This window comes from Excalfactoria chinensis, chromosome 15, assembly GCF_039878825.1.
Source record: "Excalfactoria chinensis isolate bCotChi1 chromosome 15, bCotChi1.hap2, whole genome shotgun sequence".
NCBI lineage: Eukaryota > Metazoa > Chordata > Aves > Galliformes > Phasianidae > Excalfactoria > Excalfactoria chinensis.
The window spans coordinates 10198774-10483741 of record NC_092839.1 but is presented as its reverse complement, the minus strand read 5'-3'; the positions used below and the strand labels follow the sequence as shown (position 1 = coordinate 10483741).

Below are 284968 nucleotides of genomic sequence, written 5' to 3'. Positions count from 1 at the left end.
AATTAAACCACTCTGTCATGGAGCTGCTGTTCTGCTGTTCCTCGCAACCCATTTGTTTTGATTTCAGATGTATGGCTTCTCCTTCTTTTTTACTATGATGCTATTTAATGCAGAAAGGGGATTTCATCATCTCCCCATAGCCACTCTCAGCTGCAGTTCTGACCTCCCACCCGACCTTGCTCCACTTGGTCAAATAAACCTCTTTTTTTCCTTCTTTTGCTTGGTCTAGTTTCCTTCCTTGCACTCTTACATCATCTTGGTACTTATCTCAGATTCTAGCATTTCCCAGTTTTAAGTACCTCTGAGAATAGCAATAAACACCATGTAAGGCAGTATCTTGGCATAATACGTCAGCTGCAGGCAGCGATCCGAGGTCGGAAAACCTGCCTGGAAATCTATGATTCCTTCATTAGAGGATATCCATTTGCTCGCCAAAGGTATTTACAGTTCCTGATTCTACAGGAGGACCTGGGCCAAAAAAAAAAAACAACAAAACAAAACAAAAAAAAATGAAGGCTGGTTAAGAAGGAAACTGCTCTTATGGACCCTCTGCTGCTCCCAAATGACACTGAAATTAGTGGGGTCATTCCTTCCCCGCTTGTTTCAGAATGATTTACGGCTAAATGCTACCCATCACAAGCAGAGTCAGACTGCTTCTGTGCAAGATAATACTCATCACACAGGCTTTCTGACTAGATTATTTTCTGATTATTTTGATATTTTAATGTGCAAAGCCTATTCATGTATTTATTAGCCTGACTTGTTTCCGACATTTATGAAGAAGATCTTTCTTTGATAACTGTTGTTATTGCTGGAATGAAAGTCAGATCATGATCTACTGTAATATATCTATGAATTGCCTTCTCTAATTTTAATAGTTGGGGAAAAAAGTCACCTGACTTAAAGAGATAAACACTTCTGGAAGTGGCACATTGCCACTAATTAGGATAACGAGAACATAGGTATGAGTTGCTGGCAATGCTGGAGTCTAAGCCCTTTTTTTCTAACACAAACACAGATGTCCTTTTCTGGAACAGTCTCCCTTTTTCTGAAGCTCTGCTGCTCACTGACACTTACCTCCTCAGTGATTCCCTTTGGAAAACTGCTGACCAGGACACAGCAGCTCCAGATTCAGGTCCTGGGTTTCCTACAAATAACCTGTGGAGCTTCGTGCAAGACAGCATTGATCTCTGACTTGGTTTTTCCATCTGTAAAATGGTAGTAGTGATAAATGCTGAGTTTTCTTGCCAGTTCTTACATTATAGCAGTATGAATAATAATATTTCCCTTGTCTACTTATTTTGACTGTATTTTATTTATGTATGCATGTGTTTGAAACACAATGGGCTTCTGCCACAACATGGAAACAATACATTTCCCTTTTCTCTTACTCCATACATGGCACTGTTAGAATCTCAAAGCTGGAACTGCAGACTCACTCAAGCAAACCCCGGCACTTCAGCACCTCCGCTTCTCAAGGCAAGCTGCTACAGCAGCAAGTAAACCCAGTGACTTGCACTAATGCCCATGGGAATCAATGGTAGAATGTATGAACCTAAATTGCTGTGGTCAATAGCAACTAGAGGACAGAAACTTCTTACTTTCATGCTGCTGTCTCTGCAGATGGGCATTTAACCCCTGCTATATATCCAACCCCAAAATTTTTGCTCAGCTAAACCATTCTGCCAGGACATCTAGGAGTGCCACCTTGATCACATACGTTTGAATATATATCTTAGAAGACAGAGGCCAGTGATAAATTTTGTCATTTGATGCATCAGTTTAAACACATTATCTTCATGTGCCTCCTGGAGAGGTGATAGAGATAATAAAAAATACAGATGCCTATAACGAGTAATCCTTTATCTTTGCTACAGAGGTGACCTGACGCTGTGGTGACACAGAAGATTTAATACAGTGCCCAGCCAAGGGAAGGAATTTTGCACAGTATTAGATGACAGAGTTGTTCCATTGTATAAGTACCATAGACATTTTTGGCCTGTCACAAGACCGGGGTGGGAGCTCGTAGGCTGTAACTCTCACACCTGCCTTTGAACAAGGTTCCCTGTATTATTATGTATGGGATGTTGCTGCCTGCAAGCAGTAATTTTTGCCACTGAATTTTGATTACAAATTTCCTTCCACCCCTCAAACAGACACAGCAGCATTCACTGCCTACCCAGACTGAAACAAGACCTGACCCCACCCGGGCTGATGACTTTCAGTAGCAGGGGAAGAGTTCTGGTACCTTTGCAGAATCCTTTCTACCATTTTTGCGTGTGCAGATGAGCAGCTGAACTCGAGGAAACATTTCAGTGTATGGCAAAGGGCAGAGCTCACTTAGAGACATAAATTTCCTTCTCCTTATAATTAAACATTCATTGTTTAAGGTCTCTGCATGGCTCCCTAGTTACTCGTTTTCAGATCTTCTTCTCCAGTTCCTTATATCCTACATTCTAGCATTAAATTTTCAGTCAAGTCAGACCAATGTGAAAAGACAGTTTGTTCAACTGCGCATCTCCAGGAGGAGTACACAGTGTGAGCAGTCTGAACTCAGAGGAAATAGCAGTTCTCCCCTGTTGTATTTCTACTGAGAGCATTTAGATTATAGGACAGCAAAATAAAGAACTTATGAGAAACTGGCTGATTTTCTTTAGGAAAGCTCAACCAGCAGGAGGTGGTAAGAAACCAAAGGACCAGACTTCAAATGTATCTCAAACAGTTCTTACGTCTCACTGCCTTGTAGCACCACCTACAGAGAGGCCGTCAGAATCACATCCGTTGCCAAAACTCGGGAGCTCCCAACTCGCCGGCAAAACAAATCTTGTTGCCGTGATTAAGACACTCTAGAAACTGCGAGTTTGACAGCTTTGAAACCTGCAAATATTCTGCTCCAGGATGAAGGCAATAACGTTGTCCATTCTGCCAGGAGCTCCTCAATTCCCGTGCAGAAAAAGCATCTCTAGCGATGACAGAGCTAACCCAGCCACTTGGCCAATTTGTAATATAGAAACTTTCCTGTAGACATTTTCTGGCAGCCAAGTGTCCCAGCTGTACAAGGATGGTGGGATTCGCCATGGCAAAATGCATTTAATGGTCCATTAATCCTACCTTTGGCACAAGCCTATTGTTCGGGCTTCCAAGGACTGCAGTATTTTACCTCCTCTGTGTATCTACTCAATTACACAAGATAAAATGCTGTGGAGATTGACCTTCATCTGACCAATGAAGCATAGGGTCTGTTTGCCCTTGATTTAGCCTCAGTAGCTGAAGAGTGGGAATACAGAGATCCTTCTGCTGGGAACTGGATGGAGAGAAAGGAGTTTGTAATCACAGTTCAAAAGCTGGCTTTTGAAATATGTCTCTGATTATCTTCCCATTAAAAAGAAATGCTTAGCTATCCACCCCAAAATAGAACTTTGAAATCTGGAGTATTTCTGCCTCCCTTTGGAAGCTTGATCCAAATGCTACGGTAGCAAACACGAAGTTCCCACCATTTTGGATTAGGCCCTGGATGTGGGAGGCAGTGGGTGCAGGAATGTGTGCATGCATGCTGCATTGCTATCTCATTGCTCAGTAAGAACTGTAGAACAGAACAGGCATTAAAAAAGCAGTTCAGAGGTCGATGAAAGAGGCAGCATTCCGGACAGCAGTAAATATATGACAGTGAATTCTAGCACTAGGAAGCAACAGCCCAAAATATTAGTAATTTATGCTTAGAAAGATATATTTAGGGATAGGTGCTGTCTTAGGGAGAGAAAATACCTTCAATTTTATAAATGGATTGAGTGCAATTTTATACTGTAGTGGTTTGCCCTTGCCTTGAATGTAGGAAAGATGTAGAGTGACCTCAGTCCTCTGAAGGTTAAATATCTTCTAATTTCTGGTCTACATTTATTCATCAACAGAGAAATTAGACCTACCAGCTTTTCTCTGTGTAGAAAACTCATTACAGAACTAATCAGGTCAGTCTGACACTACCCACCTGAAGGTAAACGCATGTTGTATTTCAACTCTTTTCTACCTGTCATCATGTCGTGTATTATTCTTTCCTGCTAACTTTATCCCAAAGTCCTGTATGTTAGTGGGATCAGGCTTGAATCATTTTTCCCCTATTCAAATTCTGGAATCATTTTTCCTGCTCTCACATTGTGTTCCGCTGCTCCTGCAGTGATGCTGTTATGCAGCCAGATATATTCTTGACAGGCAAGTCCTGTTAGGTGTCAGAAATTATTGTCCCATTATGATCTTTATGTTTTGTTCCATTTGCATGAGATAGTTCCTATCTCCATGCATTCATTTCCTCTGTGTACATTTCCACTATATATTATGCATTCATCTGTGTCCTGCCTCTGCCTCTGTCATCACCTCTATTTCTTCTCGACTTCATCTCCTGGTCTGTATGCCTGAAGAACATTTTGCTATTTGTTTTAATTTCCTCTGTGAGGTTTAACTCAGCTTTGCTTCTGGCAGATTTCCCTTTATGCCTACACTTCCTAGCTTCTAAATGTAGTTTTCTTTGATTAATCCTTTTTTTATCCCTCCCCCCCCATTCCTTCCAGCCCCTTTGCTTTTTCCCAACGTCCACTTTGAAGTGGTTATTCACTGAGTTAGCTCTGGACTGCTTCCTTACAGAGTTTTATCCCACTGTGTATCAGTCCCAAATGCTTTTTATATCCTTTGTTTCAACTCACAGCCTGCCCAACATTCAAAGCTTTGTAAGCTGTCAGAAAACAAGTAAAAGATGTAAATGGCCCCCGTGCCTTGACATAAGGGCCAGAAGGCTTCCCATGGGGTTCACATTGCCAGCCCTCCAAGTGAGAGATCCCAACCAGCTTTCTCTGCGTACGCATCCAGAACTAAGGGATCTCTGGGTGCATGTGAAATTCCACTCCACTTACAGCCACGGCAGCAATGCCAAGAGAGGGCTGGAGGATCATTAACTAAAACCGTTCTCAGAATAAAAAATTGTTACAGTAGATTAAAAATTAGCATGAAGAAATGAAGTGTATACATATATTTTTAAAGCCTTTGTAAGGCAGCCAAAGTGAAAACACATTTCACCAGACCACGAAGAATGAAATGCGTGTGGTGATCCTCGTAAGGCTGGAGCTTATTTCCTTGCTAAGTTCCAAGTTTCAGGTCTCTCCCACTGAGCAGAAGGTCTGCCCAAGAAAACTCCCCAGACGCCTTACAGCAGCAAAGGGATCCTTCTTTCTGTTTCTCACTGCACAAGGCTGCCCAAATGGCTCAATAAAATGGGGCGAGATTTCCAGAAAATGGGGTTGCAATTACAGCCTCTGCTCCTTCCATACGTGGAAATAGCAATCCTTGTTTTACTTGGGTGAGAACTGAAGCTGTTGGTTCTCCTGGTCACCATCCCTGGAGATGTTCAAGTACCAAGTACCACAGAGATGGGGAACTGAGGGACGTGGTCAGGGCATGGTGGGGTGTGCTGGTGGTTGGACTTAATGTCCTTAGTGGTCTTTTCCAACCTTAATGATTCTATGATTCCAACATGCAGCGGTGAAGCTGATGACACTGAGGAGCAAATAGCAGCGAGGGGAAAAAAAGATAAATGAAATAAAATAAATCATTTTGGACAGCCTCATCAAAAAGGTTTTTTTCCAGCAAGTCAAACCCAGTGCTGTCCTTGACGATGGGCTGTTCATTTGGCAGGATGTTCTGGTTTCTGGATGGTTGAAGTTGACAGAAAGGTTTGGATAAGGAGGAGTGTTTTGCAGTTTGTTTGTTTGTTTGTTTTGTTTTGTTTTTTTAATGGAAAAATAATTGAAAGCAAAGCAAATTTGGGGCAGTGGTGGGGATTCGGATAAGAATAAATGCAGGGCAATGCAGGGCAATGCAGGGCAATGCAGGGCAATGCAGGGCAATGCAGGGCAATGCAGGCTGGGGCCCTGAGTTTGGCATGGGGAGCACGGGCCGCCACGCTCACAGCAGGGGCAGCCACCCCAGCTCCGCTGCCCTCCCACCGCCCGCTCGGGGCCTTTCGCAGCCGCCCGTGCTCGGTGCTACCCCGCCCTCAGGCACGGGCCCTGCGGAGGGGCGGAACGTTGGTGCGCGGCTGCAGGGCCCGGGCGGGGCGGCGGAAGAACGGAGCGATGCACCACGCGGAAGTGAGCCGGGCCGCGGCCGGGGCCGCCGACGGATCCGGGGGGATGCAGGGGGTTGGCGGCCGGGGCCGCTCGGCGCCGGGGGGTTTTGCCCTCGCTCTCTGAGCGGGTCTCTGCCCGCAGGCCCCGGGCTCAGCTTGGGCCCCGCGCCCGGCGGACTGGCGCTGAGCGGCCCCGGGGCGGGGGTCCCCCGGGCGGGCGGCCATGGCCACCCGGCGTCTAACCGACGCGTTCTTATTGTTGCGGAACAACGCGGTGCAGAGCCGGCAGCTGCTGGCCGAGCAAGTGAGTAGTTACGGCTCCTCCAGCCCTCTGAATTCACGTAGCATGGCTGCTGCGGTGAGTCTCCTCCCTTCATCCTATGTACCTTGCTGCGCCGAGGGCTGCCCCGCGGCCGCGCCGTGCCCGCTGCTCCCCCCCCCCTCCCCTCCGCCCTCCCTTCCCCGCGCGTGGGGCGAACACAAGAGCTCCGCGCTGCTCCGTGCGGGTCCCTCCCGAGCGCTGCGCCTACCGCGTAAAGCGGCGCCGGCCTTCACGGGAGCTCATTGCTCACTGGTTTAGTTACGATTCCCCGGTGACAAGAGCCGAACTCACTCCGTGGAGCGGAACTCTTCTATTCGCCTCCGTGTTAAACGCAGTGCCGTGGGTTATTCCCACTGCTCGATGTATCCGTAGTGCACCCTCACACCCGATACCTTTTCCCCCCCGACACAAGGAAAGCTGTGAGGCCGGGAGGTGCCGATGTGATGCCTTCAAAAAGCCATCGCTCTGCGGCCCCTGCTGTGGCTTTTTGTATGTTTTGAGCTGGTCTCACTGTGATGGGAAACCTACAAACAGAAAAGCGCTTTGAAACCAGAATTTTCAGAGTAGCTCTTCCCAAAATAGGTGTCTATCAAAGCAGTTTCCTGGGGGAAATTTGAACGGTGTTTAATACTGTTGATGATAGTGTTGAAGCTGCTGGGCAGCTCAGCTTTCCGGGGTCTTAAACTGCTTCTTCAGATGTATCGTTTGTTTGGGACAATGTCCAGTAAATATCTGCCAGCAGTCTCATCTCTCTGCCTTGCTTTGCATTCGTGTTTTTGGCTAGGGGAAAAGCAATGCTGCTAAATTGATTTCAGCTGATGAGTTGGCATTGAGCAGTCTTTGTTCCTTGTTCATTTAATTGCACCTCTGTGTTGAATTTATTTACAGACCAGGAAGCATCAATACCAGTGTGTATTGCAGTGTTTAGTTTGACACTGCATTTGATTCTTGTTAACAGTTTGGGTGTTTTTTTGCTGATATCAATAGCATTTTTGATCATTGGAATTCTATAAATGTCAATAGACAACGAGAGCTGCACTGCATGCAGGCTGCTGAGCAGTGGAACTGCAGTGAGCGCAGGAACACTTAGCATTTGCTTGGCATGTTTATTTCTCATGTTTGTTAACCTGAACCAAAGCATTTTCTGGGATGGTCGTTCCAATGCTGCCGAAGCCAAATGGCTGCAGATTGGTCCTGGCTTGAGCAGCTGCTGGGGTTGGTCAGTGGCTCAACTGTGGGCACTTCCAAGTTCCATAGTTGCTGCTTACTGTAAACACAGTGAGCAGGGTGAAGATATCAACGTGAGCTCTTCACTTTCACGTTTTTGAGGTGCTTATCCCTGTCAGTAACAGCTAATTACTTTTTCTTTTGGATGGTGTCCCCAGAGCAGAATTGCTGGTCACCAGCAGGGCCCTGTTGCAGTCTGTAGCTCACAGTGCTTGGGCTGGTCTTAGTTCACACTCCAAACTTCTCCTGAAGAAATACTTAGTTATGAGGGCAGTGTGTCAGAAGCAGCTTTCTGCCCTGGGAGATGCGTTCTCACACTGACAGTCAACCACTCCTTAAGCTCTGTTAGCTGAAATAGCTTCCCTAACAGTACAGCTGTACTAGAGAGACTGAGTGCAGGGTAACAGATTAATTGAAGCTCGCTGCTTTGGCAAACCACAAGCATGCTGTCCTTGTCTTAGATCTCACGTGCTAACACACCCCAGCAGCACAAGGAGTGATGAGCTGCAGCTGCGTTACAGATGCCAACCAAGGGGTTTCGTGCACACATGTATACTGATGCTACCTGAAACTGAAGTGTTTGCATGTGGGAACATATGCTGCACTTGCTTTTGCTTTTTGCCATCTGCTGTCTGTTTTATACAGTGGTAACTGAGGTGCTTATAAAGTTTGTATGGTTTGTAAGCTTTGTTTGGAAAATGTAATTCTCCTACTAGGGAAACCTTTAACTCACCCATAGATGTTAAATAATACAGTAAAATTGCTCTCGTTGTCATGTTTGAATATATTTCATTGTTTTCAATCAGAAATTTTTGCAAACCAGTTTTTAACATGAAACGTTTGTGTTCCAGGCAAGAGGCTGTCTCAAATATATCATGATATTGTACTTGTTATTGAATAGTGTTGTTTTAAAAGTCCATTTGTTTTATTTGTTGTAAGCAATTATGCATTTAAAACAACAACACCAAGCTACTGGTATTTTCCCAACTGACCATGCCCTCTATCTGTCCTCTGTGTCTTTTTTCCCTGTTACCTTTCGCTGTCTCTAACTGGACGGGGCTGATGGGATCCACAAATCACTTCAGGAGCTGGATGAGGTATTGTTTATCACATCTTACTTTGCATCAAGCACACGTCACCAGGCAAAAATGCTCCTTTCTTTGCAATGCTAGCTTATTCCACTTCATTATATAGGAGATGTATTTGTGTACAGTCTGACATGGCTGCCAAGAGGAGACAAGCATTTTGTGAGATTACAGTACCACGTTTCTATGTATATATTTATAATCTAGTTTGACTTTTTGTATCCATGCGGGGCACAGTGAAGCTGTTCACAATACCTTATGCTATGCATGAATTATGTAAACTCTGGTCAGGAAACAATGCTGGGGGTAGAGAACAGGCCTTCAGGAAACAATTGTTCAGGAAGGAGGAAGGAATTGGTTTATAAAGGAGGTGGAGAGCCTCAGGGATTTCCAGGCCTGATGGAGGAAAATAAGAAATCTAGAAGAATGGGCAGCGCAATCATTAGATAAGTTCTAAGCAGTATCATTTGATACCATTTTTTTCTGCCTGTAGTAGATGAAGTTATCCTATCTCTGGTATTACAAAGCTGGCTCCAACTGAAAAAATCCTTACTGTCTTCCAGTTTCATTGATAACCATTTAGTACTTCAACCTACAAGATGGCTTTTTATCCCCAAAATAGTCTCCAAGAAGCATAACACACCTTCCACAACTGCTACAGTGCTGCTGTACAGCAGTGTGCCTGTCTTCAATAATTTATACCTGCATCACATGCAAACACATGCTTGAGGTTCCTTATTATGAGAGGGGAAGACACATGAGCACTTTTCCTCAAGAACTGCCATCTCCTCTGAGTAATGTTGATTTGCTGTCTGTCTAAGAGTATTTCTTTTATCTCCTGCAGCTTGCTGATGACCGTATGGCCCTGGTGTCAGGAATAAGTTTAGATCCTGAAGCAGCAATTGGTGTAACAAAACGCTTACCTCCCAAATGGGTTGATGGAGCAGATGAAGTAAGTTGTATGGCAAATCCAACGCTGAGGTTTTTTTTCAGGTGTGACCTGAATTTTTATTTGCATTTTCAAAATTTGGCTAAACTTTTCTTACTGTATTATATAATGATCAGTGTAGTATTGCAACTCAGTAAAGCATATTTGAGAAGAGCAGTCTTGTCGTAACAAGCAGAGGTTTAAAAACCATGAATCAGAGAAGTTTTCAGTTAGTAAGAGATGAGCTGTTTGTGGGTTTTTGTTCTAATGATCTCTGGGCTGTTTTTTGTTATGAGATTGCTTTCAGTATTTTTGCCTAGCATTTGTCAGGAGCTTTTCCTCTGAACCATTACTCACTTTCCTTTCCGTTATTGTGTTTGCTGTTTTAGATTCAGTACGATATTGCCAGGGTGAAACAGAAGATGAAAGAATTAGCCAGTCTTCATGATAAACATCTGAACAGACCAACACTAGATGACAGCAGTGAAGAAGAACGTGCAATAGAAATAACAACCCAAGAGATCACACAGGTAAAGAGCACTTTCAATTCTGAACCTACAGACTGATGTGTCTGTGACAGATAACGTGGTGAGACAGTGGAAGCAGTTACAAGGATAAATGTCTTTGATCAGAAGTACCTGTGTTACTGTGCTATCACGTTAGATTTACACTGCTTATCTATATTTTCTATTTCTATGTCCTTTTAAATGTTGCACTGGGCAACAGTAAACCCAATGTGATACTTAATGCGTGAGTTGCTGTACGTTTTTAACTAACTGAATTGTTTTCTCAGTTATTTCACAGATGTCAGAGAGCAGTCCAGGTCTTGCAGAGCAGGTCACGGACTTGTACAGCACAAGAAGCACGGGTTCTCAGGAATGTAGTGTCTTCCTTAGCACAGTCCCTTCAGGAGCTATCCACCAACTTCAGGCATGCACAGTCTGACTATCTCAAACGTAAGCATAAAAGATACAGTAATGCATGGGCACTTGTTGTGGAGAGCACTAAGGTGTGCTTATTTTCTTGTTTAGGAAAGTATTGAGAACCTAAGTGATATTCCCAGGACCACAAAAAGTATAATAGAGTGGAGATCATAATTCTGCAATTTCTGCTTCATAGCCATTACCTATTGCTAAAGCAAAAATGTCAGTTAGATTTATCAATGGAAAGCAGTGTGTTTCAGCCATTTACTCTGTTAACATATTACTTCTCAAATTGTGGTCTGCCCAGCTGTTGTTTTTCGGAATGATACCTGCTGTTGATTGGTAGCTTGTGATAGATTAAACTTTAGAAGATGGTCTATGATAAAGGTCTGCAACCTTAAACAGCTTGGAAACTTTGGAAAAGTTCTTTCTTTGGAAAAGAAAGATTCTGTTTGAAGTCTAATATTAGGTTGTTTTTTGGCAAAGTAATTTCAACTTCATATGCAGTAACCAATCTTCAGACATAGTATTGCAGTTTCTTCTTGTGGTATAAATGGTAGAGGTGGAATGAGGGTCAGAACATTCTGTTCACACAGAATACAGAGTGATCGTACTTTAAGGCTCTTAGCTTACTTAACTCCTTAACTTCATGGGACATAATGATTTAAAATTACTGGGTTAATGTGTTTTGTAAGCGTGGTTGCATTTGTTACACTCTAAGCAGTAAGCTTATGGGACAGTTACAGTTCAGGCACCGTCATTTATCAGAGATTTTCTTATAGTTTTGTACTCATTGCTTCAGACCTCATTCTTTCTCTCTCATATGTGTCACGTTTCCTCCAAAAGCTGATTAAATAAATACTCTCCTCCCTACAACTTTGGAAAGGTGTTAGAAAATCTCAGCGACTTCAGTATGAGTCTGTTGTGCTCCAACATAGTTTGTCTTTCACAGGCATGAAGAGTAGAGAAGAAAGATCCAAACACTTCTTTGACACTTCAGTCCCACTGATGGATGATGGGGAGGATGATACACTTTATGACAGAGTAAGTTAAGATATTAAGCAAATTCAATTTGAAGAAACTCCCTGAGGTCCCAAGTTATTTTAGTGAAACTCTGTTTATAAAGCACAGCAAGATGTTTTTTTGAGTGGTTTTCTACTATTGACATTCAAAAGGAACATTATGTTGTGGAATCTTATAATGGCTGTCGTTATTGCTAACTTTTTCACTCTAGAACACATAAACAACAATTCAATCTTTTATTTCACCAGGGTTTTACGGATGACCAGCTGGCATTAGTGGAGCAAAACACATTGCTGGTGGAAGAGCGGGAACGAGAAATCCGTCAGATTGTACAGTCAATCTCTGATCTCAATGAAATATTTCGGGACCTGGGAGCAATGATAGTAGAACAGGTACAGCAGCACCACAGTGTCAGTGAGAGATGGGAGACTGCATGTAGCACTAAGGTTTACAGACTCCTCACATTGTAATACAGTGTTTTCATGTACCCCTCGCGATCCTAAACTCACTGGTTCAGGTTAAGGTATCCTCTGTTTGTAATCTGCAAGGAGATGAACTAACGAAGAAAAAATAACCATTTATGGGTATTAAAGTAGAAAAAATATAGAATTCCAGATTCTGTTGATTATTTCTCCCAGAAAGTTTAGGTTTAATATGTCAGAAAAAGCACCTGAGCTGGGTCTTAGCATTTAGTAAAGGCTGTGAGGTGAGATGACAGAACTACCAGTTAGGCAATAAGCCAAGAAGGTCATTTCAAGATATTCCAACTAGATCTTCTAATGATCTGTTTGCTGTAAGCATTATTACTCTGCTACTCATAACCACAATCCTGTCAAAGTTTATTTTGGCTCAGCTTTGTCCTTCTCTCTATTTCGTTTAGGGAACAGTTCTAGATAGAATTGACTACAATGTTGAACAGTCGTGTATCAAAACTGAAGAGGGTTTAAAACAACTACATAAGGTAAGCTGGTAATGTATATGCTGCTTTGCACATCTAGTTAGCAGCATGAGTAGCAAAAATAACTTTTAATATTTTTTCTTACCATGTAACATTTATTGAAAGTTAAGTTCAACCTCATGTTTTTAATGGGAAGTTTTACTGTGAACATCTGAGAAGTTTGAACTGGTGGCAGGATACAGGTTGTAATGGTGCTGGTTTTGCTGTCAGACAAGGTTGAAAGTATTTGCGAGCAATTTACACAAGGTGAAGTGGAAATAAATGAATCAATTGCAATCAATCAGTGCTACTTCTAGTTTAGTGGTATTTAATAAATTGTCAGCTGTAATGCAGCTTGGAATGCTGATTGGAGCATGGATTTTGATACAACATACCTGAAATCAGGTGTTTTCAGTACAGCATAAAAGTTCTTTTGCCCATCATGGAAAACATACGTGTTTAAATAGCAGTGTCTCTGTTTTGTATTACTGCTCTTACTGAGTTTGGTAACCTGCTTTCTGATTTAATATATAACGTCAATTTTCTGTTCTGTTTTAACTGGTGTAATTATTGTATTAACTCTTTCTTTCCTGTTTCTACAGGCAGAGCAATATCAAAAGAAGAATCGGAAGATGCTTGTAATTTTAATTTTGTTTGTTATAGTAATTGTCCTCATTGTTGTTCTTATTGGTGTAAAGTCACACTAGGTTTCACTTCATTTTCTTATTTTTGGAGTTTACATGAACTTTTTTCCCCAGTGTGAACGGATGGACCCACACACAAGAAAGCTGCCTTTGAATGTATGTGCCCTCATGGTGCAAAGTCTGTGCAATGCTTCTGTAGGATTCCTCGAAGCTGCAGTTTGGTGATTGGTGAGGTGCTGGTAAAGTGTAGATGGAGACCGTCAGGAAATTCAGTGCTCTCAAATGAATCATTTGGTTCTTTGTCCAGAGGTATTTGGAAACACGATGCTTAAATAACTACAAAACTGTTATTTATTAGCGAGTTCTGTACTCAGTTTGATACAGTGAAAAAGAACGCGTTGTCTTCTGTACTGCCGCAATTCTTAAGGCTTCAAATTTAAACCGTGTTCCTGAGTCACAAGACTTGAGCTGAGGCACAAGGCACAAAAATGGCTGACTTCATTTCTTCAGACTCGAGAACTCAGAGGAATTGGAGATGAAGAAGAGAGCTTTTAACAGGCAGAGCCTAATTCCATCCCTGTGATCTTAATTTAGATATTGCATCATTACTAAGAATCAAGATAGTATATGATCTTGTAAATAACAAGATTTAATCACTGGTGTACTAATTAATTTTATTTTTTTTTTGAGCTTGAGCAATCACGAGAATGTTTTTCTTTCTACCAGAAAGATGGTGTCTATTTATGTGCTTTTGGGAAAAATAAAAGTTCTGCCATTACCTGAAAGCAGAGATGAAGTTAAACCCGAAAAACAGAGATTTCCCTTTTGGCTTCTTACACCACATGACCCGCCGTGCCGTGGGGGCTGTTGGCTCTAAGCAGTTTGTTTTACAGTGCTTCTGTCCACACATGGTTTTCTATGTGTAACTTACAATACGTGTTACATCCATTTTCCCATACCAATTACTTTTTTCAAATGCCTGCCTAGAAAAGGATGCAGTTCTGGTCTCCTGCTGACCATGGCACATGCTGTGCAAGTGATGCATCCTAGGAGGCCTTCAGTGGAGAAGGACCTGTTTTTTCAAATCTCTCTTGCAGTGGGAAGCCTGGCTGTAGGTCATAAAAGAGGAATTAGAGAAACATCCAAGTCATAGAGGATTCGTATTTCAATCCAGGCCTGCAGTAGCGTGCGATTGTAGAGGCCTTGCCTTAATATTTTTAATATGGCTCTTCTGTACGGACTTCTTCCCCAAAGAGACTGTAACTGAATTTCCTCCATTGCTGACTGATGCAATGCTCCCCATGAGCTTGCGGAGGTGTTCTCAAATGCCCTGAAGTGCAGTTTTGTAATATGTGCTATGATTTTAATGTTGCACCTGCCCTGAACTTGTGTTTACAGTGTACTGCAGAGGTCCTGAGATGTGGGTTTAAACAGACTCGATGCAGGGAACGGGCCTGAAAGAAAAGGCTACAAAAACATGTAAGCTGTGGCTTATTGCGGAGAGATTTGTACCACTGTGTTACCTCCAGACAAAGGGGATGCTGAACTTCCAAAGCTGCCAGTTCAAAACCTTGTTGAAATTCATACAGTAAGTCAGTGACAGAAGTAGGCTTTTAGTTGGGTGTGCAGTCCCCCTGTTCTGGTAATAGATCTTTTCAATGACCGTGAGTAAAACTACTGTCTCCCTAGTGTGCTGGCTACAGCAGTTGGTGTGAAGCAGCGTATTGCTATAATTTAATATACTGTATTTGCAACTTTCTAACATGAGAACGTGTTATTTATTTCTGTCTTGACCGGTGCTTTTGACATTTTATCATGGCTGAAGGATGCAAAGAAGTAATAAAACCCTTCCAACCTAATTGGTCGATTCCTTTTTCTTAAAATGGTGTAAACTGAAGCAAATACTTGTGATGTCATCAATGTCTCCATATATTCTATAAAATAAAAGCAGCAGTGACATGAAACATCTGATTCTTTTTTATTTAACTTTCTGTAGCATAATTGCATTGTCAAGTGGTTTTCATCCCATGCAGTCACCACTGAAATGTCAGTAGTATCATCTGTCAAACTTCTGTTCTATAGATAGAATGATGGGGAAGGTCAGGTTTAGTGCCTTGATTAGGGCCCTGCTGCCCTTAATGATCATGGATTAGATGGCAATTGCCTACTCAAGGTACAGCAAATCTGGGGTCAGTAGTGTATTATGAACCTTGCAGCAGAAGGAGCAACAACGTACTTCATGACAAGGGCTTTGCCTGGTGGAATCCTTCGAATGTCTCAATTCTGAAATAATTCTGTTATTTTCTTTCATATTTCCCTCACTGCTCATATGAACTGACTGAAATCATAATGAACCCCAAACAGCTCATGTTCTTTGGCTCAATAAAGAGGCTCGTAAAAGTTGGCTTTCATATCTCCATATGAAGTGTTACTGAGCACTGCAGTTTGAACTTGTTTATGGGGTTATCCCAGCCACGATCGACCTCTGCAACTGAACTTGTTACACCTTTAATTCGGGCTACTTTAAAAGGCACTGGGCAATAAAGTTCCCATCATGTCCCTTCAGGGGCCCAGGAAGAAAGACTAAGAAAGTTTGTTTCCTTTTTTTTTCCCCCTGGAGTTCAGCCTAACGCACATTTCCTTCTTAGATGTGCCTCCATTATTTGCATCTGCATTTACTTCTGCAGTGTAAATGAACAGCCCTCCCTTCGTGGTGCTCAGACGTTCCCTGCTGACACAGCGTTCATGGGAGGCGCCCAACAAGAATGAAAACGTGAGGATAAGCGTATTGAAAACATACACGTACGTCGTTAAAGCTGGAGCCTGGAAAGCACCGCTTCCCTCACGCGAGTCCCCGTGTTACAGCTTCGAGTGTATGTTGGCCGCCTGCTCTCACGAAGCACGTTCTGTCTGACATTTGGCTTCACGCAGCTTTTTCCATTGGGATCCCTGTGTGATTTCACATCACTTCCATCCTTGAATGGAACGATGAAAGGGAAACACAGCTCTCCTGTTGCACCTCGCTGCTCCGGGACCTCCGTGCCGCCACCGGCCGCTGAGAGGCAGCGGGACCGCGGCTCCCAGCGGCTCCCAGCAGCTCCCGGCGCCGCGCACATCCGGGCCCCGCAGAGCCGCCCTGCCGCCTGCCGTGCCCGGTGCGACCACCGGGGGCCGCCGTGGCGCCCCGCCCCTCGCAGCCGGCGCTGGGCGGAGCCGTGCGGACGGGCCGGGCCGGGCCGGGGGCAGAAAGATGGCGAACGTGCAGCTGGAGTTCCAGGCGAACGCCGGTGAGGCGGACCCGCAGAGCCGCCCGCTGCTCGTCCTGGGCCAGCTCCACAACCTGCACCGCCTGCCCTGGGCCCAGCTGCGGGGCAAGCTGCAGCCGCGGGTCAGCGAGGAGGTGAGACCGGAACGCCGGAGCCTCCGCGGGCCGCTCTCTCCCCCGGCCCCGGCGCCGCCTCCCCGCTGCCCGCTGTTCCTCCCGGGGCCGCGGATCCCCGGCCCGGCGCTGCGCGGCCTCGGGGTGCGCCCCGAGCCGGGCCCGGAGGGTTCGGAGCCGACCGGGAGCGGCGGCGGGGCCTGCGGGGACCGGGGGAGGGAAGGGGCCTGCACGGGAAACCCGCCCGGGGGAGCGGGGAGGGCCGGATCGTTACCTCTGGAGCGGCGCTTCTGAACAATCAGCTCCGAAACGCGCCGCGTCCCGCTCCGCTGGAGCAGCAGGGCCGCCCCGGGCCGCCGGAGCCCGTTGCGGGCCGGCAGTCGCAGGTGGAGCCTCAGAACCGACCGTTCGCTTCCCCTTCAGCCGCTCTGACGGCGGAAAGCGCTGCTCCGCGTGCTGGCTGCGGGGATGAGGCGCCGTTCCACGGCAGGCTGGAGACTGAGCCTGGCTGCCCGACTCCCGGCCTTCAGCTCTTGCTCTGGAATTTGCGGACCTATTTTATGTTGGGGGTGTTGATGGGTTGTGGTGAAACCAGAAATATTTTGCATCACAGCTTGTAGGATGCTCAGTGCTTGGCGGTTTGATTTTGGGGCTCCTGAGTGTATTGTGACAATATGTAGCCTTCTTTTTTTATTGTTGTTTTTAATTAAGTTTCTGTGTGAAAGAATGACTTGGGATTAGTAAATCAGTCCATCCGTTTATCGCTAGTGAGATGGCCTCGACTTAAAAGCCTCTGGAGCAGCCTTGGCGCTTAGTGCTGTGTTTTTAAGTCATAGCTCATGAGGCTTAAAAGAGATCGATGTGATGGATAGCACGTCTGTGCTGTCTAATTAATAAAGGTTTGCCGTATTTCCCATCTCATCGCTCTAGAGGTTGTTGCACTTAAAAGGCCATGCCTAAAATCTTTGTTTCCAACACCTGAATTCTTACCATTCAAGACTGCCTAAATGGAGTCACAGTGAGATTGCGGTCAGAAAGAAGATTCCGATACAGTTCTTAGTTTAAGTTTCTTCTTTCCAGCTCTGGCAGTCTGCGTTGGGCACCCTGAACCCAAACCCCACTGACAGCTGCCCGCTCTACCTGAACTACGCCACCGTGGCCGCGCTGCCATCCCGGGTCAGCCGGCACAACAGCCCGTCTGCAGCTCAGTTCATCACCCGCCTGGTTAGGAACTGTCTCCCAGGAGGCGTCCACAGATGCATTGTGGTAAGCGGCAGTTTGCAGGTGCTTCTGGTGAACTGTTTTGTCGGCTGCTCAGGATTTTAGCTGTATCTGAGGAGTCTGGAGGTGGGCAAGTTTCATCTGTGTAATTATACCAGCATTTATAAATGCTGTTGTGCTGGGACATAAAGCTTCTGCACGCTTGGACAGTTGAAGGGAATTAAAGATGACAATGTGCAGAATGTTTTCAAGCAGTGCTGTTATACAAAGGGAAGCAGTAGTAGATTTTTCCAAACTAGGATTTGAGACATCAGCACGTGGTATGTGTCCTGCTGTAGAAAGCTGGCATGGACTGTGTACTGAGTACAGAGTGTCTGTATCACATAACCCAGTTAAGGGGCTGAGGTTTAAAAGTCTCAGTGCATTCCAATGCTCCAGCAGAAGTTGTGTGCAGGAGGAGTTCTTGCACTGTTCTGCTCCAATGAATTTGTTATTTTTTTCTGATTCATCCAGACTCAGAGTTCCAGCTCAGTAGAGAAAGCTCATGTAACAAATCTAATTGCAAACTGCCTTTATTTCCAGGAGTTACAACTCTGCCTGTATTTTTCCCTTATGGTTAAATTCAGAGATGTTTAACTAAAGCTGCTTTCCACTGGCAATCTCTGTAATGAACTTCAGAAGAACATTCGGCGTGTTAGAAAGCTTTGGGTTAATATTAACCATGTTTTCATATGATCTCTCACTTTGCTCGGAACACACATTGGTAGTTGCCTTGCTTTTTTGTCTCAATCTGTAGGCTGTCCTGTGTTAATTAGACAAATATAATTAAGGCAGTCCAGATCCATTAGGACTTTTAATTCCTGCACAGTCATGTCCAGTAATGTAATTCTTTTCCGTCTGGGAAACAAACTGAACCAGTTAGTTCAGTGTGGTGCTGTCTGTACTGCTGCCCATCCGTGCAAGGTGTGATGTGTCAGCGTGTCACAGTTACATCAGTTCTTTTTGTCAGTACAATCTCAGTTAATGGATCCTTTTAAATGCAGTCTCCCAATGTCCCTGCTGTCACTTGACTCGTTTGTCTCCTGGCTGATGTTTCAGATGGTCTGTGAGCGGTCTGAAGTTTTTGCTTCTGCTTGTGCATTGGCCAGGGCTTTCCCGTTGTTCACACATCGCTCCAGCGCATCGAGACGCACAGAGAAGAAAACTGTAACAGTGGAGTTTTTCTTGGTTGGACAAAACAACGGACCCATCGAAGTGGCAACGCTGAAAGTAAGCTGTTGTGTTGTGGCTTTTTCTCCCCATTATCAGGTTATTTTCAGTATTCCCTGAAATTTTTCTTTTCCTTGGATTAGTTGCACACACAAGAACGTGTGCCTCAAGCTGTGTGTGGAATAGGAGTTGCATCTAAAGACACGAGTTACCTGTTCAGTTCAAAGCACGTGTGAGTAGAAGGATTGGATGTATTAATGTAGCAAAGGCTGCAGATGTTATTGCAGATCTTAGATTTAAGGGATGGAAAATACCAAACAAGTAGCACAAGAAAAGGTTCACTTTTCTCATGCTCTTCATAGATGCAAATAGTAGGTTTTTAGCATTTGATGCCACTTTACCTTCGGTGTGTGGACATCCCTCTTTTATTTAGGCAAAATAAGTATGAGGTGCATCACACTGACATAATTGTTTTGGTTCAGTCCGTTCTTGAGTAGATATGTTTTCACTCAGTCTGCATAAAGGGCAGTCAGTTATAGATAGGAGCAAAGCAATGTGTGTATGCTTTACACAGATATTTCACATTCCCTATGGATCTACCATATTGCTGTATAGAATGTCTTCTTATACTTAACCGTTCTCTTTGCTATGCATAAAGTGTAGCATCCCATATTGCACACTATGCTTTGTAATCTCTGCAGGTTTCCAGCCCAAGTAGCCTGCAAGTTCATTGTGGCTTTCTGAATTTGTTTAACCTGCTCTCTGCCTTACACTTCGTTCTTGATCTTGCTTTGCAGTTAGACATAGACTCCAGAGAAACCTAATATCCAATGTAATCTGTGTAGGACTGGATACAGAGTTATGTGGAAAGCTGAACCAAGGCCAGCTCTCTCAACAGCTCTCACTTCTTTTCATAGTGTCTGGCAAGTGCTGCAGAAGGAATCAGGCTGGCTGCTCGGATAGTGGACACCCCGTGCAATGAGATGAATACAGATAACTTCCTGGAGGTGGGTAATACACATGATGAGTAAGAGTCACTTACTGGAAGTCCTGATTATTTAATCAATAATGAGTGTTTCCATCTCTTAGCAAAACCTTTTAGTCAGTGGTAGGGGACATGAAAGAACATGTCCAAGGATGTTTAAGCTATTTCTTTAGTCATTAGTACTTGGTAGAACTTAACAAAGTGGGAAGAAGGTAAAGCTTGGTGTAGGGAAACAGCAGTGAGGAGAGGCAAGTTCTTGATTTGGTCACCATACTGGCTCCTTGGCTAGTGCTTTCTTAAAGCCTGTGCTGATAAGTTTCTAAAGAAAGAAACTGAACAGAAGCTGACACATTTACAGATGAATTTACTGTAAAGATCTGAAAAGCTGTTGAGAATGAAAATACTCCTGTCTTATTTTGTCACGGTCCAACAGAATGAACAACTGGTGTTTACTGCTGACCTGGCAGAGCTGAAGGGTCAGATCTGCATTTCATGCAGTAGTAAATCATCAGGGATATCTCAGTGAAGTTGGGTGACAGGAACCCAGTGCCGTTCCTGAAATAGTGAATGTTTACACGTGTACACATGCAAAAATGACTTAAAGCCCATCCATGAGCGCGTCTCTGCTGTGTCCTTCTGCTCACTTACTGATGTCCTTTTTCTTTTGATGATGAAGGAAATAAAAAAAGTTGGCAAGGATCTCGGGATTACTCCTACCATTATTCGAGACGAGGAGCTGAAAGAGAGAGGCTTTGGAGGTGTGTCTTGCTTAAAATCCATCTTTTCTTTGTAGCGGCTAATTGGAATATTGTGTCATCTCCATTTGAAAGTTTAATTTATGCATTTTTGAAAGAGTTTTATTGCTCATAATATTCCAAGATGCTTTACAGAAAATAGATCACTTTTCCAAGGTCTTTCTTGCCCACAAGTGACGTATTTCTCTCATCAACCAGGTATCTATGGAGTTGGCAAGGCTGCTCTGCATCCTCCAGCCCTAGCAGTTCTCAGTCACACTCCAGATGGTGCTACACAGACCATTGCATGGGTGGGGAAAGGTATTGTGTATGACACCGGAGGACTCAGCATTAAGGGAAAGGTACATCAGTGCTTCTCTTGCTTTTGCTTACTATGTAATTTCCTAATGGAAATAATTTGATTAGTGTTGATAGAAACCAAAGCGTATTTGTTGGAGTAAACTATTGATCTGCTGTCATCTATGCAGACACAAACTGCTGTATGGAATTTAAGGAACGTTTTGCCTTTAAGTATTGCTCACTGCTAGTAGAAATTTAGAAACAAAGATGTTTCCTTTCTGATTTTGGAGGCAGATCCAAAGCCTGAGCTGACCTCAGTGCCTATCTTATAATCAACATCTTTGCTTTTTCTTTTTAAACAAATGAGCAGCAGAATTTTAGTGCTTTCACTGTTTTAAGGCAAGATCTACCAAAAAGCAGATATGTATGTGTGCTGTGTGTTTGTAATGGCTAAGCACTGGCGACACCAGAGATAGAGAGGCACCAGCAATACTAACTTTATCAGGTGCTACTGCAAAACTTCATTTTTTTTGCTTCAGAAATCTGTTTCTGTTTAAACAGACTACGATGCCAGGAATGAAACGAGACTGTGGTGGAGCAGCTGCTATTTTGGGTGCCTTCAAAGCCACTGTAAAGCAAGTATGTAAAATGTGTTAATTGATATCACATAGCCTGCCAGTACCCGGCTGACTTTTGGATGTATTTGCAGATTTGAGGGCCAGCCTGATCCTCAGGCTCTGACCTGCCTTTGCCATTAGATTTCTTGGGCCACTCTGCTCTTTCTGCTGTTTCATGAAAGTATTTCAAGTCTTTGCTAGGATCTTGAGAATGGTGAGAAATTGCTTGAGTGCTGAGCTTTCTCTTTGTGTCTCTTTTGAGCTTCAGGTCTGTTTTGAGGACTGAGTTGATTGTAGTTTCTTGAATCAGATTCATAACTGAGTTATTCAGTGCTGATCATGTTTCAGCTTTGGAATTTGGGGCAGCTGTTGTCCCCTTAGCAATGAAGGGGGCATGCAGCTCTGCAGTATGAAGTCTGTGTATGTTCCACATCATTCTTCAGCTCTAATCTTAACCTGATGGGGAAATGACAATTCAAGTCCCATCAGGAGCTGCTTGTTGGCTTGCTCCTGTGGTCAGAAAGTAGTCACAGAGCTGAGAAGAAGCCAAACGTTGAAATATGGAGAATCCCTAAGAATTATTTTTATTATTAAGAATTATAATTCAACAGTATGAACTGGGGAAGCAAAGTGGCTGCTGCCAATTCAGTTCTGCCCTCCCCACAAGTTCAGTCACTGAATCTTGCTGACAGAGCAGCTCCTGCCTCCAAATAGTATCCAAAGTTCAGAGACCTTGTACTGCTGCAGATGAACACGTAGATCCGATAGAAGCTTTGTCCAGGAGGTGATCACTGCCAGGTTCGCGTTCCTCAACAGTGTAACGCTGTGCCTTGGCATTAGCAGCATGTTTGATGTGGAAGGATTGTAAACTTCACAGTTATCTGCAGAGACTTAAAATTGAAACCACATTTCTGAGCAGCATTATAGGGAACCCACTACCTTCCCATAAGAAAGTCCTGCAGAAAGTTGGATCACGCGTTTGTGAGGATTGAAAGCAGTGCTTTGGGAGTCTGGGTTCCATGTGCTGTCTTCTTTCATTGATTCAGTTAATCCTTGTGTTAGAGGTATGTGTGCATGTAGTTATCTGCACTGACACATCACATTCAGTCACAATAGGTGTGAATGTAAGTTATGCAATTATTACAACTGTGAGCTAAGAGAAATCTGTGCCATCATATATAAAACCAAAAGAATTATATCGGTGCTTAATAATAAAACCCTGTGCAAGACCTGTTGAATTAACAACCTTGTAGAAAATGTATTCAGATAGGCAGCAAAAGTAATTTGTCCTTGTCACTGTGTCAAGACTTCTTTTTTCCTATGCTCTTAAGAGTAATATAAATCTGGAAGAAGTTTAAATTACTTTGTTGGGAGGATTGAAGTTTAAACTTCTGTTGAATGGAAAGTTCAGTGGGAAGAGGGACAGAGGTTATTATCCACCTCCAGAAACTGTCAGCTGCCTGCCTGCTGTTGGACAATTACTGCTTATCTGCGTTTCTGTTTATAGATTCTCCCCACACAGTGTAGTTGTTGTACAAACAAAATCACCATACATTAATCAGATTTCTCATGTAATTAGTAGCATTTCTGCCAAGAAATCATAATCTCACATTGATTTCAGTCTGAGTAAATGGATTTGGTGTTAATCCAAACTGATTCCTCTCTTGTTCTTATTACAGGGTTTTAAAGACAATCTTCATGCTGTTTTTTGTTTGGCTGAGAATGCAGTTGGACCACGTGCAACAAGACCCGATGATATTCATGTTCTTTACTCTGGAAAGTAAGATTGTACCTGTACCTATCTCTTTCCCAGAAACACTGAGGGGAAACAATCTTTGATTCCGTTTATCACAGTACCTTTCAGATTGTGAACGTCATCAGCTTCCCTAAATGTTGATAATAGGATTTCAGGCAGCTATAGCAGCGAGTTTTCTGTGTGCTTAGAGTGTCCTGTTGGGTATGTAAGTGCACATCAAAGTACATATCATGACCTGAAGTTTGCTTAACATTTCCTTGCAACTGTTAAAAAAGCAGCAGTACAGACTTGCAGAGTCAAGTTTGAAAGCAGATTCAATATAGTTTTCTAACTCAGTGTTTTAGTCATGGTAGATGAGCCTCGCAGGCTGAAGCTGTGTTGTATTAAATGCCTTCTCTTCTTCCTAGAACTGTGGAAATCAATAATACTGATGCAGAAGGTCGGCTGATACTGGCTGATGGAGTTGCTTATGCATGCAAAGATCTTGGAGCTGATATCATTCTTGATATGGCCACTCTTACTGGAGCTCAGGTACTGATTCAGACCAGCTAGTGAACAAGAGGTGTATAGAATCATTTGAGTTGAAAGGGACCTTTAAAGGCCATCTAGTCTAACTCTCCTACAGTGAACTGGCATGCATGGCAACCTTGCCTGTGGCAAGGGTTTGGAAGTAGATGATCTGTAAGGTCCCTTCCAAACCAACCCATTCTATGATTCTACACACTTAAAGAAAAAATGGTATTATTTTAATGACATTATCAGCTGATGCAATTGATCCATTACTTAATGCTTGCAATTTGGTAGCCTTATAATTAGCTGATCAGTGATCAGCAATTGTCGTGTCTATAAGCGGTAACTTTTGTAGTTTAATTTTCTAGGAAATGAATTAGTCTTCATAGGAGGAGGATAAAATGGTGGTGAATTTTAGAAACGTGAATGTTGCATGCATTGGAGCAAGCATCAAACTTCAGAATGCTTCCTGTTGTTGTCCTGCTGAAACACTGATGTGATGCCCTCTGGGTCTTGTAGACCTGAAGGGAAACATCACCATTCTGATGAATGAGAGTGTTACATTCCAAATGTGGTTGATACAGATTGCCAGGAGTGTGTGTGTGTGTGTGTGTGTGTGTGTGTGTGAGGTGTTTGTGATCAATTGCTGATAAAGGATGAATAGGATGAATAACTGACAAATGAGAAAGTTTGCTTCTCAGTCACTGTGAATAAATACATGGAACAGTGCAGGTAAATGTGGGCTACTTTACTGCAGAATGGATTTTGAGACATTTTAAAAGATTAACCATTAGCTACAGTTTCTCTGTCTACATTTTCAGCACTACCTTCTTTTGTCAACTACTTCTGAGATGTTTCATCTTGGTTCTGTTAGGAGGAAAGTAGCTGAAAGGGTACCATACAGGATGGTTCTGTGTGGTGCTGTTGCACTGAGATGAATCGTTCCTGATTTTGTCATGTATCTCACTAGGGAATTGCTACAGGAAAGTACCACGCTGCTGTCCTTACCAATAATGAAGAGTGGGAAAAGGCTTGTGTTAAAGCTGGCAGGAACTGTGGAGACTTGGTCCATCCTCTTGTGTATTGCCCTGAGCTCCACTTCAGTGAATTTACCTCTGCTGTAGCTGATATGAAGAACTCTGTGGCAGTAAGTTTTTTTTCCTTTGCATTTCACTGATGACATAAACATGCGTTCTTGTATGTATTCTCACTGTGTTGACCTGTAGCTGTATGAAAGTTTGTCCTGTGGGCTGCAATCTCCTAGAAATGGAAGATATAAAGAACTCTAAGACCATTTAATTGAGGATTTTTTAGAGTCTAAATGCCTCTACTTTGGTATTTAGCATCATTGTAAACAGGGTTGCATGCTGTAAAGTTGTCTGTAAGCTGCTTGCCTTTGAAACATAACTCTGAGATATGGAGACTGAATTCCAGGATGATGATCTTCTAAGAAGTAGATACAAGTATTTCTCAGAGTGGTACGTAACCATCAGAGGCAGTTACTGGAAATGCAGAAGCCAGGACATTGAGGACAGTTTTCTGCAGCTGCTTTTGCAGCATTTGAGAGTTACAGTGTGCAGTAAGTTCCAAAAATGCTGCAGAAAGGAACATGGATCAGGGAGAAAAAAAGAGCAGGGCCAGATTCCTACCAGAGATTAACTCAGTGTTTGAGGCATACTTGACAAGCAAGACTGGATTTTAAACCATTCATTAGTCGTTGAATTAAAGTCGTACACCTGTCCTTTCTGTAGTTAAGAAGAGAATATTGTTCTCTTTTCTTGCAAGGCCAACTGTATTCTTATTGCTTCTGCAGGACCGAGACAATACTCCAAGCTCTTGTGCTGGGCTCTTCATTGCTTCTCACATCGGCTTTGACTGGCCTGGAGTCTGGGTTCACATCGACATTGCTGCCCCTGTTCATGCAGTACGTGTGTCTCACTTGGTTTGTTTTGCCCTACTTGCAAAGGAAGGGAAATGCAGATGCTGTGGATTCTATGGCATCAGATGCAAAGAAAGAATTCTTCTCCATCTAACTCTTGGAAAGCTCTTTGTCTCTGCCAGGAGCTTCTTTGTTTTGGTAGCTTCACCTGTTCATATTCTTTATTTAGATTTTAAAATATTCTGAAGATCGTTTTAATCTGCTACATCTTTCATCCCTGTAGAAGTTTACAACTTGCCTGCTTTCTCTTTAAAGGAATAATGCTAGCCTTTGTTTTCACCCATAGTGTTTTAAGGTGATTGACTAGAGCTGATTTTCCTGCTGACCTTCAGTAGGGAAAACAATTCTTTGCTTTTGGGATTCCTCCTCCCTTGCATGGAATGTATGTACTTTTTTTTCCTTTGAAAATCAAGGCAATTTACTCCTCATCCCCTCCATTTTTTTCATAAGCCCAACTTAATCAACTCATGCTCCAAAACCTGTGTTCATGTTGGAGAGAGCATTCTGTGCCCTGAGGAATGGTAGCATAAGGCTGTCCTCCAGTCAGCATGAGCTCTATTCCTGTGAATCAATGGATGTGTTGGTTTCATCCAACAGGAAAAGATTGCAGGAGCAATAAGAGTAAAGAAGAGTAAGTTGAGCAGGCTTGGCAGGGACTCTGAGTGTTTGCACTGAGTGTTTGCTGTGGCCGTGCTGTGTCACTGCTCCAGCTGAGTGGGTTGGTAAATTAAAACCAGCCCAGACAATGCAGTCTGAAATGTGGATTGTTTTTGTGTGTGTTTTCTTTTCCAGGGTGAACGAGCTACTGGCTATGGCGTGGCTTTGTTGCTGTCCCTTTTTGGAGGGGCATCTGAAGACCCTTTGCTAAACATGGTGTCCCCCCTGGGCTGCAATGGAGACTCTCCCCCTGAGGATAGAGAGAGGGATTCCAAAAGGCGCCGCCTGGTTTGATGTGCCCGGCCCCTTTGTGACGGGGTGCACGTGTTACCTCACTTTGCACTGATTCATTCTCAAGCAATGAAAATGTCACACGTCAGAAATGGCCATTTTATTTTATTTTTTACTATCATGATAAGATTTATTCCTTATTTCTGATGAAAACAGCCTGATTGTTATTTCTTTTTTTAAATTATTGGTGCGAACGGTTGCTGAACGATGTCAGCAGTGCAGACTCAGACTCAGCTGACTGTACCAGGAGGGCATGTCCTCCTCCGAGCACCTCACAGAACAGTTACTAAGTGCATTAATGCATGAGAAGCTCTCCCTATTCTGAAGCAGCAACCGCAGTTTTTGCTTACAAAGCCTTCTGAATTACATATTTTACATGAGGTTTTATCAGGTGTTTCTGCAGGCTCCACTGCATCTCCAAACACAGGACAAGGAAAAACAACCTCTGGGCTTGGCATCTTCAGTGACAGTTTAGCTTAGTAGCAAAGGAGATGTCACGAAAAAGGCCTTTAGTTTTAATAAGGTGCTGTTTCTGCATGTTTAATGTTTTTCTGACCAGGAAAATCAATGAGAGCTGTTCAGAACATATCTCTACTTAAATCTTTCATGTTCAAATGATGGAATGTATTCATGTTAAATAAGGAAAAAACAGCCAGGGGGATCGTGATTGTGTAAAATCGGTTTACAAAGCAGAGTGGCTTCCTGCCACTTAACAAATTTATTATTATTATTAAAGCAGCTTACATATCCCATGTGCTGTTTTGTGGTGTTATTTACATGTCAGAGAGCTCAGTGCTCCAGACCTTTGTGTGCGATTTCATTACTCTGTTTGGGTTCCTTTTCCTGGCAGTAACACATCTGAGAACAGACCTTCATACAGTAACAGCACGTACTGATTAGTGCAGTTCAGTTCTGAAGATTTTCCACTTATTCACTTCATGTGTTTGTCTCAGCAGTGATCAGGGATGAACACTGTTAGTTTTTGTGTAAGCTCAGAGCTGTGGTTTGGTTTGGGCACCCAATGGAAATGATGCATCCCAGCAGTGCTGCAGGTTGTGCCTTAGGATTCCTGCTGTCCCTTAGGAGCCTCACTGTCCCCCCAGGAACCCGGCTGTGCAGCAGCTTCAGGGCCTGAAGGGGAAACAACAGCCCTCACAAACTGCAGTTGTGGGGACTTTTTCTCTCTCATGTTTTCTTTCAAACACTTCTCTGACACAAAACTCACAGAGAGAGTTCCAGGCAGTGTCCACCCATATAAAAACAGACATTTTTTCCATACCTTTTTATAGATTTGATAATATTTAACTCAACATGTACTAAAAAATGTATGGAGTATATAAAATTCACTATAAATGTCACCAAATGGGCCAGTGGCTTTTTAACATCGCTACCACAAGGCTGCATTTTAACCTATTTCCTGTCTGGATCCATTCCAGTGGCAGTTCCAGGAGGGGAATATATTTAGTCTATATTTACTCAGCCTGTTTAACTTTCTGTTAGTGTCTTTGGCTCATCCCGTGGCCGTGCTATTTTGGGATGATTTATACAATGTTTACATTAAATTCTGCTAATATTTCCTTGCCTCTTGAAGTCGGATTACACTATTTACATCTCAAAGGCCTGAGCTGGAGGAATAAGCAGCTGTTCCAGCACTGGGGAGAACTGAGTGCAGGGGAGGCTGCCAGCAATGAGCCCATGTGTCTGAGATCCCTACGGAGGGGTTATTTAGGATGATAACAGTCCTCTCCAAATGGAGCTTTCCATGGCAGTAAGCAGCAAGGTTGGTGCAGGGGGTCAGACAATCACACTCACTGAGTTCTCCTTTCCTGCAAATAATTCCTGATGTGTTGCCCATAAATTGCAGCGTCCTGAGCTGTCCCATGGCAGGGCTGTACTGCTGCTCCTTTCTGGATGGAACGGGGCTGCAAGTCTTCATGCTGCTGTAGGAGCTGCCACAGCCATACTTAGCAATGAGATAAAGAAGGGTCAGTGCAACCACAGCTGTGTGTGTGATCACAGCCTGGGGCACAGCTGGTCTGGCTGTGCTTGGTCTGATGGCCCAACAGATGCAAACCGATGCATTCAGCAGGGTTTCTGTTGCCTCCTAGAAGTCAGCAGAATATAGGAGTTGCTGAAGTTCTTTTCTCCTGAAAGCTATTCTGGAAATGCTCAGTCATGGCCTGAAGCAGCGATGGAGCAGCTGGTGGGAAGGCAGGGCCAACCCAGGACAGCTCAGGTGTAAGCAATGTGTCTGAGTGACCAGAAGGGCTGGAGCCAGGATCCACCCCTCCCAGCCCTCATTTAAGGGTTGGCAGTGCAGGTGAGGGGGTCTTGCTGGAGTTCCCCGCATACCTGAGGTCTTCTGAAGGTAAGCAGCTGCTTTCCTTTATCTGTGTGGCTGTTGCATTTCAGCAAATCCTCACCTGCTATAGCCCGGGACCTTGTTCTGCTATCACTGCTGTGCTTTCTGCCATGTCACAGATAAAGGTCATCCAAATGTGAATGCTGGAGATAAGGTCCACCTGGAATAGCCACTTCCCAGGGAAGGTCCTGCTCAAGTGATCGCTGTGCCCAATGGAATGAGGAGCAGCACCAAGAGGGCCACTGGGACCTGGCCTCTGAAAGCAGTTCATGGTAGCAGCAGCTGCTGAAAGTTTCAGAAATGAATCATGAAGGTGGGGAAGAACCTGCGTATCAGAACTTATCACTTGGATTCATCTGTGATATGAATTATCTACAATAACTTGATATATACAGTGGAGTACCTTGAAGTGTGGATCCCTGCTCACGTGAGTTGTTGGCATTTAGGTAAGGAAGTACCCAAAGCAGTTTGTAACAATTTTCTTGCCTGTGTTTTAGGCACTAATCTTACATTCACATCCAACATGAACCTTCAAACGCCAGCATTTTCCTACTGTTCTGATCTGTGTTGCTCATTGCCAGAATTGTGATCAGGGCTGAAGCTTTTTGTCTGATCTTAGCTTAACAAAATAAGGATATTCTGGGATAAGCAGAGTTAATGATAATGAAGTTGACCAATTGAAAGCATCAGGGCACAGACATCACACGTGAGGCTGCAAGGAAGAACCATGTGATGGGTGGGGAGACTCAGGGCTCGAGGGGCCAAAACCAGCTCATAAATTCACCTTCAAACCAAAGTTTGGTTTCTGAGAAAAACAACAAAAAAAAAGGTCAATCTTCTAAGAAAACAAAGACAACATCCGGTGGTGTTTGGTTCAGCAGCAAAAAGGCATCAGACTTATAAACCAACAGAGCCACTCATGTTCTCTCCTTATATAGGAGCATTTACCTTTAGGAGTGGCCTGGAGGGAAGGAGGTGAGCGGCTGGATGGGGTGGAGGCACAGCCAGCCTTCCTCTCCAACTCCGCAGTGTTTGGCAGGACGGACGGTTCTCCTGCACTGATGGCACAATGTGATGTAACAGTCCAGGGAAAGAATCCAAACTGAGCGTTATTTGACAGCTGCTCCCTAGAAAGGGAGAAAAAAGAACCAACCCTGATTAGCTGGAAGGCACCAGCTCTTGGAGTCTGAGTATTCCCAGAGGAACCTGCAGGTCTTTATGCAGAGGTTTCCAACAGGAGATCTTCATGGTTCAAAGCTCTGGAGGAAAAATCACTGCCCTGAGTGCCAGTGAAACTAGTGGTGGGTAAGCATTTTTTTTTTTTTTCTTTTTACTCTTTTAGTTCATGTTTTCAAGTCTAGAAATTGTCTACAGTTTAGGAAGAAAAGCTTTTTAAGTCTTACAGCCTTTCTAACCCAGATGGGCAGTGGTCTGGAGGGGCACTCACTGTGCTTTAAAAACATCTTGTTTGCAAAGTTGCTCACTTCAATACTCAGAAAACGTTTAGCAGTGGTAAGAAAAGCGAACCTGTGCATAAATAATAGCTGCCATCCAGTGGGGTTGTGCTGGCGTTGGAATAGATAACAAGACCCAGAAGAGAAAATGAGCAGAACCAAAGTGAGGACTGGAGCAGAAGTTCTGGTTCTGAATGACCACAAAATAGTGAAGCTCTCCTGACTTGGCCGTGAGCATGGCACGAAGCAGAGCCCAGCTCACAGCACAGCGCCGGCACTGATAGAACTCCCCTGGCCCTTCCTTCTCATTGCCATGAAATATCCCAAGGCGCAGTAAAAAATATCAGCAAATGAATCAATTCTACTTTCTAGGAATCAGGGTGTGGGGCTGCTCTGACACATCCCGAACCCAGACAGTGAAATAAATCAGTCTGGGGGATGGCATAATGCAACCTCTGAAGAACTGCAGGTGTGTGAGGCTGTATCAGCTAATCAGCCGGCCCCACATCGCAGCCTGTTCTGGATCAGGCACTGGAAATCCCACCCCAGGATCCTAGGGCTGATTTTGAGGTACTGAAAGGATACAAGTTAAATGATCTGAACTGCACCTGCTTTGTAATCCCTCCTCAAATAGCAGGGTGTGTGTTTATGCTTACATCAGACAGGCACTAAACTGCTGCCAAATTACTCTGTCAAACTTTTTTTTTCTTCTTTTTTATTTTTTAAGGCCATAAACACAATGCGGAGTGTGAGCACGAGCATCCGTTCCTGTGTGTGGTGCTGCTGATAACAGGGCAGAGGCTGTGATCCCAGGCAGGCACGTGCCTCTGGAAACTATTCAGAGCTGTTAGATTTCTTCAAGATTTTCTGGATTGTTTTTCGTCCCCAGTGAACACAGATGCGGTAACAGGTGGGTTTGTTTTGAGGTTTCTCTTGCCTGCTCGCTGACAGCTCCCTGCCTTCCTTTGCCCCCTTGTCAGGCTCTAAGAGCACCCATGCAGGAGCGCCACCAGGAAGCAGCAGAGAGTTGGGATTTTGATACCCAAATGTGGTAAGAGCAAAACGGTGCCATTTTTTCCTCCAGTCTGAACCACTGAAACAAGTCAAAAGGAGCTGGAGCTCAGGGATACGCGTGGGACTGAGAGACTCAGCGCACCCCCAGCATCCAAACGAACTGTGCCTGTGAGCCTTGTGTGCGCTGCTGGAAATTCTGGTGTGAGTGTTCAAATAATAAGAAAACTCAGATTTGATTTGGAATTTCCTTAAGTGAGAAACATTCAGTTTTTAGCTTGAAACATCAGGCTTTCTTTTTTTTTTTTTTTTTACAGTTATCAAATGCTTTTATTTTCTCTGTTTTATTTTACAGCATTTTTAATCTCCCATCACACTAGCTCTAATGAATACACCCGGATTGCAAACCTGGAAGTACTTCTTCCCAAAGGCTGAAAGTAAAGCCAAGGAGCCACTAATTATAGGTTTTGTGCTTAAAATACTACTCCCATGTGTGTATTACGGATATTCCCATTCACACACATGGCTTTCTTCCTCATCCATCCAGCACACAGCTGTGTCCCACCAGTGTGCTTCTCTCTGAATGCCACTCCATGAGCAGTTCCATTCTGTGAGCCCTTTGGTGTCCCCATCTGAGTGCTGTGAGCATCACGTATTTGTCTTCAGCAGGCTTAGCAGTGGACAAGCTCACAAGTCTAACTCAAAGCCCACGGTGTACGTATGAGGAGGAATGGGTCTTAAATGCTTATTTTTTTTATATTGCTTTGATACGTGAAATGTCAGGTCCTTGAGAGTAACAGAGATCTCCACATCCAGCAGCGCCTTAGTGTATATCTTTTAAAACTGCCCCCCTTCTATGAACACACGTAAGTGTGCAAACCAGGAAATAATAAAGAAGCAATTCTTCATCTGAATATTTATACTTCTTCTGACATTATTCTTTGTATTTTTACTGAGTGCAGCTGACTTTGGCCTGCCCAGTATTTGGAAGCTCTCCATCCTGAGACCTAATATCCAAAACAGGAAGCAGCTTTGACAGGTATAAGCAATAGTATAGGTGAGCACAAAGCATTGTAAACGTCTGGCTTTGGACCAGCTTTGTACGCGGTGGTAAAACATTTGGTATTCTGCTTAAGATGTCTGCAAGGAAACATCTGTGAGATTCTGCTGCAGATAACAAAGTGTTTGATCCATCTTTGTCCATCCAGAAAGTTTCATTCACCAGGTCTGGCCGAAGCTGGAAATGAGCGTCATTGTTCCAGCGTGGGAAGCCCAAGTGCCGTCTGTGTGTGCTCTGCCAAGAGGCAGCGACGCAGCTCCCAGGCTGACAAACAAGGGCATGGGCAGCCCTGTGCCATCCCTGCAGGTCATCGTCTGCACATCTCCATCCAACGCTCCTATCCCTGTCTTCCTGGGCAATGCTGGCACTTTGTCTTTTATTCATCTCTATGGATGCCGGGGGGGGGGGGGGGGGGGAGGTGATGGTTGGACTAGATGATCTTGGTGGTCTTTTCCAAACTTAATGACTCTGTGAGGCATCTCCGGGGAAGAATAATCAGCTCTGTTTCTTGTAAGGCTTTCACACTGGTGCACCGACACAGCAGAATGTCTGTGCCTGGTTTACACATTTCTGCTCACTGTTTGCACCAGCCCAATTGCACTATGGACTAATGCCATATTGCACAGATGGCACTCCATCCCACTGTGCCCAGGTCTGATCACAGAGCCCTTCAGTCCATATTGGACATCTGTGAGAGCTGCAAGGTGTGTTTTGGCTATTTCCAAGCTGTACAAGATGCAGTACCCCAATGGATTTCTATTGGATTGTTAATCTTTGGACTTCTGTCTGCAGGAAAATTTGACTGTGCTGGATTCCTTTATAATTTAAAGCAACTTAGATGTTAAAGCAAACTGTCGGGAGAAACAGGAGAGTCTGCCGGCTTCTTCAAAGACTTTGTGTTGAAGGTAATGGCTGAAGTAAAGTGCAGCAGTTCCTGAGTTTTCTATGAAGTGAGATAGCCAGGAGAAACGCCTCAGCACAGCAGGCATTGCCAAGCTAATAATGCTGCTTTCAGTGTTGTCTAGTTGTGCCAGAAAAAGAAGCAGCGTTCACCAATTAGGTCGTATATTATTGTTTTCCGACTGTTTCATATGGGAAATTGTACTATTATTTGCAACGTTTACTATGACTGTACTCTCTAAGTGTAAAGAATAACCAAGGGTCTACTATGCAGTGTATTCTTCAAAATGAATTTCTGAAGATACCAAATGCAGGAAATCAAGTTCAGATCGGGTCATTAAAAACAGTGATTAGAATTTAAAACATGTTTGTGAAATGTGTGTCAAATGAGCAATGGAAAAATGGTCTTTTTCCAGGAGAGCTTCACCTGCTGCGATCCTCCCCCACACAGCAGCAGTCAACCATCAGTTGGGAGAAATGAAGTTGTGTGTGACAGATGAACGTTGCAGCCGTGTTCATTTTATGAGTATAACTGTGAGAAGAAATCCTCCGTGAATAAAGAAATCCATCCACTGGTGAAGGTGAGCTGAGCTGAGTGTCCCTGTGCCAAACCATGACATTTTGATGGCAGCTCTGCCTTTCCAAGCATTGCTCTCCTCCCCGCCTTTCTCTGAAGTTCTTACCTACAAAAAAACTCTTCTGAGGAAGAATCAGCTGCCAAATTTCTGACAAATAAATGTGTCAGTGTTGAGGAGCTCCTCCCTGCAGACCTGCCTGCTTCTGGTCTCCAGACCTTGCGTCACCCTCCTGCTCCCTGGGATTGTCTCAGGCAAATGGAGCTCCTAAAAATCATACCACTGAATTCCTTTTTGTTGTTGTTGTTTAAATTCTTCTCTCTAATCACATTTAGATACTTCTTAAGGACTTGCTGCAATTTAAACCCTGTTTCCTCTTCACTGAGCTTTGGCTGATCCTTTTAGGAAGATCAGCCCACCCTCCCCATCACCTTGCTGTGTACACATTTCTAGTCATCAGCCCGAATGCTGTGATTTGTTTTCTGTCCAACCATCCTCGTTTGCTCTGAAATGGGAACTATTGATCTCTTACATTTCACTTCAATCCAGGCACTTTACTGCTGAGTTAAGTATCCCTAAGTGCAGAGGTCAGACCCGTCTCTCCAAAGTATCTTTGCTTGGTTTCTTTTTAGATACAAATAAGCAGAACAGAAGAGTTTTGTTTTTTCTTTCTTTCCTTCATGTTCAGAAGTCTGACCTTTGAGTTTGAGGTGAATGCAGGCGGCTCAGCACATCAGCAGAGCTTTACCTGAGCTGGTATTCCCAGCAATACTCAGAGCAGGATTAATTAGCAAGTTGGAACGCCGTGAAGGTGATACAGTGACAGGAGTGCTGTTGCCACACACAGCGCATCCTCTTCCTGTCATATTAATTGTTTACTAACGCCCTTTACTACTTAAACTGTGAGCATTCCGTGTCATCCCTGGCTAATGATTTTCCAGTAACTGGCCCAGTGGAGGATAAATGGTGTGGATGTGAGTTCTGATAAATTTGGCAACAATGTGGCTCTGAAAGCACATTTTTAAATGGAACTGAAAACAAACCCTGTTGTATTAAGTAAACAAAGGGATGATTAAAGCAATAGGAAGGAGTTTTAACCCAAAATACAAATATTTTCCCTTGCCCATATAGCATTTTCAATAAGGCAGCAGAAACGAATGTGCTGTTCTGCCCTGCTGTCAGCACAAGGTTTGTGACTGGGATGGTGCTCTGCCACTCCTGACGGCGTGAAGGGGAGAAGCAGCACAGGCGTTATGCTGAGCCCTCCCAGCATCGTGGCAAAGAACTTTCCATCTCTGGAACCAAATTCAAGGTCTCAGGGAGGTTAAAAGCAGAGGCTGCAGTGATGGATGGGTTGATTTTTATGGCTACGTGGAAGTGGAAAACAGGGAACTGGAAGGAAGGTGCAACCTCTGGACTTCAAGTTGCAAAAGTTCTCAGCGAGGCGTCATCTCTGTGCACGGTGGGCATGTTGTGTGTCACTGATCACTGACATTTGGAACAAACTGGCTGAACACCTGAACTCCTGCAGCAAATTTGAGGGTGTTGTTTCTCTCTGACAAAACCCGACTGGAGAAAATGCAACAATCTTATTTTGGTGTTTTCTGACTAACTCTGCAAGAAGCGGCCCAACTCCTAACACAGATGCAGGCTTGGCAAAAATAATCTCCTTGGCATCAAACACTGAGATTCTGGCTTGCAGCTCAGAGCGAGGATCTGCAGGCAGTATGTGCTTCCACATCCAGAGAATGGCAGGGTTTGGTCTCTCCTCTTGCAGCCCCTGCACCCACCGCTCACCCCGTGGGGCAGTGCAGCCTTTACCGTGTTGGTTCGCCAAGTGAAACTGTTTCTTGAGAAGAGCTGAAGAGCTCACTGTCTTCATTAACCCATTCACCTTTTTTGTTTTGTTTTTTGTTTGTTTTGTTTTTGTTTTCCAGTGGTGATCACAAGGAGGAGAAGCAGAAATGCCTCACAGCTGCAGGAGGGCTTTGTACAGGAGGCTGGAAGCCTGGGGCCTTTCTTCAGGGCTCAGCAGAAGCACTGCAGCCAGCACACAGCTCCTGCCCAGCAAAGAGTTAATGGATTCCTTCTCTATGAAAGCCAGCGGGAAGGTGAAAATCAGGGTGGTGACCGAGATAGGAGCAAAATACATCTTGAGATGGAGCACGGTGTGTTTCCAATTTGTTGATTGCTGTTCTGGAGGACGGAAGGTTGTGTGTGATCAGCATCTTCCTCTCGCACCCACAGCCCAGGCGCTGCAGCATTCTGGCACTGGGCAGCACGCAGCAGCGGAGACACCGGAGGTGGGAAAACGAGATGGGAAGTGCCGGCCTCAGCAGTGCGAAACGAACCAAGCGCTTTTGTTCTTGTTTGTTTGTTTGTTTTCAACTTGTGACGCGGCTGGCGTTCACACCGAGGCCTCATTAGAGACCCGAGAAGGGCTCCCTCGCTGCCCACCGGTGCGGGCACGGCGCTGCGGGCTGAGCGTGGCGCTGGGGACACCTAGAGGACGGGCTGTGCCTGCCTCTGCGCTGCGAGCAGGGCGCTGCAGCTGCCAGCTCAGCCAATTTCTCAGTGATGTAACGGGAGAGAAGGCTGAAAAACCACGCTGTGTGCACAGAGAGCTGTCCCCTGAGACAACGCGGGGCTCTCATCATCCTGCAGCCCTCGCTGCAGCTTCAGATGTCATTAACTAATAGCACAAGCCATACTGCTGCAAGCGGAGGGTGAAGGAGTGATATCTGTTACTTAGCACTGTAATGGACTTACTGGAAGGATGCATGTGAGGAATCTGACCCTGTTCCCAGAGTGCCAGGTGCAATGCAGAGCAGATACTGCTGCTGTGCTGCAGAAGCACTCCCTGCCCTCCCTCTGGCTGCTGGCAGTACCAGGCCCTGCACAAGCAATCAGAATTATGACCACAGCTGCAGCTCTGGTGAATGGATGCCTCCTGTCTGCAGCCCTACTGAGAGGTGGGATGCAGGCGTTACAGAGAGCACACAGAGAAGGTGTGAGGAGAAGCTCAGAGCCTTGGCTGCACTCAGCCTCATTGCCCTGGCAGCAATCCTGCACATCTTGGAACCGAATGCTCAGAGGCAGAGCTGCCCTGGGGCTTTTCCACCATGTTATCCCCCCATGCCATGTGGCCATGAGTGCTTTCATGTTCATCACTTCTTTTTCCCACCCAAGAAAGTAGATCCATTGTTTTTCTGCAATTTCCCCCCTTCAACAGCAACAAAATCTAGCAGGCAGAGTCAGCCTGGCACAATGCTTCCATGGGAAATATTAGACTGCAGTGCTCAGAGAAATTATGAAACCTTTACTGGTAGGATTAACAGTCTACTTACTCTGGAGCCAACCAGCAGAGATTTATAACGCTGTAAAATTACCTAATTCTATTTTAAATGACTTTGAAACCTAAATGCCACGAACTGTCTTTAAAACCAAAGGGCTGACCTGACTTTTTAAGAAGAGATTATACTTTGTAAGGCCAAAATTAAATGCTGTTGACTCAAGCATTTAACAAATATTTGTGAAGAACAGCAAGGAGAAGGATTCCTGGAATTGTTTCCACTGGAAAGGGAAATTGATGATGGTCTCCATCTCCTCGCTGCAGCCTGGGTTGGGTTCAAGGGATGTGCATACAACAGGTACAAATTGCTGCTGGGCATCCCCTGCAGCAACCCAAGTGCTTCTCCTCTCTATGCCCCAGTACCTCCGTACTATTTGTTGTCAGTGCCTGGACCAGGAGTGCTCCCAGTGGGCTTCCCAGTGAAACCAGCTGCAGTCATTAGAAAGAGGCTGGTAATTGCTCCATCACTGAGCCTGACAGAAGTGGGTAGCACTGTTACTTTGATTAAGCTTTCTATGAATTCTGTGATTAAGAGTCTGACATTTAAATATAGTATCTGCAGGAGGGTGAGTTTAACCAAACGTGCTGGCTGAACTATAGGGCATTCAGTTCTTCTTTGCTTATTGCACTGAACAACTAAAGTTGGATTGTCAAAGCTGTGCATCCTAGTAAGGCTGCACTGGTTCAAGTGAAATGTTTGCTCAGTTCTTTCTTGTTCTGTTCCAAAAGAATGTGTGATCTTTTCAGACGCTGATTCAGAAATGAGTGTGTGTGTGTCCTCTGGTTTAATTAGTCACATGGACTGATCAGCTCGCTGGGGGAACACAGCTGCAGGCAGGCTGCAGCCTCAGCCCAGAGCTCTAGGGCTGGGGATGAGCTCTAGGAGCAGCACAGAACTGGAGGGATGGTCATTGGGAATGAGGTGCTTCACGAGGTGTGGGATGCACAGGAGGCCCTCAGCTTCCAAACCTGTATGACATGCCCACTGGGCAGCTCATTGCTCCTGGACCCAAGGCAGCATTATTGCAGGGTCACTCACCCGGCTATTTGTTTCTGCCTGTGAGTGCTATCTCAGTGTATGGAACTGAGTGGCTTTGTTTTTTTCCTACCTCTGTTGATAAGAGCCAACAGATGTCAGTGCAGCCCGACTAACAAGGGCTGCTGCTGCTGGGGCTGCACTGTGCAGGAGCATCCCTGAGTGTGGGGGAGGAGGGGAGGGGGGGTTAGGGGAGAGCATCGCTGGGAACAGTGTTGGTGCGTTAGAGGAGGCTGGAGAGGCTCTCACTGCTAAAAATATCCACCCGAGTATTTTTAAAAACACATTTGAGGGTCCTTATAAACACAAAGGCTTTTGTTGACAGAACAAGGCTGCTCATTTATGTTGTGTATTATCCTTGAAAACCAGCTCTGTTTGTGCAGGGAGTCCCACGACAGCCCTTGCTTGCCAGAGGTGCTACAATGATCCCAACAACAAACGGGACAGAGGGGAACCAGGACATGTCAGTAGGACAGCCAGCTACGAAATGGAAACAAACTGCTTAATCAGAATATTGATTTGCTGTTTTCATGTGGTTTTGTAGCCCAGCTCAGGGCACCCCACAGCCAGCAGAGGTGTGAATGAAGCCAGTGAGAGCAGCACAGTGGGGTAAGTCATCGGGAGTTTGTGAATGGAAGGAATTCTACAGTGTGCTCTATTCTTTTGCCACTTGAAGTCAAACATATTTTTTCAGGTGACATCTCTAAGATCCAAAAAGCCTCTTATGGGGAACAGCACAGATGGTAAAGAAAAATAAATAAATAAATAAATAAAGATGGGGAATATGCTTTGCTATCCCTGAAGCAAAAGTGATGCACGATGCTGAAAACAACTAAATATCCAAAATGACAGACAAGTGGAAAGGTAGCAAGTTTTATTGTATTCAGTGGAGTGAAAAGCTTGTACTTTGGAGTTTGGATGGTGACACTGGCTGGTTCTGTGCCCAGTGAACCCTACCTGCCCGTGAGCATTCCGCCCCCTGAGCACAGGCTGCCGTCACTGCTGAAGGACAGCTAAATGAGAACCATCCACAGCCAGGCAAGGGGAATGGAGCCAGGAGGAAAGAGTCACACTTTAATTTATACCCACTGTGTCAGTTTGAGCTCATAGTGCAGTACTCTCAGATACACATATCCATATCCAACTGCCATCCCTGAATGCCCTTCTTTGAGCCACAGACCATCTTCTGTCCCCTACCAGGACTGTGGAAAAGACAAACGATGAATGAGATGATGAAGGATCTCGTGGCAATCGCTTTGGAATAGCTAACATCTGCACAAAATTAGTCAGGATATTAATAAGCTGGCAGCTCACCAACTCAGCTGCACTAACACTGTGCACAGCCCAGAACTTCGCCCTGTGTGTTCAGAGAGGTGGACTGGAGGGCATCAGGGCTGGCACTGAAAGTGGGCATCACAGCCCATAGCCATACCCATATACTCTGGGCTCTGTGTAGAGTCTTTGCATTCATCACACATGGAATGGACTTGAATACCTTTCCTTGAATACCTTCCTAGATGAAGGGGGTTTTGTTCATCCAGTGTCCTCATGAGCCCAGGAAGCTAGAAGCCTGCTGTGCTACAACAGCAATACAGCATTTGCTGTCCATGTCTTGAGAACACTGTCCTCAGACTGAAAGCTCAACATGACATTGGACATTTTATGTTAGAAATACAACTCAGATGTAACTAATTCTAACCTTCATCCCTTATCTGAATGCCATTAATTCTTAATTTGCAGATAAACTGTCTTTTAAATGAACAGGTGAGGCAAAGCCACTGATGGTAACTTTGTGGTTACAGATATTAGGAACTCTTGGCTCTCAAAGTTTCTGGAAGAAGACAAGCAGTTAACAGTTCAGCTCAATATATATAGGGAAATATATGGAACCCAGGACAGAAATAAGGCGCTTACTCCCTTTTAAATCTTTAGTCCAGGAAATAGGGTAATGACAACATCTACTTATCGACCTGAAGCGAAATACCAAAAGAAGAGACCAGACAGAGCTTGCTTCAGCTAAAATTAATGTTAAACGCTCACAGGTTGTAGTGGGTTCTTGGTCAAACAGACCCTGGGCAAACTTCACAAACATCACTTCATACAGCTGTGCCTTAAGGGCCTTGTTTTGCCATTGGGTGCCAAGAGGCATTGTTGGGTGTGCTCAGCAGCCCCTGCTGCTGCAGATGCAGCGAGCGGCTCTCTTCTCTGCTTGAAATGTCTTCCACAGAGGTTCCAGGCCACAGCCACCTGCACTGGTAAAGCTGAGTGCAAACCAGTGCATTGGAGAGAGGATGAGCTGTGGGAGAGGAGCAGCAGGATGCTCATGAGCAGCTCTGACACACCGGTGTTTTGCAACAAGAAATGAATGCTGCATGTATAGGCCACTTACAGTAATGGGAGTGGGAGTTCTGTGAGGATATCTTGAGTTCAATCAATTAGTTTCCCTCCCAAGGCACAAATAAATGCAAATTTTACTCATTTACATTTCTCCTGCTGACATTTTCCCTGGTGTTAATCCAAGTTCTTTCGCTTATGTGCCCATGTTTCTTCTTTTAATGCCGCAGTCCTGTAGTTACTGTCTCTCTATCTCTCTTCCCCTGTATTTTTTGTACTCCCAGATGGCCTGGTTTGCTTTTTCACCTCTCCACTTTTTCCACCCACTGTTGCAGACAGTAAAAGCAACAGAATAAAAAATTAAAGGGATCCACAGCCCGGCACTTGGGGAAGGCAAATCTCTGCCCCTTGAGGCTGACAGAAGCTGAACATAGTGCCAGGAGCTGTGCAGGCTACCCTGCATAGCTGGGGTAGGATACACACACAGTGTGTGCCCGTGGCCTTCAGAAACATTTTCTTTAAGTGCACCTTGTGCAATAAACTTCAGCTGTGCTTTTGAAGCCTGAATCCGTGTCCAGTATAATGCCGTGTGGATGAACAGGGCACATAAATGGCAGATGATGGTTTGATCTTAGAGGTGATTTCCTCTGCTACCTCTGAGACTGTGATTTCAGAACACTGTCAGTGTGTCAGCCTCTCTACCAAGATGAAATAAATGGCCTTACCCTTTCTGCCACTTGAAGTCACGTGCAATTTCTGATTTCCTGAAAGGAGCAAACCACGACCTTTATGAGTTATTCTAAGGATTCTGAAATGCAATAGGAAGAGGGGAAGCCTGTCTTCCACTCTGGCTCTACTTACAACTCAGGTGTCTCCTTTAGATCAAGCTGAGAAGAGGATGAACACTGCAGCAAAGATAAGTTGGTGTGCTGCACTGGGCTGCCACCCGAACCAGAAACGGTTTTGAAGTGATGAAACTGAAACATGATTGTAAACATGTCCTGCTCCAGACTGGACAAGAAGGAAAAAAAGGGTCTACCTGCAGAGCCATAGGAACAAGCTTGTAGGCTGACTGCTTCTTTCTAGCTTCTCCCTTTACCTTTGGGCTTTGTTTATAGATATCTCTTATCTCCATGAGCCCCCTTTCCTTGTGTAGCAGCACACTGATCCCCATCACAGAGCACGCAGTTGCTGAGTGTGACCTTACTCTTGTTCATATACCTCTCCAAAACACACAGGAAGAAGAAAACTGCTATTAATAATCCTCTAGTCTGACCTTTACATTTTCTTGGTATATTACATTCTCAGGGGTGTGTTCATCAGAGGATGAACTCTCCGTCACAGAGGAAAAGACATTACAGCGGTGGAGGCAGAGAGTGAGTCATGTGGGCATCTTCAGCACAATGTGAGATTGATTAATTTCTGCAACACAACTGCTTCTGAATCTTGGGTTCACAGTCATGTTTAAAGTGAACTTATCCACCTGGTAATGATTTCATTTGTACGCTTACTAATTACTGTAAGGGCCAGGCAGCACAGTATTGATTAGGTACAACATATGCTGCATAAGCAACACTCTTAATTGAAAGAAGTAGATGTTCTCTCCCTGTGCTCCAGGAACAGACCCACTGACCTTCCTAAGCACAACACGTAGGACGGGAGAGGAAAGGACCTGACCACCAGCTCCTGGGCTTGGCTTAGGTGAAACAAACTCATTGCAATACCCGGCATCGTTCTTAATGGACGCAGGCACTCAGCGTCTTCTGATTAAATAGGTGCCAATCTCTCTGGAGCTGTGAAGTACTTGTTCGTAACCCTGCCTGACCCCAGACTCACAGATCATTTAAACATGTTTCCTGAACTTGGTTCTGGCACCCCTGCTCGCCATCGCCGACTGTTCCTGGAAGCACACAGTTGTGCAGGGATCCAGCGAGGTGCTTGGCAGAGCAGCTGTGGGATGGGGCTGAGGGCTGTGAGCTGCTCGGTGCAGCCTCCCTGCAGAGCCCGTGCCAATCAGACAGGTTGGGTTAAATCCCAAGACTGGCAAAAACCTCATGAGTAGCAAGATACAAATAGATGGAACTGGCTAGCACACCCGGCCAGTAGTGTCCTGCAGCGTCCCACGGCTGATGCAGCAATCCCCTCGCTAGGGATGCAGGCTTGTGCTGCAGTATGTGACCTGCTCAGCCTTTGGTGTTGCAGAAACAAGGAAGTGAGCAGCACGTAATGGGTGTGTTCTGCTTACAGAGACTGTCAGCTTTGCAAAGAGAGATTTCCATCAAGATGCCAGGCTTACAAGAAAGCGCTGAAAGTGAGATTTCAGCCACAAGCGTGCAGGCTGTTCGCAGGGGTATGCTGCAGCACCGAGAGCTGCTTGGAGAGGTCTGACTCCGGCGGCAGGATGTGTGGCCAGGCCCCAGAGAGCATTAGTCATGTTGTAAGGGAATGCTCAGAGCCAGCCGGAGATGAGTGTGAAGTGCAGCGTGACAGTGTTGGCAGCGCCGTGCATTGAGGGCGCTGCCAGGGAAGGGGTCGGTGCCCCAGCTGCAGGTACAGCCCCAGCCAGGTACATCGGGTGCAGCACGGGAGGTAAACGTGCAGTTCGCTTGTGAACAAAGAGACAGATGTGGTGCCTGCAGAGGAGAGGGGCAGAGCAGGAGGGCAAGGAGTCACCATTAACGTCCCCACCGACGATGGTGCCGATGGAAAACACAAGAAGCCGCCCCCACAGACACGTACGGCAGGGAGAGAAGAGAAACTGGGGCAGAGAAGTGGGACCGTCGTGGTGCCACATCCCCACCTCCGGCGAGTCGGGACCTCCCAGCAGCGCACCTCGGGCTGGGAGCGCGGGGCTATCGCATGTCGCGACACGCCCAGAGCAGGGATGTCGCCTTGTCGGCTTCGCGGCCGCGGCTCGCCGTGGGGGCAACGTGACGGCGGCGGGCGCCGGGGCTGCGGGGCGAGACGGGGTGGGAGCGCCCCGACAGCGCGGGGAGGGGGCGGGCGGGGGCCGCTTTCCAGAGAATACGGTAAACATGTCCGCATCACGTGTGGCCGCCTCCCGCCGGCCGCGGGGACCCAGCGAGGGAGGGGCGGGACCGCGCTCCGCAGCCCGACGGAGGGAGAGGGGCCACTTTAAGAGGCCGCCGGGCGCCGCCGCCTCGCCCTGCCCGGCGCGGAGCATGCGGTAGGGCGGGCAGCGGGCGGCTCCGGCACCATGGGGCTGTGCTACAGCCTGCGCTCCCGCCTGGCCGCCGCTCACCCCTCCGTGCCCTACGGCGGCCGCGGCGAGGCGGACCCGGCGGCGGAGCAGCAGCAGTGCGGAGACCCGCAGGTGCGGCACCGGCTGCGGCAGGACCTGGTGGCCAAGGAGCGGGCGGACAAGAAGCGGAGCAAGAGCATCGATAAGACGCTGAAGGCGGAGAAGAGGGAGTACAAGCAGACGCACCGGCTGCTGCTGCTCGGTGAGCGGGGAGCGGGAGGAGGCGGCGAGCCGGCGGTTCCCGGCAGGTGCGGGGCGGCCCGGCCCGGCGTCGCGGTCGGCGGCGGTCGCAGCTCATCAGCCCCGGGCCGGGCGGTGGGTGGCGGCTGCCGGGGGCCGGGCCGGGCCGCGCTCACGTGGCGGCGGAGCCTCAGCGCCTCGAGGCTCCGAGCGGGGCGGGGGCTGCGGGCGGGAGGCGGGGGGTCGCGCACCCCGAGGAGCTGCTGGCGGGGCTGCTGCCGCCGCGTCCCTTCGGCCGCGTTAGTCGCCGGCACCGCAGGGAAGGGCGCCGCGTTACGGTGGTGCGATCGTTCTGCGCGGAGGAAACGCGAGGCGTTCCGCGTGCGTTGATCTCCGAGCATCAACGCTGCTGCCTCCCGAAATAGCGGGGCCGGGCTGCGAGGCTCGCTCAGCACCTGCGGGAGCTGCGGCCGCTTCCCGAGGGAACCTCGAGGCCGCGGCTTGAAGCGCTGTGCGGGTGCCGGCCTTCAGCTGCAGCCGCGGGTCCCCCTTTGTCAGCACGCGCCGCTCGGAGCTCCGCTGACACGCGCAGACGCGCTGCCGTGCTGTGAGCCGTTCGGAATACAGACGGTGGGGAAGTTCGGCGAGTGGCTCGGGAGCTTCCCGGCTGCTGAGCGTGCGTGGGGCTGCACGACGGCAGGGCTTCGGTAGGGCTTGGTGCTGAAAGTTTTGGTTCCAGAAACGCTGCTTTGTCTCACGTGGTTGTAGCTGCGCTGAGCAGCGTCTGAAAAGATGCGTTTCCATCTGATGGGAGCGGGGAAGCAGCGCTTGTGGAAAGGCAGCGAGATCTGCCTGCTGAGAGCCTGTGGGTGTGGAAATCACACCTTCACCCAGCAGGGCAGGCTGTGCTGGAGGCGTTGTGCTCTGCAGCTTCTTCATGTATTTCTGTCTGTAAGTCTGTTCTCCAGTGAAGTGCTTGAAGAACAAGCTATTGATAGGATATATATATATATATATATATGTATATATATATATATAATTGTGAAGAAAAAAAAGACACCAATAAACTAATGGTGATGTTGATCTGCTTGTCTTTGTGGCCTAAAGGTTGTCCAAAAGACTTCGGTGTTTTCCCCAGGTAGCGTTTCAGTGGGCTGTATTCCCTATGGGTGCTGGCAGGCTGTGCACAGCACTGGATTTTGCAGAAATGGCATTCAACTTGGAGTGGGTTAAACAACAGATCTGAGGAGTTCGCAGTTATCTATGCTGAAGCCAACAGAGAGTGCATTCTTTGTCAAAGTACTGATTTATAAATCTGATGGATATGAGTCAGTGTTATGCTGGCAGTAGTTTATTATATTTCAGCCTGGACTTGAATAGCAGGAAGTCACTTTTTGGCCCTCTTGTAGATCTCGGGATGCCTAAGAGACCCATTTCCCTGCTCCTTGCGCAGATGGACAGTGTTCCCGTTGGCTTCCTTCCCTTGCTCTGTCTCCCTGTACCCCACTCTTACTGCTACTTGGAATTCTCTCTTTCTAAACTGGAACAAGAAGTTTGGAGTGCATTTGGTTGTACTTCATGCACATCTGCAGGTACTGCTGCAGTAGCTGATGTCTGCATACTGAGGTGTAGCCCAGATGCATATGAGTTACACCTGCAAGTTGTGCAAGGCATAACATTGTCCTGCAGCTGGCTGAGGAACTGGGAGCATCCAGCTCAGACTTAAAGCAGCAGCTGAGCTTTATTCCAAGGAATGGAGTCAGGGTGGGTAAAAAAAAGCTGAAGAAATGTGGACCGGGGATTTTTTCCTCTCTTGATTCTGTGGCAAAAGCTTCAGAAGGTTCTCGTGGATTCCTGCTTGTGCTCCTGTGCAGAGCATGGGCATCAGCAACGAAGTGCTCTGCATGTGGCTGCTCTTTGGGAGTTAAATAGGGGCCTTTTGTTTGTAGGAAAGGAACACACGCAATCAGATGTAACCTCATTGGATTTTGTTTAATGTACTGTATATGGATCTACCAAGTTGTGATACCGGGTTGCAGTCAGGACTGCAATGGCTGAGGATTACCGAGTGCTTTTTCAGAATGTGGGTACCGTTTTCTTGTAATGAGGGCAATCTTGGTTCTGAAAGTGTATGCTTATGGGGGAAAGGATTTTAAACCTTGCCATGTGTATACTGAGTGTCAGAAACCTGCCCAGCTCTCTTGGTGTGTGTGTGGCTCTACCTTGCACTTCCTTCAGTTCTGTAGCCTAGTAAGCTGTAAGGAGAACCTGTCTGTCCATTGGGTGTGCTTGCAATCCATGTGCATCATTGTGCAGGTCCTCCCTCCCAGGCTGAACTCTCACCCATGCAAGAAGTACTTTGAGTTTATTTCCACAATGGAAAAGGGAACTTGGCTATCTTTATACACCACCATGGATAGATGCTCTTGTCATAAAGGGTACTTAACTGCAGCTTATTAAACTGCAGTGTAGTGACAAAGTGCTGTTCTGAATCTTACCTACATCAATTCCTAAGTAAAAATGTTTCTAACAGGAATACTTTGATGCAAACACAAATGCAAGCATTGCAAAACTGAAGTTTTTGTAGGAGAAATACATTGCACAGGAATAAAAAAGTTACTTAAAGCTAGAAAATATCAGTGCAAGTACTAACCACAGTCCCCCTTTCTGTGCGTGTGCTGCTTGGTAAGCCCCTGGGTACCATATAATTAAAGACTGTCTTGTATGGTTTACATTGTGTTTTCTTTTTTCCACAGACTTGTACTTCATTCAGTGCACAAGATGAATGTTGTGCAGTGAATGAGCAGCTATTCAATATTCTTATCCTCCTCATACAATGTGTCACCCCGTGCCCTATTTACGGCGCACCATCCGTACCCCGTACTGAATAACCAACTGTTGAACTCATGGGCTTTTCTGCAGCCCTGATCACTGCAGGGACTGAATGCTCCGTGTCAGTGACTGTGTCTGCATGGCGCTGCTGTGAGACGAGGGGGCATCATCCTTCTTTTGTGGATGCTGGAGAGGGAAAATGCCACTATGGAAAGTGACCAAAGTGAAAACTAGCTGAAGTTACCATAAAGTTTGTATGCCCCATCTTCGTCTAATGCTAATTTTTTCTTGATAGCATTCAGGCTCTTCTGTAGTATTTCATGTGTTCAGGACATGTATCTCATGGCTGTGAAGGCTCAATAGGGCAAGTTTTGGATGCTTTAACAGCAGTTCAGGAGGTGCCAGGTGCGGGTTGGTGCCAGCAATGGGCAACATGTGTTGCTTGTTCTGCTGCAGTAGCTCAGCACCAGAACAAATCTGGTCTGGTTCTGCAGGGTATATTTAATGGCATCACCCACAATCATTCTTCATATGATTTTCTACCTTGTGTCAGCATCCTTGTACTGCTCTGCCTCCTGCAGGGGCCAGGCAGGCAAGACTGAAGAAGATACCCTTTTATAGAAATAAATGTGGGTTTAGGTGCTTGGGGAGATTCCATCTCACGTGAGCTTGTCCCTGTAGACAATAGTGTCATTCACTTACAGCTCCTCCTTTGTTTCTTGTGCCCAATGTTTTGTGAGCTAAAGGGAGTGTAAGCCCTGGTAGAATAAATATATGATCCTTATTGGAAGGTGTGGAAAAGACAGGGGGGAAAAATAGACTAAAACTATAAAAGGAATCCGTATTCTGGCATTTTCTAGTTCTTGAGAATGGGGTTATTGAAACTTACCTTCTTATACCAAATTGGCTTTTCTTTTCCTCTTCAATAAAAGAAGGAATAGGGGAAAAAAAAGAAAAAATCTGGATTCAATCCTATGGGCTGCTTGCAATACAAGTGCCTCATAACAGGCTGCCCTGCTGCACGACTCAGCCTCCTGCGCACAGACAGGCTCAGAAGGTGGCAGGACACGACTCTGCTCCAAATGGGCTGTCATTAGTGGTGAAGTAGTTATAATTTTTTTCCAACGGGGCTCCCAGTAATTACCAGATACTACGAAAACACTTGTATGTGGGAATCTGTGGTTTCCATCTGTCGGGTACTTTCCATCGCAGGCATGATGATCCTGCTGCAGACACCAGGAGGTGGTATGCTAATTATGGGTGTCTTGATGATGAAGACAAATCCTCCTCTGTTCCCACCACTGTACACAGAATGCACTCTATGGCACAGAGTGTTGTCTCCAAAGCAGAGATCCTCTGGATCTGGAGCATATTCACCCTGAAGAAAAATACCTGGAAAGCTTTGCAGACTTCAAATAGGCTTTATGCAATATGCAAGCAGTGCTACCTCCGGGATCTGTGATGCAGTTTGCTGAATGTTCACTGGAACAAAGTTGTGTCTTCAACAGTAGCACCTCTGTGCTTTAGATCAATTGTTACAGTAGCTCTGCTGTTTGCTGTTTAGAATTTCACAGGAGTCAGACAAGCAGCTCTTCATTCTCTCCCTTTTTTCTCTCTTTTATACTCCTGACCCTAACTTTTTCTTTGTATCATCTCCACATAAACAAAACAAAGTCATTAGTGTCAGGCAGACATGTGGCATGGAAAGCTTCAGCTGGCATATTTGAAATGTAGCAAAGTTAGAGCTCCTTCAGACAGGGTCTGGCAATGGGAGGTGTCAAGAAACATGCAGCAGCACTGCTATGGAAGTGTCATGATGAAGGACTGCTGTGGGTGGCATGCTGCTGTTGCTAGGGTGGCCCCAGCCAAAACTGGCAAAATAATTGCTTTTTGCAGTTGCATGTAATGCTTATGGGGTTGTGCATGTAAGCGTGGATTGCTGCGGGGAAGGGGCTGAGAGGTTTGAGGGATTCCCTGATCCCCAGTGACAGCTGCAGCCATACAGACATGGTGTGATTATAGACATACATCTCTTCTTCTCCATCGTATAGGTGATTTCTGTGTTAGTGGTAACCTGCATTTTTACTCACTATGTGTCTGATGGGATAGGGATCATAATATGTTACTGAAGGAAGGCCATGTTTGCGTGTAGTCAGGGAGCTCGTTTCAGGGTTGGTTTTTTGTTTTTGTTTTTTCAAACTGAGACTACCCCGGTGTGTGCTGGTTTGGGTTGTTTCCAGCTGTTTGTTCCATCTGTTTATTCTGAAGGAAGGCAGCAGTGTTTCTTTTCCTCTGGTTGCTGTACCTCCTGGTTGCTGGCTGTACCTGAGTGAAACCACCACGTTTCTTGCCTGCAAGAAATTAAGGCTTACTCAGCATGTGTGCTGGCTGGAGTCCAAAATGTGTTGTCAGGGCAGGTGATTCCTATGAAGTTTTTCTTTAGACGTGGGAAGCGCTTTTTCGCTTGCACTCTTTCCAGAGAAGGCAAAAAATTTCTTGATTGCTCCTGTGCAGCTGTTACCTCCTTCTGCAGTAAAGCATCTTAAATTGAGCTGTTCTCTGTGCTGAGGTTTCTGTGGGCTGGCAGTGCCATGGCTGGAAGTAACTCATGGGGAGCACCAGCAGTGAGGAGATGAGAGGAGGAATGAACCCAACCTGATGTATCTTAAAAGAAAATGTACTTTGAAAATAAATTGAAAAAGGGAACAGGAAAAGGAGAGAGCACCAAGTGCCTTCGTGTTATTTATAGTTCAAATTTACACCACTGCAATAAAGTGGAAGCAAAGTCCTTCTGTCTGATGTCTGACGTGCTTGTGAAGTTTCTGGAGCTGCCTATAGAAATGCGGTTCAGACTCTCCTCAGTTTCCCAGCATTTACTTTTAATGTGTTGGAGCTGTGCTTGTGTTGAAGGGGCTGGGGAGCACTGATGTGTACCTGGAGGTGAAGTAACTGGTCTAGAGAAAGTCTGTGTATGAGCAGCACTTCTAAGATTTGTATGTCACAAAAAAAAACTTGAGTATTCTCTGCATTGAGAAATGTGGGTGGGGAGGGCAGCAAACAGGCATCAGAAAGTTGCTACTAGTTACTTTCCAAGTGAAAGAAGGAGATGCTGAGGAGGATGCATAGAGATTCCCAGTAAGGAGAAAGATGCAGTTTTACAACCTAGTCCTGCTCTGCTTGTCCACTTCTGTCTCATTTGTAGTGGAAGTGGGGGAAGTACTGAAATTCCTGGGAAGACCCAATTAATTTCTGCTTGCAAAGCAGAGGAAGAATTTGAGAGCTTTTCTTCTGACTGAAGTATTCTTGTTTTCCTTCTTCCTAAGCACGGCGAACCATTCTTGCAAGGAAGGATTTGCATAGAAGTTAGCAAACGCACCAAATAGACCAGTGCCTCCAATCTCCTGATCTGCCCACCCTTGAAGCTGAGCATGGCACATGGCTGTCCCGGTGTCCAGCACTGTTTTAAAGAGCTGAATCCACACACGCCTGCCTGCACGCAGGTTCACAGGCTTGTTTGCACGTTGCAGTGTTTCCTCAGCTTGGTGACTTTGACCTCCAGGAAGTCTATCAGGTTCAGTGGAAAAACAAATGGAGAGGGGGCCCAACCCCTTGCCGTCCCGCATGTGGACGTGCTGTGTGGGGATGGCACTTACTGTGATCCCAGTGGGAGAGAGCTGCAAGAGCTTCTTGTGGCCACAGCCATTGCAGCTTCCCCGGTGTGCTGAAGGTGATTTATTGGTGGGGTGGAAGTGAATGTAGTGCAAGTGGGAAAAGTATTTTTATGTGCGTTTTTACCAAAGATTTCATATAAAGTAGCTTCAGGTGTGAACCAAACCCTGCATGGGGCTGCATTCCCACCCCTTCCCCACCTTGAGGGGCACTTCTCCATCTGTGCCTACTGTGAGTTATAGGAACACTGCCAAACTAAGTTGCTTTCAAAAATCTAAGACTTACTTTGGGAATGTTCATTTGATTAGTGGAATTGAGTGGTACCTCAACCAAGCGTGTTACTGGCTACTGAGGGGCAGGTGGCAATTGACGAGGGAGCTTCTAAAGCCTGGAACATGTGAGCCTCTGAGCATTTGCTGTGTGCCAGCATGCGTAGCAACCCAAGGCAAGTGAAGGGAATTCTCCTGTCTTTGGCCCTGCAGTTTACAGGAAAGTTGTAAAGCTTTTTGTTCCACAGCAGTTGGCATGTGCTTGTGGAGAACCCAGCTCTGTTTTCTCATCAGCATGAACAAAAATAACTTCAGAGCTACATTTTTACTGTAAGTATCATGTTTTTCTGTCAAGCTAAAACCAGCAGAATTCCCTGGGGACCAAGCTGTCGTTTTATTCCCCACTGAGCCTGAAGGGGCTCCATTTTCACCTCCTCCATCCTGTGCTGGGTGACAAGAGGAGCTGTGAGGCTGTGCAGCCTCTGGGCTCCGAAAGCAGCGTGAGGTTCAGGCTGATGGGCACAAGGTGTCTGTTTTCTTGGGTTGCATGTTCCATCTCTGGTACAAACTCACTATTTTGAACTTCTAGTACTTACACTGTAGGAGACCAGTTCCAGGCATCAAAGTGAGGATTTGCATTAGTCTGTTTTGACACTTTGCTTATGGTAGTTTGACTGGGACACTGAGAGCCCTGCAGGCCCGTTGTTTCCTCCCTTGTATTCTGTCAGCTCTACAGGTTCCTTGACAGAGCTAGTTTCAGCCACCAGCAGTGCTGGCATGTCATCTCTGTGTGACACAGGCTATGATGTGCTGTGACCATCCCATCATGGTGGGCCCTGCAGCTGCGGGACTTGTGCTATGCCTGTGCCTGGCACTGTGGCCTCTTCCACTGCCCCTCCTGCCCACCCCCAGCACCGTTTGAGGGCCGTGTTTGTTTGGTTTTGCATTTTTCTCGGTGGCTTTCATGCTGAAATCTCAGTGTTGCTGATTAGCTGGGGGGGAGTTCTGGAACGCTGGGGAATTTGTGGAGCTTTGGCTTTATAGGGGGAGGAAACAGACGTTGAGGAAGAAGGGCATGCTGTTGTGAGCTGACAGTCTGCATCTAGACTGTTCTTCTATAAATACCAGATAAAACTCTCTGCATGGAAGAAAAATACTGCATAAATAGTCCCATGATGTTTTCCCTTCCTTCTTCCCACACAGGAAATTTGTGATTTGATAGTCCCACTTTTTCTCTGGTGATTAGAAATGTAAAACAACTACCTTTTAGATGAAAGCTCAGAAATACTTTCTGCTCTAAACCTGACTCCTTAATGCCACTAGTGTTCTCACTTCTCTCATTCCTTTCAGCTTCTGGGAAGGTTTTTCACTTGTCTGCAGCATTTCATGCTGCGCCACCTGAAAAGGTGGTGAGTGATGTGGGTCTTGATTCCCAGATATTTTGGAAGAGTTTGTATTTGTTTTTAAATACTTCAGATATTCATAAAGAAAACTTTCTAGTCTTGCATATCCCTTGAAACAAAATCTGTGATAATTTCTTACATGTGTAGATTGTTGTATCCAAAAGCTTACTGCAAAAGCAATTTGCAGAGGCCTGTTTCATGATCAAATTGATGACATGGGTGAAATTCCATTCCTGGGCTTTGGATCAAACCAAGAGTTTGTGTTGCAAACCCAAAGTGGTGGTTTCAGTGTAGGAGTGAGAGCTCTCACCTGTGTGTCACTGCAGCCCAGCCAACACGCGTGACAGATCACAAAATCATTCTTAAGCTTCCTCAAAGCCACCCAGTTCAGCTTCAGTACCGCTATCTGCCCCAAACTGTAGTTTTACTGTGCGGAGGAATTGAGACCCCATGGTATGTGAAGCTTCCTCTACTGTCAAACAATTCTCTATTAGAAGGTTTGAGAATCTTGCTTCTAGTTGAGGTTTAAGTAAAACCTAAACACTGCAGGGACATTTACGATTCAGGCTTATTTTGGGAGGGGGAATGAGGGAAGTCTTGATAAGTTATGCACTTGACCACATGTAGTTAAAAATATTATTTGGAATATAAACTTCCTTGTCTGAAGACCAGCTTTATGCACTAAGTCAAAGAGCACAAAAAGCAGTTCTCCTCCCAGCCTCCATAAGTATACCTTAATGCTGCTGAATCCTGGAAATTATGCAGGGCATGCTTTTTAAATGTTGATTTTGACTTCTTGCCTGGGACCAAGTATAAAGTCTTTCCAAGGAAATACTTAGAAGACTTGCAGTGAAACCCAAAAGCTGCTGCCAAGCCTTAGTTTTTAGAAGGGGAGTTGGGGGCAATCTAGACTGTTAAAACCTTCCAGTTGTTTGTAATTAAATCCACTTCTTCTGTGCACAATAAACATATACTTAGAAAAAGATCATTTTACATAATACTTATGCGGTTTACTGCTGCTCTTCAGCTGCTAAAAATCAAGCACTAGGTCTGCTATTTTAGTCTGGAAGGTTACTGGAAGCTGGGAAACCAGGGGTGATGCAGCCGTGCCGCCACAGTGGCATGTACCCTCTTCATCCTGTGGTGATATGCAGGCTGAGCTGGGGAATCCTTGTCTCATCATGAACCGTCCTTCCCACTTAGCTAGCTGAAACTTGTTTGGGATTGACAGGGCTGGGAGCAAAGAAGAGATAAAAATATCCCATCCACACATTGTTCCTTGCCAGCCACAGAATCGCTCCATAGCCTTGGTGAAAGCTGTGGGGCTGCAGGAACGTCTTGTCAGATTGCTTGCTTCCAGGAGGGCTGGCAGCAGACAAGACAACTAAATCCTCATGGCTCTCCCTACCCTGATTTGGTCTGCTGTTGTTCCTTCAATTTGCTGCTGTCTTTCATTGAGAGAAGAAGTGCAAGGTGGCAGTGCAAAGGGAATCTGCAGCAGAATGCACTCAAGCCTAAATGTGTGTTTATCCAGGAAGTAAATTTTGTATTTACCTTTGGCAAAGAAGGGAATTTTTCCTAGGATAGCGTGAAGAAATTGTCACTTAGCAAGTAAGTTACAGCTGATGTGAAACAGTAGGTGGGAGGTATGAATAGAGCAGAGAGGAACAACTGAGAGGGATTGCCTAATAAATGACACAGGAACAACCTCAAAGCCCTACAGAGCAGATTTGTTAGGATTTGAGATGAAAATCCCTGTTGGTTGTTGAGATTATCACCCAGCATATGGCAGGGAATGTCACAGAGAGGTAGAATTAGCTGCTAATATCTAGACGCCACTTGTAAACAGATGTCTGCAGTAGTCACAACTGTGTTTAATTCAGCCGAAGTCTGGATTACTCAACAGGCTCAGCACGGTGCTCGAATACTTGGTGTCTTCTTTTCCCACTGCTCTCACTTGGTGCAGAGCACCAGCTAAACTTCAGATCTCCTGTGTCTCACTTGTCTTTTGATCACTGAGACTGCTGAATTCATTGGTACCTGTCTTGCTTCCTTGGACTTTTCCTGGTTGCTGTGTCTGCCATACCTGACAGTACTGCACAGGCCAAAGCTGGGTTCATCACATATTTCCTCCTAGGTGGCTTCTGCTGTTATTAATAAATATATTCATGTTTATGAGTTTGTATCTAAGATTTATTTATAAACGCCTGATGTAAGTGGCCTAAATTGAATTCCCGTTTGATAATCTTCATGATGGTGAAACTGTGGCTTTGACTTCTAGAAAGCTCCTGTGTAGGTTTCAGAATGTTGGTTTCTAAGTAGTTGGACTTCAGAATTCCTCTGGAATAAATTAAGTGCTGAATGATGATTCCAATAACGCTACTGGCACAGGCAACAGCTAGCTATTCAACTTGAACCCATGTTGCTTCAGAGCCTTTGGAGACTGTGGGATCTTTCTGCTGCTTGTGAGGCTGAGTTTGCAGCTTAAACCCATGTTCTCCTGACTCACACTCTCAATCTGCCCTGGCATGTCTGTTCTGAACTCCAGTGCATTCAGGCAGTTCTTCTGATAGGATTGTTTTGTATACCAAAACGATTGTTCCAGGTTGTTTATTTTGCTTTAGTTTCATCAAGTGAAAGGCCCTGAACCAGCTTTGAGTTGTGACCTGCAGCATCCCAGTGTCTGCTTTCTAGGATGGGCAGATATTGCCCAATTTCGGATTCACACGCTAAGTTTGGATGAATATCCTCATTGGGGGTGGTGTGCACCAGCTAGAGAAACTGTTAAAACTGGGTATGCACTGTTAGCTATTCCTCTTCTAAAAAAGCTTATTTCTTACTCCTAACTGATCACAGAACAGTACAGAAGGATTCACTGCAGACAGAAGCACTGTTCTCAGTTACTTTATACCCTACTTTTGTTTGCCTATCTGTTGTTGACAAACGTGGATTTATAGGGCAGCTGGCTTTGATTGCTTCCCTTTCAACTTTGCCTGTGCCTTTTTACAATTGCAGATGGATTTTGATGTATAAGCAGCACTTACATGAGTGTGTTTTTGCAGGACCGATGGTGTAGTTGTCTCTAAGCTTTGGCAGGTTAGTCTGTATGCTTTAGGCTGTGCTGTTAAGTACAGCTGCCTTGTTATGTTCCTGCTCTCTTAAAATTATTAACTGACATACCTTCTAAAACGCTGACAAGGATGTTTTTAAGTGTTCTGAAGGACACTGACGACTGTTGGATAAAGTGATGGGGAAATACTGCAGGAACAGGAAAAAAAAAAAGGCTATAAAACTTCTTTTTAGTCTTCAGCATTTTCTTACATTCTTTTTTTTTTTTTTTGTTGTTGTTGTTAAGCAGTCAGTATTAATGAGAAATGTATTCTCTGTCTTCCTCCTTGGGAAAACCATATGATGCCAACGTGGGTTGCTGATATTTTAACAGAAGACTCTGATTAATAATAAGACAAAGTGGTGGATTTTAGGGTGAGTTAAATTTACTGCAGGAGCGCCCTCAAGTGCTGGTACAATTTAAAGGTCTGATGGTCTCTCCCACAGGATGCCACTGGGGGTTCATTAGCTGGTGCCTGATGCTTTGGCATGTTTAGCCCTGTAAGAGCATATACATTATTATGGTTTAGTGCTTGCTGGAAACTGTGAGATTATTTTAAGTAAATAGCAGCAAGAAACAAGGTGTGCTGGTTTGGGGTTTCTTCTTAAATGGCTGCGTGTTAAGGAAGCTTTTGTCAGGACCAGTTTGGTGGAAGTGATGGTACAAGAAGTCCTGGGTGCAGGAGCTTCCTTCAGACAGGTTCTGGATGAGCCAGGTCCCACAGGATTCCAGTTTGTAGTTCAGGGTGCTCAGTGTCAGCAGAGCCAAGTGCAAACTGTTAAACCTTCAGCTCCCATGGACACTACCTAGGTTGTGCTTGTGATGGAGCAGGGTCCTGTCTGGTCCAACTCATTGCCTTAACAAAGGATTTTTCTGGGCTTAGTTGTGGTCACTCGCTAGGTACTGGAATAACCACAGCTGTTAGGTAGTTGATGTCTAACTAATACACTGTAGTGTATAAAACTCGTGGCAGTACAGAGCACGTGTGTGTTCTGCTGGGGGTGTTGGACCATCACAACAAACTGGCATTACTGTGGTTGGGTGAGGAGCCTCGAGCTTTTCTTACCGTTCTGCAGCTTTGTGAGCAGAGTTCTCCTTCTCCTGGCTGTGGCTGCAGCAGGGAGCCCTGGTGACAAGCTCACTCTGCAGCTTCTCAGCAGAAAAGCTGCAGTCGTATCCAAAATTGCAGCATCTGTTTCAGCTGGCTGACAGCACTGGCTGTGTGATTTCCGTTGTTCTTCAGGATCCCTTTCAGTTGAGCTTCTACCTCTTGTCTCCCAGCACGTCTGATCAAAGCAGGTCAAGTCAGCCTTGTTCAGAAGCAAAGGTAGAATTGCTGAGTGATACTGGGTTGTCTGGAGAAGTGAATTAAGCCTGAGAACAATTCCAAGGGGGTAATGCAATCATAGCTCCTAATAATTACCTAGATCTGCAAAATGAACATTTGAGGCATTGCTGAGAGAAGGCGTCCTTTATAATTCTCCCATTGTATTAAAAATAAAAAGAAATGCCCTTTCCTCTTAATTCCTAAGGGGTGTTTTTATGAAGATACTTCAAAGTCTCTATTTTATATTCCTTGCATGTACTATTCAGATGTGTGTTTCATGGCATCCTTTTGTGTGGGTTTCTCCAGATCTAGGGAGAATAGCGATTGTGATAGCAATAGCAATCTGTGGAATGAAGAATTGCAACACTTGGGCAACGTTTGAGTCTATAATCAAACAGGAAGAAATTAAGAGGTCAGAAGGAAGAGAATTTAGAAATCGTTCAATCATTTGATAGGAGAAAAATAGTGACACACCTTTAAAACAAACAGATCTAAGTATCAGTGGCTCTGTGGGGATCCAGCAGCCCAGGATCACTTGGGTTTAAAACAAAAAACAAGGAAGGTTTTAAAGGCTTTTGGCCCCAGTGCTGCTCTCAGCTACATGCAGTTGTGCACCGCTCTGTTGTTAGGTGACCTTGTGCTGACTTTGATTTGCACGAAGGAAAATGACTGCTTTTGTTTCCCTGGAGGCCTTACCAGTCCGCAGCAGTGCTGGGAAGAGCTGGGTTCTGTGGTCCAGTCATGCTAGTGGCTAGCTCAGTGCTGGCTACTGCAGGCTGGGGGGAGATGCTCCTGATTATTATGGGTAGAGCTCTGGATGAGACACCCAGCAGTGTCCTTATGATACAAAGGTAGTACAAGAAGTAATTCACGTAGTGTTTCTGAATGCAGATGTTAAAGACACTAAACACTGTGTTCATGGGAAAGCTGTTGTATTTGTTTTGTTTTCCCTAGCATAATTTATTTTTCAGCATAGTATACTTTTATTAACAACTTTTGTCTAAATCCATGGCATAGCAGCACTGAACTTTGCTGTCATCCCAAACAAACTGCATTTTCTAGCTCTTAGAAGTATTGAGAAGTGTTTCAAATACCTGAGGAACTTATAACTGGAAGGTGTGTTTTCCTTAGAAGTTCCGTAGCTCTGGGAGAACTCTTTTTATTTAGTGTCTGAGATTTGCACCTTTGTGGTAAATGGCACTGGGATGCTGTTCCATGGCACTGTAGCTCACTGTACTTTGTTACGGCTCTCCCAGATGTGTAACCTGTCACCCTGCTGTGCAACTGGGGCTGGTTTTGCAAAAGGAGACTAAAAATAGGAACCTTGTGCTCCGGGGAGGAAATCTGCAGATGTAGGAGCTTGTTGGTAGTGGGTGGGAAACGGCGTTAGTGTGGCACCTGAGTTCCCTGATGGGAGCTGCTGCTTCTGCTGAAGCGGGTGCTATGCCCAGCCCTTGTGGCATTACCTGCAATCCTGAAGCTGTTTATGTGCAGTCTGTGAGTCCTTCCCAGGTACTGTTGGAAACTTTTAACATTGGATTCAAAAGATGTTAATAACAGAGCAAAAGTCCCACAGCTTTAGAACCTCCTCCATAGACAATCACAGCAAACAGAACCATGTACTTCTGCCTCTGGTGGTTGTGGGAGCTGACCTGGTTTTGGAGCTGCCCTCACCTCTGTGTTCCACGCTGCCCTGTTGGAAGCAGGACCACCTGGGGCCACCTCCCAGCCAGCACCTCTGGGTGCCTCTGCAGCAACCCCAGTGCTGCCTCAGGTCAAGTCTGCTGTGTCCTACAATTGCATCAGGTGAGTTCCAGAGGAACTCCTTGGTCCCACACTGACCAGGCCCTGAGCTGCCCCTGGAGCCCCTTTGCTGCGTGCTGGGCATGTTCCAGCCCAGCATTCCCGTCCTGCAACTGCCTCTGCTGTGCTGCTCTCTCCTTGTTTTTCCGAGTTTAAGGGCATGGGGCAGCCTGTACGGCTTAGTGTCTTTTATTTTATTTCTCCCCTTATCCTGATCTCCCCTGGAAGCAGCAGTCATCTCAATGCATGCTTTGTGGAAACAGAGCTGTCTGAGCCCTTTAAGTGCAAGATGAGCTCAGGTAGAAGGAACGCAAAGAGCTCCTTTCATCAGCCAGGGCCCCGCCAGCGGCTTCGGGGCATGTCCGGCCAGTTATAAATGGATCATGTGTTGCTATTTTTAGCCAGGAGAGGATTGTAAATATAAAAGGGTATAAAGTGCAAAACTTAGCAACAGTGGCGTTTGTTTGCTTTTCTTTTTTTTCATATATATATATATATATATATATAATTTTTTTTCCCCTCCCCGTTGGCAGGAATGTGTTTGGAGAGGAATGAAGTTAAAGCAGGAGATTTGCTGGGTGATCGCGTTTGGACTTTGCACAGCACACAGCTTTTAAAATATATAATATCCGTGCAAAGGAGGGGCAGCAGGAGGGGAGCGCAGGCTTTTCTGATATTGTTGAAAGAGATCCCAAAGTGCTGCACACAATGAAATGAAATGCAAGCGGGGAGGGAGGAGGGCGGCTGCGTGCGTGCAGGGGGAGTGGGGGGCCATGCGGAGGGGCTGGGAGGAAGCTGGGGGTAGGAGGGGGGAGGATGGGGTGTGGATGGCGGGACATGGGGAGTGGGATGGGGAGTGAGGGTGGTGGGCAAAGGGTTGTGTGGGGAGGAGTGGAGCTGCCTGAGTGGGGACAGAGTTCAGCAAATGGAAAACACTGACATTTGTAAAAATAGCAACTGCTGGGTTTAAAAATAGCAGCTGGTGAAATAAACGTGCAGTAAGTTCTGAAACCCCCATGGGAACTTCTCCCTTCTGATCCGTTCCTGCTCTGTTCCCTATGCCTTCTCTGGCTAAAAATCCCAAAGCAAATCCCTCTGCAGATCGAAAATGTAAAAGAAGCACTTCGTGAGCTGCAGAAAATGAGATTTGGGTACTTTGGGAATTTTTATGGATTTCTTTGTTGTTGTTTGCATGTGCTGAAGCTTTGTGCCAGATGTGGGGGACAACAAATTCCTCTTTCGCTGAGCTTCCTGCACAGTCTTGGGACAGAGCAGTTAGAAGGTTTGGGGGCTGCTTTTCATTTCATTTTTCTTCCTCACCTATTCTTTTTAATTTTTATTATTATTCTTATTTTGGTACGTGGCTTCCTGTGGTGCTTTTTTGTACCTTTTGAGCAGTTCTCTTGCTCTGGTGTTCGAGACCCTCTGTCGCCTCTGGGAGTGCAGACCTCAGTGCTGTCATCCCATTCCGGCCCCTCGGCTCTGGCAGCGGCAGCAAGCAGACAGATGGATTATAAATCCTGTGCAGAGCTGCGGCTCAAGGGCAGCAGGCAGCCGGGGCCCCAAACCCACCGGGGCACTGGGCTCACCGCAGCTGGGAAGGTGCAGGCTTGTTTGCAGGGCACTGCGTGATGGCCAAGGAAGGAAGCAGCAAGCTGTGTGATAGGGAAAGGCAGGGAGACTTTGAGTGGCTTTTCTTTGGGCTATGAGGCTGAATGGTCCCATTTCTTAATGGGGATGACAGTGCGCTGGGGTGCGGGAGGGGGTGGTGGTTGGACTGCGTGCGTGGAGATGCTCAGCTCTCTGCAGGGCTGACAGAGGTCTTGTTGGAAATCTCTTGCGGCTCTGGCTATGAACTTGACTTGTTTTGACTGGACAAGATAACTGAGGCAGAAACAACAGTTGTGATAGACACCAGGCTGGTTTCCTGAAGCTGCCCCAGCCACGGGGTAGGGATAAGTAGAAGGGTCCTTGAGTTAGAAACAGCTACAATTTTAATACTTCTTTTAAGCTAGAGATCTCAGTCTTGCCACCTGGCAGTCTGTCAGCCAGGCTGAGGGCACTGCAGGAGTGCCTGTGCTGACAGCCCCGGTCACCGCCAGCAGGGTCTGCAGCTCGTCCCTGCCCTGCGGCTGCTGCCTTGTCGATCGCCTTGCCCCCATGCTCTGGAGCTGAACACCACAGGAAACATGCTTAAGGAGAGAGATTGCTCTAGATTCTTTGCTGATATGTTCCCAAATACAGCTGGAAATTATAGCCTTTAAGCTGCAGACGGATGCCTTTGTCCTGGTGTGCGATCCCAGGTGTGGTCCAGGTGCTTCTGCTGCAGCTGGGTGAGGACATTCCATCTGACAGAGGGAGAAGGGAGGAGGATGGCTCTAATTGTATTTAGTAAGCTGAGCCCTCCGCATTAATTACTTTTTTCTTTTTTAAGGATTGGACATTCCACAGCTTGTTTCTCTGGATCACTTGAAATTAGTTTTGATGTTTAAATATAATACATATGAAGCATGTCTGAATCCTTTAACCAGTGTATTTCTGACAACCCAAAAATGCTTTCATTTGGTAGAGTAGCAAAAAAAGAAACCCCAAAAATTACTTGTATTTGAGCAAAGCTGTTCTGTTTTTAAGTTGGATTGTTCAGATCCTTCTAATTTGATCATTTCATATTCAATTCAGCTCATAAAAAGTACACAGCAACTCCTATTATAAATCTGAACTGAACATTCATTTTCTTATCAAAATATTATTATAGAAAAATATTAGTCATTCTCCTTGGCACAGTAAGCAAAGAAACATGTGGATGTGTTAATTTATTCCAGACCCAGCGAGGAAGGATAGTTTATATAAGTAAAGCAAATAATTCTTGCCTATTTAATAATTGGATCACTTTAACAATAGTTGACTAATGGTCAGATGTCTGAAACACATCTTGGCCATTTCTGTTCTTCAGGGAATTTAACATTTAAAGAGCATTTTTTCCAGGAATTGTCATTTTTTAAAGGGTTACCTTTTCACATACTGAATATCTGTTGCCCTCCATAATTCATGAAGTCTGAACTGGACGAAAACAGCTCAGATGTGACTGAGATTGGTCCCCTGGGAGTCTGCAAAGGAATCAAACTGAGGCTATAAATCCTGTGTATCTGTACCTCACAGTCCTTCACGAGATACGTGTATTTCACTGCCTAGTGTGAGTAAGAACTTTTGATTCTCAGAAACAATGAAGTATTGGTTAGTCACATTTTGTTTCCAGCGGTGTTAATGGACTCTTGAATTTATAGATCTAATTCCAAATTACCTTGATGGTGCAGCTGTGAGGAGTCTCGTTATTGTACTATAAGTGTGGCTGTATGTGATATCCAAAATTCCTGTATTTCCATGTAACAAGTTGTTAGATATTAAATTCTTAGCATTGTCTTCTGAGTTACTCTTCTGTTTAAAGCTACTTTAATGTTTGTTTTCCCAACTTTGGGGACTCAGACGACGTGTCTTTTCATGTGGGTAATTGATACCAGCGAGGTAAGATTAACTCCTAGGATTATGTTATTTCAGATGACAAAATTCCACAATCATACGGTTTCATTTGCCTGAGCTTTAAACAAATCAATGCGGTGATTGTGTTACTTGTAGGTAATAAAATTAAGCTCCTTCCAGTGGTATGATGGTGAGGATATTGCTTATAGAGCACGAGCATATGCAGTAAGCAGTCAACATTCTTGGTATTATAACTACCCTCTAAAATAATAATAAATATATATAAATATCAGAGTCAGGAGTTCAGTAATCGTTTAGGATATTATTTGAAAGGAACAACACATGTTATTAAAATGTCAGATAAATTGTGTTTGTTATGTAGGGAATATGTACGGAGAGCTTTGAGAGCACAAGCAGTACTGGTTGCTGACAGCACCGATACTCTGCTTTGGAGCAGTCACAGTTGTGGTCGTGCTTTCCTTGTTTGTTCAGAATGATTTTTGCAGGAGCAGAGGGAGGTTTTGGCTGCACGGTGGGCATTCCATTCTGCTCTTTAGAATAATGGCACTTGGTTATTAAAAAGAAAAGAAAACGAAAATAATCACAAAACAAAAAAAATCTCTCTGATGGTTTTTGTTTTTTCCTGGTGAGCTTTTGCTGCTGCATGCCATCACAGTGAGGACAGAAACCAGGGGGGGCAGTTTGAGCTGACCTTTGTGATGCTTCTGCTTAGAAACATCCCCTTCTCTTTTCAACTAATGCTGAGTTTATCACACTCGAGATGAGATAAATTTAAGTTGTTGGATAATACGCTCTCCTTTATTGCAATTAATTTATACATAACAATACAGAAGCTCAGTATTTAAGTTTTAAGAGTAATATGGATATAATTAATAATTTTCATAATTTAGACAGAGGATATTCTTAATAACTTACAGCTGGTCAGGTTTTCTCATAAACTGCATTACATGTTTCTCAAATTAGTACACTTTGTTCTGTTGCTGTTAATACACTCTATGCTGAAAGCCGTGGGCTTGCATGAGGCTGCTTTGCATGTATCTGAGGATCCCTGCGTGCAGTTATGCTGGCTGAGCATAACCAACTTCATCCTGAGCGTGGACTGTTCTGTAGTGCTTCGGCTGCAGCGTGCGTGTGTAAGGGATGGGTGGGGAATGTGAGAGCTGCAGCCACAAATGGGAATTCAGGAATCTTAAATGCTGGGATAAAGTAATACCTGATAATTTTGGTTTTGAACTCTAAAAAATTTCACTCCGTCGTAGGAATTTTAATGTAAATTAATTTAGAGCATTTTTATAAATTCTAAAAAAAAAACAAAAAAAACCATCATATGTGAAAAGCTCACAAGATGAGAAGCTGTAGCATAGAATTTTTAAATCAACAAAGGAATGCAATTAATGAGATGCTAATTATGTCATTTGTTACCAATCCTTAGTATTGCACACTCTTCCCCCCCAGCAGGAAAGTTAATTAAAACAAAGAAAATGCTGGGGAAGGGGGGGGAGGGGAATCCTTTTAAAGATCATCAACCCAATTTTTTATTAACATGATACAAATAATTAAACCCCCCCAAATCCTGTCTCAGACCAGGACACTCCCTGAGCTGGAAGTCTGATGTTGCTTCCTCAGTGCTGCTCTGCACTTTCCTGTGTGCAATAGGAGGAGCAGACATTGAAATTACTTCTTATTAAAAGGGAGTACGTATCATCAGAAGGCCGTGCTGGGCAAGGAAATGTATGACTCGTTTAACAATGATTTTTGATTATCTGTAACTATTTGCTGCTCTGGACCTGCTGAGCTCCAGTCCCTTTCTGTTTGTATGGAAGTATTTTTAATGGTGTTATTTTTTGTAGTGAGCAATGTAGGGAAAAGGCAGTTTGGCAAAAAAACAAAACAAAAACAAAACCCAACTGAGTATTGACTCGGTGTTTGCATATTTGGGAAGGATTCCCTCTGAAATATTCCTTAGGCATTAGAAAACTGGAAAGAGAAACTCACTGCAGTGCAAACCACTGATGCAATTAACATTTGCTGAACTGATGCAAGGCTTTCAGATGTAGAAGCTACCGAAAGAGCTTGCTTGCTCCTGTGCTTGTACCCAAACGGGGAGATCAGCAACTTGCTGTTTCAGTTTCTGCCATCAGATTGTGCAGGTTCTCCTTTAACCTGGTGGCTCTGACTGAAAAGTGAGCTTAAATTGTTGCACTCCTCATTTGTCCCCCACACCTCAGACTTTCTCCCTTCCTTCTGCAAATCTCCCCAAGTCAAAAATTAATGCACAGCCAGGTACCAAGTGTGCATACTGCTGGTCTCTTAAACATCGCCTCTCGGATGTCTCCCTTGGGCAGTGTGTAGCTGCCAAAACAGGCTCCTGCCGACCATCAAGGGGCATTCCCTACAAAGAAATGAAGTTTCTCTCAGCGTTTTTGACAGAGCAGCTGTCTGGATTAGCCAGAACTGCAGCCTGAGAGCCTGAATCCCATGTATCCTGCTTTTTTTTTTTTTCCTTGTTTTTTTTTGCACTGAGTTTATATAAGTGTATATATGCACACTTGTGTTCATGCAGTTAAAACGCTGTGAGCAGACAAGCTGTAGGACTGGGATTGCTAAATGCACTGTGCTTTACCACAGCTGTGGCAGATGCTGTGCCCAGTCACGGGGAAGCCTTCCAGCTGTGGCAGTGCCTTCTTTGCCCTCCTGCCCTGGCATGCATTTCTGCCATTTTACAAAACTCCACGATGTTCCCCAAGTCCACCCCAGCTGTTGCTAGAGGTCTGGGCAGAGCCGTGGGGCCTCTGTGCAGCCTGAGGGAGGGGCTGGTCGGTGCTTCTCTCTCCCTTTCCCCCTCCCAGCCTCCACTCCACAGATGTGTTGTGGGAGCTCACGGAAGATGTGAGTGCTCGGATATGAACTCTGCTCTGCTGTAGGAGCTGTAATTCAGAAATACATCTTCAGGGTTTGAAGTACATACTGGCTGTCTTATAGGTTTGTGCAAGCTGGCAAGTGAATCCAGCACCTCCCTGGTCAGTGTGGCTGCAGCAGCCCCAGGCAGCAGCCATGCTTGCTGCCTGCAGGATGACAGCACTGGGGGCTGTGGTGACCCGGTGGTGCTGGATGAACTGCCTACACATCTGGTTGCCGTGGCTGTGCTGAATACAGGAGTTTTCTAAGGGAGGCTGAGGGCTTGTTGTACTCTCTTGTGCCACAGCAGGGCACACCTGCAGCCCTCACATGGACGGGGTCCTGGGCATTTCTTACCTGTTTAGTGTTTTCTGACAAAAATCATGAGCCAGGGGTGTGGTGTGGGGAAGGTGTGATGCTGAGGTGCCGTAGGAAAAGCAAATGAGTGTAAGGCCTTCTAGACAGTACATCTTACAGCGGAACTTTGGTGAAAAAGGACAGTGGAAGGTAAGGGTAAGCGCTGCAATAGTGAATATGTTGGTTCAGAGGCATTGTGCATTAGTACACATTATTTTGGTATTATTTGGACTTACACTGAGCTCATCCCTTTACTAATCTGAATGCTTTGCTCTTATCCAAGCCATTCCAGGCTGCCCATACGCTGAGTAGACAACCAGCCCATCGTTTCTGTAATTCTCATAATCTAATTACTGCCTGCCAGAGCAGCAAGTAACTTCAGCTAAAACCCATGATGTAGTGCCTTGATGCAGATGTCTGTCCTCAAGTGAAGATTAGCTAAGAATGTTCTGAGGGCTCTTCTGTGCATCAAAAGGCTGAGGTGCTCCTAGGACTGTGACCACGCTTGAGGCTCTTATTTGCCCACCTGTGTGTGTGTGTGTGTGTGTGTGCTGCAGAGAGCGTGACAGTTGACTGCTGCAATTCCAAGGCTGAGAAACGTGATGTGAAGGGAACAACCTTATCTTTCTCTAGGACAAGGTAGCTGCTTTGTTCTATGGCAATTAGTTGTAGGAAAAGCCTCCATCCCTACAGCCTGGATGGACAGAGCTCCCCTCTGGGTGCTGCGGAGAGTTTTGGCTGCTCACAATTCACTCGTTCAGGTTTTTTGTTTTTAAGGAAAGGAAAATAGAACATTAATCCTTATTTATAAAAGGCTCCAGTGTCGCTACAGGGCAGTCCAAGTAAAGTAATTTTACTGTAGTTACCTAGCTTAAAATATATAATTTGTTTAGTTTGCTGTTGTTGCCCTGCTGACCGCTGCTTTTGAGCCAGAAGTGGGCAGAAGTGCTCAGTGGTGGTGTTCGTGTCTCCCATGATGTTTATCCATTGATTTGGACTGGAGGTAAAAACTCTCCTTTGATGCAGACCTTGCTAGTCCAGCACTGCAGTGCCAGCAGGAACATCATGTGAATCTAGAATTTGTTTTATGAACTTGTTTAAAACCAGCCATTTTGCAGTCCTTCCAAAAACAAAACAGAAACGAAGCCCACCCTGACAGTTCCCTGCACGGTCCACATCGCTGCTTGCTGTTCCCAAAAAGCACACTGACTTGGAGGCAGCACCTGTGAGAAAGTACTGTTTTCTCTGTAGCTGTAGAGGAAAACATTACAGGTACTGGCTGGCTGGAAACGAAAGATGCAGCAAGCAGCAGCTAGTTGCAAAATAGCTGCTCTAAAGCAGAAGCTGCTTGGCTCCGCCAGAGCTAAAGGGCCAGCCCCAGAATGGAATGCTTATAAAAATAAGATGGTAACCATGCAGCAGAGAAGGAGTAGAGACCAGGAAGTTTCAATGTTACATACAACACGATACTCTGCTTGGAAAAATATTGTCACAATTATAGAGATACAGGCATGAGCCCATAGTTAAAAGGCATAACCGAGTATCTATCATTAGGGTGATTTTAATCTCTCATTTCCAATTTTGTCTGTGGAAGGAATTCCTTTTGGCTTGAAAATTCTCATATAAATGTTGAGCCAAAGGAGATGTGTCTCATTTGGGGAAAAGTCTGTAGTAATTGGTTAAGGCTGCTTTGGAATTACAGAAGAGGAGAAACTTGTCTTATATTTTTCAAAACATATCAGTACATGGAGTTATTTAAGGATTAACGGGGTGATGGATTTGTTTAATTATGTTCTTTAACTAAGTTCGTACACATCCTGGCTTTTACCTGATCTCCTTTTGTTCTCAGCATGGTGCTGGTAGGACACGATACGGTTTGTCTCTGTGTTGTATGAGCCTTGTTTGGAGGCTCAGTCCCTTTAGGAGACTAAATGTGTCCATCACCACTACTACAAAGCTGCTGGCAAAATAGGTGCTACCTGAGAAATAGGGTTGTGTTTGGTGTAACTGTGGTGTTGTTAAGCTAGATCGCTTGTCTACGTGGCTTTCCCCTTTTCTTAAGGGAGATCTATTTTTTTTCTCATCAAAGGCAAAGATTTCTCTCCAAAGGCAATTGGAAAGGAAAATTAAACAAACAAAAACAAAGAATCCATTTTCCTTCTGAAAGAAAAGTGGCACTCAGAGGGCAGGGAGGCTTGCGGTCATGAGAGGACAGCAGGAGCTGTGCCACAGGTGTCTGTGTTCACTGAGGAGTCCAGGGTTCAGCAAGTCTGTTTTTTCACACGCTTAGAAAAGCTAAATGTTCTCTATGGGTTTCTGTATTCCTGGTCTTGTTTTAAAAATCTTTAATAGAAAATGTTTGAAAGCATTTTATTTATTAGAAAGACCTGGGCTGGCGTGATTCACCTCAGAGAGTGCTGAGCATATATATGCATATCACCTTTGTGAGGTCCACCCATGCTCTTAGAGGTGCTGCTTCTGCCAAAGCTGTTGGTGTTCACTTAGCAAGCAAGGCAAAATTCTTTAGAACCAGCAAAAACAAAACAAAACAAAAAAACCCCTAGGTCTAACAAAAATAGTTTAAGTAAACAAAGATGTTTCTCTTTTGGGAGAAGGTAGCATGTGCCTGTGTAAGGACACGATCCCCACAGCCAGCCCCACCACGGTTTATAAATAAAGTTAAAAAAAAAATCCATAGTGGGAGAGTTTGGACAAAAAGCAGTGAGCTCAGTTGCTCTTCGTTTTCAAGTGCTCCCACAAACTGCTGTTGTTTTCTGCCCACTTTTCAGTCTGCAGCTTTCCCGTGTGGTGTTTGGGATTTATCACAAGTGCTGGGGGCACAGCAGCGGTGCTGGGGGCTGAGCCAGCAAGCAGCCGTTCCTTGGGGTGTGTGTGTGCGACACCTGCCAGGCCACAGCCCTGCTCTGTCACCTTGTCACCCTGCAAATAATCTCTGCGGGGTGCGACAAGAGAAACATGAAGGCAGAAAGTGGTCGCTCGCTGCAGCAGCGCTGATCCCGTGCTTTGTGTTTGAGGTTGCAGTGACTGCTTGAGCACTGGCTGCTGGGGTTGTGCTGTTTCCAAAGGCAGCAGTCAGTTTATTTTTATTTATTTCTTCAATCTATTGCCCTTTAATTAATTTAGTGAAAGTAAATGGGCCCAGTGCTTGTGAGCGGGTAGTTCAGTGTTTTCTGATCATTTTAAAAGAACAAGCAGTTGGTGATGCTGTGTTGCTGTATGGAGGAGCATCTTGCCATGAGGGCAGGGCTGGTCGGTGGTGGCTGCTGCAGTCCGATGCTGCTTCCACAGTCCCGCTTTCCTTACTGCATGCCATGAAAAACTAATTCCTCTTCTACATATGTGGTCAAATAACTTTGTTTTTTAACCAAGGTTACTTTCTGTTTAGGCAAATTCATTGGCAGTAAAACTTGGCACAGCACAGACCTGGGGTGGCAGGCACATGCTGCCTGTGGCGTGCCCTCTTTGAGAGCCAGGTCTTTATTTTACATTGGGGATAAAAGCAAAAACATCAGTTTGAGGACATTGTGGACCTCCATTGGGGTGAGTGAGCTGTGCTGTAAATCCTGTGAGGGCTGGGGGCATGTGTGTAACTTCACTGTAAAACAGCCTAACCAGCCCCCTCCCCGGCCCTCAGTAAATATGCACCTGAATTTGAGCTGACTGGTGGCTCAGCCTGGCTGGGGATGGAGCTGAAGGCAGTGACCTTTGCTGTCCAGCAGCTTTATTATCCTCTGTTCCACCTCAGGTGTCGCCTGCATTTCCAGGAAATGCATGTAACGAACAGGACAGATTTTGTCTTTATGGGCATCCTGTGAAGCCATGGGAAGGGGTTTGTTTCTTGATACAAAACTTGTAGCTCTGTTTGAACTTCTTGTAGTTCATGAAAACAGAAGGAAGGTGCATCTAAGCTGCAGCCAAACCACATGGATAGTTATATATTGCTTGAAAGCGAGTTGTTTCCCTTGACCTTGATGAGAGCACAAATCAAGTTGCTGCAAAAGAATATAGCTTAAAATATTGTGTAGGATGGTCTGGCCCCTTCTAAACCTGCCATAACTGATAAGCTAGAGTACTTTATGTGGGGCATCTCAGAAGGAGCATAAACAGTGCAGAAGACTGGTACTTTAATTCCAGTAGATTACTATCACTTGTCTAGGCAGAAAATTTAATTCATTTCTGCATCAAGCTGTATTTCTGGTTTAAGCTTGGATGCCTTTGAAAAGACCAGTCCTCATTTAAAGACTGTGGGTGCAATATCGATACTTAGAAATGTGGAGAGCAATGTTCAGTTATTTAAAAGGGAGCAATAGAAAAAACGTGCTATGTGTGATGGTATCAACATGCTCCGTATCACATTGTACCACCTGAAGCTTTTTGGGAGGTTTCCCTACAGCCCTGTTAGCTCAGACCCTGCCTGGATCAACTTTTGTGCATTTTTTTTCAAGCCACTGGGGTTGCAAACAAGGAGGAAGAGACTGCAAAGAAGTGAAATTGCAAAGGAAAGACGCTGGAGTTGGAGGAAAGGGGCTTTGATATTTAGTTTCTTTTTCTTGGCATTATTTAGGCTCCCAAATGACAACGTTCCTAGTTTACTAGCACAGAAGAGGCCTCGTGGTGTTCAGGATCCGCTGTGAAGTCCTGGTACGGATCATTCTGTTTCCCAAACAGTTTATCTCGTTCAATGATATTTTTATTTCGCAGCTACAGTTTGTACACCCCAATGTGTGGTATTTTTGGAAACCTCCCATTTATCTAACAATGAAAGCCAGGATAGAATATCAGCTTCCATTTAGATTTTCCTGGATTTTCTCCCATTAAACCAATAACTTCTTTTAAAATTAAATTTTCTTTTGCTTTTAGGGAGGGAAAGGAGGAAATAAAGGATAATTAAAGTCCTATTTAAAACAAACAGGAGGAAAAGAAAAACAGCATTAATTTCAGAGAACTCCAGTAGCATCGGTGGTCTTTACTGCAACGTGTGTATCACTATGAAGTATGTTCTGAACCTCAGGGATGTCACTGTTCTGCAGCGTGCACTGTGAGTGCTGCAAGTAAATGTGTGCTGGCTGTCATAATGTTCGGTTTGTGCACATCAGTGCCATGGCTTAAATACGAGCTGTGGGGAGAGGGAATAGAATCACGAAGTGTTTGGACAAATGGACTTCAAGAAAATCAACAAGGAGGTGGTGTATTCTTTTTTTATTGGACCCGACCACCTGAAGGGAGCTCTGTGCGTGTAGTCACTCACAGTAGCACTTTCATTTCTGTCACAGAGATCTAAATAAATGAATTGGCCATCTGCAATTAATTCGCATTGTACAAATAGTTTGAAGACTGAGTAGTCTGTCTTCTGAACAGAGCAATCTATTTTTAGCTTTTCAAGCAAGCCTGTTTTGTGCTCTTTGTAGAGTCAGCGACATTCTTTCAATTTTTCAGCTTAATTAACACAAAAGAAATTGTAATCTGAGAAGGCAGCAGAAACAAGAAGCCCCTGAAAAGCATGAATTTGCAAGAAAGCAGATGATGGCAGCTTTGCAAAAGATATGCAGCCGGCAGAAAGGAAGACAAAGTTCAGAGCAGTTTGGGGGATTCTGGCTGAGTTGCCGGGAGGGCTGGTTTGATTTGCAGTGAATGCTCCCAGGTTCTGTCATGAGTCCCCACTCCTTTAATCTGAAAATAAGAGCTACAGAAAGGGGGAAAAAAAAACTCACAGCTTTCTGAAAGGGATGATGGCTACAACAGATTACTTGTAGATAAAGCAGATTGCGGCGGGATTACATACAGCTGTTTAGCCCTGGTGTGAACGTTGCTGTCTGCTCCCTGGCTGCTCAGGGAGTGCTGGATCCCCTCTGGGCGGACTCGATTTGCAGTTATGGGTAAATCCATGCACATTTATTAGAGCCGCTTCCTAACAAAAGCAAAATATACATGCCTCAGAAGTTGTGTTCTGAACTGCGTTTGTCAGAAGATTTGTAGTGATCACTTAAGGGAGAGAAAGCATCGCTTGTTGTGCAGAGGGATCTGAATTCAAGTGTTAGTTCTAGAAAAAAGGAGGTTAAAAAAAAATGAATAAACAGCAGACCGCCAATTGTAATCATGATTGTTAAGTAATAATACTTTGAAATGACAACAAAATTTCTGTGCCTGCAGGCAGGTGCTTTTTTTTTACTGTTTAGATTTATTAAACAGAGAGCGTTAGTATTTCCGTGCATGAATACTGTGCACTTGTAGCGTGTAAACTTCCCAATGAAGTATCTTCCCAAGTATCTGTTAGTGAGTGCACGTTTAAAATGTGCCAACAGTGAAAGGAGAGGTCATAAACCTTCCTTCAGATCTGTGCAGAAGCCTCACGTACAGCTCTGGAAAGCACTGCAGGGACACAGGCAGCCTTGTCTGACTGATTGCCACTGTGCTGTGGGAGCACAAATGGATTCCTGCAATGTATCAAGCTGAAATGGAATCCACAAGTGATGTCTGATTAAAATTCTTTATTTTCATAGGTGTTCTCCAGTAGAACGCCACTGGCTTGTCCATTCTAACCAGCTTTGTAAGACAAGAGCCTGACCTCGTGAAGTAAGCAGGAGGGCTGACAGTCCTCGCTTTTCCTCTCTGTAGAAACAGTAAATGAATGCTGCAGCTGGGGGAAGGAGGAAGAAGTTCTTATTCAGAAACAGTAAGAAACGTACACAGTTGTTGGGATACCCACGTGAAGGGTCAAGGAGGTACGTAACTGGGCACCTGGGGATAACTGACAGACGGTACTGAAAGCAGAGGGGAACTGTGGGCTGTGTTGGGAAGGTGCTTTGCTCACTTAGAAGCTCTGGAAACCGAAGTAAGGTCATAGCTAACAGCTTCTTTAAAAGCACTCGGTCCCATCTCAAGCTTCTCACAGCACCGGATTGGGTGCTCACCTGTGGGTGTAACTACCACTAGTATGGAGGCTGATGATCAGAGCTGAGTGTTGGCGATCGAAAGTCAGTCTGTGTGTTTCTACTTGAATTTGCCCCACTGCTCACAGTGTTCGAGGAGGTAGAAGGAAATGAATGTTAACAATGTTCGATATGTAAAACAGGGAGAAGAATTTAACAGGCACAACTAATCAATGAACTGGGATTCACTTACTACCTGAGTTCTGCTTCCATCCTGGTTTTCCATCCTGGGACTTGTGCAGCTGTGCCTTTTATGTCTAAGGGCTAAAGATACCCATAAGGCTAATAGGTTAATGTGTTTGCTGTTGATTTTTTTTCTAGAGGTTTGTGAGTATTGGTTAAACAATTTCAATGTATTAAAATCTTCAAGATGGGTTTCTGTGATCTTCATACTCCCGAGGTTCAATTTTAGGATCTTTGTTTAAGAAAAGTCAATTTAATTCATTATAATTAAATGCAGTAAAGAAAATAGGAAACATATTTTCATTTTTTAAGCCCTGTGAGAAAGTCTATTTAAGGATTCTTCTGTAAGGAAGTAAATTCTAAAATACCTATTTAGTGTAAGAGTTGTAACATAGGTAAGGTACTCAGTCATACCATTGGCTTTTATACTCAGCCAGTTTACTTGCCAATATAAACAAAGACTTAAAGGCTTATTTTTTATTAGAATTCATTTCCATACGCAGTTCAGACAGAATCCAATGTGAGCCTTTAAGTTCATTCATGGTGCGCCGAACGTTTCTGAAAGTGGCCAACCAAAATTGTCACTTCTAAAGACAGCACGGAGGGGTCTCTACTTCATTCTTTTCACATGCTTCTCTCTTAAAAGTGGTATTAAAAGGCATAAAATGTTTCCTTTTTTAAAAAACTCGATTTCATTTGTAATATGCTCTGCTACTCATTGTCACTTCTGATGAGTCCTAAGTGTGCCCTGCTCAAATCTGTAGACCCCCGCAGTGTTAAACAATGGTAAATATTCTTTGCTGCTGATTCACCCATGGGAGTGATAGATTTAGCACCCAGGCTGTGGGCACTGAGCGCTCCAACAAGCAGAGAGACAAAGAACTCTATTCCCTTAAGGGTTCAAGAGCATTGTTTAGATCATTGGGTGCCCACAGCCCCTCCTTACTCTTAGTCCTGAAAATGTCCTTTTCAGCAGAAGTGAAGAGACAAAGCCACAAAGGGGGGTTACCTTTGACATCAGATGGCAACTAACTTACAGCACAAGAGTTCTGCAGCAGGCTGCTTCCCAGAGACAGAGGGTTCAGTGAAAGTGTCGAGAGCCATGTCACAGGCAAGATGCAAGCCATCTTTAGAAAACTGCCTGCCCTCTTTCCATGAGGAAAAGCCAGAAACCCAGGCTGGATGGTGTTCCTCTGTCCCATCTATTTGCATGCTTTAGTCCCTCCTTCTTCATGGAGGCTCAAATAAGTCCTCTGCCTCTTTGTTTTACATGCAAGTGACAAAAAACCCTTCAAGAATAGGCAGGGTGCTTCTAATGGTAATTTAAAGCTAATCTGCATTGCAGAAAGCAGTGGAAAGCATCCATGTTGTTCACAAAAAGGAATCACCACTGAAGAGTCACCAAATTTTCTACTGTTCCTCCTCCTCTCCCCACCTTACAGATGCACTGCCAGTGTAAAACACAAAGATGCTTTTTCTATGCCGGCTGAGGAGTGAGAAGCCACGTCAAGCAAAAGCTGCAGGTCTAAGCACAGCACTAATCTGTGGGTCAGAAGTTGGAACGCAGCCTCCTGTTCTCTTGACTAGAATTTCTCCAGTCTAATAACCACAATTTAAAGGGCCTGATCTTTTAAAAGGGGGGTAAACTTGTGGCTTACATTGACTGTGGTGGGTGTTGTGGCTGCTTGGCAGTTGTGAAGTATTTTATCCTAGCTTTGTGACTCTCTCTTTTCAGACTGGAGAGTTGCTGGAGGTGAAGAATTGCTTGTCTGTAATACGTGAGGTTCTGGATAGGTGATGTGTAGAAACTTGATTTTCTAAGTATGCATCTTCATAAATGTAACAGAGACACTTTAAACACTAGAGTAAAAAATGGACCTCGCTGCTAATGAGAAATTGCAATTTCTTTATGCTATTGCTGCAAAGCAAATCAGACAGTAGAGGGAGCACAAGTTAACAGTCACTTTCTCTTGTGCCATGGGCTGGCCACGTTAATTGTATGCAAAACAGCTAACAGAAATGGAAGGAAGAGAAAGGGGCAAAACCACGTTGGCTAGTAGCATGCTGGATGTGGATGAAAGGGTTGGAGGTAGCAGGTTAAATGCCCGACTATTAGGGAGGAGAAGCTAAATATGGCATCTTAATACAGCACGTGGCAAGGGGCCAGATCTGTTAGTTCATAGATCTTAAGCTGTTTCCAATATTTGGGTTTGAGTAGGATTAAAAACCAGAAGCAGAGATTTTTCTGGGTCAGGTTGCAACAGAGATAGATGGAATCTCTGAAGAGCAATTTCAGTGCAATGGAATCTAAACCCAAATTCCAGTCTTATATGACCTTAGCATCCAAGCCGCAACCCAACGTCATTTCTCTGTCCGTCTGTACCAAACATTTGATAACTGTGCTGTACAAAATCACTTGCATGAGACTAAAAAATGCAGTTAGGTGATTGTGGCTCTCTGGAGATAAAACCCAATTCTCTGACAGTTGGTGCTTAGAACAAGAGCGGTGTGTAAAAGTAGCTGCTGCCTCTGCTTTTAAGAAGAATTAGCGTCTCCGTGGTGAGATATTCTCGTGCTGTGTGCTGGATGTGTTTACGTTATGCAGTGCCAGAGCTACGACTGGTTACTAAAATATAAGGTTTCTGAGGAATCAGCTGCATTAATGACTTTGTTATAAGTGAGGACATAAATGAAAATTACATTTATATAACAGACTTTCCGGTATAAAGGCCAGAATTTGCTGGCTGTAAACACTCAGAAAGCTTTACCATGAAAAATTATAACAATCAGGGGTTAGATGTTGCATTTAGAGAAAATGCAAGGCCAGGCACGTGAATCTACTGCTTTTCTATCGTATTTTTCCAAGTGGAATGACTTGAGCTAAAGTTAACTTTTTACTACTTAAGAAGATTATGAGGTTCATAGAAAAATAATTCAAACTGCTTAATTTTTAAAGCTTTTTTAATAAGAAACCTTCAAAGAGGTTCATTGTGGAGTAGTATTCAAGCAATGTAGGTAAGGTAGTTAAATATTCCCTCACTGAAATGTAGTTTGAAAAACAGACTTTTATGGCACCTATACAAGTATTTCTATAGATGCTTATCTGTAAGAACAGCAGCATATTTCTTTCTTTTTTAATTAAAGATCATTATAATTGCTAATGTATGGTTGTTTGGGGGCATGTGTGAGTCAAAGTGTGGTTTAGCGAACACAGTTTTTGAGAACACCTTAACCTTCACTGAATCCATCCTGTGCTGTAACCTCTGTGCTGAATTAACACATAGGCCCACGTGTGAGATGCCCCACTTGACAGGGAGAGGTGCACCTCCAAGAGGACACATAAAAAAGCTGGGAATCAACCAAGGAGCAGTTTTCTAAGACAGCAACCATTTTGCAAAGGTGTTGATGAGTGGCTTGAGAAAGGAAGAAAACAAAGAGCCATTGAAACCAAAGCAAAGGGGCAGAAGAGGGGTTTGAACTATGAAGGGCAGAGACGCTCTCTCACAATGAAGCAAAATGTTCTGGCAAGGGCAGAGGTGGACTCATGGCTGCTAGGAAAGGTAACGTCAGGACAAGAGGTGAATTCAAGCCTGTTTGGGTTTTTTTTTTTCCTATGTGTTTTTTTCCTTGCCTATGGTTTTGTTGGCTTTTTTGTTGTTTGTGAGGAGGTGGGGTTTTTTGTTTTTAAATTCGGTTATTTATGATTGAGAGGTTCCTTTGTTAAACCAATATTACTTTATTTTTTAATCCTTTAAGGATGCTACTGGAAAACCAGAGTTTCTCACAGCCAGTATACCCTGGGGTAATGTACCTAAAGAGCTGTCTCCAGAAAATTGGGCCATAAGTGTTGATGTGCCCAGATATGTGGCTTACATGATGGGGTGTGCTTCGGCTCGGGTCTTCAAAGCTAGTCGGTGATGATTCATTTGTGATGCGTATCTGTCCAGGCATGAGAACTTGATGCAATAAAAAGATTTCTTACTCAGGTATTCAGAGACCATAACAATTACATAATTGTTACTAGGGCAGGAGGTCTCAAGTCATGTTAGATTATTACTGTCACGTCTTGCCCCATCTTCCTGTCTGTGTGCAGACCAGTTTGGTTTGTTGGGATCCAGCCAGTGAATATGTGCACTTCTACCAGCTCTCACCGAGTCACTGCAGGTTTCAAATCGATGTTTCTACAGAGAAAGACACTCTTGGGCAGTGAGATCCTGCAGTCCATTCTCTTGGATAGTGAGAGTGGTGCTTCAACACTTTGCACTCCTTGTTTCACGATGTAATAATTCCTTTACCAGAGAGCTGAAACTAAGAGAGTTCCTTTGTTCAACTCAAGCAAACAAGTCTCAGACAAGGGAATTTGTAAGAATTGTACACTGAAATCTGTTTGAGGGTACAGTTTTCAGAAACAATAGCATTCTTTCGTGTCTTTACTGCATGCTTTGATTCTGTAGCTTGTGTATTTCAGATTGAGCCAGCATGGCAATGCCTTCCCAGCTTTTGGCATGTCTAGTGCAGGTTGGTGCGGTCACTTTCATTGAGTCTGAAATCCATTCTTGGTTGGTTTGATTGTTTGTTTGCTTATGACAGCTTGTAGGATGGAGAAGAAATTACTTTTATTTCCAGGCTGAAAGCTGGGAGGTGGTCTGCATTGGTAGAGCATGGTAGTTCTGTTTCCGCTTTGTGGCTGGCATTGTTTGACTGAACACGGAGTCTCTCCAGCAGAGCTGATGCTTTAGTCCGCCACAGAGAGTATGCTATAAAACAAACACAAACCAGTCTTGTTGCCAACATGCTGTTCACAACAGAAAGCGGAGTCCTCATTTTGATGGGGTGTGTAGTTACTGTTATCCCTTTTGCCCGTCAGAACTGTGACTTATGAACTCCCTATGCAGCTCCTTGCTTGAGGAAAGTGAAAACAGGAAGCTGGGACTCCATTTTTCTTTCAAATGAATATTAATGGTGACTGTTCTGGGGTCCTGCTCAGCTCCGTGGTAATACCCGTGTCCATTCATGAAATGGTGCAGCCAGAAGGGAGGGTTAGGAATACAGAATTTAAGACTGAACAGGAACTTCAGGCCCCAAAATATCCTCGTACGCTTTGGCTTTACTTCATGCTATCAGCCAGGATTCTCCTTACAGCACCACAATATTCATAATGAAGAAATAAATTAAATCTACCCCTTCCTGCGTGCCTCTCGACATGCAGCACTGTGCGTGCTCAGCACATGTGTAGTTTTGATAAAGAGACATTATCGAGACTGAAATCATTTTAAACAAAACAAATAATGTGGCTGCCCAGCGCTTCCTCTGGAAGTGTTTCCCTGGACAGAATCTTCCTTAACGCTCACATGTATGGAGTTCGTATATGCCTCAGTAATGCCTGTTTGCGGAAAGAATGTTTCAGGATAAATGTCTGGCTGTGTGTTTTGTATATAGGGTGTGAAGTTCAGCCATGCAGGAGGGCCTTGCCTGCAGTCTGGGCTGGGGGGCAGGCCTTGCTCTGCTCGGTGTGCAGCCTGGGTGCCATCCCATGGGTCTGGGCTCTCTGTGGGCACGGGTTGGTGCAGCCACTGGAGGGCCTTGATGTGGGGCAGTGGTGCTGCAGAGCCGTCGGTTTGCTGCCCCATGGCGTGACTGCTGTTCTGACTTCTTGGTGGATTTGAGGGCAGGGGGAGCATCCAGCAGAGAGCTGCGAGGCTGTGGGTGTCCATGTGAAATGCAGGCTGTGCTCACAGAGCCCACGGCCCTTCAGTGGGGCTGCCGTGTGTTGCCGGCTGCCAGCAGCAGGGCTCAGCTGTGTGCTGTTCGCTCAGCAGAGACAAAACTGTAAGGAGCCGATTGCTTGAAGAGAGCAGATCAGGCGCTCAGACAGGAGAGCGTGCATGGGGCGGTGGAAAAACAAATTGGTTATTTTAACACCAAAGAGCATAAAGCAAACCTGGAGCTGAACTGCAAGAGAGCGCGCCGCTGGGATTCTGCCCTGTTTGGTACTTTACGGCATACAAAGAAAGATTGAGAAGTGTGCAGGCTTTTTTTTTTTTTTTCCCCCTTAAGTTTCAAAATAAAAAGTATCTTTGTCTGATACTTTGCAGCAAGCATGCTGGTTCTGGCTTCCCCTGATGTTGCTGCAGGGCCTATGGGAGAAGGGCTCAAAGAATACCAGCAGCTTTCTCAGCGTTTTCCTTAAGAAAAGCAGTGTTCTAAGAGAGGCCGCTTGTTCATTTAATGTTCCTGGGAATGTCTGGGTTAAAATAGGTGTTAATAAAAAGAAGGCAGTCTATTAAAATTGCTTCCTTTTCGAATAATCTCTGTATGATGAAACGTATAACTGAAGGGCTTAAAGGTCAAAAGTGAGACCAGGGCCCCTTGGTTCTCGATTCTGTGCAGACATGTCGGAAGCAAACAGCTTACAACCTATGTGACAGAGGCAGATAAAAGAGAGTTGGGAAAAGAGGCACAGGAGGGGGAAGTGGCTCTGCAGGGTCACGCACGGAGAGATGGCTGTGCTGGATCAAATGGCTCATACCAGGTCAGCCCTTCTGGATCTCATCCCTCTGTTTGATCCCTGATCTCACCTCTTTCCCATGGACAGTTTTGTTGGCTGCTGTGAGCATTTGAGCAGGCCTGTTAATTCAGACATTGCGTTTGAGCAGAAGGGATGCTGAGGATGTGCCCAGTGCTGGGTCTGTACACAAGCAGCGCCCTGCACGGCTGCTTGTTTTCATGTGGCAGAGACGATGTGCTGGGAATGGGGATCCCAGGGCTGGGTCCAGAGCCTGGACTGCTGCCTGGTTACCGCAGCCCTGGCCGGTGTCTGAGCTGCTGCAACAAGAAGAGTCTTCCCTCGCACACCTAAAGACTGTCCGACAGTTGCTTGTTTTATGTGCCTTGCTAAAATCTAGATAAAACCACCAGAAGGAGCCTGGGCTTGAAAGTTTTCTATGTAAAGAAAATGATGGGGGGAAAATACCCTTTTTGAAAGGGGATGCTTTCAGGCCTTTTGTAGTGCAGGGAAGGAGGACTGAAATCACAGTTCTGCTCCTTGCAGACCATCCCTGTTAATGGCTCCTGGTATTGAGGAGGTGTTGCTATGGTTTGCTAGAACTAAAATGTAAAGTCATTCTGAGTGTGAAAACATGGACATCATTCTATTTAAAAACAAAACAAAACAAACAATAAAACAAAAAGGAGAGGAATGTTTGCAATGCATTAAATCCTGTGTGATAACTTAATGAAAACTATTTTAACAATCCTCTTATTCCCCTTCCTGTTGCTCTCCATAACATGAAGAGTGCACTGTCGGTTCTATGCACACGGTGCTGCCGGGGCTGTGCTGGGCACTGTGGGCTGCTGGCACTGCCCTGGGTCCAGGAGCCTCCTGCCCTGCTTACCTCGGGCTGGAGGGCAGCTGGGGTTGCTTGCTGCCTCTCAGAGCTATCTGGAACCGCAGAGTTAGCAGATGTCAGGCTCTACTGCTGCTTCTTCTGTGGGCTTTGTGACCCGAGCATCGCAAGAATCAGAACAGAATAATTCTTTCCTAAAGAAGCGGGTCTGGTGCGAATGTTGACAAATATTGAAACTAAATCTCAGAAACGAGATGTTCCAATTTTTATTTTTATTTTTTTCAGTCAGCATTCCATATGTGTTATGCAGGGAGCTCGGCTGTGCTTGTCCTTTTGTTACATAAGAACTGCTGGGGTTTTTTTGTACAGCGCGGTGCAGAATGCACGAGCAGTGAGGAGCGTCATGAGAAAAACTGCAAGAAAACGAGGAACGCCAGTAGTTGAAAAGCTGTTACTCAGTATTTGATTTCCGTAATCCCAGGAGTTCCTTAAAGTCTCTTTTAATGTTTCTGAGAAAAAGCTTCGAAGTGAAAGGAGGGAGGCGCGATTTTTTTCCTCTGGTTTAAAGGAAGGCCTCGGTTAATTCTGTTAGTAGACTTTGGGCTTGTTTTTATTTAAAAACAAAACAAAACCCCCTCTCAAGTTTAGAATTTCTGTATGGAAACATTCTTCTCCTTTGCCAGAGAGGGAAGTATCTCGTTTTCGTTCTGTTTGTGTTGGAGTATCTGTACTTAAATGTTTTGTGTTTGTTCTTTATTGAATGCATTAGTGGTGCATTAATTTCTTCCTGACAATGCTCATTTTACTGCACTCCGATAGGCTCGCTCTTTCCCGTACGACAGACAGACTTGTCGTTCTGCTTGGTGACCCTACTTTGCCCTCCCAAGCTTTGATTGATAACGGCTTAATTTCCAACCTTCTTTACCTTTTAGTACTTTTTAAAGTGAATTTTGTTCTGGTCACTGCAGGAGAAACAGCAAAAAAAAACAAAAAAAAAAAAAAAAAAAAAAAAAAAAACAAAAAAAAAACAACACCAAAACACAACAACCCACATTGGATTCTTACTCCAAGTCCAATCATTTGGTTTGTTTTTCCTTTTTAGATTATTGTTTGGCTTTAATTTGCTTGTTTCTCCTTTAAACAGGCTTGGGATTACTCAAGGGTTCCTTGTTCAGCAGGCCAAAGGGTAATTTGGAGACTTTGAAACTGTCTCCCTTTTTATCACCAAGTTTTGTTCTTCCAAGAGTCCAAAGGATTTTGCGGGCTGATAGCTTGAGGAGATGCCTCCTTCTAAGGAAAGCGTAAGCTGCCGCCCAGATCCATTGCACGGCGCCGCTGCCGGGCCTCAGACAGATGGGAAAAAATGGATCCAAGTCTGAACCGGAGCCTTAATTAATCCCCATATAACACTAATGAAAAGACTGAGTTTATTGGGGATTAAATGCACTGAGATCACTAGATCTGACATCCAACAAAGGCCCACAGCTCTGCTTTCCCAAAGCTAGAAACACTGAGAGACTTCAGAGCAGCGAAGCACCAACATACAGCACGCACTGCTACAAACTGTCCTTTAACTGAAGGAGTCCATCTGTCCCAGAGATAACTGCTACGTTTGGGAGAAGGAGGTCTGTTAGGGCTGCCAGCCCGGCGCCGGGAGCTTGCAGGACAGCAGAGCGATGCCTCGAGTGGTGTGGGCTGCGTGAAAAACATCACGGCTATTTCTGCAAAGGGCTGTAATCCTCAGAGGTGCTTTTTCAGCACCTTTCTAATATAAATTCACTCCCTGCTTACTCATTTATTTTTGCCCAATACTTTAAATCCTTGGAAAAGAAATACTAATTAAAAAACCCACTAAAACTAAACCGACCAGCCCTAACAAACAAAGGAAAAACCTGCTCTCTAAAATCTTAATTTTTTTTACAGGGCCGTGCAAAGATAAAGGATTTCAAATGGGTCACACGGTGGGGAAGGGCAGATATTTAATATAAAAAGGCAGGGCAGAAACATAATTCTGCAACAGCAGATGCTCAGCTGTGGGGGCATTGTGGGGTCACAGATGCTCGGTGAACAACGGGTGAAGCTCTGTTCCCCTCGGGACGTCACCTTGCTGTGGTCAGCAGCTCTGCCCCGTGCTCCTCGGTGGGGAGCTGGCTCACATTGTGAGCAGTGGGTGCAGGAGGTGCCTCAGTGCGTGGCTGCAGCTGCATTTTCGGATTAGCAGGGAATTGCTGTGCCTTTGCTGTACATTGATCCCCACACCTGACAGCTTCAAACAGGAGAGTATTTTTTTCTGTGTTGTTTTCTTTTTCCACATACATCCGGCTCTTTGAAGGTGCAACCTGGTAGCACAGAGAAGGAGGTTATCAACTGCAGTCTGGATTTTTAAGTGGAAAAGGTCTAAAGTAAATCAGAGATAAAAGTGTTGCTGTATGAGCCATTTGTTTCATGTGTTCCCCAGGTTAAATGGGCTCCCTATCCTTCCATTGGAAAGCCTTGCTGAAGATAAGCTGCTTCCTATGAACAGAAACAAAGGAAATCATACGGTTAGATCCCCACTGTTACTTTTACTTTTTGAGCTGGAAATGTTGTCCTCTGTGCAGCAGTGGGAACTGCTGTTCCAGTACAGGACAGGCTGACAGCCTCCGCAGAGCTGCTGTGCCATTTGACTCTGGTTGCTAAGGGATGCTCAAGCGTGATGTAGTCTCTGTCTTTCCTTCCAAATGAACGCACTGGTTTGGTCACAACTCCACCCCCACAGCTCACAGCCAAAAGTTTGTGAGGTTGAGTTCACTGTGGGCAGTGTGGTCCCATAAGGAGCTGTGCAACTGTGAAGAATAGTTAGCTGATTGGCTTTGCTGTAGTCTGGGGCATCCAAAGTGCTCAATACTCTCAACTTCCCAACAAATGTGGATTGTTTGCAGTAGGAAACAGGGGTATTTGTCACCCTGGTGGGTTTAGGAGGCATTGTGTTATAAGATGAACGTCCTGATCACATTTCCTGTGAACGCAAAGGGTAACTAGTGAACCCAAATTAAATAAGGAACAGTGAGACACCGAGTGTTGTCTGTCACAATATCCAAATCTGAACTTACAAGTAGCTCTAGGAACAACTGCTGCATGTATGCTGTCCAGCCTGTGTTTGTGAGTTCCCTCTTACCTGCTCAGGTTCCTCGTGCTGTGCAGGAAGGCAGACTGCCACAAGAATGCATTACAACAGCTGTGTGCAACAGTCTGTAGAATGTATTAAAATGTGAATGTATTAAAACAGGAGAAAGAACTGAGGATTTTCATCCTTAGAATGTAGACGTTAGGCCAGTTGGGCTAAAAATTAAGTGAAGTTAGCAAGTAGAGTGAAGGGAGTTACAGGTGTATGAAACCTCCCGATGCACAGCCTCCACCAGCGTCACATTGAGGTGTTCCTCACTTCAAGCAGTTCTGCTGTCTCTTCCTGGGGGAACTTTCCTGCCTTGAGAAACAACACCGCAGAACATGGTTTCACACAACCAAACTGCCCATTCTTTTTGTGAAATCCTTCAGCTCTGTGCATGTCAGTGTTTCAGAGCCTTTGCTTTTTGCTTTTACTTTATTCTGAAAACATCCTGCAGCAGAATCAGAGGCTCCTGGTTGTCCCTGTGAGAACCAGAAGACCATCCGTGGATCTGGATTTCATCTGTAAGCATGCAGTGCTCACAGCTCTGTGGCCTAGAGTCTAATCTCCCGTTCATTTAAATAGTGCAGCCTGAGCCAGCAGACTTCAGTCTCCTATTGAATGTCTCTTTCACCCACTTCCACATTCATGTTATCTTGCATTTTTGGAAAATATTTCTGCCCGCCATGCAGCAGTGTCCTTTGGCACACTCTTCAGAGTATTGTCAGTCCTCAGATAGATTTGTATCGGTTAGGCTCTGCACTTTAACAAGGCAGGGAGTTAGGGGTCAGGCTTTGCATGTGCTTCCCTTTCTGAAGGCAGAAGAGTTGTAAATAACCATGAACCTGAGTTTCACAAGGTGGAAGCTAATGCCACTCCTTCCATGGTTTACTCTGAGGACACTTCAGCAGCACCTTGTTCCTTAAACATGTAAGAAGTATGAGGACAATTAATGTTTTGGTATGCTTTCTATTCAAGTGGTGCTTTCTTAATTAGTACTGCATCAGAAAGAAAAACCACCATAGCAATTAATGAGTCTCAGAAAGATCAATCAGTGCCTTACATCTTGTGTCATGTCTTTCAGAAGTATGTAACCGTCAGTAGGTTTAACAGTTTGGGAGCGAGAGGTTGCTGGTTTTTACAGCTTACAGCCCTCTTCACACTCGGATAACATTTGAAATACAGTGATCTAATTCTTTACCCATCACAAGCAAACAGGAGTTTTGTAAACGAGCTGTCTGTGTTCCTCCTCCAGCTGCCTCACACTCTGCTCAGCCTCAAAGCACATCAGCACAGGTGTACCAGAGGCGGCTGTTGGAGTCTCACCAGGCAGAGCCAGACCTGCTTTGTGCTCAGACGATGCTCCGTGCTCCTCTGGCACCTACACAGCAGGACTCGGTGAATTCTACAGCGTATTTCCTGCTCCCCTTTCCCTGCTCTAGCTCTGCTCACCACTTGTGAAGATTTGAGCCCTTCGTGCACCTCCAGCAATGTTTTTTATCTTGTTTGTGGATTCCTTTGAGAACTGCTGGAGGCCCAAGAGCTGCTCCCTTCCCCCTTTCCCGCTGGGGTTGGGGCAGATTCTCCCCGCTGCCCGAGGTGGCAGGTACTGGCAGTGCTGCATTCCCTCCATACCTGCTGCCATCAGAAAGCCAGGAGGTTTTATAGTTTTCGGTCTGAATTCTGCAGTATTGATTCTTTTATGTCTTGTAAATGTCACAGTTAAAATATGTTTTAATAATAACTACACGGAAACGATACAAGTAAATACAAAAACCGTAACAGATACAAGGAATTATTATGATCTTTATTTCAAGTTAACGGGGGCAATTCTGAGCCAAGTTTCTCTCAGTCCTTTGGAAATTGCCTTGGCATAAAGCACTCGAGGAAGTCAATGGGAGTCTCCAGATCTCTTAGGCTCTGCGTTCCCCAAGGCTGCAGCATTTAAAATCCCAGGGAAAGTCCCAGTAAATCCTCTGAGGCCGAGGCTTGGCCATGGGGGTCCCCGCTTCCCTTTAGGCCCACCCCTCTCCCAGCGCTGAAACAGACGCATCTGCTGACACTGAACGTGACCTTCTGGTTGTTTGCTCTCTTCACGTAATTATTTTACTGTAGGTGGCTCTAAATATAGTAACCGGGTGACGTAAGAAGGTGTGTGCATGGGAATAGCATCGGGGATAATTGAATGCTGCAAGTGGGGATAAATAATTTATGTAAGGGACATTTCGCTAATCTCAGGGGTAGAGGAACAACATCTGTGTGTTTTAGGGAGCCAGGAAAAGCAGAAATCTTTGGGTTTTGAGCATAGCTGATAAGCCTCTGCATGAAAACTACCGTGCAGCGTGTAGGATGAAGTTACCAACAGGGTGTTAGAGAATAAAACAGAAATGGGTGGCTGGGGAGATCGCGGGTGGAAGCGCTGTGAACACCGAGCTGAGCTGTGCCCAGCACGCGTGCTTCGCTGGATTACTGGGCTGTAACGCGGCTCTGCGTCCCGTCCCGGAGCAGCCCCAGGTGGGCGAGGGCAGCCCAGCACCGGGCTCAGCAGCACCGCATCGAGGAGCGTCGCCCCACTGTCTGCACGGTGGTTCTGTAGGGAACTGGGCGAAAGTTCCGAAGTTCACCAGATGTGGAAGAACAAGCGGACATAAATATTCAGCGCAGCGAGGTCTGCGGGAATTATTCTGAAGCGTACAATAAAGTGCCCCCGAGCACCGCCCCGTTAAAAATCGATTCCAAACGTTACGACTTTTAACTCTTTCCCCCTCCGAGCCCTGCAAGTATTTTCGGGGCCGCTCTGATCCGCAGCTGTTTCCAGGGACGCTCAGCACGGCCGGCTGCGGTGCAGCTCCGCGCTCGGCCCCGGCCCGGCTCCGTGCGGACCCCCGGCCCGGTTCGAAGAGGGCGCCGGCGGCGGCGCGGGCTGACGCGGCCGTCATGTGAGCGGTTCCGCTCCCAGCGTTCAGTGAGGGCCGCTCGCCCCACCCCGCCGCTCTGCCTCCTCTGAGCGGCTCAATAGGGGGAAGAAAAATAAATAAATAAATCGAAAGAGGCAGCCGGGAGAAATGCGAGAGAGAGCAGGAAAATAAGGCAGGAGCAAAGCCTCCCGATCGGGCACCGCGTCCGTTCGGGGGAGAAGCGAAAAGGGCCTTTAAAAAAAAAAACAACCCCCCCCTTCTCCTCGCACTGCGCGTGGTGGAGAAGCCGGGAGGATTCAGCTGCCTGCGAACAGAGCGTGAAAAAAAAAATAAAAAGCAGCAAAAAGGAGGAAAAAAAAAAACCAAAAAAACCAAGCGGGGTTGGTTTGGGTCGGACCCCCCCGGCCCCGCAGGGAGGAAGGAGCGGCGGAGCGGCGCGGAGGCTCCGACGAGGGACGGGGAGCGGCGGAGCCGCGCGGGGACAAGCGAGGAAGAGACATTTCCCGATCCTCCCCCGCCGCGGCTTCGGGGAGGTTTCCGCGCCTGCAGCCCGAGCTGGATCGGATCTGAGGAGGATTAATAATTTTTTTTTTTTTTTTTTTTTTTTTTTTTTTTTTTTTTTTTTTTTTTTTTTTTGGGGGTGGCACCGAAGCTGGATTTTTTCCCGTCCGTTCGGCGCGGGGGGCGCGATTTCTGTTCCGCCTGAAGGAGCAGCGGCCCGGCCCGGCCCGGCGATCACCGCCGAGCGCTCCGCAACGCGCTCCGTCGCGGCCCCCCCCCGGGGAAAGGTGCGCTGAGGGGATCGGCGCGGGGCCGAGCGGGGGGGGCGGGGAGGAGAAGCAGCTGCAGCTGCCGGGGAGGAGGCCCCGGCGGAGCAGCAGCAAAGTCATCGCCATCGGCCCCCCCTTGGCTGGCTCCGGGCTCGGCTCTCTCCATGTCTCTGGCTTTGGGCAGCGGCCGCCACAGCAGCGAGTAGGGGGGGAGGAGGAGGAGGAGGAGGAGGAGGAAGAAGAAGAAGAAGGAGGCAGCCCGGGAGAGTGCCTCCCTCCCTCCCCCCGGCAGCCCCGGCCGCCTCCCGTCCCCGCGCTCCGCGTCCCCTGCCTCCCCCTCCCCAAGATGGGCTGCTTAGGGAACAGCAAGACGGAGGATCAACGCAACGAGGAGAAGGCGCAGCGGGAGGCCAACAAGAAAATCGAGAAGCAGCTGCAGAAGGACAAGCAGGTCTATAGGGCCACGCACCGGCTCCTGCTGCTGGGTAAGGGGCCGGGGGCCGCGTCCTCCGCGGCGGACGGAGGGGAGGAGGGCAGGAAAAGGAGGGCGGCGGGGCCGCACGTCGTCCCTCTGCCCCCTGCCCGGGCGCGGGGAGGCCGGCGGGAGAGGTGGGGCCCGGGAAAGCGGATCCGCGGGGCCCACCCGTTCCGCGGGGCCGGGGGCGGCCTGCGGCCCCGCCGGGCCCGAGCGCTCGGCCAAGCCGGGGAGGTGGGCGCGGAGGCGGCGGGGCCGGGGGTGTGCGGGGATGGGGGGGGGGCTCTCGGGCACCGCCCGCGGGGGACTCGGGCGGGCCTCGCAGGTACGGCAGCCGTTCTCCGCCGGGCGGGAGGGCCGCGCGGCTGGGGCGGCGAGCGGGGCCTCGGCGGGAGGAGGGCGGCGGGGATGCCGGGCGGCGGGGAGCGCCGTGCCCGAGGGAGAGGGAGCCCGGGAGGAAAACAGGGCAGGGCGCCGCAGGGGAAGGCCGGCACGGCGGGGCCCGGCCCGGAGCTCGGCAGGCCCGGGGCGCTGCCCGCTGCCCTCGGGGGCTGAGGGAGAGGAGGAAGAGGAAAGGAGGAAGTCGGGGAATTCTTGGGGGGGGGGACGGACGCTGAGAGGATGTTGATCCCGGAGGGAAGAGCGGCGGCGGCCTCGCTCGGGGCTGAGCGTGCGGGGCGGCGCGGGGCCCGGCCGTGTGGGGCTGCCGGCCGGGATCCGGGAGGCGGCGGCGGTCCGCTCCGGCTGCGTGCAGTACGGCAGCGCCGCTCCGGAACGCGGATGGGGGTTACGGGAAAGAAGGGGCCGGAACGGTTGTCGGAGGGGAGGGCGAATGCTCGCCACGCACAAGCTTCGAAGTGTGTCAGAGTATTTGAACATAAGGTGCGATGGGGGCATCGCGGGGCTCAGCGAGCGGCAGAGGCCAGGCCGCACGGAGCGGGGAACGGGCTGCGGTGTGTGCCCCGACCGGCAGCAGCTTTTAACTGCCCATTTAAAAGGGGAGGTGTAACGTGCTGGAGCTGCAGCAATACCCGTGAAGATGAAAAGTAGATCGGCGTTGAGCAGAAATCTCCCAGCGGTGCGGTTTGGAGCTCAGGGAGCAGCCCGGCCTGCCGCGCTGGGGCTGAGCGCTACGTGCACGGAACCGTTCCTCACCAGCTGGGTCACTTCTGTGACACACGAGGGCTCACTTGGATTTTTCTCTTTGTTTTCTTCAGTTGGGGTGACCGAAAAACAGTTCGGATGTTTGCAAATAAAATTGTGCAGGTGTGTAGTGCTGGCTGTCGGCTCCTCTGTGTGTGTGGCTGCGGTGGCTCAGCCGCTGGCAGCCTCACCCGCTGTGGGCAGCCTGCAGCAGTAACTTAACTGGGCAAGTAGTGAAGCTCACATCTCAGTAGTGTTACTTTTGCTTTGTGTGACACGTTACATGGAAACACCAAGTGCTCTGAAAGTGTGGGGCAGTCTCCGTATTTTCACAGCACGTTCAAATAACGCCACAGAATCGCAGCTCGGTGAGCTCGCAGCCCATCCCGCAGCACACAGGCCCCGCTCCGTCTGCAGGCAGAAATTCATGGAACTATCCTTGGTGGTGAAGTTAAAACGTGTGCATCGTTGTTTGCAAGAACAGAGCTGTAACGGGCTGCTGGTTACGGAAATAGGCTTATTCAGAAATATGGCTGTAACACTTAATTTTGGTTCGCTGTTGCTGTATCCGATCCAAAGAAGCCAGGTATGCCGATGCCAAGCTGTATGCATTTGCAGCAGCAGCAGTCTCCATTTTTGGACTTAGCAACATCAAGATCTTGGCTGGGAGTGCTTTTGATTAGCAGACATAATTTCAAGTCACATCTGAAATGTTGTTAGTATTGGAAATAGGGATTTAGCATATGTTACCACTCCTGAGCGATCGGCTGTTGTGAAGAGGACCCCATCTGTGCCCACCGGAGGTGCTCAGTGTCGCTGCCCACTGTGATGGCGGTGTGGGATGTGTGCCCGAGGGGTGCAGCCGTGGCTCAGGGGATGTGCTGCTTGCAGAGCACTGCAGGCAAACCCTGCTCCTGCATCTTACCAACCAGTCAGCAAGGCAAGGAAAGGGAGAGGGGCACTGGTATTGTGGCAAAGCGTGCAGACTGATTTTATGGAGAGAGGAGTGGGGCTGTTAGGAATTCATGAGGGGGAAGGGAAGGGAAGGGAAGGAAAGGAGAAAGTGGAGAGGAATGCATCTGTCAGAAAATGAACTTTGAAGTGTAGCTGCTAAAATACGATTTTGAACATGAGGCTCAAAATGGAGGCTTGTGCTGTCAGTGTGTGCTACGGAGGCCTGGCATCCTGGAGCACAGGCTGTGCCTCGGTGCCCGATCTGCCACATGCATTCCTGGTGCTGAGACAGAGGGTGAGGAGAGGAATAAACAAGCAGCAGGAGATGCAGAAGAGAATCTTGCTGAATGTTACCAGGTTGTGATACTACTCTTAGAAAAACATGCCTGCTTTATATAGAAAGCTGATCTGGCAGCGTGGAGCAGCTCAGTTAAAGGCTGCTGTTTGAGTCTTCTCCGTGTGTATGGGAAAATGGGTGCTACGGGCAGATGGGCTGCCTCGTGCACTGGCATCCATGCAGCGCAGCAGAAATAGAATACGACTACTTATGGAAATAAGAGGAAGTGGAGTATTTATTTATTTATTTGTTTGTTTGTACTTCAGGTATATGAGGGAATTGAGAGTGGTGGGGGCCTGTTTGGAGCACGCAGCCACAAGAGGTGTCCTGAGTGTCTCACTGGGTGTGGGGTCGGTTTGGAGCACAGAGGGGGTGGGAGGCTGCTTCCAAGACACGGATTAGAGAAAGGAGACTTCTGTAGCTTTGTGGGTGGAGGCTTAAGGGGATGCCTTTCTTTTTCAGATGTGAGTATCCATATATCTTATTTCTTGTGATTTAAGTTACAGTCTTTTGATCGGGTAGTGATAACTGCAGTCAAACAATGTATTTTAAGGGTCTAACGAAAGCACTTCTCTTTAAGCTGGACTACACTCAGTCTTTCTCTTCATCAGATAGTGTTGACGAGACAAGCAGATTTTGACATTCTCTGACTTGTCCTCTGCAAAGCGCTGAAGTTGTCCTTATTCCTTCCAGACCTCGCAGTCTGCTTTTAACATTGACACTGGAAAAATGGACAGTGAAATGATCCAAGATTCAGATCTGACACATGACTTGAGCTGGGCGTTTATTTTTAGCTACAACTGAAGTTTCCAGTGGCAATTACTTCTTTTTCTTTCACTTTTTCACTCTTGCGCTGAGAAAACCAACTTTCTTGATTTTACTGTGAGGGCAGAATGATGTCCCTAATCACTCACATTTCCTTCTCAATTTGATTTACTTTCATTTTCTAGGTGCTGGTGAATCTGGTAAAAGCACAATAGTCAAACAGATGAGGATTTTGCATGTGAATGGATTTAATGCTGAGTAAGTACTTTTGGTTTTTTTCTCTTTACGCTTTACCTTATGTCTGTGTTCCACCCAGTAGGTGGTTTTGTTTTATATCCAAGTATGTTTTCTTCTTTCTGCTGTTCCGTACCCTGTAGAATCTGGTATGTATTTTTAGATGAGACTGATAGACATTAATTTGAAAAAGTCAGGCATCAGTAGGAAGTCAGAGCTAATGGTGTGGGGCGGTTTGTGTCCAGGTTCAGTGTGGCTGATTTGATGAAGGCTCAAGTTTTGTGTTCTGATGTTTTTTGTTTTTCTCTTTCTCACTACGCTTTCTTTCTTTCACAACATGGCTGGCACTAATTTACCTCTGCTGCAATACATTGTTTTGTCCTGCTGTAAATACAACAACTTCTGTTAGTGTACAGAATGAATGCAATTTTCTTTATTTAGAGCAAGCAGGGTTTCTCTGTCTTGACAAAGTAAGACTGGGATATGTATTTCTAGGACAGCAGGTCAGATTTTGTTCTCTTCTGTTGCTTTTGCTCGTCCACGTGTTTGTGATTTATGTTTCTAAAGGATTCTCTTTTTATGCTTGAGATCTATATGGTTATTTGATCATTATGAGGATGGCATTTTATGATACGAAAAATGGAAATCTATTCTTAGAAAACAAATCTTCCTCAGGCTTTTCAGCTAACTATAGTAGGGAGTCGGAAGAGATCTGGGTGTTAGTTGGTGTGACAAGCATCTGTATGTGTGTGTACACCAAAACCTGCTAAATCAGTTCTAATTGAATTAAGGTGATCGAATTTTAGACCTTATTCCTTTTAAGTACAAATTTTAGATGATGTTTTATTTCTGTCTTTTTGTTTTCAAACAGTATTTTTGTGTCAGCTTCTCCTACCTTTAAAGTCAGTTTAATTTATTCTGTGTGTCCTATTGTTTTGGGAAGATTAAGCTTTCACTAGTCTTGCAGTATTAATTCTTTAGTAAGAATGTCTGAGCTAAATGTTTAGCTAAGGAGCCTTGACAATACTTTCTCCTAATCCCCAAATGCTGGTGTAGGATAAGGTACACAGTCTTTTGAAAGAAACTTCAGGCTGATTCATAATAAGCTTCGTTCTATAGTATGCTGTGTGGTTTTAGCTCCTCTTTGTAGGAAATGTTTTCTTAACTCAAGACAACTCTTTCTCCTAAGTTCCTGGTCCTACACCAGATTTCTGCTGAGTGGTCTTCTTTGTTTGGATGCTCCTTTTAGTAAAGACCTCTTAAAAGACTTGCATGACTTAAAACATTTGCAGGAGATGACTTCGATGTAGCAGCTCTCAAAACCTGCTGCTGAAGTATAACTGTCATCCTTGAAAGTGGAAGTTGGGCATCCTTGGTACCTTTAAAATTATCAATCCATTTAACCAACAAAGTTCTGCATTTACTAAGCATACAAATGCTGTTAAAGAGATGGTGCTTGTGTGTAGTTAATGATATATTGCATTGGTGGATGACTGTCCCAAACCTGTGAGCTGCATACCAAAATCTGTGTGAGATTGGGATCTCAGGGATCCATTATACAAAGCCTGCAGAGTTGGCAAGGGACTGGAACATTGAGATTGGCAGCAGCATTGCTTTCCTAAGTATCTCACTTCTGTGTTGTAGGCTTGGGCTAAGCTGAACATGCAGCTGGATTCCAGGGCAACGTGGCAAATTTGGCTTCAGCAGCTTCTGCTGGCTTCTGTCTTCTCCTAGCAAAGGACTGGGATTACCTTGCAGTCCCTATGCCAGCGCAGCCCTGCTGCCAATCACGTAGCATATTTGTGATGCGTAACAGCAGAGAGGTTGTGAAGACTCATATGCTGGAGATGACGACAGTCTTCAGTGTTAGAGTCCATGTGCACAGATGTAGTTTTGAATTATTCCTCTTGATGCGGCTTATTCATGTGGCTTGAAAGAAATCTAGCTTGAAGTCCTATCTAAGACTTGTTTGCCTTTGATTTGGTTGCCCTCTGATAATTGACCTTTGAAGCAGAAAGAGGATACCTGCTGTGATGTGTAATGTGCTATAAAAACAAGGGAATCAAAGGTTTTTCTTCAGTGTTACTCAAAAACTCCTTGTTTCTGGTGACGACACAGGCTGTGCAGTGCTAAATGCACTGGCTTCCCTTGCAGTATGTGGGGACTTTCGTTTTCAAGATTCTGCTTGTAAACAGATGAAGGGACACTTGTCCTACACCTGTGTGTAAATTGGCCTCGTGTAGAGGTGTAGCCTTAGCAAGCTGAAACCTGTGCAGTTCTATGGAAGCAGAAGAATTTCCTTTGGGATTCCATTCCTTGATCGTTTTAGCTAATTAGTTATCTGAGGAACTGTATGGAATCAAGTGTTCTAGGTAATTAAAGTGCTTAATAGTTAACAGTGCTGGGGTGAATTTGAAGGTGGTTAAAGTTTTAGCTAAGTTTAAAAAACAGCCTTTACTGTAGTTAAAAAAATCAGTAATCTTTTTATAATCCGTAATTGAATTAGAGACAGAAATACTTCTCTGTTTCCTGTTGGGAAGGTGGCACGTGGCTCATAGCAGCATGGTGACGCTTGTAAGTGGAATACTGGAGCAGCAAGGCCTGGTCCCTGCCTGCCTTCTGCAGGGGGGTTAGAAGGGCTTTGCCTCTGTCAGCACTTGCAGAGTGGCTCCAGTTGGTCTTGTGTCAACTGCTGCATTCGTACAGCAATTTCATAAATTAACAGGAGTGTGCTTTGCCATGGTATTCTTCCTGCATGCCTAACCTTTAACATGGAAGAGCTGCCTTTTAAGTGTGATGAAGGCATGGAATCAAAGTTTTCTTCTCTTTAAGTTATTGCCAATGGTAGGGCCCCTTGTGATGAAGGAAGGTTTAAAATTGTCATGTAGTAGCAGGAAGCCTGTGATTTCCCTTCCTTTCTTTCCCTCCTTTTCCCAATGCTTTATCTGTCCTTTCATGAAGCTATTCCAGACAAGTAGGCTGGCTGTCATGTAGCGCGTTTTGTCAACATCCTGATAAGGTGGAGCTAAAATCTTCAGTGTTTGACTGTGCAGAAGTTCATACGCCAATTCATGTGAACCAGAGAAGATTAATCATGGAAGGGGCTAAGTAGGAGGAGTAAGGAGGAATTAATGTCAATATGTAGTTCAGGTTTAAGGGGGGCGGAGGGGAGATTTATGTTACTTTGAGGCTGGGGTACGTGGCTTCTGAGATGACGGCCTTTCACTGACTTCTTTCCAGTCATCTTTCCCCTCTGCGATCGCTGTGGGTTTGGCTGACAGGCTCTAAAGATAGAGGGTCATTGTCATGCGTGATTTTAGAAAGTGGGAAATTGGCAAAGGGAAATAGGCAATTTTCAAGTGTCATGGGAAAAACTGGGACAGGCAGAAATATCTAGATAGAAATAAATGGTTGAAATGTAACTTACGAAATCCACTACAAAGATTGACAAATAAGGGGAATATGCCTTTGTGATTAGTAAGTTTGAATAGTATTCATGATTCAGGAAGTCTGGAGGTTATAGGGAACTTCAAATAACTGTTCTCAGCCCCAGTTGCCCAAACAATGTTGTATAATGATGACCTTATTTCATAAACTGATATTTTTAAGCATTGAATACAAGTCTATGTATTTATGAAATCCGCTGATGGTAATGGCAGAGGCAGAACTGAATAGCTTTTATTTTCAGGACTTGGATGAGAACTGTATTTGCTTTTCTCATGTACTTTGAAAATGTACTTGCTCTTAGTAGTGAAATTAAGTACGCCAAGTCAACCCTTGAAGCTTTGGCACTCTTTTCTTCCCCTTTCCTCGCCTAGATTCAGTAGTTTTGTGAGGAAGGAATTGTAGTCATGGATGCTTTCAAATGTTTTCTTTATACATCTGATGTAGTAAAAAGGAGCCGCAGTCGGACTGTCATTTCACATAAACCAGTACTTGGCGTTGGCTGGAAGACTGGGCTTTGTCTGTCTCTTCTGTGTCTGAAATGATGCCTGTCTTCTGCTAACTGAGTCCATCTTTTATTTTCTAAGGTTAGTCTTCTTATGCGTGTGAATTTAAAGAAGGGAAGTTAGTATTACGATTGATGGGGAAAAAGTATGATATTTATAACTAAGTATTTTAAGTAATGGATTCCCTCCCAGAGGCTCACATTAGTTTGCATACATAACTATTATTGCTCTGTTTTGACAGTGCATTTTGATTTGTGTACCAATTAGAAAAAAGAAGCAAACTGACCTTATCGTATTTTACCATCCTGGATACAAAACCTTTTTCCTGGTGTTTGGGTAACCCTGAAAAGCTGGAGGGGGGCTCAGTGTGTGTTTCTGCACCACTGTGTGTGTCAGGAGGCTGCTGGGGGTTGGAGTCTGACAGCGTTTTCTTCTCAGTGCCCGTTCCAGGACACGGACTGGATGTCGCTGTACTGTCAATGTGCTGTGTGCTCATTTGGACTAGGAGTGCTTTTGGTCCGGCTGAGGAAGCAGTTACTGGATCTCAGAGAGTTTTGTGGCACAGAACATGAAGTCAGGGTGTGGGTGGGGGGAGGAGAATGGTGCATGTTGCAGTCTGGTTTGGGTCCTGTCCTAACGGCTGGCACAGCTGTGTCATTGAGTTTTGTCACAAGGTAGGACTATACCAACACAGAGTCAGTGCTGTAATTAAGGACTGAATACTGCATGTAGTTTGTAATAGTTCCATCAAATATTTACATAAATGAAATAAAACTGTCTTCCATCAATTTGAAAGGAATTGGAAGTCATATCTGGTGGTGTCAAACAACTTAAGGGTAAACAAAAGAATCCTTAGTAGCTGGAAACTTTGCTGTGGTGTTGATGTGATTGAAGTTATGTTTTTGGGGAAAAAGGGGGGAGAAAATGTTTTCCTGTAGAAAAAAATCAGCCTGAACTCAATGGAGCAGTGCGAGTAATTAGTTATCTATAGAAGGAAAATGAGATGAAAAAGTTTCCAGTATTTGAATTTCTCATGCTTATTGTGGTCCCTTTCCTAAGACAGAAGGCACCCTCTTCTGAGGACATAAGCAAATACTTACCATTCAGATCTCTGCTGAGGTGTGTGTGTGTGAGTACTGCAGGGGGAGTCTTCAGAAAGCTCTCCCTGTTTATAATGGCAGCAGTGCGCCTTGCCTGGCAGAGCGTTATGTCCGCAGCCCTGAATGTTCCAATAGGCGGAGGGATAAGCCAGGTGTCCTGCTTGGTTTGTCAGTGTACAAAATGATGTGATGTTGTTTCCTGAAAGTAGTACAGAAGAGTGATGCAGGAAGGAATCGGAAAGTAGAAAGGAATGGGTTTGTTCTGTCTGTTTTTAGTTGCTCGTGGTAGGCTCGGGCTGACCATAAGTGCAGACATGAGAACACACAGACTTTCATTTTTACGTAGTGCTTTATTTTCAAGCAGCTGTTTTGTGTGTTTGTGCTTTTTCAAGAAACTCTCATGTTTAGATGAGAGAAGGAAAATGAGAACTGAACATCAGCTTTGTTTTTTGTAAGAAAAGAAATAGGTGTTGCTTGTAGCACAGCGTGCATCTTGTCTGTGCTGGTGAAGGGAAGCATTGCATTCTCCTAGCAAAGCAGCACTATTTCAGCTGCCACCAATACCTCTCTGCCCCAGAATTACTGTGCTGACATTGCAGCCTGATGTTTGTGCTTTCAGTTAAGTAGTTCAGTTTTCTGATTTTAACTACATTCAGAACAGTATTAAACCTTCCCTTACAGTGAGTTGATGCGTGTTGCAGACATGACTTGTCATGTAAAGGGACTGGCCAAAAATACAGCAGTGGTTATATTTGTTTTGAGGTTTATATTCAACAGAAGCTTTTAAAATGTGCAACGACAGCTATGAGTGTGGTGCAGGGGCTGCAGAGTGGTTCTGGAGAGCTTGGAGGGCAGCGACCAGTGAGGGGAATAGACATGGGTGATGTACTGTGAGGAGCAGAAGAGGAAGGTAGGGAGAACTTGGGATGTAACTACGTGTAAAACATGGTGATGGGTGTGGGTGGGTTCTGATTTCTGATGGTCATTGTGGAATTCTGCCCAGTAGTTCTGGTTTAAAAAATGAAGACCAATGGAAAGGTTGCTTTACAAAACTTAAGATTTTTCTTCTGCCTTCTCAAGCAGAAAAGAAACCATTACGTGGATTCTGAGCTACATCTGATTTCTGTAGCTTGTTCTGCATCTCCTGGATCTTTTGTGCAGTAGTCCCAGCCTGCAGTTCTCCCTGTAGTACCTGGGGCTTTCAGAGTATCTCCTACTTCCTCTGACCGATACAGACCTTGTTCTCATCTGTGTCCCCGGTGTTCCCTGCAATGCTGGTCCTTCAATACTCTCATGTCATCCTGTTCTTTATCATTTTTCTTTTTCTTTTCTCTCCTGTTTTCCTGCTACCTGATCAGAAGTTGGTATGTGCTCTGTCTAGTGTAGCTCTGCATGCACCCCTGCCTTTCCTCGTTAGAGCTCTAAATTTGGTCTCTTTTCCATTCAGCCTTTAATTTTCTCTATGGGAAATTATTCTCTACCACAGCATAAAGGCTGGTTTAAGTTGGACAGCAGTATCACAGACAGGGTCTGAACTCTTCCTCTATTTGCTCCGAATTCTTGAAATGTTTGTGCTCGATGTGTTCATGGGTCAAAGTGGAAGTGGTGTATTTTTCTGTTTTCTGATTGGAGGCAAATACCTACTAATATAAACCAGTGCAACATGTTCATTCTATTTAACCCATTACTTGGTAAATAACAAACTGTATTAAATACCCACCATAAAATGTCAGATAACTTCCTAAAGGCAATTCTGTTCAGAATCTACAAAATGCACATCTGTATTCTATGCTCCGGTGTTCTGTCCAGAGAAAAAACAAAGTTCAGTGCATCAGGTTTCCCCAACTCTTCTCCAACATGCCGTGCAGTGCTTATCTTCCCCTAGCTGCTGTGCAGGAGCAGTCGCACTGTGTGAAGAGTTTTCTATCCTGGTATCTCACTGAATTTCTTCAGTTCCATGCAGTTTGGATGGGCATTACTCTGATTTTCCCAGAAAAAAGTGCTTTTATTACCCAGGTGCATTTTATTATAAATGAACAGAATTCTTTTCATTGTCTTAAACTCATGAAACGTTACGTTTTTGTATTAAAACTGTGCCTTCACATTATTGAGATCCCTCGAGGTTCCCTTTGTTCATTGCAGAGCTATATTTCATCAGATTCCAGTCATCTCCTTTTAGCTGTTTGGTTTTTTTTTCCTGTTTCTTTATGTTAAATGCTAACGTTTTTGCCCCACGTTCTCATTTGTTATTAATTAAGCTCAGCTCCTAGCAATCTAGATATGAGTCTTACTTCTTGGTGCTGCTTCTTGGATTGCTTGGCTTCCTGCATTGCTGTTACTCTGTGGGATGGGCTCAGGAGCAGCAGAGATGTGCTGTGTCATTTCTTTTCTCCCAAAGGAATTTTCTATTACTATTGTTTTTAATAGTGAAAAACACTTCACTGCTTCCAGTTTTGTCAGCATCCTTTCAGAGTGTCTTCTAGGCTGAGGCAGACATAGCTGATGCTTTGAAGTATAATCCAACAGGCAAATTTATCTGTACCTTTATTTTTAGATACATCATGCATTTGTGTATTAGAGTTGCCTGTGTCCTATCTCTGATGAAGAGCTGAGATAGATGACACTGAGCATTTCCACTGATGAGGGATTTTTTTATGTAACTTTAATCCTTACATATCAAAAATAATATGCCTTCTGTCTTACTTTGACAATTGAACCTTGAATTCATAGTGCACATAAGAGCATTCAGGATATAGTGCTGCTGTAGCCACACCTGTTTTAAAACAATATTTTCACAACTGTATTCTGATATAAACATAGAATTAATTAGAATTAGTTGTTTGCAGCTGAGCTTGCTTACACAGGAACAGCGATACATCAAGGCATGCTTGTGTCAGCTGAGGGACCAAATTAACTGCTTTTGGAGGAACGCAGCAGTGGAGTGTCTTAATGAGATGACATGTTTTAAGATGTTTGTTCCTTTGAAGGTATGGGAAGGCTTGTGACCGTATCTCTTAGACTCTTGGTGCTGACTACATTCTCCAAAGGGCTGTTTAATGAGCATTGTGTTCGCTTGCCTTTTCAGTTAAGGCCCCAGAAAATAATCATCTCTCCCAGGTGCAGCCTTCTGCTCGCCTGGGGCTGAGCTGCTGGAGCAGCAGAGGTGTGGAGGTTTCCATCCAGGGCTCCTTGTGGTCCCAGCAGGTGTTACGTTCAGCCTTGAATGGCAACTTAACTGCTGGCTGTGGGATTTCTGTTTGCCTTCCTAATCACTGTGCTCTAAATACCCCAACCTAGTCTGCATGGCTGTATGCACACGTAGGGCTTTGTTCCTTCAAAGTGAAGTCATCTCACTTCTGCTATTCTAACACGTTTTAGTAGTGTAAATATTGGTGTGCATTAGAAAATGCCAGAGGGAAACCAGGCTTAGAGAGGTGAGTTTCTTCCTCACGTTTGCAGTAAGGAGCTGTACCTTACTCCTCTCTTCCTTGATTTTTTTAATTGTGTTCTAACAGTTAAAAAATGTGTGAAAGGATGCTGAGGTGCAGCAAGTTCAGTGAGCTGTGTCTGTTTTTAACCTTGGTAACTCAGATAGCTTAAAAGTGAAGCTGCTAGCTAAGTTTGATTTACGGTGTCATTAATGAGAAATATTTAACCAATTAATTTCCTGCATTTTAATTCAATTGCAGAAGGGCTTGGTATGGCTTCAGATATTTTATGTTGCTTTAATAGTTTAATATCATTTAAGATAAAGGTAAAAACTTTGTTTTTTTATTAATCAGCTGAAGCTCGTTGTCACAAGGACACAAGCATTCATTGAAATGATTTTGGTTGTCTGAATGGAGGGTCTGTGAAACGCAGCCTGGTACTTTCCATGGAGAAAACAAAATGGAAAAAGGACACACGGTGCAAAGCTGAGATGTTCTTCTTGCTAAACGAATGAGAAAACAGAGAAGAGAGGCTCAATGGGGCATGTGGGGTGCTCAGGAGGGGCAGTGATACCCCGAGCTGTGCAGGGCAAGCAGCTCCAGCTCCATGTCCTGACCTGACTGCAGCTCCCAGCATTTGGAAGCAGAGCTGCAGAGGTCAGTGCCAATGAAGGTTTTAAGTTAAATGTTTTTGATGTTTTCAATGTATTTTATGAAAGCACGTTATGCAACTTTCTGGAAGATTTGCTTTATGGAATTTATTTTGTTGTTAAATTTCTACGAAGTAGGAAGTCACTGTGTTTTCTGTAGTGGTTTTGAAGCGTGCTGCAATATATGCCTACAAATTAGATGCAACTTGTCACTTTGGGCTCGTAAAAAATGATTAATATTGTTTCAAAATGGTTACTCAAAGGAACACAGCCTGCTAACACTGAACATTTGTAGATAGCACCAGGATTTCTAACTAGAGATGCACAATTGTACACATCCACGAAAACTGCAAATGTAACTATTTTGTCTTTCAGTTTTGTTCTTCGTTGGAATGTGAGGGTGAGCTGTGTCACTGGGCCATCGTTTCAGTGAGCCCTTGGGAATTCCAAGGAATTCCTTGGGATACCCAGCATTGCCTCTGTATTCTGCCTTCACCTAATTGGACAGTTGTCCTTTTATGTAATGGTACCTTATGCAATAGTATGTTTTCTTTCCTTATGTTTATCCCTGAAGAACTTCATAGTGTTCTGTGACTTCAGTGTCTTTTTGCCACCATTGGAAAGTGAAGTGCTAGAAGAAAGTAAAAACATCTGAGTTTGGTGAAGCATTTCTGATTTTTTTGCACAATCTTAGGACCTTTTATTAAAAATATATACTTTTTTATATCTTACTTATAGTAATCTTGTTTGAGTACAGATTTATTACTGAATATAGAAAGTAAAATAATGCATTGTTATTTAGAGAAAGCAACAATATTCTGCAAGTGTTTTATTCCTTACAAACAAGAGAAGAATGCGTCCATCCTATACAACCCTGCGAACAGAAGAGGGGAGCTTAGAGCCCGTGGCAAAGATGAGTATGAGGAGCATCTGTTAGAATGGGCAGGTTTTTGAAACAAGAAGTGAGAGGGAGCCCAGGTTGCCAGGTTTCTCTTTTTTTTCTAAGTTATGGTTTCTCACAACAAGGAAGAACATTACAGTCAGCAATAGCTTTGTATCTAGTGGGATGTTCTTGAGTCAACTTACACCTCTTTTGGAAGATTATAGATCTGATAGATAAAATCAACTGGTGTGATATCAATGCTTTTCTTCCCCAATATGATGTATTCCCATTGTATTTTGATTCTTAAAACTGCGTTGTGTGGAGTTAACAGTGTGTATATTAGGGCACTGTAAAAGCTGCCTCATGGATAGATCTCAGTGCAGTGGATAATAAAGGCAGTGAGTGGGACCACTTGAAAAGCTCCCAGGGAACTACTGGCTAAGTATACAAAGTCAATCTTTAGACTACTGGTCTGCTTCAGTGGCAGAGCCCTCTTTGCACACTGGCTGAGCAGTTAATGCTGGAGAGGTCAGGTTACTCTTTACAGGGGGATCTGAATAACATGTTTAAAAGCTGTACTTCATAGATTTGTTTTAATACAGCTGAACGCAGGGCAATCTCATGGGAGTCAGAATGTAGATTGTATCTGTAAAATTGGAAAGGGCTTGAAAGTCAGTTAATTATGGCAATGTGCTTTATTGTGGCAAAAAGACAAATGTAGCTTGGATGTATAAAAGAGGGAAAGTGAAGTGTAAGTAATAAAGTGGTCTTCAGTGCTGATAAGGGAGTTATTAAAATAGTCTGTCCTATTCTGGTGTCTTCGTGTTGTGAAGAATGTGGAGCTGTTGGGAAGGATTTAAAGGAACGGCCCCAGGAATTGCAGGAGGTCCATAAGTAGGATGCCCAAGTGGGATTTTGTTAACACGTAGAGGTGCTGCTGTGTGAGAAGGATACCAAAAATGTGAAGGCATGAGCAAGCTGTAGTTCCCTTAGCAGTAGAGATACTTTAAGAGATAATTTGTTGAGATGCTGAAACTTCATTTGAGCTCTCAGAGATAAGGACAGGTTTATTTTTAAAGTGGTTTTTAATGCAGCTTCTGGAGATGTGGCTTTCCTGACAGAAGTGTACCTGTTCCTGGTGCTTGTGCTGGTGCTGGCAGATGCAAAGCCTGCTTCATGTACTGTAGATCACCTGCTTCCTTTGCATCAAAAAGGAATTGTTTGGTTTATGATCCTGAGCATCGTTGCTGTGGATGCAATTCTGCTTTGGTTTTGGAAGCCTCGGAACCTTCAGAGTGCTGTGGTTGCCTGCAGGTGCCAGAGAGGTGGGGACTGATGGACGGTTGTTCTTTGATTTTTGTATTTCCCCATCAAGATAATCAGCTACTTATATGTTGTTACTGCTTTGACTTCCTTCTGAAGCTTCAAGGATTGAACAAGACCTGACTGTCTTTTGTGCCAGACTGGTTGATTCTTGCGTGATCTGGATAAAACTGATTGAGAGTGTGAGTTAAGAACAAACCTCTTTCACTTGGAATTGATAGGGATATTTCCATCTTCTGCTGCATAAAGCGCTTTTGACCTCCTTGGATCATTTGGGTATACTACTTCTCACCAGTTCTTTGCTATTGCAGGGTGCTCAGTGTCATCTAATTTCTTGCCCGTACCTTTTATGTAGCATATAATTAATTGTGACCTTCAGGTATGGGGAGGATGTGGGGAAGCACAGTGGCTGTAATACTCTGAAAGGCAGCTGAAATCGTACAGCTATCTTCTCTGGGCTACAGGTCTTGCAAATATTTACTGCATGTCAGGATTCCTTTCTGTACCAAACCACTAAACCAGATTAAAGCCCTCCTTCTGGACTCCTCTGTGTAGGCAGGCTGGGAAGCTGGCTTAATGGATTCAGTGCAACTCTGTGTCTGTGTTGAAAGAAATAGCAGAATTTCACCTCATTGTGGAAAATTCAAATTGTTATGGTTTGGGTGCTTTAGTGTGTCTGAATGAAACCAAATATAGTTCTCTTCAATTCCATTCATTGTGGACCTTATCTGTCGTTCTGATGCATCTCACTTGTTGCCAAGCAACCTCAACAGTAGTTCTGCGCATCCAGCAGCATTTATAAAAATAAAAGTGAGTAGTTGTGGCTGAAAATAAGATGCCTTCTGATGGCATGAATGGAAACAGTTACGAGAGGGAAATGAGGAGTGGTGCGTTTGGAGCTGGTGTTCTGAAAAAGCCTTTAATATTTAGTGCTTAGGTAGTGCCCTTTGTTTTCAAGGCAATCATAAGGTTATTAAATGGAGAATATTTTTTTTTCCTTTCAGTGAGTGAAGCCCAATGCTTCATAGTGCTTCATAGAGCAGAGAGCAAGGTTTGGTCCTGAGAGGGCAGGAGTTAGTTTGGTGTTCGTATTTGTTCTTCTGACCTGTGTGGGCTTCACGCGTTTCTAATTGGACTGCAAATTAACTGAAAGGGTTTGGAAGATTTTTTGTTCGTGTGTTTGCTCATTATATCCAATAGATATCACTATCCATTCATTTCATGCTGATGCACCTACAGTGTATTGAATTTCATTAAAATATTTATCACCTTGAAGGCTTTCCAAACTAGAAGTATGATAGATAGTGTGTAGGTCCTTTACTACTGGGTAATGTTGCAGTGCTTGTAAAGCAATAAATAGAGCTTATTTTTATATTCTGTCTCTTGTGTGAAATGCGATCTGAGCAGCAGACAAACTGCTGCAGTAAAGGATATAAAGATGAATATGAAATCCGACTTGTAAAAATGATATTGAAGTTTGCATGAGAGCTTCATTTCAATCCAGAAAGAAAGTCTATAGCGTTATTGAGAGTGCAGGAAAAGTTAGAAAGTGCCAGTATTAAGATTGCCGTGAGTTCCTTTCAGTTTAGAATACTACTGCCTGTATGGAAGGGCCGTTCTCAGTTCTGTAACCAACCCCTTAAAAGCAATAATTCTGACACTTGAAAGTAGATCCTAACATTGTGATCTGACTCACTTTCCCTCAGTCACAGCCCGGACTGACTGAGTTGCATACCATTGGCACACAGTGCAGCATGTCCCCCAAGTTTTGGCTGCAGGGCAGTTGGTCTCAGTTACAGACACCAGTGCTTTGCTTCCCACTCTTGTTTTCTGAGGGTGCTGATCTTAGAAACACACTCGTTCCACTTCTGGGTAAGAGTAGAAAAAAAGGATGTGCTGCAAATGAATCAGAAGCAGTGGTATAGCAAGTCTCTGGTTTGATTTACACACAAACAAGGCTGCATTCTGAATTACACATTCAGTGTTTGACAGAGACCTGGGTCAGACGTGCTTGGGACACGATGAGGTATTTTGTGCTAAGTCTGTGCTGATGGGCTGCACGTCCACTGAGGTGTTTCTGTCAAGAGGCTCCCAGTTTGCCATTGTTGAGGATGAAGTGGACGAGAGGCAGCAGTGTAATATGGGAGGAGTTTTCTCTGTGTGACACAGATAAACACAACAAATGAACTGAACGCTCCATGTGCACATTCACAGCTTATCATTGCAAGGCAACTTCCTGCTATCCTGCCTCTGTAGGAGTGTGGGATGTTTCAGAGGTAGTGCCATGCTTCAAACTGTTACGAAGAGGATGTGTGTATTTTGAATTACAGTCTGTATGTTAATTGTCTGCATCACAGAGCAGAATGGGTGCATGCCTGGGAGGGGCTGGTTTCCCTGTGCAAGGTGGGCGGTATGTTGTGAGCAGACTGCGGTGGCAGTGAATTGCAGTCAGCTGGGGTTTGGCTGCTTGTTGTGCATGGACTGAAAACAATACTGGGTAATTGTGGGTTAAAGGATAAATTCGGTTAATGAAGAGGTACAGAAGAACGGCATTAAGAAGTGTTTAAAATATAATGAAAAAAGCCATCTCAGTGTATGTAATATTTTTACCATGTGTAACACGTACGGTTTATTGGTGTTGGACTAAAATCTCTCTTGATATATTGCAAGTAATAGAGATAACTTGGAAAAGAAGAGCTGTGTGTGTGTGGTGTGTATACGTAAACTGTTTGTGGTGGTATTTTTACCTTAATCCTCTAAGAGAGAAAGGCCAGCCCTAGTTCATGGTTTTCTTTTTGGGGCTTTTTTGTTTGCTTGTTTGTTTTAAATGCATAGAAAGCGTGAATTTTGGCAGCTGTCATTTGCCTCTAGGCTTATAAATAGGTTTGTCCCTGCAAGATGTGTGTGATTGCTGCACATCTGTAATGTGTTAGCTGCTGCACCAGTATTGCCATGTAAACTCTGTTACCCTTTTGTATATGTATGTATTGCCTGTATACCTAGTTTGTAAAGGGTAAATATTATAAACTGGTTGCTCAAGAGCAGTATGCTATAAAAAAGTAATAAGCACATCAGTAAATGTGTTGGAGGTGGTAATAAAACTGCACTATAATCTGTCTACCAGTTTACTGAACTCTAACTGTCGTTATCTGTGGCCATTAACTGCTGCATGGTGGACGTTAACCCTTTGTGCAGCAGCTCTATGTGGGATGGTGCAGATATGACTGCAGCGATTTAAGCGTTGTTTCAGGTAAATGTGCCATCTCATGTGGTAGCATTCCTGGGTTTCTTGTGGCTCTTTTTGCCTGGCTTTTGTTTCAGTAAGAAGGGAACGCCAATTATTATGAGGAGAATACCTTTGTCATCAAAATGGATGTGCTTGTGTGAAATTCAAGCAAATACGTGACTTGTTCCAGATTTTTCCTGAAGTATTTTAAAAATAATAGCGTGCATAAAATGATAAGCATTTAAATGTTGAAATCTTTTCTTGGATTATATTTTTGTAAAATAAGCCTTTTAAGAAGCTTACTTGAAAATACCATAACAGAGATTACAGTGGAATTGTCTCCAAATGTCACCGAGCTTCTGAATTCCCCAACTCTACTGAGGAAACTGCGATGTGGGGCCAGGGCTGGAGTGACTGTGGTGTGGGGCCGGGCAGTGACTGTATTTTGGGGCCGGGCAGCGACTTCTGTAGCTGCTGCCCGGGGTTTCCACGTGGCAGCCCTGCGGGGCATTCAGGTGTGGCTCTGATCGCTGCCTTGGTGGACTGATCCATCCCCAAAGCAATTTCTGTGTGCTGAAAGCTGGGTTGTGTAATCTCAGGAGCGTGGCTGTGTTAATATTTTGGAAAGCTGGGTGGATGTATGATGGTGAGGTGAAATAACAGATTGCTTCTCATTAAGGAGTCCCTCTGGGTCAAAGGTTTAAATTTTCTAACTTCAGACATGCATTTCTTTCTCATTCCTCCAAGGGATGATTGCTCACGTTCAGCAGTGTCCCACCATGTCCTCACACATTGGATGCTTTTAGTCTGCACTTTTTGATGCCTTGGCACTGAGGTGGGTTTTATACAGACTGCTGTAACCAGCATCCCTCCATTCCAACACAGCCTTTAAAATGGCAAGCAGTTACGTTTGAAGTTTGGATCTTGTGATTTCAATATAGATATGAAGTGAAATACTCCTGGGTGTGGTGATACTTAATCATTAATGATTGAGACTTGGGACGTTTCCTGAATATTAATGCTGGACATGAATGCTGATTGCTTAAGATGGAATTATTACCCAGCCAACCCAGTCACTTACTGTCCTCCTCTCCTTTTTTATTAATTGTCCTTGGAGAAAAGGTGAACACAGATCTGGGTCAGGGAAGTATCTGACACGATCTGAAGCACAGTGTTAGGACCAAGTGATGGCACTGCCTCCATACCTTACAAGTTGCATAATGGTCATGCAGTCTAAAAATGGTTTCGAATGATGAAACTGATAGAGAATTTGCTCTAATTGTGTAATTGCCACTAAAGGTAAACTGACACGATGCCACACCTTGGATGTACTTTAATACTTAATCTGCTTCTTAGGAAAGGTTGAGGATTGACTAGCTAATGTCAGTACAGTGCTTCAAAGAAGCCTAGTCATAAAAATGTTTATGACCAGGTTTACATGATTTGCATTTTAGATACATATGTCCTTTCTCCGCCAACACCAACTGTTAATAACCTACCAGAATACACTGAACGTTTCATAAATGCGTTTGGAAGACACAATATATGCAGTTGGTTACACTGTGCTCTGTAGGAAGTTTGAACTGCTGAGAAGTCTTCCTGAACTTCTGTATGAAAGTACGTATGGAGATGGCGGTGAATAGCACTGAATACACTTAACTGGTGTAGGTAGGTTGCTGTTGTTATCTGATTTCCAGGTAGTTGATTAGTATGGCATTTCTGCATATTGTTTGCATAGCACTTGTAACTTGTGGGAATAGACTTGGCTTCGCTTTCTGTTAAACCTGAGAAGGAGATTTCTTCATAATTTCATTACAGTAAACGTTTTAGGGGAAAGCTTTGTCTTTCTGCCTGTATGCAAATGATCCTGAAGGTCGGGTGTGCTCTTCCCTTTGTTTTCCCTCTCCGTTACAGCAGCTTTCTAACCATGTACCTTCTCCCAGGAGTGTCCCCCTCAGCTCATTTTTAAAGCAGAGGTAGGAGAAACAGTTAAGTTTGAGAAGTGCCATCTCAGAAAGCTGATGAACAAAGATCTGTATTGGTGACTTTTACAGCACTGCCCTGAGTTACATCAGCATCCACAACAAGATTAGCAGCGCACTGTGAGCTGGAATTGGCCACATCTGTAAAAGTACAAGCCAAAGAGAAATGTTTGAGCTCTTACACTAAGGCAGGTTGTTTCGTTTTTAAAAAGGAAGGTAAGGGACGCGCTGTGTTTCCTCACTCTTTCTCCTTCTCTCTCCTCTTGCTTGTTCTAACCTCCCCATATTGTGGTTTACTGCTTAACTGAGAATCACAGTTTCTTACATAAATGAAGAAATGACTATGAAATACTCTCCTATATATCTGATAAATAATACGTTTTAGAATTCTAGAGATATTGACGATTGCTTTCAAATTCTTTTTTATTGTTTTAAGCAAATTGGTACTTCTGAGCAGATATTTTCTGTAATGTAGTGGTAAAAAAAATATCTGTCTGCAGAAGTTTCCAGAAGGATTGTTTCTAAGAATCGTGCTGTGCTACATGAGATGGATGGTTTGTGCAGGCCAATATTATAGCTCAGAAATGGCACTTTAGAGGATTAGGGAAGAAGTGTAAGGGAAAGATTGACGCTGCTTCCTACTCAAGTCTGTTGCCAGGTTCTGCCACTGGTGCTTTAGGAACTCTGGAAGCAGGCAGGATTCATAAGAAGTTCTGAAGTTGTCACGTTTTGCATGGTGGTTTTTTTTCTCCTTATTTTCCTTCAGAGGTTTCCTCTTTTTTTACCTCCATCTAATTGTGAATAGAAGGGCAGAAAGCAAATCTTGCACATCAGTTGTGCTGCCTGGTTGATGTCTCTCCATTAGCTGGAATGCTGCTGGGGCAGTTGGGTTCAGATAGGAGCGAGTGATCTCCAGTTTCTCAGTACTTCTGGTATGGTTTCTTTAGCAGCTGAAGTAGCAGCTAGCTGGATCGATATTTATGTCCAAGTAATACTGTTAAAATCATCTGCAAGGTAATAATTTCTAGCAATTTGTGCGTTCTCCTGAGGTTATATTCATCAGCTGTGAATAAGTTCCTCATTTAAACAGCATTATTAATATTTAAGGGACCATATGTTGTGAAAGTAATCATAGCAAAGTGCTATATATTCTGATATCAGCAAATTATTTCTCACATACCTACTTTGTCCTAACATCCTTATTTAGTATATGCTGTCAATGTGAGCTGTATCTGTTTCCCCCCCCATTTAGAAATGTCAGGTCAGGGCCAGGGCATGATAATTGTGCCATTGTCATGGTTTGACTTAAATTACAGCAGTATAACTTCCCTTTTATCAAAGGAAACGATAATAAATGTGCTTATTTGGGTATAATTAATTTGCAGTTTTAAACTTGGTGAAAGGTCATTCTTCGTACAAGTTGAACCCAAATATACGTAGATGTTGATTACAATACAGTGAAATTTTCTTCACTGCGTCCTTTGTGACTTCCAGACTCCTGAGCAAGCGTGGTTTGGAATTTTTCCTGTTAATTTGTGTTCCATTGGAGACAGCTAATCCAGATACAGAATGCTTGTCCAAAGCACCATGGGTTAAATGACCCTTCCTAGTGCTGAAGGGTTCCCTAGAAATCCGGGTTTGTGGTGGATTGCTGAGGCCGTTTGGGCTTGGCGGCATCCTGAGTGCTGCGGGGCTTCCTGGCTTCCACAGCTTTGAGAAAGGGATTCAGAAAAGCTCTTGAGCTGCCTGTGGGTGCTGCCCAGCTCTGGCTGCCCAGGTTTTCAGGCCGCCTGGTGGTTCGGCTTCAGACCGCACAAGGCTGGCTCTGAGCCTTTCGTGTTTTCTTTTTGAATTTCTTTTAATATCAATATTTCAAGCTTGTGTGTCAACCTGAGAAGTTCAGGTCTTCTCTAGTTCTGTACTTCACGCATTCATCTCTAAGTTTGCATGAAAGAGACTAGAAATACCTCCGTGAGAAGTGAGAGCTCAGCTTCTTCATGCTTGTTGAGAAGTAATCTGCATATGGGGAATCTCATGTGCAAAAGCTGCTCTGCCAGCTTCAAAAGAAAAAAAAAAGCTTAGGAAGTCCTGCGTTGTGTGATTCAAACTGCTGGCACAGAGCTGGATTTCATAAGGTACGAGAGGGAAGAATTTGAGAAGTGAGAGTGTCAGTGTTTACCCATCTGCTTTGGGCTGACTTACAGCTCGGCGCTTGTCCTGTCCGTGTTACGTACTGTGCGTGCTGCAGGACGGCTTCACTTCTGTAACTAAAAATAGTTTACTGTGACACAGTCAAGGAACTGTAAAATTGAGTTGTGAAAGTTTTGTTCTCTTACTACACCATTCAAATGAATGGGCATCGTGGGAGATAGAATATTTACATCAGGGGAATTTGGGTGGTGTTCTTGGAGTCATTTCTATAGCTCCACTGCAATGAAGGAATTTTTTCTCTTTTGCTAAACACACGGAACTGGTTTACTTACCATTTCAGCAGGTAACTCGCAGTGCTGTTTTAAGTAGTTAGATTTGCCCAAGAGCAGAATCTTTTCAGAAATACTTGTACAGAAATCTGCACTTTTGAAGATAAATTGAAGCCCAACTTTTCTGCAAATAAAGCCACAAATAGCTGTCAATAAAGTCCCGTGTTTCTCACATTCTTCAGTTGTCAGCATCTCCTAAAGCCAGGCAGGAAGGCAGCTCTGGTGGGTGCAACTGAGAGCCCAGCAGTGCTCCCTGGCACTGGCTGAAGAATTCCACTAATGGCTTTAATGTGATGATGACTGTATCTGTGCCTGGAAGGAAGTGAGGATATTTCTGTTGTTGTTTCCTGGTAATATTTGATGTTTGTTTCTAAACATTTTTTGTATATTATCTTAGCTCCTGGTCGTGCAAAACTTTTAATAACTGGAAAATAGATGAAAAGCTTTCATAGCCTATTCAAGATAATTACAGATATCAGCACGGTACTCCCAAGGCAGCTCTTGCCTGATCCGTGTTGAACCTTTGCTGATCTGCTTTCAGAACAACCTGCACGCAGCTATCAGGAACTACTTATGCATCTGACTTTTTATTCAGCATTCCCTGCCAGACTAGGTAGAAAGCAGGATGACATCTAACAAACTGCATCTAGGGGACCAATTTGGTTGTGTGTTTTTGCTTGGCTTGCATTGGCTGGTTGGTTGTATGTTTGGGGGTTTAGGTTTGGGTTGCTTTTCTTACGGTGAGTCATCTTCGTTATGAGTTGCGACAATTCAGTCACCTTAAGATCAAAACAGAGATAATTTAGACTCTGCATTTGGGATGATTTGACTAAAGCATTAGCAGCAGCTGCAGGGGCTGCACTGAGTCTGCACATTGCAGCTGTGTGCAGCTATGCTGGGGCTGAACTACAAACAGGCATTTTTTTGTCTGGTTATTTATTCAGGGAAAAAAAGAAAGTACAGCTACAAAGGAGATGTACGGAATGTTCTGAAAGGAGGCTGCAGCCGATAAACTTTACCTGCTTCTCCTATTCTCTGCTGTCTGTGATATAAATAACGTAATAGCAAGGACGTCCCAGCACCCAGGTGAGGAGCAGCACTGCTCTCCTCCTGTCTCTGCTGCATGGAAACCAGCAATAGTCGGTTCCGATTGGGTTCGCTGCCCTTTTCTGTTTTGATTGCAATTACATAGGCAAATAAATACTGGAAAAATTTATTGTTTCCTTACAACCATGGCTGTGGGAAAAGGTTTGTAAAGGCACATACATAGCTCCTGCAGATAGGGGGAAGAAATCCAGACCGTTAGAGATAAACAGTAATAAAAGAGCACAGTCTGGGCTTGTTCCTGGAGTGCTGCAGCCTTTGAGGTGAGTTCTGATGGGAGTTGCTTTTGGGTAATTCCGTAATGCAGAATTCTTTGCACTTTTGCTTTGTGCTTACTTTCCTTATTTTCTCCACTGATGGCACTGAAATTGAGCATAGTTGGTCTCTTACAGATGGAAACTTGATGAAACAATTCCTGTGTGTGTTTTTGAGTCACTGAGAGTAACTTAGCTTGCAGTGCTGGGTGTTTCTGTAAATAAATTGGGGCTTTACTGAACATCTGAAGAAAGTGTGCTTTGAATGAATCTGAAGTTTAATTTGGATTTACTTCTTAGTCTGTCTCTCCTAAGATCGTTTCTCACTCCAGTTGCTACTTTGTGAGGGACCAGACCGGAGGAAACATTCCAAGAAGTGAAACTGGTTGTCTGAGAATGCTGGCAATTGCATGGGCAAGATTTCCCTCCTGTGCTTCTGCAGTTTCAGGAGGCATAGATGTTGCTTGTAGGAGATTGTAGAATATTGGAAGTCAGGTTTTAAAGCTTACTGCTTTTTAATCAGCAGGAAATGTGCTTCCTAAACTTCTCTGTTCAAGACTAACAACCACATGTTTTCACTGAGTTGTGTAGGAGGTATGAACACTTTGGTTATGCACTTTACAGATGTAAAATTGACCTTCTCCCTTATATTGGAGGCAGCGTTGGCTACGTTACTGACTGTTAATTATATCTGAGCCAACTCTGTTGTAACACAGAGCTTGAGGACTGGAACAATCAAGTCCAGGGGGTGACGTTTCTGTTCTCCTGGAGAAATGCATCACCCAGGTAAGGGAGCCCAGAGGTGTTAGAACAGCTTTCCTGTTGCAGTTTCTGCCTGCACGGGGCTGAACATTACTGTTTGACATCAGATGTTTTGCTCCTGGGGTTATGCTCAGAACAGCAATGGGCTCATGCTGGCCTTTCCCAGCCCAGCCCTGGTGCAGGCGCTCGCAGCGCGCCGGTTGCAGGCAGCAGAGCTCTGAGCAACCTCACGTCTTGGCAGGCTTCTCTTGGCAAAAATGTAGTAGTAACATTAGTGATACAGGAGATGCTATATAAATAGCAAAGCAGTTGGGTTATTTGAAACTCTGTATGCAGGCGTTTTGGTTTTGTGCTATAAATGCTCTTCTAATGTAAATAAGCTCTCGTACTGAGTTCTGCTCGTCCTAATTCCCATTGTCTCGTGTAATGACGTAGCTGCTCCTCACTGTGTTGAAATGAACAAGTTATATGTGTGCAGTGTTAACAAACTTGTGCTTTACAAGCATGAGGCTGAGTGCTAATCCATGTGTTCCAATGGGAAAATTATTTCCAAATCATCTTTTATAAAGAAGAAAGTGCTTCCCCTTATGTCTGAAAGGCTTTAGCGCTCCTGTTTTCAAACTTCAGCCAGTAACATTGTATTTCAGAAAGGAAGTGGAAGTTGTAGCTGATACTTTGGTCTTTACTGTGTCTGGTTTTGTAACTGTCCCCTGTTTGGAAACATGGTGTGGTGGGCATAGGTGACATATGGCACTAAGATGAAGCTGTCAAAGAAAGAAGGGCAGACCAAAGGTGCGTGGGCATCTTGCATGTGAGAATTTGCACCGGTTTATCTCCAAAGGCTGCAGAGTAACTTGCATCTCTGTATTTACATAAGGAGAGCGATGCTCAACTTACGGTACATTTTGCCTCTAATGCTTTTATAACTTAATTGTTTGGTGGAAGAATGCCATTTCTATTTCATATAACATAGGCCATGCAGCATTCTTAAAGGTTCTGCGCATTCTGGCCCCTATCCATCGTAGTACTTAAACCATGAGTAGCCCTATTAAAGTTGATAGAATTACTCATGTGCTTAAAATTAAACATGTGCTTAAGTGCTCTGATGGATTAGAGCCAAAGTTGTCAGCACCTTGCTTTGTTGCACCTGCCTGTCTGTGTGTCTGGAGCTGTAAGGGACACATTTTCAGATCTGTTTGTTCCAATATTGAATTACTCTATATGCTAAAAATGCAGTTTACACGCACAGTCATAGTAAATTCATCTGCTGGCTGGAGCTATAAATGTACAACTGTAACTCTTAAAGCCTAACAGCACTTGACAAATTTCACAATTTTTTCCCCTGGGGATTTCGGTAGGAATGTTCTTCTAATGAGTTTACATGAAAACATGGAGAACTTCCATCATATTCCTCACAAGTGTGTGGCTTTCTGCTGAAATCTAGATTTGAAGAAAGGGTACAATGAAAATCACTGTTGAAATATGGCTTACGTTGAAGAGCTGACAAGAGGAGAGGCTGCACACTGCGCTGCATAGAACGACTGCCCTTGGAACTTCCCAAAAGCAAGGGTCAGTATGGGTGGTTCTGTGCTCTAACCCTGTCACTGCAGGTGCTCGGGAAGCTCTTCAGAACTTTAAGGTACACCCACCTGGCAGTGCTTGATCCTTGGGGACAGCTGAGGGAGTGTGTTGGTGGCACAAATTACTGACTTAGGGCTGTGGTGCAAATAATTGGTTGTGAAAACAATGCAGCACCGCTGTAAGAAATGCGTGATGAATGGAACAGCTGCCTCTAAGAGCTGACTGAAATTAAGGTCAGCTTTGGATGACGGCAGCGTATTGTAATCATACACAGTTCTGGGTTCCTTTCCAGCGTCTTGCTTGTTGTTCAGGTGCTAAGATCTACATTCACTGTCATAACTGCTTTCCTTTTTGGACTGTATTCTTCGCTTAGAGGCCGGCAATACTGAATCTGTGACGTTCAGAAGAAAAACAACAGTTTGCGCCTCTGTTAACATCATTGAATTTGAAAAAGGAGGGGGATGTGATTGGGGAACTACCTCAAGGAATCCCTGTGGTCTGATTGCTTTAACTTTGTATCCTTCTGAGCCTACTTGAATTTTGTAACAATTTTACCTGATACTGTATCGGTAAGTCACAGTTTCAGAAGTATTTTTTGACAGCTAAGGTGTATACCCAGAAGTAGTGATGCCAGCTAACCCCATTAGTGAAATAGGGAAGCTGTTATCGCATTGCAAGTTCTTTGCATATTTTAGTGGTCTCTAAAAGTAGGTGATTCATGCAGAGATGACCGTACATGCTTGTAGGGGCACGTAGAAACATGTTTTGTAGAGCTTACCTCATTTCTGATAGAATATGAGTTTCAGTCTTGCCTCTTTCTCCTTTCCTGCTGTGCTGTTGTCCTTCCAGCGTCTGGGTGTTCCTGCTGAGCTGCAGGGTTTGGGACAGAAGCCTCAGGTTCTCTCAGTGCTAGAGGCAAGCACATTGCAGGTCTCCATCCTGCAGTATTGAGTGCCCGAAGTGTTTAAGGCAATAATGGGAAACATGATCACCCACACCAAAAAGATTTGTATTCCATCTGCCCAGTTGTTTTCTTCCCTCCCACTTTCCATCTCTCTCAGGCTGATTTCTGAGTGTTTGTGTTTGGCACCCAGTGTCCAGCCATTTTATTTTAGGGCTCCTTTCCATTTCATGTTGGCGTGTAGCCAGCTGTGTACTTCTTGAGTTGGAAGTAGCAGTGAAGTCATTAGCTGCTGTAGGAGCTGCTCCCCTCATACTTGTACATGAGTCCCTGAAGGGGTCTGGGACCTGATTGTCTGCTTTGGAAAGTTTCGTATCCAGGACTGGCTGAGGAAGTTACTGGAGTCTGGACATTTATGCTTGGCAATGTAGTGGGGTTTTTGCTGTGAATGAAGGAGAGATGGACTGGTCCAGTCACACAACTCCAGAGCCTGCAGCAGGTGGGGCAGCACCAGCAGACGGCTTGGGGCAGTGCAGAGCTGTCCGGACACAGCGCCGCACACACCTAAAAGCTGTTTGCTGATCTCCATGTTGCCTTTTCTTTTTTTCCTTTTCTTTTTTCTTTTTTTCCACATTAATAAAGACCACATTCACAGTGTGTGTGTGGGGGGGGGGGAGGGAAGAAGCACATCTTCAGTGCTTCCTGACAGCAAATGGCTATCACAAAATAGTGAATTGCACAAGGCAAGATGATTCAGCAAGTTTGAATCCTCCTGTTGCTTCTGGTCAGTGTCCTTCAGTGCCAGAAAAGAGAAGAATCACAAAATGTGCTGTGAAAATTGCATCCCTGTAAAGGACTGTATCCAGTTTCTTGATACAGTAAGTGAACTTTTAAGAACATCTTTTATTCTGATGTGATGAATTATCTGTTCTTGGAGCAAAGAAGGTAAACTGGTGTGATATCTTGTGTATGCATGCCTGGAGAAGGAGAAATCCAGTATGCAATTCACACAGGTGTTTAATTGTACAGTACAAATTAAAGGGTCTTTATCAACCTCATCCATCACAGAGCTCTTTGTAAACAGTTTTATTGTCATTCCTTGCCTAAACTATTGCTTGTTAATTAGCTGAGGCAAATGGAGCCATGTCAGCAGAATTATGCTTCTTAGTGTTGGGTCTGTGATGGTCTCCTTGTGATACTTACAGATGTGAAGGGACTGCGAAGCCAGTTAAACTGGTTGTATGCAGGAATTTGCAGAGCTGAAGGGGAGCCCCAGAGTGGCCTGGAGCCTGAGTAGCACCGCTGTGCCATCCCACCCTGCACACTGAGCAGGGCCCTGGGCTGGCCATGCCTGAGAGTCACCTGCTGTGCAGCCCCAAGGGTCCCTGGTGGGCAATGCTCCTCTTAGTGCCCTGCAGGGAGCTGCTGGTAGCCTTTCACCTCCAAGGTGAGGGCAGTGCAGTGGGCACAGGTGAAACAAACCTACAGGTTGAGTTAATTAGATTTATTTTTAAGAATGCCTTTTTTGAGTTGCGTGGTGATTGCATTACGGCACTGTTCCCTTGGGAAATAAGCAAGTCCCAGGCCTGAGCACCCTACTGCTTCAGCACGAGGCGTGCTCAGAAGCAGCATAATGTCTGCCTTTGCATTCAGGCTTTTTCAGTGTATTTCTTGACAGTAACTTTTATTGAGACAGCTGTGGTGTGTTTTTATCGGAGCTTCAGTAATTTGTTTCTTGCTTTGTAGGGAATGATTCCATTCTTCCACAAATGAACAGTGTCTGTTAGCTCTCACTTTTCATATCACGTTCCTCTGTCAGTGGCTACATACTAAGAAGTGCGTGTACCTCTTGTTGGGAAATATTATTGTGTATTAAAACAGTGAACGCAAAGCAGTTTGAAAAAACATTTGAAGGGGAGAGAGTAGGGAAGCCACAGCAATACGTTGTGCTTTGTGTGTGTACATCAGGTGTGGAAGTGGTGGTACTTCAGGGCACAGCTGAGTTCTCAGACATAGTACAGAAATGGTCACAATTAGAGCTGTGCAACATAGATGCTACTGAACTGTAATTTTAACTTTATTTTTTACATCATTATCTGATCAGTCGTTTCATTTTCACTCTTTATTTTAAATATATATAGATTTATATTGCCACATACTCTAAAAGCTTTGGACTATTTTTTTTAAGGCTACCTGACCCCATGTATTTGTAGGAAAAAAATCTGTCACTTCATTTTGTACACAAAATAGTGACCAATGTGCTCCCTTCTGGTTTAGAACGGGGTAGTTCTTAGTGCTTTTGTTTTCAGTCCACTCACAACTCTGCCTGTTCAGTCAGACTTCTCAGCAGAGCACACAACACCTTTCCGGACCAGTGAAGAAATGCAAACTCCTCTTTCCAGATAAATGACAAAAGGGGTCACAAGATCTCTGACTAAGTTTTCTCTTTCAAAAATAGAGTTCTGTGACATGTTTTGCTTCAACCATTCATTTCAGTGCCCCCCTTTTTTCCCCCCTTTTCTACTTGCAAGGTGACTCCGGGCCTGCTGGGATGTTCTTTTTAAAGACTTCCCAAATTGTGGTTGTTGGTATTATCTGGAAGGTAAATCAGAAACCAGTGTTAAATTTAAAATAGCTTGATTTTTATTTTATTTTTATAATTAATAATCTATTTGGCTGTCTGCTCTTTGCATAAGGTTTGGTTGAGTCTGACTTACGCTGCTGCCACAGGTGGGGGTTGCTCTTCTCTGGGCAGAGTTTGTTTTCAAGGAATATTGGATTTTCCTGACCTTTTATGCCGTTCTGATTTCATGTTTCTTGTATTAAAATGTCATTTTTTATTTTTTTCATAGTGCCTAAAATAGACTTTATTTGCTTTCCTGAAAGCTATGTGCAGCTCTCCTTTGGCCCATTTAAATATTGAAAACAGCAGGATTTGAGATTTTTCTTATAATCCTCAACTAATAGAGTCTAATGCTTTGTTTGGCCTACCCTACACAGCCTAAGCAAAAGTTTTAAATGAGATTAAAAATGTGACCTTATTAACCCATGGCACGTAAAGATACACGACAGGCATTGGGAGCTCACGAGGCAGCGCTGTGGTGGGGAGGGCAGGCAGCGCTGCTGTTGTGTTGGTACCCAGAGCAGGAAAGAAGGACGAATCTGTTCAAAGGTTCATCTTTCATGGATGGGGGAAGTGAAGTTCAGTCGCTTTTGTAAATTTGAGGTGCAACGTGCCACAGATTTCTCAGACAGATGTGGGCAGCATAGGGGACGGCTGAGGTGGTGACTGGCATTTTGAGCTGCGCTTCCTGAGCCATGGGATGACATCCATGGCCATTTTTTAAAGGGAAGTTCCAGGTGCAGGTGAGCTGTTGGATGAGTGATTGAGGAACACGTTGAGCTTCAGAAGAATTACATATCCCATTGTCATGGAGAATGTATGCTCAGTAAACGTTACCAAACACAAAATGACATGGTGCATTCATTGCTGTGTAATAAGAGTCCTTGTTTACTGGGCACGCTGTAGGGCCATGGCAACAGACACAGAAATAGGCACTGAGTGTTCATTCCTGTTGTAAAGATGGTGATGCTGTCAAGCAGTTTGTTAATTGCTGGAGTTCTACATCGCTCCAAGTTCGTTATCACTTCCAGTGCTGCTGCTAACTCAGGACCTGTGGAGAGGTGTAAATATGGAAGACAGACAAGAACCTGTAACAGAAATACTGCGTTTTTTGGTCTGATGTGGAAGAGTCAGGTAACTGTGCTTAGCTGATGCTTTGAGATTAGCCACAAGAATTCTAGGGGGAAGAGAATCTTAACTGCAGTTCACATAAAAATCAGGAGACTTTCTAAATGCCTGTTCCAAAACAAAGCCAGATGACTGAATGTAACTTTACATAGTCCTTTAAAAACACTGGTGCTTTGCTGCACACTGGGCATATCAGTTGTCCTTTCGACCTCAATGGGGCAGTTTGGATTCTGTGTTCCTTGAGTTCATGACCTCAGCTGAAAACTGGAGGCAAAATCAAGCCAGACATTTTGCTGCACTATCAGTGAGAAACGTTTCCTGCTGTCACAGCGTTATTTATGTGGGGTTTTTTCTTTTTTAATAATGGAACCTTTTTAAAAAAAAACAAACAAAAACCAAACAGTGGCTTTTTGCAGCTGTGTGTGCACTAACCAAGAAACACACCTACTGTAAGTCTTGGTTAGTGCAATGAGCGCTTTCAGTGCCAGCAGTAGGAGTGACTGAAGATGGGGAGGAAGAGGATAAAAAACCCTCAGTTTCTCCTCTTTTTTTCCTGTCTTAAGTATCTTCCTTTGCTCTGTACATCTGGGCTGTCCAGGCTCATAGCCTTGCAATGCCAAAATTGTTACTCCTTGGGTACAAACGTGGGGTGTACGGTGGTCTGTGGGGTGGGTCAGGAGCTCTAGTGGACCCAGAAACTGACTCCAAACTGCTGGTCATGTCAATTCCTTTCTGCATCAAACTTCATTGCCTTTCCTTGTGCTTTGAGAGCATGTTTGTTATGGGCAGTGGGAAGGGGCTGATGTTTAGGGACAGTTACATTGTTTTGTGGTAGTTTTGCTGCTGATTCACTCGTGTGCTGCTGTTTGCTTTGTGTCTGTAGGACCTGTGTTACAGATGTGCTTTCTCAGTGGTAGTGTGTATGGTGGGATCCTGTGAGGCAGCGTGGTGTGCAGCTGGCACGTGGTTGTTTTCAGTGACCTACCTTTTGCAGCAGTTAAATTAATCTTTCATGAGATAATCAAAATTCCCCCCACCCTTGGACTGCTGCATCAGCATTTGAGGGAGTGTTGATCTGCCAGAGGGGAGAAAGGCACTACAGAGGGACCTGGATAGACTGGATCGATGGGCCAGGATTAACTGTATGAGTTTCAATAGAGCCGAGTGTCAGGTCCTGCATTTTGGTCACAAACAACCCCAGGCAACCCTGCAGGCTTGGGGAGGAGTAGCTGGAAAGCTGCCTGATGGAAAGGGACCTTGGTGTGCTGATGGACAGTCAGCTGAATATGAGCCAGCAGTGTGCCCAGGTGGCCAAGGCTGATAGCATCCTGGCTTGTATCCGGAATGGTGCGGTGAGCAGGACTAGGGAAGTCATCCCGACTCTGTACTTGGCATTGGTGAGGCCTCACCTCAGGTACTGGGTTCAGTTTTTCAGTACAGAAAGGACATGGCGGTGCTGGAGCAGGTCCAGAGGAAGGCAACAAGGCTGGTGAAGGGCTCGGAGAATATGGCCTACCAGGAGAGACTGAAGGAACTGGGGCTGTTTAATCTGGGGAAAGGTGCTTACAGCAGAGTGGGATTGGTCCCTTCTCACTGATGACAGGTGACAGGATGAGGGGAAATGGCCTCAAGTTGCACCAGATGAATTTAGACTGGATATCAGGAAAAACTTCTTTACAGAAAGCATTGTTAAGCACACGTTGGAATGGGCTCCCCAGGGAGGTGGTTGAGTCACCATCCCTGGATGTGTTTCTAAGCCCTTTGGATGTGGTGCTCAGGGACAGGATTTAGCTGAGGGTTGTTAGGGTGGGATGGTTAGGTCATGGTTGAACTCGATGATGTTTAAGGTCTTTTCCAACCTGAGTGATTCTATGATTCTATTGATCTGCCACATTATTCCAGCAGTTCTTGTTCTGCTGTTCTGCACTCTTGGTTGGTGAATATGTTTTCAGTTTTGTTTTGTTGGTTGTGAATAATTGCAGAAAGGAAAAGGTGATAGAAAGCATTTACAGTATGAGTAGTTAATTAGGTGAGCTGAGATTTAGAAGCTGTACTCAGCAAATTGGAAGTGTGACCATTACCTTTTAAAGAATAAAGAAGCATAATGTTGTAGTTTGGAGCCTTTGAGATGCTGTTCTGGAAAATGTGAGTTTTCAAAATAAATAATATTGGAAATAAATGATGTGTATTTAAATAACACAAGTGTTTTGCAGAACATTTTGATGAGATTAGAAGATCAGTTGGATGATTCAGGGTTGTTGTCCTTTTGTTTTGTTTCAATAACTTGGCTAATCTGCTTTACCTCAAAGCAGTAACATTATGTTGTGCGTAGCAAGAAATGAATAATGTAAAAGCTTCGTCCCAGTTCTTTATGTGAAGTTCCAGTTCCTGGACTTAATACCAGCCGTACCTCCAGGAGGTGAATGCCTGGCTGCTCCAGGCTTGTGATCAGGCATTTCTTTTGATGGTACTATTTAGCATTGGGAACAACTACTGTCAGAATAACAAAAGGCATGCAGTAAAACTCCTCACAGGTGTGTTAGGGGCAATAGTTTGTTTGCTTGAGCCTGTTACACATTTTGATTTGGCTGCACTTAATCCCAAATGTTAATGCTCACATGCAGCATTCAGACTGGATTTCTAACCTACAGTTGTGCTTGTGGCTGAAAATAATTGTACGTATTCACTTTAGTGCTTTATTATTTATTGTAGGCTTTATGCCCAGGCTGTTGGGATGTCTGTGTTAGGTTGAGTTCCCTGCTCTGGCTTTTTTGCTGACATCGTTTTCATGTTTGGTTTTTTTTGTGTGTGTGACACTCAGTGTGCTCTGCTCTCCTTTCACTTATTTCTACTTACAGTCAATTACTCTTTTTTTTTTAATTATTATTTCTTTCCTATTAATGTTTTCTAAATATCTTTTAGATATTTCTAGTATTTTGTATGAAAATGAATCAAGATTGCAAATGTTGCAGGAAGTCTTGGTTGCTGTCAAAGACAACAGTAATGTTTATGTATCATTGAATGTCCAGTTTTGGAAACAAATAGATGTTTACTGTATAAGTAGAGATTTGAGGTATTTAATCAGAGTCTCTACCAAAATATCCAGTACTGAGGAAATTTATTCAGTGTTAACAATATAGTTAGAATTTTTCATGTTCTGTTTCAAAAAGATGCTTTGCTTTTATGGTCTACAAATTTAATAATGTATTTAATTACAGGGAAAAGAAAATGAAAATTCAGGATATTAAGAACAATATTAAAGAAGCTATAGAGGTAAGCATACAAGCTGCTATTGTTAACTATTCACAGTTAGGTGTATAGACACGTTTTGCAATGTTCTTTACTTTTCTGCAGACAATAGTGACAGCAATGGGCAACTTGGCGCCTCCAGTTGAACTAGCCAATCCGGAGAACCAGTTTCGAATCGACTACATCTTAAATTTAGCTAACCAGATAGACTTCGATTTCCCACCGGTAAGTAAATAACCCTCATTGGCTGCAGTCGTGCTTTTTGGCAAATGGTTATTTTTCACTGCACTTTAGTAAATACTTAGAAAAACAGTGAACTGGTCTTCAGGAATTATTACAGCAGGTATTGTGAGTCAGTGCTGATTAAAGTGTACAGCAACATGGGTAGAGCGTTCAGGTCTGTGAACGCAGATGTCCTTGTCTCCTTTCTTATGCTCTATTGCAGACATCACCTGCAGTTAAGAAGAGCAGTGCAGGCAGTGATGTTTGGGTCTTTGCTCCACCCAAAAAGAGGGGAGATGTGCGCAGCAGCCAATTGCTAATTAGCTGACATTTAGTGATACTGTATTTCTCTCTTTTGGAAAAATAGTAGGGTTTTCTTGCTGATTCAGATGTTTTCTGACAGCTGTGTCAGCCAGACTTTCTGCAGAGGTTCCACGTACTGTGTCCTTGCCCCAGCCCTTGCCAGTCCTAGTTAATGATTCTAAATCCCAGCAGCCCCAGAGTAAATGCAGAAAGTATAATTACTTGTTTGGTGGTGTAACTTTGTGCCTACTCACTATGATTAGTTCCTACTGTATCTGTCTCAACCAGGCAAGCGACAGAAACCCATGAAAATACAGTCTGTGCTTACTGAACTCTTCAATACTGAGATATTACTGTCATTAATTGCCATGAAACATCTTATACTTGCAGTAATACAGGAGTGTGTCACTTTCTGTGTTATGTTCCAATGAGGGTAGAAATCATTGATATATCAAAATCAGGGATCCATTTACACCGTGGTTTTGTTTCCTGCAGTAGTTGGTCTCAGGTTCTCAAAAGGAAAGTGCAAGTGCAAACAGATGTGGGATAGTTTGCAGCGCAGCAAGGTTTCTGTAACTGGTTTATAAACAGTACTGAACAAGCTAGTCTGTGAAGCAAGTTACCTTTTGCAACTGCTGCTGCTTCTGGGAGCTTAACTGCTTCAGTCAGCCTTTATTACAAGGAGAAAAACAGCTCAGAATTAGCTTTGTGTACAAGGCAAAAGTAATATGCTGTTAGCATTGTGAGTGTTGCTTTGTGTTAGCAATGAGCAGGCACAGAAAGATGGATGGAGGGAGGAAGTCTGTAGCACACAGAATGTAATATTAATCATTTTAGGACCATGTTATAATTTTACCTTAAGAAATCCTTAAATTAAGGCATTTTGAGATTTCTCCTAAGATACCTGTTTGATAGTTCTCGGTGTTATTTGCAGGAATATTTGGTCAGCTTATTGAAGATCTCTCTGCCAGTTGGACAAAGAATTTTGCACTTTAAGGACAGTGTTAGGAGAATATTTGAGGCAAAGAACAGCAGCTCTGTACTCCATCCTGCACGCTTTTGAGTTGGCCAGGTGCCTGCAGCTCTCCTGCTGCCCATTGTCTCATGATAGTTCAGTTTGCGATCCGTAACAGTGCTGTGACAAGTTCCCGTGACCTGTCTCTAACTGAAATACTTCTTCTCTCGTCTCCTCTATCACAGAGTTGTTTCTTCAGTTCAGTTGGAATACACTGATTATTTTTTTTTCTTTCCCCTGAAAGGGCTAGTTGTATAGAAGTAAGGGAGCAAGCCAGGCAGGTATGTGCTGGATATGTGTGTTGGTTTAATTCATATCAAATGTGCACTGAAGATAAATGAGGAGCTCTGACATTTCCTATTCAGTTTCAGTCTGAATCAGAATATATTTTCAGTTCAGTGATGGCTGGGGCTGTTTCTATTTAGCAAAAATATTTTTAATGTGTTTCTTCAAAGGAAACCCAAAACAGACAGATTTGCCCTCAAGTTTTTTTTTTTAGGAAAGTAAAGTAATTCTTAAATGCAGCTCAGGAAGTTCTCTTTTTACTCCGAGTGCTGTTTTTAATATGAAAATAAATATTCCATATCTTTTATTTCCGGTAACCTACAGAGCAGCAAGCCCTTCCAAATCAAGTGAAGGCCTTCTTGTATTGTATTTACTAGTAGGGAAGTGTGTGTCAACAGCCTGGCCATATCTGATTATAGAATTGGGCTAACTTACACTGATTAGCAATAGCCTGAGGTTCTCATAAAACAAAGTTGTTGGTTATTTTTTCTTTAGCAACTGCAATGATCAGTACTATTGCGCTTGTCTGTTCTTTTACGTTTGCAATGCATTCTGAGATCCTTGGATAGGAGAGACAACAAAGTGGACTGAGGTTCTGAACGTAAGTCATCAGCTTCTGTGACTAGATGATGTCTGGTGTTTTTATGTGCTGTGTTGCTGTGTAAAGTAGTAGATACACGCTTACCGGGTCTATAAATAATTGCAAGTCCAGTGAAGGCTCTTTGGAAGTGTGTAGGATGACATGAAACTTGAGGAATAACTGTGCTCCAATAAAACTGGGTTTGCTTTCACTGAGCAAAGGTACTGTGTTAAATTTTTAAGCCCTGAGTCTACAGAAGTTTAGAAATCTGTTTAACTTCGGCTAGTTCCAAAATTAAATGGCATTAAGAAGTATTTCATAGGTAACTGTTTGTAAGGTTGAGGTTTTAAACGTTAGCCACTGGTTTAGAAGTAGGATTGTTGGTTCCTTCTGCCTTTGATGATTATGTAAGCTTCTATTTATCTGATTTTTTAGATTGTCAGAATGTAGGTTATTGTTCTTTGATACAAGAAGAACTGAACTTGCATTTTAATTATGTATTTTAAATCAGGTTGAGATCTAGAAATTCCCTAGATGCCGGCTCTCAATGCATAGTAGCAGACATACATAATCCCTGGGTACCACTATAAAAATAGTGCTGACTTAGCTATAGATTAATTAAAAGCACTTTGAAAGAGATATCTTTTTTTTAAGTGGAAATAGCCTTATGTTAGTTACATGTTATATGTAAGGAAGTCTTGATTATCCAGTCTCTCCTCCAGAACTCTCTGGCAGGAGAGTTTCATCAACTGGCAGCTAAAACTTTTCCTATATAACATACTAATGCAGGAGGAGGAAGAGGGATTTTTGAGCAAGGTTTAGCAGCAGGTAGTGCTGTATGTTTTGAGTTCTATAACTTTTCTCTCTTCCATTTTCATGGGGAATCGTATTTCAACTGTTATGAAGACGTAACTTTCAGTGTTATATTTGACACTGATCTTCTGTGCTGTAGGAGGAATATGATGATGATAGGTAGAAAGGACACTCATGTACAAAGGAGATGTTGTTTAAAGGCTGTGAGTACCTAAGATACAAAGCCTTTTTGATCCCATTTTAAATACCCACTCCTCTTTTCCTAAGCATTAATTCAGAAAGCTCTCCAGCAAGCAATGCGCTGAAATGGAACCATAGTTTTGTATTCCAAAATTTCTTTCCCAACCGAAGAAGGTCTTTAGAATGAGAGGCCTCATCCTTACATATGCTTGAGGCTTAAATGAAGAAGTTTAACATGCACACCAACATGTGTGTTTGTAGTTACCTGCTGTGCAGGTGGGACTAAAGTTTCCTGGTAGGAAGGTTCAGTGTGAAGTGAAAGGCAGAAGAAAGGAAAGATGTGGGTGCTTTAGAGTGTGATGGTTGTGTTAGAGGTCTGGCTCTAGGACTGAAAGAAAAACTTTTGTAGTCTCATATTCTGATTCTTCTCTTCATCTGTGGCTCCATCTGTTTGCTTTGCAATTTTTGACTTAGAGGAAATATTTGTCATTTGCGTAGCATTGTGTAACATTGAATTAAAAAACACAACTCAAAAATCTTGTTGGTGCAGTTAAGTGGTAGGCTAAACATTGCCTCTGAAACTAAAAAAATGGTGTTTTTTGGAGACAGTAATTCATCACACTTGGTATTAAGCAATTAGATTTCTGGAATACAAATAGTAGCATATTGGGAAGGGGAAAGAGGAGTACTGAAAGGAATTCTGTCCACACAGTCATGCTGGTGATTTGAAGTATTGCAATATTTAATAAATCAAATTGGTAGTTCCTTTAGAATGCCTTCTGTGCTATGTCAGTGCACTGAGTGCACCACGGGCAAGAACCTAGAAGCAGATGTTCTGAGAGCTCTTGTAGCTGGGGATCCAGTCTGTCTTGTCTTCAGTGTGTTTTCAGCAGTTTCTGAAGTGTCAGTTACTTAAAGAAACTTCAGCTTGGTGACTGACCTGGTAAAATCTGGAAAACCTTTTTGCTGTAGTAAAATTAGCAAATCCAGTGTAAGAAACTGCAATGCTAATCAGATCCATGTAATCTATTGTTAATATGGATAGCACTGATAAATATTGCATGCAGTGTTCTATTGGCATCACTGGGAAACGTATCCTTGCTAAAATGACAGGACATGAAAAGACGAAGCCTTGCCAGAAATGTCTAGCCTTGTTGGTGTGATTGAGCACTGAGAACAAGAGAAAGATCGTGCTTTCTGTGGAGAGGTACTGAAAGCAGGACTCTTTATCTAAAAGGCTACACTGCCAATTTTTTAATGAAAGATTATCTTTTTAAGGAGGACCATCGTCATTGCCTTTATTAATGCTGGGTTTTTATCATGTGATTAAGTTGTCACTGGCCAGCATGATTAGTTTAAGCAAGGAAAAAGGAAGTTAAACTGAAAAAAAAACACCCAAGTTAATCAAACCAACTCAGCTGAGATAGTGGAAGGATTTAATTTTAATCATTGAGCTGACTGTAATTCTGCATTAGTTAAAGCCTTAGGAGTCAGGCAGAAATCTTTCTGTATCAGTGCATTCGTATGAATCTGTATGCCCACATGTGATGACTGCTACTGGGCATGTGTCTTAAGATTATGCCATAGTAAATAATGTTTTAAAAAAGAAGTAATTTGCAGATGGAAACCTGAAATAACTGTGGCACTGCTGTGGTGTATGCTTCCATAGATCCAGGGAAATGGATCTAGAGAAGAGATGGGATAGTTTTTAGGGTGTTGGTGAAATTGTCTGCAGGTTTTTGGTCCCTGTTTATTTTTTATTACACTACGCCATTGTAGTTATTTTGGATCTGCCGCTGCCAGCACTGCTGAATGGTTTTATTATGGTTTCTGAGTGGTGTCTTTGAGGCCTGGTGTTACCACACACCAGCCTCGGCCTCAAAGCCAGCCTCACATCCCGTCTGCCCACAGCCAGCCCGGCCCTCTGCCCACCACACTGCCGTGTGCCACTCTTCCTTGCACCAGAAAAACCTCCTCGGGTCCCCCCAGTAAATCACAGCATTGAACCACTCCATGTTAAAAATAACCCCAGCAACCCTTACTCCTTCTCTCATGTATTCTGGGGAGGTTATTTTTACCTGGAATCAGTTTCAGAGGGCTGCTTTACTCCCGTGCACTGTGCAGTAGGAGTGAGGCAATACAAATCGCGTAGTACATTAACGTGCAGTCAGGACAGAGGAGAAGGTGGAAACATTAATGGCAGTGTCTTCAGGAAAAGACAAGAGAGCACAGTCTAAGGAACAAAAGATGTGAACTGGGGTCTGTTCGCTGCTGAAAGTGTTCCTTAATTATGGAGGCAAAATTGCCTCTCCCTACAGATAACCAACCTGATTTGTATCACGATAGATACCTTGTTATTCATATCTAAGTACATCATGGAAGAGGCAGAGAGCTTTTCTGGTTTGACAGCATAACCTACTTTATGAGGTAACAACAAACACGTTGTCTCTAAAGGCAGGTGTTTCTCGTGAGACTCTCTGCATTTGGGCACACTGGTGAGGAACAGGGAAAGCACTTTCTCTGGTGGGTGTAGCTGTGCTGTGCTAGGGAAGTGTGGATGGAGCCTGTTTACCTTGGGTGTCTGCATAGTGTTCTGTGGAATTCTGGTAGCTACCAGCAAGTGAAATGTCTGGACTTGTTTTATGACTTGAAGCAAATCACCTCACTTGTCTTGTGTGCTTTTTTTAGTGCCTTGTGTGTTTTGTCATTTACAAAATACTGGTAATACATCCTGGACATATATTTAAGCATCCTGAGGTGCAAAAGTGTTAGAAAAGGCAAATATGCAAATATACATTGATAATGAAAAGGCATGGAGAGTATTAGAAACAGTGTCAGCAAAGTGGTATGATAGGAGATCTTCAGAGGTATTCTTTACTTGCCTTTTCTGGTACTTGACTTGAAAGATACTCTAAATTATGAGTACCTGTGTATTGAAAGAAAGAAAGAAGTCTCCCTTCTAACTTCTGTGAACAGAAATGAGACAAAACAGAAGGGTAAAGCAGCTTTAATAATTAACCTTGTTTTCTATAGAATGGCTGGTCTCCTGGCTTGCTTGCTGCAGTTCTTCCAGCTACACCTGATTTGGTTCTTAAATGTGGCAGCATCTGCAGAAACAACTCTCTTCTCACCTTCAGTAATCTGAACTTTATTGCCCTTAACAGCAATTTTTAACTGCAGTGAAAATGGGGACGCTTTTGTTTCTTATGCTTCAGTTTGTAATGTGCAACAAACCAAAACACATCTCGAGTATGAGGTGAAGTTGTTACTGACTGGGAAAACTAAAGGAGCATCCATTGAACTCTGCTATGTTTTGACTGAGGTGTTCGTGTAGTTTAGTTAAAACTCGGTATTTCCTCAAATTGGAGAATCCACAATCCAGGACTTCCAGGTGATATTATTTGCAGATCTTTCCTGTAGTGTAGTCATTTTTATTGTATAGAAAATAAAAACAACAAAAACACTTTTACTTTATTATTAATATATTTGATTAACATTCGAAGTAAATCCCAGTGCTTTCTTCTGCATTTGTATTTTTATTGAATCAATTCCCACCATTCCATACTTGTAGGTTCACAAGTTCACATTTAGAAATTCATTTGGAGAAACGATGACTTAATTTCTCTTGATACATCTTCTTTGTTTTCTTCAGAGCAGTCTTGAAGCACAAGAACAGATTAATTCAATTTATGCCGAAGCAGAAGAGCTGTCAGCTGAATTGAACAGGAAATAGGCGTAAATTTAATCTAGAAATTCTTAAGCATTTTCTGGTTTTAATCACAGTGTGACACTATCACAAAATATTGGTGTGTGCACAGATGAAATAGAACTTCACCTGTGAGCCTGCTTGGTATTGCTGTGGCTTGACAGTCATTTCTGTAATGGTCTATATTAAGATTGGGCAATATAGTAAATGTGCACATTGCCCTGTGGATGTAGTTTTGGTCATACAACAAAACTACAGTAGAGCCTTCAGTAGAGTCCCACCTTCCAGCAAACCAGCAAGTTGTCAGGGTTTTCAGCTTGCCTTTGTGCCAGTACAAGCCCTCAAAAGCCTTCCAGGTTTTCATTTCTGCTTTTTTGTTGTGGTAGGACCAATAAAAGCATCTCAAACTGAGAGTAACGCTGGCTTTTCCTTCTTGGGATCTAAATATTTTGTTCATTGCTGTCTTCCCAAAGGGGTTTTCTTCGGTTCAGGAAAACTGGCTAAATGAAATTCATTTCAGTTTGTCTGTAATATCAGATGATGGGGGAGAATTCAGGTTGGATGTATAAAAAATAGCAATCCTTTTTATGCACATCGCTGAACTATCATAGTGTAACACTCTCGGAACGTCAGGGATGTTCAAATGATTTCAGAAGTTCTAACAGCACCCTTCTGGAAAAATGCTAAATTCTGGGTGTAGCTTAAGAACGTACACAAGCTGTACATTGTAGTAATGCATGTGCATTTCTACTTACATGTATTAAATGACTGCTGTCTTTGACACAAGTGAAAGCACGAACTTTTACAAAATCACATTTCATGTGTTAGTTTTGCACACTGTCTGTTGGTTTTAACCACATCTTTTTTGGTTCTGTGAGGAATGTGAAAATTACTTAAGAACCCCAAACATTTCATCCTTATTCTTCTTTCTAATGAAGAACTATTGATAATAAGACTAAGTCCTTGCCGAAAATATCTGACTCAGTTACGAGAAGTGCTGAGTACTGTGGCCTCTCCCAAAGAGTTCTGTATTCAGCTCTGGACGTATGCCAGCAACTGGAGAATATCTTCAACTGTTTGTAGGTATGCATTTCCTTTGTGATATCATTGGCATATTTTCCCTAAAATAGCAAGCAATAGTTAACACTTGTTCGCACCAGCAGGAATGCAGATGTTTCCCTGTTCAAGTAAGTGGCTTATTAAACTGTCCTCTTTGACACATTTTTAACACACTGTAGAATCCGTGCCCAAACACAGGAAGAATGGCAGGACACCATTGGCTTCCTTGGCTGAGTGGCCTTACAGTCAGTCATAAGTGCTTGTTTTCAGATATGAACAATGACAAACAAATCCATTTGTTATGTATTTATCCTGAAAGGAGAAAATCAACCTGTTCACTTTGTAGTGGAATGCAGCACTGTGGCCTTGTGTTACTCCAATACAGCTCATAGGGAATGCAGAACCATCCATCTGTCCTGAAAGTAAAGCAGATGTTGTCCAAGATATAATTTTACATTTAGAAGCTGGTGTAGTTTGACCTTTAATCATTAGGTTTTAAGTGGATGACATATTTAAAACTCTTATTATGAAATGAGTAACTTCATGGGACACTGAACTTTGCCCAGGAACTGAATCCCGGTTTTAACCACAACATTGTGTAATGGTTGCACACACCTTTTAGCAAGTAGGTTTTTTCAGTGGCATTGACTTTTACTGAAGGCAGTAAATAAGCTGCTCTGCTGACAGATCCACCCTATATTTTACAAAGAAAAGGTAGTGTCGTATGTCCATGCTAAGGTTCCTGTGGACGTGGTGTCACAGTTGCAATAGCTGTGCCAATGCTTTTCCCTGCCAACATCCTAATGCCTATAAAACATTGCTTCATAAACATTTTTTAAAAGTCTCTTGAGTATTTGTATATTTGGAGGGAACAAAACCACGTAGACGGTATGTCCAGTTTTTCTCTTTCATTTTCTACTAATATTTTATCCTTTTAGAATATCTCTCAAAAATGAATCTTGGTTCCTTATTTTTCCCAGGCCTGGACTTTATCTCTTGAGGATTATTATTATTATTATTATTTTTAACAACCCCAAATACTTAAAATGTTTGAGTTCTTTAACACCTTCTCTAGTTGACTTTTAAAAATCGCTCATTACCCGCTGCCATTTATTTTATTCATTGAAGTTTTCTATCACAGTAGGATTTTAACTTGGTCAGGCTGTGCATCGCCCTTTTCCTGCACCAGGATTGCATCTGGTTTCCACTGATGTTGCCTCTGAGGTCTGATTGCATTCCTGTAAATGAACGTGGGCAGGTCACAAATGTTACCTTTTGATTCACTGTATGGGGAAACTTTCAGAAGGTGGAGAAGGTGTCCTCTACTAAATAAAACATTAACACTTCAACACGTTTCTTTTCAGATGCGCATGTTGAAGCTTTATGGTGTTATTTAAGCTGTAGTGAGATCCCAGGTTTCCTACAATCAGCAAATCATCATCCTTCATAATTCAGTTGTCAAATGCTGTGGATTGTTTTGGACCTAATGTTTAAATCCCGCTGATGTGGAATATCGTCTCAAACCAAAATGTTATTTAGTGTTACTTGTTTATTTTAGCTGTTTTATTAGGAGTCCCATTATTAGTGCAAAAGAAACCCGTGTTGATGTGGCTGTAGAGTCTGTATTAGAAAGTGCCAGCAAATGAATCAGTGTTGAGGAAACAAGCAGCAGACATGTAAGGACTCGTTTTCTGGCTATTTCTTTTCAGGAAATTTGCCTGCAATTTTTGGTTAATTTGTTTCCTAACTCATTATTTTTAGAGAGCTCATACAAATTAGACCTCTTTAACTCAAAAAAAAACCAACCCAGAACCTTGTTACTGACTTGATTTTTCTGGTGGCGTCTGAAGCCCTTTTTCCACCTAAATGCTTTACAAATCTTGTGGTTTTGCTCATCTTCCCTGAGAGAACCCCTAGGCCACATTCCATGACTCAGATGGGATGTTGAGGGTTCCTTTTGTTATTCTTCTTCTTAAATATTATTTCAGAATTGTGGTTAGTGTAGGTGTACATTTATTTTTTTTTCCTTTTTGGGGGGAAGGGGGGGCAGGGAATCTGGTTTGGGTCTTTTTTATTTGGTTGAGTTTTCTGTTTTGCTTTGTTTTTGTGACTAGCTAATGTGTCTTACTTCCAAAATCACTAATCTAGTATAACTAGTATAAAGCAACAACTTTGGTATAACAAGTATAAAGTTGAACTTTGTATGTCTGATTCCAGCTTTTCGTTGGTGAGCACCTCTCTCATCTACAGATGTGTAAGTTGGGTCAGCAGCAGTCCCTAATTACGTGAAGATATTTTTGGTGCGGCCTAAAGACAAAAGGTTGCTTTACAAGGCATCTCATATTCGGCCATCACGAGTCATGTAGTTCACTCTGAAATAAACTAATAATAACTATATTGCTTCTTGGTATAATCTGTTGCCCGTTACTTTCTGTAGAAGTGGTTTTGAAATTGGTTTTGAAATGCCAATATAAAGTTCAAAGAATGTGGACTTGAATTTTTTTTCCCAGCCTGCATGGGCAGTTAACAGCCATGTTAGAGGACTGCCTGAGTGCTGCTGGTTGTAGCTCAGATTAGTAGGACAGACATACAGGCAGTACTGGGAATTTTATTACTGATGGGGCCGAACAAGGCAGAAACTCTGATTATTGTAATCCATGTTCTTTTTGGAAGTTCCAAACTGTTCTTGCAGCACAAGTAGGACCTTGTGGAACTATATAACAGTTCTGTTAAACTAAATCCCAGACTTTTTATTATCGATGTGTTTATGGGAGGACCAGGAACTGGATTTACTTTTCATCCCACTTAAGAGTCTGATTGCAGAAACCACTCCAAATATTTTTTTTCATGAGTTATGACAGAGTTGATAAGCTGTTTGGAATAATTGCTTTATTCTAGTTCTCTAATGGAATATCGTAGCTGTAGTAAAAAGCAGAAGAGAAGAAGGACTTCTGAGCCTCATTTTTGTGGCAGTTCAAAGGCTGAGTATCCTACAGATTGTTGGGTCATTGAAGCTGAGTGATTGTCAGATGGTTCAACTCCCCAACTTAAGATCTGAACATTTTTATGTTGCGTTTGTTCCTGTTCTGTGATGTCAACCTCAGCAGTAACGCTCAGAGTGGCTGCTGGTCTTGGCCATGGGCAAAGAATGTGTGAGAATGGGCCTGGAGCACGGATGACTCTGGGCTCAAACTAACTTTGGTTTAAACATGTGAGATTCCAAACCATTCCCTCTTCCTTACTTTCTCTTCCTACTGATTTTTGCTTAGGAAAGGTATTTCCCTCATTGTGCTCTGATACAGTCAAAGGTTGAAGGCCTCCCCAAATACCAAAAAATAGGAAACTTTCAAAGCATTCAATAACCATGATTTTAGAAGTGGAAGAATGAGAACTGAGGACAGGGATTAATATTGCATTTGCTGTTGTTTGTGCGCATTCAGTAGCAATGTAAGTAAGATCAGATTCATGGTTTGTTCATAATTTTTGAGTTTATAATTGTTAAGGTTAATGCCATCACAGTATGAGCTTTGTGTCAATGTATTTTATCTGTAGTTGCACTGTGAAGGAGCAAAGCTGTTGATAGAAGCAGTGCCACTCAAGTGTCTGTGTGGTCCCCAGAGAGCCCCACTAACTTGGAAAATGGAAAACAGTGTAAAACCTAACGATCGTTTTCAAGATTTAAGTAAGAATTACTGAGATCCAGTGTTTCACTGAGGAAGAAAGCAATGTTGACAGCCAAAGAAACATAATATCCTGTGAAGTCTGGAGCTAAAGAGCAACTGTTACCAAATGATATGGATTACTAAAAATGCCAACAGAGTTGTCATTAATAAAAAGCTAACCCCTCTTCCAAGGCTTCAAAATACAGTTGGACTTAGTCAGAGTGCTTGATAGGCAGTTTTTGAAGTCTAAGAAGCTAAGAAAGCCAGTCATCTTCTACAAGATGTTTAATGCTTTTTTGTGTGTGTGTAAAGATGCATTACCATTGCTCATCCTCCTCACATATAACCATTTTTTTTCCTGATAATAAATATATATTTTTTCCCCTTTAGGAGTTTTATGAACACACAAAAACGCTTTGGCAAGATGACGGTGTGAAAGCCTGCTATGAGAGATCTAATGAATATCAGCTGATTGATTGTGCGCAGTAGTAAGTATTGTTTTGTTCTGCTATCTATTGACTCTGAGATACAATTTGTTTTAAACTCCTTTGGATTATCCTGATGCTTCCTTTTCCATGCATTGGAAAATAAGGATTGGGTGCAGTGAGTGCATTTCTACTAGTCAGCCATTCAGAGATCTAGCTAGCTGGTGTTCAGTTCAATGGTAATGTCTACAATGAAAACCTTGCCAGTACTCTGACATAGGCTGACACCAAATTTCCCATTCGTGCCACATGTCAACTTCAGATCCTGCAGCAAATTTTAATGACTTGGAAAGTACAATGTAGGTTTTGCTTTCGATGCAGTTTCTTTATCTGAAAACAAAAATGACAGCAACATGAAAAGTCACCAGGACTTCTGCTTGTTTACCTTGGTGCGCATATCTGAATATGATTTATTCCTTTCTGTTATTTCCACCTCTGCGATAATTAATATTGTCCTGAGAGGGACTGCTGCATGTTTGCAGTTATTTATTACATACAGCAGTACAGTTTGGTTTCGATTTTTATTTTTATTTTTTTAATTGCAGCATGTTTGTGAAAATTGCAGCAATTCCTGATATTTTCATGATGTAACTTAAGAACTGCAGGACTTAAATTTATAAAATTCATTGTTAAGACTGCTCTTTATTCGGTTACACTCTGTTTCTTTTGGAGATATGGAAATAAGTTGTAATGGTCAAGGAAATAGAACCTTCCTCATTTCACATGATGAGGGAGGACTGTGGTTTGTCTGCTGCCGACTCTCATAAGGAACACTTGGTGAAATAAATATTGTAAGGTTCTCTTTTTGTTTGGGTAGGTAGACTTCGAGGTAAATCAGCAATTAGCTCTGTTTGAAGATACCAGAGAGATCATTTTTCTATGGCTTGCTCAGCTCCAGGTCTTTCAAAGGCCCTTTGAAGTTTTGCCATTGTTTCTAGTGTGAATTTGTTTGATGTGTAGCGATGTCTTTTCCATTAGAAGACTAATGTTTGATCATTTGGCATGGATCTCCTCTCGAGTTCATTTGCTACTAAATGAAAAAATATTACAAGGTCTTTGTTTTCTGTCAACTATCCACTAAATTTTGTCTTTATAAGCTGATGGAAGTTGGAAACAGATCACTTTGTTTCTGTCAGTGTTTGGTTATCTCTTAGTGTTTCTGGCTGGTGTTGTTTTCACAGTCATCTTCTGGCACTGGGAGAGATAAGTGTTGCTGAGCACCAGGGTTTGGTTGCGTTGCTCTGTTTTTAGAAGAAGATCAAATTTTGGCCTTCCCTGAAAGCTGAAGTTGCTGCCATTTTTGATTGCTGGATACTGACTTTTTCCATGGATCGAGGGGAATGGCCTTTAGGATGGTTTTACCATCCTGCTCCATCTAGTGGAACGTTGGATGTTACATCACGGTCCACAGAACCAAAATAAAAAGTTGTACATTGCTGACAATACTTTGTTTTTTATTACCTAAGATACCACTGCTGTCTTCTGAATATGTCATTATATGCCATATTTATTCAGTTTGGTTGTAAAGTGTAACGCATTGGCTCCTTGGGAGGAAGCAGACGGACATTTCTTGTCATTTTTGTTGGTAGTTTGTGCCCTTTCTGGCACTTCTGGCCTTGTGCTGCTGGTGTTCTTAATTTGCGTGTTCTGTTATGCAGGGTGTTGTAATGGCAGAATGTTTGCTTGGAGGTGAAGTGCTTTGAAATTCTGTGCTTGTTTTTATCATATTAAATTTTCAAGAGACCTGACAAAAATTGCTTCCAGTTAAACCAGCTGTGATTGATCCTTTGAAACGAACCTCAGGAGCTCGTTCTAAAAACATGCAGCAGAGGCAAAATGTGAAACATTGCTGAGATGTACGGAGTGCGGGCTTTTAATTGGAATGTGCAAACTGCCGCCATTAGAGCTCATAGGAGTTAAGAGAGAAAGCGGAGCAAGTGTTGGAGTTCATCAGCTCCTTCAGAGGCCTTTGTCCTCAGCGTTACCCACTTTTGAAGGTGCCTGTTTGAAACAAGCAAAGCAGGCTTAAAATGGAAAACAGAAAAATAGCTTTTCTCTTTCAAAATCAGCTTCCAAAAAATCCTTTCTCGCTCTTAAAAATTGATTAAATAGTTAAATGTGAAAGGATTCTTAGGCTGGAGAACGGCTTTAACATTCTAAGCAGTGTTTCTTTTTATTGCTCTTTGTAATTTTATCTATTTCTTTCTTTTATTTAATGTTGAAGGGTGATTTCTTAGTGCGAAGCCTGTCTTGTTCAGGAGTCACTTAACACAGGGAGCAAGTCAGGAATTCTCTTAGATGAAAGCAAGGGGGAAATGTCACTTCTGGCTGCTTGTCCTTCGGCAGACAAGTGGGAATGAAGATAATTCCCAACATAGTGTGTTGTATATCTGTGACACGGGTGTCGTTATTAAGATTCTAGCCATTCAGCAATGGTATTGTTTACCTGTTCCTCAGCAGTAGCTGCAGTACTTCATTATGCCTTGCTGCAGCTTTCCAGTGCTTCTTCACATGAAGTCGGCAGTAGCGTTGTCTGCACCTTCTGTTACTCCCTCCAGTCCTACCTGAAGTAGCTCACACTGAAAGCTGTCAGACAGCTACAGGTACCAGCCTGGCTGCTGGATTGCATCTGTGATCACCACAGGTGTAAAGCTGGGAGACCTGAGCAGTAGCCCCATCTATTGGAGAGCCCTTCTGGTATCTCATTCCTTATCCTCAAGCTTACTGGCTTAATAAAAATGTCACTCTTAAGGAACTTGTTTCATTTTGAAGAAGAGCTGCCTCTGCTCATCGTGAGCTTTACTGTACTTCCTGCCTGGGCATATTGTACGGTCTCGAGAGAAAGCAAAGGAGGCTGTTTCCCTTTCTTAGCTCAACTTACTAAGTAATTAGTTTCAATTCTGCTTCTAGAGCAGCATGCTCGGGGAGGCTGTCACCATTTTCTGTCTGTGGGGAATATATTAACTGTGAGGAGGGAGCAGCATCTAAGAGGAGAGCAGATTTCATTGCTCTTGTGTGTTTTGGGGATGTGTATAGAAGAGTCAAATGTTTTTACTGAAGCTGCCATGTGATACTCCTTTTGACTAATAATAAACAGAACACAGAAGTGTCTAGAATGCAGAAAACCCCAAATGGCAGTAAGTGATGTACCGTCCTTCGTATTTTTTACCTGCAGGTGCAGGATTTCATTTTATTCAGAACATGTTACTTAATATTAAGAATTTAGGAGTCGTCTCCACTGCAGTGTGCCAAAACCTGCATGTCAGATCTATGCCTTCTGTCAAGTATAAACAAACATGAACTCTTTGAAGTGCTGTCATTGCTATATTTCAGCCTCAGTTTTCATTGGAGGATCTTTGTTCTTAAAGCCTCACAAATACTCTGCAGGAGCTACAGTTGGAATAAGCAGGATTTCTCCCATACCTATGGGCTGTTGGTGGTATGGAGGCTTGAAGGGCGCCAGCACGGTCCTGTGGGGCTTGGGACAACATCTGTGGATGTCCTGAAGAAGACTGCTTTGATGTCGGTAGCCTTTCAATTAGTGCTGTTTGTAGTGAGTCGTGAGCAAAGCTTGGATGCATAAGCCTCCTAGGGCTCTTCTCTAGTCTTGCAGTTATTAAGCTGTACCCACAAATACTTGATTTTTTGCTTTATCTGGCCTTGGCTTAGCTTGGTTCATTGGCCCCCAGTTTGATTTTTCACTTTGTTTTACACTGCTTTCGCTTTGTATCTCCCAGCTGACGCTTCCTGGTTTTGGCTGGAGTGGAAAAGGAAATAATGTGAGAGACAGCATTTGCAACCCATTTCACACCCTGCACTATCAGGAAGGGCTGGAAGTAGCAGTTGGGAGCCTATTCTCATGCTATTTCCTGCTGGAAAGCCTCGCCGTGCTTTCTCTTGCCGTCTGCCATTTCATGGACAGAGGAAACGCGGGCAGGCTGCTGGTGGAGGTGCAGCGAGCTGTATTTCTTGAACTTCAACACCAGCAGAGCCACTCTGATAGCTTGAAACTGTGCCAGGCTGCTCCAGAAGAGCTTTAGGAGAAGTATTTTTGAAGATGTTTGTTTTTAAAATGCTTATCAAAGAAAGAGGGAGAGTGCAGCTATTAGCTGACTGCCGTGCAGTGCTCCTAAAGGATCAGCAGATGTGGACGTCCTGTTTTCTTAATATCTGATTTGTTAAGGGCTGTAAATTTTTTATGTTTTTATTAAGATTTATGGTGTGTTTTGGTTCTGGATTTGCTGACTTGTAAGAGCAATTAAGAGCCCCGATCTGAGTACTTAATGATTTTCTTCCATGTTGATTTCACTTCACAACAAAGTTCCTTTCAGAGAACGTGCAGTAAAATGTGTTTGCTGAAAGTCTCACCTTTTTAACTAGTGGCTGATTTATCAGTAGTGCTGTTAGTCTGGGGTCTTATTCCTATTTATTACTTATTTTTTCTTTTTACTTTCTCTCCACTCGATGTGTTTTTGGCAGAGCCATTCCCTTCCTCTTCTCCAGCTCTGAGGGCTGCCTCTGAGCACTTCTGTTCAACAGGACAGTGATTTCCCTGGCCTGCATTTCTGGCACATATGAGATTCCTATGGACATTAACAGTTACATTGTTGAACGTTTTTGTGATGAAGAATAATATCCATGTCCCCTCTCACTGATCTAAAGCTGATGAGCTTGCCTCCCACTGCATGAATTCTTTGGCAAGCCAAAGAGTAGACCCTGATTCCTCATTCCTGCTCTTACTTGTAAAACCCACTGTTCCAGAACACTGGCTAGTCCTTGAAGTAGGGTCCCTGTTCCTCTTTATCCTGAGGGAACAGACATTCATGTTCTAAATGAAGTTAAATTCAGGTAGAAGAAAATACAGCCTGAGTTATACTTTTTCCACAGTCCACTGGGATGTTACATGCAGAAAGTGATTGCTGTAGATGATGGGAAGTACAGCACCTCCTGAGTTTGTATGGCTTTAGCAATGTCAGTACCAACAAAAGGAGTCTGAATATTTAGGTTGGTTTATACCAACTGCTCCAAGCATCTGCCTGTTCTTGCTGACTGTCTGTAGCAGGGATGTGTCTGCTGGCAAGTGCTCTGAAGACAGGATTACCTAAATTTAGCCAAAGATGGATTATGAATCCAACACTTTCCCATTGTTGTCACAGCTAATCATAAATTCACAATTTCAACCTACACTCAACCCCAAATAAATTTCTCTGTCTCTGAAACAAATTACATCACAGTATGAAGCCAGATAAAACGAAACTTTCCACTGTGGTGCAAAAACCGCAGCAGCCACTCCAAGTGAGCTCTAAAATTGTCAGTATTACTTCTTGAGGACCCCTTCACCCCATGCTTTCATTGCTCACCTTTGAGCAAAGCAAGGGCCTGGAAGGAGGCTCCTCTGGGGCTGTGGCTGCCAGGCAATGAGGGAATGACTGCAGTGGGCTGGTGCAGCAGGAGCTCGGGCTGTGTTGCTGCAGAAAAGAAATACTTCAAGATGAGAATACTGCCATCAGACTGACCTAAAAAGATATCGTAACACCTGATTTAAGACTTGCTTTGGAAAAAAAGAAATGCATCAGTGTTACTTGAGATAGGAGGCAAGAGAAAATTTGTACTACAAGTTTGAAATTAGGCCAGTGCATTTGCTGGTCCAATGTGAAAGCACCAGGTTTGATCCTCCGTTATTCCGTGGGCTGAAACGCTGCAGATACATCCCTGTGGCCCCAGTGGGAGAGCACTTGGTGCTGCTGACTGACACAGTCTCTGTTTCTCTCTCTTCCTATCGAGCACAGACGTTCTCATAACATGCTGAAGCTGTTTCCTTGCTGAGGTTTTTAATTTAAACTTCTTTTGTCTGAGTGCCTGCCTGCATTTGCAGGTGTTGCTGAATTTATTGTCTTTGATAGACCCCTGACAACGATGTCTGCATTGCGTTGGGTAGAAAAGTAGCAGCGGGCTGAGAACTTTATTGAGGCCATGTGCTTGCATGCAGAGAACATGGTTATAAAGCCTTTACTGCCAAAGGGGCTGGCGGAGAATAAGAACATGGATTAAACTCATGTTAGGTGAATGAGTTTATCAAACTGAAGCTGAATTTAAAGTATCACAGTGTAATTTGTTATAGTGCTGTTTATTGCACTGCCTGTGCTGCAAACTAAATCAAATTTCCTTTAAATCGTATGAAATATTTCTTACAGTGTGTGACTGAGTCCTACATGAACTCCAAGAAATCGCTGACTGATTTCAGGTGTGACTAAGGACAGTTTTGTAGGCAGGCTTTCACTGACAGGTTTTGAGATTTAAAACGCTGCTTTTGAACTGATTGCTCTGTTACGTGTCATACACTGATTTTTTGTATCTGAAACATGTTATACTTCTATATAATTACACTTAAATACAGTTAACAAGGAATCGTATTTGTGTTATGGTACACCAATGAAGTCTTCAAGGACATCTGCAGATAAGGCTAAATTTCAGTGCACTCATCATGCAAGTGAGGGTTTCCAGTATCTGGACCATAATTTACACTTGAAACATATTGGCTGCCCAGTGAATTTTTGGTCAAGGCTGTTAAGTGCCTGGGATACTCCGCAAGATTCCCATTCCCCCAAAGTGCTTTTATAAACTACAGCCCCAGTACCGCAAGCAGCAGGGCACTGTTTGTAGCAAGGGGCTGCAGCTGGGGCAGAAGGGGGCATTCCTGGGGGGTGTATAGCTTTGTGTGGACCTTACGGATAGATTTACGTCTTTGTAATAAAAACAACAACTGCTTAGGCCCGTGTGAGTTTTATACCGATGAAGGTAATGCTTGAGAAGTTGCTAAAGATCATGTCTGGATTGCCCTGTTCACCACATCTGCTGCCAAGGCATCTCAGCTGAGTTACGCTTATTTATGTTCTAAGATCAGTGACTGTCAGAGAGTTAGGTGCCTTGTAAGCCTCGTGTCTGGGAGGTGAGCTCTTCTCTTTGTAAAGAGCTTGACTATTTTTCTTTGGTATTTGTTCCTCACACAGAGCCTCAGCAGTGAGCTGAGCTTTATCCTGTTGAGTCTGCTGACTGTTGTACTGTGATCTTTTCATTTGCTCTGCCTGTCACAATGTGCACGGTGAAGAACAGATGTTGCAGTTAAGGCGTTAAGTCTCGGTTCTTTTCCTGGCTTTGCCCTGAATGGCCTCTGCCCACTGCTGCTACTGGAGCACTTCACCACTCACCTCTTCCCCAAGCCCAACTGCTTTAGGATCCATGTGTTCTGTTACAGGAGAGCAGACTTGATGCAGCTTCATTTCCCCACTTGTTAATTGGTGCAGCTTTTTTTCTTGAGGAAGACAGAAGTTCCTATCAGCGAATCCTTGGATGATTTTGGAGAGTGTGAAGTATTAAATGAGAGAAGGATGTTGTTGTTCAGGCTTTTGTGATAATGATGAAGTACTGTGGTATCATCAAGTGTCTTGGAGGCCTATTTAGAGAGAGTTCTGGAGAAGAACATGTCAGGTTGTAACTCATTTTATTGTGATTTATGTGAATCATCCTGTAAATTTATGAATATCCATATGCTTCATGTTGTGGATTCCCTCTCAGAGGATGAGATCCTTGGCCTTTGCCTTTGGAGTGCTTCACTGTCCACCTGTGTTCCGTGGAGCTGAGTTACTCTAGGATCCATTCTGTTAGCAAAGAGCGTTTTCCCAAGCTCTCTTCAGGTACAGTGAGCTCTGTGTTTTCCTTCCAACATTCTCCTGTTGTGTGTGGGATGCTGAGCAAGGAGTGTCCCTTGTCTGTAAGGAGGGTGACTGGGGACAGGCAGGGAAGGACAGGGCACAGCAGGGCTGGACGGGTCAGAGCAGCACAGCTTTTATTAAAATAAGTAAATAAATATATAAAAATCCACCCTAAAAATAGAATCCTGGCCCTCAACCAGTTCATAGGATCAGAAAGGTGTTGAACCGTTTCCCAGTTTCAGTCTGATTGGAACCAAGCCTTACCAGACTCTTGTGAAGCTGTAGCTCCACCGCTGCTTAATTGCTTCTTGTTTTGAAAGATAATTAGGAACTTTATTTTAAAATAGTAACTTTAGCATTCAGTCCATTAAATTTGTCACCAAGATATTTTTACTGGACTCCCAGCTGTTTTCTTATTGGAATTGTGAACTAAAAATAGGTAGGATTTTTGTGGTTGTGAGCAGGGGCTGCTGGTACTGTACTTCCATTTCAGCTCCTAATGATGTGAAGTGTGTTTGTTTCCTTCAGAGCTTTCTTCTGGGCTGTTTGAGAAGGTCCCGCTAATTACCCCAAACCTGTGCGATGTGGTTTTCTGATAAAGCCGTGTGTTGGTAAAGAGTATGAAACTGATTTCCCTCAAGACAAATGAAAGATCAGTGCTACACCCAGTACAGTTCTATTCTTTCATCGAACTGCAAGACTTGTTTGCAGTAATTCAACAAATACCTTTAAAAACAAACAATAACGAGAGGTGCAGTTTACCCTCTTCGTTTGGTTCTCATGAGTAGCTCCTTTGTTGTATGTAATGAAAATCACAGTGTAGATTGTGAGATAAAGTGACAATTACCGTGTTTATATTGTATGAAACTTTGTGCTTTTTTGAAACAGAACTCTGTAATTATCCAGATCTATACAAGCACTTGTTGGTTTTATACGTACGTGGATTACAGGGCAAATAAGGTTCTGGTATCCTTCCTTAAACAGTCTATGTTCTAAAATCTGAGTTGTTTCACATGTATTCCTAACATCCTCAGTGCAACGTTGGATGTGCAGAAAGCTGAGATGGGTTGGAGTTAGACACAGCTGTGTCTGTGCTCACACCTTCTCCCTGAACAGTCACTTCCTGGAAATCAGCCACGCATCAGAAAAATGTCTTTCTTCTGTCATCGTGTCAGCTGTGGTTGTTTCGTTTCTTCCTTGGGATGCTCTTTGTAACTCCACTAATCTTGCGTAACTCACACTTAGGAAAGTAAGGTAACAGGAGGGAGCTGTGCTGCAGAGCAGTTTGGGGTGGTGGCTTTTCTCCTGTTTATAAAGGCTTGGTGTGTTTGGAGCCACAATCAAGAAAGTTAGTGACCCGAATGTCAATTATATCAGCCTTCCTCCCCCCACTCTATTGTCTTTAAACAGAGAAGTAGAAAATCTTAAGACATGTTAATAAAACGTAGGTTTCTCTAATTGAAGTAGACTCAATCAAAGGAGGGGATCTTTTGACGTGCAGGATATGCTTGTGTGCAGAAGTACGCCAGTTGTGTTCCCTTAGAAGCTGTATTTAGATGCACTGTAAATTCTAGAATGACTGATCAGTGTCACAATCTTTTACATTTTCTCACCTACTTGTTGGCATTCTGCTCTGTGTCCTTCCTGTGCGTTCATGTGAAGAAGGTAGCTGTAGTTTTACAGGCTGAAGCTGTAGGTTCTAAACATGGATGGTACAAGGGAGAAGTGCCGTGTGAGAGCCCTGCCGCTGGTTCTGGCCGCACCAATCAGCACAGGGCAGCTGGTGTGTTCAAGACATGGTGAAAATGTCTTGCTGGCAAATACAGAAGAATGAACAGGAAATTGCTATTTTTAGTAGTTGCGTGTTATTAGCTATTGTACAACATCTCAATTGCTGCACTTAGGTACCCTTTCTTGTGGTGAATCTAGTAATTCACAGCTGGGTAGAGGAAGTGGAGTTACAGTGCTGCAGCGCGATAAAAGTTGTCTTTCACACAGACACAGTCTCTAATCATTATGGCCATGTGTAAGCAGGTGATACACTGCAAGTCATGGAAGACCACACCTATTTTTTCTCCAGGAACAGTGAGTTTTCTCTCTAGATTTTCTCCCATTCTGCCCCACCTGATTTCAGTCTCTTCCACCTCCCAGTTCTTGCTGCTGTTCTTAGTGCAAGCCGTGAGCCGGAACTCTAATTATAGTAATGCAGAACAAATGGAAATCCTGCAATTGTCTTCTGCATTTCAAGTTGCATAGCATCTAGTTACAGGTATCAGAGCTGTAGGTGAGCCAGCACGGACTATAGCTGGGTCATGAGCATTACAGTACCACTGCCACGTGCCCGCGCTTCCTAGCAGTTTTGAAATGTATATTTATTGCCAGAGAAAATTTTTAATCTGATAATAATTTAGGTTTAAGATTTCAGCCATTTAAAATGCAAACATGAGACACTGCCCTCTGCAGACAAAGTGATTGTCAAGGTACGTGCGTGTTCTCTACTGAAATGGCTTTAAGCTGTCCTGTGGGATGAGCAGTTTGTGGAACATGGATGCCCAGCATGGACCTGCAGCTTGGCCTTCCCCTCCCCAGGTAGCTGCTGCCCGCAGTGGCAGGGCTGAGGTGGGGAGGGACGGCCGCCCACCCGTGGTGCTGCAGTGAGCTGTTATTCTGAGCTTTGTGAAACGTTCTTTCCAGTGTAATAAGGTAATTAATGATGTCAGCATGCACAGCATCGGTGGAGTTTCAGAATTAGTGCTTGCTGGGATGAAATAGTTTTCCACATCTCAGATGCGTTTGTTTCACACTACCTGCATAGGTAGGGTTCACAGCACTGTGTTGTATTGATTCATGACCATCATGGCTCAAATCCTCGCCCTCCCATTTGCTCCCACTTCCTGAGAAAAGAGTGGCTAACACTGGGAAATTGGCAGCAATTAGGCAGAATTTTGTATAGTGCACCATAGAGCGTGGAGGATGAATTTTGTTCTGCACTGCCTGAATTTGCAGAGAACTTTAGAGGAGGTGGATGTAAGAACTCGGAGCCTGGGCCTTTCTGACTCTGTGGCCCCTCTGAAGCCTGTCCAAAAGGATTCCATTTGGATGCTGAGTCTGCAGCTGCAGTTCACAGGTGTCACCAAACCAGCACCCTTAGCACCTGCCCAGCCTTCCGTGTTCTCCTCACCGTAAGGTCCAGTTTCAAGATAGAGGTAGTCATTCTGCTGTTGGTGGGTTTTAGAGTTGTAATGCTTAAACAGTTCTGCTCTATGAGTAATATGTTTAGTAATCATTTAGGTAATTAAAACAGTTTTATATAGCTGTAATAACTAGATTCAATAAAGCTAGCGTAAAAGAACAAACTTTACCTGAAGCAACTGTGTTATCACTTCCTCATGATAGCATTGTCTTAAGTTAGAAGCTATTTTTAGAGTCCATCCAGATTTTCCCTTCACCTCCTTTTCCCTGAGCACTCACCCAACAGCCTTTTTTGCACATGCGCAGCCGTCACCCCCCATCTCCATGCTCTCACTCCAGGCCTTTCTTTGTTCCACTTTTTGCAGCTCCTGATACCTGAGCAGTCAGTAAATTACAATAGAAATCCTCTCTGTGCCAAAACCAGCAGACATGGCTTTTGGCTAAGGGAGAAAATAGGCTGAAGTTGTGCCTTGTCAGGGCTTTTAGTTTTCCTGAACACACTTCAGTTCTACATTCTCTGCTTCTTTAGTCTGAAAAGCACATGGCCTGGAGAAGGTTGTGTTAAAAAACGTTTGAAAGTGTTAAAATACATTTTGTAAATATAAGGAGTATTCTACTTTCTGCTTTGCAGACGTTTTAATGGGTAGAGCTTTTGACATCATTTGTAAGGTCTCGTAGTTTCCTTCTGGTCTGGGGAGATGAGATTTGAAGGAGTTTGTATTTTTTTTAATTGCAATTCTGCTTTAGGAGAAGTTGAGTAGAGATGGCAGCTCTGTGGGGAAGAGGAGGGGGAAGGGCCACAACATCTTATTTAAGTCATTCTCTGGTGGCATATCATGTCAGGCACTTCCTCACCTCAGCCTTCTTAAAGCCAGGATATTCTGTGGGATTTCCACTGAATTTGGGGCTTAAGAACAATAAATGTTTAAAAGTAGTTTGAGGAGATATTCCATAGTCAATGTCCGTGTGCTGACGTTACCACAAACTGCGTTTCAGTGAGTGAAGCTGAAGGGTCTGAATTTGGTTTTTCTTTTAGAAGTAGTGAAAAAGGATTCTGAACATCCAAGCAGAATGGAATTATGAAACAGGATGACTGAGGGTTCTTTTTGTTTGATGTGTGAAATTTATATGAAAATAAGCACGGGCTGAACTTCTTCAGAAATGTGGTCTCTCCCTGTGAATGGCTTTCCCACAGAAGTGGTATCTCCACCATTATTGTTTTCCTTTAAATTCGGCTTCCAGCTTGATTTCTTGTTCCTTTTATCTGCCTGAATGCAATATGTACCAGTGAGAGATAACCACTCACATCTGACTTCTTCATTTTATTGTATGGCTGAAGAATGCAGGAACAAATACTCGTAGGGAACGATTTTCACAGTAGCCTGTAATCCTCAAAGTTAAAGGTCTGAAATTGCTGTTGCAGTTCTGTATCAGTTGCTTGTTTTAAAATCAATTTTTAAACGTATGTGTGGTATTAAATTCCACGATCAAGTGAATGTTTTCAAGAAGAAAGAAGAGTAACTTTATATTCCAGCTCCCTTCAGTACCGAGAGGTGTGCGCTTTGCAGATGCCAGTTTGGCTGCCTCCTTTTACAGAGGCCTAGAGTTGTTTTCCCCAAGTTTGAAACAGAAGAATGTATTTAAAAATAATTAAAAAAAAAAAAAAACCTGCCCCTGAGAAAAAGGAAAAACTGAAATGTGAGCTGCTGTGAATTGCTTAAACTGTCGGCTCAGAGCAGGTATTGACAGGTAGCTCTGTGAAGAAGCTGCCTGCCGTACCAGAGGAGTGCCTGGAGCAATCATCACGTGTGATGCTGGCATCAAAGAGATGAAAGAGTGGAGCTTTCAGTGAGCAAGAGAGCTGTCAAAATTACTGCATTTTTCAGAAGAACCTAAAATATAGAGCAAAAATCTCTCAGTTGTTTTGGTGCTTAAGTAGGCAGAATTTTTGGATTTATATTCTCACACGTTAAATATAAGTGAGCTGTTTCTCTGAAGACCTTTGTACAAGTATGTTCAAGTAAGGCAATAAATTCCTCCCTCTCACCGCTCTCAAAGCAGAGCAGTTGCTGGTTCTCCTATTGTTTGGGCTCATCTGGGGTCCATATTCATCCTCTGCATCACAACTGCTTCCCTGGTTCCTGCGGGAGCTCAATCCCGGGAGCAGAATTCCTGCTCCGTTGTGTAAGATCGGTTCTCTCCCCCTGCCTCCTTTTCTGAAGTTTCTGTTAAAAATGGTGATGCCTATTCTTAGATACCAGTTGGGGAAGTGCCTGGTTCTGCATTTTCAGCGCTTGGGCTGAGTAGTAAAGCTGCAGTGTTACACTGACTGTACACACGAGCAGGAAAACATAGGTATGGTCTGGTTTGATTTGTCTTTTTGCAGATACCTCCATTTCATTAAATGGGGAAACCAGCACTGAGGGTTAGTGCCTTAGATCTTGCAGCATCTGAATAGTATATGCCTGTATGTCATACTGTGAAGTCACAGCTCTCCTACTTCTTTGATATATTTTTTTACTATTTTGTAGTATTTTCAGCCCTTACCAATCTGTGATTCTGTGAATGATGATTTTTACCTCAGTGTTTCCAATCCTGTATGAGTGATCTGTTCTGTGCCATACCAGACTGTTTTGGTTTCTTTTATTAATAACTGAATTTAAAGTTTCCCTCCAAGTTCAGTCACAGTAACACAGCATGTGATGCTGTTGTGTTGGCATCTTCTGCTGTATGTGCTCTTGGTCTGTGACCTTAGTCTACAGTTCAAAACATCTTTACAACAGAAAATCACCAACCTTGTTTGTAGCCATGGACCTTTTCTACCTTCCAGAAAGCAGGCATAACAAAAATATATTTAGACTATGGACGTTTCATGTGGGGGAGGTATAGGAGGGTTAGTAACAATCAGCCTTGTTGGAGTTCTTGTTATTCCAGCTTGCTGGCTTTAGTTGCAGTAAAGACCATGGAAACAGAATTTGTTATTTTCTTATCATTGGATATAACCTTTCAGCTTTAATTCCTTATACAAAATAAAAAATTGTAGTCTTTGTTCGTGGCTGCTACTGAAATAACTGTGAAAGTACAGAACTCGATGGAGTGCCTGGGAGTTCGATTCTTTAAGGTGACAGTCTTTGAGAGCCATGCATGGCTAAAACTATTTTAAACAGCAGGAAAGGCAGAAATTTCTTCAGGTAAGACACAGAAGCAGCTTTGTAGCATTGGGAACCTGGGGGTGCAGATTGCCTCAGCAGTTCTCACATCCACCACTCCTGATAACCCCAATACTATGGGGTATGGTTTTCCCTGGCTGAGCACACCATTTACCTTCATCCTGCTTCCAATAATACATGAATTACTCAGAAATGTCTCATGTTTGACTTCCAATTAGTTCAGTTCTTGTTTTATTTTAAACACTAATTCACAATTGGAGTTAAGTATGACAAGCAAACAAATTCATTTTAAATTGCAGAGAAGAGATTGTATTCCCATATCTGAAGCAACAGATTAGTAGTGTTCTGCAACAAACAGGATCTTTAGCTCGCTCTGAATCTCTCATTGCTTAGGCCTGCAAAAATTTGGGAAGAGAGGCTGGGGGGAGAAGAGAAAGGAAAGCGAGATGAGAAATTTAGTTGCATGAATGTTTAATTACTGCTTCTTTTCCCATGTCATTTTTGTTGTCTTTTAATAAGGATTGCACCACGTTCCTCCCTACTCCCTAGCACAGTGTTCCCGCCTCAGGCTTGCCCTGGAATCGAATCACAGCACAGTGATCTCATTCATACCGTTACCTTTCATTTCTCAACCCAACCTTAGCCTTAGATCAGCTTAAGTTTCCTCCTGGCAAGGTTTCTGGGGTGGGGTGAGGGGCTGTTCTGGAGTTATTTAACATATACAGGCTTGTATTGTGGGGTGTGCCTTGGAGGCATATGGTAGGAAGTTGTTTTTAATCAGCCTGGTTTGGTGGTTGTGAGGGTGCGAAAGTACCTTTTTACAAGGATTAAAAGTCCATGTGAAGGCAGCTGGAAAAACCTGGAGCGTTGGGCCTTGTTTTGTGCATGGACAGGGGAAGCTTGGGGAGAGGTTTCACTTGACAAACAGTCATCAGTGGTGTTTGGGCTAAAACATGCCCTCAGTCAGGGGAGCAGAGCAGCAGCAAATGGGGGAAGCATCCTTCCAAAGCTGCTGCAAAGGGGAGGCTGAGCCCAGGAGCTGAGGCCCTCTGCAGCACCCAGCTGGGAGCGTCTGTGTGTTGTGCAAGTCGGGTCTTGTATTTATTTGTGACTTTGCTTTCTGTAGCAAGAAATATCTGCACGTTAGGGCTTTTTTATATTATTTGAATGAAAACTTAGCATTGATTGTAGGCTCTTAAATGATCTTGAAGTACCTTGATGAAAAACAATGCGTTGGGAATTGCATTACGCCGTGTGGTATAACGTACACTTTCCAAAAATATTTCTGTGAAAACTGCTTTTTTTCTGCAGTCTGTGTTGTTCAAACAGCGAAGGAGTGAGCTGGAAGTGGTGAAAGGGGGGGAGGGAGGTTTACATCCAGATTTAAGCCTGGATGGGAACTGCTCTACAATTTTTGGAAGTGAAAATATCTGTGGAGGGACCTAAAGGAATCCTGTGGGCTGATGGTGCAGTCTGTGTTGAACGCGTGCTCTGGGGTCTTTATGGCATACGGAAGATATTTCACCGTGGCTTTAGTGCTTATTATAGTTGCAGTATTTTGATTACCGTCTGTAGTCACTATTGGCTTTTGATAGAGCAGCTAAGAATGTATGTTTGGAGAGTCGCGTTTGCTGTGTTATATCACACGAGCTGCTATTGCCCATATCTGAAGGCAAAGCTGTACAACTTCAGTCTTACTCCTGAACTGTTGCTTTCATTATGCTGCAGAAAATATTGAGTCTCCTGATTATACAAATGTCTACTGTTGGGTAATATTGACAAATACACTGAATAACATTTTTGACATAACATTCTGTTCCCACACAGATAATTTGGATGTAATTGAATGGGTTGATGAAGAGTCCGTGCTAAAAATACAACATTTTCTCACCCACTGAGGGAAAGAAAATGCCTGTTGAAAAGGCAGTTTTGTCGAGCAGAGCCGTGGAGCAGCAGGCTTTGTGCTGGGCCTTGCTGATCCAAGCACGGCTCAGGTCTGACCCGGGTTGTGGGCATGGTCTGAGCGCAGCCCTGGCTGTGCTGGTGCTGAGGTGCGGGTTGGTGCAGGGCTGTGGGTGGAAGCCGGGGCACCCGCTGGAGCTGTGCGAGGCCTCAGCCCTCCCAGGGCCCCAGCCGGGCTCTGTCACACTCACATAAACGCTTCAATATAATGGAGCTAAAAATCTACAGCAATAGTTAGCGGGGAGAGCTTTGTGGATGCTTTTCCTTCTGCTTTTCCTTACTTTAACGATCTTGCAGGCAGAACGCTTCATTGTTACGGTTTCAAAAGTGGTTCGGCTTTGCTACAGGCGAGGGGAAAAGGAGGAGAACTGGATGTTAGAGAAAGGCTGACAGTTTAGTGCGCAATAAAGTAACTTTTATACTTCCCTAAGTCAGCTATCAAATAAACCCTGTGCTAACAAGCAGCCGGGATCACTCCCTGCCCCAGCGAGGTGCATTGTACCTTTCCAGCCTTTGAATGTGCCTGTGCCTATTTTTATTTGCAGAGCTGGGGCCGGGCTGGCCCCCTTCCAGATGTGTCTCACAAGATTTGGTGCTGCCGAGCTATTTATAGAGCTGTGGTTCCATTGTCATGGCAACCATGCTGGAGGCCAAGTCGGCTGGGAGCTATTTCTGGCCTCGTGCTGTAATGTAAAACTGATTGGGAAAGTTAGTGCATCCTCTGAGCCAGACTAACTTTAGACAGGCAGGGAGAAAAAAGAGACAACCACCATTTCTTTAAATAGATTTTCCTTTTCTCCTGCCTTTTTCCCATTTGTGCTTTTCAGTCACTAGCGATTTTTGAAAGGAGGGTTTGCATCCAGCCCCGCTTGCCCAAAATCCATTCATGCCTCGCGGCCTCAGGAGAGCTGCGCACTTCTAATTAAGCAGTTTGGGAAGCAGGGTGCACAACCAGCAAGGTTTGTGTTCCATGGCAGCACAGAAAGACGGGGCTCTGCGGGTTGGTTGGTTGGGTGCGTTCAGGGCTTTTTGCATCAGTTGCACTTCTTTATGCTCCATAGTTTTAATATTCTATTTTTTAATGCGTGCTTCATGTTCTCCATGCCATATAAGGAACTGTAACCTTGATTACCACAAGACGATTCCAAATATATGGAGTCATACTTTTCAGCTTTCTCGTTATTTGCTACAAAACGAGAGACACGGTGCCCCTCCGCCTCCAAGCGGCTGGAACGCGGCACGGCCGGCCACGTGCACACGGACAGGCCTCAGCCTCACCCGCTCGGCCTCCACCGCTGCCAGGAGGTCACAGCGAGCAGTTGGCTTCCAGCTGGAGATAAAACAGATCTGCAACTTTGGGGGGAAAGTTTTCTTAACAAGTTGCCTTTGGGTTTGTAGCTGTTTGAGTCTTAGGCTGCGTATCCAAGTTAATGCATGACATAAATGTGGCTTTGGGCGGTGTCACGTCTGAGACCTGACAGCCGAATGTTGGTACAGGAGCAGCGTGTCTGAGGGCTTGGATATGTGCTACAGAGCTGCCAATCGTATTTGCTACAGTGCTGTCCAGATGTGCTTCTCTCTAATTATTCCTGAATTTTTGGGGTAGTTAAATCACCCAAGGGTTTTGATACGCTTTTATTTTCTTTTATTTCCATATCTAGCTTTGTTTAGGGCAAGAGGAGTATTGCCTTTCTGAGTGCCGTAAATGACCCGGGAGGATGTCTGTGACCACATTAGCAGTAGAACTTCCAGCTTTGCAAATCATAGAAAATAGCAGCGTAGCCTTAAGAACAACACAAAAGTCCACTCATGCCTCAGTGTTAATTTTAACTGCACTTTGAGAGAAAATGTGGCAAGTTTGGTTTCATGGACGGATATGGTATCGCAGGATACCATAAATACCAGCAGATCAAATGTTTGCTTATTTTATTTATGCCGTGCCTGAATCTTTGCCTGCTTTTCTGCATCTCTTACAAAATAAACTGGTTGAAATGTCACAGGAATCTTTATCATTGATGTAAGGATTTAAGAAGGTCTGCTGGGGGGGCAGTCGATGTGGATCTGCACGCTTGCAACAGAAAGTAAATGCTGTGCCCTGGATTTGCTGTCAGTGCGTTGGCCTGATGGGCAGCTGTGGTTTCACACTGTAACAGAGCTGACTTTCCAGGGTTTGGAAAACCCCTCTGTGTTTTATTTTTTATTTTAAGGGTGTTAAAGTTACAGTATGTATGTGATACATTTCTGAGCCTGAATCCCCATTTTACAGGCTGCATCAGCTTTGTGCTGATCCCGTGGCTGGTTTCTGCACAGACAAAAAGCCAAAGGGAGGCTTTATCAGATAGTTCGCTGTAGAGCTTCTAGAAAGCCGTTCTCTGGGCACATGATGGAGTATGGCAGAGACTAAAAAGGGAGTGCAGTAGAACTAAGCATGTTCTGTTCTGAGAAATTAAAAACGTGCTCTTGTTTTATAAACACTATCAATATTGAGGTAAACTTCAGCTTTAAGAGAGCTTGGAATCCGTTCTGGAGTGTGAATAAATAATAAAACTCTGCCCCTCGTTTGTACAGTTGGTTCTTTAGGAAGATCGACGAACAAATAGCAATATATTTTCAGAAGTAGAAGTGTGAGTTGTGAAGGCTGCTTTAAAGGTGATCAGGGTAGATCTGAGTGCGGGTAATTCTTAGTAATATCTTGATAGAAACGCATGACTCAGAGGAAGTGAAAATTCCATTTCCACTGACTTGAGGGACTCTGGGCAACTGACAGACTCCACGTGTGCCTCGGGTTTTTTTGTTGGCTTTTTTTTTTTTCCCCACCCCTTTCTTCTGTCTTTAAGATGAGATGAAGCTAAGATGTGCGTTTTGGGATGCAGCGGTAGAGGCAGAAAGTGCAGTGGGAATAAAGGCTGGCAGAAGTTGTGAGTGTGATTTCCTGTCTGTAGAGTATCTCAAGGCTGTCAGAGGCAAGAAGCTTCACAAAGGCAGCATTCCGTACCGCTGCTGGGGAAGTAACTTACAAACAAATGTTCTGTTTAGTTGGCTTTGAGAATATGAATTTATGTGCAGCGTCTACCAGCACTAAAGATGGGATCTTAGTATGTCGCAGAAGAGACATTTTGTATACAAATTCAGGTTATGTTGACAGAAAAAAGAAGCTGATGGAAATGCAGCTTTTTGAATATAGGTGTGTTGTCAGTTTGAAGAGACATTTCAGTTGTTACCGTAGGCTGAAAACAAAACCCCATCCTGACAGAGCAAATGTTGTTTTTGCCTGTCAACCATTTCATCAAATCACAAAGGCTGGAGCGTCAGGTTATTCTGTATTGAGAACACTGTCAGGAAATGCACGAGGAAAGGTGCTCTGATTTCCCCTTCCCCGTTCTTCCCAAGTGGGAAGTTTGCTGTTTCCAGAGGCTGAGGTTTGAATGTGTTACGAGCCTTTCCAGCGCACGCTGCAGCTCTTAGTCTTGCAGCAGCATTGGTGGCTCAGGAAGCTCCCCCCAAAGAGGAATAAAGCAAATCCGGGGCACTTGTTCCTATGTGAGAAAAGCTCCATAATGGAAGGGAAAATCGAGGTGCAGTTTTGGCGTAATAAACTTGCTAAAAATTTGAAATAATTGGTGGTATGAGTATGACTTAATTACATTAAGGGGGAGCTACAGAAAGCTCCTGTGTGAGTCCTGCTTTCCGAGCACATCCCGTGCAATTAACAGAACTGGATTCTTACAAAGATGTGTGTCCAAAGCCTCATCTGCCTGTTTCTCTCCCTGAGATGAGGAAAAGGATCCAAAAATAAAATGTGGCTTTAATTTCGGATTGTTTACATTTTTATTAATATCTTGCATTTTAATATCCTAGGGACGCATCTGCTGCTGTCCTAGCGATGCTTCCTCACCAGTGTTGCTGGCTACAGATGACCTGGAATCTCTTTTATTAACACATCTCTTGGCAGCATAGCAGTAATTGTATTTTCTTTTAATAAGTGGTACAGACAGAAGCTCCCATCCTGCTCGTCAGTGTTTTGCAGGGCAGTAACTGTTACTTAGTCACGTTCAGAATTTGGCCCTAAGTGAGAATTGGCAGCAGTGCTGAATGATTGATTTGTGTTCTGGAAAACAGCTTTCCCATGGAATTTCTGGGAAAAAAATCCAAGAAGGAAAAATCGGGCTTTGTATCTTGGTGCAAAAGTTACTCTCAATATAAAATTTGGTTTTTATGGTTTGGTAGTTTTGTGTGAGTTATTTCACCAAGGTCACTTGCATGTTTCTCACTGTGAATTCGCTGCTGACAGAGTAGATGGGCATTTCTCCAGCAGGCTTAGCACAATCTGACAGCAGTGAACTCAGCGCACAAGGTAGTACTTCTGTTTTGGGTAGAGCATAATAAGAGCTAAAAATAAAAATTAATGATGCCGAATTTGTTTTCATTTTGAATTAAGCTTTTGTTCTCACCTCACTTGATTATTAGTTTTATTCGCTCCTGACTAACAATGACACAAACATCTCTGAACAGAGTGTATTGAACTCTTCTGAACTCTTGTGCTCCACCACTGCTGCTTATTTTAGACCGCATTTATTGTTCCAGTTGCTCAACTGAGAGAATGATGCTTCTTTATAATGTTTGTGCAAAGAAATATCAACTTTTTAAAGTCTTTATCCCATTCTAAAGTTGATAGAGCAGATTTGTTTTAACTAAAAGGGATACGCACAGGAGGAAACGTTCATTGAGCATTATTGCTTTGCTTGGTTTCCTTCAAATGCCACCAAGGAGCCGTGTAGGTTCTCTGGTAACTATCACATGGTGAAAGACTTCCTTTTTGAACTTGTATTGTCACAAGCATCAGATGGTAGTGAGTGTTGGAGCTCATTTTAGGGGGGAATAAAATACATTTATTCCATTCCAACTTGTTTTACCTGGCATGAACGTTGCTGTTGGATTTCATCTCAAGTACAGCACTGCTTCTCCTATGTGGCTGATGTTTTTCAAGGAAATCACAGGCCTAAAAATAGTCTGCATAAACAACAGTAAGAGGTTTGTACTTTCAGTTCCAGGTTGTAGCAATATCATGTTGTTATTCTGTTAGTTTCCAAAATCCATTAAGCTGATTAGCAGCAGCATCTTTAGAAACAAAAGAGAAACCCGCTTTTTGTGGAAGCTTGCATGAGGTGTTATGCATAGGTGAGTTCAGTACAAGGAGTTGTAGTGATCACCTTCACATCTTCATGTGTGTGAAATGTTCCGAGCATTTTTCAGGCATCATCCAGCTTCTGAATTCTCCACGTGATTCTGAAACTGGTGTTTGAAAAGTACTTTGTATGGAGATTAGAAGGAAAAACTCACCTTTCACTGTCATTTCTGCTTCATAAGGGCAAAACAAATGCACAGGAACTGAAAAGAAAACTAAAGTCTATTGGTTTGAAGGCTCATTAATCATTAATGTTATCTGTGAAGTTAACTGCGAAAGCATTTCCAGCTAAACTCCTATTTATATGAAAATAAAAGGTGTCTGGGCTCTGTGTCATACTGCTGCATGCTTGGCATGGGGTAAGGTGATGGAGGTACCTGGAAGCATCAGGGCTGTGTTCTGAAGTTCGGTTTGTGGTGTCTGAGTCTTGTGCCAACACTGCACTCAAACTTCACCCATGGGTTCCTTGACATTTTTGCTCTGAGTTAAGGTGAAGGATGATTAGGAGGTTATGGTTTGTTGGTTAAAAAATAAGAAGACTCGATACCTTCTTTTATTCAAATTCTAATAAATTGGAAGAAGAAAAATCTTTCTATACCTACTTTATATCTGTACCTACTAGTACTGCTTCTCCAGAAAGTCAACTGAGAAACATTTCCCTTCAGCTGACAGCAAATGCAGCATTCCCTCGCACTTTACTGAACTTGTAATGAAATCACTGTAGGGATTTCATTTACTGAACGACTTAGTGACAATATACATATAAATATAACTTTGGGGATTATTGCTTGCAGGTAATTTATTGGAGTCATTGCGTTACCGCCAGCAGGAGCAGCTCACATTGCTCAGGTGGTGGGGCAGCATTACCCAAAGGCAGCGTCCTCTGTGTGCAGCTGTGGCTGCAGCCCTCTGCTGGCTGCTTCAGGGCTGTGTGCTCCCGGTGCTGACATGGGGGTGCTGAGCATTTTCCTTGTATTCAGCACTCTGTGCATCTGAATGCATTAAAGCTTACCGACTGATATATGGAGCTCCTTGGTTAATGAATGCATCTAATTTTCCTGAAGATTAAAAAATATTTTTTTTCTTTTTTTCCCCCAGTTTTCTAGACAAGATTGACATAGTCAAACAAAATGAGTATACACCATCTGACCAGGTAAGGAAAGTTTCATTGACGTATTACACAATGTATCTGCACACACTGTCTTTTTGGGTCTCTCTCTCATTAATTTTCCAGTTGCCGTTTCTGGCACTAACGTAGTCGTTACCATGTACTGTACATATCCAGTATTCCAGTAAATATAAACTATGTCGTTTGAGTCTCAGACTAAGCACATTTCTTATTATTTACTTGGAGTAATTACGTTTGGGTAAGTATGTAAATACTGCGCAGGTAAATAACGGTGAGAACAACTACTTATGGCACTTGTTTGGGATCATTGACTGCGTCCAAACTCCATGCAAACTTATAGTAAAACAGGGCCATGTGCATTTTCCTCTGGGATGTTGCGTGTTTGTTCTAATAACTACTGAATGCAATTAATAATTAAAAGGCTTCCTTACCTTTTTGTTCCTGAGGTAGGTGGTGGTTTTTGGTTGGCTGTTTCCTTGTCACACTTGTTTTGATTTCTAGATAACTCCAGAGAATGCTCTTTTCCAAACTTGTTTCTGTGTCGTACGGCATTAGAATTTTCAAACTATTTAAAACCCATTTATGTATTTCAATATAAGTATTAAAATAGCCAGACAACAATAATTTACTACTGATGTTAAAATGTAGCCACTTTGTTTAATGATTTAACAGTGTTGGATAACCTTTGGATTTTGTGTGGTTTTGACTTTGACTAACCAGTCTGATCCCGATGTGCTAAGAACAGAGCTTGTATTGTGCACATACGTTTTTGTGTAATCTGTTCTATTTTACAATCTTGCCTTCGTACTCCAAATATTACAGTTTGGCTGTTTGGATCTGCTGTGAAGAACACCAGACTTTTAAGTCCTAAGTTATAAAGCCTTCAAGTGAATTCAGAGTGGTATTTTACCACTGAAGTGTGTCTGAAGAAGACAGCCTTTACTTTGCAATGCAATAATACCAGGCTCCATACCAGTCTGAGGACCATGGAGTGTGCTGTCAGTCTTGGCTGCACTGTCCTGTCACACCCACTATATAGTTTGGATTTGACACTTCCATCTGTTCATACTGATGAAAGATGGACTTATGTGGACAATATTTTCCTAGCAGCAGTGCCAGCATAGCACCTATGAAACAGAGCTCACCTCTGCTGGTGCAGATTTATACAACCATAGCACGCATGCTATTTTTTATCACTGGCAAATACACATAGCTTATGGCGATGACTATGTTAGAAACTTTATGTTTTGTAGCTGAGATTTTATCAAATGATGTAACTAAGTAAAAGGTTTTCATTCTCTTGCTGGATATATGAAGAATTATATGTTGAATCAGTTGCTCTCCCTTTATGCTCTAGGATCTTCTCAGATGCAGAGTTTTGACATCAGGAATTTTTGAAACCAAGTTTCAAGTGGACAAAGTAAATTTTCAGTAAGTGTCCTCTCTTCTGCTTCCCCCTCCCTCCCCCGTTCTTTAATACAGGGCAGAAGAACCAGGATAAATGGGAGGAAGTAATACCTCCAAATGACTTGTTGCATCACCTCTTTCAGTGTTATCTTTGTAAGGATGAAAATGAACCTGCAGTGTGCACACACCAGAATTTCCTACTCTTTATCTGTAGGCAATAGCAAGAGCACATGGTTCTATTTTGTAGGGAAAGCCCTTCTTGCATATGTCAGTGGATACCTGCTGAGCTTCTCATAATGTTTGATTTTGTGACTCTGTTTTTTTTCCCCCAGTATGTTTGATGTTGGAGGGCAACGAGACGAACGCCGAAAATGGATCCAGTGTTTTAATGGTATGATTAGAATTTGTTTTTATAAAATAGTCACCCGCATCATTTTAATGTTGGTCTTATATTCTCACCTTGTGTAAGGCAGCTTCTGTTCCAGGTAGCTTGCTAAGGAGTCAGTCATACTGGATGGAATTACTGTTTTTGTTGTGTGAACTTGTGTAACTCTGATCTGGGAGATGCAGGGAAAGGAGAACATGGGTGGGAAGGAATTCAAGCTTGATAACTTAAAGTAGCCTGTTCATCTTCTTCAGCTTCCCTCTCTTCTTTTAATAGGGTTTATTGGCTTTTTTTTTCCAGGCGTTCTGTGAGCTCTGGAATCCTAACACAGATAGTCCAGTTTATTGTAGGAGACTCTATTCCTAGTGTCCATACAGTTAAAATGAGGTAGTTATGTGTCATGAAGTGTTGCACCCACCTTCACTAAAGCCGTTTATTTCACCTCTATATCAAGATGTGAAACCTTTCTCCGCACAAGTTTCCCTAAAGCTAAAGTTGATGAAAATATTTTGTTCTTTGGACAAGATATTTATGAAGCTATGCGGAAGTCTGTCTCTTTTTAAACAAGTTGTAGTGAGATCCTATAGGAGAGATGAGTTAGAACGCAGTTTAGATCTCTCTTCCCTGCAGTTGCTGTCACAGGAGTATCAGCTGAACGCTGTTGATATATGTGAGACTACTGTGCAGTATTTTCTTCTGTGCTATTTATAACAGATTTGTTTGGTTTTTACCTCTGTTCCTCTTCCTGTTACCGCATGATCTGACTCATCTCTTCTGCTCTTAGTGTCTGAGGCAGATGATCTTAGAAGTCAGTGTAGTGGTATGGAGCAGCACAGCCACACAGAAACACAGGAATCTGAATTCCGTAATCCTATGAATATCTCCAGGCCTTCTTTGATTTCTGGTACTTAGAAAGCTGTAAATAATAGCATTCTAGCCTCATCTCCTAATGAAGCTGAAACTTTGGCAGCTTTTTTGTGAACTCTTAAATTATCAGATGTTTCTTCTGAAAGTTGGTATTAACTGATGAGTATTTCTTGGTTTAGATGTGACTGCTATCATATTTGTGGTGGCCAGCAGTAGCTACAACATGGTTATACGAGAGGACAATCAGACCAATCGGCTTCAAGAAGCGCTAAATCTCTTCAAGAGTATCTGGAACAACAGGTCTGTGAGTTGAAGTGTCATTGAATTAACAAGTCGTCCTGGTGAAGACTTGTTAGAGAGTAACCTGTATGAATTGCTTCCCATGGCCCTGTTTAAGCTAGCCTTTGCTCGCAGCTGCCTTCTTGTTACATTAATGTCTCATGCACTCAGCTACTTGAAGAACAGTTCAGAGAGCTACAAACTAAACTGGTAGTTGCTGTGCTGAGGGTGAAGTAATTAAAGCAGTGATAACCACTTCTTAATTTACTCCTGTAAGCTCACTGATTTGTTGTGTTTGGATTCATGGTAGAAAGGAGGGTAAATTTCATTGCCTGTGTTGAAACCACATAAACCAGCCCTCAGGATGTGTGCAGTCTGAATTGCACTGCAGAATTCACATGTAAAAATCACCTTTCTCAATTATTGTATTTCATCATGATGACATGCTGTCTTCAGAACTAGATTATGTCACTTTTCACTAAATGATCCTTGCTGTGCCATCTCAAGTTATCCAGCTTCAATTTCTTATAGGTGGCTACGGACCATTTCAGTAATTCTTTTCCTGAATAAACAAGATTTGCTCGCAGAGAAAGTTTTGGCAGGGAAATCTAAAATTGAAGACTACTTTCCAGAATTTGCTCGCTACACTACACCAGATGATGGTAAGATTTTAAAGTTTTATCAGCTATTTATAATGTTGTTATTAATCGCATTGGCAGCAGTTTTGTTAATTTCAAGTAAGATTTGAAAATCACAAGAATAAATAATTCTTGTTTGTCAGCCAAGCAGTAACATTAGAATTAGAGCAGAAGGGAACAGCAGAAAGCTGTGGTAGAGGAGGTTACAACTGAACACTGGGGAGAATTTCTTTAGCGTGAGCGTGATCAAACACCTGAGCAAGTCTCCTAAAGAGGTGGCTGAAGCCCCGTGCCTGTCTGTAGTCAGAAGCATCTGAATAATGCTCTAACAAGCTTTAGCTTTGGCTTAGCTCTGAAAGGGTTAGGTAGTTGGAGTAGATAGATGATCTTTGTAGGTCCCTTCCAAATGAACTATTCTATCCTAGTTTAGGTTTTTATAATGTGACGGTTCTGTAGTTTATTTGTTTAAGACATTAATAGTTTCATCATGCCCAAATCCTGTTACTTTACTGGTAGAGTACAGTGCAGCTTACGCCAGTAGTGCTGGGGAGATGCTGCAGCAATCTCTGACATGTACCTAAAGGACCAACTTTGACCCTCCTGTGTGAGATGGTTGCCACAAGTCAGCAGACTGAACCTTTTTTGAATAGGAAGCCTGTAATGAAGGACCTTCCTCACAGAACTGTGCAAATATTTACGTCTGTACAATATTAAATGAGATATATACAGTTATCATTACAATTTACCTGTCCCCTCATTAGTACTGCTCCCAAGCTGTTGCGGTGTGAGACCCGATAGTAACAAGAATGTATTCCTTCAGTCACATTTGCAGCCATTGTCTGGTATTAGAGACACTTTAACAGTACTTTGTTCTAAACATTTTAATATCTTGCTGTTTAAAATATTATGTTTTGTTTTATTTCTTAGTCAGGTTTGCAAAATACATTTGTTTCTATCATATGTGAACAGAAAACAGGACAAGTTATGATTTTTAGGAGCTCTCAGCAAAAAAAATGTGTTTTAATGGAATGCTTATTTTGCTATTAATCAGCAACACCGGAGCCTGGTGAGGATCCCAGAGTTACAAGGGCCAAGTATTTTATTAGAGACGAGTTTCTTGTAAGTATTTTCTTTCATTCAATATTACTGATATGGTTCTTCTTAAATTCAGGCTGTAGGCGCTTCTTAATACTGAAAAATGCTACCGCTTCTTGTGTAGTTTATATTTGATGTCTGCATTGCACAAAACAGATGTTTTACAGCTCAGCACTTTGTTAGCTGCTCTTGCAGGTATGTTTGTTGACACAGACTGTAATTAAATAGCAAAAGCATTGGTGAGAAATAAGAAACCTCAAATGGAGAATAACAAGTAACTGCTGCTGTTAGTGGGGCCAGGCTTTTGTTCATCACTTCTAAAGACTAATGAAAAGAAGCACCATCTGCAAAATATTGATGATATGTTTTCATGTACTTTTTCCATTACTAGTCAGCTAAAGCTATACTAGACATAGGGGGTTTAATATATTATTATGATCAGTTGTAATGGTGAGTGTGGCAATCGAGTTGTGGGCTCATTTTATACTGGAACAAGAGAAAATTTTGAGAGAGGCTTTTGTAAGTGTAAAATGGGGCTAAAGAGGTTTGTACTGTAAGGCACATCCCCACTTCCTGTGTGCAGTGATTTGCTCACACACACCTACCGTAACCTTCATTCACCTGAGTTGGTCTGAGACTGTTCTTTGCTTTCTCCAGTTTTATTGTAACCTGCTGTCTCTCTCTCTCTCTCTTACTTCTAACAGAGAATCAGCACAGCAAGTGGAGATGGAAGGCACTATTGCTATCCTCACTTCACATGTGCAGTGGATACAGAGAACATCCGGAGGGTTTTCAATGACTGTCGGGACATTATTCAGCGCATGCACCTTCGCCAATACGAGTTGTTGTGATGGACAGCACTTTTTTCTGTGTTTTGGACTCCTTATTCCTTATTAGAAAAGAAAAAAAACCACCCTTGCCCACAAGGGACGGAAGAAACTGTTTGAATCTCCCATTGATTTGCACCCCTCAACTTTTTCTCCTTGCTGGACAATAGCAGCACTTCTAAGCTTGCTTCTGTACCCCTCAGACAGTTTGAGATGGCCCCTAACACTTCAAGGCCATTTCCATGAGGACTCCCTAACACTGTTATTAACAACAAACAAACAAAAAAAAACAAAAACAAAAAAAAAGGAGAGAGAAAAGGAAAAAAAAAGAAAGAAAGAAAGAAAGGAATGAATTGAAAGCCCTGAATGTGGAGCACCTGAAAGAATCGGGGGTTAAAATTCAAAGCATAAAACAAAAATTGGGGAGAGAATCCTTTAGGTAATTTAGCACTGTTGTGGGCATAATCATATATTACCCGTGATCTCCACGTTGTACCATTCACTGCATCAGACTAAAGAAGGTGCCAAGTCACAGACCAAGTTTGAAGACAGACGCTTGAGTTTGGCTCTCTGACCTGTGGCTTTGAACGGAAATACTGACAATTCTACAACAGACCTAGACAGTGCAAAAACCCACCGCTACCTTTCCCAAGGGTATTTTTAAAACCAGTCTTGGTGGTCTTAAGACAACCATGGACATTTATGAATCGAACTGCATATGGCCTGTGATCGCAGAAAGAGTTAACCACACACTGTTTTCAGTTTGTCCACTGATGATCCCGTCTGCTATAAAAATCATTATCCGGACTGTAGTCCTCACAGTCTTTCCCTTCTTTTTTCTTCTTCCCTCCCCTCATTTTTTATTTTACTGCTGGATTATTATTCTTGTACAGACTGTAAAATGTATTATTTTGTACAACTTTATTGAAAAAAAAAAAAAATAACTTGTAGAAGATCTTTGTGCCTTGATTATGGCTGTACCTGTACAATGAGCTAAGATGTAAGTATGTTTGATTGCACTGTACAGCTTTGTCAACCCTATCTGCAGCATTAGCTCAAGGTAGGGAAAATTTATCTGTAGTTTAGTTTTTCTGGTTTATAAAAGAAGGAAAAATACTGTTTAGTAAAAAAGAAAAAGAAAAAAAAAAAGAAAAAAAAACATAAAAAGGAAAAAAAAAGAAAAAAGTATAAATTGTGCAAACTTAACCACTTTAAAAGTGAGGTCTTCAACAAGTGACCAGATGTTGCAGCATCATGCTTTTTAATTTTAGCTTTAATTCATTTAAATCTCTATCCAAATGCAAAACATGGCTTGTTTCTACATAAACCAAATTTTGCTACCAATTCTAAATGTTAGTCTTTGGTCATTCATAGTCCTTTTTGCTAAAGACAAAACCAGAACAATAACGAACACGTAGGGCATCATGCAGGTCTGGTGACCATCTCTAGACTGGGCCAAATACCCCACCAACCTCCACTTCCACTGCGTGGGCATAATACTACCAGAGCGACAAGGTGTGCACTGCCCTTGGATTTGGCCACTGAAATTCCAGTTTCAAATGACATTTTTATTTCTCTTTTAATAAAGAGATACTTTAGAACCTTTTTTGTTTTATATTAACTATATAAGTAGCTTAAAGTGAAGATGTGTGGATTTTTCTTAAACTTGAATAATTTATGCAAATTATATGCTTAGAACAACATGTGGTACAGTAAAAAGAAAAAGAGCAAAAATCACTGTAGCAATAAGAGAGCATGTAATTTTAGTAACTACTACACTGCTTTATATTTTATACCTAGGTGTTTTATGTCTCTGTGAGTGTGTTACTTTTTCATGTGTCTAAACCTACGTGTACAATTTGTACAGAGTCAGAAATTACAACTGTAATAACACATCTAGAACAGTGTTAGCTTATATTACTCAAACACCCCCGTTCCCTTTCATTTACACCCCCCTAAACTGATCTGGATCCTAATGCAGTGACTTTAAAAGGAAAACAAAAGGAAAACAGACACTTGCCTCTTTGCCTTTCACAGTAGCCTCCCTTCATCCGAGATCCCGCGACTCTTTCTTGGGAAAAGGCCCAGTTTAAATTAAAATGAGGCTGTGGTCAGCGATGTCTGTGCAGCTGGGTTTGTTTCAGGTATCAGATGCCTTCAGTGCTCAGACTGCAGCTGTTCAGGATGGCGAGTTCGCATTGTGTTTGTGGCTGAACTTGTGAAAGGCAATGGATGGCCTCGTCCATGTTCACGTATGTGAAGAGCTGGGATCCGATGGAGTTCACGTCCCAGTCGCTCCACGTAATTCAGTTACCATTGACGTTTCAGAAGACACTAAAACATCTAAAAAAATCATCTAAAAAATATCAGCTGCAGTTGACCTTCATTTTTGAGATCTTCCCTGTTCATGCATTTAGAAAGTTGTCACCTGAACTTGGCAGAACCGTGGGAGAACGTGACTGAAAATGACCCTCGGTCACTTCAGAATGTATCCAGTGCCTGTAGGTTAAGGGAGGTAAAAATGGGACGTGCAGAGGGAAAAGGAAACCCATTGTGAGCCTTAATTTTAGTTACAGGAGCCAAAACGTTTAATTCAGTGCCAACCCTTCATCTTCTTGAGCCCGGGAGGAGTTGGTGTGAACAGCAGGTTTATAAAAGGGGGGAAGCTGCCGTGGTGTAAGGAATGGAATCTCTCACCTGAGAGAAGCAAAGCCCCTCCATTTAAAGCAACCAACAAATAAACCGACTCCTTTGGATAAGGAGAAGGGTTCATCATAACAGTGAGCTACAGAAGGCAGTAACAGTTTAAGAAACCTTCCTGTAAAGCTTTACATGAACAGAATCGTTTAGGGGATGGCAATTGTTTGAATAGAGTTGAGTTGCACAAGTATGGAGTGTGTGTGTGTGTGTGCGTCTTAATGTCTCAGTATTGCCTTTGTTAGTCTCTTTATTAGTCCATGCAGTTTGGTGGCCTGGTAAATGCAAGTCTTATTTTTAACAGCTTCTTATTCTTTTTTAAATACAAAACCATAAAGCTTTAATGCTCGCTATTTAATAAGTTACTGTGTTTTCTTCTGTCTCTCTAATTTAGTGGCCATAATTTGCAGTTAATTGAACCATTCCAACCTAATGCTTACCCATATCTCCTAGTTTTGTTTTATTTATTTATTTGAACTTCTTGTTTTCATAATTGAGGACTTTTCGCTTCTGTCTCATTCATCTGTTTGGAAACTTCTGACCTTACAGCCAAAATTTTAACTCGTTCTACTCAGTATTCGTCGTGATGCTGAAGTGTAAGATACCTGCAAATGTAAACACTACCACTTTTATTAATAAAAGCAAATACAGTGTTTTAGGGCATATTTGCATCACTAGAGTTGAGGTCGTGTCAGTATTTCCATTATCAAGGGTCTATATCTTGGCACTAAATGGCCCTAAGCTAACGTTTGCCATACGAGGCTACTGCTGGAGCATGATTCGGTGGGTTGGTTTTTAAACAGTTTCCAACACAAACTCTTGTTTCTGCTTTAAGTTCTACAACTGTTCCGTTGGATGGGGGTTGGTTGAAAACAAAATAATACTGGTTCAAGATTGTTTTTGGCACTTCTGTAACTCAGAAATGGTTTTGATTTAAAAACATAACCTCTGGCAAGCCAGTAACCTACAAAATGGTCTGATCACTTTGGGAATTTTGTACAAAATAATAATAAATTGTAGAGATGTTGTGGTTTCAAAATCAGCTGCTGTGCATTTGCAGTAAGTTATTTCAATGCAAGGACTTGTAGCAGTTTGTGTATCGGTGCTTCCTGAGCAGCCAACGTGATGCATCAGGTTAGCGATACCTCCTGAAGGCCTTGAATAATGTGGAGGCAGAAGTGGACTGTGGGCTTACAAAGCCAACAAAAAATGTTCAGCAGCTTCTGAAAGCATCATGAACCGGCTCTGTCAGAGGCTCGGACTGAGCTCTGTAAGCTGGTGGATGCAGGCTTTGGTGCAAAAGCAAGACGGTGAGCTGGATCAGTTGCCAGATAGGAGCCCTAAGGGCACATCTGCGTTTGGGATGTATTTTAAATGGCAGCATTGAGGGTAGGATTTAACCTGCAGTATAACCTTGGGAGCAGCTGAAGCTCGTTCTACTTCAGTGTGTTGCACGTAATTGATACCTGCAGCACGATTTGCTTTTCCCAGCAAATCTATGCGTGGAAATATTAACAGCCATTGCTTTAAAGTCTGAGCACCTTGTAATGAGTTGTGGCACAGTGCTCCTGTAAATGACTGGGATGTTTTCTATTGTATTTTCAGATGTCAAAAATGATGTACCAGGAAAAACAAAGGTTATGAATATGATTGCAGAGGAAATTGACTGCAGGTGAGGAGAGAGAGAACCCATGTGGTCAGAGTCCAGTGCCTTGGTGATACCAGAGCAGCAAGCAGCAGCAGCAGGGCCACAGGCGGCTGTCAGTGGAAACCAAGCTGAGCAGCTCCTCATGCCTACAAAACAGGATGGTTTGTGCACCGATGAAGTGCTGGCAGGCAGACGTGTTTGCAGACCCGGAACAGAAGAGTTCCCTTCTGCAGCTGGATGCTTTTGAAAATGTATCCACTGGGCAAAAGCCTTTCAGACAAACTGTGAGGAGATAAAATAAGCTGCAGAGGGGGTTCTGAAGCTCCGCTGATGGAAGCCTTTCAGTGGGAAATCTCTGCTGAGTGACAGGAACTGTTGGAATCCCGCTCATAAGCAGTGAGCTCAATACCTGTATGACAAGGGTAACCAGCCAGATACATGACTTTGCTTTTACAGAACAAGTTAACATAGAAACGACAGCTTTTTCCATTTAGGAATTTGGCTTCAAAAACCTTTAATGACAGGAAAAAATAAAGGCTTTAGGCACCGTCCTCAGCCCAGAGGGAACGGGAAACCTGCAGGGAGGGGATGGATGCCAGCTCCAGGACTTCTCTGTGTAACGTTGAGGAACCAGTAAACAAATAGGAGCAAATTAGAGCGTGAATGTATCTCCTCACTTTAATTCACCCCGTTGTGATATTAAATGAGAGGGCGATGCTTCTGTTCATAACCCATTACTACTCCAGTTTGGATGAAGACCAAATACGTGTCCACGTGTTGGTGTTAATGAAAGGTGTTTTGAATTGGCCTGGGGCCGCAGGAGGCCGCATGTCTCTCGTGAAGTGTGTGTGATGATTTGTGTGTATCTCAGTGTTTTCAGTTGCCGCTCACTTTTTACTTGTGTCTACAATGAAGGTTTGGATGCTGACCTTGAGTTCTGGGTCCCACAGCTTTGCTGGGCTACGAAGGTCTGTCTGAGGCTCTGACCAGGAGCCACCATGGGATGTGTGCTGGGTGGGAGATGCGTTGTGTTTCTGTGCAGGATGACAGGAGCTGAGGGGACACGGGGGTAAATCAAGTGCTTTTTCTTCTTGGTGTGCTGTGGCGAACAGAAATGAGACACAAACAGCTGGAAGCGCAGAGTTAAAACCAAAGGCCGTCCGAGGCTGTTCCCAGTGGAGCTGTTACACCGCGTTTCTCGTCGTGCTCTGAAGCCGTTCTTCCCGCAGCGCTCCGTTACTTCCCTGCTCGTGTGGGCGCTGCGTTTCCGTGTGCCGCGGTTCTCCAGGGGACGGCCCACAACTCGTCCCCGGCCCCGCAGCCCGGCAGCACGGCGACGATCCGCCCTCAGCCCCGCCCCGCAGCCCGGCCCGCCATTCCGCGCCGCTCCGCCCAGGGGCGGCCCAAGGCCTGGTTCCGGCTTTGGCCGCGGTTCTTTCGGCCGCAGAGCCATGGAGGACGCGGATTACTTCGAGGGCGGCGCGGCGGAGTGGGGCAACGAAGCGGACGGAGGGGCGGTGAGCAATGGCGAGCGTGAGGCGGCTCGGTGTCGGGCCTGAGGCGGCCTGAGGCGGGCGGGAGCCTTCCGCGGTGCGGGACGGGGGCTCGGAGGGGCGTCGGAAGGAAGGAAACAGCAGCGAAGTGGGGCTGGTTTGTGCCTGCAGCGTTCAGACGTGTTTTTCTGGGGAACGGGTCGTGGGCTGAATGCTGCGTGTGAGCCCTCGTGGGCAGAAATGGCCCGGGTGTGGAGATAGAGGGGGTGCACCAGAGATAGCGGAGGTGGCTGATGTTCTTGTGCTTGCAACTAGCAAGATGACGAGGATGGGGAGGGAGAAGATGATGCTGAAGTCCAGCAGGAGTGTCTGAAGAAGTTTTCAACCCCTGACTACATCATGGAGCCGTCGATATTTAACACGCTGAAAAGGTGGGTGCAGCTCAGTGTGCGGTGCTGCTGGTTTATATAGAAATGTGGGAATTTTGCTTTTTTTTTTATTATTATTTTTATTTAAATAACAGTATTTTCCCTGATCTCCCCATCAGGTATTTCCAGGCAGGAGGTTCTCCAGAAAACGTTATCCAGCTCCTGTCTGAAAACTACACGGCAGTGGCGCAGACGGTGAACCTGCTGGCAGAGTGGCTCATTCAGACGGGTACGGGGGGTGATGTGCTGTAACTTGGGTCTGTAGGCTGGATTGTGCCGAAATATGTGAATTGCACTGACCAAGCTGTTTTCCTAACCCCCCCTACACTCCCCTTCTGTACAGGTGTTGAGCCAGTGCAAGTTCAGGAGACTGTAGAAAACCATTTAAAGAGCTTACTTATCAAGCATTTCGACCCTCGGAAAGCAGATTCCATCTTTACAGAGGAAGGAGAGGTGTGTATGAAATCTGCCTCCTTTTGTTTCTGTGATGGACCAGGAGGTGGTGGGTGAAGGAACTGCATCTTCCAAGCTCTTTAGTGAAGAAAGAACTGCGTTTGGAAAACTATCTGTATTTCACTGGACCCTTGAGAGGTTTTGATAAGTTGGGAAAGTTATACGGGTATAATAAAGTCCTTCATAGTAACTCATTGGATTCTTCAGAAGTAAAGAGCTTACTTTTAGCCATCTTCACAGGTTGAAATTCTTACAGTTGTTTCTGTTCCTTTAATCTTTTCAGACTCCAGCTTGGCTTGAGCAAATGATAGCACATACAACATGGAGGGATCTCTTTTACAAGTTGGCAGAAGCCCATCCGGACTGTTTGATGCTTAATTTTACTGTGAAGGTAATACGCTTTGTGGATGTTGTTGGCACAAACTCTCATGTCAGAGAGTAGTCTTACTTTATATGGAAGATATAATTCATGTAGTTTCCTATGCAAACCACAAATTTCTGTCAGTTTGTGCTTCAATGGAACGCTTCAGCTTCTTACCTCTCTGGGATAGGGAAGGGAAATGTTAGACTGTATCTATTTCAGAACAGAGCCTTATGGCTTACTTTCTTTCTTACTAATGAGCACGAAGTCCAATAAATGCATGCAGACAAAAATCTCATGTTCTGTGTGTTCTAGACTTGCTGGGATACCTGAAATATTATGTAATATGTCTTCTGTGAGTTTTTATTGTTGTTATTTTTGTTGCAGCTTATATCTGATGCTGGATATCAAGGAGAAATAACCAGCGTTTCAACAGCCTGTCAGCAACTGGAGGTGTTTTCCAGAGTTCTGCGTACGTCTCTGGCAACGATTTTAGATGGAGGAGAAGAAAACCTTGAAAAAAACCTCCCGGAGTTCGCTGTAAGTTCTTGATTCCTTTTTATGTGGGGAAAAACGCTTTCTGTTCCTGTCCAGGTAGGACGTCTCAGCATCTGCCTCAGGTGGTGGACTGACATCATAAAATAGGGGGCATTACTTTCAGAACAGCCCTCATACAAAGCAGTACTGTCGGCTTTTACATTAATGCAAGATCTCAAGGTTGGTCTGATCGGTTCCTTGGCTAATCAAAAGAATTGTTTTATCATCCATATTACTGTGAAAGCTTCTGTCTCAATTAACATAGCACGTGTTCTTTATTGTGAAACAGTGTGATGACCCAGGTGGCTTTATATTTGGCTTACTTTTTAAGTATTACTGAAGGTTATTTAAGTATTACTGAAGGCGAGAATTTCCTCTCTGGCATCTAACAAATACAAGTTTTCAATGTGGCCATTTCTTCTTGTTTAGTATCAGCTCACAGCAACAGGCTGCTTTTCTGCTCTTCCTTCTTGGCCGTTGTCTGCTTCCCCTTCTCCCTTTTCATGTTAGTGGATTTCAGTGAAAGCTTTGCTGTTAAGGCAGTATAACCGCAGAGACGTACTGCTTGTTGTCTGATAACATTTTGGATGTGTGTGTTCACAGAAGATGGTATGCCATGGAGAGCACACCTACCTTTTCGCTCAATCCATGATGTCTATATTAGCTCAAGAAGAGCAAGGAGGGTCTGCTGTGCGGCGGATCGCTCAGGAGGTTCAGCGATACGCTCATGAGAAGTAAGTGCCTGTTTGTCTATTAGTCACATATAAGTAAAAGAATTTGTAAACTGCTTCTTTTAGTCATTCACGCTTATTTTAGACCAGCAAAAGGAGAATTCTTAGCTTTTTATTCACACTGTGGTAGAGTGAAATCACTTGCAATAGAGCACTTTTTTCAGTAGACTTAAAGTCCATAGAATGAGATACATTCCATATGAAGAAGTGGGAGATGTGAAATAGAATCATCAGCTCTTGGTGTTCTGTTAAAAATAATCATTTTTGTTATTGGATGCACATTTTAGAATCGAGCATGGGAAATACAGCCTTGTTTCTGTAACTAGCCGTGGTAAAGGATGCACTGCATCAGTTGTGCCCTGTTGATGCAGCGGGGCTACAGCCAAGATGTCTAAATGAAGAAAATAAGCTGCTTTGTATGTTTGTGTTGCTCACCTAGAGGCCACGATGCCAGTCAGATCACTTTAGCACTGGGTACTGCAGCCTCCTACCCTCGTGCCTGTCAGGCTCTCGGTGCAATGCTGTCCAAAGGAGCTCTGAATCCAGCAGATATTACTGTCTTGTTCAAAATGTTTACGAGCATGGACCCGCCTCCAGTAGAACTGGTCAGTGTCTGTCTCTTCCTAACATCTGTAAACTTCTATTTACAGCAGCACTCAAAATTCTGAGGTCTTATTGTGCTAAATGTGTCGGCACAGAACAGAAATTAACACTGTGGCTCATCCCTCTGTCATTTTAAGTGATGTCAAAATGTGTGATTATTATTTATACTGTATTTTGCATTGGCTCCTTGCATTTCTTTTTTTTTTTTTTTTATTATTTCAAGCTGTCTTTTTATGCAGAATAAATTAATTTGTAAAACTTCCTAATGGGTTGGAGGTCAGGAATTAAATTCCTTCCTTAAAACAAAGGAACAGGAGAATCAGTTTTGCGATTGGTTACGAGCAGTCCTGAATGGCACGTTTCAGGGTTCTCACTGCCTTGTTCTCAAGTGAATTCTGGTAACAAAGGATGGCATTTAGATACTCAGCTAATACTGCTGGTAACTTTCTGCTCTTTTGTGTGGTTTTCTGAGTACGGTTGTCAAAAGTTCAGATCTCTTCAGAAAACCACCTTCACTTCCTCGAGAGGAGGATTTTTTTGTGTCTATGGAAGGCAAATCAGATACAAAATGTACATTTTTTTCCTCATAATTCTCAGACTTTAATAAACTGTTTGTTTTCTTCAGATCCGAGTACCTGCCTTTCTGGACCTCTTCATGCAGTCATTGTTTAAACCAGGTGCTAAGATCAACCAGGACCACAAGCATAAATACATTCACATACTGGCATACGCAGCTAGTGTAGTAGAGATGTGGAAAAAGGTAAAGTTCAGTCCTGATCATAATGTATCCTTTTCACCCTACGGTCTAACTGTGCTGAAGAAATGCACGGTCATTAAATCGATCGCTTTAAAATGGCGTGGTTTATTTGTTTTAGTGAGAAATGTTTCAGGATTCATAGGCAACTTTTTGGAAGAAAAAAGTACCAGTGACCTAGGAATTAAATAAACCAAGTATCCTTTTATTTCAGCTCATTGATACTTTTTTCTTCTAAAGCTTGCCTATGAGACTAACTTTAGAGACATATAAAGTGATCTTGGGGTTATGGCAAGCTACAGTTCCTTTGCTTAAATGACCAGAAACTCCCTGTATGTTTGTGGGTTTTGTATTCAAACTCTGCATTTTTTTCAGAACAAGAGAGTGAGCATCAACAAGGATGAGCTGAAATCAACTTCAAAAGCCATTGAAACTGTTCACAATCTGTGTTGCAATGAGAACAAAGGAGCATCAGAGTTGGTTGCAGAGCTGAGCACTCTTTATCAGTGTATCAGGTGAGCAGAGAAACCGGTCCCAACTTTCCTTTGTTGGAAAGAAAGTGCTATTTATGAGTAATGCTACAGGGAAGTGCCTTTGTGGGCAGCTCTGTGAGAGCATCCTTACTTCAGAACAAGTGAGACGTGGTCTGAAAGCAGCTTTCAAAATTATACATTTGACTTCTTGAAATCTTTTCACGAGGACATAAATTCTGGCTGACATTGACAAGTTGCCCCTCTCACATTACAGAGCACGTTTGGCTCTGCCACTGGAAAAGGATGACAGGTTGCTTTGTCTTTCTAACAGAGCCTTCTTAGCAATAAATATATCATCTCTTCTTAACACTATGGAATAGCAGATATTGAACAAACTGGAACAAGCTCTGGGTGTATGTTAATTATGTTGACTGCTTTTAGCATTCTGTGCTGAGCAAGAAGTGTCTTATAGAAAGAATTTTTCTTTAGGCTATTTTCTTTCCTTCTTTTGTGATAGGACTTGCCTTGATGTGATGACAACTTTTCAATCAAAGCTTTTCAAATGTTATTAATTCTGGCCTAAGTTAAACTACGACATTTAGCAATCAATAGAATATGCTGGAAGATGGGAGGTGGTTGTTTGGATGGTCCTCTTCTAAAGTGATCTCTTCCTCTGCAGGTTTCCAGTGGTGGCAATGGGTGTATTAAAGTGGGTGGATTGGACGGTGTCGGAGCCCCGATACTTCCAGCTGCAGACTGATCACACTCCAGTTCATCTGGCATTACTGGATGAGGTAAAAATGTACAAAGAAGTCCTGTTGAGAGCAAAAGCTGTTCTTATCCTTGTAACTAGAATGACATCCAGTTCATGGTCAGTAAATGTACAAAGATGGATCTGCTTCTATTCAGAGTTATTTGGATTTGTCAGCTCTGTGTAGTGGAATAACTTTTTATTATTTACCTCTGTCAGTGAATGAGTGCGGACTTTTCTACTAGGACCGGCATGTTGGTTTGTAAAGTGAAGTTTTGATGAACATACTTTCTCATCTTGTTTGCAGATCAGTACGTGCCATCAGCTGCTTCATCCACAAGTTCTGCAACTTCTCGTCAAGCTCTTTGAAACGGAGCATTCGCAGCTTGACGTAATGGAGCAGGTGATTCTCAGAGAAGGCCTTTTTTATGCTCCTTCATACTATATATGATTGCTTAGAATAAAAGTTGTTATCACAGCAGTTATCACAGAAGCTTTAAGAGTTTAATTTAGGAATATGATCACAGCAAGCATCAGAGTAGATATTGAATCCATGAAAAAGAGTGATGAAAATAGTACTGTTTTGAGAATAAGTCCTAACCTGTTGGTTTTATTCCCCGCTCCAACCCTTTCCCTCCTTATCAGCTGGAACTGAAGAAGACTCTCTTGGATAGAATGGTGCACTTACTGAGTCGAGGATACGTCCTGCCTGTTGTCAGCTATATCCGCAAATGCCTGGAGAAGTTAGACACAGATATCTCTCTCATCAGATACTTTGTTACAGAGGTCAGCAGCAACAATTGTTTGTTAACATGTAGAAATAAGCTTTAATATTTGACGTATATGTTTGGATTTGCCTCAAATTCAGAAATCCTTGATGGTGAGAAAGCAGATTCTGAGCAATGTATGTCCTATTGAATTTTGATTTTTGAAAGCACTGAAGTACTCGGTAGAGTACCAGAAGAATATGTAATTGGTAACTTGTATGGAGAAGAAAGGTCTTAAAAGTGCAATGACTTGAATGCCTTTGAGAGGATTGTGAATTAAATACTGCCTTGTCTACCTGGAGTAATGGTCCTGTTTTGTCTGCCATCTCAGGTGCTGGATGTGATTGCTCCTCCATATACCTCAGACTTTGTACAGCTTTTTCTTCCAATCCTGGAGAATGAAAGTATTGCAGGTACTATTAAAACAGAAGGTGAACATGATCCTGTCACTGAGTTTATAGGTAAGTCATGCTTCCTCGTGTATTTGTTACAATTCCTAAACAACGCTTAGGAGGAGGATTGCTAAAACAGGAATGCCTGCCAGATATTGCAACAGATTATTTCATTATTATGGGCCTGCGCTTAGCAATTTTTCTTTAATTAGGAATCTGAGTAGTAGCGAGGAGCTTAAAGACAAGTGCTGTTTCTGAAGAGGTACTCCTATCTTAGAGAAAGTAAAGGAAGGAAGTAGTCTCTCATAGTACACCCATTTCCTGGACTTAAATGATCTATTTCTTAAAATCCTACTTAATAACATCACGGAGAAATCCACGTGCAAGTAAATCGGAGTAATGTACTGAACACTTTATTTCATTTCTTCTTTTAAGCTCACTGCAAATCTAACTTTATTGTGATGAACTAAACAGTGGAAGAGTCAAGAACGCTGAGCACATGGTCCCTGCTCTGACATATTCTCCACCAGTGAGGTTCTGTAGCTGGGCAACTCAGCTACAAAAAAAAGAAGGAAGAAGGGGCTGATTTGACTTGTGTGGTGACCTTGAGCCTTCTGTCAGAGGATCATTAATGTAATTTGGAAGATGAAATAATACTGAAGGATTTTTTAACATTAAACAAATAGTATAAAATCTGAATATTCTGAAGAGGACAGCAGGAGGCAGACTTGTCTCAAAGAAACTCATTTTCAGTTACTTGCAGAACTCATCTCTGACTCTGTGTAATATATACTTATGTATGAAGCTGAAGAGTGGGGCCGGTAGTTCCCACTACAAACATTTTTCAGACAGTTCTCTGACAATTAAATTGTGAACGCTGTAGGCTTTCATCTTGTGAGTCTAAAAAAGGAAAAAACTGGTGTACTTAGTTCTGTGCTGCAGAGAATCCGTGACACCTCTCCCTCACCTCTGTATTATATTACAATGCTAAATATCCCACACAAGTACTGCTATGAAAAAACCCCACCTTTTATGTAATACAGATGGAGCTGTAACAATCAAGGTTAGTTTTGTATTAACACGTGACTCTGATGTGTGTGTGGTATCCTTCAGAATCTATTTTTGTTAAACAGATGCAGTAATTGTTACTGGTAAGTTTCATTACCACATCAGAGTTCTGTTGCTGTCTGAGAAATGCGTGCACAAACTTTGTTACTGTGATGTGGCTTGGTTTTTTGTTTTTAATATTTATCTCTGCTCTGTCCTGGTTGATACTAAAAAATGGGGGATTACACCCAAGATTTTAATGAACCTTTAAATAAAGGTCTGCTCTTTTCCAGAGACTTCTTACGAAGTTTCAGTGTCCACTCTTTGTTTCTGCTCACCTGCCAGGATTTCTCCCTGTAGATGTAAAGTGTTTAAAAGGGGCACAGAGAAGCCTGGGTGTGCCTTACAAGTACACCTGCTTCCTGAAAAACCTGTTTGCTAAAAAACAAAGGCGAAACTTTTAGGTCCAAGTGTTTATAAACTTAGAAACTGAATCGTTTTGCTCTTTTTTGCTGTCAGTGATTTATGAATGGAAACTCCAGGCTACCGTGGCAGCTTGAGACAGAAGTTGGTTGTACAGATTCTTTGCTCCTTTGTAAAAGGAGTGCATCCTTCCTTTCTTCAGCCCTTCCCTCACGTTGCTGGCAGGTCTCCTAGGCACAGCTTCAAGCTTTTCTTTCTGCACACATCTTTGAGTAGATATCTAAGTGTTTAAACTTGCATGAGATCTTCTCTTCATAATTTTTACATAGAATGATCGTACATACTTGGTTCCTGACTTCCTCTCTTAGTTGAATTAACAGCTGCAGAAACAACTTGCGCTACAGATCTTCATTTTAGGCTGTAGCCCTGCCTTATATATTGTCTTAGTGGTAATGAAGAGCAGTTTGTTCCTACCTCCATTGCAAATTTGCCAGCTGTTCAAACAAATCACGCTTCTGCTTTTCTCAGTGTTCAAGCTTAATATCACTTTTTCTAAACATCTGAATTCTTCTGCATAAACATGATATTTGGTTAGTTAATACTTAACTGTGCTATTGTCAGTACTGTTACACTCCCTTGTTCTTCTGCTGGTTGAGAATTAACTTACAATAGGCACTGCAGTTCAACAGAATTAATCCTTAGTGGCACTGTAAAGTTGCTTTACTAAGGTAAAGCAAAGAGGCAGGTGGAACTAACCAACACTTTGTGAGGTTCTTGTTTGTCTTTTTGTCTAGAGTTAAAATGTCTGTTCCAGATCTTTAATGCTGAAGAGTTGAGTGGTGGGTGATCAGCACCTGATTATTTGAATACAGTTCTTACAGGTAGGAAAAAGGCTTTGAAGTATCCCAGCCCGCTGGAACATGGCCTAACCTCTAGTCTAAAACATGTTCTCAGATACCAAAGAGAATCAGAACAGCAAAACGATCTTAATTTCACCCTTGACTCTAGCAGCCTTATTCATCTGTGGGTCTTCACCACTCTGCCAGCCCTAACTTACCTTCTGATGATGAGCAGACTCCTCTTGCTTTGACAGATAAAGCCAAGGTAAGTTGCAGATACCCACTGAGAGGTAACAGAAACTGTTTTGCTTCTTGTCTAGAGCAGTAAAAAGCTTTAACTTACCTGTAGGCCTGAGTGAGGCATAATTCATAGGTTAGTTTATGTTAGTTTGATTTACAGTATTTTTTTTAGATCCATTACTGAGTTGTCTTGTACGCCAGCAGAATGTTTCTTTCTTCCCTGGTTATCCCTTGGCAGTTTCCTCCTCAGCTGTAGCTCAAGCTTCAGTGCGTGTAATTGTAACTTCACTTGAGGTGTTTTTGAAACCATCATAGTCAGCACATACCGTGGCACTGAGCAGCCCTCTCACAAGTTCAATTAAAGCAGTACTAATTAGCACCTCAGCTAATTAGTCTGCCGTGTAAGACTTCTTGTTAGGTACAGCAATAAACAAGTATTAAGAAACTCTTAAAATTACATACAATCACGTAAGGTAATACTGTCATTTTATTACATACAATTAACAATGCCAGTTAGTGATGCTTGATACGGCACTGATCGCCACTTAGTAACTGACTCAGTTTTAGGGAAGAGAATTTACGGCCTTTCCTCATATTAGTGAACAGGAGGAGAGCTCTGCCTCGTAGCAATTTATGCTTTGCCTCTCTAGAAACAAAATACCAGAGCCAGTCATAAATTACGGCAAGGAATTAGAGCAAATATAAGATTTAAGCCCTGTTCTTGCCTTGGCTGGATAAAAGCAATGAGACTTACAGCAACATTTGTTCATTAGGAGGCCAAGGAGGATTTAGTTTTTGGGTATATCATGTCCAGACTTCAGTTTGTGCAGGTTTAAAAACAAAGCATTAAACAAATACCATACAGTTGTTACTTCAGTATAAGCTCTAGACCCAAGTACTGTGTACCCCTGTCCTGTCCTAGTACACTACGTAATTTGTATTTATTTAAAAGTATATATACACACAAAGATTTACATACAGCTTCTGGAAGACAGCATGATTACAATACTGTGCAACGAGGCAGAGAACCTTCATAGGTGAATTACTTCTTTAGTTTTTAAATTCTGAGCAATTATCTGAAGGCAGCTTTGTATTTGTTTTACTTTGGAGACTCAGTGTGGTATTACCTGGACTAGTTTTGCACAACAGCATGATCAAGTTGTGCTGTGGAAGGTTGGGGCTATTCTTTAAGCAGAACAAGGTTTTGTTGGGATGATTCCAAAGTTATTGGGGGGGGGGGAAAAAAAAGATGTGCAGTGTAGAATCAAGGAAGTATAACATCTCCATACGCGCAGTCCTCTTCTACAGCAAGATTGTACTCTGCTCCTCTTCCTCCTTTATATGCACTCGTCACAATTCTCAGCCACCCTCTTTCACCCTGTAGAGAATTAGTTTGCATCAGTATAAGCAGAGACGCTGTCACTTTGCAAACACAGTTATGCTACTGAATCTGTTTGATTTTCTAAATGGAAATGATCTAGAAGTGAACCTAGGAATTAACTGAAGAAGCACTGCAATAGGTTCACGGGACAGTCTTGTTCGAGGTGAATTTACATCCCTTCAGATAAAAATCCTATATACAAGACTTGATTTTTGCTTACAGCCAACCTATCTGCAGCTGCCTGTAACAGATGGCGTGTGCCCAACAAAGTGCAGCGTTTGAGATGGAGCAGATGTTAGCTAAGTGACTTTGGCCAAGTATCTCAGCCCTCAGCTCAGGTAGTTCCTGTCTTTAATTAACTGAAAATGTAGTTCAAAGAAAGTTTTGTTTTACGTAGCTGCAAACTGCCTTTGCAAGTAGAAAAACTACCTCTGCGAGTGGAGAAAACTCCACTGTTCCTCTAAAGTAATTCTGCAAGCATCTTTCTTCCCATGCTTCCTTACCCAGGGTTCACCCCACGAGTTACGAACGATCCAGTATTCTGTTCCATTTTCTACACCCCAGCCAGCCACGGATACAATGTGATTCACAGTGGGTGAGGGGTTGTACTCCGTATAGAGTCCTCCGGTGTAAGCATCCAGCTTCTCAGTAGCCATTATACCACAGCTGCAATGAAACAGAGCAAGCACCTTTATGCACAGGAAGCAGTTGGAGGCCTGGCTAAACAGGAAAAACAAAACAAAATCTACAACCGAGCTGCAGTGAGCAGCAGTGCAGAGCTGCTACCAACTGCTAGCAGGCAGAAATTCAGTCATTAGACCAAGTTCCAGATATTTCAATCCAAGTATTACTAATACAGGAACGTTTTCCTTATTTCTACCTTTTAGTAGATCTGTATTTATTTACCTAATTGGTCCATTAGCATAGATTTCTGCCTTCATTTTTTCCCTTCCGCTGACAGAACCGTAGTCAGCAACTTTCCAGAGGGTGTAGTTCTTAATCACGTGGCATTCTCCAAATGTGACGCATGTTCCACACTGGTTAAACTTTTTGCATTCTGCAAAGTAAAAGAGAGAATGGCCACAAGAGAATGCTTCTCTTCGAGTGAATTAATGGTACCATACTAAGATTCATTTATTTTTTTTTCCCTTTTACGCTTAATTTGAGGAAGATCCTATAAGGAAAAATTGCTAATACATGTTTCTAGTGAACTGATTGTTTTTCTGGTAATTATACTTGGAGCCTTTATCATCATCAGCTACTGCTCTTTTCCAAATAGGCACAAGTGCTTTGATGATGAAGTGTGCTTCTCTACAGAAACAGAAACCGCTCCAGTAATACTAGAACAAACATTTAATTTCTTTTTTTAGGCCGAGGAGGTATTGCTACGTCTTTCTGTACATTAGAGATTATGTATCACAGACTGAAGAGATTAAATTTAGACAGTTTAGGTGGTTTAGCTTGTTTGGACACGGTTCATGTTATGCTGTCTAACCAGAGTGGAAGACACAGAAACCTGTTCTGTTAGTCAGGCAGCAGGTGCTACATTAAAGGCAGGAACGAGTAATGGGAAAGCCAGGAAATGATCAGGATCTTCTACATTCAGACTGAAACCCTGCCACAAAGCAAACAGGCATCATACTTTGGTTCTTAGCTTGGTAGTTGTTACAGGTCTCGTCTGGAATCCCATGGTCGTGGGCATACATCCAAACACCCGTGTGGTCTCCGCCTTCACAGGATCCTGCGTTAGCACAGTCAATCACATTCTGCACGGAGAGATAGGCGGAAGGCCACGCACCTTTTCTCTTTATGTTGATTCGATCTGCAAGTATAAGCAGTAGGTAGTTGGTACTGGAGCGTGTGGGCAGTTACACGTTGCATCTAGTGTTAAAACAGTCTCCTTCACTGAACCTTTAACTACTTGTAAGCAGCAGTGTTTGTGGTTGGAAAAGCCTCTACTGCAGCAAGGCACATAGCACGAGGCAGGCTGAGCGAGTGTGGCTTTTCATTACAAGACTTTTCCATTAGAAGCTCAGCAAAAATATGCAGATAATAAGATCTGTTCAAACCCTTGAAGTGCCCTGGAGCTCTTAATTCAAATCAAAATACAAACCATGGAACCAGCATGCTGGTCATAAGCCCATGCAGCCCAGCTGTCTGGCTCCAGGTAACAGCAGTCATGAGCTTAAAGCAGTTAAAAAACTTGCAGAAATATCTCCATGCTGCTGTGTAAACATCTCACTGTTCTATCTCAGATGGATATTGCCGTCCTGCTGCCTTGTTTTGTCTGAAATAGCCACTTACCTGGCAGAAAGGCTTCCTAATCAATATGTACAAGCTGCTTTTCACAGGGCATTAACAATCTTAACTGACACAACCTTGTAGCTTTTCTAACCCTGTGACATTTAGCTGGACTTTGACAGAGCTGCCTCCCCTAACATCTAACCTGACTCTCCCCTCTTCTAGTTTAAAACCATTCCCCCTTGTCTTCTTGCTCTCAGGGCACGTAAGAAGTCAGTCTCCCTCCTGTTTATAAGCTTCCCTCAACAGAACACTAGATTGCTACTCTAGATAGCAGCTCGGCAGGCACTACAGATACAATCCTTCCCAGTATCCCCCCCTCACACAATCTTTGGTTGCTCTCGTATCAGCTGTTTTCTAAGCTTAAACTAAACAGCCTTTGCTCAGCAAAGAGCTACATGTCGCTGGGGGCAATAGGTTGGCTGCTGAGAGCAGCTCAGAGCGGACCTGCCAAGGCGCTGGTGCTGCCGTGGGCCCAGCAGGACCCGCAGTACTGAGGGATGTGCTGGTTGCGGGTGGTGCTGGCGTAGTTGACGCCATTGACGTTCCTCCAGTCCCAGCTCTGCGGGAGCTTGGCGATGTCCAGGTACTCGTGAGGCCGGGGGTAGGTTCTGTACGGAGACAAGAAGAGCGGGTCTGGCTGCCGGGATCGGCGGGTGAATTCAAGGGATCCAAAGATCAAAACCCAACACCACAAGAAAACCCCAGCGCGGGACTTCACCGCATTTCGTAACGGCCCGGAGCGCGGGTCACGTGACGGCGGGAGCGGCGCTGACCTTTCCCTCAGCCCCGTGACAGCCGCAGCTCGGGCAGCGCGCCGGGACCGCCCCCCCGGGACCGCCGGTTCGGGACCGCTCCGAGCCGCCCCCCGATCGCACCCGGACGCTGCCCGCCTCGCGAAGCTGCCGGCAGCTGCGGCACGATGGTTGCGAGGGGACCCGGGCGGATGGCGGCCCGCGAGAGACGGAAGAACTCACCTCAGCCCCGGCGTCCTGCGCGGGGCCGGCTTGTAGCAGTGCTGCCCTTCCTTGACGTAAAGGCCGGCCCGGCAGCAGCAGAGGCAGCCGCAGAGCAGCAGCAGGAGGGCCGCGAGGCGCCGCGCAGGACCAGCCATGCTGAGCAGCACCTCCCCGCAGCGCCGGCCTGACGGGGCGGAGAGCCAGGCGGGGGGGTGGGCCGGGGCGGGGCGGCTCCGTTCGGTTCCGTTCGGCTCTGAACGTCTGGGCGGGATGAGGCTGTGCTGCTGGGGGCCTCCAGCTCACCCGCTCTGCTTAGTAAGCAGGTTTCGTAGCTCGCGGGCAGCTCCTCCTCAGTTCTCAGCGCCTTTTGCAAAAGGTAAGAGGACGGTCGCCCTGATTTAATGGTCAGAGAAACGGAGGCGCTGAGGAGAAAGGGAACAAAACCAACAGCAGAGCGAGAGCTGAGCAGACAGCGGGGCTGTGGCGGGAGAGGCCGGGCCTCTGAGACACCTCGGCAGCCCATAGCAGGGTTGGGTCAGACCGAGCGGTGACCGCCTGCCCTCAGCAATGGAGCCAGGTCTGAAAGAGCCCCAGGAAAGGACGGAGTGGCTGGGACAGGGATGAGGTGAGTTACAGCGCTGAGGATGTCGATGGTGGCTCTTCGTTTCAAATTTCAAATATAATCTCTGCTACTGTGAAAAAAAAAAAAAAGGTTCCTTGTAAGCAAACTGTAAAACAAACAAACAGAAAAGCATCCCAGAATCATAGAATGCCCCCTGCGTGTGTGGGTTTGTTGCCAATGTGTGCTGCAGTGGTGGAAAGTGAAAAAAATAAGCCAGAAAAATACAAAACCAAACAAAAAGCTGCCAACCAACCCAGCAACCACAAATGCTGATTGCTTGTGGTCCTTCCTTACGCCCATCACCAGGCTTTGGTATCTTGGGCCTGCTCTGATGGCGGTGGAAGCAGCAGTCAGGCTGATAGTGGAGCTGTGGGACAGGCTGGTAAGAGCTGGGCTCGGTGCCGAGCTGCCCCTAATCTCTGCTGTGCCGAAAGTTGCTCAGAGCCAACCCTTCCACCGCATCCTCCTCTTTCCCTTGTGACACACGCTGCTAATCTGCAGCAGCAGGCTGCCCCTGGGAAGTGTGCTTGTGCAGCCAACAGGCTTGAGGTTTCTCAGCAGTGAAGCATGGCAGACCTGCAAACAAACAAACCTACGCAGAAACATGTTTTCATACAGGTTTGGTATGAAGAGAGATGTGGGGCTGCATAGAAGCGTTCTTAGGGAGTGCCAGAAAAGAGGCACAAAACCACTTCAAAGCACTGGGGTACCTCATGTCACTTGCAGCAATCGTAAAGACTGCATTAGAAATTGCTTCAGAGGAGGAATGTGACTCCCAGGAGCTATTTTTAGCAAGAGACAGAAAACAGTGTTTCGTGATTGTATATTGCATATTTTTTTCACTTCCTCTTTTTCCCCCCCTCTGTGCTTGTGAAATGCCACCAGTGAGCGCTGCTGAAATTATGTTGCCAAATATTCTGGACAAAGAGTTGGGGTCTTTGGCTTCTTCATTACTTGTGGCTGTTGTAAATTAATACATTGGATATTTTGAGCAACGTTTAGTTGCTGTCTGACACCTTGGGTCCTTGCAGCCCCCAATCAGAACCCAACAGAAGGGCACGGAGCTGTCGGGGGGTCAGGCTGCATGTTGGGTAAAGGCTCTGCACCAAAGGGTGATGGGCACAGCCTTGACCTGCTGGAGTTCTTTACCTCAGTTATAGATCTTGCTTTTAATGAAGACAATGTAAAGCTTGGCAGGGGGTGATGGAGAATTTCCTAGCTCCTTTCTGTGCTGCTGTTGTGTTGCTAAACTTTGTCATAGAAGTAGTTATCTGCTCCTGCATTGGCTGGTGGGAAAAGTGGAAGTCATCTGTGATGGGGAAGTCTGCAGCTCGCTGATTTTCCCCTTGTAACAAAATGAAAGCTCATGGATTCCTTATCACGGGTCACTCGTTACATGGTAAAAGTTACTTTCAAAAAGCCAAGTCCTTCCAGTGCCATCTTTTCATAATAACCAAAAGTGCTTTCCTAATTATAGCTCTTCCTCCTGTCCTTAAAAGTAACACTTGCAAAGCAGTGGCAGTCATCTGACATAAACAAAGTACTCTGTTTGCAGAAGACAGTCCATCCTGGGCTTCTGTTGCTCGGTGATATTGGCCCTGTTTATCAGCAGGCAACTTGTCACGTTTCACTCAGGCTTGCGTTATTTCCTCAAGTGCAGTGCAGCATTTATGCACTATGGGCATTATAGTTGATTGCACTGGAACTGGGATTTCACTCTAGTGTTTTCCTGGGAAATTCCGATGCTACCCCTCAGATAGAAGGAAATAAGACAAGTAACATAAGCAATATTAGACCTTCTTAGTGGTGGGAGGGAGGAGTGAGAGCAGAGAGAGCATCAGTGTGAGTTAATCACTGGTTGATCCAGTTCTCAGATGGGCTGAAAATGATGGATTCTTATTAAATGTCTGAGCAGCATGTAGGGAACTGGGAGTGTGCTGTGATGTTCAGGGCTTACAAGGTATTTGTTCTTGCTGGCTGTATCCCTCTTCTTCATGCAGTTGTACACTGCAAATAATGCTTCAAAGTGAACTGCAGGTTTGCCAGGCAGTGTGCTGATATTGCTGTTATAGGGAGTTAATGCTCGGAAGCTGTTATTGTGTTTATTATGGATGTTGCACTGTGTGACTTTCATTATGTGCACAGTTCATGTGGTAGAAGCAGAGGTTTGTTTTTGGCTGTACTCTTTCTACATGAATATGTGTTTCTACGTATGATATGCATAAAGTATTTTAGCACAAATACAGTGTGCACAGCCTTGAGTCACACTGCTGCATAAAGAACTGGACTTAAGTGCTGTGGGTATGTGACAGTGGTCTCTTCCAAACAGTAAGTAGGTGCTTTGCCTCCTTGTGAAACATCTGATGAGCCACTTGTGAGGAGTCAGCTACACCCCTTGCTGGCTGAGTGACAGTCCCAGCAGTATAAAAGGGCCCTGAGGGGCAGGCTGTGCTGGGCGCAGCTGATACAGCAGCAGAAGGAGGGCTTCTCCTAGGGCCTGTGGCTAGAAAACCTGTGCTAAGTTGTAGCTACCAACAGTTAAACTACACAAAATGCGTGAGATCGTGCACCTTCAGATTGGCCAGTGTGGAAACCAAATTGGAGCTAAGGTATGGTCTCCTCTCAATATTGCTTATTAGGAATAAGTGCTATCATTGCTGCCAAGTCAAACATTGTTACAGATGGGGATTTTGAAGGAGGGACAGTTACTTTGTTGACTCAGGGATAGGATGAAGAAGATGCCAGCCATGGACATGAGTATTTTGATGTAAACACAGTAAGATGGACTTGCTCTTCATGCAAAGGTTGAAACTCAAAGAGTGAAACATCTGCAATAACTGTAGTACAATGTTTGTAAGTGCTTCAGAGTGTTCCTGCTGGGACTGTGTTCCCAGGGGCATTAATCCAGCCTACAAATTACCAGGACAAGTGAAGGAGCCAGTGATTTCTGAACTGCAAATTTGCCATGGCAGTACTTTAGTTCATGTGCACAGCACTGACTGCCACATTATGATCATTGGTGTGGGACTATATTATACTGCAGAACGACCTGTGCTATCAGTGTACAATTAGGCTTTCCTAAGTTGAGGGTTCCTGCCTACTTAGCCTCCTGTGAGAGACAGCTGTGCCACATGGAGTGCATTTTTGTAGGTGAAACAGTGGTTTAGAGAGGTCAGTCACTGCTGACTTTATGTACAAGGAGGAAAAAACCCCAAACGTTGCTTTTTGCTGTTTGATGTCTAAAACGTCTTATGGTAGTAGCATGGTAGTTGAAGTGTTGTTCCACTGTGTTCTTTCTCCACTTCTTGCTCTCACAAATCTCACTTTGGTTTCTTTTATTGGCACATGAAGCCGTGGATGGCCAGGAAATGTAATGCTAGACAGTTTAAGTGCAGCCATTTTGAACAGTTAATCATTTTTCTATTGTATTTGCCCTGGGAACCACTTAAGTCCAACAAGACCTATATAAAAGCACACGTACAAAAACATACCATGCACATGTTGGTGGTGCTGTGTTTGTACAGTTAAAATGAGACTGGATGTTAAACCAAAAGACCTTTAAAGTTAGAATAGCTGGGTCATTATAGTAGCTGGGTGGGTCTACATTACCACTATGGCAGCTCCAAGATAAGAGCCCCAGCACAGGACAGCCATATGAACGTCAAGATAAAAAGTACTTGCCTGAGGCAGCTTGGCCGTGCCACAGCCCCACTTGTAAGTGACAGACACCCCTGAAAAAATATATTAATTATGACTTTGAACCTCTTTCTTTTTCCAGTTCTGGGAGGTGATAAGTGATGAACATGGAATTGATATTGCTGGAAACTACCGTGGGAATGCATCGCTGCAGCTTGAGCGAATTAACGTGTACTTCAACGAGGCTTATTGTAAGTGCACAGCAATAGGGAGTCAGCAATTTGCGGGGCCAACAGGAAGGTTAAAATAATTAATAGAATTAAAGAGATCCCTTCCCCAAAACCTGTGGGTGGGTTGGATTCTTTGGAATAAATTATAATCCTGACTCTTATTTCTAACAGTAGTTGTTCATTTTCTTTTTTCTAGCCCATAAGTATGTGCCCCGTTCTATCTTGGTGGACCTGGAGCCTGGGACAATGGATAGTGTACGATCTAGCAAAATAGGCCCACTATTTCGACCTGACAATTTTATTCATGGTATGTACAGCATGCTGTTAGCAAACCAGACGAGGCTAAAGGTCCAAACTTGCCTTCATGTCTCTTAAAAAGAACAAAACCTGCTCTTGTTAATGTGGTTGTCCTTTCTGTAATTCTGCTTACAGGTAACTCAGGTGCTGGAAACAACTGGGCTAAGGGCCATTACACGGAAGGAGCTGAACTGATTGAAAATGTCATGGATGTGGTCAGGAACGAGTGTGAGAGCTGTGACTGCCTGCAGGGATTCCAGCTCATCCATTCACTTGGCGGTGGTACAGGCTCAGGTATGGGCACGCTCCTCATCAACAAAATCAGAGAGGAATATCCCGACAGAATTATGAACACTTTCAGCGTTGTTCCTTCACCCAAAGTATCTGACACAGTTGTAGAGCCCTACAATGCCATCCTCTCCATCCATCAACTAATAGAGAATACAGATGAAACCTTTTGCATCGACAACGAAGCACTATACGACATATGTTTTAGAACTTTAAAGCTCACCAATCCCACCTATGGTGACCTCAATCACTTGGTGTCCCTGACAATGAGCGGTGTTACCACCTCACTCCGTTTTCCTGGTCAGCTGAATGCAGACCTGAGGAAGCTGGCTGTTAACATGGTGCCCTTTCCTCGCCTGCATTTCTTTATGCCAGGCTTTGCTCCATTAACAGCACGAGGTAGCCAGCAGTACAGAGCCCTCTCAGTGCCAGAGCTTACTCAACAGATGTTCGATGCACGCAACATGATGGCAGCCTGCGACCCCCGTCGTGGGCGTTATTTGACTGTGGCATGCATCTTCAGAGGCCGAATGTCTACCAGAGAAGTGGATGAACAGTTGCTGTCTGTCCAGACCAAGAACAGCTCCTATTTTGTGGAATGGATCCCTAATAATGTCAAAGTGGCCGTGTGTGACATACCACCACGAGGACTGAAGATGGCAGCCACCTTTATTGGCAATAACACAGCCATTCAGGAGCTCTTCATCAGGGTTTCTGAACAGTTTTCAGCTATGTTCAGAAGAAAAGCGTTTCTCCATTGGTACACTGGTGAAGGCATGGATGAGATGGAGTTTTCTGAAGCAGAGGGAAACACCAACGACCTTGTTTCTGAGTACCAGCAGTACCAAGATGCCACTGCAGATGTTGAGGAATATGAAGAAGTAGAAGCTAGCCCAGAAAAGGAAACATAGAAACAATGGCAGTATAAAACATTCTCCAAGTAAGCCTGTTGTCATGCACTAAAGGAAAAGCATTAGCCACGAGCCGCATATCAGAAGTAACACCTTCCTTAAGATAGTTTTCCTCTCCAAAATTACAGTACAGTGCTTTCGAAATTAACAGCAGGTATGCTCTGCTTTCCTGTAGACATTAAATCACTCCCAGAAAAGGTCCACTATGAAGACAGGTTCCCTTGTAACAGTCTTGTAAATGTATTCTCTTCTGGAATATTATCGCTAGATGCTGCATGTACGATACAGCCTGTGTGTGTGTATTAGGATCACAAGCAATAGCAAAAGATGTTATAAACTCATCGAATTTACTTATTTTCAGGTAACCACAGCCCATGTTTTGTCTGTGAACTTGTTACTGTGTTGGGAACGCACACGGGTAAGGCCTATGAAGGCAGTGTGCCATGATGCACTCTAGAGATGGATCTAGAGCTGCCGACAAGTTCAGTTCCTTCAGCAGCAGAATGAAGGAGAAAAACAAGACTAAATATTCACTTTTTTTTTTTAGGAGATCTATTTTAGCAGCCCTGTCACGTTGCTGGTTTGCATTACTGCAGAGCTTGTATTCATTTTGTGGTTTATTTCAGTTTCAAACTATAGCTTCAGTGATACCAGCATACCAAATTGCAAACAGCGTTTAGCAGTTTTGGCATGGTGTTCTGGGTTTTGTTTCCCTCCTTCTATGTAGTAACTACTGTGAATTTTCTCCCTGTCACTCCGTACAGCAACAGATGGAGTCGTTTGCAGCTAAATAAGAGATGTGAGTTCAATGGCAATTACTAAACAAGAAAAATATGCCTTCCACAGCCATCTACTTAACAGTGCGTTTATAATATTCCTTGAAATAAAAGTATATAGCATTCTGTAAAATACTTCAACCCTTGAAAACTTCAGTAGGCAAAAGTCATAGCTTGTAACAACTAACATGCACTTAATAATTCTTACTTGGAACAAAAGAAGCTTGTTTTGCTGTTCTCTCCAAAGAGATTTTGTTTTACTCTGAAGAAATCCACGCCTCGTGTTTCAGTCTTTTGTATTATAGTCAACAGTAGAAGCATGTAGATAAGCACAAATCCGAAGCCAGTTATGGAAGTACGTTACGTTCCTTCCTCTACGCTGGGACAATATTATACTCGCTGTTGATACACAGCAGCAGAAACGTGCTCCATCTTCACTTGGGTAGGGGAAATGACTGCATTTCCCTCCATTCCTACTGCTCCCCAGTGAATCCGTGCCTGCTCCCTCACAGGGAAAGTGACAAAGTGCCAACAGGGTCAGTAATGCAGTGCAGAGCCTTCTGCACTTCACACCCCATACAGGGAACCACCTCCAACTCCTGATCATGCTCCAGATGGTCTTGGAGACAGATCACATGCAGCACCTCCATGGAGGAGTATCTACTTTGTTCTGCCTTAAGCCGAAGTGACATCAAAATGACTTTGGCTGAAAAACTGTTCTGAACACAAAGGTATTCATTCATTATGGAAATGAAGCAGGTAAAGAGTTTTAAACAGCAGTTCCATCTCTCTTTTATTAATAGACCTGAAACATCAGCATGAAAGCCAAGGAGATCTGCCTTGCCAGTAAATATCTGTTGCTAACAAATGGCAGAGTGTGATCAAAAGTCTATTTTAACACACGTGAAAGAGAAGCAAAAGAGAGGACTTTGTTTCAGAAGGAACAGCAGCTGCCACACGTTCATTTGTTAATTCAGAATGAAGTTTATTAGCATGATGATTTATATACATGGGCAAATCTTACAGCCAAGGTGTCGATGTTATACTGCAGCCTGGAGCTCGCCTGCAGCCTGTCTGCTGTGCAGCATCCACAGAGCAGTTCCTACGAGAGATTTACAATACAAATGACTCAGCTCAAGAGAGAACACATGCAGGCAGACTTGAAGCAATGCAACCCTTATTCTCACATCGAGAATAGATCTGTCCAACATTTGTGTTTGTCTGGACGTGTGACACCATCATTCCTGGTACAACAGCTTCTATAAAACCCAGCGGCTCCTGCCGGCTGTACGAGCTGCAGGGCCTGGTACAGAGCTGTGTCTTATCAGTTACAGGCACCTTGCAGAAGGCCGTGTCAGACCCGTTACTCTGCTGGCCGTTACGGTACCGTTCAGTGCACGCACTCACCGGCTGCCGGCAGCTCCCGTTACTCCTTCTTGACCTTCACGGTCTTCACGGACGCCGCCGCCGCCCTCTCGGCCTCAGCTTTGTACTGAGGCTTCATCGCGGCTCGGACAACCTGAGCGCAGATCTGGGAGTAGCGGATGTAGCTGAAAGCAGAAGGAAAAAGGGGAGGAGAATCAGGTCGAGAACGTACCGGCAGCGTCCCGCCCTCAGCCACCGCCGGCGCTACCTGAGCCCGGCCTGCCGCCAGTACGCCACCATGGCTGCGGATGGACGGACGGCCGCTCCCGAGGTCAGAGCCCACCGGAAGAGGAAAGACCACCCGGCTGCTCACTAGCCAATCAGCAAGCGAGACTGATCTTTCTTCCAATCAGAATTCGAGTTACCTTAAGGAAGCTGGCCGATGATAACCAGTCGGCTACGCTATTCTCAGTCACCGCCCTCTGGTAGTGACCAATCAGCAGGCTGAACGGGGCGCGCGAATCCCGCTCTTTCTTGAGTCTCGCGATAGGGAGCCGCCATTCCTGGGGCAGCGCTGGTCTCTCAGCATGGCTCTGCCCGCCGCTCTGCGTTCGGTCTGCCGGGACGCGGCTGTGGGTAAGGAGATCTCGGGTTGTTCTTTTATTAAGCCCTTCCACTTCAGTATTCGCACCTCTTCCCTACATCTTCTTTCTAAAGCCAAACCACATCACGCTGTTGGGCTCCCTGAGGAGCTGTGCAGCTCCTGGGCTGACTTTGGGCCTCTTTGCAGCCTCCTTTGCGTGCCTCACATCACCGCGCGGTGGTGAATGGACTGATGGTGGTCATGTTGTAAAGCACAGAATAGTTTCTTTATTAGAGATCTCAGCGCAGGGTTGGTGCAATGAACGGTCCGTACAATAACGGTGACAGGATGGATTTACAGGGGGGAAAAGAAAGGTTTTCACCAGGTCCATTGTCATCTGTCTCCAGGATATCATTAGCCAGTAAGAGATTACCTTATGAGTGTAATTAATGGGAACAGCAACCAGGGAGGGAGAGTGGGGAGGCAGAATGTCCTGTCCTTATTTGCCAGCTGATGTCTGTGCTGAGATCCCGCTCTGCAGACGTTGTGTTGATGTTCTGAAAGGGTTTCCTACAGCGGCTCCTTCCGTCTGGACCAACAGTTTAAGCCTTGTGAGCTGCCCAGGCCATAAACGGCTCTGTTTGTAGCTGAAATTGACACCCGAGTTCCTGCTGTGAGTCCCTCTGCTCCCTCTCCCCACCTGGCTGTTTCTCACCTGCTCCTCTTTCTAATCAGCTGTTGTTTTCCCCCCACCACATCTCCACTCTCTGTTTCTCCATGTGAAATGGCTCTGCAGTTCTCAGGATTCAATCTGTTTTGGAGGTGCATGATGTGGGTGCGATTATTTGCTATCAGTGGGTTTTGCAAAACAAATTCTCAGCATGAGTTAAAAGTTAAATCGTTGAGAGAGAAATGAGACAGAATGGAAATGAAATGAATGATTGAAATGGAGCTCTACAAAAATCGCAGGGTATACGTTGATGTTTATAAAGCTGTAAACAAGGCACCGTTACAGAGTTGTACAAACTGCTTTCAAGCCCTGTTCAAGTTTTGTTTAAATGCTAGAATGTATTTGTACCGAATCTCCCTTCAGATAAAACCTTGTAGAGGCATAAAAGGAGGGAAACTTAGAAGGGTACAGTGAGTTCACAGAGAGAAGAAAGGATAGAGTAGAAGAGTTAAATACAGAGATCGAGAGAAGCTGAAGAGGTGCGATTAGCAACATCCAGAAATGTGAGAGTGGATCCATCTGTGGGAACTAAAGTTGTGAGGTTAGAAATGTCCAAAGGTACCGAGGAAGTGAGGGAAGAAGGATCCTGAAAGGAGACGTTGGAGACATCCGTGAAGGGTGCAGAGATGAGGTTAGAAACATCCTCAGCAGCCGATGAGGGTAACTCAGAGGATCCCGGAAGCATGAAGTAATTAAAATCAGTGAGATCTAGTGATTCTGAAGAGGTTGAGGTTTGCTCTGAGATGTACGTTGGAGTCGAAGGGATTTCACAGGAATCATCTAAGGAAGCTGAAGAGGTGTGACCAGAGGCATCTAGGGAAGGAGAGGAAGTGAGACTGGAGAGGTCTAAAGAAGATGAAGAAGTCGGACTGGAGAAATCTGGGGAAGGTGTTGAGGTGAGACTGGAGAGATCTAAGGAGACTGAGGAACTGTCGCCAGAGAGGTTCAGAGAGCCTGAGGAGGTGAGACTTGATAGGTCCAGTGAAATGGATGAGGTGAAACTGGAGCGCTCCCAAGAATCTGAAGAGGTGATACTGGAGAGCTCTAAGGAGACTGAAGAGGATGTACTGGAGCAGTCTGAAGAGGCTGAGGATGTGAGACTGGAAAGGTCCAGAGAAGATGAAGAAGTGAGACTGGAAAATTCCACGGAGGATGAAGAGCTCAGACTGGAGAGATCCAAAGAATCTGAAAAGGGGATTTTCTTTAAGAGTTCCAAGGAGGCTGAAGTCTTTACACTGGAGGGGTCCAGGGAGCCCAGAAAGTGAGACCGGGAAGGTCCAGGTGAGAGACAAAACTGAAAAGCCAAGTAAATTCACAACGTGACCGATTTTAAATCAGAACTATTTGTAACTGAAGATCTCTAATGGCATCAGAACAACCTGAAAAGATACCGTGAAACTCAAAAAGTATCAGTTTTGAAAATAACTAAGCATATGGTTCTAATCCTTGTCTTTCTCACTGATTTTATGCAGGAAAGGTGAACAGTAAGAGCTCACATTGTTATTTAGAATATTGCTCCTTCCCAGGGGAGCAGTGTAGAAGTTCACATCCAGGAGAGTATCTACAGCAGCAGCCATTTGTGTGTCTTGGCACGGCTCTCCCTGTTCAGTGAGACTTTAGCATCTATGACAGCCTGACAAAGAGGGTCTGAAGGTCTGAAATAAAACGGTTACAATGGAATGGAAATTAAAATGATACCATGGGATATTCAGACACCGGGCTGCTTACTGGTTATGTACAGAGGTTAAAATAAAAGATGCACAGATGTACACAACAGCTTCAGGTCAAACCCAGCCTCTCACTATAAAGGTGTGACTGATTTCTTCCTTCTCATCCGTAATGTCTAACCCAAAACTGCAGATCTTCTGGATGATGCTAACAAAATAGCAAATAAATAACTAACTTTTCTCCACAGCAAGTACAGGGATTTATTTTTGAAAGCCAGTATTATGCTAAGGTGATGGTGTGGAAAAGAAATATGTAGTGATATCAGTTCTGCTTCGTTGTAGGTAATGTGAGGTCTTATTATTTTCATATCATGCCTCTGGGCATAAAACTTGAACTGTAACAACAGTAATTATTAGGTTGTGGTTAGTTTGAATTGATGAATGGCACTACAGAGATAGAATGGAGGCATTAATTAAAAAGGAAATGGAACAGCTTATGTTTTAGTTCAAAAAGGTACATCTAATTATAGTACGAGTGGATCAAGAGGCTGATCTGCAGCTGCTGCCTTCTCATCCCAAGGCTGTGTTGTAAAACAGTGTTTGAATCCTGTTATTTTTCCAGTCGTAGGCAGAAGATGGCACAAAGTTCTTCAGCAAGTTATCCCATGAGTATATTATGGAACAAGGAAGTGGATATACACAGCAGGAGGCTGCCTTTTCTCAGGTGAATACATCCAGGCTCTGCTGTGATTACACAACTGATGTCCAGATGCATGTATAATGGATTTAGCATAATCACCAGGCATAGCACTCCTACTGAGGTCACCTTTTAGCTACAACAGGTGTCTGCTGAACACAGACTGAAGGTGACAGGAATCATGTTTTACTGTGTAAATATTAAACAGGGGATTTAACACAAGACAAAAATTACCAGAGGGGGAAAAAAAAGAAAAGAAAGAGCTGATATGTGCCAGTGGTGAGATCTGAGATAGTTCATGAATGCACCTGAACGTGTATTCATAACGGATCTGTAATTGTACAGCTCAAAAGTTCAATATTTGCCGATGGGAAGGCAGAGCAGACAGATCTTTCTTGATGCATCCTACGATGCTGTCCTGTACTCACAGCAAAAAAATAAAACTCAGGAATCCCTTAAAACAAGCCCTTCTTATTTAACAACTGCGTCGCTTCGTGACCGACTTCATCTCTAATCTTATAAAGCTCCTCAAGTTCATCATACAGGGAAGAAAAAACAACTGTACAGAAGGAATGTTACAGTAGAAAGACAAGCCAGCATCAACGCAATTTCCAGCAGCTATAAGAGCCATTATCCCTTCACTGCGTTCTTTCTGCCTTAGCTCCATACGGTTATTGCTTATTTTCCTATGAAATAACACTGTCAAGAAACACGGAATTATGGTTACTATTGTATAAAATATACAGATCAGTAGTCATACTTCCTACCTTTGATAGCTGTGGATTTATCTCCTTTCTCTGCTTGTGTAAGCCGTATTGGGCTATGCTGCTAATGCTCTGCTGGTCTCTCTGCTGATGACCCTAATCTGTTCCACAGCTACTGGAAATCATGGCATGCTGATGACAATAAAGGTCATCTCCTATTAAATCTCTTCTTTGTCTAAACACAGCACTAAACACAGAGCACCAGCAGAAAACATGCTCCAAAATCAGCTCTAATCTTAAAATAAAGCGGCACTTCTGTGTTGTTTTCTATTTTGAAGGTTATTTGATGAAGCAGATGAGGAAACTTATTTTTAACTTGGACACCTGGATTCAAGTAGAAAATATTTTGCAGGGTCTGCCAAGTTCTCAGCTGCCCATCTGGCAAGAAATAGTCTCTGGAGGAGCCCAGGATCAGCAGAGGAGAATTCAGGTACATTCAAGGTCTGAGAATGTTGTGCATGATTTTGTACATGTTTTGGTGTGCTTAATAGCTTTTTCTTGTATGTTTCCTATATTATTTCTTAAACGTTCTGATAAAATAGCATGAGGACCTAAAACTTTCTGTGTCCACAGTCGGTTATAATGTTGAACAAAACTTTAGAAGTGCCCAGGTGGCAGCAGGGGCTGGGGCACTTTAACAGAGGTTTCAAGTCTTAGAGGTGCTTGTATGTCTTTGAAAGGTAAGGTTGACTCAGGATGCTGCTGTAGGGGACCTGCTCTGCAGGGGGGCTGCGCTCTCTGATCCCTGGAGGTCCATTCCAGCCCCTCTGATTCTGTGATTTTGTGATCCGAGTTAAATAATCACCATTATTGCACTTCACTTGACAGACTAGGAAATAATCTGTGCTATACCACCCTACTCCACTCCTCCCTGCCCAGAAGAAATAAGCAGGAAAATCATGTAGCTTCCTGAGTGCCTCTCAAATCTGAGGATTAAAAAGAGATAATAAAACTGGATGTAATATCAGATTAAGAAAGTTAAATGCTTCTACTACTTCAGCTGGATAATTTAGAATACAAGGTGACTATAAAATATGACTAAGTCCCAAGTACAGGTTCTGACACATAGTTTGCATTGCAGAAATGCTGAGTCAAGGCCTGAAGCAGTGATGGAGCACCTGGGGGGAAGGCAGGGCCAGCCCAGGGCAGCTCAGGTGTAAGCAATGCATCTGAGTGATGGAAGGGCTGCTGCCAGGATCCAGCCCTTCCAGCCCTCACTTAAGGGCTGGCAGTGGAAGTGAGGGGGTCTTGATGGAGATCCCTGCATGTCTGAGGCCTATCTGAAGGTAAGCAAATTTTCTTCCTTTGTTTATGTATCCGTAGCTGCTGCATTTGGGCTTGTTCTCATTTGCTGCAGCTACAGGCTTTGCCGCCCTGCTATTATTGCTGTATTTTCCATCATATTATGGTGTTACGGTTTCTTTACTCCTAATTTCACAACATCTACTCAATTTTGCCACAAGTCCTGCACAAGTGAAAGAACAAACTTCACACCCTGAAGAACGCAGGCATTCAAAAATGACTCAGCTTTCAGACAAACTTGTGTTATCAGCATTCTTGAGTTCATCTGTTCGCTTTTGAACCTCCACAGGATGCTGATCTTTTACTTTGAACCCAGTGTCTGTTAGTGCAAAGGGAGTGCAGACAGTGGGCGTTTAGCTTTACCTTACTGGAAAGAAACTTGGCTGTATGCTCTTACTGCAAATAAAGACCACATCAGGCAAAGCAGCAATGTGTAGGCAATTGTGGTTAATTCTGCCTCTCCCCCCAGTAAGCTGTAAATCAGTTGCTAACTGCTATGTCAACAAACAGGTGCTGTCACCCATTGTTAGCAAGAAATGTTTTTGGCTAAACAAAGTCTTTTGTTTTCTTAGACTTTAGTCGTTAACAGAAAAGTCCATTATTTTTAGTGTACACGCAGACACAAGTTACTTATTGTTACAGTAAATAAAAGGATGAAATAATGCAATGAATGTTACAATAAAAGAATGGAAGTTTTAACAGTGTAATAAGTCATCTTCTTATCTTCTCCAGGCCATGGAGCTTTGGCTCTAAGCTTACTCACTTCTGTTTCTTAGAGAAGTTGTTCAGGTGAATTTGAAGTTTGTCCAATTTGATGGCCTACATCTGCAGGTGAGGTGAGGAACAAGTCTGCTTAGGTAAGCTGAAAGAGTTTTCACCACCCCCCACTGCTGATTTGTTCTTATATTTCTCTATCCCTCCCCCCAGCCTCTTTCTTTCTCATCCTTACATTTTGTCCCTCCATCTGTAACTCCCATTTTCTTTCCCATCTGCCTCCTTTGTTCTGACCAGCAGAACACACGGCTGCTCTGCACCAGTGTACATCCCATTCGCTGCAGCATCAAAGCATTCAGCCATAGCACCCTGTGTTCATCTGAGCGCTGCCAGTTGTGACACAGCTATGCAGGCAGCTGGCAAATAAACTATCTGAGCATGCATGCATACTGCTAGCAGAGCACACACACACTTCCTTGTCTGACAGAACAGTTTGTAGTTGCTGCACAGCCCACCACACCAAAACAGACAAAGTTTCTTGGGGTGAGGTCTCCTATTATGATCACTGTGGGTAAGCAACCAAACTGTTCTGTGAATGTACAGGCTCCAAGAGAGCCCTTCTGCTTTTAACAATGAGTATCAGGTTGCACAGAGAGAGACACAATCCTTAACAGTTGCAGTACACAAATTTCAGTCTAAGCAGAGAAAAACCTTCCCATGGGATCTAGGTTTCAAGTTAATGTGTCAGGTTTGTGGGAAAAAGCAGTGAGTTGTTAAAGAGCAAAGAAAGACAGCAGCTGCAAATAGGTTTGATTTATTGCCACTTAAAAATGTACACTAGAAGATACACATCTGAATAAAATAAGCTATTAACTCAACTCTGGACTATTCCTTCGCCTCCACACCCCACCCGGATCACTAACCTAGCAGTTAAAGGAAAGGAACAGAACACAGTTTGAGGAGCCAGGCAGAACTCACATGAGGTTTTATTTAAAAATGCAGTATCCCTTGGAATAATGAGAGTGCAGGCATATAAATAAAATACAACAAAGAAAAGAATCATCTCTCACAAAGGCTTTTCAGTGCAAGGACAAACTGATTTAGTGCTGCGTAGGCCCTCAGTGCACAACAATTAGGAAAAGATAAAACTGACTTTAAAATGGCAAGTGATGCTGAAGGCTGAACAAACGTCTGAAGTCGCTTTCAAGCACTGCATTTGTCAATCAGAAGTTACAGTACAGCTCTGCATTAGTTTCAAATGCACTGCAGTTAAAATGCTATTTTTTTATGTCAGCTGCAATAATCTGTAAAAGCACAACAAACCACGATCTTTTGTTTATAAAGGTATTTTCAAATCCGTTTGTTTTAGAAAAATATTTAGAATAGTTACACTTTGAAAAGGTGCATATATACAGCTCTTTTTTTCCCCCCTACTCATTATTTTCCCCCCTCTAAGTTTCCCACTTAAAATAAGCTGTTTAGATAGCAGATGCTATTCAATGGGCAGTTCCATTTAATAGAAATGGCATGCAATATAAAATACACTGGAACAGGTGACAGTGCAGTTCTTGAAGGCTACGAGTGTCTCGAGATTACTTGTAAGCTTAGAACCAAAACTGCAAGAAATGTCTCTGGCATCAGAGACATCAGGGCTGTATTTTCCCATTATTTCTTCACCCTGAAGGAGTAAGATGGGACAGGCAGCCTCTGCTGAAGCCAACAGGACTACCAGCAAACTGGTGTATTATTTAAGTATGGATGTCATGGTTTGAGCTTGAAGTTCCCACAGCTAATCACTGAGGTCAGTACCAAGAAGCTGTACTAAGTACCAGGAAACAAAAGTGTAGAAAACTTGAGGTTTTCATTTAAAGAGCCTTGTTTTGTGAGCAAATAAGCCTAAAATGTAAAGGACCTTTCTGGAATTTAGAACACTGTTGAATTTAAAAGACAACAAAATGCGTTTGTGTAACAAGTTACTTCCAGAGCATGATCAAGTTAATGAGGATATTACTTACATTACTTCCTTTTATGCTCAGGTATCTTTCTATCCATCTTCAGCAATATTTTTTAGTCCTTTACACGATTCTATGAAATTCTGGAGTGAACAGTTACTATTCTCAGAAGTGCCAGCAGCTTATGAAACTTTAAGGCTCTGTGCATATCGTACCCCTTTATTTGATGGGCTCTTAGAAATGGAGTTATTCCTTAAGGTTAAGTTTGATCTCATTTCTGTGTGCCCAGCCCAGCAGCGCCAAACTTAGGAACAGAATTCAGGTGTTAGCAGACAAGAGACACTTGAGAAAGTTTTACCTATAGTGACTGAAAAAGAGCGGAGTACCAGGTTAGCTCAACTAGTCAAACTAGTTAAAAAGCATATCAAAAATATCTTCTACATTCTTTTGTTTTTCAAGCTTCAAGTAATAAAGTTACTGTTAAACCAAGTTGTATCGTACAACTGTCAATACTGAACTAACAGGACAATGCTGGAAGAAACCATTCTGCTTAATTTGGGGCTTGGTCCCAGAGGTAGTCCATGAGTCACACAAGAACAAAAGTTCCACAGAAGTCAACCAAACATGCCAGTCTCCTCCAACAGCCTCATCTCTAAAAGAGGCCATTTCACGTCTGAAAGTATTTAAGTCAGGTTAGTGTTCATGTAAATACAGGAACTACGCTTGAAAATTATTTCTTCATCTGCAACTGAAGTTCGGTCCAGCTGAACCAATATATTAATTAAGTTTTGCCAATCAGCCTCATTAGTAAGAACTAAGCTTTTCTCCAAATTAAACTTGAAACATACCTAAGTATGCCCTTAAATAACAAATATATATATTTATTTTTGGAGAGAAGCTTTAGATTGCTAAACCTTGTTAATAACACAAATATATTTACTATCATTTCTCTACAAATGCTGCTGCTGCCATTGAATTCCTCATCGTTCCTCTTGCTGTAGCTGCAAACTCCTCAATTTCAGCGTTGAGTCTATTTATTACCCATTCCAATGCTTCACGGCCCTGTGGGTTACAAAAAGTAAGTTTTAGCGTATGAATCCTAGCAATGATCCAAGCAGAGGTCCAGGAACACACAGCTCTGTGGCATTCTTTACTTCAAAAACCCAATTAACAGAAAGCGGTGCTGGCTCACACACCACGAAAAGACTCCTTGTGCCAACAGCGCTGTGTTATGGAGCACAAAGTGGCTTTTCATTCAGTTTGTGTTTTATGAGTCTTGAGGCTGAACTCAAAGGGTAAACTCTGAAAAGACTCAAGAGGAACCGACCCTTCAAACACCACTTCATTGCTCCACAGCACTGCTGCAGATGGGCCTTGGTGCGTACCGCTGCAATAGCAAACCCCACAGACGGCATCAAGAGGGCAGCAAAGGAGGGACAGACTTAAGCAAATAGAAATGCTTTTCCAATGAAGATTCAGAGCACTGGCCAATAGTATTTATTATCCACATTTGCAAGAAGAAAAAAAGAGCACGTTCAACAAGCTAAGCCTTCAGAAGTCTACAGCACAGACAGTAGAACTCCATGTACCCTAAGTCTGCTGACAAAGCCAGAAAGTCATACAGAGATTTGTACTGCCATTAAGCCAGGGGTCATACGTTACACAGAGGTCACACTTACTTTATTAGCATTGGAGGAAATGGTGTTGGCCATTAATCCCTCTAGGTAACTGCTGAGACTGACACCTTTCACAGAAATTATTGCTTCTTGTGTCAAAATGGTTCTGAAACAGAACAGAAAGTAAATTGTCAGAGCAGTTTAAAACAGTGCATTTCCCAGAGGCTCCCTGCTTCCCCCAGCAAGGACACTGTCATCACCTTTGCTGGTAACACAACAACTGTCACAGTTGTTTAACTGCATGTGCTTCTACACATGAAACAAAACCCAAGAGTCCCCACGAGGTCCAAGTGGCTCCTTGTGGCACTCGGCTATTTCCAACACCAGCAGCCTGCAGTTGGAGCAGACACGGCAATGCAACGCTGCTTCTGCAGAGCACTGCTGGGAATGAGACTGCCATAGCACAGCGCTTCAGTTCAGACCCGTTTTTCAGGGAGTCCTGAAGCGGCAGCACACCATCTCTTTACAGACAAGGCAGCACAAGAGAAGTCACACAAACCCCACTGCATCATCCAAGGCAATGTACAGAGCCAAGGCCTGTCCTCCCTCAGGGCACTCTCAGAAGCACAAGGTACTCACTTGTCTGGTTCATGAGGGTGTGGTTTGTAGACAAGCCTCTCATCTACTGACACGAGGTTTGTAAATGAAATCTGCGGAACATGAAACAAGATCCCTCAGTAAAAACAGCACAGAAAGGCTATGTTAAACTGCAGGTACTAAACTAACACAGATGGGATTTAAACCAGGTTTTTCTTGCAAGTATCAGCATTGAGGTCGTAGAACTCGATAAATAAATCTCCATGTTCAGCATTTGCTGATCTCATGGTCTGTTCGGATCATTTACCAGCTACCAACGTTTGCCACACACAAACTACCACGTTCTTATGGAATCAGAAAGATGCAGCTGTTCGTAAAGCAGCTCTGAAACCACCAGGAAACGGTGGCACCGTGCAGCACCACAGGGCTTGGAAAACACCACTCCAGAAGAACAAACTAAACCAAGAGGTGGAAACCTGCCCATCAGGTCCTGTACGTTCTGTGGATGGATTTGATGACCCTGAAGGTCTTTTCCAACCCGAGCAATTTGGTGATTCAGACCCATCACAGCCGAGCAGCACCAAAACCAGCAGCTCCTTTCTGAGAACTGGTCAGCTATGAACACAACACTTACAGGTGTAACGCTCTGTTCTAATGCACCTTGCAGATCGTTTCTAAGGCACGACTATAAGCTGCAATCTACTGCATAACCAGAACCGGAGTACTCACGTTACTGGAGTTCAGCTCCATTGTTTTTCTCAGCGGGTCAACAACGGAGTGTTCCTGCACGTACGTCTTCGTTCTGCTCGTGCCAATGAGCTGGGAGATGGGCACAGATACACACAGTTAGTTATGCTCAACAACTGCCATTGCTTCAGTGCTTTTAAATGCACAGGTAGTGGCTGTCGTATCAAACAAATGCTGGCAAGTGAGGCTTAGTTAAAATTAAAGCTACTCAGTTGAGGTAGATCTCAGTTTTACACTTGGAAGACCTTGCTGATTGTTGGCTGACTGGCATTCAATGCATGCAGCACTGCTACAAACTTCCTCATACGCACCTGCTTGAACTTGTTACAGGTCTCACATTTCTATACAACATCCTGCTTCACAAACACCCCTCCCTGCCCTTCCCCAGCTGTGCAGCAGCACACACCGATTTCACAATGGAAGGGATTCCCCACTCGGTGCTGAGCAGTCTGTGGCTGTGCAGCTTCCCGCTGCTGTCAATGTGTCTGTCCAGGACGTCCACTCCGACCACGCTGGGGTTCATCGGGTTTGGGTACTTCTGCATGGCGGCCGTCGTCACCGTTTCCCAGGGGTGACTGTGAGAACAGAGATGAAACACAAGGTGAACAGCGGAGCTTTGGAACCGGAGCTCTATTAAAGCTGAAGCCAACGCAGCAGTCGGGGTGGGCTTCTAATGCAGTTCAATGTATGACCCTTAACTGCAAACATCCTACCCGAGCAGAAAGCAGCTGCAGGGCGGCGGGGCAGCGGCAGGTGGTGCACATTAAACACAGAGCACATGAAGCACACGGAGCACATGAAGCACACGGAGCACATGAAGCACACGGAGCACATGAAGCACACGGAGCACATGAAGCACACGGAGCACATGAAGCACACGGAGCACATGAAGCACACGGAGCACATGAAGCACACGGAGCACATGAAGCACACGGAGCACATGAAGCACACGGAGCACATGAAGCACACGGAACACCTGAGACCCGCTACTTGGTGTTTTTAACTTGCAAAGCACACGCTCGGGTTCGATACCGCCGAAACACGTGAACACAAACAGCTCTGGGTGAGCCGAGGATCGTTCTCCAGGCCGTTACTTTCCCCTTTTCATGGCGGTCCCAGCGCAGGAAGGTCACGGGGGAGCGGAGCCTTCCCGTCCCGTCCGAGCAGGGACCGGCACCGAGACGGCCGGGGCAGGCGGCCCGGAGGGGGGGGGGGGGGGTCTTTAGGCCCCGTCCCAAGGGGAGACGAGGAAGAGAGGGAAGAAGAGAGGGAAGAAGAGAGGGAAGAAGAGAGGGAAGAAGAGAGGGAAGAAGAGAGGGAAGAAGAGAGGGAAGAAGAGAGGGAAGAAGAGAGGGAAGAAGAGAGGGAAGAAGAGAGGGAAGAAGAGAGGGAAGAAGAGAGGGAAGAAGAGAGGGAAGAAGAGAGGGAAGAAGAGAGGGAAGAAGAGAGGGAAGAAGAGAGGGAAGAAGAGAGGGAAGAAGAGAGGGAAGAAGAGAGGGAAGAAGAGAGGGAAGAAGAGAGGGAAGAAGAGAGGGAAGAAGAGAGGGAAGAAGAGAGGGAAGAAGAGAGGGAAGAAGAGAGGGAAGAAGAGAGGGAAGAAGAGAGGGAAGAAGAGAGGGAAGAAGAGAGGGAAGAAGAGAGGGAAGAAGAGAGGGAAGAAGAGAGGGAAGAAGAGAGGGAAGAAGAGAGGGAAGAAGAGAGGGAAGAAGAGAGGGAAGAAGAGAGGGAAGAAGAGAGGGAAGAAGAGAGGGAAGAAGAGAGGGAAGAAGAGAGGGAAGAAGAGAGGGAAGAAGCCGTCCCGCTCCCTCAGCCCCCGCGGCACTCACTCGAATACGTGCTCCGAGGTCCAGATCTTCATGGCGGCACACACGGGGCGGCACCGCCGCTGCTCTCCGGGACCGGCGCTTCTCCGTCTCGCCGCGGGGCCGTACCGGGCCGTGCCGGCGGCAGCACAGCGCCTGCGCAGCAGGGTCGGGCCGCGGCGGCGCCCAATGTCGGCACGTCGCGGCGGTGACGCGGAGGTCGCGGAGCCCTTGGGAGTCGCGCGGAGGGCGTCAGGCACCGCCCCGCGTCCCGCTCAGTGCGCCTGCGCGCGGCGGGGGCGGTGGCGGCGGCTGCGCGGGGTGTGGGGGGCAGCGCTGCGTCCCGAACCGCACCCAGCGGCGCCGCCGGCACCACGTGGCGCCCTGGGCGCTGCCCTGCCGTTCCCTGCCGTTGTCCTGCCGTTCCCTGCCGTTCCCTGCCGTCGGCTCCGCGGCTCCGAAGCGCCTTTTCCCGTCCCTTTAGCCGCGGGGCGGCGGCTGCGCGTTTCTTGAACCTTTCCTGCCGGCGGTTCGAGGCGCGGCTCAGGAGCGCAGCGCGGCAGCGTCCGGTAACCGAGAGCGGGCTTCTGGATGCGGCTCAGGGCGTCTCGCATCGCGCCACGGCGGCTGGCGGCGACACGCGTGTCGCACAGCAGCGCTTCCACCCGGCCGGCATTCGGCCCCGCTCCGCACGGTTTGGCCGCCAGGGGGCGTTGCGGAGCCGCGCGGCAGCTGTTAAGTAACGTTTTGTAACGCGTGGGCGATTTTATAACCGCCGGTTACAAAACTGCGGCCTTTGGGCTGTTCCGGAGCATCTTCCTGTCACGGGAGAGAGAGAAACGAGCGTTCGGACGGCACGGACAGAACGGAGCATCTTTGTGTGCGCACTGCAGTGTTTGCCCTGCATACAGCGGGGATGGGAGGCAGGCTGCAGGAATCCTGCCCGGCTCCCGGCACTCAGGGCTTCTTAATGCCCAGCCACCTTTTTATGCCAGCAATTCCAGTCACTCGTTATGAAGTGCGGTTGAGATGGGCCGGGTCAGAAGGAGGGATGCAGTTTATAACAGCACTATTGTGCATTTATTTCCTGTTTCAGAACGACCTTCATTTCCTTCTCAGACCCAAAAATCATTGCCGGGCTCTAAAATAGCGCGTGATCTTGTGGAAGCCACCTGAGGTTTATCTGTGGGAGGGAGGGAGTTTGGGTCTGGAATGCCTCCATCCTGGTGTTTCCATTGACTCAATAAAACAGCTGCATTACTAACGCGTCAAGATTTTATACGAGATTACGTAAATTGCTTCCACACATTTTGCAGAATCATTTAATCCCTCTCCACGGGTGACATCAAAGGAGCAGAACAGCAGCACATCTCACAGGGCAGCAAATCTCTGTCAGCTGTTCATCACTTACAGTGACCGTCAGCATTACAAATAGGTGCCTGGCCTGCAGAGCAGCCAAGCTCAGCCCTGAGTCACACTGGCTTCCTTTGCTCACTTTTTGCACGCTAACAAACACTCGTGCTGTGGTCACCTCCTCCACAAACACGGCTCACAGCACTTTGCTGCCTGTGCCAGTAAGTTGGCATCGGGAAACCCAGAAAGGCTAAAAATGACGTTTCACTAACACCGAATTTTTCTCCGTGCAAACTGAGGTGGCAGGAACGTGGTCTGAGAAATACACAACACCTGCCTGTGAAACAACAGCTTCTTTGGCTTGCGTAGATCAAAGGGTTTGTTTCTGGCTATACAAAGAGCTGCATCTTGTCCGTACCAACAGTGGGAGCAGCAGCTGCCACCAGGTGTTTGACTGAAGTGCAGATACACAACAGTGTTCAGTCTGTGGATGTGCCACAACTCTCCTGTTGTCTGGGAAACAGTCCCTTGGAGTCTGTGCAATATGACAACTACCAGCTAGACAATGTTTCTTCTTGCAAGCATCACAAATGTGCGTTGAAATTATCATCGGGTAGGCAGATGATAATCACGTTATCACCCACAACTCATGAGCAAGCACAATAACTGCACAATTAAAACATGCTTTGAAGTACTTTAAAGCTTCTGATCATCTGCTGTTGTTTGGAAATTATTGTGCTTCTTCCCTATATCTGATCCTTGTTTAATTCTAATGACCACAACGTCTCTTATAAAAGCACACCAGGCTATTAAACATGTGATGAATGCAACTGTCCAATGGGGAACCTCGAAGAACCAGTAGTGGTCATGACGTATTACACACTGAACCACAAATATGGAGCTATATGTGCACTCATGGCCTTCAAACCATGCTCTTTTATCCAGAATGCCTCTAGAGCTCTTTGGCTCTGACATCTTGTACTCTATCAGGTTTAAAGAAACCACAACATGAGAATTCTTCATGCATTTCAGTTATACTGAATCTGAGCTGCCCAGGAAGCGGATTGAAACTTCATGCTTCAGCGAGGCAATAATTAAAGGAATAAATAACAAATGTAAATGAAACAAAAAGTTAAATCCAAAGCACAGAGCAGCAGATTTACCATCGTGTGAATGAGCCAAACTCTATTAATGCCATTCATCTCCCAGGAATGTAAAGTTCTCTGCTATCTGCAATGAATCCAAGACACAATAACCACAAAGTGGAAAATACAAATCAATTGCATATCTATTTGTACAGAGTAGATTTAGCAGTGACTTAGTATTCTCAAAGAGCAATCATTAATGTATTTTCTTACTAACTGCCTCACTTTATTATTGTCCTCTAAACTTAAGATTCTATTAAGGAATCTTAATATCCACATCACTTCTACAGCACTAAATCAGGAGGAAATACATCCCTGTCAGAGAGATGGTGACCAATCAGATGGCAAAACTGGAGTTCTTGGTTAATGTCAGTGTATGGTTTTAATGCTCAGAAAGAAGAATTGCTCTATTATATATTCTGTGGCTAATTCAGGGGATACGCTGCTCTGCAATACATTAAACGCTGTAAATCAATAATTGCTACAAATGGAAGCCTATAAAAAGGTAAAATGAAGCAAGTAGGAGCTACAGCTGCTTTTCTTTTTAACCAAGATATGAATACCATGTGTCTTCTAAATAAGGGACTCCCAAATGTGCCATGGTATGGGTACCATAGGAACAGAACAAACAAATACTGCCTGAACAGCTGAACGTTTCCCTGTGCATATGGACTCAAACAGGTTCTGGTGCTGCCAGAGACATTAGCGACGGAATCAGCAGGCGTAGTGAGGTCTAAGTAAAAAATGATATTAATAAGAAACCCCCACGCAGCTTCAGTAAACACAGAACCTTCAGATGTGCTAAGATAAAGAAGGAAAAAGCAACAAAAAACCCAAAAACCATACTTAAGTCAGTTATTTCTCCATCGGTGTTTGTTACTGTTATAAACATGTATTCCAGTGCGCCGTACAGATCTAACTCCCTGCTGACATGTTCCAAATGAAAGGAGTACTTTCAAAAGGATATGAACACACGTTAAGGGACCTGAACGGATCCAAACCAAACCAAGATACCTACAGCTGCCTGGAAGAGAGCTCCTTCATTTTCTTGTGTTGACATCTTAATTGGTCCAACAGGTCTCCCTCTGAGCGAGCCAGTGTTCCTATGGGTGACCACAGCCTCAGACCACAGACAGGTGCATTTCTGAGGCACCTGCAGCATTGCAGGTCTCCATACGAAGTGCTCCTGTGCCACCCCCTTCATTACAGCACACCCCTGGCTGCCCTGCATCAGCCCTTTGCAGACAGCTTTCCTGAACCAAGGGATGTTATTTTGTGAGGTTGGAACCCTGTGGCAGGAGATCCTGCCGGCCCAAGGCTGCGCCTTCCACACAATGCCGCCATTTTGAGCGCGCCTGCCAGCGCAGCATGGCGCCATCTTGGCTGCTTCTTACTTGGCTTTCTGGGACACTTCCACATCTCACAGGAGGGGGATGTACCATATCAGCACACGAAAATGGAGGCATGGAGCAAAGACTAGCACTCCACACTTGCTTCTTTTTCTCTTACATTCAGTGTTCAGGATCCCCTATTCCTGTCAGTGCATTACCACTGGTGGGACCTGGGTGGCGGCATCCTCCCATCAGGCACTTCCCACATGCTGAGACAAGGGTCGCTTTGCCCTGGCCTGTAAGTCCTTGATAAGGAATCAGGATTTATATTTCCTGTGGAAAATGATGCCCTGAGCCAGGAGCATCAACCAGCTCTACACAGGGCTATGGAGATCATTGCAGGTCACTGCACGTCTCAGGGATGGGAGTAACCAGGTGTCTTGTCCCACTCAGAACATGGTATAACACTCAGGTCTTGGTCTTGTAGTTGCAACAGAAGTTGTAACATTCATTAAAAGAATTACAAGACTTTCTTTTAGTTAATAAGTAATTTGGAGACCTCTGAGGTCACTTTGTTTTTCGTGGTAAGCAAAGAGATTTAATAAGGAGCAGTTTTTGCAAGATATTGCAGCCCTGAAGGTGCAGCATTTATATATATATATATCTATGTATGTATACATAGATATATATATATAATTATTTACATCTTTTTAATTTGCATTTTTATGGACAGTATAGAGTGAATCAGGGGTTTTGTTGTTGTTTTTTTGTGGGTTTTTTTTGGGGTGTGAGATGAATACAAGAAATGAACTCACAGTTCCAGTTTGAAAGCCTTTTTTTGGGGAGTTTTGATGGGCTGCTTTAACATGTTGTTTTTTTTTTTTTTTTGTAAGCTGAATTCAAGAACACCATCATCAGTAGTTTGGTTTGGGAAAACATGTAAGGAGTTGAACCGATGCTTAATTAGAAGCTCTTCATAAAACACTGCTCCATTTAAATGATACAAATATTGTTGAGGCATCATTGCATCACTGGCATTATGAGGAAAATTAGATGACTTTCAAAACTGACGTGTTTCCATGTTGTTTTTCTGTTTCCCTGAAGCGCAGTGGAGGCACCTGAATTTTACCAAAGAATTCATTATGTTTGGCTGTTTTCATTATACATGTTCTAATCCTATCTGCAGCTGACATCTTTTCAGTTTTTCAGTGTTAGGAAATACCCCCATTACAAGCCATAATAACTGCAAGGAAAAGAGGCAGCGTATCACCTTCCTGGTACAGATGATTACGATTAAAATCAGATAAAGAGATAAAGAGATAAAAGATAAAGTTAAAAAAGGGCACACTTAGACTTCTTGAATTACAGTAATTAAAAAGTATAATTAATATAATTGGCCAGGAAGCTACTTACAACTGACAAGTTAAATGATGGATGACCATAAAAACTTGCAATTGTGTCACAGATTTTTAAAGGGTTTTGTTCCAGAAAATTAAGAAATAATGACTCTTGCCAAACTCTGGGGAAATACGTCGTATGTCAGATATTATGGAGACAAAAAGGTTGAGGAGATTTTCTCAAAGCTCTAAGGACTCAATGCCAAGAAATAAGCCCAAGATCAGGATCAAAGATGGCTTTCCCAAGACAAAAGAATGGTTCAGCAGGGATTAACATTTCAGAGTTCACGGTTCCCAGCTCAGCCAACTACGTCACATTTTCTCACTGAATTTTCTGCCTTTCATTTCCATGCAGACATGCAGGAAGGATGTGTCCCTTCACAGATCATATGGGTTAAGGATTTGCTTTCCCAGAGTAGTTTTACAAGTGATTGGAAGGCTGGACAGTCCATCTTCTAATTATTTGCACACGATAGAAATTTGGACAGGCCAGTAACTGCTGCGAGGGCACTGTTACTGTACATTTTGTTTTAATGCTGTTTTTAATGTGGGACGGCCTTGAGGTGCTTTGTAAATTGCTGAACAATTCAGAGACTTCGTTGTTATTAAAATGAATCCTGAAATTATAGTTTAATAACGTATCTTTACAAACACAACAACTGAAATAGAAAACACATGGACAGCAGTTAAGATGTCTGTTTCCATAACAGCACACAAGCACCAGAAAGGCCCACAATGATACGGGATACTGTTTCTATGGTAATACTCTTTCTTTGCCTCAAGGATGCAAGAAAATCCATGTTGAAAAGCAGGAACTAGTATTTTAAGTTAATGGGAATTCCCTGTTTATAGTGATCAGCATCTAGCTCCTTTCTGTCACGTTTTTCTTACAGCTTGCTTGTAACTACTTTTAGGCTGGAGACCCTCTTTAGCTTGTGTTCTTATAAAAAAAAAGGGAAAGGGAAGAGGAAAAGAAAGGAAAAGGAAAAGGAAAAGGAAAAGGAAAAGGAAAAGGAAAAGGAAAAGGAAAAGGAAAAGGAAAAGGAAAAGGAAAGGGAAAAGGAAGGGGAAAAGGAAGGGGAAAAGGAAAAAGGAAAAGGAAAAAGGAAAAGGAAAGGGAAAGGGAAAGGGAAAAGGAAAGTCAAATTTACGAAGATTCGGAAATATGTGAAATGTTGGGGTTCATGCCTAGAAAATTCAGAATAGAACTTCTATCAGCAGGCTCCTATCAGAAACCAGAGCAAAGAAATGACTATCTTCAGTAATTTCAGCTCGGATTTTGTGCCAAACAGCTTTTGGGAAACTCAGCCAGTGCCAGATAGATGGTCATTAGGTACAGACATGGTGAGGGAAACTCCAATTAAACAATAATGGTCACATTTCAACATAGTTACTGAGGGAATATTAAGCAACTAGTAATAAGAGAAGAAATAAGCAAAATCTCCACAGTTTTGCATATACCTTATTAGTACATGTAGAAAACTACATTTGAATACAACAAGAGATTGAGAACTCAATGACTTAAACCAGAGTTCCATGTGTAGAGCCCGAGGCTGGATGCTGAGGATTTTTCTCAGCACGTATCCAGTATTTCAGGACAAGGGGACATTCAGCATTAGTAGCTGAAAAACCGCTGATACAGTTTTGGTGCCTGCTGTTGAAAATTGGAGCCATTAATGGTGCCAACAAATTAAAAAAATTAAGGTAATCCAATTACTGCTATTTTAAAACACTAAGGATCCTTTGTAGCTATGGAAACAAAAACGCAGACATTAATGAGCAAGGGGGGAAAAAACTGGTGTTTCCTTGACAACAGAAAGAAAGCATAGCTCCATGAAACCCAAAGGAGATAATGACAGGAATACCTTTAACCATGATACACAAGTGAAATTCACGTCCATTCCAATAACATACACCACTTGGAAAGGTGAAAGCACTCTGCCAGGAAGACACAACCATGAAAGAACTACTTGGACAGTGGTCACGTCATGTCAACAGTAAGCGCCAAACCTGAGACAGATCAAGTGCCCTGCAGTGTGGATGTGGCTGCTGAACTCTAGAGAGAGCCAGCCCTGGGCAGAGAGCTGAAGAACAGTTGTTCCTTGGAATGCATCGTAAATTCTGAGTGTACATAGTACCTCCTATCCCAGCAAAAAGGCATGTAAAAATGATAATGAAAGGTAAGTTTACGGCACGGGAAGGGACACAAGTAGTGTTCAACCTTATCATCACTACTGAAACATGAGCCGTCAGCCTCTCACACAATTCAAAGTATTTTTGTTAGAGGAATTCAGAATTGCTCAGAGACAACAAAACGCGAGAGGAATTGTGACAGAGGTAAATAAGAGGTCAAGTTAATTGGCAAACCAAATATCTTGGTAGGAACAAATCTTTAAATCTTTCTCTGATCCTGTAGAACTTATAGAAGAATCTCTTCATACTGGGAAGTACATCAATCAGTCCAAAATTCTACATTGTTCTGTGTTTATAACAATAAAGAGCTGGATGCTGAGCTACAAAAATGTAGGGCTTCCTTGACAACGTGCTGAGAAAAAACACAACTACATAAAAGCTTATGGAGAAAATAAGAAAAAATATAGTTGAGTTGGCAGAATGGTGTGGAACATGGATTTAGCCATGTGAGTGGTACTGGCCTGGAATCAGGGATGTGCTTCTACAGTTCCAGTTACTGATGTTTTCCTTTATTGTTTATGACATTGATCCGAAAGTTGATTTAAGTGATGAATGACCCTGTCGAATTCCAGTCTTGTTTTCTGCAAAGTACGTTTAAGTTAATGTAGCTGTTGGTTTTTAGAACATTTCTGAATATCATCAGCAGTTCTGAAGTTATCTGTTTTCTATGACAAACAAGAAACAGATGGAGGAATTGGTATGAGTAGTCTGTGCATATGTAAAAAAAAGCTAACCTTCCTGACTTTCTGAGTCGAAGCAACTGTTCCTCTGAAAGCTACATGGCTTTTAAATGCATCATAATTGTAATTACTCATTTTTATGATATGCCTGAAGACATTATAGCTCATTACTCCAGCAATCTAAAAAACCTGGAAAGATTCTTTATACTCCTCCTGCAAAACATTTATTTCATAGAAGATGCAGCATTAATGTCCTCCACTTTTTATCCTTTCAGCTACCAGGAAAAGAATGACTTGAGCACAGAGGAGTAAATGAAGCTCTCTTCATTCCCACCCTATTTCCAGGTACGTTAGGACCAATTCTCATCTTGCTGACCTGTTGTTTCTCTCAGTGTTAAGTTTTGTTTGGGGGTTGTGAAATATCCTTATGAATTAATGCATCAATCAGCCATTTGCCAGAACTGCTCATGCTGAATTAATACTAAAAAAGTATAAATGAAGTGGAACTCCAAGTCCACCCTGAATGATGATTCAGCACATACAACCTTACCTAAAGCACGTTTAATATAATTTTATAGAAAAAAAAAGGTCTGTAACTTTTAATGGGAGGTGGCTTGAGGCTACAGCTATCATGTATGTATATGCACCTTTCCTCAGGTGAGTGCCTACTTGCACAGCCCTGCTGCTGAGGTATGAAAAGCACACGAGCACTTTAAAGCAGAAATTCAGTCCTTAGTGAAACACTTTGGTTGCATGCATAACCAGCTACACTTTCGGTCATGATTGCCTCAGTGTTTTCTCAGCAGCCTTTGACTCTCTTCCCTATGGGATCTATTACTTATGCCTTGTGTTTTAGTTCTTTTCCCTGTACTGGCATTTCTTTGGCAAGCAGAACCACGTTTGCTCCTAATGAAAGTGTCTCTCCCTTTTGCTGTTCAAGCACATTTTTGTCTTTAAGTTCTTTTCTCCTGGACTTCTTTTTTTTTGGCCTGACATACGTGAGGATTACCCTTGTGTTCAGGGTGGCAGTTCTTGCTGTCTAGCAAAAACATACAAAAGCATGAACATCAGTAGCCATTATTCAGTACTGCTATTAGGGTAATGATTAGCTCTCCTATTTACTGGGATGCCCTCACTAATCCTGCTTTCAATTTTTTTTTTGTTATGATGAAATATCTCCAAACTTTTAATATTTGCTTGAAGAGATTGTCAATTTATAGAGCTGTGTTCTGTGGGGAAATACATTACATGAAGCACCAGAGTCTAAGTGTTCCTGTGGTAGGCAATCAAGCTCTGTACATTTAAACTTAAGAGTTCACACATGTAAACATGGCTATTTGTGATAACTGATAGAATTATTATATAATAATTGTTCATGTGGATTAGTCCCCAGAGGAGGACGAGGTGTATTCAGGCATTTCAGCTGCCACTTTATCTGCAGCACAGTGGCTGATGATACCATGGCAGAAATGACGAATGCTACAGAAGTGCTACAGCTGACAAAGTCACTGCACAGTGCCCATGAGATACAACGTGAGCAATGTGTACCTGTCCAAGATACTGCTTCAAGCATTGCGTTTTGTTGCTACTCTTTCAAACTGTCATGAAAGTTGCAATTTAAAGGACTTATGCATAATGCACAATGTGTATCTGACCACAAGTGTGACCACGCAGTGCACATAATTAACTTACAGCTTAGAGAAAGTCACAAAAAAGAAAGGAGATAAAAACCTGTCTTCTTATTTACACACAAAAAAAATCACGGTGCTAGGAAAACTACCAGTTTTACTGAATTGATTCAAGCAATTTCAATCAGCATTCCACACTGTTGTACAGTTATATTCAGAGCCTGCATGACTGTAATGCTGCTAGGAGCCATATTTCTCTCCCCCCTAACCACGTGCTTTTGGAGGCCGCAGACATTTTGCTAGCAAAATTGACTGAAGCTGAACTCAGCCTGTAGTTTATACATGAAGGAAAGACTCAAGCTCCTACTATGGCTGATGTCCAGACCCCACTTAATACCCCATCGGCCTGTACTTCTGTGGATTAGCAGTAATATTTCCCTGACAGTTTTACCAGACAGATTTAGAAATGAAGATCTTTTTGCATTCACTGTAGTGTGATTCATTGTTTAACAACCTTCTATTTGTTAAAGGTTGGAATTAGCAGTAGCCTGAGGTGCTCGAGTTCAGCTTTGCTGCCTCCATTCACACACTGAATTCTACTGATTTGGTAGATTTCAGCTCTGGAACCACTGTGGCCAGGATGGGGTGAAGAACTGTCAGTGACACCATGCACTATATAGCACTTTGGGAATCCTCTTTTTGCCATCCCGCTTTGCTGAGGTGTCTTGCTCTTTAATGGCAACAAAACACCAAATGCACCTGGAACCCGTTTGATTTGGGAACTCATCTGAGTACTAAAAAAATACACATCTGAAACATTGCACTAAAGAATGCATATGATCTGGGTGCAAGCATGCAATTTTCAGTCTAGATGCCTCCTCTCATATATATACAAAGAAATACATTTCACAAGTGCCAGTCCCTCACTGCCACGGAGCAGATGAATCACAAAGGTTCCTCGAAATTTTCAGTCTCCTTTCTAAAAGTGTTTTGTTTCTGTTTCATTTTTGGGGGGTCAACAATACTCTTGTAAATTGCTCTTACTCGTCTCACAGAAAATTTCCCTGTCCTTCCCAACAGTGTTGTGTTCATATCCACATGTATTCAATCCCATTTGTGCCAGCGATTGTGTTCTAGCATAAATAACATTTTCCTCTACTTCCCCATGGTATTATACAGAGCAATCCTTTTGTCTCCTTGCTGTTGGCCCCCTTTTTGTTCAGTACTTACATCAAACATTCAGATTGTTTTCTGTCTGATTTCGATTTGGATCAGTAAGCCTGACACATTGCAAGAGCACTGAACAAAAATGGGTTGCCAGAACATCCCTTTTTGTCTTGGCTGTGTTTTGTGGAACGTTCAAGGCAATAATCGTGGTTTAAAACGCCGTGCCTTTTTGGCTGTGGGGCAGCTGCTATGTCTATAGCCCCATTCTGCCTCGTGCTACCAGGATTTAGCATCTTCAGAGGCAGAAATACAGGCGTGCTTTGGAGACCTTTACCATGAGACCTCGGACACCTTTTGGAATATGGGCACTTCTTGGTTAATCAAAATTCAGCAGCAAAAACGATACCAAAATGTTCTCACTACATCAAATCAAAGAACCTTCTTTAAATACTTAATTTACCTTTTTTATTTTAAAGGCCGAGGAGGAAACCTGACTGGGTTAAACCTATTCAGTTAAAAAACACAATAAACCAACAACCCCAACTGAGGAAAAGGGAAAAAGAAATAAAGCGACATTTGTTCATTGGTGCCTGATGGTTTTGTGCATGGGGGAGTTTTTTTTGTGTGTGTTTTTTTGTGTTTTTCTTTTTTTTTTAACTGTTTGCAAATCTTCAGTGTAATGGTTTGAAACCCAGTCGTGTCATTTCTTTACGCCCACACACAGAGCTGCAGTAGTGCAGACACTGTAGCAGGCAAACCATATTACCAGCATCGGCCATTAAAACTCTTCCCACCCCAGGCGTGGGCTGCCTTCGCCCCCTCCCTGCCACCCACCTTTCCATTTTCAAATGCTTAAAAAAAAGAAGAGAAAGACACTGAAAAAAGGAAACAGGATGCTGCTTTTGTTCCAACGCTATTCCAGGGAGACCTGAACCTCTCCACCTGCCTGTGAATTGGCCACCTAAAGGTTAGCAAGTGTTTTGTTATCATTCTATATTGACAGAGATTAATGAAGTTCTGGGTATGATGAGGTATATTTTTAAGTTATATCTGTTTTAATGTAACGGTTCTTTCACTTGGGAACGAGGAGGATTTTTTACTCTAACAGAAAGCCTTTCATTTCAGTCCTGGCCCCACTTCTGTTTTTAAGGGGATTTAATCAGTATTTTTTCTCCATTTAGTCCAACGTTCTAAACTTTAAAAGACGGGCAGGGGTTATTATTTTGCTGTGAGAACAACCTGTTGATTGCAGGCTGCTGGCTGGAGGTTTAACTCTTTCTTCACCAGAGAAATGCACAGCAGCAAATGTGATAAAAGGATAAAAAGGATGGAAATCCTCTGAGGCTTTTGGGTTCGTTTGTTTTATAAGTACTGTGAAGTCACTAACAGCGTTACAAAACCAACAGATGGTTTAGATTTGATTGTTTTATTTTTAAGCAAGCACTGGTAGGTTTGGAATAAAGGCATATAATAAACTGGAAAGCATTTCTTATTACTGGAGCTTGGAAGAGCAGAAACATGAGAAGTAGAACAGGAAATATTCACTGACACTAATTGCATGAAGAGCTCCAAAGGGCCAAAATAGCATCTATTTATACACTAAAATTTTAGCTAACAATGTTACTATCAACGTCAGCCTTTGGAAATATAGAAAACCATATATTTAATAATGCTCAGAACAGTCGGTGCTATTTCAGAAGGAAGGAAAGGTACTGCAGATCACATTCTTCCTAGAAGGCTTTAATGCCACATTCTGTGTTTAACAAAACTCATAAAAGAGCTGATTTAACACAGTGGAGTAAAGTGTCAAAAATGTTTGTCCACAAGAAAAAGCACCAGACCTTCAAAGTTCATTAAGGGTGTTCTCTAATTGCTTTGCACTCTTATAGCAGCCAAAGCAGGGCAAAACTTCAGGAATAATTACTAATGAGCAGCAAGATTTGCAAAAGTCAGAATTGGAGCAAGAAATGATGAAGGATTATGGCAGTTTGAGGTGATCAGGAAATAACACATTTCCATCCTAATTCTGCATGGAACTGAGGCTCCCTACTTTGTTAATAAAGTTACACACAGCCTGCAAGCTGCTGGTACAGCCCTGTGAGATCAGAGACATCCCTTAAAAACAAGCGAAAAGGTGAAGTCAGAACTTCTGTTATGAGACATTTCGAGGTACAAAGTCAAACTGAGAAAAAAAATAAAGGCAGGAAACAGTTTTCAAGTAAGCCAAACAGGACTTCATTTCCGTGCTAATCAGAAGAGGTATCAGTTCCGCTTGCAAACTTGAATTGAGATCTAGAAAGCTCCAGCATTTGGGTGAACTCGTAAACATTTATTTTCCACTAAAGCAGCAGTGTTTGATGTACCTGTGTGACATTTATTTCTGGCTCTATAGTTCACTATTACTTCATTACATTTGCATTTGAATAGTTTTGTCTAGTCAATTAAGGGAGCTCTTCACAAACATGGACACCTCCTGCTAGCCATCAGTGGTAGCCTAGCAGCTGGGAATGATAATTACAGCACCTGCATCTTATGCACGGATATCATGTGCTGCTCTCAGCACTACTGTCTTCATAAATAAAATGAATAGTTAACAATTTTTAAGACACTTTCTTCATTTTCAACTTTAAAACATGGTTGATAGGCTCTTGTTACGGTAGGAAGCAGCCTTATTGCCACTTTCACACGGTCACACCTTTGACTAAACTCCTGCAGGTATCCTTGACAGATGCAGGCTATAAATGCCTGTCAAGAAGCCCTTTCCACACACTCTTGGAACTTAAAACGCACACCAATCACATGCGGATTTCTCTCTAGTATTACTGAATAAGACTAGAATTAAGTATGAAATGAGTTTGTAAGCGCCACATATACCCCGTCCTGTCCCTGACAGTAGGTTTATCCTCACACAGAGCTAAACCAGCTACTTTGCTGTATATTGGCCAACTGAAATTAACCAGTTGCTGCACACATATGGACATGCTTTATCCATATGGACAGTGTGGGTCTGTTGTAAAGCAGTGCACAACGTCAAGTAGTTTTCTAGAGTCACTGAATTTCAGCATTTACTTTACCATTATTAGGACCAAGTCAGTGTATGATGGAAACAAGTAGAATCTTAGGCAACAGTACTAGGCCCTGCTAACCACATAACTAAAAGACAGGCAAGAAAGATAAGGATAAGACAGGCATATTTCTCTGTCCACCATCAGTGTTGGAGGTCTATTAGAACAGAATCCAGAAAAGAACTGAAAATACAGGCAAAACAACAGGCAAAACTCCCCGAGATCAATAGAGCTGTGTAGAATTAAAATCCATTTACATCTCCAGCATTGACTTACTAACCAAATTACTAAAAGAAAGAGCTTCTGTTAGAGAGGATGTTGGACAAACAATCCTAAATATTACAGTTTCACCCCTGTCCAATCCACACCAGCAGGCTGCAGCTATTTGGATTTGGCGCATGCTTACTGAGTCATGAACAGATTATACAGCACATCTTCCTAATGACATTTTACAGGTCAGATCTGCTAATGCTGTAAAATTACTGGGCACAAATCTTGTCTGTTCTAGGCTGGGATTTACTCAGTAACAGCAGCAGAAGCAGTAGCCGTTCCTATGCACATTTTACAAAGGTATGAAGGTAAGGAACAGCTCTCCTTGCTGGTCACCCCAGCTGACCATTTTGTTTGAGGACTTTTACCAAAGTTAACCCACAAACAGTTGAAATTCTCAGAACTATCTTTTCATTTCTCCTGGCTGCGTCCCGTCCTGCTTTCACTACAGCTTTTCACAAGTTTCACAAAGGCTGAGAACGCCCCAAACCCTTTTTGTTCATCTTTGCAGCATTTTGCCTGCTGGTTACCACCCTGCTGCTGACACCACTAGAAGCTGCTGGGATAATACCCTCCCTGGATGAGTTTATCTTTCCATATGCAGCAAATAGCTTCTCTCCTCCACTGCTTCCTTTTCCAACACATTTTGGGAGGTATCTTTAAGGTTACAGGCAAATTATCTTTATGGAGACAAAGAAATATTTCTATCACTGTGCCAGCTTATTCCACAGAGTGCTGCCACTGAAAGCAGGGCATCAAATGCTGGTACTCAGAGGCAGCTGCTTCTGTTTATGGGCTCCTGTGTGAATAAAGGATAAGAGCAGATTGAAACGCTACTTCATTTTCTTTTGCTTCATCTCTTCCTGTTTTCTGAAGGTTGTTACTGTGACACCGATGTAAAAAAAAAAAAAAATACTTCCTACTTCTAATCTGTTTCAAGTCTTTGTCCTTGTTTCTCTCTGCTCGTATGAAGTATTGACAGACGTGAGACTTCTGCTGAGATGTGTGCCTCAATAACAGGTATGCAAGCTAAAACTATTTGCAAACTAAAGAGGATTCCTCTTCTGTATGCTTTATGATGTTATATTTTAAGTAGGGATGGTTAAAAGCTTTAAAAAATGCAAGGATTCCTAGAACAGTGCAGGCCATTCTGTTTGTTCAGTGCTGAAAATCTGTATGGTAAAAAAATAACCTAACTATTATGTCTATAGTCTGTACCTGTAGACCAAACCAGGGGACTAACACTGCATCTGGACTCAAGGACTATAAAGCTCCTTTTAATGGTGTACCAAGAAGTGACATACAGATACAGGAAAAAAGCAGTTACAAGTTCATTTAATGTCATTAACTCTAATGGACAACTGACAGTGCTTGTGTGCCATGCAGATAAGAAACATCACTTGATCGCATAATCCAAGATTATTATAACTCTGCTGATAAAAGAGGCAGGTTTTATAAACTATATTTGGAATTAGGAAAAAAAGTATACAGAAAGAGGGAACACAACTATTTAGTCTTCCTTTCTACCTATTAACATGATAAAACAGCTTCTGTTATGCTGATTCGTCATATGAAAACACCCCAGTTTTTGACTTTGTAGTGTTCCAGAACCTACAGCACGTACCTGAAAGCATTCAAGTTGCCAGTCAGCAAGGACTTTCCAGGATGTAATTAATTGTAATTATTAATTAATAGAAAGTTATTTTCCCATTATTTCATGTGGCGTGAGATGCTACCATTTTCAGCTATGAAGTAGCAGGACTTCTCTTGGATTTTCATCCAGCTGTCAATTTACCAGCTCTATCAAGTGATCAAACAGTAAATGAGGAATACTTGAAAACAATTATACTGAGTTTTCCATTTCTTTATATGAATCATTTGGAAAATCCTCAATAACTACATGCAAAAGAGATTTTGTTTTGAGTAATGCTAACATTCTGCACGCCGTATGGCACCCACCAGAGAACATGTCTGGGGTAAGAATTATTACTCTTTCCCAGTAATGGTTAACTATTAAAACTATATAAGGACGGTACTGCAATGCTGCTACAGACTATCCAGTAAGACAACAGGTTGCATATTTCACATGTAGCCACTGATGTTATTTTAAGAGTTTGTAACTGTGATTGTTTGCACAAGAGCAGTTATATTCGTAACAAGCAATAAATACGTAGCTGTGAATATGGCAGAGTAATAATCTGAATAGGCATTCAAAGATCACTTTCTAATTGTTACCCACACCAGAATGAGATGAGGCTGATGTCTATCATGTTTCCTAACAATAATTGTCAGCTAGCTTGTTTCAAACAGTTTATTTCTAAGAGGGGGAAGAAAAAGGCAAGAAAATTTTTTGTTTAGAAAAAGATTATTCTGGACCAGCCCCAACCCTGAGTATATTTAGACAGATTTTCATCAGAATGGCTTCACTTCATCCAAAACCTTTTTAAATTCCAGCTGAAAGCATTTTATAGACAACATCTGAAAACAAACAGTGTACCATCCTATTCCCTTTAATTAGTCAAAGTGAATGTGGGCTACAAACGACAGCTTTAATTTATGCTATTTTGCTGTGATACCATCTTTTCTACTTTGTGCCTATTCATGTAAACCTCATTGGTGTAACAGAAGATCGGTTCAATTTTAGCCATATCTGGTTAGACTCAGATGATACAGCCACGCTTAATGCCCTGTGTTTGGAATGAGTTGCCCAAAGTCATTTTACCCTCAGTGGTTTTCCAGTCCAGCCTCAATAACACAGAGTGACCTCATTGCACCTCAGAGCTCACCCGGCTTGGCTGCATTTGGGCTAAAGCTTGCATTTGGAGATCCGAAACTCAGATTTATTTCTAATATTTTGTGTGCCCATTGTAGGTTTTAAGTGCATTCTTTGTTGCTCTTCACACTATGCAGAACTCTTTCATTTTTAGCTTAGCAGTGCAAGATGAATCAATTTAACCAGAAAATATAGGCATTACACAGACTATCACTACCATATATGGTTTGTTATATTATTGTTTGCTAGCATTCCAAGTCCAGTGGTTGACTTATTTATACATACCAATAAAAACATATTTATTTTATTCAGCTATCTGAATACTCCTACTGGTTTTGTTTCCCCTTCCCTACAGATACATGAGTACCTGACAGATAACCTTGGAAATGGAGGCCCAGAAGCATCCTGGTCTGACAGCTGCAGACCAGGCACTTCCAAACTCTTCTCATCAGCCTGCACAGGCTCCTTCAGCTCTCAGCCAAAGCAGTGCGGTTCCTCCACAAGAACAAGCACTGTCTCAACCTGTGTATCTAAAAGCCCTCACCATCCCCCTGTACCAGCCAGTCCAGCCAGGATGCTTCCAGCCAAGCAGTCAGCTATTGGCTGGCAGGAGCTGCAGCAACCTGGACAGCAGTAACATACCTCTGATCCTGAACCCACTTGTTCCTTCTGAAGGCACAGATCAGCCCCAGTCAGTGTTTCAGAAACAACTCGGGCAAACTCTAACACTGAACATAGTGAGCACTTTACCAGTTTTATCATCACCAAACTCTTCTGTCAACGCACCGATTGGAAGCCCAGGAAAATCAAAAAATGCTGGGAAATATATCTGTAAACACTGTGGTCGAGACTGTTTGAAGCCAAGTGTCCTTGAGAAACATATTCGCTCTCACACAGGAGAGAGACCCTTCCCATGCACCATTTGTGGTATCGCATTTAAAACTCAAAGTAATTTGTACAAACATAGAAGAACTCAAACACACGTCAACAACACCAAACTACCCTCAGACTCTGACAACACTGGTACACCAGAGCAAAGTGAGAAAGCAATAGAGAGTATCACAACACAGCAAGGCACCAAAGGACATGGCAGCAGCTATGAAGACCGGGGGATGCAGATGAAACAGGCGACTTTGGAGACCAGCACTGTAACAGACAGTAAGAAACTTGACCTTTCAGTGCTGGCAACAAACAGCGCGTCAGTAGTTTCAGAAAATCAAGACAGAACTCATCAGTCTTTTAGTGTAAAGACAGATCAGGAAGTTTCTGAAAAGGAACCTCCAAGTTTATCATTTCCAGTAGCTTTGCCAAATGGTCAGTGTCACATAAAGAAGATGCAGGAGCAAAGAGCTCCAGCTGCCAACAAACATGTTCAGTTGCAAAGGCAGCAAGCAACCTCTTCAGAAAAACAGTGGGATTACAAGCCATTTGACTGCAAGCTAAAGAAGTGTGAAAGCACCGACTCAGGGTATCTGTCACGCTCTGATAGCACGGAACAACAGTTGGCATCCTCCAGCCCGCTGCACAGCCTCTGTGAGCACAGCGCTGAACTGGAAAACGAAACTGCCTTCAGCAGCTCAAGGTGCACGGCCGGAAGCAGTGCAAAGTCTGAGCCAGCTGAGAAAGCTACAGCCTTGATGCTAGAGAAAAAGAGGCTGGAGGAACACATTGCAAAACTTATTTCCCATAACCAAATTGTGGTGGACGACACTCAGTTAGACAATGTCAGGCCCAGAAAAACTGTCCTTTCTAAACAGGGAAGCATAGATCTGCCAATGCCTTATACATACAAAGACTCTTTCCATTTCGACATCAGGACTTCTGACATCAACAGGAAAAAGAACCTTTCTCTTTGTTCAGCAAAATCTACCTTAGCACCCTTAGAGAAATGCAAGCCAGTGTTTTTTCATTCAGTCCCCACACAGTTCTCCACAACGATCGATGCCGTGCCTGTCACACGAAGCAACTCTCTGCCATTTGTGGAAGGCACAAGAGCAGGGCATGACAAAGCAGGCTGCTCAAAACCGCTGTCTCTTACTAAGCAGTCTGTAAATGCAGGCGCTGCTGCTTTGCTGCCTAGCAACAATCTCGTGGCAAATTTGGTGGATTTTCCCAGCAGCCATCCTCGAGCTCTGGTCAGACAGACTGCAGTGGATGATTTGCCACTAAGTAACGTGGCTGATCATCCTCACTCGGAGGAGCTGCAGACGAGTGCAAGGCTTGGGACTGGAGAAGTGGTCAGCACTAAAAACAAGAAACACGGTCAGAGGAAGCTAAAGATGTTCTCGGAAGAAAAATGGCAAATGTACGGAGATGAAACCTTTAAGAAAATCTACCAGAAAATGAAAAGCAGTCAACATGCCAGGAAAGTCAAAGAAAAAGGGAATAAGGTTACAGATATTACAGGCTCCAGTCCTGATTCAAAGGAGTCAGTCAGCAGTACTGACATTGCTGAAGAAAAAGATGTCAGGAGCTCTGCAAGTGACAGCCTTTCCTCCCTTGTGACAACAGAATTAAACACTGTTAAATCAGAAACTGGTGCTAATGGTAACCATACTCCACACAACAAGTCCTCAGAGGAAACCACAGACAGTTTAACCTATGGAATGGAGACATCACATTCAGTAAATGTGAGTGCACATACTGCAGTGAGCAAAACATCCCAAGATCTCCGTGGCAGCAACACAGACAAACACACTGGTGGCAACAACACATTACCAGCTCCAAACAGTGCTGGCTGCAGGCTGCAAAACACTCAGTGTCAACCCAACACTAACAGAGTGAAGGATAACTGCTTGCCAGCACTGAGTAGCAAATGGGAGGAATCAAGTCCTGGGAAAGAATCCAGTACATTTGAATCAGATTATAAAAGCACTTCAAACAATTATGGAAACCATAACAGGAATCAGGAAACTGGCCGGCATGACCTGATGCCCCTGTGGGTCCACTGCAGCAACAGAGAATCCTCAGGGAAATCCCAGAATTTACCATCAGAAAGAAAAAAGCTGAAAGTTGAAGTGGAGAAGAAAGAAAACATTATTTCGAAGTGCTGCCCTAGTCCCTGTAGTGAAAGCAGTGCAGTAAAAGAAGCAGAGGCTGCCTGCTGCACCATCACTCCGTGTCCTTCCACAGCACCAGTGAAACTCTTCAGTAAAGCAGAGGAGCAAAAATTAAGCACGAGAATTAATGAATCAGCTGGAGGTGCTGAGGACATGGATTGTACAAAAACAACCAGACTCCCCACTAAAGTTGCTCCTTATGGTGATGTTAACCCTCTTTCACATTCAGCAGGGATCTCAAAAGCTTCATCTGTGGGATTTCTGAGGCCTGAATTGAGGGGAAGCGATTGCGATACTTTTTCTTTGCACAACACAACAGATAAAGATGTCAAAACATGTCCTGGGAAAACAGGAGTACAACTTCTCAGTGACAACGCTGCTAATGCAGATGATGGATTCTGGAAGGTGCAATCTGGTCAGTTAACTCCAGTCCCATCAAAAAATTCCTTTTCTCCAAAATATATCCTTAAATTGCCACAAGACAAGAGAAACACTGATGTGTCAACTCTGCTCCAATCCGAACAGATTACACCTTGTACTTCTGTGACAGATTCCTTAACCAGCCCACCCTGCTCTTCCAACAGCAGATCACCCTGTTCCCATTCCAATGATGTGCTTTGGTCTCCTTTAAAATTCGAAGTGAGACCAAAAGGCAGCAAAGGAGAGCTACGATGGAACGTACATGCAAACTGGAAAACTCCAGTACTGTGCTCGCCAGTCAGTTCAGAAACAACAAGTATCTTAACAACAGCAGATGGCACCTTTTGTAAGGAGGAGATTATGAGAGGGGCTTGGAAAAACAAACAGAACAAAAATCAATTAAATTATCAAAAACAAACAGAAGGGAAGTGGATGAGCATAACTACTTCATCAGCACAGACCCCAAAGAAGAAGATATGCTTTACTTCTATGTATTCGAGTGGTTTTGTCATATCAGCCAACATCAAAGAAGAAAAGGTTTTACATCAGCTTTGCTCAGGAGGTGACTCTTTGATGACAACATCAGGCCAGAGGGAAACTTCTAGCAAGGATGCAGAGTCAACAGTCATGGGACGGGACACAGGTGGAAGCCCGCGTGTTCTTAGGGACATGTCACCAACATCAGAAGATATGGAGCAGTCTCAGAGCTCAAAAGATAGCTCCACTTATTTGTGCCATTCCTTTGGCACGTTTTATTGCCACGCTCTCACCACTCACTGCGAAGGATTCCCGGCGCTATGCAGCACTAGCCTGACTTCCTACTCCGAAAGTTTTACAGTATTGAGCACCAAGAGCACCTTCCCATCACTAAATGCTGAAACTCGATTAACCTGGTGCTGTTTAACAAAAAGCCTTCCTCTGCCTGCTGAGCAGAAAGGGAACGCAGACTCTGCTTATTCCTCCATTCACACCCACAAGGAATCCAGCAGCGAGCGCATGTTGTCAAAATGCGATATTTCTATTTTCAAAATGAAAAACATTAGCAAGACTGTGGCCTATGGCTTAACAAACAAGAGCTTAAAAACACTGCCTTCGTCCTTCTCTCAAGGACAACAGATGCAGGAGGTAAGACTAAGAATCCTATTCCCTTTCTCAAAAGGGTGTAATTTGCTAACAAGGACATTCTTTATAGAAGAACAAGAGAATTAAGAAACAAAATGCTTACAGACATTTGCAGGCATTTGTGGATGCAGAATTTATCAGTTATATCGTTATAAGATAAGTGATATTTGGTTGGTGCCTAAAACATACACAATTCTGTGTACATACCTTCCACTTGAGAATTTCATTAGGAATGCTGTCTAGTGAGAAGACCATAATTTGTTTCTCAGTTTTTCCCCTTGGGGTATTTCTCATATTCTTTTGTGACAGTATTTGTATTTCACAATTTCCATTTTAAATTAATATTTGAATCAGAGTAGGACTTCTGAGATGGTCAAGCTCAGGACTTTATTTTACTTGGAGATACTCTGAGTCAAAGGCAGGCTATGTACTAGATGCTTTCTGGTGAGAGGCAAACATCAACAAAATCAAACTGCATTAATATCCCGTAAGTGTTTAAAGCCTGAAAGCTTTTCAGTTTTAAGTAAGTGAAGATAGACTGGTCTGTACAGAGCCTAGAACAGCTCTATAGGACTCAGCTTGATTTTTACGCAGGGAGAAGAATGACAAAGAACACACACTACTTTCTATGCAGATCCACAAAAGCAATGGGTTGTTTAAACTTCATAAAATCAGATGGACAAAGCGATTGGAAAATCTAACAGGAAAATTCTAAGGAAAACATCAGAGAATCCTATCAGCTATGGTGCTACTCAGTGCCATCCAATGAGTGTAGATTTCTACCATCTCAGTTAACGTGGTTCACAAGTTTTGACGTGCTTTCAATTTTTCCCATGTTTTTAACAGTCCTGCTCAGCAGCTCCTGGTGGTGCTTTCAAAAACATATCAGAGAAAAAGAAGAAACCATCAGTTTGCAAAAAGGAAAAACTGGCAACAAATAAACTGAAGAGGAGACACAAACAGAACAAAATCAAAATCCCCCCCAAATGGTAAGGAATGCGGTCCCATACGGTTTCACCTTCCCTGGATGTAAACATCACTTTACTGTGATGGGTGTAATAATGTTCACAGAAAGCCACCCCCAAAGATCAATTCAGTTTTTGAATTAACATAAACTCACACCTCCTTCAAAGAAGTAAATTCCTAAATTCCCAGGAAAATGGCCCAGTGCTGTGGTATTATTCTTATTCTCCTATGGCCAGTTTTAAAGAACATGTATTTGTTCAGCCTCTCAATGCCATTTGCAATGTAGGTACGGAGGAAGGCACATCCATGGATATACTCAGCTGAAAATGAACCGACTGAACAAGAGACTTTGGTTTCCAAATAGAACACTGGATGTTTTGAAAAAGGGCTATTCATCACGAGCCTGTAAACTTAACCAGAACAAGTGTCATTCTCCTCAGTCAAAGGTACAAGGTAAGCATTTCAAATATTTCTGAGTGTACTGAATGTTTGGCTCTGAAAAGGTTGAACGTTTGCAGTATTTCTGATATGTACCTGCTTCACATGAGCTGCAAAAATGCTTTTGGCTTTCAGTATCTTCTGCAAATAAAAAGATAAACACATGACTTTCATACGCCTACTTAGATAAGTGAACTTGCAAATTAGGAGGTCATTTTAAAAACAAATGACACAAAATAACCTTCCATTAGGAGTCTGCACAGTTTAGGATCAATATTTATCGTTTTCTGAAGCAAGATTGTATGTTTGCTGTATGAAGTGAGTCTGGTGTGTGGACTTGGTTTCAGTAACTTGTTGAAAATATTCTGCTCCTTTGGTTTAAATGAGTGGTAATAATGGAAATGTTTGTGCTGTGACCACCTTTGAAGCAGAGACATTATCTTGTATTTTTTCATAGCAGATACGAATAGCTATTACTATGAAAGACACCTTAATTACCATTAGAAATGGAAAGGTGAGAAAAGGTAGCTGGGAAAATGTATAAGGTTTAGGATAAAAGGTTACGGAAAGCAGTAAATACATGGAAATTGGCTGAGTGAAATGATGAGAAATTTACTGAGTTCCATCATGTGAGGGAACAACAGTCGAAGTAAAAGCTTATTCAAACCTTTTTCCAACAGAAAATTATCTACACCAGCAAAAGGACTCATCTTGTTCTGCCTCAGAGAAGCTGCTTTGCGTAAGGAAGAAGGGAGGAAAAAATAACTCAGGAATATTTTCCCATATTGAAAACCTTAACCACGTTAAGCAAAACAACAAGGAGGATAAACAAGTAGGTTTTGTACCTTATCTGACTGATTATTATGAGAGGAAAACCAAATGTACTGGCAATTAAAACTTGAACTTTAAAAGTGCTAAATGTAATTCAACTTGAGAATACTTTATATCACAGATTTTGATTAAAACTGCATTAAAATTATTTTGGGGGTCAAAATATAATGGGAATGTACTAATTTGAGATCACTTTTTAAAAGAACAATGGGACTTGCACTACTTGGAAAGTGTGCTTCTCATGCTTGCTGTCAGCCTTGTTGGTGCTGCTGTTGGAGGTGCCTGCAGATGTGGCACAGAGCGCCCTGTGATGGAGACAGTTAATAGCTTACCAGTGGGAAAGTAGGGAGGATGCTAAGGGACACATGCAGTGGAAAGCGTGTGCATCCAGAATGGCATCAGGTCTTCTTCAGCCCTCTGGGTAAGTCTGTGTGACTATAGTTTCAGTAGTACCAAAAGCTGCATTAGCTCGATGGGGCTTTAGGCACATCTGTGCATGCTGCAAACAATGCTGTTTTATGCAGTGTCAGCAGAGCCTCTGGGAGAAACAGTCCATATCCTTATGCTAACTGTTGTACTTTTCCATAGACTAGCCTCAATCAAAGACAGATGCTACAGAGCCAGATTGGTTTTGAGTAGCAGGAGCACTGGTTCCTCACATAGCATAAACATTTAGGAGCCAAACTCTGATGATGTGCTTTGTATCACAATCACAGACATCATATTTCTTAAAGACTCATCCTAAAACTTTCCCTCAATGTTGCATAAACATCTTCAAAATGTATATATTCAAATACCTTAATGAAAAAAATGCTATCCCTGCACAGTACACATACAGCTGGAAATGTTTGGCCCCCATTACCCAAAAATTATTAGCATACTTGTCACCTAACCAAGAAAAAACACCTTAGGAAAGAAATACATCTATTAGTACACCTCCCTCACATACTGGGAGAAAAAAAAAGTGTTCTTATCAAAAGGGATGAGTAACTTGATATGCAGTAATGAGTGCAAATATAATCAGAGTTGTATAAATAAAGGTTGATACTATCCTAAGCTACTCGGTTGATACAAGTTATTGCACAGCTAAATGCCTTCTGCTGACATACTTGACATTATTATCGTACTCTGTTAAAGGATAGCATTGCTTTGGATTGAAAATTTCTGATGCAAATTTCTTCCCCTCCCAAATATCTACAGGACGTTTCTGGGAAAATCAGGGAACACACAAGAACAAGTTTCTCTTTTCAGAATGTTGCACCTCCGGAAGTACCTATGACAGCTCATCCAGCTCATCCCTTTCCGTCCTCAGTAAATACAGCCATGCAGGAGGTCAGCAGTGATGTGGAACTTTGCCATTTAGTGACACAACCCCTTGTGCTTCAACGATCAGTTCCAGAGGAGTCACAAGCAAATGTTCAGACAGACTCAATGGCATCTTCTCTTTGGTCTTGTCCTTTCAGTCTCTCAAATACAGTCAAAGGGGACCAATCTGTTGGCACAAACTCAGAGACTACTTGTCCTCTTTCCTTTGGTCTAGAGGCAAGCCAAGAAAATGGGCTGAATGTAGAGTTAGGGAATGAAAGCATGGGTACGTTAGATTCGATGATTCAGGCTTCAGAAAGAGCAGAAAATCAAACTGAAGAAAATACATGCTCATCTTCCAAGGAAAACTCAACCCACAGTTCCCAAGCTGGATCTTTGCATTCACTGGGATCGAAAGCAGCATCTCACCTTGAGTCAGTCTCTATGGCTAAATTAACCCATACAGAATGCACAGAGCAGGAGAACCTGCAAGAAATCCTTCACCTTCATGGAGCTGCGGACAAGAATGGGGCCCACCAGCAGACAGAGACCTATGGGAGGCAGCATGAAACAGCTTCTTCTACATTTAAAAAGCCCTCAGTAACACTCAGGTCCCCTGAATTCAATGATTACTCAGAAACACCTTCCAAGTCATACAAAAAGAGAGGTTTAGAGATGATGAGGAAGCAAACCAGAGTTGAATATGATGACACCAGTAGCGATGATGAAGATAGGCTTGTTATAGAAATATAAACAGGCTGCTAGTAACACGCTTGCATGATAGCCTATTACATAAGGAAATATCAGGTATGTTTGTATTTCTGAAGCACTTCAGGATCAGAAAAGCCATTCCCCTGTGCAACACACAGCGTTCCCTTCTCAAGAGAGTCCTTTATTCCAAGGACACAAAACTTTAAAAGTAAAACTTAATTGAAAAAAGAAAAGGGTGGGGGGAAGCTGGCATCATATACTTCAATGCAAATATTAAGCTTGTGTTTACGAGGGGTTTCCAGCATCGTTAACCTTATTACCGGTCTCATCTAGAAGTGCTAGCTGCCAGCAGTTGTATTATTAAAAGCCTGCAGTGTATTTATGTAAATACACACACCAATGGTAGCAGCAGCTAAGATTGCCTGGAAGGTTATGGACATACTCCTAATATACTCTTTTTTTTTGTAGTCACTGCTATTTGTTCTGGGAGTGGCAAACTGGCATTAAGGGGAAAATACATTCCCTGGGCGTACGTGATACTGAAAGAGTCTGCAAAAACGCCAATCTTCCTCCATGTTGCACAAACATCAATGCTTCATTGTGACCAATGACACAAGCACGCTTTGGTTTGTGTTCCGTGCCTCTTATGCCAATATCTACTTGAATTTTCTTGATTTCTAGCTGGAAAACATGGATGTTTGCTATTAGTATTTCCTTGTGGTAAAACATCTGACAGGCTCTTAGATGTAACTGCAATGATGCTATTTTATTGACAGTGAAGAAACTATATATATATAGAGAGAGAAAAAGCTGTACCATAAATTGTGCTCCCAACCCCCCAGTTTACTGGTTTTTATGTGAATAAAAAAATCAGATAGCTCAAACTTGACCAGGCGTATTCACTTGATGAAACCAATAAGCATCCCCCACTTCTACACCATAGTCAAATTCTTTACTTAAACATTTACCAGTTTTAACACTGTGAATCACATATAGGGGCTTATAGATAAACCTGTGTGGAATACTTGGAGTTGCTTTTACTTTAGTTATGCAGGATTGAGCTTACTTGGATCCTACTCACAAATAGATCTAGTATACTGTAGGTGAAAAAGGATGCCAAACATCCCATGGCATCAGCTAACAGAGACAAAACCAAGCATCAAGTCCCATGAAATTCCTGTATTTTCGGATGTCTTATAAATGGGACAATTCTTGAAAATATCCACAAGAACTTAACAGGTAGTCACAATTTGTGTTCATAAATGCATATCGGTACAGAAAGTAAAAACAGTGACAAAACATTGCACCAATTCCTACTTCTAAGTAAAAAAGTTAGGAAAAAAAATCTACTCTTTTGGAACTGAAGATGAGCCACAAAAGTTTTTGCCCCTTTTAAAAATGTCACAAGAGAATTAACACAGAATTTTCAACAGCATTACAGAAATAATTGGTGCCAAAACCACACAGAATGGGATCTAGGAATATTACTTTAAGGAATTACGAATTTTCAGTTTCCTCCTTTACTTCTCATTTTCTCAGTGCTGAGGATGTAAAACCTCACAACTTGCAGCGCAGAAATACAGTGAACCAGTTTGTTCTCTTGCTCTACTTTAGTGTAAATTTCTGTAAACATCAGTTTTATTTCCACGTGCCACACAACGAGAGCACAGGATGACATCACATCTTGCCTAACTTGGTAAGCCTTGGATTCAGAGCTCAGACAGTACGGGTGTGTATCTGAAGAATGAATGGCATCAGCAGTGGTATGGCCCTGTAAATGTTGTGTTTTGTTGGCTAGAGAAACAGTATGAAAAGACCATTTAATTTAGAGTAATGCAGCTGAAGAAGACTTGATACAGCTCTAGATTGTTTTTATATTGTTAGAATTTTGCCTTTATACTGCTAAGTTGTTTAATCTTAATAAAATGCGAAGATCAAAATATCACTAAATTTCTACTAGTTACTCAGGGCAATTTATAGAATCAACCGCAGAGTTGGGAGCTCAAGAATGTCACTATTCTCAGAGTACATACTAAGCACTCTGCTATCCATAGAATTTCACAAGCAAATCTTTTCTTAACTACAAACATGGACATAACCAATGAGCTCCCAGTTCCTGTTTCTAATTGTTGGTAGAAACCCGGGGTAGCTTATCAAAGAACCTACACAAAATCTAACATTTTTATAAAAACCCCATTACTACTCAAGTTCAAGCATATTGAATTTCAATCATTTTTAGTCATAATTGCGTTACCTTTCTCAGTCTACATCAAAACTTAACAGGAGAACTAATGTGTTAATCCGGAAACCTCTGAGAGAAAGTTGTTGACAGCATCGTCATTTGCTGAGTTTCACTAAGTTTGGTATTACCAGGACAAGAAAGATCAATGAAAAACCTAAACTGTTCTTGCTCTGCTCAGCACTGGTGTTCTGTAAACAGTGGGGAGTTTCGTAGTGAATCTTTAGTACTGAGAATATTGTGAGCTCAAAAATATACAATAATATTAATCCAATTGGGAGAAGAGAGGGAAAGAGAGAAAAGAAGGGAGAAGAGGGAGAAGGAAGAGATGTCAACATAAAGACTGCCAAAATCTTGTGATAATACACAAAATAGAATAAGTTGCTCAAGTACCTCATCAGTAAATACCAAGGAACAGACATGATTTAGAAAGAGAAAATCCAGTCACTCCTACTGACTGAAGAATACGATGGTTGCCATCCATAAACTAGAATAGTAAATTAAGGATGCGATCTCTGTTGTTTTTATTTCAGAGAGGTTGAAATGGTATTAAAGTAATCCAGAAAGGTTTATATCACAACAGTAAATAGAAACAGGAGGAAAAAAAAAAATAAATGCATGTTCACTATCCAAAAAGGTACCAACTGCAAATGCACAGAATATAAAATGCATTCAGATTCAGATGGAGTAAACTCAGTTCAAAAATAGAGGCTGGAAAACCGCACTGAACTAGCAGACCCCCACTATTTATGTATCCCATAAATAACAGAGGTGTGACAAATCTTCATTTATCATGTTTAACAGATTCTGCTCATGACTGACAAGTTGCAGTGCATACCTGAGATTCGACTCAGCCAATATTTCTGTTTTAACTCAAACTAAAGATGAAAGGAACACGCTTTAATTTCTGTGAAGAAACAAGTGTATTTATGGCCACTCCTCACACAAAAATGTTAAGCATCCTTACTAATGAAGCAATTTCAATTCAGAGGAGTCACACTGATGTACACATATAAATAAATTAACCTCAAGAAAAAAAGATCCCTTGCACTACTACACCAGATACAGAGTCGAAGTATCATGTTCTTGCAGTTAAAAGTATTCTCCAAATCTGTTCCCAACCAGATTTTAGCTGCTATTTTATTGTGCTGAGAAAAACTAATACAAACCACTTGAATATTGTGTCTCCTTCCTAGACACACTGGATAGCAGTTGTCTGGTACAAACATTTATGAAGTTGCAATGAGGATGTCCATACTTCAAATAAACTGATGACAATCAAATGTTTCACATAAAAAAAATCAGCTAAAGTGCAAAGTCTTATATAAAGACATGAGAAATCACTGAACAACGATAGATCAATAAGATAAAGGAGACATTCTTTTCCAGTTAGAGCCACAATGGCCTTACAGCCAGCTGAGTTGCAGTGCAGTAACAGAGTAGTTTTGAGATTTTATTCTGATGGGAACGCTCAAAGTTCCACCTGGATTCTGAATCTGTAGAAAGTGCAGGAAAAGGAGAACATGGCTGCAGAAACACACAAGTCGTAGTGTCCTAAGGAATACTATCAGGCCTTAGAAATGGCTTAAGAGGCTGTTGTCACATCGGTACTTGCACAGATACGCTTATCAGGTAACCACACTAGTTAAAATAGGGTACTCCTGGTTTCAGGTGATGTCACTTCAGACCTATTTCCATCTTCATTTGCAAATTTTCTCTGTATCTTTCTTAATAGCAGCTTGGATGACAAGAATGTATTTTTTTCACTTTTAAATCAGAATCCTCAATTCTGTGCCATTCCATCCAAAAACCTAAAAGTATTTCCAATGCTTCAAAGCTTTGCAAAGTCTCCTAAAAATGTGAAATCTTTTAGAAAACCTCTAAACCTGCCAAATCCAACCCAGATGTAAAGAAAACCTTTGACAACAACATTTAGAAAGCACAAGACAAGACAACACTTGTATCAGATGAGACCAGCAGCCTCCAGTCAGCTATATTCACCTCATGCTTTTGCAAGAGCTTTTTCATTGAAATAATTTATGGACATTCAATGAATTTGCTGTATAATTTTTTTTCCCTTGCATAATGGCTAAATGATGTCTTTTAAAGTGGAATTTCTCAGTCAGTAACATTGAAACATTCTAAGGAAACTCAGAAGTGTTGTGCAAAGAAACATTTATCCCGTGCAAATTTCACAGCATTAAATATAGAAATTTCTTTGTCATGTCACAGCTGTAGCTGGAACAAAAATGGGACGATTTTAAGCTGGATGAGAAAGAATAATTTAAACTCTTTCTTGACAGCAGTAACCCCTGCTATGTTAACTCAGTATGAAGTACAACAATTTGAACTAATGTTAGAACTGAAAACTGAGGGGGAAAAAAAAAAATCACCTCTCTTTAAAGGCATTAACAGATCTGTGGTTGCATATTTAACAGCCTCGTAGAAGGAGGCAGTGACTCCAGCACAGTCTTTCTGGCCATGACAACCCCTGCAGGAGTAGTGTCTAAATCACGTACATCAATGTGTGAAAACAGTGAGAAATGTTCTTGTTTTAAGTCACAGAAGCTGGAGAGTTTGCATATCCAAACCCAAATGGCCGTATGGCAAACAGCATATTTTGGCTTTCTATTATGCAATACTGCACTCACAGAACAAGGCTATTACAAGGCTACAGGAAAATTATTCTCTGCCTCTTACACAAAAGATGTGTCAGTTATGCAGTGATATTTCTAATTAATTCTCACGAAGCTGAGTATCAAAGCCACATGAGGGCACCAGCACAGAGAAAAATCCCTCTCTTCATCCCAAAGTTAGCAGCAGTTCTGATGGATCATTACCGTGCTATGAAAACATCTGAAATTTCTTTTCATGTGAATGATTCTCATAAGAATTTTACTTCTTTTGTTGAAGAATGCCAATTAAGAGGCAAAATCTATCCCTGTTAAGATCTGTGTACAACACCACTCAAATAGACTCAAATAGTGTGAATATTTCAGGTTGTTTGTTTTTTTACCCCTCTTTTAGTTGTGAACAGACAAGTCCTCATGATTTCCAACTTTCCTATCAATCTCATTAATAACTGCTATTTCATTGATCTGTCTGGAAAATCATAACTCATACATGCAATTCCACTAGGGTGGATGAGAGAGGTGCAAACCAACCAGGGCAATCCCAGAGATTAAGAGATACAAAGAAATGCCTTGAACATCTAACCTGTAAGAAGAGATAGCACAAAGCGGTTCAGCATCAGAAAATTAAGGATGTATGAACAAAAAGGGAACACGCCATCACATCCATTCTGAGAGGATACAAAATAATGGGCTTAATTTGCAGCAAATCAATTGGATACTAAGTAAAGCTCCCCGTTGAGGAGCAACTAAAAAAGTAATAGATCAAGGAGGTTACAGACCTCATTATTTGGGAACTTCAGTAACTGTTTAGATGAGTATTCTTATTATAAGAATAATGTAATTAATACACTATTTTTTTCTGTCAGTTTCCTCCTCAAAACACCATGCCAAAAGCATTCAGTACTTCCATGGCTGTTTATGCTCTCCTTGTGTACATACATGTAACAGTATCTAAACACATTTGATTTGCATTACTCCGAATGCATACTGCAATGTATATCTGCTATTGTTTATTGCTTGTGTTCTATTTATATAAACATGTTCCTGTTCATGAGTGTTTATGTTATAATTATCATCATGTAGTTAAGTTGCTTTTTGTTTCTATTTTAGCAGAGCTTTTGATACTGTCTTCACAGTACCCAGACAAAACAACCAGGATACAGCTAGATAAGTAATACGATAGGTGAAAAATAAATGCCCTCATGGGTGGAGCTCAATGGGTTGTAGTAAATGAGATTACATCGGGCCAGGAACCACTGAGTAGCAGTGTTCCACAGGAACCCATTTTAAGTCCATTTCTCTTCAATGTTTTTATCAATGATGGAGATGCAAGATTTGAATGCATACTAAGTAAGTTTGCAGGTAATGCTTAACTAGAAAGAGATGCTGACTCCTTGAGGGTAGAAAGCCCTTGTAGAGAGAACTGACAAACTGGAGGGCTGGGCAGTCACCAACTGCATGAAGTTCAACGAGATGAAGCACCAGATTCAGAACAGCCCTGTGGAAAAGCCTTTGGAGGTTCCACCTGACAGCAAGTTGAATGTGAGCCAGGAGTGTGTCCTGGCAGCCAAAAGGCCCAACCATGCTGTGAGGCACACCGGGCCCAGCACCGCCACTGGTGAGGGAAGGGATTTCCCCACTCTCGTCAGTGCTGGTGGGGCTGCAGCTCAAGCAACGTGAGCAGTTCTGGGTGCTACAACAAGAGGACATAAAACTACCAGAGAGCATTAAAGGAGGGCAGCAAAGATGCAGAAGGGCACAGAGGGCAAGGCATAGGAGAAGTGGCTGTGGTCCCTTGGTTTGTTTGGCCCGGAGCAGAGGAGGACTCATGGCAGCCTATGGCTGCTCACAGGGAATGAAGGGCAAAGCTGCACAATGCTCCCTGGTGGCAGCAACAGGACCAGAGGGAATGGCATAGAGCTGTGTCAGGGGAGGGCCAGGTTGGGGTGGGAGAAAAGGACTGCACCAGAGAGTGGTGGAGAATCAAAGGGGTTCCCCGGTGCAGCAGTCATGGCATCACGCCTGCTGGAGTTCAAGAAGCTTTTGGACAGCACCATCAGACATATGGTTTGATTTTTAGGTGGTCCTGAACGGAGCCAGGAGTTGGACACAGTGATCCTTGTGGGTCCCTTCCAACTTGGGATATACTGTGATTCCTATGATTAATTTTACCTTAAGGATTTGTGTGGTATTAAGGCTGCAGATTAAGTCTTCTGGTCTGTATTTTTCATTTATCGTCAGCATTCCACAACAGTCACATGGACAAAAAGGTCAATATTATTTTTTTAAACCATAAAATACTGACAGATTATAATAGTACACTTGAAGTGTCTCGGTAGAACTGGATAAACATCACGTAGAAGCACATAATGTAAGAGCTGCGTCTTCCTCAGTTGGGTTACAGGCAATTGCCTTAACCTTAAGTAGTACTCAAATATTTAAAAAAAGGTCCTCTTTCTCACAGTCAGTGTCCATGCACCTACTGACGACTCATGACAACTGCCTGAGAACGCTCTCTATTTACATAATGCTTGAGTTTAGAACAGTCAGTTCAACAATGGAGAAACTCTTAAGCATTTTTGGACGCTTTGCAAAGCGGTCCAAAAGGATTCTATTGCCAAGGGACAACATACAGTTTTATTCTGTCTCATTAACAGTCCCTCATGTTAAGGTGTTTGTTTTCTTGGAAAAGAAAAATTATACTTTTTTTTAATTAAAGACAAACAAAACATTAATTCTAATAGTCAATCCATAATTCAGTTTCTTCAAGCTTCACAGGTTTTGTTTATATGCATTTGTAGCATGTATTTGTTTTGCTGACTGACAAAACAAGCAATGCTGAGTACAACATGATTTATTATTAGGAGTATGTACTTAATCCAGCAATGATTGGAAGTGTTTCAGAGTCTGAGCAAGTTCAGATATATTAAACTCTGATTCTTCTCAAAGATTATTATGCCATTAACAAAATGAAGAGTTGGATGAGAGCCATGGGAGCTGTGTTTCATAACCTACTGCGGTCTTGTTTTCCAGATGTCTCAAATGCTACTTAGGTCCAGTAGTGCTGGTGATGAGGTCAGTCACTCTACACAAATGTAGAACACTAAGCCATTATGGAGCCAGGCTTCATTGTATCTTCCTGAATTACACTGGACCTCTCTGGGCTAAAGATGTAACAGAGGGATTCGCAGTGCAAAACTGAAATCTCAACACCACCTCTCCCCATTCTTTTTACATGGATAGATTTTTCAGACATAAACACTGGCTATAATTTATCATTCTTTATTGTACATCTCATAATCCTATTTTTCTTGATAACATACCTCTCCTTTCACTGTACATTCCCAAACAAAAGATTTTGTCTTAAATACACAGCAGGGAGTATGGCAGGGTCATTCAGATGAGCTGCCTACCCTCCTCTGTAAAAACATGCCATTATTGAAACTTCCCTCTCCACATCAAAATGCTTAGAGCAAAAAGAAAAGAGCAAACCTTACTTCCGCTGCATGTTTTGGCAGCAACCTGGGTTATCAGCTAATAAAAAGGAGAAGAGGTGCCAGGGTTCTTCCTACCTATGTAAGGAAAACTATAGTTTGAGAAGAGGAATACATCATGGGGAAGCTAAGCAAGGGGTTTAATAGCACAAGTCTCAGAACCTGCATGTACAAATGCAATTACAAGATTGGCACAACTAGCAATTTAGATAGTGATGTGCACATACATGCTTATACGTGTTAGCTGGAAGGAGGAACAGGGAAAATAACACCTCTTAAAAAGTAATTTGACCATTAACTCCACAATGCTTCTTAGTGTTCCCGTTGCTTACGGAGAATGATTTGCATTGAGCTCCTCAAATGGAAGGCAATATAAGCACATAAAACAAATCATCACCGCCTCTGCATACCACAAGTGTTTTTATTCCAATTCTATACTCATTCTTCTTATGAAGAAGTTTTGCATAACTTTTTTGGTTCTAGTTACGGGTTATGTTAGCCATAAAGGGAGCAAATATTAAAAATGGAAATGATATAAAGGTCTCAGACCTCAAATCACTCAATGTCCAGAAGCAAGAAAGTAAATACAGCCAACTAAAGCGCTAAAAGCTGCCTCATCCTGTGCAATATTATAGAGATTAAGAGATTACATAAAAAGGATTTGCAAACTTTGATTTAAAATTATGAACAAAAGCAAAATGTTCGTTATTCTTACATATTTGGTTTGAGAAACACAACGTTTTTTTTTCCCCCCCCTCATTATTTGTTCCAGATGTGATATGCAGATGTGAACTGCTGGACAATAGTCAGAGAAGTGGAATTAGGGAAATATCTGTAATTAATAACATGCCTGCGGAAACATGTTCTGTACTTCAAAAAGAATTCAGGTGCTATTAGATCTTGGAGAACCTCCTTACCCTGAAGATGTTGACAAATTTGAAGAAATTCCAAGCAGGAAAAAAAATGACTGGGGAAATAGATTATTTATGCAGAAAGATTAAGTGATTCTGCTCTCAGTTACATCAATGCTATCCAGTTAAATTAAATGACAAGGTATCAACATAATAAGAAGTTAACTCAAATTTATTAAGAGTTTGTTTAAAAGTGCTTAAAGGAAGAACTCCCTCTAGGAAGGAAAAGAATTGATGAAGTGTTTTGGGAAAACAATAGATCACGCAATAAGATTAAACTAAGAAAAAGAGAAATAAAGTCATGGAACGTTCCAGTACAGTTACATCTACTAAATCCCTCCTCTGGCATATTTAAGCGAGGGTAGAATAGAGCTACTCACTGTGCAACTCCATACAGGAGGCTGCTAGAGAATATGATCAAGCAGCTTTCCTAGGAGTCTACTAATGATTCCATCATCCATAGAACAAGACAGCGTCTACATCTACTGTTTCTCACTACATTAATTCACATAGCAGTTACTGATGAATTACAAAAACTTATCCAAGCTGGATTGGCATACTGAAGTGTAGCTACACTGCATTGCCTTCCCACATTAAGAACTCTGCCTGATCTTCCATTTTGCATTCATCAAGAACACAGCACGTAAAGAAACTCAAATGAAAGAAGAAGAAAAATAAACATCACCATATTGGTTTAATTACAACGCCACAGCAAAAAAAATAGGGCCAGGAGAACAACCTTACCAGTTATCTTTGCCTCCTGACTAATGCAGTCAAGAGTAAGTCTTTAAGATATCCTTGAAAATACATACATTTGCTGGTATCTTGTCTTTGGAAGTGGCAACTATCATTAGCATTTGTTTACTAGCTACAAGGCAAAGAGATTTAAAGCATGTGTATTTATGCCGAAAAGCATCAACATTCTGCTATTGGAAATCCAGAAAGACACCTGCAGAAACTCGGTCTCACTGTAAAAAGGTTCCTGGCATCCATTAATTAAGTTCATTGTTCACGATAAGTGGACTGAATCATTTGCTTGGACATTATTTAACATAATCCCAGAACTACACATTTATCCTTGCTGAATCCCATGAAGTTCCAGTAGGTCCATACCATTTTTTCCCCCTACCATCTATCAAGTATTTTAAATGCATAGGCTAAGATCCTGAATTGGACACAAGGATGCTGCAGGAAACCACATCACAATGTCACTAAAGTTAAGGCAAACAATACCTGCTGCTCTCCTCTCATCCACAGACGCAGTTATTTCATCAGAGAATACAAGGACTTAATGCTCACTACTCACAATCACTGCTCCCTTCACACACCCATACACTTCTCCAGAATAAAGCTGAATTTCACATACTGACTGTAACACTACAGTGCAATGGAAAGCACAGCAAAAACAGCAGTGTAGCAAAGGCCTAGGCTGCAGTAATTGAGTATAAGCCCAAATGCAGCAGCTGTAGACAGAAAAACAAGAGGAAGAAGAAAATGCTTCTTACCTTTGGAAGGCCTCAGATATGCAGGAAACTCCAGTGAGATCCCCTCACCTGCACTGCCAACCCTTAACTGAGGGCTGAAAGGGGTGGATCCTGGTTCCAGCCCTTCTGGTCACTCAAATACATTGCTTACACCTGAAATGCTCTGGGTTGGCCCTGCCTTCCCACCAGGTGCTCCATCACTCCTTCAGGCTCAGCATCTCTACACTAAGCAACAGACAGACTTTACCTGGAAAACGTGGATCTGCTATTAAAGAAACGGAGCAAAGAAAATGAGTGTTGAGCTATCTTGATGTTACATATGAACATCAGTACTGGATGAAGAGGAACTCCAGAAGCACTGTGTTCATTGTAAGTTTGATTCACCGCTATTTTGCTCAGCTGAAACAATGTCAGACTAATTCCAAACATTTTTTTATAATACAGTCTTAGCCTACATACAAGGAACACAGCCTGCATCAAGTTAGTTGAGCCGTTCAGATGACCACTGCCCACCCCCATGGCTCTATATAATGTTTCTGACTTCAGAAAGCCATAGAAATCTTAATCCAAAACAGTAACAAAAACAAATATGTTCTTTAGAATAATAAAGAATCCATCTAAAATTAAATGGGATTTTATTTGCCTCCTGAGCTCTAGCTATCTCAATCTTAAGAACAATGAGATATGAAACATGGAGAAGTCAGTACTCAAAATAACATTTCTGATGGAAGGTTTCCAAATTGGACTGTAGCAACAGTAACTATGTAGCAGTAAAGCCAAGTCTAAAAAAGCCACAAAAAGATACACAAAGAGAGACAGTCATTTCTTCACGCTTCCTCACATGCATATTTCCACCACCCTTGATCCCATGCTGCGTGACTATAAGAACATGCTGCGTGACAATAGTTAAAAGAGTTCTTGACTCAACAGAAAACTATTCAGTTGACTACCCTTAAGCCCTTCACATAGCTTGCATCACTTTAAATATCTTTTCTCCTTGAAAAGTTAAATCCATTTCACATTCTTCTGGGAAGACTCAGGGCTAGCATTCCAACAGGCAGTTAACTTGGATGTTGAATTCCCTCTTTTTAAGTGTGTTGGACAACACTGTTGAAAAAAGAATATATTTAATCCACCTTCGAATGGGTCTCTCAGTTGTTTCCCCAAATCTACACAAGTGATAGAACAGTAGCAAGCTACATGACTTGCTTCAAATACCTTCTGAAAAGAAAGCCAAGAAAGGTAATTAAGTGGAACTACTAGTGCTCGTGCCTTTTGATTAATTTCAGTTATAAGAAATGAGTGTCTAATATATTCACACCAATGGCAGAATTTATTTATAGCGTTCTCTTATTTTATCTAAGTGTACTTTAGATCTCTGAGATATTTTAATAAAGTAGCTTCAGTGGATACAGCCAAAAATACCTATTATTGCTAAAAACAAATACTAATTTAGCAAGTTCTTCTCAATAAATCTCTTCCCTGTGGGTATCACATCTTCTGGGAGAGCTTTTTGGGAACACGTTGATACCTTACTGCCACATCTCTCCACTTTGTTTCACTGTTCTCATTTCCCTTTGCTCCAAATCCTCCATCTGGGTAGGCAGATCCACACATTTCTGGGTTCAGGAAGAACTGACTTGTGTCTATCTAAACTCTTTTAACTAAGGTTAATATTGGACACGTGGAAGATCAGAACAGATGAAGTTGGCTTGAAGAAAACCACCAAGTTAGAGCCTAATCATGAGCATACGAGGTATCACCCAAACTAATAAATCCTAAACTTGAGAAGTCCTGGAACTTCCACGAGTGACTTTTTTAAAAAGGAGCTCTAAAGCATTGAACAGATAGCTGTGCCACCAGACTAACTCCGTTCTTGAAGACTGACCTCAATGCAATATCTCAGGCTTGGGTATGTAGCCAGCCTACTCACAAAATATCTAAATCAAGAAGTGCAACTGGCCGAGTTAACAAACTTACCAAATTGAAGAAAAAGCAGCAAAGGGACTTCCAGAAACAGTTTTAATTCATTTGTTTGTTCTTTATTTCCAAATTCAAATGGAGAGGAGGAGAATGGCTGGGCCATGGGTCAGTGTGGAAAAAAATAATAGGGAAAGGACACTGATAGTTATCTGCCAGAGGATAAGTCTGTTATTCAATCAACCAAAGAGAGGAAGTGTCATTCTGGAATACAGGAATTCAGAACAGGAAACAAAGCACAAGAATGTGCAACAGAAATGGGATGCTGAAGGGAGCTTGGATGTAGCTGCAGAGGAAAGTTCAGATACAAAAACTTCGTGATCAGCTGTAAATACATAATCCTGAAGAGCTACTTTTTTAGGGCAGACAGCATCAAGGAGACTTCTGGTACTTTTCCTTGCTCTGAAAGCAGAAAGATGGCAGAAGCTCAGGGGATTAGCTGATGAGCAGGTGCTGAAAACAACAGAGATAACAGCCTGAAAAATGACCATGGGAGCAAGACCAGCAGCAAATAAAGAATGCCATGAACATGAATTATCAAGAACATTGCTCAGACCTAGAAACATTGCTCAGACCTAGAGAAAATGTAGGCTCATGATGTCTGCACCTTTGGTGACAGCACACAACAGTGTTGGGAAGAGATTTAGAGTGCCACAGCAATACTGGACCAGCAAGACAAGAACTCTGTCCCCCAGAGATCACAGTGGCATTTATTAGTAGCCATCTGCAGGCAGCATCTATAAGGAACCGGTCGCCTTAGCAAAGTGAAACAGGTTTAGAAGTACTTTCCCTTCCTCCAGCAACTGAGAAATCAAAATTATGCAACGCAGGGAAAATTAACAAAGGGCTTTACACAACAGCTCAACTTAAAACAGACCACAAGGCTGCATTAAACACACTCATCTGTGAGCAAATCCACAGAAAGCAGCAAGTAAATTGCTCCAAAGACTCCTAAACCTTCAACCTTTGCTGTTCTGCTAAAAAACAGATATATAAAGAAGTCTTAATAGCAATAAAATCCTAGTAGCATTTTGTCAGACCGAAAGGATTTAAATTGTTCCACTAAATCAACCAAGTCATAACATTAATTTGGAAAACACTACTTCAGCAATGATGGTCTGTAGGATTGTGTGACTCTGGCAAACATAAAGGCTGCAGTCAATGAAATTAAGACCTGTTCTTCCACTCAAAGCCACAGATCAGATAGTGTTTCAGTTTGTAAAGTTTATATGTTCTGGTATTTTCTATCTGAAAGTGAGTCAGAATATAGAGTGTAGACATACAACACTGAAGAGATTACTTGAAAATCATGATTTAATGAAAAACTTCTGTTTTCAAGTTTTCTAATAAGAAATGCTTATATTTTGCCAACTTAGTGAACTTAGCATAATGGTTTCCTCCAACCATTGTCTGAAGTGGGTAAAGGATGCAAATAAACTTACATGGGAAGATTTTCAGACAAGAATAGGTGCTTTTCTGTGTAACCAATAATTGCTTTATCAGATTGAATCTCTTTGGGACTGCAGAGAAGTTCTTCCTCCCTGAAAAGATCTCCATGTGTTGGTAAGGTGTACCTGATTAATGTCCTCACTTCACCAATGTCGATCAGGCTCCCCCAGTTTACAGTAAATCTAGGCGTACTTGCAGTAACTAATAAGAAGTAATATTTGTAATTTCTACTGAATTCAGATTATACAAACAGAATGCTCTTCGACTTTTTCCTCCCCTAATCCCGGGTGAAACAGAACTGTGGCTACAATGCATTTCAAGAGGAAACATAAAGGTCACTGTTTGGGGATATTACCAGCCCATTTTGTTCAGCAGTGGAACTTGCAATAAACACCGAGCTAAAACATTTTATAACTGGCCCAGACAAAATTGATAAGAAATCAATCCCTTGTGCCAGCTGCATAATTTCACCCATAATGATATTCCACCTCTCAAGTAATATCAAAAGCCCACAGGACCTCCCCAGATGTAGAAAGGAGGAGGCCCACGCTACTCTGTTTAGAGAACACTCACTTGCTAGCTAAGTTCAACATGTGATGGATTTCTGTAAGTATTGTTTTTTAGGGTGCCACTGCAAAACAGGTTCTTTTATTCTTTGAACAAAATTACCTGTGAGCAGATAAGGGATAGACTAGTTTGAAAATATAACAAACATTTATTTACTGTGTGACCTAATATTATAGATAATGTACAGAATGGTTATAGCCAATCACATATGCAGGCCTTTAGACTCTGTGAACATTCCTACTTCTGCCTCACACTGGATCTATGAATAGTTAACAGGACAAGTATCAGCTCATAAGTTTCATCTTTATCACAGACACACAGGCCTTAACACCTTCCATGCGTTCTATTACATTGTAATTCTGGAGCTGTACTTAACACAATAAGGACAAATGCTCTTTTACTTTGGGGGGAAGGTTTTAGTTTCTGTAAAGGAGAAACAAAATCCTCGGGACATGACGGTAATACTGTCCCACAACTCACACAAACTACATTTCCAACCTTCTGTTGATAGAGAACAGCCATACACAGTGTTAAAAAAGCAGTTTTCCCATAGGTGCCCTAACAAAGTTTCAGACTCAGAGGCATAAATCAAGAAAATAACACTGGTGCAAGATGTTACATGTAAGTTATACTACGACTTTAAAGAAAACCATCTGGGCATAAAATGTAAATACAGCCAGAGTGCAAAAATGAAGAGCAAAATAAAATCAGCCACACATTTTAAATGCCCCAAATACAGAGCCTTCATTCTGTAAGACCACTGAATATTAATTCCAAACAGCCATCTCAAATAAATCAGCATCCAAAATATTACTGAAACTGAACACAAAAATATCACTGAAACAGAACACAAACGTTCAAACAAGATACATTTATTTTCAGCTTCTGGCTTATTTAAAATGTAGTTCTTTGAGACTATAAATAATCAGTACTTCAGTGGTGGATATGAACTAAAGATGGAGCTTCCTAGAAGGACTTACTATTGCATATTTCATTTTTCAGTGGCACCAAGAGACAAAATGCAAACGGTGCTCACAAAAAGGACGACAATAATTTGCCTCAAATGTTACAACCTAAATGGGCCCGAAGAACACCAAGTGCCTAGATTGTAAAATGCTTTCAGAAAGACAGGGTCATTTCCTAAATTATGATGAAAAAATGTATATCAGGGTTAACTCAGCTTCTTATATTGCTCTGTCTTTAGTTTCCAGATGGAAAAGCAACATACAGACCCAAGAGATTATATGAACAGTTCTGAGAAACAAATAAAGAGGAAAAAGCACACAGTGGAATGCACACCCCTTGGACATGAGACTGCAATGCTGAAGAAAGGTTAGAAAACAAACCCCAATACACCACTATATCCATAAAGCAACTACATTTTAGAGGTATGTCAGAGTCCAAACAACAAAAAAGGTCTTTTTAGAACCAAAAACTTCATCTTAAGGGCATAAAATATCAGTACTCTGGGTTTTCATGGAGACCTAGTACACATCATTTGTATAAGCAATGCACTTCAGATTTGATTACATACTTAGTTCTTCTGTTTATTTATTTACTTTTAAACAGGATGCTCACTTGTGTTTAACTTAGTTTGGAAAAAGGGAAATAAGGAAGATTTTGAAAACAAACAAATTACTTACAAATAAACAAGTAAAAAAAAAGAAGGTCAAAAAAAAAAAAACCCACCCCAAACTGCTCTGCCCAGGCCCCCTCTGCAGGGCTGGTACACTTGCATTCCCAGCACTTTCCTCCTCCTCCTGAACCAGCCTAGGAACTGGTAGCAACCAATAGCTGTCACCACTGACAGAGCCCAGCTCAGAGACATGAGACTGAGTTTGTCACTGATTTCTGAGATATTAACTGAGATGGGGAATCCTGGCTTCAGTTCCTGATTCAAGAAGGGAGTTTGAGATCCCAATTATAAACCATACGGGGAGAAGCAAATGATGGCTTAACAGCATTTAAAGCCGAAGTTTGTGTAAAACAGATGTGAATCTTCAAACTAAACAACAGTTTTACTACAAGTAAAAAAGTTGAAGCAACAGAGGACAGAGCTGTGCTCCTCTGCAACCAAGAACTGAAAAGTGAATGATGGTTTTCTTCCAGGGAAATTTAAGCTATGTGTGGCTTTTTTGACAGGTCTAATCTGTTCAAGTTCCCAACTGTGCTAACCTACTATAGTGACCAGGAATGGACGCGGTACAAATTACTTCTTCTTATACACATGGAGTACCTCTGGAGAAACCTCACTCAGGTTGGAAAAGACCTGGATAAAAGATTATCAAGTCCAACTGCAACCTAAGCAACTTCATATAATTTCCAGTGAGGTCTTGTGTAGCTGAATGTAGATCTTATAGTCTCTATCACTGAGAAACGTATACTGAAAAATCAATGCTGATTATTAAGCTGAAAGGCCATGGTGAGTGTCACAAAGGCAAGAACAACAAAGCAAAATAGTGCCTAAAAGAAAAGTGTTCACCAACAACTGGCAACTGAATCTGAAGCTGAATGGAAAACCACAGACTTAGAGCAGAATTTTCTTTCTGTATTAGAAATAATATGTATCCCTTAATTAAAGCTTAACGTGTTTCTACCAAAGCACTGATGTGAATACATGCAGAAAGTTCACCAGAGCGTTACAGTGCATGATGTGGCATTGCCCTGACTGGTGCTGGATTGGAAAGAGGTGGTTTTTCAGGAATGGTTTAAACGATGACCCAAGTTTTTCATGAATGACAGTCTCAATTGGTTGAGGTATTCTGAAATGACAGAAGCTGTTTGCTAAAATATATGTGTATCTTTCCAGAGAAGTAACAATGGCACGGTGCCATGGTACCTGAACTTTGCAGAGTAAGAGTGGAAGAAATCCATTTAATCCAACACTCAGCTTCCCCTCCCCCCAGCCAAAACCCATGAAAAACGTCTTCAGATGGTTTTAATAAATAATCACAGGGGATTTATAAGAAACATATTCAGTTTAAATGATGCTGTGCCCTTAATCCCACTGCAAACTGCGATATCTAGACATGGTGCATAGCTGCTCTGCCTGTATATGCTCACAGTTTGCTAACAGGAACCACAAATGTAATATCTCTGAGAACTGGAAATCTCTTCTGTTATTTGTGTTGCTGCCTTATAACTTCTCTCTGATCTTGCTTTCTCTACTTATTTTACTGGCAGTAAAACTCAGTAGATTAATAATGTTATTAATACTTTACTTTCTCTGCCAGATCTTCTTGGGTGGCCAGTTTCCAGAAGCATAACTAAGTTTACTTGCACACATATGCTTCATGCCAATCCTTTTTTGCATTTTCGTTATATTCTGCAAATCTTAAGGTCCCGGTGAATTTTCAGAATGTCTAATATAAATTATTTGAATTGTTCCAAGCAAAAACGTTAAAGCAATAGTTAGTTACGTTTTATTAATAACCAATGCATCTCTTCACCAAGTAACTAAAAGTAAATAGTAGTATGTGATAGAAACTATATCTGACCAGATACCTATTAAACGATTTGTTGCATGAAAAACTGGCAGTCATTACCAGTTCCAGATGTTATTCTATTTAACTGGAATCTACAATAATGCTCATAGCTACCTTGTAGTAAGATAGTGATCTTCTGCCCATTGCTGTTGTGATGGATATATAAAATCTTTTTCTCCAGATTCTGAGTCATCACAAAATGAAGATGAGTGCTTTGTCTAGCTCAGTTAGGCATTTTTATAACACGCAGCCACTACAGTTTAGCTGATAGAGACATTAGGTCTATCTTTCTTCTCAAAATTGCAAATATCAGAAGCAGAAAGTCTGTCTCCTAATTCTCCATTCCAAGTCCGAGAAAACATAAACTAGTGAGAGGGAAAACTTTCAGCACAGCAAGGAATTATTTCACAGCAGCGAACAATCGCTTTTTTAATGGTCCTTATAACGTGTGAAGCCCTGTTATTCAAAACTCAAAGACACAGGAACAATTGCACTTCAGAGTGAGAAAAGCTTTACCACAACTCTTTTGTTCCTGTAGCTCAAATGTGTGTATACACATCTACCCCCTGCTACCAGCTGTGATGCTTCTGTCTCAGCTCACCAAGGTATACCCAGATTTCAGAGAACAGCTTGAAGCATCATTGTTTCTTTGGAAGAGAAAGTCAATAAAAACACTGACAAAAGAGCACAGCCAGACTGTTAAAGAGTTGTACAAATTCCAGCCCTTCTTCCTTCCCTCCCCCACTAAGTTCTTCAATCGATAAAATAACTTTTTGAACTTGCCTTTTGTTCCTGTTTGCCCCAACGTTATTTTAATGCTTATTGCAACTCATTGTCTAAAACCATGAAAAGTACCACTGCTCAGAAATAATCTCCAATTGCCTCTCTTCTCTGTGACCTTAACAACAACACAACCGAGGCCTAAAAATATTTGCAGCTGAAGAATTTTTGCCAGGGAAATAGCCTAATACCTAGGAAGCTCAAATGGCAATCAACTAACCTAAACAGCCTGGTGCCTGGTTAGCTATTTACTTTACAGAAGCACTTAGCAGCAAAAGCAGAAGCAAAATTGTAGCTATGTTGACTGTCAGAGGGATATACTTGACCCTTGGGTACAGATTAGCATCTCGTTTTCTTCCTCCACCCTGTTTCTTTATTCCATTAATTCTCCTGTTGAATTATTTTAATTTTTGGTTGTATTTATACAGAAAAGATACTTCTGTAAAAAAAAAAAAAATCAATTAATCCACTTTCTCTTTTTCCATTCCCTGTCTCTGGGTTTTCTACATTATCTTTCCTCCCTTCCTACTAAACTCGGCTATCCTATTTCAGATAATGTCCCAGTATTTATCCCCACTAACTGAAATAGAACATTCTTTTGGCACCCATCCCTTTCTTATCTATGCCGCCTCTTTTTTACCAACAGCATCTCATACTTACAGAGGACAGCTTCTGAAAACTGTATAATGACCTCGTAATCTGGCTCTGAACAGCAGACTCTGTGCCATAAGGGGTTCTAGGTCCACAATACACACCTAAATGGATGTTTTGTGAGGTACAAAAGTAACTGTGCACCATATAGGCACTGCAGAATGAGCGAGAGCATAGCACCCTATGGCAATGCAAGAGCTTCCTTAACCTCATCTACTTAAATCTTCACCAGCCCTAGGCTACATAACCTGCACACATGATCTGCAGTTATTATCCCCCTTTTCATGCCATAGCTCGTTACCCATACGCACAGTCTTTCCAGGTATTAGAATGATTTAGCCTAAACAGCTTCTGCAGCAAACCTCAGTGCTCCTGGGTGACTACATCAGAACCCTTACAGCACTGATGTCCAACTTGGTGTTGTCTTTGTGTTCAGACACTTGTATGATTTCACAAATGGTCTGAAGAAAATCCAAAGGATTGTGATATCATGCCAGTATGTAATGTATGTGCAAAGCTAGCTTCAGTTACTAAAGGTTCAGGTTCAACCAAAGCTTATCAACAACGAAAGCTGCTCTCAGAGGGCTAGGTGTGAGCAGCACTTGCAGTTTGTCATGTCACACTGTTTAAATAATAAAGGTTCATTCATCATTTTATTTTCCCTTTACTAGTTCATACAGGCAGACACTTGTTTATTTCTCTCTGGAAGTCTTTTCTTACTGAGAGATAAGTTACTTGGGCAGAGGAAAGGTTACATATTCAAACATGGTGTCAAGATTGTTGCTAGGCTGATGAGACTCAGCTGTTGATCCTCCAGAAGAAGAAATGGTCAGACCTGTACTTGTATTTAATATCAGTTTTACCAAGAAGTTTCAATAAGAGCACATAACTTCATTAGTAGCTGGCAACTGCAGCAGAGCTTCTATTTATACTACACTACAAGTCAGCACCAGAAGCAGTCTCCAACTAATGCTGTCGAGTACAAATATGAAAAAGAGATTTAAACCCCTTTAAAAAAATAGTACTTATGGTCATCCTGTTTGGTTTTCATTCACGTAAATGAATTATTAGCACACAGTTTACTGACTGCTATATAGACATTCACAGTCTTATCCACCTGGATATATCATATAAAACAAACGAGGTTTCTGTTACTGATGTGCACATTTTTTTCTACTACACATGTATTTAACCTTTGCTCCAGACTGCCTGTATGATGTAATGAGGCTGGCTGCCATGAGACAGCTATCTCATTGACAGATTTGTAAAAGGAGGTTCCTGCATCTGATCACTAAACCACACTAAGAAAACAAAACAAAACAAAACTGATTAACAAGGCGAACGGGAATTGTTACCACAAAACCCATTTCTCAATTCAAAACCCAGCAGATGTTGTAAAGCTCCTTTCACAGTCAGAAGGACTAGGAACAACATCATCAGTAACACAGGCATTAGGCTGTTATTCCAGCAAAGCTATGTCTCTGAAGGAAGGCAAGCAGCATCATGGCAGTGCTCTAGCCTTTGCTTCATCTAGTTGCTAGGAGCACAGCAATGGCAATGGCAGACTCTCACCTCTTCAGCAGTCCAGTGTATCCCTGATTGAGGCTTCTCTCTGCAGACTCTGCTCCATACGGGACAGCTGGCTCAGGGTTTCTGATCCTTTGTCTTCCCAGTGAAAGCAAAATATGTCCTCTTCAAAGGCACCCATACAGTGCCCTCCATAGGGGAGTTCTCCAGGAGGTGCTGTCAGAAAAGCATATAAATTTCACTTTATGGAAAACAGCATGAGGGCCAGCCGTATCTTCAAGGCACACCTAGTCTCCAGCTGCTGTCCTCCACCTTACTTTCACACCTCCCCTTCCTTGTTTTTCACTCACGCCACAAACAACTGACCACAGATACTCCATCAGGCTGCTGAGGAAAGAAAACCAGGCCAGAACCCAAATCCTTCTAAGTGCACACCACTCCCTCCCTCATCTCATCACCCCTTCTGCCAGTGCATCTCCAGGAATGGGATGTCCCTCACAAGTGGTCTGCCCCTCTGCCTTCCTCATCTTGTAAATGTGCCAAGATCTTTAGGCAAGACAAGCAGCCCAGTTTTCAGCCCTCAGCTCCTTGCTGGCAGCTCTCAGTCACCATTCTTTACAAACACAGAAGTGTTCAGCTTGATTGTATTTTGACAGGGAATTCTCTTTCTTTGGGAACGTGCCCACATTTGAATAAATGTATGTGGAAATAAGAGATTCACGAGCAATGTGGTTATACAAAGCAGGCAACAAAACAGTAAATTGTATTCTTATAAAATCACGTTATTTCCACAGTCAGAGATTGTTTGGATCCAGGAAGTAAGGTCAGGTTCAGATCCTGGGGAGAGTGGTGGCATTGATAACAGCACTTAGTGTTTATGCAGCATTCCTTATCCAGAGATCTCAGCTCTGTCTCCAGCATATTACAACAGCAGGATATGTTATCTTATGCAAACTCCTTCCTAAATTTCACAACAGCTGAAAGAAGCAGAAATCATTAAATATGTGTACCACTGCTCTATTGCTATGGAGGCTGAAAAAACAGCCGTTTAGTTCCTTCCTTACTCTGTTTTTACCTAAATATTGTAATATGGTCAGAGCAGAGATACTTGTCCTCTTCAGTGTTTACCAAGCATCTACTTCACTTCCAACAGCACGTGAGTATTAAAAATAATAAAAGCAGTGGGAAAAGAGAAATAGGTCACACAACTCTCCTCCTTTAAGCAAGTTACCCAACTGCAAACTATACAACATGATGAGTTGCCTTTTACTACACCTGGTTCAAAGGCCACTAAAAATGGGATTCTTTCCACTGACATCGAAAGGATCAGAATAGGACTGCATATAACAGGAGGGAGACAAGATTAACTTCAGCTTTCTGGCTACAGAACCCAAGTGAAAAGTAACTAAAATCATAAGAAGAAGATAATGTTTTCTTCAGAACCTACTGATTTCAGCTCATTTTTTTCTATCAGATACAATCTATTATATTGCTCACACTGTGAATGATGCAGAATATGCCTCTAAACACACTGTGCTTGCATAGTAAAAGGATCTTTCCTTTCATGAACAGAATATTGTGATTAAGAAGCAAGACAGTAGGAAAAGAGCTCCATATAGCATATAAGCAGAATAAATAGTTTGGTTGCTTTTACTTATTATCATATCTGTATTGATCAAGCTTTCCTCTTGGCCTGCTGTGAAGTTGTAAGAACAGACACCAGTGCCAAAATGCCTCCCCCACTGCCAACACTTTACTGTGTATTTTAAATACAGGCTTTATTTCTACTGTATCCTCTAAGGTTAGCTATTTAAGTGGTTTCTCTCAATAACCAAACTTACTTGAAAACATCTGGAACTTCTTTATAACTCATAACTGTTTTGTGTAGTCACCTGTGTTACAAAGGTTAAATGCTGTGGAATTACTGCTAGGGTCTCTGATTGCTTCACAATCACCGGAGTGTATTTATAAAGTGGGGATAACAAGGGACAGAGAAATACTAAACAAAACCAAGATTATGTTCCTAATTGAAAAGGCAGCCCGGGGTTTTCAAATGTAAAATCTGGAATCTGAGCTTACTTTCCCTACCGTCATCTGTTACAGCTGTTCCACATTCCAGGACTCCTTCAGCCTTGACCTCATCTCTAAGATACGTTCTCCTTTCAGCCAATTGTAAGTTCTTCTCAAATATACAATATTTACACCCAGCAACAGCACAGGTCTACTGATCGCCTTCCTTTAAGCTGCTTGGGTGGCCTAAGAATGGGGAAGTGTCCTAGCATAGAGGAATTCCCATTGTGTGTAGAGAGCATTTCTGGCTCCTACAGCACTGCTGTGCTGGCCATGCACAGGGGCAGGAAGGAATATGTTGGAAATGGGAAGATTAGGAAGTGTGAAGAGGATTTAGTCCATACATTTGCCTAGAGCTCTCAAGTTGGAAGTATCCATCCATCTGAAAGAGCTGGAAACTGAAACAGAAAATGGAATCTGGGGAAGTTAAATCTAAAGTAGAAGTTGTCAAATAGTATAGATCGGACCAATTTGCTTCCAGTCTCTTGGGAATCTGCCTCCACAGCTGCTTGAAAAACAAAGAAAACTATTTTTTTTTTCTCCAATAAATAGAAGCATATTCCTCAATAGATGTACAAAACCAGTCCCATTTCATGGGTAATATGTAGCACAATTTGATAATCAGTGTAACTGAGAATTGGGCCCACACCATCCAGAAGTGTCAACTCCTTTGATGAGAGGCTCTTTCTTCCCATGTAAGTCTTATCTTCTTTCGAAGCTTAAATACGGTCAACTTTGCCCTCCCTAATTTCTGAACCCTGAGAGCTGATTTCAGAATATATTTTATTACTTCTTTTGTTTGCACAGTGCTCGGTATCAGTGCTGATGTTGCCTCCCCTGGCTTTTTGGTGTTTAAAAACAAGCAGGGCGGTGTAGAAAAGGCCTCCAAAACATCATTAAAAAAATAGATGAGTATTTTTTGGAAGATGTGCCTGGATCAGTTCACCACACAGCACCTTTTCTGCCCTTTTTGCTAACCTGTAGCTATGATGCAGTTACACACTATCCATCTTAAACTTTATTCTGTTAAACAGTAACAGCACCATGAATTTCTATTTATAAATAAATAAAACATCAATAATTTCAAAATCGATCCTGTATAACAGTATTGGAGTACAACACCAAGAGCTGCCTGGCTTAAAGCAATTAGTTTTTCTACTTATGATGTAACGGAACTAACATAAGAAACAGGCTTTTTTCAGGGATGCTTTGTGACTGTATGCTCAAAACAGCAGCAGCCGATGCACTGAGAGCTCGGCTTTAATACACAAACAGCATCCAGCAAAACAACGTATCTAAAAGTGAAGGTCACTGCAATTAGGCATCCTTAGGGGAAGGTAAGCACTTTGCTAGAAGCCTGAACTTCAGTGCAATACTAACTCCAGGAGTTTGCATAGGATTGAATGTCCCCCCACTGTGTTTGTTACGAGGATATTAGAGACTTGCAGCGAAGATATCTAAAATTATCAGAACTAAACTCACTAAAGAACTTTCCCAGCTCTGTTCAGTGGTTGAACATCATCAATACTTTGGTGAGCTGCTTGCATTGCTTCTGATGTTTCAGTGCTACATTGCAGTCTTGTCCTTTCTAAGTCATGCTAACCAAGCCATTTCATTGTCCACAGAGAACCGCGGAGTCAGCAAAACTGGAAGAAAAAGGAACTTTCTAACTATTAATGTCTTTAACGAGCATCGTGCTTTTGTCACTAGTTGGGGATACGGTAAACCACAGTTCTCCCCTGAGACTCTCAAACTTTAGAAGCTGACAAAGGCTCAGTTTGACAGACTGACAGGACATGACATCTCAGTGATGTTTTTATAAGTGTTGTTGCTCAACAGCCCACAGCAGAAGCTGGGCTTGGGGGCAGGGCTGGAGTAAGAATGCGAGATGGCAGAAAACAGCATCAGGCCTTCAAATAATGTAAGCTGAGTGATCCTGCAGTGACTTTCCTACTCGTGAAGGAGATTCCAAGGAATGCACTGAATGGCACGATGCATGAAAGAAATGTTGATTGCAGCTCCTTCTGGTAGCATTGAAACACACTTGGATGTTTTGATTTAAAATGTTGACAATAATGTGCTAATCTTCCTCTGTGAGCTATCTACCACACATGCCCTCTGTAACAGGTTATTATACATTACTGTAATGACATGACAGACTCCCTTAGCTCTTAAACTTTGCCTAGCGTTGGGTGGTTTATATTCTGACACCAAACAGTGCCACATACAGCAGTCTTGTTCTAGGTACCTGTGCCAGGTACTCACGCAGTACTAAACCCTTCTGTCATTTCCTAAGTCGGTAGCTCAGATTTGAGTCTCCAGCTCTTGTTTCTATCACACAAGCCGTCTTCCCCAAACTACAGCCCTTTTAAAAGCGACGGACGAGGAGCCCCATTAGCAGTGCCAGGAGGGATGCGCCTCCCGCTGCCGGGGAAGGAGGTTGCGCCGCGCGTTGCTGCCGCCTGCGCCTCACCTGCACGGACGGGCCGGGGCCGGGGGCGGGCAGTGCCAGCAGCTCCCGCCCCGGGGCCGCAGCTGTCCGCTGGCGGGAGGCGGCTGCAGCTGGGAAACAGCAGCTCCGGTTTCTGATCGGATTTGGGGGTGGGGTGGGAGGTGTGTGTGAGAAAAGCCGAGCGATGGAGCTTCCCTTCTTTTGACAACGCTCTCCCCTTCAGGACTAAGTCTGCACTGGAAGTAAAAGAACTACGTGGGAGAACCTCCGATCGCACCTCCGCGTGGGAAGCGGCTGCGGAGCGGCGTGTGCCGCCAGCCCGAGGATATCGCTGCCTGCACGCCGCAGCCAGCCCGCCCGGAACGGCTCCGCCGCCTCTGCGCTTCACCGTTGGCTGGAGTAAACTAGCGTGCAATTTGGGTTTAATGGAGCTGGGCTTATTGTTCCTCTTTGGACTTACGATTACGTCGACTGCAGGTAACGTGAATTTCTTTCTTTCTTTGCCGTTTCCGCGCACACGTACAAAGAAAGGCTGCTTTGTTGGGTTTGGGGTTTTTTTTGCCCTTCTCCCAAAAGGCAGCAGCCCAGTCCGCCGCGCGGTATCTAACTGGGCACCAAAGGCATCACTCGGCCGTGCGTGAGTTAAGAACCCAGCGGCTCCAGCCGCGCTCCCCAGCCTGCGGGGCTGCACCGCACCGAGTAGCAACGTAACGGTGCTCGGAACAGCCCTGGAAGTTTTCGGGGAGCGCTGCGCTCGGGGTCCCGTAGCGGAAGGGGCTGCAGGGCTCGGGGGTTGCCGAGGGGTTGCTGAACGCCGCTCTCTTGCCTTCCCGCGGTGCAGGCTCCTCGCCGCCCCGGCCCCGCTCTCTGCCGGCGGGCGGAGATCCGCGCTCGGCGGCGCTGGGGCAGAAGCAACGGGAGGAGAGCGGAGCGGCGGCGGTGCCGGGCGGCGGCAGGGCCAAGGCGGACGGCGGGGTGCTGCGGCGCCGAGCACGGCGCTGCACTTGCTACACCTACAAAGACAAGGAGTGCGTCTACTACTGCCACCTCGACATCATCTGGATCAACACTCCAGAGTGAGTGAGGGCGGACGAGCCGCGAAATGGCGGGCCGGGCTGCGAAGGGCGCCGAGCCCCGCGCGGGTCGCCGGGAGGTGAAGGGGGCTGCGGGGCGGGCTCGGCAACGGGCGGGGGGCGCCCCCCGGGGAGGGCAGGGCCCGGCTGGAGGGCCGCCGGGGGGAGGCGGTGCCGCGCGTGATGCCGAGGTCAGGGCGGGACGAGGGGCGGCTGCCCAGCAGCGGGGAGCCGCCGCACCGCCGGGTGCCGCATCACGGCCCTGCCCCGCACCCGGCACCTGCGGGGCCCCGCGGGCTGACGCACGCCCGTCGGTGCCGGTCGCTCCGCACGGCGTGGGAGCGCCGCGTGTACGCTGAGGGAAAGCGGGCGTGGGGGGAAGGAGCTGCTGTTTTGTAGGAGAAACCTGTTTCTAATAAAGCACCGTTTGGGAAAGGAGCGGTAGCGTTTGTGCAAATGGGCTGGTTTTGGTAAAAAAGAAAAAGCATGGAGGAAAACGCTTCGACATTAAACTAAGTTTTGAAGTCCTCGGTGTACCGGGCTTACAGTGTTACAGAAAGTGCCTCGGACAGTTATGTTTACGGGAATGGGAAACGTGCTTTTAGTTCAACTCAATAATAAAAGCAGTGTTTGAAAACATGACGTTTCCCACAGGGCCTATTTCTGTCCTCTTTGAGAAAGAGCAGTGAGTTGACAGTTGTAGAAGCACACGTGATGGCAGAATGCACGCTGACTGCAGCTATTGCAAATTAACTGAGAAATCCTCTGTGCACACGTTGGTGTGTTGCTTTCCTTGTCTGTGAACCTCTGGGGTGAGTCCAGACCACTGAGCACACCAGTGCTGCTCTGACATGGCCTAAAGCTTTCATGCTGAGAACAGCGCCAGTCTGAAGGCAGAAATAGCCCTAAAGAAAGTCTGCTAAATCAGAAAAGAATAACTCAATTATGTGGGGCAGACAACAGTTAACGTCTCATAATGAAGATAATTAAAAGCTGGTAAATTGTTCTCACTGATAAGATTGGTTACTCGGAATTAGTTTGCAGTGTGTTTTTTTTTATCAAGTTACTAATTATGCTTATCTTGATTCATATCTTGATCTATAGCTACAGACATTTTAAGAGAGAAAGAATGAATTGTCTTCTTTTAAACAGTACCCACTGATGTAATACAGCTGCAGCTTAATGCTTAAGTCCACATAATGAGGAAAGCACTTCTTCAAAACATTGCAGCACATGTTGAGCTTGCACATGTTTCAGTGAAGGACGTTAATATTAATAAGCACGAAACACCGTATTTGCTCAGAATAACTAGTAGAAGTACTATAGGAAAGTCATGCTGTCATGAGGACACAGTATCACATATTGAAGTGGGACTTAATTCTGAGATAGTAATATAAGGAGAATTTGTGGCAATAGTCCAGCAACTATCAAAGGAGAATTAGCATAGATGAATATTTGTCAGGACTTCCTCACTCAAACCCCCAGATTTCTTATGGAGCCTAAATCAAAGCAAAAGATTAAGTTCTATTTCTTTGTGCTCCAAAGAGGAGTAACTGAATGTATTCTGTGGCCATGTTATAAAATCCACATTACATAATCTAACAGTTCTGTCTGCCAATTACCTACATTTCTGAATCAGTACAAGTGGATGGACACAGCGAGAGGAAGAACTGGATTTATTATCTTTGCATTTGCTTCTCTGATACTCAGACTGTGTTTTGTTGAAAGGAAGCCTGAATGAATAATGTTATTGAAAGCACTTTTATAGTCTTTCCCTATTTTTTGAGAATTATCTCCATCATTTGGTAAATATACACACTGTCCTGTATATTACTGGAAATAAAGGAACACAACTAAAGATTTCTTGTTCTGCAGAACAATTAAGCAAGTGCTTATTATCTTAATAGATCAGACTGAAAGTTCTGGCTACCCAAAGGCATGACGATAAAACAGTGGCTGCAAGCCAGGCAAAGTTGATCTCTCTGTTTAATGGCACACGTGGCTCACCATCAGAACCAAGAGCCAAAAGAAGTGAAGAAGTCCTGAATCCTATGATGAACTGAGTTTATTTTATGCATGAGGTTTGCCTTACATTTGAAGACTACCAAATTAGACTGCCCACGTGCATCACTTGTCCTAACGCAGCCCAAATGACAAAACATAGAAAGAAAAACCTTAGCAAGACAGTAACAGTTAGTTAAACAAAACTACAGAATCTCTGGCTGTACTCATTGCTGAAAAAAATCAATCAGGCATAAAGCAGAGAAAAGGAATTGATGTAAATGAGGAACGTTAACTGATTTTTTCTTTTAAGTTACAACTGAAAACTTAAATGAGGTGATAAATCTCTGACTGGACATGCTGGAAGACTTTTCTTTGATAAAATGCTGCACAAAACTTTACAGCCAAGCGAGAGTGCTGCAAATTGATTTACTGAAAACAGAAACAAGCTTCTTCTATCGCGGTTAGACTTTATATATGATGACCAGTTCAATCTGGTTTGATTATTAGTCCGATTATACAGTTATTATTCCTGAATATGTAAATCATGCATTGACTTCACGCTGTGAGTCAGCATGGCCTTAACCTCATGGATTCATGGCAGACAAACCCAACATACCCATCCTTTGCCATTATTACAAACAGAGCCCAAAGGGTTTCAAATTGAACTCCTTACACACTTCCGTTTTTGCACACTGACTTCACATCTCTGTTGATTGCCCTCAGCTTTCATGCATGTTCTTGGGTAGACAAGGCAGTTTGCCTTTATTAAAATGCATACTCTTTATTAGTGAGAGCAGTGCAAGTCATTTGCACAATTAGAATTCAGTGAGATAAATATTAAGCTTGAGGAAAAACACCTTCGTTGTTCAGTAACACAATATGACACAATCTTTTATTAAAAGTAAGATTCTTCTAGGCTAAGAAGTAGCTCAGCTTGCTTTTTATGTGCCTATTCTGTTTGAAAACAAGGGCCACGATACTCTCTTGAATGAAATAGATCCAGTGTTTCCATATCCTAAGTTAAATAAATCAATATGGCTTTGGTTTTTAGTGAATGTCTTCTTTCCAATCAAAACAATTCCCATTCCAGCAGCTGCCTCAAATTCACACTCTCCTGTTTTGTGTCCTGATCGTCTCTCCCAACCAATTGCTCTTAAACTGATTGTTTTTTGAGATCTCCTCATCCCACGCTGTTCAGCAATGTGCACCTTAAATGTCTTTCTGACACATGCACAGCTTGCACGCCCTCCACATCTAAATGTAGAGTACATCCTCTCAGTCATCCTGAAAACCTTATTTACAGCACTTGTGGTATTGATATCCTAACAGCATCCTCAGAAAGACCTGAAATTATTATTTGGCTCTGAAGACTAAATCCCACGTCGCAGTGGGACCCAGCCCTGCAGAGGATGGGGTCAGGGATGAGACACGCTGATAGCTGGTGCCTTGACATTTCACTACAGCTGCTCATGTTGGTCTAATTCTAAGAATAAACAAAGAACAGGCATTCTCCAGAGCCATGGAGCCACAGTCGTTTTCATCAGCATTAAGGTTTAAGGCTATTTGTTTTCCCCTAGGTTCTTGCTTGCTTTGTTCTTAAACCAGCAGTGGGTTTTAACTATACACGCTGTGAGGAATGGTAGAAGCACGCACCGGAGAGCGCTTCCTGTGGGACCTTCAGAAACTGGCATAAATACGCTGAATTTTGCTTTGAAAAATTGCCACTTTATTCATCTTATTTTTCAGCCATTCTTGACTTTGGGGATTTACCTCAGTCTGTTTGCTTTAGAGCTGCCCCCCTCACTGATGACATTCCCTGCCAGTCAGAGGAAGAAAAAGGAGTAACGGGAGCTCAGGCCTCACAACCAGAAAATAGTGCCCCACTTACGTATTTTTTTCAATAACAATCACAGCACTTGCCACTAAACTGGGAGCAGATTACAACTGGTGTGAGGTACCAAAGGATACGGGAACTGTTTTGAGAGAGGTATTTATGTTAAACAATAGTCTGAAGAAACGCGCTCCAAGTTTCATTCAGCTCAGATGTTTTTCTGATCACATTCGATAGAGGAAACACGTAACATCCTTCTGACAGCCCCAAGATAAGGAGTTCTAGAACCGGAATGAAAATTCATATTCTTAGGGCTTTTAATGAAAAACCATCTGCTTTGATTTGGCCATTCAATTATGATTTGATTATTCTCCAGATCTGCTTTGATGCAGGTCGTATTGCCGAGTTGTCTTTGGTTGTATAATTATAAGCATTTATATAGTTTCATGCAAGGAAGAGAAATCTGATTATATATAACCTTGTCATAATTAAACATGAGTCCTCTCCTGTGATTTAGAAGAGAAGAATGCATTCACTACGGTATTGATTCATCCAGTTTTGAATTAGAAGTTTATTTTATAAATAGGACTACGTGGCCACCAGCTCTTGTATTAGAAATAAGGTTTTACTGAAGCCCAGTTCTACTTCTCTGTCCCACTGCTGAACAGAAATCACATTTTCACTCATGCAAGGTCTCCTGTCTCAAGAAAAGTCCTGTGAAGACCCCCAACAAAACCTTCCCCAGAAAGCATCCTGGGAAAGAACTTTCCTATGACTGCCAACCAAACCCAAACCGCAGCAGATAGCAACGGATACAAGAGCTCTGCTTGTCACCTGCTGTGGCTTGACCAGGTGCTCAACAGCACTGTCCCAAGGAACGATGCCCTCCACATCACATTTCTCACTTTCTAGAAATACTGCACACCGTGCATGCAGCCCCTTTTCTTTTTTCAGTTACTACACTGCTTAATTGAATGTCTGAGGTGAACAGACAGGTATGCATTTTGCTAGCAAGATAGCAGGGTTTTACTCAAGCTTGCATTGTTGTAAGGCTGCTGGGATAGCATGCTAAAGGAAGATGCCCAGGGAAACAATCTGCCTTTGGTTCTCTCACAGTAGTCTGTTGGGTACCACAAAGTCCCAGCAGGAAGTAAATCAAAGAACTCATCTGATCAGTGAGAGTATATGGTGAAGTAGATAGGCAGTAAGCCAGGACTGCACATAAGTTAGCTATAACTAATTAACTAATTTGGGGTCCTTCCCAGAGTCTTCTCTGAGGAACATTCCTATTGCGTTTACACCTTAAATGATGATGATGAGGAGGAATAGATATTATGGGATGAAATCCTATTGTGAATTACTCACATTTCAACAAATGATGCCTCTTGTAAACAGTTGGAGCAAACTTTAGGAGCAGCCAATTGTCTCCTCATCTGCAGTCTTACTGCAGTAGCTTTATATGAAATTGAACATAGAAATGCCTGTTATTTCCCCCAACATCTCTCATTTTTGATACATTTTGGTTTGCTTCTATTATGTTAATTTTTGCTTTCTTTCCACGTGCCTTGTTCTCAGTGGTCTTACAGGGCTCTCATACATGTTAAGATTGTCTGAGAACGCTGGAGACAGTTGGGAGCCTTGCTGGCCTGGATACCTGCCAGAATATATATTGCTGAATACTGAAATCACAGCATCTAAGATGAATGCTGCAACCCCCTCATCCCTTTGTTTTGGCTGAAACTCTCAAGTGCCCTGGAGGTATCTACTGTGTTTAAGTGGCTGGGAAAGTAGAAAATAATAGCAGCTCATAGGTCAACTATAACATAGCATGAGAAACTCAGCCACATGTTATAAGAATTAAAATAAACTGTTTGGATTTGGCTGCCTGAATTCTGAACGTTCACCGTAGTATAAATGAGGGGCTGCTGGACATAAGCTAATTGTACTGTTCCCAATTAGACTTAAAGGTAGTGATCATTCAATGGGCAGTTCCTTCTGTGGAAACTTGCACCAATATCTATGGGTTTAGAATGGCCATTTCACTATCTCTCAGTACTTGTATTTTTGTTTTTAAACATGTTCACCTCTGTTAGATTAAAGGCAAAAGCTTGCTTCAAGAGTTAGCTGACTTTCAGTAGCAGAGCTTCTATGTTGTGTTTTGTGGGTGCAAGTACAGAAATGGTCTAGATTATTTAGCATCTGACTGTCTGATTTGCAGGTCCATATTGCACAGGCTGATCCAGAATTGCATGGATTTGCTTGGTCTCCTTGGACACACATAAAGGACACAGTAGCCTTTTGCTCTTTAATATGTGGAAACCCATTTTACTGCTTTAGGAGAATCTTGTTCTCCAAAAGAAAGAAGTGATGTGAACTGATTTGAAGGTCAGGCCGTACTTCTTGTGCAAATATTTTTTTCTTTAAATCTGTGGGTCTTAAATAGAAGTTTTCAGAGTAAATGGCTCTCAGCCCATGCTTTGGCCAGGGAGCTGGTCATAACCACAAGGAATACAGCACAAGGGAACTGCTTGCTCAGGATCCCCAGAAGCCCAGAAAGTGGCAAGTCAAGAAATGTGCCTCTGCCAGTTCAGCTGTTCCTCATCTTCTCTATGTGGAGACAAACTGCCCTGCGTATACTAAAGCCAGCAAGCTTTGACTAAAGAAAAGAGGTACCTCACCTGAAAGGAAAAAGCAAAGTGACTTCTTGGCTAAGCAAATGCTTGGTGGGCAATTAAATGCTGATAATGATTTCCATTGAGCCTACAGAAATTGTGATTCTGCATCTGTCAGTTTGAACTCAAGCATTGCAGCACCATATAATTTGCTGCACAAGCAGCCTTTTACTAATCACCTGTAACAATCTAAGATTAAGCAATGCTGCTAGGCAAATGCTTCTGATACCTGTTCAAATGAACCTCTCTGGTATCTCTTCTCACTTCTGAAGTACTGAGAAAGTGGCATGAACTAACTTGAAACAGTAACATTTTCAGCTGCTGGAATGATAGCCATGCACACACTAGCATTTGCTTAAATGATGTGATTTATGAGTTGCATCTGAGTACCTGACAGGCAAGAAAACACCACCTATACTGTGTAGCTCTTTCTGAATCCTGCTGAAAAGATTCTGGGTTGCTCTTGAAGTTCATCTGCTTTGGTTTTGAATTTTTGCCTTAGAAATTAAAAGCACAGACACAGTGGAGGAGTGATTACATTTCCATCTCTGATTAATAAATGAGCACATCAGCTCACATAAAAATGCTTGCTTGGGCATTCTAGTTATAATTCTTACACTTGAAAACATCACAGCATTTGCATTTATTTTTGGGCCACTGAGAATGAAGTGCTCTTGAATCCAGTTTCTTTGCTATGAAGTACACTTTCATAAGCATCGAGCTTGCAAGTTTCATAGAACAGAAGGTGCTTCATTAGAAAGATCAGAAGCGGTATCTAAAATATCAGCCTCCTCCTTTGCTTAAGGCTGTGATTCATGGTTCTTATCACTTGTAATTACACCACATTGCCCACCCCTGTCAGTTTGTTGGAATTGACTGGCTCTTAGGAAAGACAGCAGACATGCAGTGGGCCCGTAGTTCCCATACTGAGGTATTAACATGAAATTGAAGTTGATTATGACTTGCAAACTGCAGCAGCAAAGGACAAAAGCACATGTGCCCTTTTGCCTCTCCAGCTGGGAAGGCAAAACCTCTGACACAGGCCAAGCCACAGCTTAGTCCCACAGAGAGATGCGTTTAGATAATTAGAATAAGAAAAAAGGTATCATATGCTGGAAAAGTGGACTCAACGAGGAACCTCTTTAAGTAACAATAATAAAATACCACAGTATTTTATTTCTTGTTAATTCGGTGTGGAAAGACATCTGTAAGAGCGGTGAAAGGTTCTTTATCCCTTTGCAACCTGTTTGCCATGAAATAGGGGTTTCATGCTTGGTTGGACTGAGTAAAATTCCTCCTTTCATTCCAGCCTAAATCTGAGCAAGAAGTTGAATAACCAAATTTTCCCAGAGAGTTTCCATAGAACATTCCCCACCCTTAGAAATACAGGAACTTCTCCCTGTTCCTGCCTCTGAAAACCAGCCATAAAAAACCATTCATCTAAAATATGACTATATAACAATTGTCACAGAAGTTATCAGCCCTTACTCTGAACAGTATAGAACAGGCACACAACGTGACACTATGAAGTTATTAATTACCGTTACAAAGGGAGACTTAACACTAAGGACAACAGACAGCTTCTCAAATGACTGCACGAGACAAATGGGACAAAATCAACTCAGAGTAATCAACTCTTGGTCTTAGGACTCATTCGCATATTCTTGACCTTCTCCGATGTTGACCCATAATCATAGAATGAAGGAAATGCTGAAAACACACAACAGTTTCTGCACAGATGTTAAGCAGAGCAGCATCTGCTATGGAAGGACCTTCTAATGGTTGCTAGCATGCAGAAACACCGCTTCTGGTTTTGTATCTTTCTGTAATTTCTGTGATAAACCCATATATGATGGGCGTGCTCTGCTCCAGGCTGTGGAAGATGAGGTGCACTGTTACAAACTAGTACGTACTAGCAGCAGTGCAGAGGTTTGAATAAGTGATTTGCATTAACAGCACTGATGTTACATCAGAAATTATTGCAGAGATTACAAAAATAATGCTGCTAAACCTTCCAGCCCACCATGAGTGTGGGAAAATGGAAGACTTGCTGCTTCCCAATTAATAGCCTAATGATGTTTTTATGAAAGCAATGAAAGAGGTCCAAGTACATGAAGTCAGTGCTTCCAGACTGATTATTCAGACTTTGCCCTATAACCTTTCTCTAACCCTTCTATAACCACTCTTATTTCCTCTCCCCAACTCTTTTTTTCTCCTACCTCCACTCCTTTTTCTGCCCTTGGATCCCTGTGGATCTGTGGTTTGCATAGCCCAGCCCTCGAGCACGTTGAATCTTTGGTGAGTCTCCAGCAGTTGTGTGGTTTAAATCTGCTATTGATTGAGTATCTCACACCATTCAGGAGAATAGCTTTTGAGACATGAGCGTGGAGTAATGAAGTATGTCTCATCCTGATATCACTGGCCATAACCCACAAATGAACAAAGCATGCCAGGCCTCAGGGAAACACAGAGAATTAATTCTTACTATTTCTTGGTCTGCTGCTGTAAAGAACATGTATCTGCTTTCCTGTGGGAGATGACGTGAAGATTATCTAGCTTATTCTCTGGTTGTTTTTTTTTATATAGCTCTGTTTTCTAAAACAAAAAGCATCTTAATTGGCTCCTTAAATACACAGTATTTGTGGCTGTTCCAACAGGAGAACTGTGCCATATGGGCTCTCTAACTACAGAGGCAGCTTTAGAGGCAAAAGATCTACAGGCCAGAATCAAAGTACTTCCCAGCCCTCATTTCGGTGCTCTTGTTTGGATATTCATGACAAACACTGCATGCAGTTTTGCAGAAGAATGCAAGACAGAAGAAGGTGAGTGTCTGTTCCCTAATAACTGTCCACATTAGTTGATTATTTCATGCAAGTTAATTATGGCACATATCAAAAGAAGCTGATTAAGAAATGCATTGATTTTGATTCAGATTCTCATGTCTAGTAGCATAGGTTAACCCCGGGCAGCAGCCAAGCACCCAACTGTCACTCAGTTTCTTCTCCCTCATGTGGGATCAGAAAGAGCAAAAGGGAGAAAACTCAAACATAGTGATAAAGTTAATTTAACAGGTGAAGGAAGGAGGGGAAATAAACCAAAACCCAACAGGCAACGCAGAGGGTATCACCACCTCCTGCACAGACTGATGCCCGGCTACTTGCCAAGCCATGGCTACCATAAAAGCCAAAACCCTCCTTCCATCTCTAACTGGAGTCTTTATTGTTAAGCATTTTTAATATTGCATTCATTTAGAATAAAAACATGCCAAGTTTTATGTCATCTAAAGACAAGTGTGACACTGTCGCTTTATGAACAGGTGAGTAAAGGTAACCGGTGAGAACACTGGGGGAAATGTAACAGTTCTCTCTTCCTCAGAAACCATGGATCAGTGAAAACAACAGAGAAGGAGCGACGCAGGGAAGAGGAGCACGTGTTCGATCAGTAGCAGAGCTTGGAAGACTCTGAACAGTCAGGTACAGCTCAGAGCTCAGGTGGTTCTGTTTGCTCTTGAATAGAAAGATTTCTCCAGAATTTTGCTTGTATTTTTACAAGACTGAATTCTTTCATTTGAACATTATGGGCAGATTTGGCCCAGTAGATTTTTTTTTTATATATATAAATATATTTTAAACGGAATTGTTTATTACACACAAAATTACTCCAACCTTCCTCTTGCTGCTCCTTCAGAAACTGGATTCTCTGGCTTTAAGCCAGCTCACGTTTTGGAAATAGTCCCACTTTTTCTTTTTAAGGGCAAGAGCTGTTCCTGTCTATCATCTCTTTACTCAATTAGTACTGTAGCAACTTGAGCTACACGTGACAGTGCACTGCTCCACTAAAACTGACACAGCCAAGGTACAGCAACCAAACAAGCTGCAGAAAAGAGTTTGGAGGGGAAATAAATCTGCTTTAAGTTTCAGATAGGAAGAGGTTGCAGTGACCTCGTAGCAAGTTTCAGAAGATTCCAGATCCAGATCTGTGCTTACTACCCTTAATACTGTTACTATTGCTACCTAAGAAATGAAAATAATGTCACAATAAGCAAATACTTCCAGTTCTGGGTGAAATGAAGCAGCCATTAGAAATAGAGAACTTTAAGAATAAATACAAACCACCTCATTACCCCCCAACATTACAACTGTGGAGGGAAGCACCTAGAATTTCTCTGTTACAGTTACGTAACCAGAGCTGGTTAGATGTCTGGACAGGATTTTCTGTGTGTATAATCAAAGAGATGAAGCAGAATTCTGTCAGGTTGTGGGGAGTTCAGACTAATCCAGCAGGTTTTGTTTGTTTGATTGTCTAGCTTTCATGTTCGCTTGCTGAAGCTCAGAAGCAAGAACTTAAGCTACAACTCTCCCTTGAGATGGACAAAATTGATGCTTCAGTCTGATGCCAGTGGAGAACTTCAGCAGCGTGCAACACTTTCATTTCAATGCCATTCTGAGGGCAGGTGAACCTGTATGAAGAAGCTCTCTCCATGCTCCCCTCCTGAGAACCTCAATAAAGGATAATTATCACCCAACCTGGCAGGGAATGTATCATCACTGAAGAAAAATTCTAAGGTGGATCCAAACTTCAGCAACAGTTTCAGGAAACGTTTTTCTACCTGGTTTAAAAAGTCCGATAGAAACGTGCTGTTTCAGTTACTGCTTGCTACATGTCTGAAGAATCCATCCAGTATTCTGTGGGCAACAGTAATTGGACGAGGTGATGAGTTAGAAGTTGCCTATATGTGAGTGCTCAATAAGAATAAACAGATGCAAAATGTTTCCCTTGTTAATGTATGCAAGCCTGAATCGTCATATTGTAACTCTGTGGCAGATGTTTAAATAACAGTATCTATGCAGAATAAATATGAACATCTAATATAAACATTACTATAAACTATAGCAAGTTAAGAGTATACATTGAGTATTCAATAGGTTACCGAATTTATGCACAAATTACGCCTGCACTACGAAGTTCCATTCAAAGACATTTACAGTGATTATCTGGGGATGTGCTGTAATTTACGAGCAGAACTCCAGTAATTAATCCCAAAGAATTTCCTAGAAATGAAAGGGCAGGACTGTGGAACTTCAAATGAAACCTCACACAAAAGAATTTACTGTACTGGACCACATGCTATTCCAAGCCCCTACATACACATTATCATCCACAGTACATACATTCATCTTTGCTAGTACTTTAAATCACATCTTTATCTCTTTGCTGAAACATCACTGAACAACTTGGAAACTTGGCAATAAGATCATATCCACCCCTGGACACTTCTCAATGTAAATGATTTCTTCAGAAATTATGGAATTCTTTTTTATTATTATTATTTTTTATTTTTCTAGGAGGATGCAAGAGTGAGTAAAGCTAAAAAAAAAAAAAAAACAACGCCTTTTGCAAATCTTATTCAGTAATATAATTTAAAAAGAGAGAGAAAACCCCTTGCTTGCGACATTATAGATGGGTTTTTTTGCTTGTTTGACTGAACTTCATGCAGACTTTCCCCAGGGCGCAGAAGTTAAACTGTAACCAGATGACATTAAATTATATTTTTATCAGAAGACAGATGGAGACTAAAACAAAAACTGCAAAATAAAAAGAACTTAATGGTAAAAAAAAGGGCTCTATGGACTTAAAACGGTGGTAACAGGCTTTGTTTGAACAAAGAAAGGGAGGTCTTTGCCAAAATATATGATATATTTTATATATATGTGGATATATTTCATAAATAAATTATTATAGTTATAAAAGTAAATATGCTTGTCAGTTCTTGCATTTGCATCGGTGTCTTATTTGCTGTACAAATGATAGAATAGAATCATAGAATTACCCAGGCTGGAAAAGACATCGAAGATCATCAAGTCCAACCACAGCCTAACCATAGCACCCAACTCTCTAGCAAGAGAATTTCTACAGTGTGATAAGCCATAGAAGGATTAATTGCAGCAGTTAGAAATACATGTATTTCCAGGTATAACATCAGCATGTTAGGTGTACAGAATGTACAGAACTATTCTGGGATGTTGTTTGGGGGATGCTGCTGTGTATTTTCCTAACATGTTCCAGTTCTTACTCCATTCCATGTACAGCTATTTACATTTAACTCTGTTCTAATTCTGTCAGTGTCAGTTCTCATTCTAGTTCTTATTAATAAAAGTGCAGTTTTCAGTTGTTACTAGCAATAGGAACGATAAAAGATCAGAAGGTCTGGAGAACAACGTAGGAAGGAGGCTTGGAAGAATTTCTTTTCTAAGCTTTTCTTAGAAAAGAGAAGGAAGGGGAGTGAGTGAAAACAGAATGTGCCAAGGGCTGTGGCAGAGAGGAAAGCAGCATGTCATCCTGTGTCCCCACAGCACAAAGAACAAGTATGGGGGCTCACGGTGCAGTAGAGCCCATTCATGTTAAACATACCAGTAAGAATGGCAAAAGGCCACAGGGACAACAGTCCCCATCATCACCCCCACTTCTGACTCCTTGGATGTGCCCTGCAAAAGGCCCAAGACACAGAGGGGTCAAAGCTGTGAGCATGCAGCTTTCCTGCAGTAAAGGAGCTATTCCCTGAGCAGAGTTCACGTTTCCTGTGTATCAGAGTAAATGGTTTCTTGCTTGCTGTACTTGCTTTTGAAATTACTATTCTTTCACTTCTTCCCAAAGATTATACAAGGATTGTAAAATCCGAGAGCTGAGCTCTTTTGTAGATCCTTCTGTAAGTCAACATAGAGATGATAAGGCATGAAGGAGGAAAGGAAATAGAATCTCAGCTGACTTTATGAGGAAAGATACTTAATCTTTATAAATAAATCTGGACAAATTAAAATATGCCATTGATTTATTAACTTCCCTTACTAAGGGTTGTTTGTAATCCACTAAAACTTATCAGATACATGGATGGGAGAAGATGGGACACATTAAGGTTGTCATGCACACAAAAATAATTTTCTCTTGGCTGGATTGTGGCAAATCATTCCTCATCTGCTTTATGAACGTGCTAAAAGGAATTTACTATGTCCTCCAATTTGTCATTAAATACAGCAGAACTGAATTGGTTTTCCTCTGTAATAAAAACCAAAACTGTCAGCCTGATGAGCCAGCAAAGGCTGAATGAAATGTTTTTGATGCCTTTCAGTCCCTGACATTTGACATCTAAGTCCTCCTCTTACAAAACACAGCTGAGGAAAAACAAGTTTGTAACAGTTTCCTTTGCAACAGGAATGCAAATATGTTGCATGCACTGTAATGTTCTCTTCATAATGACCAAAGGAAATAGTGGCCAACAGTTCTGGTATGTGTTCTTAACCAGATCCACCCCAGAATACCTCTATTCATGCAGCACTCAAGCCGGAATGATGTTCCCATTGGCAACACCCAGCAACTTTTCCATATATACAAGATGTTACTATTAGGAATTGGTCTTCAGAACAGCTAAGCAAAAATAACACTGATGTGAAAAGCTGTAGAGAACCATAAGGAAAGTTTGGTTCAATGTGATTTAAGATGACAAAACTGTGCATCTTATATAGAAGTAAAATCTGGGCTAACAAGTATGGCTGAAAAATGTAACGTTATTGTTAGAAACGGAACAGATGCCAACCGTATGAACATTAAATCTGTAAATCCATAGCTTGAAATCTACTGGAATAGAATCATAGCAGAATTGCAAACAGATGAGATTGGAAACGATCTGTTTTCACTACTAGAGTTTTGCAAAAGGAAAAGATAGAACCTGGAGAGCTTTATAGTACAAAGAAATGTCAGGATTGAGAGACTTACCATATATTAAGTTAGAGCACACATTGAGCTTTCTGTTTACCTTACAGTGCTATCTTGCCAAACTTCACTTAAAAGTGAATTTTAAGAAGTATTTTAATTTCCAAGATTCTCAGTGTGTTGGAAGACAGGCATGCCTTGGTTTGCACTCCAAAGTTATCTCTGTAGCTGAGTGACCCGTGCTGATAGCCAGTAGCATAACTGAGAAGCAAGAAGGTTTTGGAATGAGGTTCAAGTCCTGTCACGAGAGATACCTCACTGAATTCTTGGGCTCTTAGTGAGTCTTAGCCTAACTTCACAGTACTGACCATGCTGAAAACACTCACCAATAGTTCCAGCTTAGATCTCATTTTATTTTGATGTGCTCTTGGCACCTACCAACCTAGCCGTGGTGTGGACCTCAAAATGGACTTGAGATTCATTCTGCAAGAATTCAGCATATTGGAGCAAGCTATCAGAAGCAAACATGAGTTCACAGTGCAGCAACAGCTAGATGTATTAACACAACAGAAATGAGTACACAAGCCGAGGCTGTGACACTTTGAGATGGGCAGCTCTCAAAGGAGGGGTAGATGAGCTACACTGACAAAATACAAAGCATACAACAGGCTGAGCTTGAGAACACTAGTGACAATGGTATTTAGGTAGCGTTATCCCATTACCCTGCTTGTGTGATGAAGCAGATTGTTATGCTATGAGGTGATGTCTGTATCTAACACATTAAAAGACAGACTATGCTCTTGTTCATTTGGAATTAGTTTTCCCAGGGCAAAAGCAGAAGGGCATGCAGAGAAAGATGGACATCTAATTCATTAACCCATTAATAACAGAAAACAGCTCATGCTGATAAAGGAAACCCAGTTTATGAAGATATCTCTAAAATGGACACACGATCCATTTCAGAATTTAATCCCAAGTCACACGGAATGACTTGTTTTCCTGCAGTAGATCATAGTTCACCATAGCTTTAGACATGTAGTAGGTAAGTTAAACTGTTTTTCTCTTAGTCAAGTTGTCCCATAAACACAAATTCAGAAAGTTTGGGACTACTAATGAAGACAAGGTTGGTAAAAACAGAGCCAAGCAGAAAACAATAATCCAGTCCTTGGCTGGTATTCTCCAAGCAGACAAAGTGAACTACATAAGCAGTGTAAAGAAGGTGTTGAAATCAAAGCCCAGATGGCCTTTTAGAAAACGATTCCTGGAACTGTGCATGTTTGCATTCAATTCTGATACCACTAAGACGTGGTTCCCTAAAGAGATGTTTCTTTAATCTGTGCTTTGTTTCCTTATATCTCAAAAGAGAATTACATTAGTTTCACAAGAGTGAAGCCAGTTCACAGCTCTTCCTGGTGCCAGTTTGGACAGTTGTGGGTCAGCTAAAGGTCACGTTGTGCAGTGATTTTAAGACACTATAATTAAGTACCAGATTGAATCTGAGCCTTGGAATTCTTGAATGTGAAACCTTGCTTTATACAAATCTGATCATGAATTAAAATATTCAAAACACTTGTGCCAGACCCTGAGGTTTGCCTTTGATTAACATTCTTAAAGCAGAATTCCAAAGAGATTGGATAATTTAGCTCTGTATTTGGGGGAGCACAGACGAAAGAAAAAAAAAAATGCTTAAGGAGAGGAAATTTTGCATAAGAGCTCCATAACCATCGAACCACAATTCTAATCCTGCTAACCCATCATGGGATCCTGGGCTAATTACTGACACACACTGACACACAGGCAAGGCCCAACACAAAGTCCAAGTTAAGACCCCGCAGGCCTTAGCCACATTTCTTTCCATAAGATACTTGTACTGCTAAGCGCTCTGATCGTGTCAGGACATGAGAAGGATCAGTGTCTTCCAGTGAAGCTGCTGCTGCTCCTCTTCAGACATTTTCAGGAACCGGTCTCCCATTAGCTAGCAAACTATTTTTTTGTCTAACAAAGCAGAGCTATACGATGCCTGGAGTAGCATACACATAAACACTTGGTTCTGGTGGTGATCCAGAGAAGCAGAGACACAGCATATTTGAGTATTTGCTTCCTTTGGTTTGGACTGGCTGCATGTTGAGGCCCATATTGTTTGCCCAATTTTTACTGCTCTGGCTGATCGGTTCCAGTCTCCCTGGAATCCCATTGCTGACCCCTTCCAACCAAATGGCTTAGAAACAGTTAAAATGAAAGCTGATGCATCATTACTGTTAGGTAACATTAGATTGCATTAGTAGAAGCCCAAAGAAAATGGATTACTAATTCACCGGCAATGTACATTTCTTACAACTAATGCACATAGGGTCCACTATGTCAACACGTTCATAAATACTTCCATACTGCAACATCTTGTTAACAGCACCAGAGATGAGGACATCCAACCCATGGTACAACACATACAGCACTACCCATACCTGCTTTCAAAAGGTACTGCCTGGTTCTAAGCTGCTTCTGCCTTCCTTGCCTCACTGCAACAAAAAAGTACCAGGTTCAAAATAAAAACCATCTATTGGAAGAAACTTCAGGTTCCAATCTCCCCTTTCCTAATTCTCAAGAAATACTGCTGAAGAAAGATCGTAGCATAGATGCAGTATGTGAAACAGAGAGGCCTCCAGCATCTGTTACCCCTGCTGCAGCAAGGGTAAGTTCAGCACAATCTTTCAACAGCTTTATTGGAAAACAGCTGCCAGCATTTTTGATAAGTATGTTTTTGTCATCTGGGCTGAATAAGGCATGACTTAAAAAAAAAACATTTTTCATATTACTTTCATAGAAGGATGTCTAACAGTGTGAACTGGAACGTCAGCAGTCCAGAATATTCCTCAGTTAGGCAGCATCGCAAGTTTTGCTCAGTCTCTATAGAACAGTTCTCACCCTCAGCTTTTGTTTCTCCCATTTCAGATTGCGTTCTTTGCAGACCTCATTTACGGAAAACAGCCTTACGACATTTACTGAGCATTGGTTTTTTCCACTTAAAAGCCACAGGATGATTGCACACAGCGTCACAACTTTTCATTGCTCTATCAAACATACGTACCACTAATCTGCCTTCATCTACCAACAGCTCCTATTGAATTACTGTTCCTTCCTATCCTCCTCACACTACTACACGATCCATACAGCATGCATATTAGTTCAGTCCATCACAATTAAACAATTACCTTGCTGATGAACCTCACTTAATGCAATGTCAGAGCTTGATGTGTTTTTAAATAATCTACTACTGTAGATGTAGACCTATTACTAAGAGATTATTCATATCACTTACGCATGTGTCCTGTTACCAGCATCATAGAAATAGCATTACTGACCAGTTATTCTTCCAAATACTCAACTATAAAACGTCTTTTTTCCTGATCCATACAAACAAAAAATAATCCTCTTAACTCTGCACTGCTGAATCATCCCTACTTCTATACAAGCAAAGAGAGGCCTTGTTCAGGGCTAAGCATCAGTAAGAAATGCTTTTCATATAATTCAAAAGGGGGGGGGGGGAACCCAAACCTCTAGTCATTTTGGTGTACCTAAAGTTAAGTCATCCAGCCACATGACAAAAGTGACTGCAAGCAGCACGAAGTTTGACAGGTGTACACATTCAGACTATTTGGCTTCTGTAGGAAGAAAACTAAAATGCTTGGAATTCCAGGATATGGCAAAGTAATACAAGATTATCACATACAGCTTTACTAATACATATATGCACAGCCCTTCCCTCTTGCAAATAGCAACTAGACCTCAAAACTTTAATAAAATCCTTTTTCTTTCATTTATGGCAGTTTATCTGAAATAGGGGACAAGTTTTTCTGATGGAGCAACACTGCAAACAAATACATACATACACACACACACACACACATATATATATCCAAAACAGTTTACCCAAAACGCTTCTGAAGCAGCAGCTAACCAAGGACCTCATTCTTCTACTGCCATTCTATGGCATTATAAGAAGAGTCCTCACCGTTCTGCGATTCTACGATTTGACCATCTACCATTTGACCATCTTAGTTCTACAGGGAATGCACCTACATGCTCATATTTTCCTTACTGTATGGCAGGCACCGTGGCTACATGAAGTCCTTGTGAGAGATGCCTCACTGACCACAGAAGGTTCCCCTCTGTGCAGCAATAGGGGAAGCATTGCAGGATATCTGTGCTGCTCCAGAGTGTTTTGGTCTAAAGAACAGTTCATGTGAGTATGGTTTGTTTCATGCAAATATCATTTCACTTCTACATCCCACTGTCCCTTTTCTCTGACACCACAATTGCAGGCTATTGGCAGCCCTGGTTTTGATTATGTAGATTTATTTCTCATACTCACAGAGAAGTCCTCATATGGGAATGATTTGTGGTCAAGAACGATCTGATCTGGACTTAATTGATATAGAAGTTAATCCACGAATATCTGCTGAATTACCCAAATGCTTGTGTGAGTTGCTTTCTTTTGTTGTCCCACCACCTCACACATTCTATTACAATTGTCTGGATTTTAAAAAGCACTGGAGGCAAACAATTTATTTAGATTTAGGGCTATAATAACTGTGTTAAGTAAGTCTTAGTCTGTAGCAACCATGCAATAACAGCTTCTTAGTACTTTTAAGCCTTGCCTTTACATAACAAAGCTTTGATGTACCTAAGTTACTACCTGTGTTGTCTTCCACTTCTCTACCTTTTCCATCTAAGGAAATTAAAGAACTGCAACTTTTCTTGAAAATCCAATTTTTGCAGTAATTACTGAAAGTTTAAAGACTGGAGAGCAGCGAGACAATGGTAAATATTACAGTTACTTTTATAATCAATATTTAATTAAAAGCTTCTTTCTTTTTTAAACCAATGTAGAGTTTGGGGACTGTTTGAGATTAATCTGTAGCAAAGGACAAAGACTGTAACTACAGTTCATTTTTTTTACTAAGGGTGATTATCTACAATTAAGTCACATTATGGCTTATCCAGCCCCAAAGGATTGGCTGATTAGATTTTGTGGCACACCTTATCCTTACAATACTCAGTGCTGGTCATAAAATCCATTGGAAACAACGGCAACATTCCAGGACTTAATGTGAAAAACCTTTCCTAGCAGACCAAAATACACAGGGGAAAGCAGAAATAGACGTTCGCTTTGGAAATGTTGCCAGAAAAGAATGTATTTATCCTCTTTGAGGACTGCAGAGATTCTACTGCACAGGCTAGGAGAACACTGTTATCATATTAACGTGCCGTAATTCATCCACCATTCTCAAAGCAATGCACATAAAAAGTTATCACCATTTGTCTCACAACCAACAAGCTGAGACTGTGAGATGAGCAATGCATTTCCCAAATTCACCATCCGGAAACAACAGCCTGTAACAATAAGACTGTTCAGCTCTCCATCCACAGAGTTACCTCCGCATTTTAGGGATCAGAAACACCCATCTTTTAAATAGGTAATATTTTGCAAAATTCAAGTTCATGCTGCAAGTGCATCAATATTTATATGGAGCTTCATTAACACAGGACAGACTCCACAAAGAAGGAGCAAACATTAGCAAATTAGTCACTTGTTTTGGATGAAAGATTTAGAAAGGAAAGTTAATAGTAAGCAAAGGCAAAGGGAAAATTGTGATGGCTGAGCTAACAACATGGAACCTGAAAGGGAAAGAGGGCAATAAAGAATCATGAAGAATGATGTTTAATGGGATCAGTTATGTAATTATGCTTCCATGAAACTCTACTCAGACTGCTCCCATCACACACAGTACAAGAAGATCTTTGCTGTTTACTACCTAATAAACAAAACAGACTAATAGGAAAGATACACAGAAGCACATCAGAGGTGTGTGTGTGAACCACAGTACTAATGGAAATCAAAGTAATAAAGCCTAAAACTGTATTTGGATCCTGTAACCTACAAGAGATATTACCTTGTCTCTGAGCCCACCAGCCTTCATTTGTCCCTGCAAAACCACTCCCAAAAGTTGCAGTTCCTCAGGGTTCATTGCCAGCAGACAGTTAAAGTAGCAGCCTCATGATGGCTCCATTGTGCTTGTAAGACAGGCTATAAGCAGGAGCCATAAAAGAGGAAGATGTATACTTACTGTACTTGGACTTTCAGTCACTCCTGGTTTTAATTGCTCTCTCTTCCCTTTTGACTTAGGGAAGGAAGAAAAAGGTATCTACCTTTGCTAGTGCAAGGTGATAAAGAACTGGCGTTTAGTTGCCTTCCTTAGCTGTCTTTTTGTTAAGGTTTAGCTACTGGCAGTACAATTTGTAGTGTTAATGTTAGGGACAGAAACAAATCCCCCAAACACAGGTGATCTTAGGAAACAGATGTCTACAGCAGCATTTTTTCCTCAGTGTTTTAGTACAACATAGTTTAATGCTCCCAGCCCTGCCTCTACCAGCATCCTGTCATTACCATGACCGACAAAAGCATTAGTCCATCATAGGCTGTGTTCATGCAGATACCAATAAAGACATCTGGAATATAATTGTTTAGAAATGATGATATTGAGCCACAGCGTAGGATTTTTACTGAGTCCTGTTAATACATACAAGAAGACAGCACATGCCCCGCACTCAACCCCAGCTTATTAAAGTCCAAGAATGATTTAAAAGCTTTGAGAGAGAAAAAAAGTGATTTTGTAGCTTTTAGTGGCTACAACAGGTTTGAGGTGGTTTTTTTTTTTTCCCCAGTTATTCTCTTATTTCTGCAAGAACCTCAATAAGCCTCCCCACATACCTACCTACATGTGCATTCCATATGTGTTTTCTTGTCTACTTCAATGTGATTACTGCAGTATTTCTTCTCCTGACATTCTTTCAAATACAGAGCTATAGGATTACACTTTCAATTAAGATGTAGTTAATGATTTGATTGACAGAATCATCACAAGGAAACATTTATCAGAAGCCAAGACAAAGACTGTAATTTTTGCACCAAAACTGGGAAACCGATGTTTGATACAAAACCCACCTGGTGCCTGTATGCAGTACTGATCCATCATACCATTCATGACTTCCCATATGTAGCTCTCACTCCCTAGATTCTATCCAGATCCAAGCAATTTGTATTGCTCAGGATGATTTCTGTCTGATCACTTGTTTCCACGTGGTGCCCATTAGGTCAGAAGCCCTTAGTGGCATCAAACAGAGCACCTGGCATAAAGCAAAAGCTTTATAAGGAAAAACACCAGGAGAGCCTATTGGCACACATCCACTTCTGATGCACCCAGCATAGAAGCCCATTTAGGAGGTTTCCTCTGATTACTGCTTTTTTCTCTTCCCATCCTGGCTGTCTTTTTGTACACCACACTTTACAGCTTATGCATCAATTTGTGGGACCATGCTGTGAACCAGAACAACAGAAGGAAAAATCAAATTACAAATAACATGAATCCTGGGCTGAACCCCTACAGATCACCCGTCACAACTTCATTCTCAGTTTTTAGATCAAGAAAATAGAACATTGAGATCAGGTTATTCAGAATCTTACCAGGTTCAATCCTAAAACTCTCTAATCTGCTGCCGGCACTCCAGGCTGCTGCTCCAGCATCTTCATGCTCTCACTGTGAAGAATTTTCTCTTTCTATATAACCATGATTTCCTTTGCTGTACCCTGAGTCTGCTGCCAGTCATCTGCACATCTCTATGTAGAATCAGAATCTATTTTCTATATTAACCCCTTACGAGACCGCTGACAGACCCCTAACATCTGCTCCAAGCTAAAGAAACCCAGCTCTCTCTGTAGCTTGCACATTAAGTACTTCAGGTCTCCAGCTGTGTAGCTGGCCTTCTGTGGGGTTCACTTGAGCTCATCAGCATCTTTCTTGTGCACAGGCCCTGCAGCAGGACCCAAGCTTCCAAATACCATTTCACAGATGATGAACACAGGAAAATAATCACTTATTTGGCCCTTGGTTGTGCTCTCAGAAATGCAGGTCTGCATGCATACAGTCAATAGCCACACTGGCAGAAATGAAGAAGCAGTAAACTTCAGATGTGTAGAAGTGCCCAGAACATGAATTTTCACTAAGATTTAACTCAAAACTTATTGAAAAGTAACAGAATCTTTCGTGACTTCACCTGACATTCATTCAGATCATCACTAGGACCAAATCTTGCATGCCCTAAGGCCCATCTGCATTAATGCATTTAACCCAGCAAAATGCATCAAAGCAAAAAAGTACTTTGCAAATGCTCCGATCAAAACATGTCCAAATGAACCATCAGTCCTCACTTTACTACGAATCCCACTTCCCAAAAAAGGGACAGATTTCTCCCAAGGGAAACGAAAGCATCATAGAAGGGATCGAAGGGATTTCCTCAGCCCTTTTTATTATTGCCACCTTTTAAAGCAGGAAATTGCTGGGCATACAAGAAAGGAGAATGGGTGAGTATACTGAGTTACAGACTGAGCTGGGGATAGACAACAGCCTTGCTTACTACAGCACGTCACTCCCTTCCTGTCATGCTTGTTGATCTGATTAAATGCTGCAGAAACCCAAAGGATTCAGTTTTCTGTATGATGGACTTGCAAAGTTTGCTGTAGTAGGTTTTAAGAAAACATTTGCAAGCACATTGTGTTTTTGGATACTACACAGAAGGGAAGTGTAAGGGATGGAAACAATGTATTTTCATTGCCCCTAGGCAAGTAACCACCTTATGGATCCTGGCTGTATACGAATGCCTGCCCTGAAAACAGTAATCTACTTCAAACATCTTTCCCCTTCAGTATGAGACCTAGACAAGATTTTCACTGCTAAGGCAGCTTCCCTGGTAAGAATTCTGACTTCTGTGCTTCTTCATAATCCTTTTAATCCACTTACAATATTAATTAGTCTATCTAACTTGACATTTTATCATTGCAGGGCCATCTGTTTATCATGTGTGCTCAGTATAGGAAGGTACAGGACTATTCTACAGCTGAGAGCTCTGCACCAGAACACTATATATACATATAGATTTCCCATATGTTTTTATGATTCATTAAAAGCTGCTGTTCTCAACAAAACTCAGCAGCAGCACACAGGTAAAGCCACATAAGCCCATTACTTCCTTGGCAAATATTTCAAAGAGAATATAGGGTTTACTTCTCAGTTTAAAGTAATACTATTTCACCTTTCATCTTTAAAGGAGATTGGAAAGGTGATAAATGTAATCTGCTGAAGGAGATATTTTACCTGCTTTTTTTGATCTAAAGCCACTGCAAGAATGAGTATTTTCAGAAGAATCATTATCTACCTGTTGAGAAGAAAGAACTGTACTTGAATATCTTAAAGCGACAAGCACTTCATGAGCTGCTGGAAGAAAAAAAACCCAATTCTAGCGATGGCAGTTTCTTATAGTTGTTCTTATAGCCTGCAGCCTCTGTGGTTGAGTTCCACTGAAAATAAAACTCCTGCTACATGCACTGGAACCTGAGTCAGTCATCCATGTGGGATGATAACATCAGCTCCGGTCCTACAGAATATTCCTCAGTACAGAAGTGAGGACAATGAGCAAACCTCACCGCACCTTCTCTTTTTGCACACAAACTTCCCAGGTGTTCTGCTATAATGTGATGTTCTCCTATGGAGCTCATAGGTGCAAGTCAGGAACTACCACAGCAACCAAATCCAATCACAGCAAATAATTCTAAAGAAATTAAAGGAGTTGAATGTTTCAGAAACTAAAAGGAGATACGCAAAAACACCGAGAAAATTCAGAGAATCCCCTGACCCCAAAGAGCTGATGTTTGGTGCGATCACTTCCAGCACCCAGCAGTCTATCAGGCTTTATTAACTCATAAAGCAGGCATTTGGTGATTCAGTATTTAATCTCTGGTTTTCTTCAAGTTAAATTCTGCTCTCCCTGTTTGCTTATAGTGCTGCCAACACTCAGCCAAGGGATGGATTAATTAACCTTAATTTTAAGTTAACTTACTCAAGTACCGAAAGTGGTCTAGCCACAGCAACTGTGTGTCAGCCAGCTTACCCCGCATACATAAACACATACCCAGATAGAACTACCTAGAATAGGAATACGAATAGAATACTTAGAATACCTAGAACTACCTAGGCCTTCATACTGAAAAGGGCCTTTCTCTTTCATTAGGAGGAATCTTCAAATATATTAACTCACAACAGCACTCTCACCAGTTTTCAGAGGTCTAACAAAGGATAGTTAAAGTTCACTCTGTTTATCAGAGAATCACCTGACAAAAAAAAAAAAAGAAATGCAGGCTATTAAAAATGAATGGCAGAAGCAATAGTGTTCAGACCGTGCTTCGTATGAAACAACGTTCATGAAATTGGTCAGTTTGTCAAGATAATCTCCGAAAGAAGGCAGAATGGCCTGCTGGTTTGTGCATACTGAAAGACATCCATTCAGAACTCATGAAGAAGGATAGAGCTCATAGAACTTCAAAGAAACTAATGAAACAACCTGCTATGCTTTTGCTGCTATTGTTTAAGCATCCCGACTGTATTAGCATCGTGAATAAAGGAATACCTCCCTGATAACTGATAAAACAAATGAAAGTTGAGGACATCAGAAGACTTAAAACCTCAACTCTCATCAGGGGTGAAAAGCTTCTGAGAACGTTACAGCAACACATAGAGAGTTTGTTTTCCAGAAAGTTAAAAGAACTCTTCCTTCAGGAAATGATGATATTTGAGATATTTAAAGCACAGTGATAACAATAAAAGAGGAGATGAGTCTCTGAGTGGTTCGCCTCCAAACAAGGAGGTGCAAGGGGTGATTTCACTTTGTTGAGAACCACCTAGTATTGCTCACAGCTTTAAATGGATGAGGAGGTGCGTAAGACTGATTGCTCTTAAAAATTGCTTTCTCTGAAGCGTTTCATTTCAAGTAACGTATTGCTTCTCAGAAACAAGACGTGTGCCATAACCCTGCAGAAAATGGAAATGCAGGTGCTGACCTGACCTGCTGCAGAGATCAAGAGCAACAGAGGATCAGAGCCTCAGGCCTCAGATCGGAATGAGCACAACACAGAGCTCACCCCCAAGAAAGGTGATGGCTGCAGGCTTAAACGGGGCACCTCAAAGAAGACCGAGCAGGGTCAGCAAGGCAACTCGTTTAGGAATTATTACAGTGCTGACCAGGGTAGGGTAGACAGACTTGTTACTTTTAGACTTGCAAACAGCCTTTTGTCTTGTGATAAGCGCACTATCAGGCCAAAAGGGGGGCAGGAACCCATCTTACATGACCTGGTCTGTGAAAAGCAGTTTTAGAGAAAGCTCACAAAGCACTACATGCAAATCAGTAAGATTTCATTGAGTTTTACAGACCAGCCACAGCTTCCAAGCCATCAGTCTAACAAGATGCAGGAGATCTTCCCAACAGATTTTTCCTCATAAAGATGTTCATTCCATGACTTGATTGCCACCATGAACTCTAAAGGGTTGATTAGGTTACAGGTCACGGATGCACTTTCCACCCCTTTTATCTAGAACAAACAACTCTTACAATAAAAGAGATTTAAATATATATAAAATGGGAGATGTAACTCCCAATGCTTGATGAACCATTTTTACCTTGGAACCGAACCAAAACCATCAGTGTTTGTAACAATAACTGCCCCTCCTAAAACCATAAGGCTCACCACAACTCATAACTGAGAAACGCATTCATTAAGAAAGCAATAAGCAAGAACACTTGTGAAAGATCAAGTGTAACAATAATGATTGTTTCTTTAATAATAAAGACTACTTAATTCAGATATGTTTTTACTGCTGAGCACTAGGACACCCCTAGAGGCACTGTATGACAAACCTTCAGTCTTCAGTGCAACTCCTGGTACTATTCAATGGAAGGAAGACTCATAAAAGTTATCCTGATCAGTAAAACCCCACTGATGTGGGGTCAAAGTTCCTGATATTTCAGTAGTTTCAGGTCAGAGCCAGAAAAGCTTTTTCTTTTTTGAGTATAAGAAATTCACAGTTCTTCACAGCTATTTTGAGCTGTGATACCGACTGAGATGCACAAAGATTTCCCCATGAAGATATTCATGTATCTTTGGAGATACTCATGTGTCCTTGGAGATGAGTCAATACTTTCCATTTTCTTTTTTTTGTCATCTTCTACACTGAAGGAGGTCATGTAACATAACTGATGATCTAAGCAAGTATCTGTCCCTGCAGTTGGGTTCATAGACATGATTTGCAGAAGCCTCACAAATCCACAGTAAGACAACCACTGTTCAACAGCTCAGAGCTTTCGCAGACCCTGGTCCTGCTGCCAGCAGCACCACAACCCTGACATCAGAAACAGAGCAGTTCCTAGGAGTCCCTCAGCAGCACTGCAAAAGAGAGCCTTAAAAGCGTGCTGTGCCACAGAAGTCCAATTGATCTATCTTTATATATTGGATGTGTTCACTGAAACACAACTTGCTTAACTGAGCATAAAAAAAGCCACATGGATCTAAGTTACTCAGCATGATAAAAACTGTTTTATGCAGAAGAAATCCAAATCAGCATTCAGAGGCAATGTAAGACCAATAACTTATATTAGTCATAATCTTAAAGTCACAAAGGATCTCAGTTGATCATAGTCTGAAACAGCGCTCACATTCTGGATTTGGAAAGAACACCTTTCTGTGCTGGAAACATCAAAACTTCCTCACAACAAGAGGATTAAAACGATATTTCATTCTGTGGGCTTGAATTCACTTTTACAGATATGAGCATCTGCAGACATTGATATCAGTGACAACCCACATGGACACGGCAGAAGAACAGCCATGCAGGATTAATAACTACAGAATCTTTCACATGAAGGTCGCAACGCCTCCAGTGGCCAAAAAGCTTTCAGACCCACTGCAATATTGTCATACTTCATGATTTCAATACAGAGAATAAATACCTACAATGAATTCCCCCCATACACAAACTAGGCCTTATAGGAAAGGCATAAATTCCTTACGAACTGGTCCAATCCAAACCAAATAAGGAAGGAAGAAATGAGGGTCAGAAAACTGCAATAGGCCAAGAACAAAGAATGCTGTAATCCAGACTACACCTGATATTATTTTAATAGATAGTCAAGGAGCGCATCACTAAAGTTGAGAAATGAAACCCAACAATTACTATTAACAGGCTGCCACATTTATGTTCCACAGCTCTCAGTGCTTTGAGAATCCTCATTTTGCCAAAGGTTTGGGACCAGTTTTTCTGTGAGATCTGCTGTTCCCTGTGCTACAAGAAAATAATTTCCTTGGCTAACCGTGCCTCTCTTAGTTTCTTAATGCTGGTATTTTTGGCAATAGCTCAGGCTGCTGCCTCCTCTTTGACTACTGAAAGCAATGCTACCCATTCCAGCTTCACAGCAGCAGGAGGGAAGGAAGGGAACCTGAGCGGTGACACAGTGCAGCCCTTGGTTCAGAAGTTATTTCTTCTGTAGAAAAATACGGTCTCAGTCCCATAACCTTTATGTAGTGGGATATTCTGAAGATTTACGTTAGAGTACAGATAATCTCTTCCACTTCAGACAAACAGAAAGAGTATAATAACAAAAAGAAACACTAGACAGGAGCATTAGAAGCTTACAATGCATTATAGTCACTTTCCAAGTCTACACATAACCTAAGGCAAACCTGTTGTGTAACAGCATCCAGTGATTTAGTTGCATTTAAACAACACACACTCTGTGGGAGTGCTTCAGGATGATGGACACGGAGCACACCAGTGGTTGGCACGCTGATTCCAGGAGAAATCTGATGAAAACTGAGACAAGTCAGAATCAATACTGAATAATTCAATCAGCGCTTCAGGATCCCTGTGAAGCCTTGAGACAGCCCCCAAACCGTGCACGGTGTTTAGCAGTAGAAAGGAGGGAGCAAGCTGGTTGATTTCGGTAGCGTTTGGCTTCATTTCTGTTATCCCTACTTCAAATCTTTTGTGAGATTAGTAATTAAATTAAAAACAGGAAGAAAAATGAGCCATCATTCCAACCAAGCGCTAACAGTCGCTTCTCCATTCCTGGGTCTCATATCTGCACTTCAGAGAAAGTTTCTCTTTTGTGGTGGGGCAAGATCTGGAAAAGATTTTCTACACGTTTAAGGTCTTTAATTCAGCCTTTTTGTAAGAAATCCAAGCCTGTTAATTACAGCATCTTCGTTCACGTTCAGATTCTCACTCTTCTCCCTCTTTTGAGTCCTTTCTCAGAAAAAAGAATCCCATCACTAATGAATTATCCACATTTTATTACCCTGGTCTTTTTTTCTCCCCTCAGATCAGGAGATATCTGACATCTCAATAAAATCCCTTCTTTGAACGTAAATGCTCTTAATTATGCCAGTGCTGGGAATATTCCTGCTGTAATGCATTTGGCAATCCATAGCTGTACGGAATCTGTGCATGCAACACAAACAGCTGGGGTCAGGGGCTCAAACAAAGTACTCTACAAGCTCCAATAGCCCAGGAAACACTTCTTTAGAGTACTGTGATGTTTAAATTCCTTCTCCCTTAATATCAATCACAACCTCACTTTCTTTCTTCCTTCAGGCCCAGTTCTTCTGCAGAATATGCTCTGATGGATTCCTAGAAGGACTGATTGTGGCCATTTCACAGCCTGGATGCCTCATGGAAAATGCTGAGCAGCAGCCTCTATGACACAATGCACACGAAATACAAGGTATGTCACGTAGCTTTGGGTTACCCTCACCTGCGTTGTGTCAGCCTGGACAACCTCTGTATGCATTCAATACGGACACAGGCTGCCACCAAATAGATGGTACGTCACACTGTGATGCACATAGCACACCATGCCTGCATTTCTGAACACCTGGCAGACACACATCCAGAAAACCAGCTGGTGGTTTGGTTTTTCTTCCCTCCCTCCCCCCCACCCCCAATATTTTCACATCATGTCACATATGCTTTCTGTAATTCTACATGCCCTCTGGGTATCCTCAGTGGATATCAGAGTGCCTTCCTAATTTTGTCACATTATGTAATAGAGGAATTCCCATGCTAGATCCCAGCACATGCTGATAGGTCACACAGGCTCTTTGAAATGTAGGCTTGGGGCCAGGCCCTGTTTGCTTATTCAGTTTTGTAATTTTTGCAGTTCTTCAGCTCATCCCTGCAGGCACTTCAAACATGTTAAGCTCTGTCTGTCACCAAGCAATTACAACCAGTGCTCTGAAACAAAGCAGCCTTCAGCTTCTGCTCTGTACCTGAGGGAAGTCAGTACAGAACCTCACTGTCCCTTGGAAATGAGCTACTGCTTGCCAAACAGGTGAACAAATAGAAGTATAACTCAAAATACAAAAGGACGACAATAGTCCCATCATTTTTATTACCCTTACCAGTATTGACAATATCAAAGTTGATAAATTTGAGGAAAACAACGCAGAAATCTCTTAACAGATGAAAATGGGAACATTGCTCTCTGGGAGAAGGCAACACAACAGCTGCAGTTTTAATGTGCAAAAACAAACAGGAGGCAAAAGCTGGAAACACACAGAGGTGGTGTTTGTGAATCCAAATGGTAAATAGGCTTTTTTGAAGCACGCACACTAATATTTGTCACAGTAATTTCAATTCATGTTGCCTGGACAGGGGTCAGAGAAAAGAGAAGCAGTCAGGAATGAGGATTTAAGAAAGCAATTCTGCCTGTACAGCAATCTGGATTTTGAGTTTCTTTATTCACAAAATATAGAAACAAAGGCATGTCTTGACTGTAGAGGCTGCCACAGAGAGCTGACATGCTGGCAAGGTCGAAACATTGCAGAGTTCTGCTGCAGGAAGGCATGTTCTACCAAGGTATAAATACGAGGGCTTCTCCAAAAGTAATGCCTCCTATTTTATTGTGTTGACCTTCCCACCAATATTCAATTATATTACGTTGCCATGTGATGGATGGCAGCAGAGACAGCCTGACAGAATGCTGTCTGGCATGGAAGTATGTATGGTACAATCATGGAGTTGAACTCCTCCATGTGGAAGAAAGGGCACCTACCAATGTTTATCAATGCATTCTGCACATTCATGGAGACCAAACATTG

General features: G+C 43.0%; 10 protein-coding genes and 2 long non-coding RNA genes across 20 annotated transcripts; 9 read left to right on the top strand and 3 right to left on the bottom strand.

Annotated features, from left to right (window-relative positions):
* The first annotated feature begins 6097 nt into the window (after positions 1-6097).
* Positions 6098-15159, top strand: STX16 (syntaxin 16). Of its 2 annotated transcripts, XM_072350498.1 has the most exons (9): positions 6098-6470; positions 8747-8758; positions 9591-9698; positions 10064-10204; positions 10468-10630; positions 11550-11641; positions 11869-12012; positions 12501-12581; positions 13160-15159. In XM_072350498.1, exons 1-9 carry the CDS (start codon positions 6336-6338, stop codon positions 13262-13264), a joined length of 981 nt encoding a protein of 326 aa, XP_072206599.1. In that variant the 5' UTR covers positions 6098-6335; the 3' UTR covers positions 13265-15159. The 2 variants fall into 2 exon arrangements, with proteins under 2 accessions (XP_072206599.1, XP_072206600.1); XM_072350499.1 differs by lacking the exon at positions 8747-8758 and having other exon boundaries at positions 6099-6416.
* A 1256-nt stretch (positions 15160-16415) lies between these two features.
* Positions 16416-27551, top strand: NPEPL1 (aminopeptidase like 1). Its single transcript, XM_072350071.1, has 12 exons — positions 16416-16601; positions 17661-17846; positions 18900-19070; positions 19928-20017; positions 20672-20753; positions 20949-21091; positions 21591-21668; positions 23326-23426; positions 23810-23933; positions 24883-25059; positions 25726-25836; positions 26644-27551. The coding sequence occupies exons 1-12, from the start codon at positions 16452-16454 to the stop codon at positions 26800-26802; spliced, it is 1572 nt and encodes a 523-aa protein (XP_072206172.1). The 5' UTR covers positions 16416-16451; the 3' UTR covers positions 26803-27551.
* Positions 27552-29142: 1591 nt separating this feature from the next.
* LOC140259292 (uncharacterized) lies at positions 29143-32956 on the top strand. 2 transcript variants are annotated; one of them, XR_011905384.1, is made up of 6 exons: positions 29143-29167; positions 29281-29607; positions 31343-31525; positions 31700-31830; positions 32589-32665; positions 32835-32956. It is a non-coding gene; the product is annotated as an uncharacterized lncRNA (long non-coding RNA). The 2 variants fall into 2 exon arrangements; XR_011905383.1 differs by lacking the exon at positions 29143-29167 and having other exon boundaries at positions 29182-29607.
* Positions 32957-43973: 11017 nt separating this feature from the next.
* GNAS (GNAS complex locus) lies at positions 43974-162620 on the top strand. Of its 2 annotated transcripts, none has more exons than XM_072350043.1 (12): positions 43974-44347; positions 90665-90737; positions 121307-121361; positions 121443-121562; positions 133553-133650; positions 155967-156021; positions 157355-157428; positions 157737-157795; positions 158836-158956; positions 159467-159597; positions 160625-160692; positions 161373-162620. In XM_072350043.1, the coding sequence occupies exons 1-12, from the start codon at positions 44101-44103 to the stop codon at positions 161517-161519; spliced, it is 1248 nt and encodes a 415-aa protein (XP_072206144.1). In that variant the 5' UTR covers positions 43974-44100; the 3' UTR covers positions 161520-162620. The 2 variants fall into 2 exon arrangements, with proteins under 2 accessions (XP_072206144.1, XP_072206145.1); XM_072350044.1 differs by lacking the exon at positions 43974-44347 and adding an exon at positions 86684-87290.
* Positions 162621-167205: 4585 nt separating this feature from the next.
* NELFCD (negative elongation factor complex member C/D) lies at positions 167206-174933 on the top strand. Its single transcript, XM_072350021.1, has 15 exons — positions 167206-167357; positions 167649-167764; positions 167881-167990; positions 168105-168214; positions 168498-168605; positions 168963-169115; positions 169716-169846; positions 170283-170448; positions 171072-171206; positions 171576-171715; positions 172353-172467; positions 172732-172827; positions 173070-173210; positions 173523-173652; positions 174019-174933. Exons 1-15 carry the CDS (start codon positions 167292-167294, stop codon positions 174051-174053), a joined length of 1752 nt encoding a protein of 583 aa, XP_072206122.1. The 5' UTR covers positions 167206-167291; the 3' UTR covers positions 174054-174933.
* A 1668-nt stretch (positions 174934-176601) lies between these two features.
* CTSZ (cathepsin Z) lies at positions 176602-181001 on the bottom strand. The gene is made up of 6 exons (XM_072350619.1): positions 180792-181001; positions 180262-180425; positions 179156-179335; positions 178420-178570; positions 178017-178179; positions 176602-177510 (listed from the first exon to the last, which is right to left on the bottom strand). Exons 1-6 carry the CDS (start codon positions 180926-180928, stop codon positions 177397-177399), a joined length of 909 nt encoding a protein of 302 aa, XP_072206720.1. The 5' UTR covers positions 180929-181001; the 3' UTR covers positions 176602-177396.
* TUBB1 (tubulin beta 1 class VI) lies at positions 180989-186757 on the top strand. Of its 2 annotated transcripts, none has more exons than XM_072350618.1 (4): positions 180989-181398; positions 185174-185282; positions 185458-185568; positions 185694-186757. In XM_072350618.1, the coding sequence occupies exons 3-4, from the start codon at positions 185508-185510 to the stop codon at positions 186755-186757; spliced, it is 1125 nt and encodes a 374-aa protein (XP_072206719.1). In that variant the 5' UTR covers positions 180989-181398; positions 185174-185282; positions 185458-185507. The 2 variants fall into 2 exon arrangements, with proteins under 2 accessions (XP_072206719.1, XP_072206718.1); XM_072350617.1 differs by lacking the exon at positions 180989-181398 and adding an exon at positions 183807-184004.
* A 1039-nt stretch (positions 186758-187796) lies between these two features.
* Positions 187797-189290, bottom strand: ATP5F1E (ATP synthase F1 subunit epsilon). The gene is made up of 3 exons (XM_072350621.1): positions 189167-189290; positions 188941-189083; positions 187797-188635 (listed from the first exon to the last, which is right to left on the bottom strand). The coding sequence occupies exons 1-2, from the start codon at positions 189196-189198 to the stop codon at positions 188960-188962; spliced, it is 156 nt and encodes a 51-aa protein (XP_072206722.1). The 5' UTR covers positions 189199-189290; the 3' UTR covers positions 187797-188635; positions 188941-188959.
* Positions 189291-189441: 151 nt separating this feature from the next.
* LOC140259378 (uncharacterized) lies at positions 189442-196231 on the top strand. The gene is made up of 4 exons (XR_011905396.1): positions 189442-189534; positions 193692-193769; positions 194421-194625; positions 195418-196231. It is a non-coding gene; the product is annotated as an uncharacterized lncRNA (long non-coding RNA).
* PRELID3B (PRELI domain containing 3B) lies at positions 196154-202303 on the bottom strand. The gene is made up of 6 exons (XM_072350620.1): positions 202094-202303; positions 200674-200842; positions 200250-200339; positions 199563-199633; positions 198987-199089; positions 196154-198369 (listed from the first exon to the last, which is right to left on the bottom strand). Exons 1-6 carry the CDS (start codon positions 202123-202125, stop codon positions 198250-198252), a joined length of 585 nt encoding a protein of 194 aa, XP_072206721.1. The 5' UTR covers positions 202126-202303; the 3' UTR covers positions 196154-198249.
* Positions 202304-210451: 8148 nt separating this feature from the next.
* On the top strand, positions 210452-229061 carry ZNF831 (zinc finger protein 831). Of its 5 annotated transcripts, none has more exons than XM_072350353.1 (7): positions 210452-210513; positions 217272-217318; positions 219427-223675; positions 224519-224661; positions 224925-225091; positions 225757-225908; positions 227108-229061. In XM_072350353.1, exons 3-7 carry the CDS (start codon positions 219458-219460, stop codon positions 227963-227965), a joined length of 5538 nt encoding a protein of 1845 aa, XP_072206454.1. In that variant the 5' UTR covers positions 210452-210513; positions 217272-217318; positions 219427-219457; the 3' UTR covers positions 227966-229061. The 5 variants fall into 5 exon arrangements, with proteins under 5 accessions (XP_072206454.1, XP_072206452.1, XP_072206451.1 ...); XM_072350351.1 differs by lacking the exon at positions 210452-210513 and adding an exon at positions 213684-213930; XM_072350350.1 differs by lacking the exon at positions 210452-210513 and adding an exon at positions 213684-213930 and having other exon boundaries at positions 217175-217318.
* A 24485-nt stretch (positions 229062-253546) lies between these two features.
* Positions 253547-266968, top strand: EDN3 (endothelin 3). Its single transcript, XM_072350160.1, has 5 exons — positions 253547-254122; positions 254487-254721; positions 263883-264047; positions 264601-264698; positions 265532-266968. The coding sequence occupies exons 1-4, from the start codon at positions 254071-254073 to the stop codon at positions 264668-264670; spliced, it is 522 nt and encodes a 173-aa protein (XP_072206261.1). The 5' UTR covers positions 253547-254070; the 3' UTR covers positions 264671-264698; positions 265532-266968.
* The last annotated feature ends 18000 nt before the right edge of the window (positions 266969-284968 follow it).

Bases quoted from the DNA above. Each gene is read 5' to 3' on its own strand.
- STX16 (XM_072350498.1), top strand. From the start codon at position 6,336: ATGGCCACCCGGCGTCTAACCGACGCGTTCTTATTGTTGCGGAACAAC. The intron at 9,699-10,063 runs GTAAGTTGTATG...TTGCTGTTTTAG, and splicing joins GGGTTGATGGAGCAGATGAA to ATTCAGTACGATATTGCCAG. The intron at 10,205-10,467 runs GTAAAGAGCACT...TTGTTTTCTCAG, and splicing joins CAACCCAAGAGATCACACAG to TTATTTCACAGATGTCAGAG.
- NPEPL1 (XM_072350071.1), top strand. From the start codon at position 16,452: ATGGCGAACGTGCAGCTGGAGTTCCAGGCGAACGCCGGTGAGGCGGAC. The intron at 17,847-18,899 runs GTAAGCGGCAGT...CTGATGTTTCAG, and splicing joins GCGTCCACAGATGCATTGTG to ATGGTCTGTGAGCGGTCTGA. The intron at 23,427-23,809 runs GTAAGATTGTAC...TCTTCTTCCTAG, and splicing joins CATGTTCTTTACTCTGGAAA to AACTGTGGAAATCAATAATA.
- GNAS (XM_072350043.1), top strand. From the start codon at position 44,101: ATGGGGCTGTGCTACAGCCTGCGCTCCCGCCTGGCCGCCGCTCACCCC. The intron at 133,651-155,966 runs GTAAGTATTGTT...TTTTTCCCCCAG, and splicing joins CTGATTGATTGTGCGCAGTA to TTTTCTAGACAAGATTGACA. The intron at 159,598-160,624 runs GTAAGATTTTAA...GCTATTAATCAG, and splicing joins CTACACTACACCAGATGATG to CAACACCGGAGCCTGGTGAG.
- NELFCD (XM_072350021.1), top strand. From the start codon at position 167,292: ATGGAGGACGCGGATTACTTCGAGGGCGGCGCGGCGGAGTGGGGCAAC. The intron at 167,765-167,880 runs GTGGGTGCAGCT...TCTCCCCATCAG, and splicing joins ATATTTAACACGCTGAAAAG to GTATTTCCAGGCAGGAGGTT. The intron at 168,215-168,497 runs GTGTGTATGAAA...TAATCTTTTCAG, and splicing joins TCTTTACAGAGGAAGGAGAG to ACTCCAGCTTGGCTTGAGCA.
- CTSZ (XM_072350619.1), bottom strand. From the start codon at position 180,928: ATGGCTGGTCCTGCGCGGCGCCTCGCGGCCCTCCTGCTGCTGCTCTGC. The intron at 178,571-179,155 runs GTATGATGCCTG...TTTACTTTGCAG, and splicing joins CTACCAAGCTAAGAACCAAA to AATGCAAAAAGTTTAACCAG. The intron at 177,511-178,016 runs GTAAGGAAGCAT...AATTCTCTACAG, and splicing joins ACTCGTGGGGTGAACCCTGG to GGTGAAAGAGGGTGGCTGAG.
- TUBB1 (XM_072350617.1), top strand. From the start codon at position 183,948: ATGCGTGAGATCGTGCACCTTCAGATTGGCCAGTGTGGAAACCAAATT. The intron at 184,005-185,173 runs GTATGGTCTCCT...TTCTTTTTCCAG, and splicing joins GAAACCAAATTGGAGCTAAG to TTCTGGGAGGTGATAAGTGA. The intron at 185,569-185,693 runs GTATGTACAGCA...TTCTGCTTACAG, and splicing joins ACCTGACAATTTTATTCATG to GTAACTCAGGTGCTGGAAAC.
- ATP5F1E (XM_072350621.1), bottom strand. From the start codon at position 189,198: ATGGTGGCGTACTGGCGGCAGGCCGGGCTCAG. The intron at 189,084-189,166 runs GTAGCGCCGGCG...TTCTGCTTTCAG, and splicing joins TGGCGGCAGGCCGGGCTCAG to CTACATCCGCTACTCCCAGA.
- PRELID3B (XM_072350620.1), bottom strand. From the start codon at position 202,125: ATGAAGATCTGGACCTCGGAGCACGTATTCGA. The intron at 199,634-200,249 runs GTGAGTACTCCG...CATGTTCCGCAG, and splicing joins TGGAGCTGAACTCCAGTAAC to ATTTCATTTACAAACCTCGT. The intron at 198,370-198,986 runs GTAAGTGTGACC...TGTAACCCACAG, and splicing joins TTTCCTCCAATGCTAATAAA to GGCCGTGAAGCATTGGAATG.
- ZNF831 (XM_072350353.1), top strand. From the start codon at position 219,458: ATGGAGGCCCAGAAGCATCCTGGTCTGACAGCTGCAGACCAGGCACTT. The intron at 223,676-224,518 runs GTAAGACTAAGA...TGTTTTTAACAG, and splicing joins AAGGACAACAGATGCAGGAG to TCCTGCTCAGCAGCTCCTGG. The intron at 225,909-227,107 runs GTAGGTTTTGTA...AAATATCTACAG, and splicing joins ACAACAAGGAGGATAAACAA to GACGTTTCTGGGAAAATCAG.
- EDN3 (XM_072350160.1), top strand. From the start codon at position 254,071: ATGGAGCTGGGCTTATTGTTCCTCTTTGGACTTACGATTACGTCGACT. The intron at 254,123-254,486 runs GTAACGTGAATT...CCCGCGGTGCAG, and splicing joins TACGATTACGTCGACTGCAG to GCTCCTCGCCGCCCCGGCCC. The intron at 264,048-264,600 runs GTGAGTGTCTGT...TCTCTTCCTCAG, and splicing joins AGAATGCAAGACAGAAGAAG to AAACCATGGATCAGTGAAAA.